Below are 243,249 nucleotides of genomic sequence, written 5' to 3' on the forward strand. Positions count from 1 at the left end.
AGTTGTTAAAAGTGAACCAAAAAAAACCAAGTTTATTTTACAAACATTAACAAGTTTATGGTTTCTCAGATAATATTCCTGTCAGTATCTTAACTTTAGTTTCTTTACTGGCCTGTACCTTCTCCTGCCCACCTAGCAGTTCAAAAGCACGTCAAAGTGCAAGTAGATAAATAGGTACCGCTCCAGCAGGAAGGTAAACGACATTTCCGTGCACTGCTCTGGTTCGTCAGAAGCGGCTTAGTCATGCTGGCCACATGACCCGGAAGCTGTACGCCAGCTCCCTTGGCCAGTAAAGCGAGATGAGCACCGCAACCCCAGAGTCGGCCACGACTGGACCTAATGCTCAGGGGTCCCTTTACATTTACCTTTACCTTCCTAATACCTTCTGACTGATTATCTCAACTGTTTGACTGACTCCTCTTAACAAATTCTCTCCTTCTCTCACACCAGACTAGCCCAACATACAGACTTATCTTCTCTGTCTCTTCTAACTCCAGACTGTCTTCTCAACCACCCTAACTCTAACTCCTCCAAAAACCCTCTGTAATTATACACAGTTATATTATACACAGTTATACACAGTTAACTCTGCCCCCTGGGTTCCAATTGGTTAGTCATTTTACAATTAGTTAACCCTTTCCCTATAAACCCAGTATGATGTCACACACAAAGGCGGGCAAACGCCACAGTGGCCCTTGCAGGGACCGCCATCTGGGGGGTGCCTTCAGTCCTGGCCCCCCTGGGCATGTGGACATGACCACTCCCCCCGGATCTCTTTAACAGGATACCCCAGCATTTGGAGGGGCAGGCGAAGACCACAACCGCCCCTCCATCCAAAACAAAGGATTCCCCCAATGCCCAATCAGTTGTGACGATTGCTATGAGGTAGACAAAACAACCGGGTCAGTGCCAATTAGCCCGGTGGGCAAATTCCTACCTGACTCCTTAAAGAACGATGACCACCGTAGCCACAGCAAAGTCATTGACTATCAGCTTAAACCAAGGGTGGGTGGGCAGGGGAAAAACTCAGCGAAGGAACAAACAGGTAGTGCCCCAGGTGTGGGCTGCATAAATGGGCAAGGGGCGGATTCAGGGGAAGCCTGCCTGCTCTGTTGGCTCTGCCCCTGGCACAGCCCAAATCCCCAGCATGCATCCCCATTAGCCAAAGCCTGGTGCAGGCTAGGATCCAGTTCATGATAGGAAGGGCACCACTATCCGCAAGGGCAGTTCCAGTTCCCTCGCTGGGGCCCCAGTGAAGCCTCTGCCATCCTGCAACGCCACGGCACCAAAAGGGGTGAGCAGACTTGTCGTCTGAGGAAGAGCTGGATCAAGGCAGAGGGTGAGAGGCTCTGTTTTGGCACCCAGGTGGATTTACTTGGGGAGAGTGGGAGCTGAGGGAGAAAGGCTATAGACCAGGGCTATTGACTGTTTGGCTCCGAAGTGCCCTCTCCAATTGCATGGAGCCCGGACAGCCCTGTGGTTTTCCATGGATCTGAGGGCAATGAAACAATCGCTGAGACAGCTAGAGCGCCGGTGGCGGATAACTCATTCTGAAGCTGACTGGACACGGGTTAGAGCTCAGTGTTGAGCCTACCAAGTGGCGGTGGCGATGGTGAAGAAGACTTTCTTCACCACCTCTATTACATCTGCAGAAAACAGCAACAGGAGTCTCTTTCAGGTGGTTCGCAATTTAGCAGAACCACCTGCTCCATCGGGGCCCAGTACAATATGATCTCCTGCAATGATTTTGCAAAGTTTTTTGCAGATAAAGTCGCTCAGATTCGGGAAGAAGTAGACTCCACTGTGGGAGCAGGGCCGGGGCGGGAGAGTGCTAGAGTCCTGTCTAGTCAAGTTGCGTGGGATCAATTCCAATCTGTTACCTCCGAGGATGTGGACAGGCTGCTTGGACGAGTGAAACCAACCACCTGTCTCCTTGATCCTTGCCCACCCTGGCTTATGAAAGCTAGCCGGGAAGGGCTGGGCGATGGGCTTCGTGGGGTGGTGAATGCTTCTCTTTGTGAGGGAGCCTTCCCAGACCCTTCTGGGTAGTGGCACCCGCCCTATGGAACGCCCTCCCACCAGATGTCAAAGTGAAAAACAACTACAGTGGTACCTCAGGTTACAGACGCTTCAGGTTACAGACTCTGCTAATGCAGAAATAGTACCTCGGGTTAAGAACTTTGCTTCAGGATGAGAACAAAAATCGTGCTCTGGCGGCGCAGCAGCAGCAACAGGAGGCCACATTAGTTAAAGTGGTGCTTCAGGTTAAGAACAGTTTCAGGTTAAGAATGGACCTCCGGAACGAATTAAGTACTTAACCCGAGGTACCACTGTACCAGACTTTTAGAAGACATCTGAAGGCAGCCCTGTTTAGGGAAGCTTTTAATGTTTAATAGACTATTGTATTTTAATATTTTGTTGAAAGCCGCCCAGAGTGGCTGGGGAAACCCAGCCTGATGGGTGAGGTATAAATAAATTATTATTATTATTATTATTATTATTATTATTATTATTATTATTATTAACTATCCGAAGTGCCCCCCCATCGCAATTTGGAAACCTTGCAGAATTACAGAATTGTAGAGTTGAAAGGGACACAAAGGGTCTTTCGCCCCCTGCATCCTCTGTGACGGTGGCCTTGTGAGTCCAACAGTTTATTTCCCATTCTAATTTTGGTGCTGGCCACCCTGCTGTATAAAGGGATGCGGGTGGCGCTATGGGTTAAACCACAGAGCCTAGGACTTGCTGATCAGAAGGTCAGCAGTTTGAATCCTCGTGACAGTGTCAGCTCCCATTGCTCAGTCCCTGCTCCTGCCAACCTAGCAGTTCAAAAGCACGTCAAAGTGCAAGTTCTGTTCTATTACAATAGCTGTTCTATTACAAAGGAATTTCAGAAATAGACTGGAAAGAGAAGCTGCTGAATTGCAACTTATCACCAAACTTAAAACCATGGAGAGACCTGGTCTTAACAAAGACATTGGATTCTTATCTCATTATACATGACAAAGCCATTTTTCACCTTCTCACCCCTTGCTTTTTCCTGTAAGACCTATTGCAGTCGTTAAGAGTCATCAACAGGCTCATCACAGCTATCTGCCAATCACCCATTCCCACCACCCTTCTGAGTAATACCCCTCCCCACCTTCTCACTATATAGAAGGGTCTGGTGACTTCTGTTTCAGTGTATCTGAAGAAGTGTGCATGCACACGAAAGCTCATACCTAGAACTAACTTAGTTGGTCTTTAAGGTGCTACTGGAAGGAATTTTTTTTCTTTTATTTTGTTTTGACTATGGCAGACCAACACGGCTACCTACCTGTAAAGTGCAAGTAGATAAATAGGTACCGCTTCAGCAGGAAGGTAAACGGCGCTGCTCTGGTTTGCCAGAAGCAGCTTACTCATGCTGGCCATATGACCCGGAAGCTGTACGCCGGCTCCCTCGGCCAATAAAGTGAGATGAGCGTCGCAACCCCAGAGTCGGCCACGACTGGACCTAATGGTCAGGGGTCCCTTTACCTTTACTTTACCCTGCTATATGTCCCCTCCCAACCAACAACCTTGCCTGAGAGCAGTGTTAACCCAGTTAGCTGTTGCCTTCTGGGTCTGATAGTACGTTCTATTTTATACTCACTGGCTGTGGCCAATGGGGTCTGAAGTCCAAAACATCTGGCGCTTGGGGAAAGACTGCCCTGGACTGAAGGAGTCCCATAGAAACTTGACACTGAAAAGACTTTGTCTACTTTCACACTCTAGTGTTTTGTTCAGAGCTGAAATGAAACAAAACGTTGCCCAGTTGTCAGATGAGCAAATATTACACACCTGAACACAGTGTATTGAACCTTTACGCCCAACCCTTGAACTGTTATCTTTTCTTAAATGAAGACATGTGTGTATGAAAATGTCCAGTTGTTGCAAACACTGGGTATGTGCCTTCAAGGCTGACTGGACAGCTTTAAGATATTAAGCAGCCCCAAAGAGTGGATCTAGTCCTGTGGGAGTCTAGCGGAGACACAAAACTGCTGAAGTGATGTAGAGATCTAACCAGTGGTTTCCTCCTATGCTGGAAGAAATACTGGCACATAAAATGATGGTTTCATCTCTGTATAAAGTCTCTGGCTGTGTTCAAACAGTTCTTGAAACGTTCTATGAGCTCTGCTCTACTCTGTTCTACTCAGGGGTCCTGTTATTCCTGCATTTCAGGAGGTCGGACCAGATGACCCCTTGCCTTGGGTCCCTTTCAAGGCTACAGTTCTGTGATCCTATGCCCCACCTGGTTAGTGCTCCATGCATTTTGTGTAGGTGAATAGGTTCGCAAACCGAAAGCCTGTAAGAGAAAGACATCAAGGCATCTGGTGATGAAGAGTTAACAATGGGCTTTGCTCACATTTCAAAACATTTTCCTTAGCAGGCCAACAGCACATTTATTTTTTCTGACGCACGAGAGCTTGCTTCTGCAGCAAAGGGCTCTGAGTCCAGGCCAAGTGGGTGTTCGTTTAGCATAAGCTTAGAAATTTCACCACTTCCTCTGCAGATAGGCCTGTATGAAAACGTGTCTGTTTCTAAAGAGTGGCACTAACCTCTTTGAATTATTTCTGCGTCCCCCGCTTAAAATCCACAGGGTTTATAAGAATCATATGCAGAGAGTTTATTTGCAGCCAGAAGGTCAAGGCAGTGGGAAGTTTGAACTGCTAATGGTTATGATATTTATAGAGAGGTCATCCCTTGGGGCCAGTGACCTTCCTGAAACTTGCACTACAACATCTGGTAGATGAAAACATGCCCTCCAACGCTGAGGATCTTGCATGTGCTGGGCCTGTTTTCTCAGGGAATTGTCACAGCTGCTGGTATATGGAGCAAATCTTTAGATTGCAGCCTTCCTCAACCTGGTGCTCCCCAGATGTTTTGGCTGATGCATGGAGCTGTAGCAGCTAAAAAAGCCATTCTGGGCTGCATCAATAGGAGTATATCATCTAGATCAAGGGAAGTAATAGTGCCACTGTATTCTGCTCTGGTCAGACCTCACCTGGAGTACTGTGTCCAGTTCTGGGCACCACAGTTCAAGAAGGACACTGACAAACTGGAACGTGTCCAGAGGAGGGCAACCAAAATGGTCAAAGGCCTGGAAACGATGCCTTATGAGGAACGGCTAAGGGAGCTGGGCATGTTTAGCCTGGAGAAGAGGAGGTTAAGGGGTGATATGATAGCCATGTTCAAATATATAAAAGGATGTCACATAGAGGAGGGAGAAAGGTTGTTTTCTGCTGCTCCAGAGAAGCGGACACGGAGCAATGGTTCCAAACTACAAGAAAGAAGATTCCACCTAAACATTAGGAAGAACTTCCTGACAGTAAGAGCTGTTTGACAGTGGAATTTGCTGCCAAGGAGTGTGGTGGAGTCTCCTTCTTTGGAGGTCTTGAAGCAGAGGCTTGACAACCATATGTCAGGAGTGCTCTGATGGTGTTTTCTGCTTGGCAGGGGATTGGACTCGATGGCCCTTGTGGTCTCTTCCAACTCTATCATTCTATGATTCTATGATTCTAGAAAACGTCTGGAAGGGCGCCACATTGGGAAAGGTGCTGTAGAGCATATTCCCCAGTCCTCTCCCCACATGATAAGCTGTTTCACTTTATTTATTAATTTCATGAGATGTATACACCGCTTGAAAGTGTATGTGTGTATGGGGGGGGGACCACACATACACAAAACAGTTTACAAGAATGATAAAGCAACAAAACGATCTATAAGAAAAATTAACAGCAGCAATTTAAGACTTTCAAAAAGTTAAAATAACAATGGACATTAAAACTCACAACAACTTTCTAATTACAGTAGTACCTCGGAAGTTGAACAGAATCCGTTCCAGAAGTCCGTTCAACTTCCAAAATGTTCAGAAACCAAGGCGTGGCTTCCAATTGACTGTAGCAAGCTCCTGCAGCCAATCGGAAGCTGTGGAAGCTGCGTCGGATATTCAGGTTCCAAAGAACGTTGGCAAACCTGAACACTCACTTCTGGGTTTGCGGTGTTTGCGAGCCAAATTGTCAGACTTGCAAGGTGTTTGGGATCCAAGGTATGACTGTAGCTAGGTAAAGGTAAAGGGACCCCTGACCATTAGGTCCAGTCGTGACCGACTCTGGGGTTGGGGCGCTCATCTCGTTTATTGGCCGAGGGAGCCGGCGTACAGCTTCCGGGTCATGTGACCAGCATGACTAAGCCACTTCTGGCGAACCAGAGCAGCACACAGAAATGCCGTTTACCTTCCCGCTGGAGCGGTACCTATTTATCTACTTGCACTTTGACATGCTTTTGAACTGCTAGGTTGACAGGAGCTGGGGCCAAGCAACGGGAGCTCACCCCGTCGCGGGGATTCAAACCGCCCACCTTCTGATCGGCAAGTCCTAGGCTTTGTAGCTAGGTAGGCTTGTCTAAATAAAAATGTTTTTAGCTGGCACCTGCCTGACATCAATCGGCAGAGAGTTCCAAAGTGCAGATGCTGCCACACTTAAAGATCGGGTCTTGCAAATGCAGAGCGAGTATTCTGAGACTTCCCTTCCTTGCCTCATGGTCCACATGCAGCCTGGCGACTTCAACCTTTGCCTTATCTTCTCTCAATAGTAAGTTGGTGTTTTGTGTGCATTGCAGGCCTGGCCCCCATATGCCTCAAAGTGAGAAAGAAGTGAAAATAAAACTGTCAGTGTCATGATGCCGTTATACAAATCAATGCTGCAACCATGCTTGGAAAACTCTGTACAGTTCTGGCTGCCTCACCTGAAAGCAGATATTGCAGGGTTGGAAAAGGGCAGCCAAAATGATCAAGCTTTCTGCATTTGGGACTTTGAAGTTTTGAGCTGGAGAGGTTTTCTCCCTCTCTAAACACTAGAACTCATGGGCATCCAAGGAAACGGAATGCTGGAAGATGCATGATAGATAAAAGGTAGCCTTGCCAAGAAAGCTATGGTTTTCCCAGTAGTGATGTACGGAAGTGAAAGCTGGACCATAAAGAAGGCTGATCGCCGAAGAATTGATGCTTTTGAATTCTGGTGTTGGAGGAGACTCTTGAGAGTCCCATGGACTGCAAGAAGATCCAACCTCTCTATTCTGAAGGAAATCAGCCCTGAGTGCTCACTGGAAGGACAGATTGTGAAGCTGAGGCTCCAATACTTTGGCCACCTCAAGAGAAGAGAAGACTCCCTGGAAAAGACCCTGATGTTGGGAAAGATGGAGGGCACAAGGAGAAGGGGACGACAGAGGCGAGATGGTTGGACAGTGTTCTCGAAGCTACGAACATGAGTTTGACCAAACTGCGGGAGGCAGTGGAAGACAGGAGTGCCTGGCGTGCTCTGGTCCAGGGGGTCACAAAGAGTCGGACATGACTAAACAACAACAACAACAGCCAGGTTGGTCTGCCGTAGTAAAAAAAAATATCAAAAAAATCCTTCTAGTAGCACCTTAGAGACCAACTAAGTTTGTTACTGGTTTGTTCTGATATCAGGAATCACAAGACAGAGAAACCAGTAGGAGAACACTTCAGTCTCCCAGGAGATTCTATACAAGATCTCAAAGTAGCTTATTACAAGTAGCTCTTATTACAAAAGAATTTCAGAAATAGACTGGAAAGAGAAGTTGCTGAGTTGCAACTTATTACCAAACTTAAAACCATGGAGAGACCTGGTCTGAATAGAGACATTGGATTCTTATCTCATTATACATGGTAAGCTATTTTTAGCCATCTCTCCCCTTGCTTTTTCCTGTAAGACCAATTGCAGTAATTAACAGTCCTCAACAGGTTTACCACACCTATGAGCCAATCACCCATTCTCACCCCCCTTCTGAGTAATACCCTTCCCCACCCTCTCACTATATTTAAGGGTCTGGTGACTTCTGTTTCAGTGTACAGTGGTACCTCGTGATATATCTGCTTCAGGTTACAGACGCTTCAGGTTACAGACTCCACTAACCCAGAAGTAGTACCTTGGGTTAAGAACTTTGCTTCAGGATGAGAACAGAAATCACGTGGCAGTGGCAGCAGGAGGCCCCATTAGCTAAAGTGGTGCTTCAGGTTAAGAACAGTTTCAGCTTAAGAACAGACCTCCGGAACAAATTAAGTACTTAACCCGAGGTACCACTGTATCTGAAGAAGTATCCATGCACACAAAAGCTCATACCAATAACATAATGGCTACAGGGGCCATTTTGAGAATAGGATGCTGGGCTAGATGGGACACTGGCCTGATCCAGAAGGCTCTTCTGATGCTGCTATTGATGGCCATAAAAAGCGCCACCAGGTCTTCCAACTTGCAGAACCTGCCCCGTCCGAATTTGGACATTCAGAATTTGGGCGTAGGTTGGGGGGGGGGGGTAGGCTGTCTTCTAGGCGGTGCTATCCTCTGCAGCAGCTGGTGAAGCTTGTGAAAATTTGACTTATCACGTGTAAAAACGCGGTGCGATATTTCAGCCCTCTTGACACAACGTGCCGATGACGGGAACTGGGAAGGAGGGAATTTGGCTGTGCAAGCCCCTGCTGGCTGGCCTGTTGCTGCATCCAGAGAGATATTTTCCACAGCTGGAACGGAGGGGGGGGCATCGGGTTCATTTCTTATTAAAGAAACTAGGACACACGTGAGAGAATTTGGCATCTGCTCCCCTGAGCATGAGTTGTTGCTAATTTTCCTCTTCCCTGGCAACCTTCGGAAATTCCTTTTTTAAAAATGAAATGAAATAGGGTGCCTTTTTTTTTTTTTTTTTTTTGCTTCTGGTTCACTCTTTCCTCTTCCACCTCCATTTTATTCCCCCCCCCCCCCGCCTTGCCTTTTGAGCCCAGTTCACACAGCATTGTGGGCGACATCATCAACCAGGTGGAGCCCATGCCTCGTGCCTTCATTTCTGACCTCTGCACAGAACATCGGAGCATCAGAAGCGAGCTTGTGCATGGGAAGGAGATAAGGCTGTGGATCTGGCTGCGTCTGCTGTCCCAGTGCTGTCGTTGCACTGAGGTAAGCAACACCCTTCAGTACATTTGTATGTGAGGGTTTGGAAACTTGGGGAGCGCAAAACAGGAAGCTCGAGTGTCACCAGGACCTTGGCAGGGAGTCAAGAGCATTGTGGAAAAGTTGCAGGCTCCCATGTTATCGCACGAGTGTTGCTCACGTCTTCCTCTCTCTCATGCGTAAGGCCTCATAAGGAGCTGAACAGAAGACCTGGCCTACCACACATGAGGCAGAATGAGTGGACTATTCCGTTTCAAATGTCAGGGAGGGGCACTGATTCTGAATGTGCTCTCATATCAACAAGAACTCCCTGGCAGTGAAAAATGCATTTTGGAGAAAGGGGTTCCAGCCTAGCCAATTCCCTGTTGTGCTAGTTCTTTTCTTAAAAAACCATGGGGAGCTTTTCAGCCCAGAGAGAACACAGTGGTACCTCTGGATACGAACGGGATCCGTTCTGGAGCCCCATTCACATCCTGAAGTAAACACAACCAGCACCTGCGTGGGTTGCGATTTGCCGCTTCTGCGCATGCACATGACATCATTTTGACCGTCTGTGCATCTGCGAGCGGTGAAACCTGGAAGTAACGCATTCCATTACTTCCAGGTCACGGCGGAGCACAGCCTGAAAGCGCTCAACCTGAAGCAGCTTCAACCCGAGGTATGACTGTATTCACAAATGTGATTTTGCACCTCCACCTCACATTCGGAAGTGTGCCAGTCAGTTCCTCAACCTCAGCCCTCCAGCGCCACATAAAGAACACCAGAAGAGGCTGCTGGGTCAGTCCAATGGCCCATCTACTCCAGCACCCTGTTCTCAAAGTGGAAAACCAGAGGTCTGTGGGAAAACTGCAAGGAAGACATGAAAACCAGAGCACTCTCCCCTCCTGAGATTTCCAGCACCTGATATTCAGAAGTATTGTTGCCATCAGTGTCCTCCATGAATTTGTCTAATCATCTTCATATATATATTTATTAGTTTTTTTAACATATCATTTTCAACCATCACATAAGTTCTTATCTTATACAATGTTTTAGACTTCCGTCAACACCTTTGATGATTTTCCGTTCTTTATCACTTACAGTGGTGCCCCGCAAGACGAATGCCTCGCAAGATGAAAAACTCGCTAGACGAAAGGGTTTTCCATTTTCCGAGGTGCTTCGCAAGACGAATTACCCTATGGGCTTGCTTTGCAAGACGAAAACGTCTTGCGGATTTGCTTCCTTTTTCGTAAAACCGTTAATACCTGGGCAATCCGCACTCCACAAGACGAAAAAATCGCAAGACGAAGCGACTTGCGGAACGAATTAATTTCGTCTTGCGAGGCACCACTGTATTCTGCATTTCTTAATATATCTATTACTCTTAATTATCATCAACTAATAATTCTCCTCATAGTCTTTCTTGCAATATTTCATATAATTCTCCTTACGAAACTTCTTGCAACCCTACTAGCGTAATCCGTTCACTACTATTACTGGTACTTTTCAAATAGTTCATATATTTACTCCAGTCTTCTAAGAATCTCTGGTCCCGGAGGTTTTGAATCCTTCCAGTTAATTTATCCAGTTCTGCATTGTCCATCAATTTCATCCGCCATTCTTCTTTCGTTGGTAGTTCTTCTTGCTTCCATTTTTGTGCCAATAATATTCTTGCTGCCATAATTGCATATAAAAGCAATTTACAATCCTGTCTATTAATCTCATCTCCCACAATGCCAAGTAAAAGTGCTTCTGGTTTCTTAATAAATGTATATTTCAACATCTTTTTCATTTCATTATATATCATTTCCCAGAAGTTTTTCACTTTTTTACATTCCCACCACATGTGATAAAAAGTTCCTTCCTTTTCTTTACATTTCCAACATTTATTACTTGTTTTATACATTTTAGCTAATTTCACCGGGGTAATATACCACCTATACATCAAATTTGTCTAATCATCTTCTAAAGTCATTGATGGGAGTGAGTTCCATAGTTTAACCATGCACTGCATAGAGAAGTTGTTTTTCAGCCCATGAGTTCTAGTGCCATGAGAGGAGAAAAATTTAATGCACATCTCTATCACTTCTTTCTCACCTTTTCTCTAAACTTAAAAGTCTCAAAGCTGCGACTGTTCTTCATCAGGGAGCATTACAGCATTAGTCAGTGAGTTGTTTTATTAGCTAGGGAGCAATAGCATTTGCTAGAGAGTCATAGCCAGGCATAGGCAAACTTGGCCTTCCAGACGTTTTGGGACTACAGTTCCCATCATCCCTGACCAATGGTCCTGTTAGCTAGGGATCATGGGAGTTGTAGTCTTATGCCTGGTCATAGCATTAGAGAGGGAAGGAAAGTGATTCAGAGAATCATAATGTCTTTGAAAATGTAGAATTGTGGAGTTAGAGGGGACCTAAAGAATCATCTAGTCCAACCCACTGCATTGCATGTAAGGACGATTTCTTAGCAGTTTCTATATTCTGGGTCTCTCACTATCAGTAAAGATTTGGAATCATAGGGGACCACCCCTCCACAGCCACAGATGGATTATTTTCAAAACATTAACCTCAGGGACCAGTTTATTTGCTCCGAATGAAATAGCTTGCCTTTTTTCTTTTGCAGGTGTTGTAAATAAAAATATGCCCTTTTCCCTTATGGGGTATCCAAGAGCCCATATAGAGGTTCCCTATTGGTAGGAGAAAATAACAGAGCCCAACCAGAGAATATTGAGAAGCAAAGCAGCTAGTAAGCTTGATCTTTATTGATCTGTTGCAACAGGGTGCTCCCCTCACTCACAGGAAAGGAGGAGGACCCAGAAAAATGCTGTGCAAGGGCTTATAAAGACTTTTGAAATTCCCATCCTGTAGATCAAGACCACCCCCAGAAACATCATACATACATCACAGAAGGGGTGTAACCTAAGACCACCCCTCAAGATACATCACAGAAAAGGAGGTCTAAAACAGAACATTTGCATGTTGTTTATCTCTTGTCGCTTGTTTATTTCCTGTCTGGCAGGTTACTTGATTGGATTGCCTGAAGAGCCTGGCCAGTCTTTTGTAATGATAAGGCTCACGCCCTTATTCAAACACAGACATACCCTTAAGACAGGATTTGTGAAGGAAAAGACAATGGGGAGGCTTTTCCATTTTGACCTTGCAGAGAAAACATTTGGTCAGTTTAGGAATCAAAATGGTTCCAGGTTGGTCTTCCTGTGCTGATCTATGTATGTGCGGTTATGAACATTCCCATATATCTAAGACCATAAAATTCCTATCACAGTACCAACCAAGCACGTACACAGATATGTGCACCACATGTCTGGAGCAGCACAGGAAGACCATCCTGAAACCATTTTGACTCCCAAACTGGCCAAATGTTTTCTCTGCAAGGAGGGAGGAGGTGAGGGAACCTTCCCATTGTCTCAGGAATTGGGTAATCACCATCTCAAAGGAACGGCCAGACTACCAGGAAAGGCAATCAGATAAGACATTATCAGATAACCTGGCAGACAAGAAAAACAACAACATTCAAATTTCTGTTGTAGACCGCCTTTTCTGTGATGTAGATATGATATATGGAGGTATGGAGGGGTGGTCTTGGACTCCAAGGTGGGCAATTTAAAATGTCTATATAAGGGCAGGCACACCTTTGTTCTGGGTCCTCCTCCTTTCCTGCGTGTGAGGGGAGCACCCTGTTGCAACAGGTTTAATAATGATCAGGCTTACTAGCTGCTTTGCTTCTCAATATTCTCTGGTTGGCCTCTGTTATTTTCTCTTTTTTTTAAAAAAAAAAAATTATTAACAGACCAATCAAATCAAATCAAATCACATTAACTCCAAAGTACAAAACCAAATTTTAAATTTTTGTTGGGGGTACCCATATTTCAAGTTCCGAAAGGGATCCAATCATCTTGTTGCTGCTGCTTTGATGTCCACCAATCTATCCAAATGATGTTCACAATTCTATCCAGTCCTTTCTTGTTGTTTTCCACATCTCTTCTTGTTGTTTTCATATATTTTTCCTTTTCTTTGTGACCTCTGATAGTCTCCACAAGCGAGTTGAAACCAATTGTAGTCCTGAGTGGGTTTTTCCATTCATCCAAGGGTCATATTCAGACGGCTGCCGCTTTTCATCACTTCCATAAATAAACACACTCTTGCTACTCGCTAATCTTCACAGATCTGTCACTCCCTTTCTCAATCTTCTGAGGAGGTTCTGCCAGAAATCCCATATGAAAACAAATCCAAAGCTTCCTCCTCCTCAGTCATCAGTCTTTTGACAAAACCTGCCAACATGGCGATTCCCTTTTTATTGCTGAGCCATTCCAAAAGCCCTTATTTTTTTTCCAGATCTCCATAAGCCAAACTTTTGGTTAATAATTCATTTCCACACAGTTTTTAATCATCCCGCTTAGGTCAGTTATGCGATGGTTCTTTCTTGGGGAGGGGTTCTTGGGTAATCACATAGAAGAAAAGAAAAAAGTCCCCCCCCATCCAGTCCCATTCCGACATACCAACCCTTTGATGTATCTTCTTCATGATATATTCCTGTTAAATCCAACCAGTCACTCTTACTTCACAGAGGTCACTTCAGTTAGCAGTCTTAACTCCCGTTCTTCACTTGAAATATGTGCATTTGCTTCTTCTCTAATTGTTTATTTCGAGCTCCTGCAGCCAGTTCGCGCGATCAGGGACAGCGTCCGGGAGAGCCGGCTCCCACGGAGGCCGTGTACCTAGTGCCTTCACCCCCTTCTTTCGAATTCGGGGGTGATTTATGGCAACTGCAGGCAAGGCAGTGTTTCCCCATTCCCTGGGGCAACAAGGGAGGCTGCATACTCCCATATCAGCCTCTTAATTACCCCGTGTGAGCCGGAGAGATGGTATTGTTGGCCATCTTCCAATGCGCCCCTGGTGGCCCCCCGCCTCTGTTATTTTCTCCTACTGATAGGGAACTCGCTTAAGAACTCTATACGGGCTCTTGGATACCCCATAAGGGAAGAAGGGCAGGTTTTGTTTACAATACTCCAAATGATACATCATTCACAATGTTCAGCCCACCCCCCTTTCCCCTGATATTTCCTTTGCTTTGAAATGAATGATGTGGAGGGACACAATAACATTGCCATTAATTAAATAATCATATGTTAAATTTTGCCACCGTGGACAGCAAGGCTAGAGTAGTTTTAAATGGAAGGCAAACCGCAGCAGAAGGGAAGCAGTGCTGCTTGCAACTAATATGTGTCAGAACGGGCCTTGCTAACTTCTTGTGTCTATAGTCTTCATTCTCTGTATCGCTGCACTGGACTTAAGGCACCTGATATCTCCAGGTTTGGCGCATATTTGCTGTCATGCGAAGAGTGCAGTGAGGACTTGGAACCATTGTCAAGAGGCCCTTCCAGGTCTTGTTCTAGGGAAAAGGGCATATTTTTATTTACAACAGTACATTTATGAACACACACACACACATATGACCTTATTTTTTTTTTAATACAGGAGACTGGAAAAAGAGACTGGCTCATATCCCCTTGCCTGAATGCTGTTTCCAAGGACAAATGAACACGTGAACTGGGACAATTTTTGCTTCTGTGACTGGAGTGATCAGAGCAGAATTATCCACCATATCTAATGAAGACATTTCCAGGTTCAAGGGCATCTGCAGGGAGCTGGGAGAGAACTCTGCTTGAAACCCTGCTGCCAGCCAGTTGTACACAATACTGAGCTAAGTGGACTCAAGGGTCTGACGCTGGATAGGGCAGGTTCCGATGTTCCTATGTCTCCTTGTTCTTCTAGTTCGATAATGAATTATAAGGCTAGTTAAGTCGCCTTTTAGGGTTTCCCTGAAGTTCCCTGTTTCCCTTCTCTTCAGATCTGCCCTCCTGTTGCTTCAGGTGACGGTCCCACCACATAGCACACACTAGAGCAGGGGTCAGCAAACTTTTTCAGCAGGGGGCCAGTCCACTGTCCCTCAGACCTTGTGGGGGGCCAGACTATATTTTGAAAAAAATAAATAAATGAACGAATTCCTATGCCCCACAAATAACCCAGAGATGCATTTTAAATAAATGGACACATTCTACTCATGTAAAAACACGTTGATTCCTGGACCGTCCATGGGCCGGATTCAGCCCCCGGGCGTTAGGTTGCCCTGGGTTAGAGTATTACAGGGTCTAAAGTTTAGGCTGCGATTCTGGCACTTTGGTCAGTGCAAACTTGCAGCCGTGCTCCTTTTGTCCCTTTTGACTCTGCCTGAGCTGTGGTGGTGGTGGTGACAGCTCAGGAAATGGATCCCACAATAAAATCTGTGCAAGTAGCGATTGAGAAGACTCTAATCTCTGCGGAGATAAGGAGTTGCTACAGCAAACGACAACATGAGCCCGAAAGTGATGGATGCTGGGAATGTTTGGTGACTGTTGTTCTTCAGCTCCTGGGCTTGTGGCTTTCAGAGGCCCTGCTCTGAAAGCTCCTCATTTAACTCAGCACGGAGCTTTTCAACACTATCTGAGGCTCATGCCTTGCTTAACCTCATCAGATTGAGGGCCAAGGGTGCCTGTGCTGGAAGCTGCAGAGAGCAAATATTGACAATATTGTTATTTGTAAAGGTATGGCTGTTTTGGGGTCAAGGTGCTCTCCAAGACATTTTGGTGCTTGAAGTGAATACATTTGAAATCACACAAATGCAGAGAGCATGTTTTCAACAACCTCTGCTTTAACCTTGCACTCTCCCCTCTCCCCTTGGTGTTGAAGGTGCTGTCACCTTGGTATCGGATAGCTTAAGTTTTCTCTGTATGGGGTTCACAAAGACACCTCCCCATGGTTTAAGGGTTAGCCTCATTTCAGGGTCTTGTTGTAAGAATTTTTAGGTCACACACACACACCATATTTTTTGCTCTATAAGACGCACCAGACCACAAGACGCACCTAGTTTTTGGAGGAGGAAAACATGGAAAAAAAATATTCTGAATCTTAGAAGCCAGAACAGCAAGAGGGATCGCTGCGCAGTGAAAGCAGCAATCCCTCTTGCTGTTCTGGCTTCTGGGATAGCTGTGCAGCCTGCATTCACTCCATAAGACGCACACACATTTCCCCTTACTTTTTAGGAGAGAAAAAGTGAGTCTTATAGAGCAAAAAATACGATATATATATATATATATATATATATATATATATACCAAGTAAACACATATATAAATATATAAACCACATGTCCAAAACCCACAGGAAAAGTCCTAAAGCCATTTTGACTCTTTCAGTCACCTCAAATATTTCTCTACAAGGTCAAAGGAAATGCAGAAACCTCCCCATTGTCTCTGTCCTCACAAATCCTGCCTTAAGGGCACATTTAAGGTGTGAATAGGGTGAGCCTGTAACCTGGCTCAGGAATTAAGTATTATCATTACAAAAGGATGACCAGGCTCCCCAGATAATCCAGTCAAGTGACCATTAACAGGTAACCTGGCAGACAGGGTAAAAACAACGCACTCAGATTTTTGTTGTAGACCGCCTTTTCTGTGATGTAGGTATGATGTATCTGGGGGGTGGTCTTGGGCTACACCCCATCTGTGATGTATGTATGATGTTTCTGGGGGTGGTCTTGGATTCCAGGGCGGGCAGTTTAAAATGTCTATATAAGGGTGGGCACACCTTTGTTCTGGGGTCCTCCTCCTTTCCTGCATGTGAGGGGAGCACCCTGTTGCTTCAGCTTTAATAAAGATCAGGCTTACTAACTGCTTTGCTTCTCAATATTCTCTGGTTGGTCTCTGTTATTCTCTCCTACTGACTGAGAACCTACAAAAGGACTCTATATGAGCTCTTGGGTACCCCATAAGGGGAAAGGAGCAGTTTTTTTTACTTATATCAGTCTGTTCCCCTGCAATGGGAGAGATCCCTGGAGATTCATCATGTCTTTGTAATCTGCACACTGAGTTTGTGAGAACAGTTGGCACCAGCCTGCTAAGCAGCATCACCTCCCCCCAGACAAACAATATTCTATGGAGACACCCTCCCCCCCCCAAGCATAAAAGGTAAAGGTAAAGGTACCCCTGCCCGTACGGGCCAGTCTTGACAGACTCTGGGGTTGTGCGCCCATCTCACTTAAGAGGCCAGGGGCCAGCGCTGTCCGGAGACACTTCCGGGTCACGTGGCCAGCGTGACATCGCTGCTCTGGCGAGCCAGAGCTGCACACGGAAACGCCGTTTACCTTCCCACCAGTAAGTGGTCCCTATTTATCTACTTGCACCCGGGGGTGCTTTCGAACTGCTAGGTTGGCAGGCGCTGGGACCGAGCAGTGGGAGCGCACCCCGCCGCAGGGATTCGAACCGCCGACCTTTCGATCGGCAAGTCCTAGGCACTGAGGCTTTAACCCACAGCGCCACCTGCGTCCCCAAGCATAACAAGCAGGAAAAATCCCAGTTTAAGGCCGGCTACAAAAATCAGTGTTCTCTCTCCAGTGAGCTTTCTTCGTTTTGCCACATAGCTATCTAGAGTGAGACCACTAGGCTCAGGAAGCTTCCAGATGGCCTTTGTAATGAACATTCACCCTGATTTGTTTGCATGGAGATTACATGACAGCTGCATACACTTCAACTGTCCCGAGTTAAGCAGGACATCCCGTTTTTGAGAGCCATGCTCTTGCACGAGTCACCTGACTCCCACAATAATGCAGCCCCGAAGGATGTGTGTTTGGGGAAAGGGGCATGCTCTCATGTGACTCGTGCAGGGGTGTGGCCCCCAAAGACACGTATCTGAGTTTTACTCTGGGACATGTTGGAGGGTGTGCAGTTGGTTATTTAATGACTCCGATTTGCAAGGAGGCTAGGCTATGTTGTAGGGACGCAGGTGGCACTGTGGGTTAAACCACAAAGCCTAGGACTTGCCGATCAGAAGGTCGGCGGTTTGAATCCCCGCAACAGGGTGAGCTCCCGTTGCTCTGTCCCAGCTCCTGCCAACCTAGCAGTTCGAAAGCACGTCAAGTGCAAGTAGATAAATAGGTACCACTCCGGCGGGAAGGTAAAAGCCGTTTCCGTGCGCTGCTCTGGTTCGCCAGAAGCGGCTTAGTCATGCTGGCCACATGACCCGGAAGCTGTCTGTGGACAAACGCCAGCTCCCTTGGCCAGTAAAGCGAGATGAGCGCTGCAGCCCTAGAGTCGGTCATGACTGGACCTAATGGTCAGGGATCCCTTTACCTTTGCCTTTAGGCTATGTTGTATCAAAGCAAGTGCCAACCCATCCTTTCCACTGGTCATAACAAGTCTAGTGTTTCTGGGAGGTGGGTTTTTTATGCAGGATTTCCAGATCAACTAGAATTGGAAACAAAGAATTGTAGAGTTGGAAGGTACCCAAAGAGACGTCTAGTAGTCCATCTAGCAGGAATCACAGCTAAATTGCACAACCTGAGTTTGCTGGTAGGCAACTGAATCTCATCTGAACGTAGGGACAGTGTCCTCAAACAGTACCTCCTAAAACTGCTCATTCAGATAGCATCTCATAACAATAAGTTCTCATCAGTAAATATCATCAGCCAATCTGCTGCTACCTTTGAGCTAGCAGCCAACTTAAAGACCACCCATTCTTCCTTGACACACTAGGGTAGCATTTCTGGTTTTTCACAACACCCCTATAAACTCACATTTAATGGCACGTGACATTTGAGGTGCCCAAATGAACGTTTAAATGAAATTATAGTTTTCCCTTCCCTCACCATACTTCACTGGAGTTTTCCCACCATTTTATTGTCACTCCTTTGTGTCCCTCCCAATGGTTGGGCAGGTGCCCCTTAGTTTTGCCCCAGTCTCAGGTGCTTAACAGCTTATCTAGAGACATTTTCAGTAGCCAGCCCTGCTGTGCTGGTCATAAAGGACAAAACTGGCTGAAGAATAACCCAACGCAGTAACTTAGGGCATAGACTCTATCCTATCAAAAGAGAGTTTCAGCTTCCAATTGGCATCAAAAGGCAATAAGAACTGCAAGGCTATGTTGTAGGAGACAGAGTTGCTTGGGGAAGTTGGACCAACTCCATTGCAAAGACTGAAGAGTTAGCCATAGCCTAGTGGGTAAGAGAATGAGCTTTTTAAAGAGGATGTATACATTTAATTATCTCCTATAAGCAGGGATGGGTCACCTATGGCCCTCCAGATGTTTGCTGAACTACAGTTCCCATCATCCCCATACCATTTGCCATCCTGGCTGGGGCTGATAGCAACTGTAGTTCAAAATACCTGGAGAGCCCAAAGTTCCATAAGATTGCTCTATGCAGCAATACCTGGCTTCTCTTTTAATATTTTTCAGAACTCTGGGCAACTGTAAGCAAATGTTGGTGATCTACCTGAAGGCAGTCTGGGGAGGGGGCAGGTGTCAAACTATTGCCATATTCAACTAAAGAAGTAGTAGTCGAGTTTCTAGCTTTCTCCAGTCATTGGCTAAGATGGTTGGTTGATGTAAAAGACACCATAGAAGCTGTTCAGCCAGCGGTTTTGAAGCTAAGTTTGTAAGGCCTGGTCATCAAGGACTGTATGGAGGAAAAGGCTTGTTGTGGCCAATGGATGAACACGAGAACGCAAGAACATAAGACGCACCTGCTGGATCAGACCAATGACCACATCTAGTCCAGCACTCTGTTTTTATGATGGCCAACCAGTTGCCCCAATGGAAGCCAGTAAGCAGTATCTGAGCACAAGAGCACTCTTAGTTTTCGCCATTGGATACAATGCACCCTTTATTAGCAAATTAAGACATGGCACCCCAAAGCTTGCCATGTTACACTTCTCTTTCGATATATAGGTCTGCTGAGGCTGCTTATGGCTACCTTGTTTCCTTGCCTGCTACAACTTGGGCTGCTGCCATCAGTTCTTTCCTGGCCAGCTATTTTTACCAGGAAAAGGGAAGAGGCATTGCAGATACACCCAACTCAGCATAGCCTGGGGGAATTTGTGGAGTAAACATTATGATTTGTAGACTGATAGGCAGGTCTTCCAGGCAGGGCCGGAGTACGATGGTGGCGGTGTTATGAGAGAGAAAAACTGCTTCTTTTCCCTTATGGGGTACCCAAGAGCCCTTTTGTAGGTTCTCTATCGGTAGGAGAAAATAACAGAGACCAACCAGAGAATATTGAAAAGCAAAGCAGCTAGTAAGCCTGATCTTTATTAAAGCTGTTGCAACAGGGTGCCCTCCCACACACAAGGGGTGGGACGGGACCCAGAACAAAGGTGTGCCCACCCTTATATAGACTTTTTAAATTGCCCACCCTCAAACTCCAGACCTCCCCCAGAAACATCATACATACATCACAGGGGGCGGTCTAAAACAGAATCCTGAGTGTGTTGCTTATCTCCTGTCTGGCAGGTTACCTGATTGCATTACCTGAGTTTTGGCCTCTCTTTTGTTATGATAACTACTCAATTCCTGAATCCAGATCACAGGTCACAGGCTCACCCTATTCACATCTCAAATGTGCCCTTAATGCAGGATTTGTGAGCACAGAGACAATGGAGAGATTTCCCCTTTCCTTCGATCTTCCAGAGAAATATTTGAGGTCATTTGGGGAGAGAGAAAATGGTTCCAGGGTTTTTCTGTGGGTTTCAGACATGTGGTTCATATATTCATGTATGCATTTGCTTGGTACATTATGAACATCTATTTTATATATATAAGACCTTAAAATTCTTATAACAGTGGGTTCTCAGAGTTCGTAAAATGTAGGGAAATCTCCACGGATCTCATATCTGTCCCTTGTGTTCAAGGACTTTGGGCTAGCAAAAAAGAAAGGAAAAAGGGGAAAAAAGCGACTGCATACTACATGCCACTATATTTTGTATTACACCGAGAAATTAAAAAAAGAGACAAATTATATATTTACAAAAGAAAACAATCGAGAAAACCCATAACACTTTTTTTTGCCGTTATTAGCGTCAAAATCCATGTATGATTCAATGCACAGGATTGTCCAAGTGTGTTTTACATACAGCACAAAAATAGAAGATTTTGTATTCTACATTATATTACAACAGTCAATAAATATATCAATAAATAACGGCTGCATGGATGTAGGTTAAGCTGGTTTGAGTTAGTCCTTGACGTTGTCTTTGGTGTTGATTCCCGTGAAGAGTCAAGAGTCCATTCTCTCAAAGGCAAGGCCTGTTATCTCATCCAGGGAATACAGCCTTGCCTTAAAAGTGTAAAACAAAGGCTGGAGACAGTACAGTAGGTTGCAGCCGAGGGCAGCACACTCAGCGTCAATTACACTTTCCAAAGAATCTGACAAATTCCCAGCTTAGTATAAATAAAGCACCAGGCCTATTGTTTCTCAGCTCCAACACCTTCTTATCGCAATGATTTGTTGGAGGGCGAGTGGCGGAAACATGACATGTGACTCCAGAGAGCACCGTCTTGTGAATTGACAGCTTCATAAAGGCAAAGACCCTCTCTTTGTCCGCAGAGATATTCCATTCTGACACGAAGCACAGTATAATTTCCCCTCTCCGTAGAATCTCAACAAGCATGCAAAGAGCATTGAGTCTTGCGGGGGGTGGGGGTGGGGGTACAAATTCCAAGTCACCAGTATTTTCTTGGTCTATTTCTGTTGACAGTCATGGAGCAGATCATTAATGCAAGAGGAGAATATAGTTCTTGGCAGGTGCAACAAGGAAATTTTGAATTGCCAGCATTTATGCAATTGGAATCAGGTGTGTCTGTCTTAGGATAAGCCCCCACCAAACTGGTTACGCACAATGATCTTTCAAAGGAAAGTGTAGTGAAGTATTGCACCTTTCAAAAGTTGTGTAGGGTTGTACCAGGTGTTCTATAATCTGAGTCTGTAACTGGACTCTCTTATGTGTGCTTACCTGAAGTTCTGTTCTGCTCCTAAATGATTAAAAACTAGGTCAAACAAAGTTGTGCAGAAAAGGGGACTTTGGTCAGTGCATCATCTCTACATGTCATTCATATCAGAATTACCTCATTGTCTGTAACTACTGGAGATGCACAAACCCCCAGCCCTCCTTACCACCCAAGAGTCATGGCTCCGGAACAACCTTCCCTCTGGTGGAGTAGGCCCAAAGCCTTAGTAGTGTTGCACAATTTGTATCTGAGGCAATTTCTGGTGACCTGGGGGTGGGGGCTAGATCTGTGCACATCAACATTACCGATACTGTGTCCAGCAATTTTAATTTCTTCTGAATGCGTCATATAACCATCCAATTTAGTTCGTTCTCAGAAATATATTTTAAAATAACATCCTTCATGAGTACAGTATATTGCAAATCCTGATTTGGACACAAAAAGGGGGAATTGAAATGGTTCTCAGTGGCCAGATTTGGGGGGGTTAGTTCACACAGTCAGCAGAAACGACTGCGAGGCATTTTATTTTGTGGGGGAGAATTGAACCATGGGCAGTTTGAAGTGGTATAATCTGGCATAAGGGGAGAGAATTAACACTGGATTCTGCTGATTGTGTAAACTGACTCTTGAGTAAAGCGAAGAGGCACAATCCTGCTTTCTCCAAGCCAACCGTGAAAACGAAAAATACACCCCCTCTAATCCGTTGCCCATTTCCTTTGTCTCTAATTATCTGTACATGCCTCATTAAATAAGCTTATTAAGTCTGTACAAATCAAAACTGTACAAATATACAGATGAAACAATTAAATAATCTGAGGAGGACCCAAAGCCCTGTGGGTGGGGAGCATCCTTCTACTATCTGCACCCGCACTCTGAGACAGCCATGCCTTCGTAGTTGAGCTTGTAGGTGACGACCCCGTTATCTAAGAAGAGTAAGGAGATGGGATTCAGCTTGGTCGGTACACAACAAGCTGGAGAAGCTTTCTGGGGATCATTCAAGTGAATCAAAGTCCGGGCCTTGGCATGAGTGGTCGTGAGGTGATCGTCCAAAGGGAAAGAACAGGCTCCCCTGCACTGTGAGGCGTCATAGCCTGGAGGTGCAATGATCCAGGAATCCCAGCCAATCTCCTTGAAATCCACATAGAGCGAAGTCTTTTTGCAGCTGCTCCCCTTGGCGTTCCTCCTTATCCGGGATGTGGAGTCGTAGATTATGTTGGATCTGATCTGCAGAAGTTTCTCCTTTCTGGGGCTGGTATGGAAATCATTCATGTCCAGGTCCTGCAAATCTTGCTCGTGCTCTATTATCTCATTCAGTTCGTGCTTCTCCTCTTTCTTGGCATGGCTTCGGTCGTCGGAAAACACAATGAGTAAAGGCTCATGTTTGGTCTCCGAATCGATGTCGATATCTGCTTTCCCTCCTCCGACGGCCTCCTCTCCCCCTCGGCTCTCAATCTGCACCTCCAGCTGATGAGTGGTGGAGTCTGAGTGATGCCACCTCCTGATGGCCTCCGTGACCTCAAACGTTTTCCATTCATTGTCGGTGCTGTAAATGTGCCGGGATGCCAGAACTTTCATTCTTCTCTCCTCTTCCTCCTTCCCTCTTCCACGGTCATTCTCAAGCACTTCCAGGATGGTGACTTTCCTGCTGAGACCATTGTAGAACATCCTGTCCTCCTGCACCAGAGTGTAGAGCCTCAATTCTGCCATTGTTATTTTCTCATGGTGTGGAATGGAGACGTTGAAGAGAAGAGGGTACCTCCGTATTCCATTGAAGTGGATGGGCTGCGGAATCTGCTCTGAAAATTAAAAGCAATCAAATGTTACCCTTCTTCCCTATATGGCCATGCTCACCAACGAAAGGGCGTCTATGCCTAGCAATGGGTCCCAAACCTTTTCAGGGCCTTGTCCCCTTGGTTCCATAAACTCCTCCCCAGTGACCCCTGCCTCACCCTATAAAAAGCATGATTCAGAATAGCAGTGTGCATGGCCTACTGAAGATAACAATAGAATAAAATTCAAAACAACAACAGTTAATTGCACATTTATTCAAAATCCAATTAAAATGATTTAGTTCAACTTGATCCGGTGATTCTAGCTTTTCAAAGTCTGATCGTCTGCCTGTTAGTACCCCTCCCACCGCCTGCCCCACCCCCAGGAGGTGGAAACCACCCATTTTGGGAACCACAGGGCTAGATGAGACTTCTACACAACCAGATTGACTCCAGATTGACTATGACCCAAGAATCCTGAATATTGTAGTTTTGGGAGAGTTCAGGGGATCTTTTCTAAAAGACCCCCATGAGAATTTAATGCTGAGCTTAATCTGATTAACTGTGGCAGCCAGAGAGTGGGCCATTTCTTGTGCTTTTCTTGGTGGTCAAAGGAGAAGTGAGTAAGGCAAACGCAAAATTAGAGGAAGGGGAAATCTTTATACATTTCTGTCTCACATATTGTCAAATGTAGCCAGAATTGTTTGGAGAGCTTCTACAGGAGGCTCTTACAAGAAAGAGGTAGGAAATACGCACTTGGTGAAATTTTGAAATTCAGGAAAGCAAGATAAATGTGGCAGGCCTGATGAGGCCCACAGGACAGAGCATTCCTTGACATTTGCTATAGGCGCCGCAAGGGGTTGCTTGCTGGTGAAAGTCATCTTGACAGCTCTAAAGTTGAGAAATGTGTGTTTAAAATCTACCGGAGTTTACTTGAAGACGGTCTGGGCTTTCACATGTGCATGAGCGCATTAGTAATCTCTTTTAATCGATGTCTGGAGAGGGTGGTGGTGTTAGTCTATTGCAGTGAAAATGAGAAAGAGTCCTGTAGCTTTTCAAGGTCCGTATAGTAAAAGCTATGGTTTTCCCAGTAGTGATGTATGGAAGCGAGAGCTGGACCATAAAGAAGGCTGATCGCCGAAGAATTGATGCTTTTGAATTCTGGTGCTGGAGGAGACTCTTGAGAGTCCCATGGACTGCAAGAAGATCAAACCTATCCATTCTGAAGGAAATCAGCCCCGAGTGCTCACTGGAAGGACAGATTGTGAAGCTGAGGCTCCAATACTTTGGCCACCTCATGAGAAGAGAAGACTCCCTGGAAAAGACTCTGATGCTGGGAAAGATGGAGGGCACAAGGAGAAGGGGACGGCAGAGGACGAGATGGTTGGACAGTGTTCTTGAAGCTACCAGCATGAGTTTGACCAAACTGCGGGAGGCAGTGGAAGACAGGAGTGCCTGGCGTGCTCTGGTCCATGGGGTCCCGAAGAGTCGGACACGACTAAACGACTAAACAACAACAACAACAAAGCTTTTCAAGACACACAGATTCATGATGGCCTCATTAGACACAGCTGCTGAAGTGGACTCTTCTCTATGAAAGCTGGTGCAGACTTTTAAAGTTCTGCTTGACTCCTGCCTCTGAACAGTTAGCGGTGCCATAATTTGCAAGTTAGTTAAGATGGAGCGTGAGAGCGTAAAGCAAGTCAACTGTGATCCGTGACTAAGTTAGCCCTTTGGCTTAAGTGACTTTCGAATTGGAATGTTAAAATGATCTTAGTAAGTGTTATTGACAAAAATGCTGCTTCTCCAAATCAGAAGCACATCATGAAAGTGGGATACACCCATCTCGTTTTAAGAATGCATTTCTTGGTATGGCTTTTGTGATCAGGTCCACCACGCTGATTCATTCAGTCTTAGAAATTTGTATAGGAAAAGGTTGCACTTTGCAGGCAGGCTAGGAGACCGATTTATATAGGGAATGATTCACACCAAGCTGTTTTAAAAGGAAATAATGTCCCTATCTGCATTCACCCTTCCCGACATATCAATTAATGCAGACTGCTGGGTTTGGGTTCCATTGACTTCAGAATTTCTAAATGGAGAATTTCGGTTCATCCTGAGTCCTTCCCCATAGCTGACAACAGGACTGCCAGTGTCTAAGCTGGATTCATGGAAACAATATTCCAGAACACGATTCAAAGGAAACTGAAGGATCTCAGTAAGTGCCATTGTGTCTACATTTCCTGAATCTCAGTTTATAAGATGCTGATTATGAAAACAGAAAGGAAAAGCATGCCACTCTCAAAAACGTATGATTGTTATTGAGAAGCACTAAGAGCTATGTGGACATTGAACATCTTTTGCTTTCATACAAAATCTGAAAACTTGCAAAAGCCCCAAATATTTTTGTTGGTTGAAGGCTGCAACCCTGCCTATTTATTTGGGAGTAAGCTCTATCAAATCCAGTAGGATTTGCTTCTGATCTCACTGATTCTTTAGAGTTTTGGAAAAAACCTTCTAGGTAGAAGGAAATATTTTTATTGCATCGATTTTTGGGGTGGGAAGCTGAGTATCTAGGAGGAAGCAGAGTATCCCTTTGAATGGATAGTCCTATTCATCCAGCCCTCCAGATGTTGTGGCTGCCACTTCCATAAGCTTCAATCAGCACAGTCAATGTTCAGGGATCCAGTTCTCCAACAACATCTGGAGTGCACTATGTGGCACATCTGATGACCAAGTTACCCATGTAAATACCAATGGCATGTAGTTCATGTGCCACTAATACATTCTATATATTTATATAGAAAATGAGCATAATAATTGATGAAAGATTTTGCTATCAAAAGCAATATACAAACAACATATACAATCCCCCTGAAAGTTCTCTGACACAATATCCATTGAAATCAGTGGGAGCTGAGTGGGATCGCAGTAGTGTGTTTGCGCAACAGCTCATGCAGAGGAAATGCTAAGCAGATTACTTCTGTTCTGCTTACTTCTAGGAACTTAGGAATCTGTTGGTCCATCTTGCTTGATATTGTCAACAGTCCAAAGTTTCATGCAGCCCTACCCAAGAGGTCCCAGGGATTAAACCTAGGTCCTTCTGCATGTGAAAAAGATGACCCGACACTGAAAAACCACTGAGCTACCAAAGAAGGCAACCATGACTATCTTCAAAGGAGCATTTTAAGTAAGACTTGGGCAGGGGGAGGAGATTCTCCATTTAGATCTCAAAATTAGTAGTCACCTTTTCAAAAAGCATCCCTGATAGATATTTAAAAACCAAGTGTGCCATGCACTTGAAAATCCAGCAGATGGTTCAAATGACTTGCAGTCATTTGTCAAACAGCTGGGCAGATAAGGTGTGGGGTCCACCAAGCAGCAGGTCAACCACCTTGACCCCTGCTTAGCTGGATCACTTTGCTAATAAATCATCCATCAAACTTCCCCTCTGCATCCTAACTGCAACACCTAACAGGCTTGGTTAAGAGACCTTACCTTCATTTTTGAAGCTTCTGATGATGTTGGCTGATGGCATGGAGGTCTTATCAGTGGCAAACCTGTTAAAGAGCTCTAGCATGTATTCCGGAGGGTCCACCTTGGCTGCCGTCTCTTGCAGGGGGATGTCGGAGATGTTGAGCGCCTTCAGCAACTCGTTCTGCAAAGTCTGAAGCAAGGCATCCTGTTCGTCAAAGAACGGCCTGTCTTCCTCCAGGAGAGGCATGTCTAGGCTCATGATGGGACTACCGTTTGCAAGGTGCACCAGAATGGAGACGGCTGCCCACAGCTGAAAGCCTGCTGGTTCCATGGCCTCGTTCTAGCTGGCCACAGGACTCGACAAAAGCGTTGCTCTGGTGCCGCCTATTTTATCCCCCCGCAAATGGGTATCAGCGTCTTGTGTCACTGACGGTTGACAAGTTTGGAAGTTGGAGCTTGTGATCCAACTCTCTTTCTCTCGCTCTTGTTTCCACACCCCCATCCAGGTCCCAGTAATTGGATAGAGCTGGCGGTGCCTCCTATACAAGCCCTTCACGCCCTTATCTCCTCCACTGTAAGCTTGTTCACCAGATTTCGGTTGCTATCTCACAATCCTCCTTCTTCTTAATGAGCATTTTGTAAACATTCCACATTGGGATGCTATGAACTAGTGCAATTCCCCCTTGCTTTTTTTTCTGCATGGGACCTCACTCCCCCCTCCGCCCCTTGCCACTGCTAACGTCTTAGGACCCAGCTGACCATTTTGAAACCAAGTCTCTTTGCTTTGTTGCGATTTCAGCTAAACATGCGCATGGCATAGGAGTATCCATGGTCCATGCTATAACCAAGTTTCTGCCAATCCAGAGTAGACCTCTGAAAAGCGGCAAGTAAACATTTGCTCCAAGGGGAGACTGAAAAACGCTCAGGAGTTGGAAGTAAAAGCTTAGGGCAAATGATGGTTTGGAAGACTGTTTCAATGTACAAGAAGCATATGGACATGAGAAGAGCCTGTTGGAAGATGGCTATCATGTCTCTTCTTAGTCTCCTCCAAGCTACACATCCCCAGATCCATCAACCATTCTTCATATGGCTTGGTTTCCAGACCCTTGATCATCTTGGCCACCCTCCTATGTACACCTTCCAGCTTGTCAATGTCCTTCTTAAACCAGAGTGCCAAACGTAATGGTAACATCATATTGATTGTCTAACAATTCTGCACCAACTCTATATTGCATGTGATTGGAGAATTCAATTACTGTTGGTGAAAAGATGAAACTATTCCTCCCTTGGAGGAAGCCTGTTGTGTCACTGCATGAGTCCCTTCACTGAGCTCACCTTCCAGTCAGGAGGCACACACAGCAAAGTAACCCTCAAAGCTCTTGAGATGGCTAGAAATAATAAACATTTTGGGGAAGTGAGGAGGAGTAAGTACATTGTATTAATTTACAAAGCTCTGAACAACTGAGGTCCAAGCTATCTCAGGGATCACCTGAACCCTTCTATCTCAGCTCAGTTACTGAGATCATTTGCAGGAATGTCGCTGATCATCTCCCAGGTTGGCAAGGCTCATTTGACAACAACAAGAAACCGAGCCTTCAATCACATCGGCCTGGTCCTATGGAATGCTCTGCCACTAGAGATTCAGCAGGCGCCTTCTGTTTTAACTTTTAAATGCCTGCTGATTTTTTATTTATTATTTTTTTGTATCCCACCAGGCCCATGCAGGCGATTAAGAAGATATCTTTCTACAATGGTTAGCTGATGTTTGATTGTAATCATTAAAAATGGTTTTATGTATTTTTGTTGTAAGCCACCTTGATAAATAAGTAAATCTCATGCCTTTAATTTGAAAAACAAATTGTGTTTCTTCTTCCAAAATGTGGAAAATTCTGACCTTTCTGCATCTACTGGCAGGAAACAAGAGTCCATATTCATGCATTTCTCTGGAGGACATGATAACTCCCTTACATGGGCTGTGTCAGATGCTGGAAGATGACCCATCATTGCTTAGCTCCTTGAACTAGAAATGGCATGGAGCTTCCCAAAATACATACATGAGATGCAGGAAGTTCTCCCCATTCTTCTTCCACAGGAGCTGGCTAATGGGTGAGGTAACTGTTGGGCATGAGAGGGGAGATAAAGAAGTGTGATCTCAAAAGTGTGATGAGCAAGTGTTGGAATAATTACATTTCCCTTTCTGTGTTTCTCAAGAGCGGCTTTCTCTCCATTGCACCTCAGGGCTGCTCTCTCATCTCCTTTCCACAAACAGGCCATTCCCAAATTCTTAATCTTCTTTGGGGTGGGGATGTAGTTGTCACTGTGGACGACAGGCTCCCTCACAGGTGTGATGGCCTGCGACAGGCTCGGACTCAGAACCAGAGGAGTCTCATTCCGCACCGGATCCTTTGCCTCAGGCGGCATCGGAACCAAGTCTGGGGCCTGATTCTGAGGAGCCCCAGTCTGCACAGGTTCCCCTGCAACAAGCACCAGCTGGGCCAAGTCTGGGGCCTGAGCCTGCCCTGGCTCCAGATGCGGGGATTACCACGTTGCCTTCAGCTGGGCCATCACTTACAGCTGCTCCACTACTGGTTGGGTCAGGGGAGGCTGAGGCAGCCCCTGGGTCTAGTAACCCACTGACATCTCCCGAGCTGCAGAGACTCAGGTCTGAGAGAAGGAGAGACCTGAGTACTCGCAGGAGGAGTGCTTGCCTTCGGGCGACACAGGGAGGTGAGTCACTGGGGGTCAGGACCGGCCGTTACCCCGACAAAGATAAAAGGCTGTCGGACCCCGCCCCAGGTTGCGGGAGCAACATTGCTGTTTGCTAGAACCTGCCTGAGACTCTGTGCCTGACCTTGCCTGGTTTCCTGCCTTGTGTCCTGCCTTGGCCCTATTGGACTGACTCCTCACAGAACTCTTGGATTCGGGACCGGACCTGGACCGCATTGCTCGGGTTACCCCCGGGCCCAGCACAACAGGAAAGTATGCTAAAGAGATGGAGTTCCGTGTGGTGTAGTGGTTCTGGTACTGGCCACTGACCTATGAGACCACAGTTTGAGTCCACAAGTGCCCATGAAGCTCATGGGGTGACCTAGGGCCAGTCACTGCCTCTTGGCCTAAACTACCTTACTGTTTACACACGGAGCGCGTGAGAGAACTAGGTAGAGACAATGATAGCAGTGGAGGAGAATTTGCAAAAAACGAATCCGTATCTTTATCCTACCATAAGAAGGGCCTGCTGGATCAGGCCAACGGCCCATCTAGTCCACCATCCTCTTCTCACAGTGGCCAACCAGATGTCCCAGTAGGAAGCCTGCAAGTATTTCCAACTCCCGTGATCTCCAGGAAGTGGTATTCAAAAACATTGCCACCTCCAGCTGTGGAGGCAGAACATGGCCATCATGGCTAAAGGTAAATGTAAAGGGACCCCTGACCATTAGGTCCAGTCGTGGCCGACTCTGGAGTTGCGGCGCTCATCTCGCTTTACTGGCTGAGGGAGCTGAAGTACAGCTTCTGGGTCATGCGGCCAGCATGACTAAGCCGCTTCTGGCGAACCAGAGCAGCGCATGGAAATGCCATTTACCTTCTTGCCGGAGCGGTACCTATTTATCTACTTGCACTTTGACATGCTTTTGAACTGCTAGGTTGGCAGGAGCTGGGACCGAGCAACTGGAGCTCACCCTGTCGTGGGGATTCAAACCGCCGACCTTCTGATCGGCAAGTCCTAGGCTCTGTGGTTTAACCCACAGCGCCACCCGCGTCCCCTTAGCCATCATGGCTAGTAGCCATCAGTAGCTTTATCCTCCATGAATGCATCAAATCCTCTGATTTCACTATGGGTGTAACTCTGTGCTGCAAGCCCTATGGAATGAACTGCTTAATCGCCCACCACTGAACTCATGTAAGGCTCCAGCAGAACTTCATTTCCCTTTGAGATTATTGCAAGATCCTCAAGTCAACGGAAGGCTCTTTAACAAAGAGGCTCTTGCCTCCAGAAGGGGGAAAGTTCTCGCTGGACATTTTTTGAATTCTCTCCCTTGTCAACCCCTTATTTCGTTGCAAGTTTGGTATTCGTTTGGGTGTCAGATAAGCTGAAAAGAGTGTCTTCCATGACATTGACAAAAGCAAGACGACTGCCCAAAATCTTTCCGCAAATTTCCAATGTTGCCTGCCTCGCTCTGCTTTGGTGCTATTTCGAGACCTGCATTCTTATCCTTAATGAGAATTCCACTGGGAAACTCTGAACCCTCGAGAGTCAAAATTCCCAGGAGCAATTTCTGAATGTGTTTGTAGAAAAGCATGTGGGGGTTTTTTCCCCCTCTGCTCAGCGGGGCTGGAGGCTCTGCTCCATGGAGTTTGCTTTTCTCTCGCTAGATGCTCACAGCTCAAAAAGGGCAGGTTTCTTTCCAGCTTTGAAATGAACTCCCTCCAGTTATTAGTGCCAACAACATTTAAGGAGCAGAGGGCTGTCTGCTAGAAAAATGGAATCTTTGCTTTAAGTTAAATCAGTGGTTCCCAAAGCACCCCCTGGGAGATGGTGGGGCATGGAGGATTTAAAGTGGACCCTTCCAACTTATTTTCAATAGACCAGGCTACAGCCTGGAGCGAAACATCTTCCTTGCTTCATATGCTCCCTTGTGCCCTTGGCAAGGAGCTATATTGCCATCCACCACCCCATCCCCCGTCCTTTCAGCTTTGGCCCAGGGAGCATGTGGATACCCTGCTGGTATTTAAAGTTTTGTAAACTTTAACAGCGTCTCCACCCCTATTGTTCAGCCCAGACACTGAGGTCCAGCGCCGAGCCCCTTCTGGCGGTTCCCTCGCTGCGAGAAGTGAGGTTACAGGAAGCCAGACAGAGGGCCTTCTTGGTAGTGGCGCCCACCCTGTGGAACGCCCTCCCATCAGATGTCAAGGAAATAAACAACTATCCTATTTTTAAAAGACATCTGAAGGCAGCCCTGTTTAGGGAATTTTTTAAAAATTTAATGCTGTATTGTTTTTAACACTCGATTAGGAGGCGCCCAGAGTGGCTGGGGAAACTCAGCCAGAAGGGCGGGGTATAAATAATAAATTGTTGTTGTTGTTATTTTGTTTGTAAATACAGTGCTGAGTTGTCACAAGACATAAGATAGTAAATTATTGGCAATAGCTATTGAATTTCTTATATGAATGCGTTATTGTACATCTGTGATAGGTGAAGGTTTTTGTGCATGTGGTATATAAATATTCTAAGCATAAATTTATTTCACCCTTTCATTCGTAAGACTGCACAAAAATATTTTTAATGCAATATCCTTTGCTGAATTTTATTGTGTTATTTTCTTAGTGGGCTATGGAAATTACGATTCTAAATAATGTGTTTTATAGGGTAGGAGACACTGGGGATGAGTTTATGCAACCAAGGGGGGAGTGACCCCCCAGAAGTTTGGGAGCTACTGGGTTAAATATTGTTACAAGCAAAGGTGGAATCAGACTATATTAATTTCACAAAGCATGGAGATTATTTTTATTTGTTTATAAGTGAGCAGCCACAGCACAGTTTTCACATGGTGCATCCCTGGGACTCACCTGTTTGCACCAAATCCTAAGGAGGCTCACAGAGTTGTTAATTGAATTTTTATCCCACCTTTCCTCCAAGGAGCTTCAGGTGGCCTACTCCCTGTTAGAATTCCTGCTCCATGATTGCAGTCATGGGATTTTTGTCTATCACATGACGGTGTATGCTTTGACTCCACAGAGTGGGAAGTGACGGAGACAGGATGTTTGTGTTACTGTGTTCCGTGAAGTGGGACTATTGTCCTTTGTTCTTTTTCTCTTTGCTGTCTGATGCTAGAGAGAGAGGGAGCCATGTTGCAGTGCTCCGTGTGTAAATAAAGTAGATTAGCGAAAATGCTGAGTTGCTGAGGTCTGTTACGCAAACTGCGAAGACTCTGCGGATCCCTAAGTGTGCTGGTGTCAGTTGGCATCGGTCGCTGTGATGTTCAGGCTGAAGAAAGCTTTTGAAGCTCCCGAACGAACGACCAGGAGGCAGAGAACATGCCAGTCGGGCATGTGTCTCTACCAGCGTCCTACTCAAGTGTAGGACGAGCTCCTGACCCTCCCTCCCTCGTCCATGTTTTATCCTCACAACAGCCCTGTGAGGTAGGCTAAGCTGTGAGATGGTCACCCAGTGGACCCCCAGTCTCTGAGCAACGGGAGGTTTCAGGGCTCTCAGAACATACTGTGATTTTCAGCCAAAGGAGGTTTCTATGGCACCACTTTGTGTCGGAGATTTGCTCCCTGTGTCTGCAGTCATGGGATTGTTGTCCATCACATGACGGTGTATGTTTTCATTCCACAGTGTGGGAGGTAAGAGAGACAGGATGTTTTGGTACTACTGTGTTCCTTGAAGTGGGACTATTGTCTTTTGTTCTTTCTCTCTGCTGTCTGATGAGAAAGAGGCAGGAGCTAAGTCAGAGTTCTCCGAGTGTATTATATGTAAATAAAGTAGATTAGCCAAAATGCTGTGCTGTTGGTTCTGTTACGCAAAGTGTGAATACTCTGCGGATCCCTAAGAGTTCTGATGTCTCCAAGTCATCAGTTGCTGTGATGTTCAGGTTGGAGAAAGCTTTTGAAGCTCCCGAATGATTGACCAGGAGAAAACATGCCAGTGTCTCTGCCAGAGTCCTACACGAGAGTAGGATGCTCCTAACACTTTGGCCCAAGTTTACACAACAAAGCAGATAGTTAGCAGGCCTAACTGATTTACTTAACAAAGCAACTGGCCTGGCTGTTTATTTAGCAATGCTCCTCTCCTACAGAGTCTGATCTTATGGCTATAATATCATCAAAGGGCTGGAAGGGATGCAAGAAAACATGCAGTTCAACCATAATATGTTCCTTTCTAAAGGTATAGAGCAGGGCAACCAGAGTGACTGGGGGCTGGAGCAACTCCCCTACAAGGAAAGGTCACGGCATCTGGAGCTATTTTGTCCAAGGGAGAAAGGGAAGGAGAAGAATGGAAGTGTATACAGTGGACGCTCGGGTTGCAAACGTGATCCGTGCAGGAGGCACGTTCGCAACCCGCAGCGTCCGCAGCCTGCAGCGCCACGTCTGCGCACGCGCGGGTTGCGATTTGGCGCTTCTGTGCATGCACAAAGTGTGACTTAGTAGTTCTGCGCATGCGCGAGCGCCGAAACCCAGAAGTAACCCATTCCGGTACTTCTGGGTTTCAGCGTGTCCGTAACCGGAAACACACAACCTGAAGCGCCTGTAACCCAAGGTATGACTGTACAAGCATTTCTCTCTCTCCAGACCCTCCTAGTGTCCCTGTTTTCCAGGGATGTCCCTGATTTAGCGAAGCCATCCCAGTTTCTGATTTGACCCTGGAATGTCCCGCTTTTCCTTAGGATTCACCTATTTTCATTGGAGAAATGTTGGAGGGCATGGAGTTATCCAACCCCCAAGCCGTCTGAAGGCAATCCTATTCTTTAAATGTTGAACGATTTATTATGTTTTTGTATATGTTTGTATTATGTTTTTATTATGTTTTTGTAACCCCCTTCATGGATCACTGCCTTGCCGTGGCGAAGGGGCTTGAAGAACTCAGAGAAGCTATGAACTATGCCAAGCAGGGCACCCAAGATGAACAGGTCATAGTGGAGAGTTTTGACCAAACGTGATCCACCTGGAGGAGGAACCGGCAAGCCACTCCAGTATCCCTGCCAAGAAAACTCCATGGACAAAGACAACAGGCATATAAAAGTTATGACGCTGGAAGATGAGCCCCTCAGGTCGGAAGGCGTCCAACATGCTACTGGGGAAGAGCGGAGGGCAAGTACAAGTAGATCCAGAGCTGATGAAGCGGCTGGGCCAAAGCCGAAAGGACACTCAGTTGTGGATATGCCTGGAAGCGAAAGGAAAGTCCAATGCTGTAAAGAAAAATATTGCATAGGAACCTGGAATGTAAGAACCATGAACATGGGTAAGTTGGAGGTGGTCAAAAATGAGATGGCAAGAATAAATATTGACATCCTGGGCATCAGTGAACTAAAATGGACGGGAATGGGTGAATTCAGTTCGGATGACCATCATATCTACTACTGTGGGCAAGAAACCCGTAAAAGAAATGGAGTGGCCCTCACAGTCAACAAAAGAGTGGCAAAAGCTGTACTGGGATGCAATCTCAAAAATGATAGAATGATCTCGATACGAATCCAAGGCAGACCTTTTAACATCACAGTAATCCAAGTTTATGCACCAACTACTGGTGCTGAAGAAACTGAAATTGACCAATTCTATGAAGACTTACAACACCTTATAGAAGTGACACCAAAGAAGGATGTTCTTCTCATTATAGGGGATTGGAATGCTAAAGTAGGGAGTCAAGAGATAAAAGGAACAACTGGCAAGTTTGGCCTTGGAGATCAAAACGAAGCAGGGCAAAGGCTAATAGAGTTCTGTCAAGAGAACAAGCTGGTCATCACAAACACGCTTTTCCAACAACACAAGAGACGACTATACACATGGACATCACCAGATGGGCAGCATCGAAATCAGATTGATTATATTCTCTGCAGCCAAAGATGGAGAAGCTCTATACAGTCAGCAAAAACAAGACCTGGAGCTGACTGTGGCTCAGATCATCAGCTTCTTATAGCAAAATTCAAGCTTAAACTGAAGAAAGTAGGAAAAACCACCGGGCCGGTAAGATACAATCTAAGTCAAATCCCTTATGAATACACAGTGGAAGTGAGGAACAGGTTTAAGGATTTAGATTTGGTGGACAGAGTGCCTGAAGAACTATGGATGGAGGCTCGTAACCTTATACAGGAGGCAGCAACGAAAACCATCCCAATGAAAAGGAAATGCAAGAAAGCAAAGTGGCTGTCCATTGAGGCCTTACAAATAGCGGGGGAGAGAAGGCAAGCAAAATGCAAGGGAGATCGTGAAACATACAGGAAATTGAATGCAGATTTCCAAAGAATAGCAAGGAGAGACAAGAAGACCTTCTTAAACAAGCAATGCAAAGAAATAGAGGAAAGCAATAGAATGGGAAGAACCAGAGATCTGTTCAAGAAAATTGGAGATATGAAAGGAACATTTCGTACAAAATTTCCATAATAAAGGACAAAAGTGGAAAGGACCTAACAGAAGCAGAAGACATCAAGAAGAGGTGGCAAGAATACTCAGAGGAATTATACCAGAAAGAAACGGATGTCTCATATACCCCAGGTAGTGTGGTTGCTGACCTTGAGCCAGACATCCTGGAGAGTGAAGTCAAATGGGCCTTAGAAAGCACTGCAAATAACAAGGCCAGTGGAAGTTATGGTATTCCAGCTGAGCTATTTAAAATTTTAAAAGATGATGCTGTTAAGGTGCTACACTCAATATGCCAGCAAGTTTGGAAAACTCAGCAGTGGCCAGAAGATTGGAGAAGATCAGTCTACATCCCAATCCCAAAGAAGGGCAGTGCCAAAGAATGCTCCAACTATCGCACAATTGCACTAATTTCTCACGCTAGCAAGGTTATGCTTAAAATTCTACAAGGAAGGCTCAAGCAGTATGTGGACCGAGAACTCCCAGAAGTGCAAGCTGGATTTAGAAGAGGCAGAGGAACCAGAGACCAAATTGCAAACATGCGCTGGATTATGGAGAAAGCTAGAGAGTTCCAGAAAGACATTTACTTCTGCTTCATTGACTATGCAAAAGCCTTTGACTGTGTCGAGCATGGCAAACTATGGCAAGTTCTTAAAGAAATGGGAGTGCCTGATCACCTCATCTGTCTCCTGAGAAATCTCTATGTGGGACAAGAAGCTACAGTTAGAACTGGATATGGAACAACTGACTGGTTCAAAATTGGGAAAGGAGTACGACAAGGCTGCATTTTGTCTCCCTGCTTATTTAACTTATATGCAGAATTCATCATGCGAAAGGCTGGGCTGGATGAATCCCTAGCCGGAATTAAGATTGCCGGAAGAAATATCAACAACCTCAGATATGCAGATGACACAACCTTGATGGCAGAAAGTGAGGAGGAATTAAAGAACCTTTTATTGAGGGTGAAAGAGGAGAGTGCAAAATATGGTCTGAAGCTCAACATCAAAAAAACGAAGATCATGGCTACTGGTCCCATCACCTCCTGGCAAATAGAAGGGGAAGAAATGGAGGCAGTGAGAGATTTTACTTTCTTGGGCTCCATGATCACTGCAGATGGTGACAGCAGCCACGAAATTAAAAGACGCCTGCTTCTTGGGAGAAGGGCAATGACAGGCCTAGACAGCATCTTGAGAAGTAGAGACATCACCTTGCCAACAAAGGTCCGTATAGTTAAAGCTATGGTTTTCCCAGTAGTGATGTATGGAAGTGAGAGCTGGACCATAAAGAAGGCTGATCGCCGAAGAATTGATGCTTTTGAATTCTGGTGCTGGAGGAGACTCTTGAGAGTCCCATGGACTGCAAGAAGATCAAACCTCTCCATTCTGAAGGAAATCAGCCCTGAGTGCTCACTGGAAGGACAGATTGTGAAGCTGAGGCTCCAGTACTTTGGCCACCTCATGAGAAGAGAAGACTCCCTAGAAAAGACTCTGATGTTGGGAAAGATGGAGGGCACAAGGAGAAGGGGGCGACAGAGGACGAGATGGTTGGATAGTGTTTTCGAGGTTACCAGCATGAGTCTGACCAAGCTGCGGGGGGCAGTGGAGGACAGGAGTGCCTGGCGTTCTCTGGTCCATGGGGTCACGAAGAGTCGGACACGACTAAACGACTAAACAACAACAACAAATATGTTGGAAGCTGCCCAGAGTGCTGGGGTAAACCAATAAGATGTGTGGGGTATAAATAGTTAAATTATCATAATGAAAGATGAATTTTAATAGGGAGAAATGTAAAGTATTGCACTTGGGCAAAAAAAATGAGAGGCACAAATACAAGATGGGTGACACCTGGCTTGAGAGCTGTACATATAAAAAGGATCTAGGAGTCTTGGTTGACCACAAACTTGACATGAGCCAACAGTGTGACGCGGCAGCTAAAAAAGCCAATGCAGTTCTGGGCTGCATCAATAGGAGTATAGCATCTAGATCAAGGGAAGTAATAGTGCCACTGTATTCTGCTCTGGTCAGACCTCACCTGGAGTACTGTGTCCACTTCTGGGCACCACAGTTCAAGAAGGACACTGACAAACTGGAACGTGTCCAGAGGAGGGCAACCAAAATGGTCAAAGGCCTGGAAACGATGCCTTATGAAGAACGGCTAAGGGAGCTGGGCATGTTTAGCCTGGAGAAGAGGAGGTTAAGGGGTGATATGATAGCCATGTTCAAATATATAAAAGGATGTCACATAGAGGAGGGAGAAAGGTTGTTTTCTGCTGCTCCAGAGAAGCGGACACGGAGCAATGGTTCCAAACTACAAGAAAGAAGATTCCACCTAAACATTAGGAAGAACTTCCTGACAGTAAGAGCTGTTCGACAGTGGAATTTGCTGCCAAGGAGTGTGGTGGAGTCTCCTTCTTTGGAGGTCTTTAAGCAGAGGCTTGACAACCATATGTCAGGAGTGCTCTGATGGTGTTTCCTGCTTGGCAGGGGGTTGGACTCGATGGCCCTTGTGGTCTCTTCCAACTCTATCATTCTATGATTCTATGATAATACTGAGGGCCATCCAATGAAACTGAATGCTGGAAGATTCAGAATAGACAAAAGGAAGGACTTTTTTACATAACTCCTAGTTAAGCTCTGTCACACACATACACCCCGATGTCATGGCCCCCACCAACCTAGGTGGCTTTAGAGGGGAATGAGATGAATCGGTGGAGGATAATGCTATCCATAACTGCTCTAACCACAACGGCTGTGTGCTACCCCCAGTTTCAGGGACCACCTGTCTCTGTATATTAGCTCCCTCAGTTCTGAATGAATTAATTTCCATCTCCAGCTATTGAGTCTGGATTTGATTTGGTTCCAAATTCTAAGTACGTGCCCCTTCCAAATTCTGGGCTGCACTGGTAACGGTATCCTTTGGGACCAGGAAAATAATGAAGGTAAGAACGCCCTCAGCTGTTCGCCACGGGCGAGCACGTATTATAATCTGGTTCACATAGCATGAGGGAGAATTCTAGTACTCAGTGTAATGGCCTGGGACTCGGGCTCAGAGGAGTCTCAGTCCACACCGGATCCTTTGCCTCAGGCATCACCTGAACCAAGTCTGGGGCCTGATCCTGAAGAGTCCCAGTCTGCACAGGTTCCCCTGCAACAAGCCCCAGCTGGGCCGAGTCAGATGCGGGGATGACCTCGTTGACTTCAGCTGGGCCATCACTTACAGCTGCTCCACTACCGGTTTGGTCAGGGGAGGCTGAGGCAGCCCCTGGGTCTAGTAACCCACTGAGGTCTCCCGAGCTGCAGAGACTCAGGTCTGAGAGAAGGAGAGATCTGAGTACTCGCAGGAGGAGTGCTCGCTTTCAGGCGAGACAGGGAGGTGAGTCGCCGGGGGATCAGGACCGGCCGCTACCCCGACAAAGATAAAAGGCTGTCAGACCCCGCCCCAGGTTGAGGGAGCAACATTGCTGAATGCCAGACCCTGCCTCTGTCCTTGCCTGGTCCTGTTGGACTGACTACTAGCAGAACCCTTGGATCCTGGACTGGTCCTGGACCGTGTTTCACGGGTTACCCCTGGGCCCACCACACTCTTCCTCAGTCTGCAGAGTGCCAGGGATGCCCCTCAATAGGGTATGGAGCCTTGGAGCGATACGCCAAGCAGCAAGACACTTCTCAACTTTCTGAGTGTCTCTGAGACTCCGCACAGAGCGGGTGAGTGTGCAGAGAAGCCTTTTTCACAAGCCCGCTTGGCAGAGGCAAGTGCGCTTTGAGGTGTGGACGGCAGCTTATCTTAGTGAGTACATGGAACAACCTCCCCCCTCTGCCCAGCAGCAGCCTCTGGTGCTCAAGGTCTGGGCTTATCTCCCATTGGTGGCAGAGAGCCCTGGAGTGGCTCTCCAAGTAGTGCCCCCGGGGACATCACGCTAATGTGTTTGTGTCAAACACCTCCAAACATTCCCAGGGCAAACGTGACAGTCAGCGATGTTTCCGTTGGAGAAAATTGTACTTGCAGCTCCGGGGGAATATATTGATGTGAGGTGCGGTGGTTGTTTTTAAATCTACAAGCATCAATATTAGTACAGTGGTACCTCAGGTTATTGGGACGCAGGTGGTGCTGTGGGTTAAACCACAGAGCCTAGGACTTGCCAATCAGAAGGTTGGCAGTTCGAATCCCCTCGACGGGGTGAGCTCCCGTTGCTCGGTCCCTGCTCCTGCCAACCTAGCAGTTCAAAAGCACATCAAAGTGCAAGTAGATAAATAGGTACCGCTCTGGCAGGAAGGTAAATGGCATTTCCGTGCGCTGCTCTGGTTTGCCTGAAGCGTCTGTAACCTGAAGCGTCTGTAACCTGAAGAGTATGTAACCCGAGGTACCACTGTGTATAGAGATCAACTAATATCTATATTTAGCTGTGGTTCCTGCACTGCTGGGGGTTGGACTAGATGATCCTTGGTGTCCCCTTCCAGATCGACAGTTCTATAAGTCAGCTCTGTTCTCAGCAAGTTTGCTTGGGCTACCTGGGGATAAAAGAGCTTTTAGGCTCCCTTGCCTCGCTTGCTGGGCAGCCCCACTTGGGACGTGGGCTCTGGGAATCCTCTGGGTTCTCCCTCTACCCACTTCTCCCACTAGCCATGGGGCAGCTCCAAAGGTTTGTGTGGACGTGATTTCCATGTATGTGTTGAAACCTTGGAACTGAGTCGCCTCCTCTGCGTAAGATGTGCTCATGCTGCATGGCAAGATTGGGTGGGCTTCGCTTTTTAACCCGAACAGCAAAAGAACCAAGTGGCAAGGAGAACTGATTCTGATCCCATTTGGTGAACTCCAAATGTCTGTAACAACTTCTTTAAAAACCCCAAAACAACTCACCACAGGCAGTAACGAATCTGCTATGAAATGAATGAAGTTTATACTTCAGGGCACCTAATCCCAGAGGGTCCCCAGAAGTGACTTCAGTCCACTTTGCTTAAATTTTTTGGGTCTAGTAGACGCAATTTGAGTCGCACGACTCGAAAACGGTAAGGCATAGGGAATCTGTATTCACACCTGTGACTTTGACATGTGAGATAATCCAGTACAGCCATTTTAATCAGAATCTTAGTTAATTAAAAATAAAATAAAATTGTGGTGATCTGTCCTAGAGCAATCCCACTGATAACAGTGGTTACCCAGACCTCGTTGCTGGTTGCGAAGGGGCCCCCGTGACAGTTCAAGCTTCAGGGCCCCCCAAATGTAGGTTTGCCACTGACCACAGGCCTGGACTGCAGTAGGGAAAACCTGGATTAGAAATGTCCCGAGGGCTGTCCTTGACCCTGCTCCCTGCTTGCTTCCCTCCCAGTCTCTCCTGCTGCCCTCAGGTGTGGTGGTGGAGGAGAAGGAGGCTGCCCCACTGCCTGCTCTGAAGGGAGATTTGGTTGCCAGTCCAGTCAGATAGGGGAGATGGGGAGGCACCATCTTGTCCTTTGCTTCCAGTGGCAAAATGTATCTTGGCCAAGAAAGACCTGGGAAGTCCTGAAAGAAATACTTTCTGGCTGTTGTAATCCCTTGCCCTCTGGTGGTCATTTAGCTTGGCCACGGCCACAGTTCACTCTGATTATTATGTGATTCTTGCATCAACCTTTCAGCTATATCCAGGAGGAATATTTTCTCAATTAAAAAGCACTGCTGAATGCCCGATATTCCCCATATCATTTATTTCCCTCTCGAAATATTTATATGTAATAAGCATCAAAGCAGTTTACAGCAATTAAAATATGAAACTGTGGAATAAAAGCAACCAAAATTTAAAAAGAGACATCAATTAATTGTTGTGGAAGGATTGAACAAGAGTCAGCGTGGTGCAGTGCTTAAAGTATTGAACTAGGACCTGGGCGACCAGGGTCCAAATAGCCACTTGGCCACAAAGCTCATTGGGTGACCTAGGGCAAGTCACTCAGTCTAACCCACTGAGGGTTGCCAGCTTGGGGAACAACATTCCTGCAGATTATCTCAGTGATCAAGATGGAGTATAAGCCTCAGGGCTGTTTTAAGCATATGTGGTGCCGGGGTTCAAAGATCCGCCGGGTGCCCCTCCCGGTTGTCCAGTCCTGGGTATGCAGGAGGGCGGAGCCAGCCAGCCACCTCAGCATCTCACTGGCTTGGTTGCCCCCGAACTTGCGGTGCAAAGCCGCCCGCAGCAGAAGAGCCCACTGTGGCACTCCAACCGACAGGCAGGCTCTTCCCTATTCAGACTCTCAGCCTGGCACCCCTGAGAGCTTGGTGCCTGGGTGCTGCGCACCCCTCGTGCCGATGGGTAAGACGGCCCTGATAAGCCTTCAGGCAGTCCCTTAGGTATCTGGAATCTACAGTATGTTGTTCAGGGCTTTGGAGATTAATACAAGAATCTTGAACCTGGCTCGGTAGAGAGTGGGTAGCTGATAGGTAAAGGTAAAGGGACCCCCTGACCATTAGGTCCAGTCATGACCGACTCTGGGGTTGCGGCGCTCATCTCGCTTTACTGGCCAAGGGAGCCGACGTACAGCTTCCGGGTCATGTGGCCAGCATAACTAAGCCTCTTCTGGCGAACCAGAGCATCGCACGGAAACGCCATTTACCTTCCCGCCGGAGTGGTACCTATTTCTCTACTTGCACATGACGTGCTTTCGAACTGCTAGGTTGGCAGGAGCAGGGACTGAGCAACGGGAGCTCACCCCGTCACGGGGATTTGAACCGCCAACCTTCTGATCGGCAAGTCCTAGGCTCTGTGGTTTAACCCACAGCGCCACCCGTGGGTAGCTGAGGCAGTTCTTTAAAAAGGGAGTCCCATGTTCTCAACCAGAAGCCCCCGTCATCCATCCGGCGACTGCATTCTGCACCAGCTGGAGCTGCTGAACCGGTGCCAAGGACAGCCCCACACAGAGTGCATTGCAGTAATCCAGCCTGGAGGCTGCCAATGCATGGGCTGCAGTGGCCAGGCTATTACTGTCCAGGAAAAACGAGATGAAAATGGTAGGAGGCACTCCAAGCCACAGAGGACACATGGGTATTGCTGATCTGTCACCTGAAGACACCTTTGTAAGGCACCTTCCAGAGAGGGAGCTGTGTTAGGTGTGTGGGGCGACAGAAACAAAAAAGGGAAATCCTGGTATTTGTGGCTATCGGATAATTTATTGAAGAACAGATTTGATCTCATTTTTTTCAGGGATCCACTGGAACCGTGATTTTGTTTCTGTCTCCTGCCGGGGTTAGACTGTCTTGTCACTAGGGATGAGTGAAGCTGTCAGTCAATGGTGGTTTTTCTCACTCCCTCATATTTCTACACTTAAGTCCAGTCCCCAACATTCCCACGTGAGTTTGCAAATTTATTATTTAAAAAACTCTTCATGGAAACTCACAAGCGTTTTATTGCCAATTTATCCTACTATACACATTTCTGCGCGCAATTTTGCCTAATGTGCATAATTTTGTACACTTCCATCATGCTGCAACCTCTACTCTTCTCTAAACTAGGTAAAGGTAAAGGGACCCCTGACCATTAGGTCCAGTCGTGGCCGACTCTGGGGTTGCGGCGCTTATCTCACTTTATTGGCCGAGGGAGCCGGCATACAGCTTCTGGGTCATGTGGCCAGCATGAACCAGAGCAGTGCACAGAAACATCATTTACCTTCCCACCAGAGCAGTACCTATTTATCTACTTGCACTTTGACGTGCTTTCGAACTGCTAGGTTGGCAGGAGCAGGGACCGAGCAACGGGAGCTCACCCCGTCACGGGGATTCGAACCGCCGACCTTCTGATTGGCAAGTCCTAGGCTCTGTGGTTAAATCACAGCGCCACCAGTGTCCCTCTTCTCTAAACTAAATGCCCCCAAATGCAGCTTTTCCTCATCAAAAAGCAACAACGGCCTCTGCAGCAGTAACAACATATTCAGGGAGGTTGCTGGCAATCTTTTCTGGCTTTCTTTTCTGAGTTTCTGGCTTCACAGTGTGTTTACTCCCCACCCCTTCGATGAACACACCTCAAATATTGAACTTTCAAATATTTTCTGTTAGCTTTCAAGGCAGTGCCATGCAGCTGATTCGGCCCAAGACTAAGTGTGCCCTCTTTGTACAAAGAGCTTTGGTGGAAATCTACCTGAGACATTATCATTCCTCACCATTTTGGTTTGGCTGGAGACAGGTGGATAAAGTGTTCTTATGTACTCTGGCTGGGAGAACCTTGGGTTCTTTCTCAGTTTACTCATTGCGCTGACCAGAGAAGTATAGTTTGGTTTGCCTTCAAGTGAGGCTATTGTCTCTAGTGCATCGTTAAACTAAGGAACTCGCTTCCCACAAGAACTAATGATGGCCACCAACCTAATTTGCTTTTAAGGAGCATTGGACGAATTAATGGAGACATTTCCTCCCCCCCCCCAAAAAAAATATTTATTCATTTTTGTTATGTATTGAAGTTCTCACCCTGGGCCAGCAGGGTGTAGATAGTTATGCAAATAAGGGATTGAAAGTGATGTTCAGTGATTGGATAGTTTTAGAAAGTTGTTACAGTAACATTGTACTGGAGCTCTATATAAGCAGGGTGACTGAACCCTTCAGTTCAGTTCTGTCCAGGCCTGTGAATAAACGACAACTGTTTGAAGAATCGCTGTGTCGTCTGATATGTTCACCCACAACTTAACAATTTTATAACACTAATAAACAGCACAAACAGAAAAACCAAACAATACAAACAAATTCTTGTCTTATCCTTATTTTTTCTAAACATTGTTAACTGAGCTTCCCCAAGTCCCCCCTATCTGATTTTCATTTTACTTCATCTTTAGCAGTTTACATATATCATAATTTTTAACCATTTTTTTTATTACTTACTTTTACCATTAAAATCTTCACATATTATCCCTTACAAACAATACTATTTTAAAATACACTGTCTTCTACTTCTAACCCTACAGCCTATATCCACTTCCAAAGCTATTCTAAGATTTAAATATTAACATATTTTTTTCAAATATTCTTTAAACTTCTTCCAATCTTCTTCCACCGTCTCTTCTCTCTGGTCTCGGAGTCTCTCGGTCAGTTTGGCAAGATCCATATAGTCCATTATCTTCATCTACCATTTTTCAATAATTGGTACATCTTGTTTCTTCCAATTCTTCTCTAATAATATTCTTGCAGCTGTTGTGGCACACAGAAAAAAAAGTAACATCTTTTTTGGGGATTTCACCCCCCACTATACCAAGTAAAAAGGCTTCTGGTTTCTTAATAAATGTGTTTTTCAACACCCAGCATACATTTCTGATGTTCTTAAGTGTCATGGCTAGTTGATCTGGTGAAAAAAGGATTGCATTCATCAAAAATATCTGGTTACCTTTGGTGTGGAGCTATCACAGCAGTCTCCCCAAGCAGTCGTTTTTGTGTGCCCGTAAGGGGGGACCAACTCTGACCTAGGGGACATGATCCAGCTGCACAGCCTCTGCAAGGACATTGGTAACAAGGAGGAGGTGGGCAAGGCTATTGAACCACCTCAGTGTAAGTATTGAGCTAATTGGTCTGACTCAGCAAAAGGTTGCTTTCTAAGTTCCTAAGTAATTTCATTTTATTTCTTTGTCTCTGGCATCGAAATGCCTTTCGTCAACTGTGCCAGTACAATTGCTGATTGTTGTCAATTCCTGCCTCTAGAGTGCCCATCTCCTGCCAAATCCTCTTGTTAGACTAAAGGGCAGGGCTAGGCAGAAATGCAGCAGTGAACGAGAGGAAATAAGGGAACAATGGCCATTGAAGTCATGACAACTCATACACTGATTTCATTGACTCCAAGACAATTGCTGTTTTGCTCTCTTAAATAAAGCCTGGAGAGATTTCCCACACTAATCACATTGAGGATATCTTATCATGAACCGGAAGGCAACTGGCAGTTGTAGTTTTAATAGGTCACTGCAAGATCACATTGCCCAACATCTCTGGAGCTGGAACAAGTCGCCCAACATCCCTTGACATGGGGCTGCCTCTCCTAGGAATGGGTGGGCCAAGGGCCCTACGACAGCCTCCCGAAATATGGTGCCCTCTTGGTTTGGGGCTGCATCTCCCATCAGCCCCAGCCAGCATGTGGAAATGCCTGTGTGGTGAAGCTGCAGTAGATGCTGGGGGAGCGTGGCAGCCCCCCAACCCACTCATGTCTGTTCTTCCTGAGCCCCCTGGGTGCAGATGCATTGGGTTCCACCCATCATTGTGGGTGCACAGTGCATGGGCACGTGATGTCATGCACAGTGCATGTTTCTTTTTTTCCCCCTCCAAAATTTTTTTATTGGTTTTCACACTTAAAAGAAAAAAGAAGAACATTACAATACACAAAATACAAAGAAAAACACATAAAAATAAATTTTGACTTCCAAATCCTAATTTCATTACACTAATAACTGACGTCCTTGAATCCCCTCTAACTGAATTTTAATATATCACCTATTTAGCAGTTCTCCAAATTCATATTTCTAATAATGTTTAACTTCTTTCATTAACTTCTTCTCCTTTATTAATATTAATGTTTCTTAACCCAGTGAGATGGTATTTACAAGTGAGTCGGTATGAATATCACTGTGTCCTTGTGTTGTTATTCCTTTCGATTTATTCCTTTTCTTTGCTAATCTTGCCGTCCATAATTTATCCACCCTCTCTCTCTGCCTTCTTCCTCCCAGCGGCGGAGCAAGCCAATCGGGCACCTGGGGTGGCGTGCGTGCCCTGTGCCCAGAGGCGGGGCCAGCTGCCCGTGGGGCGGGGCGAGCTGGGCCAGGACACTCTGCAGGGCCTCTGAGGAGTCTGCCTGCCTCCTCCCACTCAGCCGCCCTACAGCTGAGGGGGAGGCAGCGGGCGGACCGTTTGGGGCAGCGCGGAGCCTGCAGGCACCCAAACCACTGTGTCACTCCCAGGAGAGATGCGTGGCTCGGGCACACTGCAGGCCCCACGGTGAGTGCCACCCAGCATTTTGTCACCCCCCTCAGTGGTGACACCTGGGGTGACCTGCCCCCACCGCACCCCCCTTCCTCCACCCCGGCTTCCTCCTCTTCCTCTTGATTCAAGATCTCCTGTTTGTAAACCTAATTGTTAGATGGCTGTTACGGTTGCTCGAGAGTAACCAGGCAGGACTCCAAACCTGTGTTTTACAGGTTTTATTTTGGTGCAAACTATTTACAGTGAAGAGCTCCAAAGCTCATGTCTGGCTCAATTGCTAGCAAAATCCGGGAGTGGTCTCTTTTTGGACCTCCCCCAACATAAGAGTTTCGTTACCCCCAGCCTTCTGCTTCCCTCTTTACACCTTAGTCTACTGCGCAGGATGGGCAATGGCAAGGGTGTGTTTCCATCCTGTCCGGCTTGCCCAGGAGCAGTGTTAAGGCTCCCACCAGCATCCTCTGGTACTTGGACCTCTTCCCCACCGGAGGTGGGGCTTTCCTCCTCCCTGGAAGAGGAACTGCTTCGCAAGATTTTCGGAGGCTCCCTGTAACACAGCTGCCCTTCTATTTCTCGCCTCTGAGCCGATGGCAGTTCCCTGACACTAATGAAGGCAACTTTCTTGCTTGCTCTCAGGTTGTTATGATGCACAGCGTACCTTTGTGTGCTATTAACTTAAAACTCTTCTTAAATTCCCATCTCCGTTGCAGAGTGTCATCGCTGAGGTCTTGGAATAATTGGGTTTTAGTACCTCCGAATTCTATTTGTCCTTTTTCTCTGGGCTTCTTCATGATCCTTTAACTAGGCAATGGCATAAGCTTATATCCCGGGGATGCTGTCCCAGTTTTGGCTTTGGATAGAGGGATCTACGAATCCAATCTTTGTCCATCACTGTCACATTTATGTTTGGCACTAAGGCTCTGACCGACAAAAAAGGTAAGAAGGTCAGATTGCTCGAGTGCCTCTGCCAGACACCTCAAACACAAATGTTTCTGCATTGGGCATAACCCCCCAGGTTTCACCAAGCAACCTCACAGGCCAGCCTGAGATCTCACTAGGTGTGTGATGGCTGTTTTAGGCTCAGCATGAGGGCCTCTTCCGCGGATATTTTAAAGTTCAGATACAGTAGCGGAGAGATCTTTAGTTTCTTCTTTTTAGTGGTTGAAATGCTGCCTCTTGTGGGAATAAGTTCCTAAATCTTCCAGCATCCAGCTTCATTGTAACTATTACCCTTCGTCAGTGAAATATTAAGACTCAGACTACAGGTTTCAAGCTGGATATAAGCCAGGGAGCACATCTAAACAAAAAAGAAGGAACTCAAACTTATTTCATCTTCAAAGATACATGTTGGGGCCTAACAGGAGAGGATCCAGGCCTGAAATGCTTCCCCAAACTGACAGACTAGGTCAAGAAGATTTGAATCCTCTGAAAGCTCTGTGGATGGAATTGGATGCATTAACCACCCATGACAGGTGTGATACCTGCATGGAAGAGGGCTGGACCCGGTGCTTCCTAGAGAGATCCCTAACAACCATATGATTCTATGAAATTACAAAGGCACATAAGCATTTTGGATAACGTAGTCTTGTCAACACAAGGGAAGTTTTTAATGTCTGCTGTTTTTATTGTGCTTTTAATATTCTGTTGGGAGCTGCCCAGAGTGGCTGTCGAAACCCAGCCAGATGGGCGGGGTATAAATAAATTTATTATTATTATTATTATTATTATTATTATTTTATTTTATTTTATTTTATTTTATTTTATTTTATTTTATTTTATTTTATTTTATTTTATTTTATTACACAGATTGAAAACTCAGCACTAGAAATGTGGCAAGTGTACATAGACAGAAGTGTGAACAGTCTAGTTCTAGAACCGTAATTTTTGACTGAACATGGTGAATTCTAATGAGAGCTATTATTATTATTATTATTATTATTATTATTATTATTATTATTATTATTTCTAGTCCCCTATTTTTCCAGAGGCAATGAGTTGTCGAAAACGAAGAATAAATGGAGGAGACTCCTCCCAGAGAGATTGCCAGAGAGCCAGGAGAATTACCCACAGGGCCCATGATAGGTTCCTCCACATTCCTGTCTCCTGCCTTGACTGGGGGCTGGCCAAAGGAAACACTCTCCCAATCATACTGTTCCCACCCAGCATTCCCAAATCTGCCGCTTCGCCCTTGCAGCTGTCAGCACTACATACTTTACATAGATTCCTTCTCAGCACTCACGAACTCGCCTGCCTGGCTCTGCAAGAGCCAAACACATCCAAGAAGCCAAACACACATCCAAAAACAGCCCTCATTAGTCTGATCAACACCCTAACTACATCCGAGTCCCACATCCCCAGTCAGAAGTGACTTTGGAGGGCACCGTTAGGCGGTTGTGGATTGCCAGAAGTCTGGGCATTGCACCTGGATTTTAACCTATTAGGGGACGCGGGTGGCACTGTGGGTTAAACCACAGAGCCTAGGACTTGCCAGTCAGAAGGTCGGTGGTTCAAATCCCTGTGACGGGGTGAGCTCCCGTTGCTTGGTCCCTGCTCCTGCCAACCTAGCAGTTCGAAAGCACATCAAAGTGCAAGTAGATAAATAGGTACCACTCTGGCGGGAAGGTAAACAGTGTTTCTGTGTGCTGCTCTGGTTCGCCAGAAGCAGCTTAGTCATGCTGGCCACATGACCCGGAAGCTGTACACCGGCTCCCTCGGCCAATAAAGTGAGATGAGCGCCGCAACCCCAGAGTTGGTCACAACTGGACCTAATGGTCAGGGGTCCCTTTACCTTTACCCAGCATCCATTTAGTGCATCAGCTGTGCCCAACTTGTTTGCTTTTAAAAGCTAGCCAAATTAGAGACAATATTATTATCATTAATAATATTAATTATCATTAATAATATTAATGTTAATATTATTAATAATATTATTATTAATAATAATATTAATATTAATAATATTATTATTATCATTAATAATATTAATACTTGATTGAAAACAACAACAACCACCTCAAAGTAGTTTGCAAAAAAGACAAAGCAATAAAATAATCAAGAGGAATCCACAACAACAACCTAAAACATTCGAAAAGTTAAAGTAACAGCAGACTAAAAACAGATTAAAGCTCACAACAACTGTCTAAACATCTGGGTAGGCTTGTCTAAACAAAAACAAAAAATATTTTTGCAGGAGTTGAAATGCATACAGTGAAAGCTTCTGCCTGATATCAATAGACTAGGAGTTCCACGGAGCAGAAAAGATTTTTTATGTCTGCGACAACAGCCGCACAGATGCGAATGGCCCAGAGATGGAAAGAAGACAAAGTCCCTACCAGAGAGGAATGGCAAACCAAGCTGTTGGACTACGCGGAAATGGCAAAACTGGCCAGAAAGCTCAGGAACCAAGAAGACAAAAACTTCAAGAAAGAATGGGGGGAAATTATAATTTATTTAGGAGACAACTGTAAGCAGATGAAAACATTAGCAGTTTTTAAACAACACTTGTAATGTAACAAACACTATGGACCATATGGAGAGATATAAAATATGGATTATGAAACAATATGCAGTTGAAAATGTTGACAATAGGACCCATGGAAGGGATGGTGGGAAATCTGGAGATTCAGTGAAGATTCTAAATATGGTTATGTATTTGGTACTGTTGTAACTCTACACTTGTAAAATCAATAAGAATTATTTAAAAAAGAAAAAAGAAGGCTAGGAGTTCCAAAGTATAGGTGCTAAAAGATTGAATTCCTACAAACGTGGAATGGGTATTAACGTGGCCCCTGCCCATTGCACTGATTCAAGCAGTCAAGTGGGCGCATGTGTGGTAAGGCAATCTCATAGGTAAACTGGTTCCAAGTTGTTAAGGGCTTTATATACAAATAGTTACACCTTGAACTTGGCCCAGTGGCAAATTGGCAACCAGCGCAGATCTCTGAGCAAAGGTGCTATATGGTGGCAAGGCCTTGTTCCTGCCAGCAATTGTGCTGCTGTATCCTGTGCTAACTTTCAGTTCTACAATTCTGTGACTGTATTTTCTCAGCAGTCACCAACATCCACATATTTTTATAGCATAGCGCAAGATCTGAGTGCTGCCAGTTTTGGTGTGTGTGTGTGTTTGTGTGCAAACCATCTTCACCCAGAACCTCTTTGGAAGAGGAACTGCCTATCGTGGGCATGATGGTGGGATTAGATCGGTTTGCATTAAAATGTGAACCCAATTAATTTCTTTCCCAGCCCCTGCTGACATCGTGTTTTTCTTGGGTTATGCTAATACTGTTGGAAGAAGCATAGAGGCAGGGAGAGCATGGATGATGCAGTCGGCTTCTAGACCAGCTGCTTTCCTTGGAATTGACATAATTGATTCACTCGACGTTAATGGAGAAAAACTGTTTGTTGCATTCCAGAGATTTCTCTGTTGTCCCTCCATCTTTCCAGTTCACCACATTTCTTCATTATTATTTTTTTAAGTTTTCCTGTACATTTATTAGCATTTCTTTTTTTCTTTTTTTTCATTGATTTTCACATTTATCACAAAGAAAAAAGAAAAACATTGCAAGACATAGAACAAAGAAAAAAGACACAAAAAAGAGTTATTACTTCAAATCCCTAATTTCTTTACATTAATAACTGACTTCCTCAAATCCCCTCTGACTGAATTTCATTATAACACCTGTTTAACAGTTCTCCAAATTCATATTTCTAATAATATTAACTCCTTTCGTTTACTAATCTCTTCTCCTTTATCACTATTCTAATCCTTAATATTTACTAGCACATATTCTTATTCTACCCCTAAGCCTATTAATTTCTTCCAAGGATTTTATATTTATCTTATCTTACAATATTTAGCTAAATATTCTTTAAATTTCTTCCAATCCTCTTGTATCTCCTCTTCCTTCTGGTCGCGGATTCTTCCAGTCAGGTCAGCCAGCTCCAAAAAGTCCAACATCTTCATCTGCCATTCTTCTATTGTTGGTATCTCTTGCGATTTCCAATTTTTGGCTAATAGAAGTCTTGCCGCTGTAGTGGCATACAAAAACAGTCTAACATCTTTTTTGGGCAATTCCAGTCCTATTATTCCAAGTAGAAAGGCTTCTGGTTTCTTAATAAATGTATTTTTCAACATTTTTTTCAACTCATTATAAATCTTTTCCCAGAAGTCTTTCACCTTAGGACACGTCCACCACATATGATAAAAAGTACCTTCTTTTTCTTTGCATTTCCAACATAGATTATCATTTGTGTGGTAGATTTATTAGCATTTCAGGGCACATTTTCCCCACTGTATACACACATATGTATCCCTTTTCATTTAGTATATACATTTTTAAAGCTTGTTTTCTGCTGCCCCAGAGGGGAAGACCTGAACCGATGGATTCCAATGGCAAGAAAAGAGATTCCAGCTAAACATCAGGAACAGCTTTCAGAGGGTAAAAGCTGCTTCAGAGTGGAATGGACTTCCTTGGAAGGTTAGGCAGAGGTTGGATAGCCATCTGTCAGGGATTCTGGAGCTGTGATTTCCTGCATTGCGTGGCGAGTTCCCACCTCCCCCCTCAGAAATAAAGACACAAGACACCAGTATTTTAGGTTAATGGGCAAAATTAGGCCACAAATTTATTGATTACAGGAATTGAGCGGTATTGGCTTAGGCATTGGTCCTATCAACTAACCGGCTTCAGCCTGATTGCTAGAAGACTGGCAAGGGTTAACCACCAGGAGGGGGAGTCCTGCTGATGCACATCAACTAGGAGCTCCCCCGGGGTCACCCCTCGAGGCCTTAGGCCCTCACCTCCATAGGCTTCGGACAGGGCAACGCCCCCCGGAATCCTTTACTGGACCACCCTTCAATTTGGGGGAAGGTGATGGCGCTTCCTTCCCCCCTTTCATCTGCATATCAATACCCTTACCAATGCCTAACCGCCAATGCTGAGGAAGTTGTGATGATTTGCTACGAGGTAGGCAAAAAACCAATTGGCTGCTGCCAATTTGCCAAGTGGGAAAAATTCCTGCCAGGCCCCTTGACGGCGACCAACTGAAGTCCATAGCAATGTCAAAGAGCCAAATCTAAAGGGTGGGAGGGTGGGAAAACCGGAGCTGCTGGGGCGCTGGGAGAAAGAGGGAAATCATCAGGCACGCTGGCACTAAATAGCGCTGGCCACGCCTCCCAGGCCAGCCGATTGGCTGGCCAGGGAGATGACGCGTCCGAGGATTCCCCCCAGTATCACAGGGGCTGCGAGCCAGCCCCCACAAGCATGGGGAGGGGCGTGAAGCCCACAACCCCACCTCCTCTCCAGCTCGGAAGTGGCTTTGCTGAGGTATGAACTGGATGGCCCTTGATGGGCTTGCCAACTCTATCATTCTACAATTCTGTGACTCAGAAGCAGCTTCAGTCCTCCTGATAATAATAATAATTAATAAAATTTGTATTCTGCTGTATACCAGCAGACTTGTGCCACCCTTATGGGTGACGGTTCTTGCAAGTGCCACGCTCAACTACACAACAGCCACCGAATGAAGTCTGCATCCTTAAAGATTTCTATTAGGAGCACATCTCTTTGTGCTTGGTTCTAACTTACTAGTGAAAAAAAATCTTTTTAGGACTTGGCTGGAAGTCTGTTTAGAACAAAAGATTAGGTTATTTGCCAACCACTTTTAGCTGGGATTAATGCCAGCCTGGAGCTACTTAAGTTGCTGCAGATCTTGCTAATCTTTCTGGACCTTGGAATTGCTGATAGGGAAACTTTATTTAAGCATAAAGTCTGAGATTTTTTCAATCCTCTTTTTGGGAAACATCTGGCAGGTGGATCAAATGAAGATTTTGGTAAGTACTGCTTCCAGCTTCGCCACGGTAGTGATAACAATTGTTTTCTTTTGGTGCCATCGGCTAATGGGATTGCACTGCAAGAATGGACGTGGTTAATCGCCTTATGAAGGTTTGTAATCTGAAACAAGTTGCTGGGCAAGAGAGATGGATATCTTTGTGGATATGGTAGCCATGGAAGACAAGCTGGTCTTGAAGATGTTTTAAGAGGTCCCAACCCCACCTGGAGATGCCAGCAGAGATTGAGCCTGGGAGCTTTTGCCATTCTGCCCTTCCCCTGTCGTACTGCATTGCGTTTTGTTCAACAGGCCATTTAACCTGCAATAATTATCTAATGAGCAAATCTGATCTCTCCTTCAGGCTGTCCTCGTATTTGTCTCCCTGACTTGTTCTTCAGCCAGTGATGTAAGTCACCATTTCTCAACTTTGGGATGGGGGAAAGGGGCTGACTCCATTTAAGGAGGTTAGTTATTGTTTTATGGGCATTTCCACTGGGCAAGCCTTTCCCAGATGCCTGATAGGATAGATTAGGTTCTGAAGTCCAGGACGAGGGAGAAACTCACTCAGTCAGGTTCACATTTTAGTATGGACCCACCTGATTTGAATTTCTTAAAACAATGTGAATAGAGACGCAGCTAGCCTTCAGAATTCACATTTCTCTGAATTTTGCGATGCAGTTCTTCAACTGTTGTTGTTTTGTAGACAAAAATGCATCTGTTAAGAAAAACTGTGAATAAAACGAATGTATTAGAGAAAATAGCATGTGGAAATGCATGATATTAAGGGGAAATGTTTAAAAAACGTGTCCATATCAGGCAAAATCACAAGCAAAAATGTGCCACCCTGGTCTTCTTTGGCATTGATGATGGTAGAAGGGATGGGGGAGGGTATCCCCCCAAACAAGGAGCTTGCCCCCCACTTGTCCTTCCCATTGCTGGACTGTGTCATTGCTGGATATGTCATTGATATACCGTATTTTTTGCTCTATAAGACTCACTTTTTCCCTCTTAAAAAGTAAGGGGAAGTAATAGTGCCACTGTATTCTGCTCTGGTCAGACCTCACCTGGAGTACTGTGTCCAGTTCTGGGCACCACAGTTCAAGAAGGACACTGACAAACTGGAACGTGTCCAGAGGAGGGCAACCAAAATGGTCAAAGGCCTGGAAACGATGCCTTATGAGGAACGGCTAAGGGAGCTGGGCATGTTTAGCCTGGAGAAGAGGAGGTTAAGGGGTGATATGATAGCCATGTTCAAATATATAAAAGGATGTCACATAGAGGAGGGAGAAAGGTTGTTTTCTGCTGCTCCAGAGAAGCAGACACGGAGCAATGGTTCCAAACTACAAGAAAAAAGATTCCACCTAAACATTAGGAAGAACTTCCTGACAGTAAGAGCTGTTTGACAGTGGAATTTGCTGCCAAGGAGTGTGGTGGAGTCTCCTTCTTTGGAGGTCTTGAAGCAGAGGCTTGACAACCATATGTCAGGAGTGCTCTGATGGTGTTTCCTGCTTGGCAGGGGGTTGGACTCGATGGCCCTTGTGGTCTCTTCCAACTCTATGATTCTATGATTCTATGATTCTATGGGGAAGTGTGTGTGCGTCTTATGGAGTGAATGCAGGCTGCGCAGCTATCCCAGAAGCCAGAACAGCAAGAGGGATTGCTGCTTTCACTATTTTTTTTCTTGTTTTCCTCCTCCAAAAACTAGGTGCATCTTGTGGTCTGGTGCATCTTATAGAGCGAAAAATACGGTACTTTGCCCTTTTTGTGCTCCTGCTTTTTTCTGTGGAGGAAAGGCGGGAGATACATTCAATAAATAATACCAAAAAAAATATCTTCATGATGACTTGATGTCCAGCTTTGATACAGTCTACTTGAAAAAATGCTGAAGCCCCCTCCATCCCCAGCCAAGGCAGAGTTTCATAGCCCCCCCCCCTCCTGCATGCCTACTCCCTGCCTCATTCATTACAGTCCTTTTTTAAACTCCCTAGGTTATTGCTGTAAAGCACCAAGGAAATACCGACATCAGCACCCACCAGGCGGTGAAGGTTAACCAGAAAGATCAAACTGCCAATATCCACAACTATGATGGGTGGAACGGATGGGATGCCATCTGGGATTACCAAAAGGTAACCCCCCAAGAGCAGCTAGTAATTCAGACCCACTAATTCTGGACAGGTCCATGGAGATTTGAATCTTTGGATTTATAATCAAAATCTGTCTTTTCATGCATTTGATAGGGCCTTTTTGCTGCAAGGCTATTTCGGAAGAGGGTCTGTGTTGTAGCAGCAATGGATTTTGAGCTATTCCCGAGCCTGGAGACTCTCCACAGTTTCAAAGGGCAGAAGGTATTGTAGTGGAATTATATGCTTTGATTGGTAGCCTACATGAGAAGAGATGTAAAAACTGCAAGAGTGTTTGAGCGGATATTAGGAGAAACTGCTTCCTCACACCTGCCTTATGAATGTGTCCAGATGATGGAATCTTTATTTCCTACACCCAACTGGGTTTGCGCAGGCTGCTGAATTGGTTCACCTTGGACTGCAAGAATGAGCATCTTACTATAAATTACCAAAAAACTAAAGTTGTGATGTTTGGCAAATCTAAGAAAACTTACAATTGCTTGCTCGAAGGAAATACACTGGAGCAAGTATTCTCATTTAAGTATCTCAGTTTGGTCTTTCAGTGGGCAGGCTAATGGTCTGCACAGCTCCAATCAAGCACCTTATTTAGCTGGTAGAACTTTAAATGGACCACTACGATTCCAGCCTATGAAAGGGGGCAACTTGTTGCAGCCCACTTTAGAACTTTATAAGACCAGGGTGTTGCCAGAGATGTTCTATGGAGCATCACTGTGGGCCATGACCAATTTTGATTCACTTGAGAGACTTCTGCCAGTCCCTACCTCTACCAAAATAGCACTGCTCCCTGCAGAACTGGGTGTAATGCCCATTCAAGCCAAAGCCCTTAGACCAGCTCTGCTTTTTTGGTTTAATCCCCCCCCCCCAAAAAAAAACATGTATCAAAATCCCTCATGACAATTTTGGAAGACCCCAAACTCATGGAAATGTGAAATGGAATCTGCTGCCATGAGGCTGGGACCCTCTGCCTCCTTTCTTGTGACACAGGGTTTTGAGAGAGCTAAAGAATTAATACTCCACCCCACCCCCCATTTCATCTTTTGAAAGAGCTAAAGAATTAATACTTCAAAGGCTTAGAGACAGCAAGATGCAACCACAAACTACTGAGCTCAACATCTGTCAATCTAACTAAGTGTATGTTTTTTAATTCAATTGTATGCATCCCTGCCAAGATAGATTTGCCAAATGTTAAAATGAGGATAGCCTTTACACAGGCAAGACTAAACGTCCTTCCGTTAGCAGATTCGACGGACTGACATAAAGGAGTTCCTAAGGAGGACAGAGTTTGTGGCTGCAACTCTGTGTCAATAGGAGACATAACTCATGTACTCCTAGAATGCCCTTTTTTATAATGACCTTAGAAACAATTATTTCCACCCATTGTTAAGATCGCAGGAAAGAGGGACGTCTCTTGCAAAGACCTGTTTTTTGATGTCTGATGTAGAGAGGTTTATATCCTTTAGAACATCCAAATTTCTCACCAAGGCTTTACAGATTCGTGTAATGAAACATTGAAACTTAAAGGTGGAATGAGAAATGATTTATCATGTAGAGGTCAGGAAGTAGAAATGTAAACAACTATTATTAGCAGCATTCTTCTTCTTATTATTATTTTTGTGTGTGTAATGGCTGCTCACTAAACACAATAAATTGAACTGAACTGAACTGAACTTATGAAAGTGCCAAGAATGTGCAGGAAAATCTCAGCCTTGAGCTGGCCTGATAGACAGTAGCTTGCCCTGTGCTTCTTGCTGAACCAGGCACCCAGCTCTGATAATGCAGGCTTGATTTACCTCTCATGACATTTTAAGCCTGGGGACTCCACTTTTGTGGGTTCCCCAAACGGCCGCCATTGTTCTGACCAAATGAAGTTGTCCTAAACATCACAATGGTGTGTGGAATGAAGAAATCCACCACAGACAGATGCCAGCAGGAAAATCTGCGGATCACTCCCATTAGATTTAAATCTGTTGCTGAAATAGGAAACTCAACACTAGGCACGGATTCCATTGTCTGGCACAGCCACCTATTGTCATTCTCCCCTGCTATTGCCATAAGTGGAGCAGGCATACAGGTGAGCCACAGGGAGGGGGCTAACAGAGGAATTTGTGGAGGAAATTGGGCATGGAAGATGGATCAAGAAGGGAGCTGTTCAACAGTGGAATGGACTCCCTCGGAAGGTGGTGGCCTCTCCTTCACTGGAGATTTTTCAACAGAGTTTAGATGGCCATCTGTCAGGGATACTTGAGCTGTAATCCCTGCCTTGCAGGAGGATGAGCTAAAAGATCCTTCTTCGACAATTCTATGATAATTTTGGACAGGGCCGTCTTAAGCATATATGGCACTATGGTGCAAAGATCCCTCTGGCGCCCCCCCCCCTTTCCCAGAGTTTCTGACCATTTTTAGGGAGGACGGCGCTGCCAGCGACGCGCCCAGCTTTGTGGGGCTGGAGGAGGCGGGCAGCGGCTGGAGGGCAGCTCCTCCAGCAGGGAAGAGGCGGAGGCTGGACATGGCAGCTGCTGTTTCAGCTGGCCGCTTCGTGCCAATGGCAGGCGGAGACTCTGGGCACAGTGCTGCTTTGGCGCAGCATGTGGAAGTGGGCGAAGGCGGCGAGCTGATGCTGGGAGGCGCCACGTCCAGCCTCCGCCTCTTCCCTGGCGCCCTCCAGAACTTGGCGCCCTGGTGCCCTGCGCCACCAGCCTCTATGGGTAAGACGCCCCTGATTTTGGAATGCAGTCTCTTTTCTACTTAATTGATGAAGAATGGTTTTTTAAAAGTGAGGGAGATTTTCAGCACTGCACTAGAGCATCTCCAAGCATGATCTCTGATCATGATAAATTTCCACTAGTAACTCCAATTTTTTCATCCCGCCCTGGCACAGCTGTCCAAGAGCACCCTTCCGGCGAGTGACTTAACATTCTTGGTTGGCAAGACCCGTGTCCAGAACACTGTTCAGTTCGGAAGCCCCATTGAGCAGCTCTGCAGTGCGATTCCTGTGTACTACGCCTCCAAGGAACAAGGTGGGGCAAGTTTCTCTCCCTCTCTAGATGCAGAAATGGCTGTGTGGGGTTAAACTCAGTGGGCAGATAATCTTGGTCAACCTGGTGCCCTCCAGATGTTTTGGACTACAATTCCCATCAGACACACCCAGCCAGCATGCTGGGACTGGAAGGAGACGTTGTCCAAAACATCTGGAAGGGGACCAGGTTAAGGAAGGTAGTAGGAGATCATGACCAGTCAGGTTGACACACAGAGGAGAGGAGGTGGCCCTCCCATCCTTTCTATATGGTGTCCCCACTAGGGAGAAGGACATCAAACCCCACTTGACAGTTGTGCAGGCTGGTCAGACTGCTCTTGGAATGGGAGGGCCTCATCCTGGCTGCTGAGCTAAAGGGAGAGGTGAGCTCAAATTAAGGTTCCTTTAAGCAGATGAGTTTTTTTGCTTGGATGTCCTACTCCTACCATTTTCTGTACAGCACAGGGAACACCTCTGTTGATCTGAACCCATTTCAAGCCTCTAGGTTAGTGGATTCCCAAGAGGGCAGTAGTGCCCCCCATATATCCGGGGGGGGGGGGCCTCTAAGAGGCAAGGGGGTAGAAGGGGGGCATTAGAGGGGCAAAAGCTGGTATCAAGGGATCAAGTTCATCAGTTTTGTTGAATTCATTAAACGAAATAGTTTAAACTGGATTTTGGATAAATGTGCAGTTAATTCCTACTGTTTTGAATTTTATTGTGTCACTGTCTTCCTTAGTGGGTTGTGCAAACCCCCATTTGGAATACAGTCGAACCTTGGATCCTGAACACCTTGCGAGTCAAACGTTTTGGCTCCCGAATGCCACAAACCCAGAAGTGAGTGTTCTGGTTTGAGAATGTTCTTTGGAACCCAAACGTCCGATGCAACTTCTGTGGCTTCTGATTGGCTGCAGGAGCTTCCTGCAGCCAATCAGAAGCCGCACCTTGGTTTCTGAACATTTTGGAAGTCAAACAGACTTCTGGAACGGATTCCATTCGACTTCCGAGGTACCACTGTAATGGGTAAGGGAGGGGTCACTGGAACTGGGGTGGGTGGTCCCAAAAAAGTTTGGGAACCACTGACTCAGATATTTCCGCCTGAAAGAGCCTTGAGATTTGGGGCTGTGTAGAAGGGCAAAATACTACAGCAAGAAATTAATCACCAGCAAACACACACACACACACACACACACACACACACACACACACAATGCCAAGACTTTTGTAGGGAACAGTTGCATGATAGCCAAACTCATTCCAATCCAGTTTAAGCTTCTTGGGTAGACGTGATACAAGCTGACTTTGCAGAGTGTGTAGAACATGGGTCAGCAAACTAAGGGCTGCGGGCCAGATCAGGCCCAATTGCCCTCTGGATCCGGCCTGCGGACAGTCCTGGAATCGCTACTTGGATCGGCATGATCATTTGGGCTGCGCCATATTTCTTTTTGCAATTTGTGGGGGGCACCACTTTCCCTCCCACAAACTGTGGCGGTGCCTCCTCCCTCCTCTTGGCTTCTCCCTGCCCTGCGGAGGAAGGGAGCTGGGCTTTGATTGATGCCAACCAATCCAAAACCTCGCCGCCCAAGTGCTGAGGTGCGGCCCAGACTTGCCACCCGCCCACCGGCCTCTCCATCCATGGCCGCGCTGTGGGCATTGTGACGGGCACATTGTGGGGCATTGGCTGGAGCTTGGCACCCAGGAAAGCTGGCCTGGAAAGGAGAGGCGACGCCACCACCACCGGCTCACAACCGCAGGCAGAGTGGTGGAGGAGGTAGGAAAGCAGGGGGAGGGGAGGGGCTGGGGGGGAGAGAGGAGCCCCCCTCCGCTGTGTGCGTGCACATGCGCAGTCTAGCCTGCCACAGGGTCTGAGGGGCGGTGAACTGGCCCCCTCCTTAAAAAGTTTGCTGACCCCTGGCGTAGAAGCTGCTTAGGGGTGCAGGACCTGAATTTATTTTCCAGGCCCCCAATTTGGAAAGGCCAGCCTTGTATTGGAGATGGCAGCAATGTGTCTGATACTTTTTTGCTAATAATTGTGTTGTGTTTCCCTCCTTCACAGGAGCAAGCCTCCCCTTGCAGAGTCGAGGGTGTGCGAATGTCGGGATCCTACGTGGCTTATTCAACATCTATCTCTGCGGCAACATTCCAAGTTGCTAAAATGCTGGCCAAAAGTCCACAGAGCAATTCTTTGCCTTCCTTGCTCTCCTCACAACAATCTTCTCGCTGTCCATGTTTTCCTCTCCAGCCACTGCTCAGTTTTCCAAGTCCAATCCAGCTATCAGCACTTGAAGAAGAATAAAAAAATGTTTACAACATGAATGGGTCTTGATTTCAATTTCTTGAAATTTGAAGGAAGATTTAATAATGCGACATGAAGCACTGCACTCAGTTGTGTCTCATTTTTTAAAATTCCGACATGCAACCAAAGAGGCTTCAATCTAGGTGAGACCGGTCTCTGTGTTTGGGGGGGGGGCAGGTAAGAGGGGCTTTCTATAAAGCATTAGCCTCAATTGCTTCCTCACAACTTAATTTGTCGCAAAGAGACAAAAGTAGCACCTCAAGTTTCAACAGCTGGATTTCTGTTCAGTTTGCCCATTTCCGAAACTGGTACTCAGCTGGGTTCCCTGCATAGAAGAGGCGCAGAGGCCTTTCTGCAGCCTTAGCGTGTCTCTAATCAGCTACACTTTGGAACTCCATGCCTATTGATATCTGGCAGGTGCCTTCACTGTGCTATTTTCAGCTGAAAACATTTTTGCTTAGACAATATAATAATAATAATAATTTATTATTTATACCCCGCCCATCTGGCTGAGTTTCCCCAGCCACTCTGGGCGGCTTCCAATCAAGTGTTAAAAACAATACAGAATTAAATATTAAAAACTCCCCCTGAAGGGATTGCCTTCAGATGTCTTTTAAAGAGAAGATAGCTGCTTATTTCCTTCACATCTGAAGGGAGGGCGTTCCACACGGCGGGCGCCACTACCAAGAAGGCCCTCTGCCTGATTCCCTGTAACTTGACTTCTAGCAATGAGGGAACCGCCAGAAGGCCCTCGGCGCTGGACCTCTGTGTCCGGGCTGAATGATGGGGGCGGAGACGCTCCTTCAGGTATACTGGACCGAGGCCGTTTAGGGCTTTAAAGGTCAGCACCAACACTTTGAATTGTACTCGGAAACGTACTCGGAAACATAGACAAAACGATGTCTTTTTAGTTTATTGCTGCTTTTAATTTTTTTGAACGTTGTAGTTATTTAATTGCTATATTCTTTTGTAAACCATTAGATGTGTTTCATTAACCATCAAGAGGTATACAAATTTTATGGAATTAATAAATATATTTAATCAGAAAGAGTTGTGGTTGCTGAGTAAATGAGCGAAAAGGTAGGCTGTATTTCAGGACTAGCTAAAACCTGGCTTGTGGGCCACATCAGGGCACCCACCAGAGCAAAATATTGATGACCCCCACCGAGTGGAGGGGTATTAAATAAATGAATAAGCTAGAGACAGCACCTGGTCTTCTGCCTAGCTCTGCACTAGTATGGGGTTCAAAAGTGCCATCACCCCAGTCCTCAGATTGGTTATTTGATGAGTGAGAAGGCAACTGAGCTGCATGCAAGAGAGTGGAGCAGGTGTATCTACCACTGGCAAGACACCCCTCAGGCACAAAAATGTTGGCGCACACCCCCCCCCCCCCGGCTGTAAATGCTCAGAGATATGCTTGGTTCTTTCTCACTTATTCACATCTTTCTTAGCTAAGACAGACTCTGAAGATGGGTTCTGTCTAGGACAGTGGTTCCCAAATGCTTCAGAGCCACTGCCTCCTTGGCCCCATAGACACATCCCCAGGGCCGGATTTAGGTTTGATGAGGCCCTCAGCTACTGAAGGTAATGGGGCCCTTTATATGTCCAGCTGTCCTTTGTCAACAACAAATTGTCCCTGTTTTTTGTGTTGAATATATGCTACATGGTAATTTATGGACCTAATAGGTATCTAAAGCCATTTGCACATAACAAAATTTTTTTTTATCTTATATTTTGGAAATGTACATCCAGTTTTCTATCCAGGGGGCTCAAATGCATTTTCTTAAATGATCGTTGATGGCTTTTGTCACTGCATATGCCACACAGGAGCTAAACAGCAAAAGGACCTAATTTTGTAGTTGCTGGGGAGAAGGCTTTGGTTTAGGAACGGACTTCCGGAATGGATTAAGTTTGAGAACCAAGGTACCACTGTAGTGACTTTGAAAATAAGAAGCCAAGAGCGGGGAGGGTTGGGAAGTTGCTTTTCTTTATTAACAGGTCTTGGGTTGGGCTGTAGCTTTCAAGGGAAGCAGAAGGAAGCCCAAGAAGCTGAGGAAAGTGAGATAATTCACGGGGAGGCAGAAAGCTTGGAAGAGCATGGAATACTGGGAGCAGCTCAGGAGGTCTACAGGTTGAGGTTTCCACAGATTTTGATGCCCAGAATGCCAAGGATGCCAGCCTTGGCACAGCCGCCGGCATGGAATCCACCTAGGTGGGAGGAGACAAGAAACACAAATTACACACAAACTTAAAAAATAAATTTGAGACCTGAAAACTGCGATCCTATACCCACTTACTGGGTGGAGAGCGAGTCCCTGTGAACTCAGTGGAGCTTCATAGACTTGGATAAGATTGCACTATTAGGCAGTTAGTGAGATAGTCCTCTTGTGGGATATAATCCACTGAGAGCAGTCAAGTACAACATTCCTTATAATGCTAGAGAAGACATGCAGGGGCATGTTTGGTGCAGCCAGTCACAGGAGGGAAGAGGTGTGCCAATCCTCTTGTGCACCAATCCTGCTTGTGTGGGAGGAGTCAAATACACTGGGAGCAGTCAAATACAACATTCCTTGTTTTCCTAGAGTGGACGTGCAAGGGGATGTTTGGTCCAGCCAGTTGAAACTTCCTGTTCCTCCTGGCTGGAGCATCCTTCCTTTGCATGTGATGGAAGGTGGGCGTGACCTTACCTGTCCAGGTAACAACAGGACGAGTCACACAGCACTCTCTTCTTCACTTCCTTCTTCTTTGGACCAGCTTTTAGCTAGGAATGCTCTGCTAGCTTCTCAGATAGCAGAAGCACTGGGGTTATTCCCCCATATGGGGTAGATCCACATGTACATATTTGTAACTAAGTCTGCCTTCAGGGATCCAACTGTGAACTGATGTAAGTAAACTTCTTTTATTGACTTTGAATAAGATTTTATTCTCTTTATTCTTTTAAGAGGGATTCAAGGGAACTTACCAGGAATGTACAATTCAATCTGAGACAGACTGAATTGTATAAGAGTGAGAGGCTTACACAGGCCTGCAACCAGCTATCTGCTGTGCGTGAGTAGGGGAATGTAAACTCTGCTAAGTAAAGAAACTGCTAACACAAGTTAAAGGTAAAGGGACCCCTGACCATTAAGTCCAGTTGTGGACTCTGGGGTTACGGCGCTCATCTTGCTTTACTGGCCAAAGGAGCCGGCGTTTGTTCGCAGACAGTTTTTCTGAATCATGTGGCCAGCATGACTAAGCCGCTTCTGGCGAAACCAGAGCAACGCACGGAAACACCATTTACTTTCCCGCCGGAGCGGTACCTATTTATCTACTTGCACTTTGACATGCTTTCGAACTGCTAGGTTGGCAGGAGCAGGGACTGAACAATGGGAACTCACCCCATTGCGGGGATTCGAACTGCTAACCTTCTGATCAGCAAGCCCTAGGCTCTGTGGTTTAGACTACAGCACCACCCATGTCCCTAACACAAGTTAGGAAGGATATTAATAAACAATATATCCTCTCCTGCCACCCCGAACATTCCCACACCTCTTCAGTAACCAATCCAGAAAACCTGCCACTCCAGTTTGCGGAGCTCTTTTAGTCTAGTTTGATCTGCATTTCCATTGCACTTCCAACATTTAACGACTCTGGAAGTTCCATTTCCAAACTGAAGCAGCTGTTTGGCTGGACTGTGAATACTCACTCTCAACTTTTTCAACTTTGTAAACGGGCACGTTCTTGCAGAGCTTCTCGATGGAGCTGCCGAAAAGAAGCCACTCCTTGATTTCTCCGAAGAAAGAGTCACTGGGTTCATATTTCACCCACACGTTTCTGGGGGACACCATCTTGTTCATCATCTAAAAAGGGAATGTGTTTATGAAGTAACTCATTTCTAGAGGGACAGCTGTGTTCATTTCCTGCTGCTGCACCAAGCATTGTTAAAGACTCCCACACAAGACAGCTTTACATAACCTGATGCCCTCCATAGGTTTTGGGCTTAAACTCCCATCAGCGTCAGTCAAAACAGCTGTATAATTCTGGGGCTGCTGGGAGCATAGTTGTGCTGGCTGGAGCTAATGGAGGTTGTAGCCCCAAACAGTTGGAGGACACCAGGCTGCGGAGGGCTAGCACTTGACTTAAGATGAGTGGGGTCATCATAAGGCATATTACTTTCCCTCCCCTAGAAACCCTGGGAATTATAGACTGAGGAGGGATAGGATATCTGAAGGGTTGTCATATGGAAGATGGAGCAAGCTTGTTTACCAGTGCTCTGGAGGGGAGGACCTGAGCAAAAGGATTCAAATGACAAAGAAAGTGATTCTGACTAAATATTAGGAAGAACTTTCCAATAGTAGCAGCTATTCAGTAGTGGAATGGATTCGCTCGGAAAGTGGTAGACATTCTTCACTGGATATTTTTAAACAGAGGTTGTCAGGGATCCTTTAGCTGTGATTCCTGCTATAACGATCTCTGGCAAGCAAGCAGCCTGATAAGCAGCAACGACTCTCCGTCAGTTTTATATAAGTTTATTTAAAAGAAAAACACACCCAGAGCATGGCGTTCTACCTGCTCTCATTAACCTTAGTTGCTCAGTCTGACTCATTATTCCTCCCCCAACAGGAAGGATGCCAAAATCCCGCCTTTCTTCTCCTTCCCTTCCGTTACACTCTGAGCCTCTCCAACCTCCTTGTACGGGGACTGCACGGCTGGCCTGTCTCTTCCCCAGAAGACACAGCCTCCGACTCTGGCTTATCTGCTGGTTGCCTGGCAAAGCTTTGGCTAAATTCCAACTCTTCTTCTCCTTGGGAGCTAACAACTTGTTCCCTGGGAAGGAGAGGGTCTGGTCTGTCCTCTCTAAACTCAGAGAGACAGCTCTCATCTGCAGAGTCAGCCCCTTGCTTGCTCAGCTCAATTTCTGAGGCTGACTCTTCCACTGCGCTCTGGGGGGCCACGTTCCTGACACCTGCATTGAGGGAGTTCGATTTGGGAGTTCCTTCCAACACTACAATTCTATGATTCAAAGTGCATAAACTGAATACAATATACAACTTGAAGACTGGGAAAAGATGTGGAAGGTGAATTTAAAATTTACAGTTTGTATTTTATTGAAAGAGAATTATATGAAAATGATGTATAGATGGTATATTAAGCCAGAGAAAGTGGCAAAAAATGTATAAAAGGGGATCTAAAACCTGTTGGAAATGTAAAGAAAAAGATGATACATTTTATCATATGTGGTGGAAATGCAAAAGGGTTAGAAATTATTGGGAAATGATATATAATGAATTGGGGGGGGGGGAGTTTTAAAAGACTTTTGTTAAGAAACCAGAAGCATTTCTCCTAGGAATTTTAGATCAAGATTAAAAAAAGAAAGAAAATTGTAAATTATTTATGTATGCAACAACAGCGGCAAGAATTATATTAGCACAAGCTTGGAAGACAGAAGAAATACCAACAAAAGAACAATGGCAAGGGAAACTTATGGAATATACAGAATTGGCAAAATTAACAGATAAATTACATGAAAAGGATAACTAAGACTTTAAAAGAGAATGGGAACCATTTACAACATATATGAAGAGGCAACATAAAGAACTGGACTCACTGGGAGGGTTTGAATAAACAAACACAGTTGTATATATAAAAAAGTAAGACTATATGTATTGGGAAAATTTTGGGAAGTAACACACAGTAATATGGAAATAAAACAAAATGGGAGTATGAGGGAAGTCCAGGGGAGGAGGGGGGGAAATATGGAAAATTGTTAGAGAAATATTGTTAGAGGATGTATACATGGAAAAGAACAATACAACATATTTTTAAAAAACCAAAGTGCATAAACTGAATAGGCATGTACAATGTATGATATACCGTATTTTTCGTCCTATAGGGCGCACCGGCCCATATGATGCACATCGGGTTTTTTTGGGGGGGAATGAATTTAAAAAAAATATTTCCCCCCCCAGCCGCGGCTGCCGCCCCAAGCCTTGTGCACACCTGCCCGAAGCACGGGGCACCCTCCGGAGGGCTCCATGTGCTTCGGGCGGCAGGCTGCACCCCCAAGCCTCGCGCGCCCGGCGGGACCTCCCACCGGGCTTGCCAGGCTTGCGGATAGTTTCCTGAAGCCTGGAGAGCGAGAGGGGTCAGTCCGCACCGATGCCTCTCGCTCTCCAGGCTTCAGCGAAAGCCTGCATTGGCCCCATAGGACGCACACACATTTCCCCTTCATTTTTGGAGGGGGAAAAGTGCGTCCTATGGGGCGAAAAATACGGTATACACTGAGATGTCTGTAATGAACTCTGCAGTTACCTGTTTCTCATAAGCCAGCCGCCCAACTTCTTCCAGCTCTGGAATGTAGCCTTTTTCCATCTTCATGACAAAGCAGGCCCGTCGAGAAAAGAGCCGAGTGGCGATGTATCCCTGTCATTCACAAAAGGAGAATAAGAATTGAGATTAAGCTACTGGGACTTCCGGGCTCCTTTTCGCTCCCATCCCAAGATAGGAATCGACATTGGCTTTCAGTCTGAACTAGAGGCCCATGGTAAACAAGAAAAACTCTTTCTGAGGCCACTGGCCAGTTTTATTAAAGGTGTTTGAATACATTTGGATGTCCTGCAACTGATGATTCAACCTCATTTTGTAGCATTTTTACTTTTAGGGGCAAGAAAGACTTGCCGAAATGCATTAATAATTTCAGAGGTAATGACAGGTGACTATTGACACCTTTGTCTGAAGCCACATTTTGTATGAACACAATTTTTAAAAATGAAAATAAATGACCATCTTCTCCGTTACAAACTGTGTGTGAACAAATTCAGGAAAATGCCTGGATTGGTGAGCAAAGGGGTCTAACTCTGTCACTTGTAAAAGTGGATTTTGAGTCACTAACCTAACTCCTCCTAATGTGTCAAAATTGGATAGACTCAACGAGTTCTTCATTCTTGCCAGAAAACCAATCTGTATGTGGAATGTCAAGCTGACTTATTTTACAAAGCGAAGAAAGCCATTCATTCAAAAGCACGAATGAATTTGACTGTTCTGGAAACAAATTCCTCAGAATGTGACTGACGGGTGCTCGGCATTGCCATCACCCTTTACAATGTCTGTGATCACCCCAAAATAAGTTTATTTTAAATAGATGATACTGGGTGGGTAGATGGATGGATGGAATGCAGCTGAATAAAAAAAGGTTTCTGCCTAAAATATTGGTTATTCCTGGTGTGATTTCTTTCTTTCCTGTGTTGTTAAGCCCACCTTTCTTCCATAAATGAACCCAAGGCAGAATTCCTGTACTTTCAAGGCAGTCTCCCAACCAGGCACTGACCAGTCCCAGACCTGCTTAGCTGCCATAAGGTAGATGGTGGCTCCACCTGCCTTCAGATCCACCCTCTGCCACCTGAGTCTGTTTTGCAGAGGACCCCAGAAGATTGTTGTGAGACAGAAACAGGTAGACTTACATGCTTGTAGTCAAAAATGGTATCTGAAGAGCAAAGTCCTCCATAGACGTGGATGTTGGCCACTTGATTCTCATTATCTATGGACACGGTCTGCTGGACATAATCACCATTGTAGCTTGGGATTCTGTAGACCTGAGAGTAAATATAGCCCCCAAATTGTTGTTGTTATTAATTTTTACATATTCCTTGTTGTGAAATTTGACATAAGTATGGGTGCTTTACATATATATATATATTAAAGTGTAATTCACTTAAACTTTCTTTTAAAAAAATCAAAGTGACTAATGAGATAATCACTTAAAAGAACCCCATTATTAGGCAGTATGCCAAAGTACACAGCAGCAGGGGAAAAAACCCATCAAATGCTTGAAAAACTGGAGCAAAAATGAAAAACACAAATAATCAGCAAAATGGGGGGGGGTGTGTGATCTCTTTTGCAGCATCGGGAAGCAACCAACAGATCCTTGAAAGAGTCAGGTTTTAATCTGACTTCTAACAACACCCAGTATTGTGGGTCAGAGGGCCCCCCATGCAGAGGCATGTCACAGTGTTGGCACTACTATTACTGTGGAGGCGGGCACTTGCCCATGTGACAGGAGCTCCGATGCTGAACCTCAAGGGAGCTGATTCCCAGTTTAAAGGTAAAGGGACCCCTGACCATTAAGTCCAGTCGCGAACGACTCTGGGGTTGCGGCACTCATCTCACTTTACTGGCCGAGGGAGCTGGCGTTTGTCCGCAGACAATTTTTCTGGGTCATGTGGCCAGCATGACTAAGCTGCTTCTGGCGAACCAGAGCAGCGCATGTAAACGCTGTTTACTGTCCCGCTGGAGTGGTACCTATTTATCTACTCACGCTTTGACATGCTTTCGAACTGCTAGGTTGGCAGGAGCTGGGACTGAGCAACGGGAGCTCACCCTGCCATGGGGATTCGAACCACCGACAGTCCGATCAGCAAGCCCTAGGCTCAGTGGTTTAGACCATGTCCAGTTTATACCAGTTTAGGGGTATAAATAAACAGCATATTCAACTGGGCTCTGAAGCTAACAGATCATCAATGCAAAATGAACAATAGCAGAGTAATATGTTCTAACTGCCATTCTCTGCTAAAAAACTGAAAGCCCCCAAACTGTGAGCCTATGTTTTCAGAGGAGCAGGATACAACCCTGTCCAAAACAAGGTGCAATTCTTAGATCTGCAAATCCACCAGTACTTCTATCTTATCTGTTTACATTTTGCTTCATTTCTGCCAGTCCCACTTTTCACAGTATTTTAGGAGTTCTGCTCACTTCCGCATGCTGGTGTTGTGTAGGGCATACATGCAGTGGGATAAATAAAACAGCAGCCCCAGTATAGTAAATACCACCACAATGGTTACGTCATTTGAAGTGTTGCCGTGGTGAAAAAGAGATGATTCTGTTTACCTGGAAAGTGGCAAAAGCTGGGCTCCAGAAGACCCCCAGAACAGCGATTAATACAGCCTGGAGAAAGAAAAGTGGGAGGGGGAAGATATTTTCCATCAAGATAAAACAGGACAGCAAACTCACAGTTGGAAGTGGCTCCATTTAAAGCAGTAATTCCCAAACTTTTAGGGGTCACTGCCCCCTTGGTTCCATAACCTCATTCCCAAGGCCCCTTACCCTACCATGAGGAAGGTAATAACACCATAAAATTCAAAACAGACGCAATTAATGGCACATTAATTCAATTAAAATTATTTAGTTAATTCAACAAAATGGATGAGCTAGATCCAGTGATAACCAACTTTTCAAAGTCTGAGAGTCACTAACATCTCTAGGACTCCTCTGCCAGCCCCTTGCCTTTTTGCACCCCCCTAGGTAACACACACACACACCCCGGGCACTACCACCCATTGTTTGATTTTGGGCTAATGGCAGTGAACTCAATGTGGGTGGGTAGCTTTGAACCTTCTGCTACCTTCTAGAAGCTACCAGCACCACAAGTAAATGCACAGAGATTCCATACATGTGCAGCTTCCCTGTTGCATTCAGGGATTGTCAATGCCCTGGGAGAGCAATATTACCAGTGCCCCATGCTGGTATTAGAAGAGGAATGGGATCTCCCTTCCCCAAGGAATGCAGAGGAGAACCAGAAGCTCTATTCTTCCCAACTCCCACAAAGAGGCTGCATTTTGTTCCCACCAATCCAATGGGGGGGGGGGCACTGAATGCCCCCTGCAGGACCTTCAGAGAATCTACCCAAGACATGCCTCACTTCTTGGCTTCTTTATTTAAAATATTTGTGAACCACCTCTCATTAAAATAAATACCCAGGCAGTGTACAATCAAGCAATTCAATGCAAAACAGGAATGCAACATCCAATCAAAGCAGTCTAGTAAGGGCAACACCTCATGATTTCAGTAGCTAGGAATCATTCAGCTGGCATCAGAGGCTGGAGTAAGCCTGAGTTCTCAACAGCCAGTGGCATCTCAGCAAAGGAAGGTGCCTGTTGCCCCTCAGTGGGTGGAAGTCCATTCCCCAGTCAGGGGGCCACCACGCAGAATGCCCTGCCCCAATTTGCCACACTATGAACCTCCACAGGCCTTGGAATAACACACCAAATTGAAGGTTGCCTGTGGAAGAGCTCCGCCCCCTGCCCCCCCATTCTCGGGGTCCTCTTTTATCCATCACTGGATCTTTGTGCTGCCCCCTCCCCCAGATCTCCTGTACCAGATTTTCAGTTTAAACATCCATGACGTTCAAAGTTTTGATTGTGTTGTGGGGTTGAGGGGGGTCAGTGCCCCGAGTCCCTTCCAGACATGGGGTCCTGTACATAGTGAGGATTAGGGTCCAATAGGGGATTCTGTTACTGAGCTAGACAGGCAAGTTTTTGAGGAAGACGGTGACCTCAGCTGGCCACTTAAGTGTCCTCATCAGCATCCCAAAAGAATGAGCCAGGTCGCAAGAACTACAACAAGTGATGGTGGGCCTCTAGGCTAAAGATTCCTTCACCTGCTCACCTAGCTGCTAGGTAGGAGAACTGTAGCCAGAGAGTGTGAGAGAGAAATGAGCTGGAAGCAGCCTGGAGGATGGAGAAACAGAGACCTGCTTGCTCTGTGCTGGATCCAAAGCTGTGACTCACGGAGAAGCAAGATCTGTTGGCGTGCTGATGTTGTGAGTCCCTCCATCCTATGCTCAGGCTGTATAGATGTGTAAATAAAACCAATATGCTAAAGACATCACAGTCTCTGCTGACCTTCATTCCAAGGAATCCGAACCCTGGTGTGGTGTGTAACAATATAATCCTACTCTGCTGTCAGAAAATCGTTCTGTTCTGTAGTTACAGAAATGAGTTCATTCAAAACCAAAGCAAGTTCATTCAAAATTCACAAAATGTAAAGTTTTGGATGAGATAAAGGTCCCTGTCTCCTTCCAAGAGATGCTAGCTTGCGGTGAATCCCCACCTGCTATGAATTTCCACCCTTACAAAGACAATTCACAACCTCCCCTAAATATATTAATTTTTGCTAAAAGGATTCTGCCAGCTATACTCACGAGTCCGCTCATTTTTCTCTCAGATAAGGGGAAGAAGCTGAGAAGCAAATGGAATAAGATTCCCAAGACTTCGAACTTTTATATCTTGCCCGTAGGTGTGGGGAACATTACACAGAAATAGGCCCCGTACACTTTGGGACTCCATATCTATTGGACCCGCCATGGTAAACGGCTTTATCTGCATTTTGGGCTGAGCCGATAACCACGCCCGATAGCCCAGAGTACATTAGTCAGCTGCGAAAAAATTCCAATTTGGTCATTTTGCAAATATCAGTTAACCCTTTCCAGAATGTCTGCACCTGCCTCCCTCTAGTCTGCCCATCTGCTATACGATATCAGGTTCTTAAATAGAGGGTGGGGTGTGTTTGAGGTTCTGTGAGGGAGGGGATGCTTCTGAGATTCCCCTCACCTAAATTTTACCAGGATTTTGGAGTTCCACATTACTGAGCTTTGTTCCCGCAGCAGAACCCAATATGCATGGGAAACCCTCTGTTCTGAATTTTGCTCAGACCAACTAGTATGTCACGGACTCCATAACTTGCTTGCTGGTTTCCCATTGGAACTTCAGATTGGCCACTGTGAGAACAGGATGTTGGACCAAATAGCCATTGGCCTGATCCAGGATGGCTCTTTTATGTTTTAATTAGTGCTTATCCCTGCACCTCTAGAGTGCATTACATAGGAAGAGAGTCAGACTATTGGGTCTAGCTTTGAATTGTCTAAACTGGCCAGCAGAGCTCTCCAGGATTTCAGACAGCCTTCTCACACAGCCCTGCCTGGAGATTTCACTGGGGAAATCTAGGACGTCCTTTAATCTGTCCTGGATCTTCCAATATCCAGCTTCGTTGGAGGTTGGTGGGTTCTAGCGTCAAGAGAAAGGGAGAAAAAAAATTCTCTACCCACTTCCTCCTCTTGCTTGCCTTTTTCTTCTTCTAAACTTTACACATGTTGAGATTTCCTCGCAGGGGCGGTGTGTCCTTTTTCGCTGCTTCAGATGAAACAGGAAGCGCTGCCTTGCTGGACCACTGCTGCCATTGCTGCCACTGCTGCCGCCACCTACCTGCTCCTGCCACCACTGCATGCCCTGCCGCATCCACCGTTGGCAGAGAAGCAGTGCTGCCATTGGCACCAATTTCAGGCAAGATCATACCAATTTTGGGTGAGGTTTTGCCCAAAATCGCAAAAGATCTTGCTTGCTCTGCAAGATCTCATTCAAATCGAATCAAGTACCTTTTTCAGCATCACGATATTATTTTTAAAAAATATTTTTATTAAACAATTTCAACATAACAAATTATCAAACCATATACAGTGGTACCTCTGGTTGCGAATGGGATCCGTTCCGGAGGCCCGTTTGCAACATGAACAGAATGCAACCCGCAGTGGCGCGTCTGCGCATGAGCGTCTGCACATGCGCGTGACATCATTTTGCTCGTCTGCGCATGCACGAGCAGCGAAACTGGAAGTAACCCTTTTCAGTACTTCTGGGTTGCCATGGGACGCAACCTGAAAAAACGTATCATGAAGCAAATGTAACATGAGGTATGACTGTAATCCCATACATTATTCCCCCCTCCCCCCTTCCATCCCCCCCACCAGGGACTTTCCTCAGCTACTTTCTCTGATTTCTCTGCACGTATTATTCTCTGCATGTTATAAAATTATACATATCCTTATGTTATCTATCTACCTTGTTATCAATTTGTGTGGTGGTGTTGTTGTTGTTTAGTCGTTTAGTCGTGTCCGACTCTTCGTGACCCTCTGGACCAGAGCACGCCAGGCACTCCTGTCTTCCACTGCCTCCCGCACTTTGGTCAAACTCATGCTGGTAGCTTCGAGAACACTGTCCAACCATCTCGTCCTCTGTCGTCCCCTTCTCCTTGTGTCCTCCATCTTTCCCAACATCAGGGTCTTTTCCAAGGAGTCTTCTCTTCTCATGAGGTGGCCAAAGTCTTGGAGCCTCAGCTTCACAATCAGCTTCACGATCAATTTGTGTTGTTGTTGTTGTTGTTGTTGTTTAGTCGTTTAGTCGTGTCCGACTCTTCGTGACCCCATGGACCAGAGAACGCCAGGCACTCCTGTCCTCCACTGCCCCCCGCAGCTTGGTCAGACTCATGCTGGTAACCTCGAAAACACTATCCAACCATCTCGTCCTCTGTCGCCCCCTTCTCCTTGTGCCCTCCATCTTTCCCAACATCAGGGTCTTCTCCAGGGAGTCTTCTCTTCTCATGAGGTGGCCAAAGTACTGGAGCCTCAGCTTCACAATCTGTCCTTCCAGTGAGCACTCAGGGCTGATTTCCTTCAGAATGGAGAGGTTTGATCTTCTTGCAGTCCATGGGACTCTCAAGAGTCTCCTCCAGCACCATAATTTGTGTATGTTTATTCAAAACCTGCCAAGGAGTCCAGTTCATTTTGTTGTCTTTTTAGATAATTTGTAAAAAGTTCCCATTCTTTCTTAAACTCACAGTTGTCCATGTCCCGAAGTTTGTATGTCAATTTAGCTAGTTCTGCATAGCTCATCCATTTTTCATGCCACTGTTCTTTTGTTGGGATTTCCTCATTCTTCCATTCTTGTGCTATCAAGACTCTTGCCATATTGGTATCACGGTATTAAATATTTCAAGTTACTGGGATAATTTAAAAGGGCAAGGGTGAAGCTGTCGAGGGTAGTAAGGTCACGCTGTGATCGTGTGCACTTAGGTATTCTGCTTTGCCCTGTCTATACCCCAAAAGGATGGTTTGTTGGGAACCCTTTCAGGTAAAATTGTGGCTAAAAAGGAAGCTACTAAGGCCATGATATCTGCTGGGAGAAACCTCATTTGACTTCTTCTCGGATTTGTAGGTCAGAGGTCCAACATTGTGATGGTCTGGGGCTCGGACTCGGAACCAGAGGAGACTCAGTCTGCACCGGACCCTTTGCCTCAGGTGGCATCTGAACCAAGTCTGAGGCCTGATTCTGAAGAGCCCCAGTCTGCACAGGTTCCCCTGCAACAAGCACCAGCTGGGCCGAGTCAGGGGCCTGAGCCTGCCCTGGCTCCAGATGTGGGGATTACCTCGTTGCCTCCAGCTGGGCCATCACTTACAGCTGCTCCATTACCAGTTGGGTCAGGAGAAGCTGAGGCGGCCTCTGGGTCTAGTAACCCACCGATGTCTCCCGAGCTGCAAAGACTCAGGTCTGAGAAAAGGAGAGACCTGAGTACTCACAGGAGGAGTGCTCGCCTTTGGGCGAGACAGGGAGGTGAGTCGCCGGAGGATCAGGACCGGCCATTACCCCGACAAAGATAAAAGGCTGTCGGACCCCGCCCCAGGTTGCGGGAGCAACATTGCTGTTTGCTAGAACCTGCCTGAGATCCTGTACCTGTCCTTGCCTGGTTTCCTGCCTTGTGTCCTGCCTTAGCCCTGTTGGGCTGACTCCTCATGGAATCCTTGGATTCGGGACTGGACCTGGACCGCGTTGCTCAGTTTAACCCCTGGGCCCAGCACAAACATTTTGCTCAGCATCAGTTGGCGAGGTCTGCTGTGTAAAGGGCAATCTTTGAGATTGTGGTCCATTGGTTGATGGACTGTATGGAGTGGACGGAAATGTCTGTCAGAGCCCGAGACCGGGGAGAGGAGATGGTGGAAGAAGATTGGAAGATTTAAAGTCTATATATAGAAATATTGTAAAATTAATGAGTGACAGGAAAATGTTGGAATGAATTTTTATGGCCTTAGTAGAAATGCTATAAGGAGTTAAGCTTAAATAAGTATACTAATTTTAATGGAAATAAGATTAAAAATATGTTAAGACATTTATATGATAGAAAATGGAGAAAGATGGAAAGGAATTGCTAAAACAATTAATGGAAGTGGAATACAAAGAGGGAGGTGAGAGGAGGTCGAGGAAATGAAAGTTAGAATATGGAAAAGGTATGATGTATGTTTTTAAATTGTTTTTGTTTTGTTTTGTTTAGTTCATTGTGTTGGGTGATGTGTTGAGGTTGTGTTTTGTATGGTTTATATATTGTATTGTTGTTTTTTCTTGCTCTTGTTCTTTTTTTTCTCTTTTTTCTCTTTTTCCTTTTTAAAAAGTAATAAATTTTATTATTATTTTTAAAAAGAGATTGTGGTCCATTGAATCAGGTACTACGGTGGTAGCTCGGGTTACATACGCTTCAGGTTACAGACTCTGCTAACCCTGAAATAGTGCTTCAGGTTAAGAACTTTGCTTCAGGATGAGAACAGAAATCGTGCTCTGGCGGCGCGGCGGCAGCAGGAGGCCCCATTAGCTAAAGTGGTGCTTCAGGTTAAGAACAGTTTCAGGTTAAGAACGGACCTCCAGAACGAATTAAGTACTTAACTCGAGGTCCCACTGTACTTGGTTGCAGGCACACAGACGGGCTTGATAAGGAGTATGTAAGAATCTGCCTTTGGTCACTGCAGAAGGGAAGGCATTTAATCTTGCGAGCATAAAGGAAGATCTCATTCAATTTCAAGCAAGATCATGCCCCAAATGGTTGTGATCGTGCCCAAAATTGGTACCAATGGGGGCGACACTTCTCCACCACTGTCAGAGGCAGCTAGTCAGGTGGGGCACCCATGGGTGTGTCTCCTGGGGCCTGAGGTAGTGGACTCAGCCTGCCTAATGGCTGTGCCAGCTCTGTCTCCTCGTTGGTTTTTGTCTTCTGCGGCCAGGGAGCCCTCACAACCTCCCTTCAGCACGCCTGCCCCCAGTTTGGTGCTATCCTGCTCAGGCTGGAGGGAGCCCAGCTCTGATGGTTGGGAACTGATGATGGGATTTGCAATCCAAGACATTTGGAAGGTACCAAGTTTAGGGAGAGTTGGGATGAATAAATATCACTTTTGCAAACATTTGTGCCAGCTGTGAAGAACTGTGCAGGTTTTAAGCAAAGATCCGCAGTGTAAGAACTTAACTTTATATCCATGGAAAGATGGTCTGTATCTTTTTTTTACAGATTCCATACCGCTATCAGCATGTTCTTTTGAAAGGGGCCACATTTCCCTTAAAAGAGACGCTGGTGGCGCTGTGGTCTAAACCACTGAGCCTAGGGCTTGCCGATCAGAAGGTCGGCAGTTCGAATCCCCGCGACGGGGTGAGCTCCCGTTGCTCAGTCCCTGCTCCTGCCAACCTAGCAGTTTGAAAGCATGTCAAAGTGCAAGTAGGTACTGCTCTGGCAGGAAGGTAAACGGTGTTTCTGTGCACTGCTCTGGTTCGCCAGAAGCAGCTTAGTCATGCTGGCCACATGACCTGGAAGCTGTATGCCGGCTCCCTCAGCCAATAAAGCGAGATGAGCGCCGTAACCCCAGAGTTGTCTGAGACTGGACCTAGCGGTCAGGGCTCCCTTTACCTTACCTTTAATACCTGTTTACAGGTGTTAACAGAAGAGGCTGTTGGCCTTCGCAAACAGTTTTTGTGTATGCATGGATCAGTTAATTATATCAATTTAAAGATGTGAGCAGGGAAGACAAAGAACTGTCGCCATTGGAGCAACAGATCTCAGAATGTTTTCTCTTGTTAAATTCACGTTTCCTTGAAAATTAGATCGACTCTAGGGGTGGCAGCCAACTTGGTTTACTCAGAGTAGACCTGCTGAAATTAACAGTCCTAACTTAGTCATGTTCACAAATTTCTGTTGAGTAAAACATAGCTGAATGCCACCCTAAAAGCAAAAGTCACAAGAATGGAACTTAATGTAAAAAATCCAGATTTCTGCCCATCCTGATCAATGCAGATGTTGGATTGTTACTTGACATTTCACACAACAGGCTTACTAGGCGAGACTTGTTTGTTTTGTGGGATTAAACTCGGTCTTAATTCAGCAGTTTTAAAATGACACCTCCCACCCATTCCTTCTGTGCAATCAAATGTTATCAAAAAGTGTATTGATTATATATTTTATCGGCCTCATGTGGCTTATCTGTAAGGCGTCACCCGGTTTCCTTGTCCTTCGCATACATGCCCCAGGTCCGAGGAGGACCAGCCCCACTGTGATAAGGGGGCCCTACCCCTCCGGACTCTCCACACCTAATATTTGAAAACCAGAGTATATAAAGTGGAAGGGTTCCCCTTTAGCTGATCCCGCACCACTTCCAGCGACAAAATGAAGCTGATTGTGAGTATACACAACTTTTCATTTTCTACTGAAAGCCCATGCGACGGAAAACCCAATTTATCCCTAAAACCTCTTATTTTTGTGGGAAGCAATTTCTAGATTTCGTTTATGTATGTATTTATTTTATGACATTTATAGACTGCCTTTTCTCCAAAGGAGTTTGAGGTGGTATAAATGATTCTCTCCCCCCCCCCCATTTCATCCTCACAAGAACCCTGTGAGGTAGGTTAGGCCAGGGTCACCCAGTGAACTACGTACCTCACAGCGCTGTTTTGGGGATTAAATGATATGGGGAGAACCTTACCCTCCTTGGAGGAAAAGCAATGCAACAACTAACATAAAATAAATCTGCTACATCATATGTAGACCTGGTGGGCTTCAGCTCCTTGAGGAATATGCAAGAAACACACTCATGGTGAAACAGCCCCTGTGCCTCTTGAGGCACTGTGCTTAAGAGCTCTTAACTCTGTGATGGATTGCGGTCCTAATCTTATAACGTGAAGTAACCCCCATGCACTAACAAACACAACTGTCCTTTTAGCTACTGGAAAATTGAAAGTACATAGGATGCTGCAGCCGGAATCCTAATGTCAAAGTTGGACATTGGAAAGCAAGGCACTTGGGAAATTTCTCTGCCCCCATTCAGAATAATTCGATAGCCAGTGCATGCTTGAATCCATCTCTAGTTGCCGGAAGTCTAAAATAGGAGACAAAGAGTAAAGGCACTTTATGCAGCAAAGGAATGAGCGAGAAACGGCTGGATTCACAGCCTGAGTTGTTGTTTTTTGTAGATTAGTTTATAGTATTCTAAATACTGTACTGAGATTATGTTTCAATTTTTTAAAAAACCCAAGTTGATTATAAATAGAAGATGACTGTCATGTAACGCTGCTCTTCTTCTGAAATTCGTTCCAGGCTCTGAGTGTTGTGCTCCTGGGCATTCTCCTAGCCCCCACCTTAGCCGATAATGTAAGTACTAAGACAGATTAAACACGTTGCTCTCATTACATTATTTCAGTTTCTGTCTTGTTGCTGCTCTTAGAAGCTTGAAATTGGATGTGCTCTGAGGCTGCCTTTATATCTTGGTGTAGAATTCTGCATGATGAGACCCTCTTGCATTGTGAATGTGGGCACAGCAGCTATGGGGACATTCTTGAGCCTTGCGTAGGCTGGCCAATTTGCCAGATTTTGAGGGATAGGAGCGGGTGCTCTTCCAAAGATTCCTGCATCGCAGAGGGTTGGACTAGATGACCCTTTGGTCCTTTCCAACTCTACATTTCTAGGATTCTATCATCTCCAAACGCAGCTTGAAAAAAACAATGCTTCAGACTGAACTGTGCTTGAGAGCTGGCTTCAGTCATGCTTACCGAGGTGGATGTCCACTTTTTGTTCTATTCTGCATTTACAAGGAAATGTTTATTGCGAAATCTGGAACACTGAAAATCTGTCTTGCTGTTCTTCATTTTTCCCACTCAAGAATATCAGCGAAAAGAACCAGGGAAATGTGGGGGGCCATTCCCATCAGTCTGTGAGCATTGACAACCAAAAGCAGGTGGTCAACGTGGACAACAACAATGGCTGGCACTCCTGGAACAACATCTGGGATTACGGCACTGTAAGGAGCACCCACACATTCAGATGCCTTTGTTTTTTTACTTGGGATAAGGAAGGAATTCAGTTTAGTTCACATAAAAAATATATATGAATTGACCGAATTTGTGATTTCCGAAATGGTATGAGAACAATAGAGTATGCAGTATTGGGGAGGGGGTGAAATGAAGCTCAGTTCCACATTTTATGCAGACCTGCCTCATCACTACTTCCCAAGGCAATATGCCAAATGAGTCACAGCTCTGCAGATTTCATAATGCAGTTCTCCATCCAAAAACTGCACAAAATGCCTGCATTTATTTCATAAAATTTATATAGTGGTCAGTTGCAGAGAAACCCCCCACTGAAAGTAGTTTGCAAAATAAACTGAGGGAATATAATTTGTAAATTTATATATTAGTGAACAGAATATCTAAAATTGCACTATATTAGGGAATATTGTATGCAAGACTTTTTATTTCTTTAAAGGTTGTGAGTTTGAGGTGGTAATGGGGTGAGCCGAGTTTAAGACTGGAAAACTGAAAGAAAGTAAAATTGACAGAATTGTCCCTTCCTGCGTAATGCTCATCTGACTACTCCTGTTTTGCTTGGGCAGGGCTACATGGCAACCCGGATCCTCTCCAAGAAATCTTGCATTCTTACCAAAATGAATCGAAATGTCATGCCAGATGTGACCACTCTTCCAGAAGCCATCAAGGAAAAACAGGTAAAAACAAGAGGAGCCTTGCTGGGCGGATTTCAAAGAGGATTAGACAAGTTCTTGGAGGATAAGCTGCTAAATTTGCATTTCCTGAAATAATATGAGTACATCCAAACTTGTCCTTCATGATTTCTGCTTATTTGAATTTGGTGATTGAATTCTCCAATCAATGGTCACAAAAATACATATGACCCACTCAGTCCCGTCTTTCAATTCTGTGTCGTTGCTCCCCCCTGTTTAGAAGGATCGTACCAAAGGGCCGGCACCCAAGAAACTCACTTACATGGTTACTCCCAAGAAGATCACTAACCTGGCCCCATATGGGAAGAACATTGAAGCCCTGTGCAGAGGGATCCCTACCTATGCTGCTTATGAATTCGCAGGTGAGTCCTCAACTGAAAGGGGTTTGCAGAGTGAAAAGAGTGTATTCAGGCCTCAGGGACAAGTTGTGTTTGTTTCCCCTTCCACAGAACTATACATGGAACTAGAGAATCACAAAGGAACCCCTTTTGGGGTCGTCTTCCCCACTGCGTCCTCCCCAGGGCCACGGAGCACAGCTTTGACCCTAGTGATAAACTGATTGGGCAGCTGGCTGAAAATCTTCAGACTGGATATAAAATAAACGTGCAGCCTCAGTTTTAGGTTAATAATAACTATGATAATATGCAGACCTGATGAAAATATTGAGATCCTAATGACATATCAATAATGCAAGCACACCCATGAACTGAACGAACTGTACACTTGGAACATTAAACTTGGATCTGTAGCACAACATAAAGGTAAAGAGACCTCTGACCAATAGGTCCAGTTGTGGCCAACTCTGGGGTTTCAGCGCTCATCTCGCTTTATTGGCCGAGGGAGCCGGCGTATAGCTTCCAGCCAGCATGTGGCCAGCATGACTAAGCCACTTCTGGTGACTCAGAGCAGCGCATGGAAACGCCGCTTACCTTCCCGCCGGAGCGGTACCTATTTATCTACTTGCACTTTGACATGCTTTTGAACTGCTAGGCTGGCAGGAGGTAGCACAACAGAATGAGTATCACACAACAACTTTGTTGCATTCGCATGGGGTTCACTTATGGAAACCTTCAAATGTGATTGCATATAACTGGGTGAAGCTGCCCCTTCATAATGTCAAAGGGCAGAAGCGAATGTCCGTAGAAATACTCGGTTCACGGCGCATTTCTGCAAAGTGCTACTCAGAATTGGTTGTGCATTGAACATGAAATATATCTTATAGCCTTCCCCCACTTCTATTGTTGGCCCTGGCTGATCATTGCAGCCCCACTGAAGCGACTGGAAAGGCACAGTGGTTGAACTGGTATAAAAACAGCGTCAGTTGTCTCTGTTGTTGATGTAACATGAGCTGCAGGGTTCTATAAAGTGTGTGAGAGCTGGTGTGGCAGAGTGGTGAGAGTGTCAGGCTTGGACCTGGGAAATCAGGGTTCAAATCCTCAGCCACAAAGCTCATTGGGTGACCCTGAGCTGGTCATTCTCAGCCTGGCCTACCTCATAGGGTGGTTGTGGTGATTAAATGGGGGGGGGGGAGAATCAGGAATGGCACCTGGAGCCCCTTGGAGAAAAGGGTGGGAAATAAATGGAACGTGTCCAGAGGAGGGCAACCAAAATGGTCAAAGGCCTGGAAACGATGACTTATGAGGAACGGCTAAGGGAGCTGGGCATGTTTAGCCTGGAGAAGAGGAGGTTAAGGGGTGATATGATAGCCATGTTCAAATATATAAAAGGATGTCACATAGAGGAGGGAGAAAGGTTGTTTTCTGCTGCTCCAGAGAAGCGGACACGGAGCAATGGTTCCAAACTACAAGAAAGAAGATTCCACCTAAACATTAGGAAGAACTTCCTGACAGTAAGAGCTGTTCGACAGTAGAATTTGCTGCCAAGGAGTGTGGTGGAGTCTCCTTCTTTGGAGGTCTTGAAGCAGAGGCTTGACAACCATATGTCAGGAGTGCTCTGATGGTGTTTCCTGCTTGGCAGGGGGTTGGACTCGATGGCCCTTGTGGTCTCTTCCAACTCTATCATTCTATGATTCTATGAAATGCATTAAATAAATGATTTAACTCCATCCAAATGCCTTGTTTGATGCTATCTCTTCCCATGTTCCAAATACCACGGAACACATGGGAAAATAATATCTGGGATGCAGCAATATCTGAGGGTCTCACCTTCAAGAAACATTGACCCCTTTCATTAAGAATGTTAATGACCAAAATCAAGACCTTGTATACCAACCTTGTATACCAACCAAGACCTTGTATACCAACCGCTCAATATTCTCAGTGGAGAGGTTTGATCAAGTAATATGTTTGACTTTTGAATGTATTACTGTATGTCTAGAGACAACAGAAAAACAAACACCATTAACTGTACTGCTGTATAAGTGTTTAATGGTTAATGTACAGTGGTACCTCGGGTTACATACGCTTCAGGTTACAGACTCCGCTAACCCAGAAATATTACCTCGGGTTAAGAACTTTGTTTCAGGATGAGAACAGAAATCGTGCTCCAGCGGCGCGGCAGCAGCGGGAGGCCCCATTAGCTAAAGTGGTGCTTCAGGTTAAGAACAGTTTCAGGTTAAGAACGGACCTCCGGAATGAATTAAGTACTTAACCCGAGGTACCACTGTATTTGTTTAAAAACAAACACATTTTAAAATAAATTAATAAATCAAATGATTTAATTCCATCCCAATACCTTGCCTGATGCTCTCTGTTCCATTTGTTTTTTCCTTTCCAGGAGAAAGTTCAGGAGCCTGTTTCCAAGCCAATATCCTCTGCCTCCTGCACATCAGCCTTTGTGGGGGAGAAAGGATGTCTTAATAAACCTCCAACTTTTCCCCACCGCAGTGTTTGTCCATTGATGAAAGAAACAGCTTCTCACCCTGGGTTTTCTTCATTTCCTTTTCATCTTACGCTTGGAGCATGAGGGGGAAAAACTACTGCATTTGGAGTGATTGCCAATTAAAATGTGCCTAGAATTTTAAAAGTCTCACTTCATTATGTATTTGTCACATTTCTATACCACCCTGATCGGCCATTTTATCCTCTCCCCAACCCTGTGAGGTAGGCTAGATTGAGACAGAGTGTGTGTCCCAAGATTACCCAGTTTGAGTTTATGTTGCTTGATTTTCAAGTTAAAAGCCCAGCAGAAAAATTGAGTTTCTTGAAAAATGCCATCTTTAATAGAGCAGGAGTTGCTTACCTGGGAATTAACTCTCTCCTATCTGCACCTTTACCAACATTAGTATGATTCTTCCAAGTCAAACAATAGAGCTTCTTTCCTTCAAGGGTAGAGGGGAGTCAGAGTAGAGGCAGCCCTGTTAAGTTGTGGGTGAACATATCAGACGACACAGCGATTCTTCAGTCAGCTCTTGTTTATTCACAGGCCAGAACAGAACTGAACTGAAGGGTTCAGCCAACCTGCTTATATAGAGCTCAACTACAAGGCAACAGTAACAACTTTCTGTAACTATCCAATCACTGAATGTCACTTTCAATTCCTTATTTGCATACGCAGACCTGAGTCAGAGTAGAGGCAGCCCTGTGGAGGGAACATCTAGACATTGTTCTCCTGCAGGAGACGCATCAAAGCAGGAACCAGAGGGCTGCTTTACCAGAGTTGTGGCTGTCCTGATAAGCAAGCGCTGCCCTCTGAGTGTTGAGGAAAATTTGGCAGAGCCGGCAGGCAGATACCTCTTTGTTTGTGGCGTCACAGGCAGTCATCCAATCACCACTGCCTGTTTATATGCACCCAACTTAGCACAACAAGACTTTATCCAGAAGACACTGACAGAAATAGGCCATTTTAAAAGAGGGTGGACCATAATAAGAGAGGAGACTTCAATTGCTGCAGTGATGACTCTAAGGACTGACGCAGCACCGATCGGTGAACAAAGTCTCCAACCCACGCTTGGCAGAAATGTTGACTGAATGGGACCTGGTTGAATACCTGGCAGACACTGCATCTGGAAGGCAGGGAATTGCGTGGTAGATCCCCCCCCCAGTGGAAATAATGACACATGACACAATTATTAAGGTTAATGCTAGTGTGTCGTAGTGGTATGGTGTAGTGGTTAAGAGCGGTGGACTCGTAATCTGGTGAACCGGGTTCGCTTCCCTGTTCCTCCACATGCAGCTGCTGGGTGACCTTGGGCCAGTCACACTTCTCTGAAGTCTCTCAGCCCCACTCACCTCACAGAGTGTTTGTTGTGGGGGAGGAAGGGAAAGGAGAATGTTAGCCACTTTGAGACTCCTTCGGGTAGTGATAAAGCAGGATATCAAATCCAAACTCTTCTTCTTCTTCCTTTTAATGGGCTAAATAAAGCCACAACTTTATTGGTTACAGGTGATGAGAGGTATTGGCTTAGAAATTGGTCCTAACTGACTATATCTGGCTTCAGCCTGTCCGCTTGAAGTCTGGGAAGGATTAACCACCAGTAGGGGGAGTCCTGCTGATGCACATCAACTAGGAACTCCCCCGGGGTCACCGATAGGGGGCGTGCCTTAGGCCCTCACCTCCATAGGCTTTGGACAGTGCCACACACCCCAGAATCCTTTATCAAACTACCCTTCAATATGTGGGGCAGGTGACTGCGCTTCCTCCCCTCTTCCAACTGCAGAACAATACCACTGCCTAACCACCAATACCAAGAAAGTTGTGACGATTTGCTACGAGGTAGGCGAAAACCAAGTGGCTGGTGCCAATTTGCCAAGTGGAAAAATTCTTACCAGGCCCCTCAACGGCGACCAACCAAGGTCCATAGGACGGTCAAGGAACGATAACCTTATAGGGTGGGAAAAGCAGGAACAGCTGGCAGGCAGCAAAGAGGGAGATCCCCAGCCATATCCTGGTTTAAATAAGGCAGGCCACACCCCCAGAGCCAGCCGATTAGCTGGCCAGGAGGTGACGCAGCCAGGAATGCCCCCCCCCCATTCGCGTGGGGGCTGGGTTCCAGCCGCTGCATGCTTGGTGGGGCTGTGAAGCCCGTAACTCCACCTCCTCCAAATGACGGAAGTGGCTTTCTCATGTTTTTCTCATGAATCATTGTCACGCATGAACCCAATATTAATACCCAAAAGTGATCTTCATTAGGTGGCGAGTGCAGAAATTGGGTCTGTGACAGTCTCTGATCATGCACCAGTCTCCATTAACTTAAAATTTGGTGCACTTCCCCCCAGGACCCACAACTGGTACTTCTCCCTGATGCAGTGTCTAAAGATTGCTTAGTATGTATCAACAATCATTAAGGTGTAAGATCAGCCTTGGCAGCCAACAGAGGAGCTTTAGCTTGGACATACTGATTTCTGATTTTTTACCACCTCTGAGAGGAATTTTGCCACAGCCAGTGTAATGGTATCAATCTTATCCTCAAGGGGAACCTTGATGTGAAAAGAGTAATAAACCGGCAAATGTCCACTTCCAATTAAGGCCTGGTGGAGTGCTTTGAAATATTGGCACATAGGGCCTATGAGTACTGGCTTCTCCTTCATTTGGTAAATTAGGAGTACAGGAGCAGGTCCCAGTCTCCTCCAGGGTGAACATCCCCAACTGCCCTCCATAAGGCTCGGTTCTCAGACCCTGGATCCTTCTGAAACTGTGTTGCCCAGAACTGGACACAGGACTCCAGATGGGTTCCAACCAAGCCTGTTGCCCTCAGACCTGTGTTCTGCATGTGGGCATGATCTTGTTCTTTGACTCTCAGACCAAAATGTCTTGGGTCAGCCAAGAAGGAAGCGAAAGGCAGCAAATCCTCTGAAAGGGCCCAGTGTGGAAAGGGCCCAGCATCAACAGGTAAAAAGTAAAAGGTAAAGGACCCCTGGACAGTTAAGTCCAGTCCAAGGAGACTATGAGGTTGGGGCGCTCATCTCACTTTCAGGCCGAGGGAGCCGGCATTTGTCCACAGACAGCTTTCCGGGTCATGTGGCCATCATGACTTAACCGCTTCTGGTGCAATGGGACAGCATGACAGAAGCCAGAGTGCACAGAAACGCCGTTTACCTTCCCGCTGCAGTGGTACCTGTTTATCTACTTGCACTGGCGTGCTTTTGAACTGCTAGGTTGGCAGGAGCTAGGACAGAGCAACAGGAGCTCACCCCGTCATGGGGATTTGAACCACCGACCTTCTGATCAGCAAGTCCAAGAAGCTCAGTGGTTTAGACCACAGCACCACCCACGTCCCCACGGAGTTACGATTTCCAGCCCCCTTAACAGACAGCAGTTCCCATGATTGTTTGGGGGAGGGAAGCTGCCGTTGGTTAAAATAGGATAAGAAGGCTTTGAATAGTGGTGCGTTGGTGACCCAAAGAGAAGGACTGCTTCTAACACTTGGGTCAAATATTTGCCTCACTCCTAAGAGATCATCTGTGGCCCACACCTTGAAGACAAACACGTTCAGACTTTTCTCTCATCTCTGAGTAAACTCTGTTTAGCAAACAACAAGCATTCATTGTTTGAAGTTTGGGATTATATCCCATGGATGATTACCCAGTAAATACCAAATGCTTTCAATCTCAGAAAATCAGAAGAGGGTGGAGGTGCCTCTGTCTCCTTGCACCTTCACTAAAGGCAAATTCCCAGTCAAATGGTATGATGTAATACCATACTTTGGGATTCTTAGCAATGACAATAAAGTTTTTTTGTTTTTTAAGAGAAAGCGGGAGTTTCATTGTTTCTGTGACTGCGCATCAGGGTCTCGTACCAGCAACACAAGGGAAGAGTTCTTTGTGCTCTTTCTAAACTGGGTGTTATTTTTTGTGAGAACGGTCCCTGGTTGCTGAATTACAGGTTTAAGGAGTTATTGCTGAAAAAAATCTCCCTGATTTCCGCTGCATCCAGGCAGTTTACAATACATGAAAATGTCTAGGATTGGCTTTCAACAGCCATGTGATGTGACCCAACCTTAATTTTGCAGGTTAAAGGTTGAGCTGAGGCTTATTTGAATTCTAACCCAGAAATGTCCTATAGAAAAGGACCCCTCAGCTACTCAGTATTTTTAAATATTTGGCAGTGCAAGGGCTAGCTAGTAATATTGGAGGACCATCACATTCAGTTTGCCCCGAGTTTCCTAGTACTGTAGAGGAACTGACTACATCTCCTGGTATGCCTCGCAAAGGACCTTAAGGTCCACAAATAACACTTTGGAGGTCCCAGGCTGCAAGGTGGTTAGATTGGTCTCAACTAGGGCCAGGGCCTTTTCAGTACAGGCCCCGACTTGGTGGAACGCTCTGCTACAAGAGACCAGGGCCCTACGGGACTTGACATTTTCCCGCAGGGCCTGCAAGACAGAGCTGTTCTGCCTGGCCTTTGGTTTGGACTCATTCTGACCCTTATGTTTCCCTCCCCTTATGGTTTTGATTTATGGGCTACTATTAAAATGAGACCTTGCCAACAAAGGTCCATATAGTTAAAGCTATGGTTTTCCCAGTAGTGATGTATGGAAGTGAGAGCTGGACCATAAAGAAGGCTGAATGCCGAAGAATGGATGCTTTTGAATTCTGGTGCTGGAGGAGACTCTTGAGAGTCCCATGGACTGCAAGAAGATCAAACCTATCCATTCTGAAGGAAATCAGCCCTGAGTGCTGACTGGAAGGACAGATCCTGAAGCTGAGACTTCAATACTTTGGCCACCTCATGAGAAGAGAAGACTCCCTGGAAAAGACTCCCTGATGTTGGGAAAGATGGAGGGCACAAGGAGAAGGGGACGACAGAGGATGAGATGGTTGGATAGTGTTCTCGAAGCTACCAGCATGAGTTTGACCAAACCGCAGGAGGCAGTGGAAGACAGGAGTGCCTGGCGTGCTCTGGTCCAGGGGGTCACGAAGAGTCGGATACGACTAAACAACAACATTAAAATGAGGCTGCATTTTAAATTGTATTTTAACCCATATTTTAATAAATTGGTTTCCCCCCCTATTATGTTTTATTGTAATTTTATTGATGTTACCCGCCCTGAGCCTGGCTCTGGCCGGGGAGGGTGGGGTGGGGTATAAATAAAATTTTCTTATTAATAATAATAATTACTGCTTGTGTATTTTTCCTTATATCTCTGCAAACAAAGAGGGCTAGGAACTTGTTTCTAAGTGTCTCAATGAAGCACACAAGAGTTCGAGAAGGTCCTGGGATGTCTCCACACACCTGCACGGTCTATGAGGACCCCACAGGCTGGGTGGCAGAGTGAGGCAGCTGTTGGGTTGCGTCAAGCATAATAATGGAAGGATCAGTCAATTTCGGGACCTTCAGCTCCTCCTTTTTCCAATCTTACATTTACACTGGTCGGAATCAAGAGAAAAGAGTGAAGAAATCACTGCAAAGAAATGGCCATCAGTCACCCTGCTGGAGGGCACTTTACTTAGAGAGGATACTCAGCCTCGTATGTAAATATGTAACAAAAAATATTTAGCTTTCTCTCGAGCTTCCCATAAAACCCAAATGAGAAAAATAAATGTTTGATTAGAGTGATGTGTATTTGCATACCGTAATTCTCACAGCTAGCTATATAACGTCTGGCAATTCCTTGCTCCTTACCCATCTTGGCCTGGATTCCAGTTTGGAGCCACAACCATGAAGATGCTTGTGAGTACCTTCCTCGATTTCAATCTCAAGGGTGAAGTACAGATGTCCATCTCTTGGGCTTTGCTCTCACTAGGGACAAAGTTGTCACCAGGTGCTCAGAGATCAGGCCAAATTAGCTGAAAACTCAGTTGCTCACAGGTGTGTGATGGAAGCAGGTGTAGTCTGTAGGGGTTCTAGGTTTTTTCAAGGAGGTGGAACCCTAAGACTTGTGGGCTCCAACTGCCCCGATTCACCAGCTGGGTTTTTAAAATGTCTTTTGGTACCTGCGAAGGTCATCACTTCTTGGGTCTCCTCAAATAAACCGAATCCCTGATCATTTCCACTACAAGGCAACAGCAAAAGTGCATTTTGTCTGGGAAATGCTGAATGTCTGGCCCAAGACAGTCTTCATTTTTAGGAATCCCTGCAGACTCAGACCCTCCAAATGTCGCGATTTGCCAGGGACAGTCCCAGATTTACAGAAGCCGTCCTGGTATCTGATTTGACCCTGGAATGTCCTGCTTTTCCTTGTTGTTGTTGTTGTTTAGTCGTTTAGTCATGTCCGTCTCTTCGTGACCCCATGGACCAGAGCACGCCAGGCATGGACCAGAGCACGCCAGAGCACGCCTGTCTTCCACTGCCTCCCGCACTTTGATCAAACTCATGCTGGTAGCTTCGAGAACACTGTCCAACCATCTCGTCCTCCGTCGTCCCCTTCTCCTTGTGCCCTCCATCTTTCCCAACATCAGGGTCTTTCCCAGGGAGTCTTCTCTTCTCATGAGGTGGCCAAAGTATTGGAGCCTCAGCTTCACAATCTGTCCTTCCAGTGAGCACTCAGGGCTGATTTCCTTAGGAATGGGGAGGTTTGATCTTCTTGCAGTCCATGGGACTCTCAAGAGTCTCCTCCAGCACCAGAATTCAAAACCAGCACCATAATTCAAAACATCACTTTTTGGGTCTCCTCAAATAACCAAATCCCTGATCATTTCCACTACAAGGCAACAGCAAAAGTGCATTTTGTCCAGGAAATGCTGATAGTCTGGTCCAAGGCAGCCTTCATTTTTAGGAATCCCTGCAGACCCAGATCCTTCAAGTGTCCGATTCGCCAGGGACAGTCCCAGATTTACAGAAGCCATCCTGGTTTCTGATTTGACCCTGGAATGTCCCGCTTTTCCTTAAAGGTAAAGGTAAAGGTACCCCTGCCCGTACGGGCCAGTCTTGACAGACTCTGGGGTTGTGCGCCCATCTCACTCAAGAGGCCAGGGGCCAGCGCTGTCCGGAGACACTTCCGGGTCACGTGGCCAGTGTGACGAAGCTGCTCTGGCGAGCCAGAGCCGCACACGGAAACGCCATTTACCTTCCCGCTGGTAAGCGGTCCCTATTTATCTACTTGCACCCGGAGGTGCTTTCGAACTGCTAGGTTGGCAGGCGCTGGGACCGAGCAGCGGGAGCGCACCCCGCCGCAGGGATTCGAACCGCCGACCTTTCGATCGGCAAGTCCTAGGCGCTGAGGCTTTAACCCACAGCGCCACCAGGACGTCCCTATTTTCGTTGGAGGGTACGCAGGCTTGAAAAACATTACGCTATGGAACCAGATTTTGGTTGCTGGTCTCATTCTGGATATTTCTTTTAAAAGCCCCCAAAGATATTCTGGATTTGACCTGAATCAGCTGGCCTTTTACATTGTTTCATGAAATAAGAAGAGCAATGGAGATACAGAACACCCTTTGCCATTGCAAAATAGATTCATTTGCAAACATTAGTAAGGTTTTAGTTTTTCAAATATTTTTTATTAGTTTTAAAAGTAGCAAAATACATATTCAACCAGCATAATTTGTATAAGCAATAGGTAATGCAAGAATGGCCCTTTTACAGTACCAAGAAATAGATGTAATTTTGATTTTTGATTTTTGATTTTTTTATTATAAATATTAATATTTTTCACTGTAGGCATTCTGGTGATATTAATAAACTGGTATTATGCCATCGTCATCAGGAGTACAAAGTTCAAGTAAAAAGACAGTGGAAGACAGTCCTATCCACAAACAGGATGATAACCTCTTATATTTTTGCGATAGCCAAACGTTTCTATTTACCGTACTTCTGGAATCAAGTGGAATTATTATCATTAGCATATTGTATAAAATCTCACCACACTGCACAAAAATCCTTGAATTAATTTTAAACGAAATGCTTTTTTAAAATGAAATTCCAATGTTCAACACATTTATTAATAATAATAATAATAATAATAATAATAATAATAATATACCATCCTTCATGCAAAGATCACAGGGTGGTTTACAACATAAACATCAGTGTTCTATTCAAGCTGGTCTTTCACAGACAAAGGAAATGTGTACTTGGCAATTTAAAATTTGACCCTCTTATTTTCCTTCCGCTCTGCAGATTCTTCTTGCCAGCCTCCTGGGGCTGCTTATTCACTCAGCGATTGCGAGCAACGTAAGTAGCCAACTTTGCTCCCATTTCTGCCTTCCTGCCCCGAAACCTCTCCTGCTGCTAACCTCTGCATGCACAAGTGGCTTCTTTTAATCTGTTTTTAGTCAATTGTTATTTTAAGTGCTTGAATGTCTTAAATTCTTGCTCCCAATTTATCTTAGGGATAATTTTATTGCTTTATCATTTTCGGTAACCTCTCTTGAGGTTTTATGTGTGTTTGCGCATTTTTACGATCAAGCGGTGTTACACATTTTATGAAATAAATAGATAGATAGATAGATAGATAGATAGATAGATAGATAGATAGATAGATAGATAGATATAGATAGATTAGATAAGATAGATAGATAGATAGATAGATAGATAGATAGATGATAGATAGATTAGATGATAGATGATGATATAGATAGATAGATAGATAGATAGATAGATAGATAGATAGATAGACCAAATGCCACAACAAACTTAAGTAAAAAAAAGGGAGAAATGGGACTCAGCCTTTTTTCCCCAATTTTTTTTTATTAATTTTCCAAATTTATAACAAACATAAACAGACAGACAAACAAACAAACAAACATAAATCTTAACTGTAATATTTCCACTTTTGTTAACATTGCTGGATGACTTCCTCGAATCCCCCTGGCTGAGTTTCTATGTATATCATTGTAACAGTTTTCCAAAACTATTTTCACATAAAATTTACTTAGTCAATTAACATCTTTCTTTCTTTTCATTTTATCTTTAAACATATTATTCTGTAACATCACATATTTAAATCCTAGGCGAATCTGGTATTTGCAAGTATTTCTATTTAGATTATCTTAGCATATTTAACTAAATCGTCTTTAAATTTCTTCCATTCCTCCTGGTGCTCCTCCTCCTCCTGGTCACGGACTCTTCCGGTTAGGTCGGCTAGCTCCCAAAAATCCATCATCATCTTCATCTGCCATTCCTCCACTGTTGGCACTTCTTGTATTTTCCAGTTTTTAGCCAGCAAAATTCTAGCAGCAGTTGTGGCATACAAAAACAATCAAATATCTTTCTCGGGCAATTCCAGACCTATTATTCCAAGAAGAAAGGCCTCTGGTTTCTAAATAAATGTATATTTCAACACTTTTTTCAGTTCATTATAAATCTTCTCCCAGAAGTCTTTCACCTTGGGACAGGTCCACCACATATGATAAAAAGTACCTTCTTTTTCTTTACATTTCCAACATAAATTATCACTCTTATGGTAAATCTTTGCTAATTTTACAGGAGTTAAGTACCATCTATACATCATTTTCATGACATTTTCCTTTAACACGGTACATGCAGTGAACTTGATCCCTTTCCTCCACAACTTTTCCCAGTCTTCAGGAAGGGGATTCAGTCTTGTCCAGAAGCCATGTGACTCCATTTGCAAGACTTGCCTGAGACAGATCAGTTGGTCAAAACCTATCGTATGAGTTAAGAAGTCCCTGGGATGAGGTCGGATCTCAGATCAGCGGTGAATTTACCAGCTGGCGATAAATGATCCACTTACTTCCAGGAATCTGTAAGGATGCCTGAAATGATGTCAAAGATCAGGTGACCAGGGCTCTTCTGTTACAACTCCCTGACCGAAGAATATTTTCCCCCAGGGCTGTTCTGGACTGCATCTCTGATTCACTGCAGCATCCTACAATCATGCTGGCTCAGGTGATGGGAATTGTCGTCCAAAATATCTGGGTGGCAGGGTGTTATGTACTGAGTTGAATAGGATCCAAAATGCAGCAGTCTGATTGGTCCTAGAACAATAGGATTCAGAATGCAGTCCGAGTATATTTCACAGGGGGAGACACCAGTCTAGGAAAGGCTGTCCAAAGTTCAGTCCCTGGCCATCTCCAGTTAAGCAGAAAATTATTATTATTATTATTATTATTATTATTATTATTATTATTATTATTATTAATTCTTTATACCCCGCTCATCTAGCTGGGCTACCCCAGCCACCCCGGGCAGCTTCCAACAAAATATTAAAATACCATAATACATCAAATATTAAAAGCTTCAAATATTAAACAGGGCTTCCTTCAGCCTAGGAGAGCTGCTCCCAGGCTACATGGCCCAATGGCCTGACAGTAAGCGTTCATTTGTGCCCTGTGAATCGACCTGCTTGCTTTCCACGGCAGCCGCAGTCCCTCGTGGCTGGACCACGTGATCTTGTTTGCCGGTCTCCCCAAAGTGCCTTGTAGGAGTCTGACGGTGGATCTCTGTCTCTAGGCTATCCAGCTCATCAACAAGGGAAACGATGGAGGAACCGTGTACCAAACAGTCAACATCAACCACAACACCAACGTCGCTGCCTTCAACATTTACTCTGGAAGGCATTCCACCAACGCCATTGTGGACTACAACAGCGTAAGTTTCAAAGCAAGCCGTTCAGCCGCAAAGCTGTTCACTCTGTGCTGGATACTCCCTGGGGTGGGATCTCGCCGCAGCAGCTAGGCAAACCTGTTAAACTCTCCTGAAAGGGATGCATTTTGCTGCCTCCAATGAAGGAAAAGATGGTTCTCCCACTGGGGAGCGGTGCAGTCAGAAGCCGTGTTATACACCCCGCCTAAACCGGTGTCTACCACTTATTTTATTATTATCTTATTTTATTTCATTGCGTTCATATCCCACCTTTTTCTCCAAGGAATCGAAGGTTCTCCCCCTCCTCATTTAATCCCCCCAACACCCCTGTGAGGTAGGTTAGGCTGAGAGGCAATCACTGGCCCAAGGTTACCCAGGGAGCTTCATGGCCAAGTAGGGATTCAAACCCTGGACTCTTGCAGGTCCTGGGCCAACACTCTAACCCTGACCCAGCCACTGTGATCCACGCGGCGGTCAGCTCCAGACTGGATTATTGTAGCTCGCTCAATGTGGGGCTGCCCTTGAGACTGACTCAAAAACTCCAGCGGGTGCAGAATGCCGCGGCGAGACTCCTTACGGGGTCCTCGCTGCAGGTTCTCATTCACCCGGTGCTATACCAGCTGCACTGGCTCCTGGTGGAGTACAGGACCAGGTTTAAGGTGCTGGTTTTGACCTTTAAAACCCTCTATGGCCTAGGACCCTCATACCTATGGAACTGCCTCTCCTGGTATGTCCCACGGAGGACCTTACGGTCTTCAAACAAAAACATCTTGGAGATCTCGGGCCACAGAGAGGTTAGGCTGGCCTCAACCAGGGCTTTTTCTGCTGTGGCCCCGACTTGGTGGAACGCTCTGTCACAAGAGACTAGGGCCCTGCAGAACTTGACATCTTTCCGCAGGGCTTGCAAGACAAAGCTGTTCCACCGGGCCTTTGGCCAAGGCACGGTCTGACCCCCTCCTTTGGTAATCCTCACAGAACTCTACCCCAATGGTTGCCATTAATTTGATTTTGAATTGATTTTAGAATGCATTTTAATTAATTGATTGATTTTATGTAAACTGTTACTTTTACTGTTGTTAGCCGCTCTGAGTCCGGCTTCAGCTGGGGAGGGCGGGATATAAATAAATTATTATTATTATTATTATTATTATTATTATTATTATTATTATTATTATTCCACACTGGTGCTTGTGGGGATGGCACTGGCTCTCTCTTATGGGGTTGTGGGTTTTCAGTACTGTACTGAGTCCTCATTTTATTCTTTGATTTTGAACTTTCCCGGGGCCATGTCTCGCGTAACATATATTTGCCGTTGTGTCTCCCAGGGGGTTGTCATCTATCACATGCCTTTCAGGAGGCTATGTGTCATGTCCAGGATGAATCGGCAAAACTTTCCAAGTATCTCAAATCTCGAGAGCATGATGCACGAGGTACGTCAAGGTGGAGATACAAAACTGGGGCTGGTCCCCAAATATGTGGGGCAATCCAAATGGTGCCCCGCCCCCTCCAGTGAAGGAATATGCGGGACAGAAATCATTGGGAGGAATAATAGAATCACAGATCACCTAGCCCCACATCTTGCAATGCAGGAACCAGAGCAAAAGTATCGGAAAGGTGGCCAGCCAAAAGAGAAAACATTTTTTAAAAACTTAAAAAACTTGTATTTACCAATTGATTGATTTTAAAAAGAGAACATACTTCAATAACAGACAAGAAGAAAGAGAATGAGAGAGAGAGAGGAGGAAAATACAAATGAATTAAAAATAAACATACACACACTGTGGCCGATTTGGAAGGTTCCATTCACAATCCCATAATAGTATTATTATTGGGGGGTGGGGGTCGTAACATTGTCTTCCCTCAATTTTAATTATTTTATTTCATTGAATATAACAATACGAACGTACCAATTTTTTAATCCCAGCTTTCCCCTGTGAGCGCCCAGGGTGGCTACTTGCAAACAGAATGCTAGAAACTGTACCATCTCTTAACCATTCTCAGGCTTTCTAGCATTAAAACTACTGATATGAAAGCAAAGCACCGCAGCTAAGTGCTGTGGAATAACACACACAAACAGACTCTCTCATTACCTGCCCCCCGATACTTTTTTATTTTTTATTTTTAAATTTTTTATTTTCAATGCAAAATTACAACAAAAATTACAAACATTGAATCCAAAATAAAGCAGTACAAACAAGAAAAAAAACACAAGAGGGGAAAAACCCCACACATCTACAAATAAATCCATATCATCATTCTAATCTAATCATTACATACATATACATATTGACTTCCTTCCTTTGACCTCAAAATTTTTACTCTTTCTAAGTTGTTGTACTTCATTCAAGTTGGCACCCCTGGACCTAGGCATGAATGGATCTGTCCTTTTGTTTTTGTTCCCAGGGGCATCCCTTGAACACCCTTCACAGAAGCTATGGGATTTCTCGCAAGGTGGTCACAAACATCGCTGACTATGGTGCTCCCGCCCAAGCCATTTGCGGAGGCATGACTACTTACTGGGCTACCGAGTTCCAAAGTGAGTTGGGCCAGAATTTCATAACGTTTTAAAGGGATGACCACATGTTTTAATGGCTTCTGTAGTGATGCGTTGAGGAGATCTTTGCGTTACATTGGTAACTCCATTGGTCTCACCCTCTTTTAAAGCCTCCTAGGTTGGTGGAAGGAAGTTCCACAGTTTAACTATGCCATTCAGCCTGGGCAGCGACAGTCACCTAGTCTGGAAGGGGGGGAGAGGGAACTGAATGTGAGGGAGGGAAGGGTGGAAGCCCTAAATGAACTGATGACAAGTCTGCCATTTTCCACACATAATAAATAACAACAACAACAACAACAATAATAATACAGTGGATGCTCGGGTTGCAAACGTGATCCATGTAGGATGCACGTTTGCAACCCGCAGCGTTCACAACCCACGTCTGCGTGTCTGCGCACGCACGGGCTGCGATTCAGCGATTCAGCGCTTCTGCGCATGTGCGACTGCCGAAACCTGGAAGTAACCCGTTCCGGTACTTCCAGCTTTCGGCAGTCCGCAATCCGAAAAAACGCAACCTGAAGCGGACGCGACATGAGGTATGACTGTAATAATAATAATAATAATAATTTTGATTTATATCCCACCCTCCCCAGCCAAACCAGTCTCAGGGCAGCTAACATCAAAGTATATAATACATTAAAAACATAAAATCCAGTAATCGCCTGAAATACAGCTTAAAATCAGATTAAAATACAGCATGCAATGGGACTAAATTGGCAAAGGAAACATCAATCCCATTGCACTGACGGCAGGCAGCATGTTGCGAAGGAGCCCCCTTCATAAAAACCTAGGGCAGGCTTCCTCAACCTCAGCCCTCCAGATGTTTTTGGCCTACAACTCCCATGGTCCCTAGCCAGCAGGACCAGTGGTCAGGGATGATGGGAATTGTAGCCTTGAATCATCTGGAGGGCTGAGGTTGAGGAAGCCTGACCTAGGGTGTGCTGTCCCATCAGAACTCTGTCCCATCAGAACAGCATTACAGGGATGATGGACAAGGGGGTTATCAGTAGCTACTAACCACAGTGATTACGCTCTTCCTCCATGGTTGGTGGTGGCAATGGTTCTGAATCCCACTTGCTAGGAACAGAGGCACATTTAGGGCAGTGCGACTGGTTCCCTTGCACTGGGCGCTGAACCTGGGGGGTGCCATAGGGGGCTGCAACTATGACGTAGTGAATTGAGCAGAACAGAAGGCAAGGTGTGTGGGGTGTGTGTGAATTTTTGCCTCACACAGGGCACTGCTGAAATCTTAAAGACCAAAGTCTGCCTCTGCAGGAAACCACAGGAGAGTAGAGTTGCTCCTGCATTTGGTTTTGGTGTTTTAAAAAATAAATTACAGTGGTATCTCAGGTTACAGATTCCGCTAACCCAGAAATAGTACCTCGGGTTAAGAACTTTGCTTCAGGATGAGAACTGAAATTGCGCAGCGGCAGCGGGAGGCCCCATTAGCTAAAGTGGCACCTCCGGTTAAGAACAGTTTCGGGTTAAGAACGGACCTCCAGAACGAATTAAGTACGTAACCAGAGGTACCACTGTATAGGTTTAGATGACTTCCCTGGATGCCAAGATACAGATTTATGACAAGTACTCTTTGGTGACAGAAATCCAGCAGAGAGTTAAAATCGCAAAATATGTAGCAAAGTAAAGTGCTGAAATATAGTCTGTTAGACCTTTAAAATACCCTTTTCTAAGTTGCTTCCAAAGTTCCCCACTTCCCTAGCACAGAAAGAGACCACACATTTGGTTAAGAAAGGTTTACTTACAGACTCTTCAAACGTCAGGTTCATGTGCTTTTTCATATAGCAGTTAGAAAACACAGGCAGTAAATTTAGGTTCCAATGTGGTGAATGTTCCTAAATTATTTGTATAGAAACATAAAGATGGCTTGCTGAAGCCACAGGGTCTGAGCTTGGAACAACCAGTTCAGAACTCCTTACCAGTAGGGTTCACACGGTGGAAGAAATGGTGGGAAAGTGAAAGAACAAAGAGCTTGATAAGCCTCCCACCCCCAAGGTGAGGAGGAATGACCGCCTAGCTAAGCCTGGCAGGCCAGCTTACTCTATGACATTAACCCATTCATGCATCGATTAGACTTGAGCATGTTGGTTATGTCACACGGGTCACATTTGCGAGTTTCCCATTAATGTACTATATCTGGCTGGCCACTGTGAGAACAGGATGCAAACTGATCCAGCAGGCTCTCTCTGTGTAAATGGCCTCAGTCCTGTATTCCTGAAAGAGCATCTCCACCCCCATCATTCAGCCCGGACACTGAGATCCAGCGCCAAGGGCCTTGTGGCGGTTCCCTCACTGTGAGAAGCCAAGTTACAGGGAACCAGGCAGAGGGCCTTCTCAGTAGTGGCACCCGCCCTTCAGATGTAAAGGAAATAAGCAGCTATCTTATCGTTAAAAGACATCTGAAGGCAGCCCTGTTTAGGGAAGTTTTTAATATTTAAAGCTGTATTGTTTTTAACACTCAACTGAGAGTGGCTGGGGAAACTCAGCCAGATGGGCGGGGTATAAAATAATAATAATAATAATAATAATAATAATAATAATAATAATAATAATTCTCACGCATGTTTGGAAGTACAGATTATTTCATTTCTGAGAGAGTGTTTCAAGACTCCAGCTTGGCTCTCCATAAAAAGTGAGTAAAAAGTAACAATGGAAAACTCCCTTTTCCTTTTCAGGGCCCCGCCCCTTGGTTGAAGGCAAGGGCTGCGCAGGCGTCAATCTGCTCATTCTGGACATCGACTTGTGTGGCGGCATCTCCCTCTTCTAGCCAGGATCAGCACCAACATCTGCTCCAGGCCAACACAACTTGTGACTTGCCCACCAAGACAATGGCCATCCTGTCGCCTTGCCAGCTGCCAGGGCCTGTTTCAATTCCCAAGGCTGGGTTGGGAAGGACACAGGAGATCAAGGCCTGATTACCTCCCAACAATTGCTCTCTAATTTCATTTGAGGACTGGTTCCTGCAGGGGCCGTCAAAAATAAAATAAAATCTATAACTTAAATAAAATAATTTAAAAATCCATGGCAGTGTATGCAGCAGTGTAAAGATCCCGCCCTCACCAAAGCCCCATAGAATCATAGAATTGTAGGGTTGGAAGGGACCCAGGGGTCATCTAGCCCAACCCCCCGGAATGCAGGAATCTCAGCTGATGCATCCATGACAGATGGCCATCCAAACTCTGCTTAAAAACCTCCGAGGAAGGAGAACCCACCCCTTTTCAAAGGAGTCTGTTCCACAGTTGAACAGCTCTTACCGTCAGGAAGATCTTCCTGATGTTTAGTCAGAGTCTCCTTTCTTGCACCTTGAATCTATGCTACGCTGGCTCTCAGTGCTACTACCACTACTACCTAGAGATGCCATCAGGAAGGTCCTGGAACCTGGGACCATATTGCTACCCAGACTGTGAAATAAAAACCAGAAAGTCCAAAACTTTTCAAATCCAACTTCAGCTGCAGAATTATGGTGGAACCTTAGACAAGTCACTGGTCTTTCATACACACACACACACACACACACACACACACACATATATACAAATTTTATTTGTTTTCCATTTAATATTATATATTCACATCATTATCCACTATACCGTCAACTTCCTTCTTTCCCGCCTCATGGCTTTCAAAATTAACCTTTATATCATTGCAATTTTTACGTTTTCCAATTCTAATTACTCTCATTACAGAATGACTCAAAGTTTAAATAAATATAGAAGGATAGAAAATTTCTCTTTACAAGTCTTTGGACAACCCTCCAAATTTACTCCAGTCCTTTTGGAACACTTGATTGTGCTGGTTTTGGATTTTTCCTGTCAGCTTTGCCAGTTCTGCAAAGTCCATCATCTTCATCTGTCACTCTTCTTTCATTAGTACTTTTGTTGTTTCCATTTTTGGGCTGAAAGAATTCTTGCCACAGTCGTTGCATACATAAACAGTCTTCAATCTTCCCTTGGTATCTCTTCACTCACCATACCCAATTAAAAAGGTTTCTGGGTTTTTTTAACAAAAGTATTTTTAAACATTTTCTTTAACTCATCATATACTAGCAAAGACCAGTGACTTGAAATGGGAAATGGGGAACAAGTCACTAGTCTTCAGAGCCGTCTTCCCCATAGGGCTTAGTGGTGTGTTGCGCCAGGGCGCCGGCCTCTCAGGGGCGCCCCAGCGAGTGGGAGAGCTGCTCGGCTTTGCCGGCAACCTCCCCTTTCCCTCCTGCACACCTGCCAGCTGCTCCCCGTCAACCATATGGCTGACTGGCATGCAGCTTCCTCCCAAGTCTTTGTGGGAGAGCGATCCCTGCAGAGGCTTAGGAGGAGAAGAAGAAGAGTTTGGATTTGATATCCCGCCTTTCACTCCCCTTCAGGAGTCTCAAAGCGGCTAACATTCTCCTTTCCCTTCCTCCCCCACAACAAACACTCTGTGAGGTGTGTGGGGCTGAGAGACTTCAGAGAAGTGTGACTGGCCCAAGGTCACCCAGCAGCTGCATGTGGAGGAGCGGGGAATCAAACCCGGTTCACCAGATTACGAGACTACTGCTCTTAACCACTACACCACACTGGCTTAGGATAGAAGCTGCGCCCCCGCTGTCAGGTGTGCATGCAAGAGACGGCCCTGAGACCAATAGGACTCTGCAGGACTGGGGCCTTCCTAAGTTTGTTCTGAAGAGGCAATGCTCTTGCCCCATAGGTAAGGCTGATTGGTAACTCACAGCACCTGCTGGCAAGAGCCGGGAAGGGATATAAGGTCAGCATTTTCCCTTCGGATCTTTGCCACAGCAACACGTTCCCTGCCTCGCTGCGTTTGACTCCTTGCTTCTTGATCCTTGGACCCTTGACTTCATGACTCCTTGCTTCTTGATCCTTGGACCCTTGACTTCATGACTCCTTGCTTCTTGATCCTTGGACCCTTGACTTCATGACTCCTTGCTTCTTGATCCTTGGACCCTTGACTTCATGACTCCTTGCTTCTTGATCCTTGGACCCTTGACTTCATGACTCCTTGCTTCTTGATCCTTGGACCCTTGACTTCATGACTCCTTGCTTCTTGATCCTCAAACCCTGACTTCGTGATTCCTTGCTTCTTGATCCTCAAACCCTGACTTCATGACTCCTTGCTTCTTGATCCTCAAACCCTGACTTCGTGACTCCTTGCTTCTTGATCCTTGGACCCTTGACTTCATGACTCCTTGCTTCTTGATCCTCAAACCCTGACTTCATGACTCCTTGCTTCTTGATCCTCAAACCCTGACTTCGTGACTCCTTGCTTCTTGATCCTTGGACCCCTGACTGCGTGACTCCTTGCTTCTTGATCCTCAAACCCTGACTTCATGACTCCTTGCTTCTTGATCCTCAAACCCTGACTTCATGACTCCTTGCTTCTTGATCCTTGGACCCTTGACTTCATGACTCCTTGCTTCTTGATCCTCAAACCCTGACTTCGTGACTCCTTGCTTCTTGATCCTTGGACCCCTGACTGCGTGACTCCTTGCTTCTTGATCCTTCGACCCCAGACGTCATGACTCCTTGCTTCCTGACCCTCGACTTTGTGACTCCTTGCTTCCTGACCCTCGGACCCTTGGCTTCTTGACCCTTGGCTCTCTGACCCTCGGACTCTTGGCTTTCTGACTCCTGGCTTCTGGACTCCCATTCCTGCTGCCACCCCGCCATCTTGCCCCCAGTCCAGATGTCCCCAGCCGGGACTTTGATCGCCCGTGAACCAGACCGTGACACCCGCTAACTATATGGCTGGTGGGCGCACAGCTTCCCTCCCAAGCCTCTGTGGGGATTGCTCTCCCGCAGCGGCATGGGGGAGAGTGGCTGGCAGTGCGCAGCTTTGCCCCCCCCCCCCCACTATCCGTGGTAATTTGGGGACGCTGAGCGGATATTTGGACCCCAGCGCCGCATATGCCAAAGACGGCCCTGCTGGTCTTTCATTCTCATCATCTGTATTCATTCCCCCCCCCCCTGCACACAGAAAGCTAGTGGGTCTGGGAGAAGTGGTGCTCCAGCCCAGGCTTCAATCCTGAGATGTTAGTTTTCTATCTAGGATTTTTAAAACTCCACATTTCATTAAGGGAAGAGTTAAGGCACTTATTCATGAAACCAAGATGCACAGAAAATTTCCAGTGCAGGCACCCAGGCTTAATTTATGCACCACATAAGCAACAAGTGCATCACAGGGCCTCACATCACGCACCATACCCACCCACAAGTTTTCAGACCCAGCCCTCTTCTTTTGCATCACTGCACAGAGCCATAATCTTATTAAAAAGTACAGTCATACCTCGGGATAAATGTGCTTCAAGTTAAGTATTTTCGGGTTGTGCTCCGCGGCGACCCAGAAGTAACGGATCGTGTTACTTCCGGGTTTCGCCGCACGCGCATGCGCAGACGGTCAAAATGATGTCACGCGCATGCGCGGAAGCAGCAAAACACGACCCGTGCACGCACAGACGAACGTACGTGGGTTGCATTCACTTCAGGATGCAAACGGGGCTCCGGAACGGATACCATTCGCATCCCGAGGTACCACTGTACATAAAAATGCAACCAAGGGGTTCATTAGGAACATTTTTCCAGATCCAAACTCATTTCTCTAATGGTTTTTGAGTAAGCATATTTGCTTCCCATTTTGCTTGATAATTATTTTCTTATGGGGTGGGGGGCAGGCTTTATGTTAGGGGGTGCAGAAGCAAGTTACCGTATTTTTCGCCCTATAGGACGCACTTTTTCCCCTCCAAAAATGAAGGGGAAATGTGTGTGCGTCCTATGGGATGAATGCAGGCTTTTGCTGAAGCCTGGAGAGCGAGAGGGGCCTGCTTGCGGAGAGTTGCCTGCATGCCGAAGCGCTGAGCTCAGCGCTCCAGGCTTCGCGGACCTCTCCGCAAGCAGCGGGAGCCAGCGCTGGGCTCCCACGGCTTGCAGAGAGCTGCCTGTTTGGGGACTGGGGTCGGGGGAAGCTTGGGCCTCGCCCGCCCCAGCCCCGCGCCTGGGGGAAAATCATTTTTTTCCCTTTATTTCCCCCCCAAAAAACTAGGTGCGCCTATAGGGCGAAAAATACGGTATGTGCAGGGCAATTGCTCAATTAAGTGTTTATTATTTATTTACCTGACTGGGGGGGGCAGCTGTCCCCCCTGCACCCCCTGACTATGCCCATGATAATACAATAGACAATGTTTATGTCAGATACACACGTGCACACAGTCAGCTGTGATGGGTACAAATTTCACTTGAGCCACTGGGTGTCGCCCTTGAGCTCCCTGGGGCTGCATCTTGTTCAACTTCCCAGATTCGGTGCCTGTGAAGTTCTTCCCGCTTCCCCAATTTCCAGCAGACGCCACTGAGGCCCGAAAGTAGCATCCAAGAAATGTCGGGGGGGCTGTGGCGTGGGGTTGGGTTGGGTTTTGTTTTCGTTTTGAAACCAGGCTCGTGCTCCTTCGCTCCTTTAAAAGCCTGGGAGCAGATTACACCCAAAGCCCGCCTTGTATAATGACTGAGAACGAATTTTGCAGCACTGCGAATTTTGCAAAGTAAGGAAACACAGGCTTGGTTAAAAAAAAAAAAAAGACAGCTCCCCCCCCCCCCCGGGTTCCACACATGGAGGAGAAAAGCAGCACTGACCCTCAACTTTGGTGCAAGAAAGTCCTTCTTAACGGCATTGTTCATCAACATCATCAAACCTTTTATTGGCATCACATAGGTAAAGGTAAAGAGACCCCTGACCATTAGGTCCAGTCGTGGCCGACTCTGGGGTTGCGGTGCTCATCTCGCTTTACTGGCTGAGGGAGCTGGCATACAGTTTCCAGGTCATGTGGCCAGTATGACTAAGCCGCTTCTTGCGAACCAGAGCAGTGCACGGAAACACCGTTTACTTTCCCGCCGGAGTGGTACCCATTTATCTACTTGCACCTTGACGTGCTTTCGAACTGCTAGGTTGGCAGGAGCAGGGATCGAGCATGGGAGCTCACTCTGTCACAGGGATTCGAACCACCGACCTTCTGATCAGCAAGTCCTAGGCTCTGTGGTTTAACCCAAAGCGCCACCCACATCCCACATCATCAAACCTTTTATTGGCATCACATGCAAACATCCAAAACAAATCAATACAGAATTACCACTTCCCCAGTGGCACAAAACATTTGCTAAAAGAAAGGAGGCAGAGCCTAGGACTTGCCTCATCACATCTCTAGCTCTCCAGGGAGATCAGACGTCTGCAGTGTATTTCGATGACAAAAAACCAAATAGAGATATTTAGCCACTAACTTGGTGAACTCCTGAACGGCATTGTTAAACTGTGGGAGGGAGGCAGGCATGACCACCAACCTGAATGGCTTTAGTTTAAAAGGGGATTCGACAAATAAATGGAGGAGAGGTCTGTTCGTGGCTACTAGCCAGCCCCCCCCCCCCCCCCCGCTGGAACTCAGTTCCGGCACCAGGTGGGCTCCCTTGTTTTTATAAGAGAATAAAGGAGGCAATGGATGAGCCTCACCCTGGGAAAACCTCCTTCATGATCAAGGTGTCTCCCCTCCCCTTTTTATTGATGATAATCAGCTAAAGAGTTTGAGGATCTATACAACTGTTTAACATGCAGAAAACAGCATTCTTAGAGAAATCAAAGACTGGAACTGAGGGAAGCCGGGGGGTGGGGTGGGGGTTGTGTGGGAGGGTGGGGGGAGGGAGGGAGGAAAAATGGGGGGGGGAATAAGGATATGTTTCTGGATAATATGTTTTGTTGTTGTTGTTGTTTAGTCGTTTAGTTGTGTCTGACTCTTCGTGACCCCATGGACCAGAGTATGCCAGGCACTCCTGTCTTCCACTGCCTCCCGCAGTTTGGTCAAACTCATGTTCGTAGCTTTGAGAACACTGTCCAGCTGTCCTCTGTCGTCCCCTTCTCCCTGTGCCCTCCATCTTTCCCAACATCAGTGTCTTTTCTAGGGAGTCTTCTCTTCTCATGAGGTGGCCAAAGTATTGGAGCCTCAGCGTCACGATCTGTCCTTCCAGTGAGCACTCAGGGGTGATTTCCTTCAGAATGGAGAGGTTTGATCTTCTTGCAGTCCATGGGACTCTCAAGAGTCTCCTCCAGCACCACAATTCAAAAGCATCAATTCTTTGGCGATCAGCCTTCTTGATGGTCCAGCTCTCACTTCCATACATCACTACTGGGAAAACCAGAGCTTTAACTATACGGACCTTTGTGGGCAAGGTGATGTCTCTGCTTTTTAATATGCTGTCTAGGTTTGTCATTGCTTTTCTCCCAAGAAGCAGGTGTCTCTTAATTTTGTGGCTGCTGTCACCATCTGCAGTGATCATGGAGCCTAAGAAATTAAAATCTCTCACTGCCTCCATTTCTTCCCCTTCTATTTGCCAGGAGGTGATGGGCCCAGTGGCCATGATCTTCGTTTTTTTGATGTTGAGCTTCAGACCATATTTTGTGCTCTCCTCTTTCACCCTCATTAAAAGGTTCTTTAATTCCTCCTCACTTTCTGCCATCAAGGTTGTGTCATCTGCATATCTGAGGTTGTTGATATTTCTTCCGGCAATCTTAATTCCGGTTTGGGATTCATCCAGCCCAGCCTTTCGCATGATGAATTCTGCATATAAGTTAAATAAGTACTCCTTTTCTAATTTTTAACCAATCTGTTGTTTCATATCCAGTTCTAACTGTAGCTTCTTGTCCCACATAGAGATTTCTCAGGAGACAGATGAGGTGATCAGGCACTCCCATTTCTTTAAGAACTTGCCATAGTTTGCTGTGGTCGACACAGTCAAAGGCTTTTGCATAGTCAATGAAGCAGAAGTAGATGTCTTTCTGGAACTCTCTAGCTTTCTCCATAATCCAGCGCACGTTTGCAGTTTGGTCTCTGCTTCCTCTGCCCCTTCGAAATCCAGCTTGCACTTCTGGGAGTTCTCGGTCCACGTACTGCTTAAGCCTGCCTTGTAGAATTTTAAGCATAACCTTGCTAGCGTGTGAAATGAGTGCAATTGTGCAGTAGTTGGAGCATTCTTTGGCACTGCCCTTCTTTGGGATTGGGATGTAGACTGATCTTCTCCAATCCTCTGGCCACTGCTGAGTTTTCCAAACTTGCTGGCATATTGAGTGTAGCACCTTAACAGCATCATCTTTTAAAAATTTAAATAGTTCAGCTGGAATATCATCACTTCCACTGGCCTTGTTATTAGCAGTGCTTTCTAAGGCCCATTTGACTTCACTCTCCAGGATGTCTGGCTCAAGGTCAGCAACCACACTACCTGGGGTGTAGGAGACATCCATGTCTTTCTGGTATAGTTCCTCTGTGTATTCTTGCCACCTCTTCTTGGTGTCTTCTGCTTCTGTTAGGTCCTTACCACTTTTGTCTTTTATTATGGAAATCTTTGTACGAAATGTTCCTTTCTAGAAAGATATCTTTCTAGAACTCTCTAACTTTTGAATAAAAAAAAAGTTTTTTAAAAAAGAGAACAAAGGAGGCGCAGCATCTGCTGGGAAGCACGAGAAGAAGGGGAGAGGGTTTTTGGTCTCGGATCCTGCCCGCAGAGCAGAGTTTGCAGGATCCCGCCAGGATCTTGCGCGCTGCCCCGTCCTTTGTGCGTTTCTCGCGTCCTCGGCCACTAGATGCCGCCGTCGGGGCTCTTTTTGGGCTCGACGGCGGTGCAGGACCACCCCCACCCGGAGAGCAGCCATCCTGGGGAGGGGGAGGGAGAGCCTTCCCACATTCTCCGAAATCTGGGGCAAAGCCGCGGAGGGAAAAGACCCGGGGAGAAGCCTCCGGAAGCCGCCTCTCGCCTTGCAGACGGCGGCGATGCTGCCTTGTGCGCGCTGGCAGGAGAAGCGCCTTTGAAAGGCGAGGAGGCGGCGAGCCCGCTGGGCATCGTCTTCTGCGCACGGGGAGAGCAGCCCTCTTTTGCCTTGTGCGCGATCCTTCCCTGGGGTCTCGGCGCCGCGCAGCCCTGCATGGCGAGGGCGTGAGGCGGAGGAGGCGCGCAAGGGGCTCGCTGGATCCTGCCCCGCCATGGCTGCCCGCAAGCCGAGCCCCCCGCGCTGGGGCTGGCACGCTCTGCTCTTCGCGACGGTGCTGCTCGCCTGCGGCGGGCAAGGCAGGAGCCGGGAGGACGGCGGCGCCGCCTGCTACGGGGGCTTCGACCTCTACTTCATCCTGGACAAGTGAGTGGCTCTCGGGGGCGACCCGGGGGGAGCTTTGGGCAGGCTCCCCACGAGCTCAGGGGCATCAAAAGGCCAGCAGCTGTCTTACCCCCACCTCCGTTTAATCAGTATTATTATTATTATTATTATTATTATTATTATTATTATTATTAATTCCACCCAGGGCAGGTTGAAAACCATGTAAAGCAATTTGCATTCATAAAAATAAGATGGGTCTTGAAAGCGCACATCTCAGGTGTCCAAAGTCCAGCAGAAAGAGGTTTCACTTTTACCCCCACCCCCAAGGACTCTTCCAGGTTCTTGTTGCATTTCTCGGTCTAGCTTATCTCAGTTTGGGAAATGTATACAGCAGCAGCAGCAGCAGCAGCAACAGGTCCATTTTGCAGTGACTGCAATTGGGTTGGTGATTTGTGCAGAGGTTGCCCCTTGGAACGCTCTTCTGCCATTCCCTATGTGGCCAACCATGGAACTAGTGATGGCCACCGACCTAGATGGCTTTCAAAGAGGAGTGGACCAATTCATGGAGGAGGCCAGGGCTTTTGAGGGCTGCTAGCCAAGATGGCTCTGCTCTGTCTCCACAGTTGGCACAGTGATGCTTCTGAATCCTAGTTGCTGAAAAGCGCAGGAGGGAACAGGACTGGGTTTCCTGTTGGGGCATCTGGTTGGCCGCTGTGGGAACAGAACACTGGGCTAGATGGGCCATTGGCCAGATCCAGCAGGCTCTTCTTATGTTCTGAAGGGAGAGACATACCTGTGTTTCACCTAGCAAAGCAAAGTTTGGGAAACTTTTGCAAAGGAAGTAGCTAAGGGATGCTATCTTTTTGCCCTCCGGTGTTGCCACCTCTGTTTTCTCCAAGAGAGATGGAGAGGAACCTTCCTCTCCTGAACTGATCCTCAGACTCTGGATTCTAAGGAAGAAACTTGCGATTTGGCCAATGTGTTGGAAAGTGCAATTGTTGTGGCTTCTCCTCCCCACCCCCAATGTACGTTTCTCTCCCTTTAACTCTGAGTCACTTTTTCTTTGTTCCCAGCTAATGAAATGCACATTTCTCCCTTTGCTGCTTTCTCTTGCTTAATAGTGTCCAGAGATGATATAAAATGCTTACTCATGTTATTTACCCCACAGCTGACTCGATGCCATTGTGTTTACATAAGAGGCTTACGGTTGCGTTTACAATATTTGTCCAGCTGTGCGAGTGCCCGAGAATAGAGGGACGGGACTTTTGGCAACATTAATAGAAGTAGGCATGTCATAAGATGGGGAGGGCAAAACCCAAACAAAAGGCCCCATCTAGGCCTGGATCCAAAAAGCTGCTCTCACGGCCCCAAGAGGCTGGGCATGGGCCTTGTGGAAGTTTTAATTTTCCTTCCTCAAAGAGCAGATCCTTTCACACATAGAGCATCTCCTCAGTTTGAAAATAGGTTTGTTTGTTTGTTTGTTGCTTATAAATATAAATCCCACCTTTTTTCTCCAGGAAGCTCAAGGTAGCACACCTCCCTCCTCATTTAATCCCCACAACAGCCTGGCAAGGTAGGGTTAGGCTGAGAGGCAGTGACTGGGCCCATTGTCACAACCAGAAATTTGAACTCTGGTCTCCCAGGTCCAAGCCCAACACTCTAACCACTATGCAACACTGCATCTTGTGGTTTTCCAACATGGTCTGAAGTGGGTGCACTCTGAGAAGGACAATCTTACTGTGGAAATCTTGCTGTCTCAGTCTTTTTTTAAAATATAATTTTTATTAAGTTTTCATATTTTTCATTTTTCCTTTGTCACATTCATATCAAATCATATCATCACATGCAACTTTGCTCATACTGAGCCTCGACTTCCCCCCTCTTAACATTTCTACATCACCCTGTTTACCTTCTTAATTAAAAAAAAATACTTTAGTATTTGAAAATCAGTTTCAAAAATTATCATTACAAAATATTTTAAATCAAACCTGCAAACGTTCTCAAATGTTTACAATGTTCTTTCATATATTGTATAAATTTACTTCAGTCCTTTTAAAACAGTTCGTCACGCTGGTTTCGGATCTCCCCCGTCAGCTTTGCCAGTTCTGCATATTCAATCATTTTTATCTGCCATTCTTCCAAAGTTGGAAGTTCCTGCTGCTTCCATTTCTGGGCTAAAAGTGTCCTTGCAGCCGTGGTAGCATACATAAACATATTAAAGTCTACTTTTGGAATTTCTTCTCCCACAGTACTCAATAGAAAAGCCTCCGGTTTTTAAATAAAAGTATATTTAAAAATCTTTTTCAATTCACTGTATATCATATCCCAGTAGGTTTTAACTTTACTGCACATCCACCACATATGGAAGAAATTCCCTTCCTTCTCCTTGCATTTCCAACATGCCTTTTCTGGAGTTCTATACATTTTAGCAAGTTTAAAAAGATAAAGGTAAAGGACCCCTGACAGTTCAGTCATATACCATCAATACATCATCTTCATTAAATTTTCCTTAAGTGTTGTACCTACAGTAAATTTAATTGTTTTTGTCCATAGTCTTTCCCACTTATCAAATTCAATATTATGACCATAATATTGCTGTCCCAGTCTTTAAAAATCTATCTCATTGGTCACATTTTTATTTGGCCCCTTCTCCGAAGTCAGATAGGGGACGCAGGTGGCGCTGTGGGTTAAAGCCTCAGCGCCTAGGACTTGCCGATCGAAAGGTCGGCGGTTCGAATCCCTGCGGCGGGGTGCGCTCCCGCTGCTCGGTCCCAGCGCCTGCCAACCTAGCAGTTCGAAAGCACCTCCGGGTGCAAGTAGATAAATAGGGACCGCTTACTAGCGGGAAGGTAAACGGCGTTTCCGTGTGCGGCTCTGGCTCTGGCTCTGGCTCTGGCCAGAGCAGCGATGTCACGCTGGCCACGTGACCCGGAAGTGTCTCCGGACAGCGCTGGCCCCTGGCCTCTTAAGTGAGATGGGCGCACAACCCCAGAGTCTGTCAAGACTGGCCTGTACGGGCAGGGGTACCTTTACCTTTACCGAAGTCAGAGCTTAGGGTGGCACAGGGGAGGGCTCTTACGTTCTCCTCCCAGCACTCCTCGAGGAAAGGCCAGGTTGGCAGAGTAGTGGGAAAGAGGGAGGGAGATGGGTCACGATCACCCACGGGACTCCGCAGGCTGGGATTCTTCCCGATGTGAGTCTCGCGTTCCACGTTGGCGCTCTTCTTGAGCTGGCCATTTTCACATCGAAAATGCTTCCTAAGAGCCATATGGCAAGACCCTGGACTCCTTTGGCTAGAAAGGGCATTGGAACAGCCAAAGAAAAGAAATGGAAAATGGCCAACACCTCCCCTTCTGAATGTTGTCATTCGGTTACTGGAGCAATGGGTCTCAGCTGCTCAGCCTGGGGTGGCAGGAAAACTGGAGTGGGAGCGGAATTGCTTGCAGGCTGTGTTCAAACATATACTTGCTTCTCAAAGTGGACAAGCTTAGTTGCTGGTCCAGGAGGCCAAGCCGAGAGCCCCCAGAATGGCAACTGGGGCAGAGGGAGACCCCTGAGGGAAACAAAACCACATGCCCCTTCAGAAAAAGAGGAGAAAGCCGCTCCGGTTTCCTGCTTTAAAACGCAAGGGCTGCCTCCAGCTTCTTGTGCTAGCCACTTTAATTTGGGTCTAATATTTCTTCTGGAGTGCCAAGTTTCATAGGATGGGTAAGGGAAGGCCACATGGGTGATGAGGATTGCAGATTGCTCGCACTTTCTGAGAGATCAGAGTCAGGCCCAAATGCGCTCTCTGCCAGGGAACCCAAAACGCTTCCTGGGCCCGGTGTAACTCTGCTCACTTAATAGGGCATTTATTAACTATAAGTATGCTACAGCTGCAGGGACGCAGGTGGCGCTGTGGGTTAAAGCCTCAGCGCCTAGGACTTGCCGATTGAAAGGTCGGCGGTTCGAATCCCTGCGGCGGGGTGCGCTCCCGCTGCTCGGTCCCAGCGCCTGCCAACATAGCAGTTCGAAAGCACCTCCGGGTGCAAGTAGATAAATAGGGACCGCGTACCAGCGGGAAGGTAAACGGCGTTTCCGTGTGCGGCTCTGGCTCGCCAGAGCAGCGATGTCACGCTGGCCACGTGACCCGGAAGTGTCTCCGGACAGCGCTGGCCCCTGGCCACTTAAGTGAGATGGGCGCACAACCCCAGAGTCTGTCAAGACTGGCCCGTACGGGCAGGGGTACCTTTACCTTTACCTTTTTATGCTACAGCTGCATGGGTATAATGCGTGCAGCTGTAGCCGCCTCACCTCCAGAACGATATCATAGAATTGGAAAAGGTGCAGAAAAGGGAAACCAAAATGATCCAAGAGATGGAATAACTCTTTTGTGAAGAAAGGTGGCAGCATTTGGAACTTAAAGGCTTAGGGAAGAGGCGGATAAGAGGCCACATGAGAGAAGTTTATAAAATTATACATGACTTTCGAAGGTTGTCAGGGGCCTAGTTGTTGCTGATTTTACTACAGTGGTACCCCGGGTTACATACGCTTCAGGTTACATACGCTTCAGGTTACAGACTCCGCTAACCCAGAAATAGTACCTTAGGTTAAGAACTTTGCTTCAGGATGAGAACAGAAATCACACAGCAACGGCGCGGGAGGCCCCATTAGCTAAAGTCGTGCTTCAGGTTAAGAACAGTTTCAGGTTAAGAACGGACCTCCGGAACGAATTAAGTACTTAACCCCGAGGTACCACTGTACCGGGTTGTTTAACAGGGCATGTTAATTGGTGGTGTGTTAGCCAGGGCATTTGGGTGTCCCCTAGTTTGTCTTGTATTTCTTGTGCTGATAAGGGTTTGTTATTTTTGTAGAAGTCTGTTAGGCAGTATAAGCCTTTGGCTTGCCAGGTTTTTATCTGGAGGTTTTGTGCTGCGTGGTGGAATAATGGGTGGCGTGCCAGGGGAATTAGTGGGGATGGGGTTGGGGACAGTTTACCTACTTCTGCTTTCCATGCTTTAAGCATGGTCTGTGTGAACCTGTTTAGTGTTGTGGGGATTTCCCTCGGTTTGTTTGGGAGGAATGGGTATGCTGTGGTGCGAGTATTTTCAACTGTGTCCCTCTGCAGGTGTGCTCACCATGCCCACCTCCACCTCTTTCCCCCTTTTCTTCCTAACGTAACACTAATGTCTCAACAAATGAAACTGATCTGTAGAAAATGTAACTTGAAAAAAAGAGAGAGTGATTGCACATACTTTTGTACACCAAGAAATCTTTAATAAAAATACGTTTTTTAAAAAAGAAATTACCATATTTTTCACCCCATAGGACGCACCGTCCCATAAGGCGCACCTAGGTTTTTTTGGGGGGAAATAAAGAAAAAAAAATATTTCCCCCCCAAGGCGCGAGGCTGGGGCGGGGGAAGCCCGAGCTTCCCCCAACCCCAGCCCCCAGAGCAGGCTGCTCTCCGCAAGCCGTGGGAGCCCTCCCACGGCTTGCGCAGAGCTACCCGAAGCTCCGGCATGACTGCTGAGCACTCCGGGGCTTCGGGATGCAGGCAGCTCTGCGCAAGCCGGGGGAGCCCGGGGGGAACTCCCGCGGGCTCCCACGGCTTGCGGATAGCTTCCTGAAGCCTGGAGAGGGAGAGGGGTCGGTGCACACCGACCCCTCTCGCTCTCCAGGCTTCAGCAAAAGCCTGCATTCGCCCCATAGGACGCACACACATTTCCCCTTCATTTTTGGAGGGGGAAAAGTGCGTCCTATAGGGCGAAAAATACGGTATACATGGCTTGGAGAAAGTGGAGAGGGGAAGGTTTTTTTCTTGCTCTGTCATAACATGACAGCCCACAGACATCCTTGGAAGCTGGAAGATTCAGGACAGGTAAAAGAAAGGGCATATTTGTGTAGCACTTAGTCAAACTATGGGACGCGCTGTGGTCTAAACCACTGAGCCTAGGGCTTGCTGATCGGAAGGTCGGCGGTTCAAATCCCCGTGACGGGGTGAGCTCCCGTTGCTCGGTCCCTGCTCCTGCCAACCTAGCAGTTTGAAAGCACGTCAAAGTGCAAGTAGATAAATAGGTACCACTCCGACGGGAAGGTGAACGGCGTTTCCGTGCGCTGCTCTGGTTCGCCAGAAGCGGCTTAGTCATGCTGGCCACATGACCCGGAAAAACTGTCTGCAGACAAATGCCAGCTCCCTCGGCCAGTAAAGTGAGATGAGTGCTGCAACACCAAAGTCGTTTGCGACTGGACTTAACTGTCAGGGGTCCCTTTACCTTTAGTCAAACTATGGAGCTTTCTCTCACGCAGGAGGCAGGGATGGTCACCAACCTCAATGAGTTTCAAAGAGGAAAAGGGCCACTGGCCTTGCTTTGCCTCTACAGTTTGTAACAGTGGGTCTCAGCCGCTTCGCCTGAGGTGGAAGGAGAATGGGTGGAAGGGCTTCTGGGCAAATGCAAGGTGATGCGCTCTCCTTCCTTGGGGGTTCAATGGCCGTCTGCCATGGATGCTTTAGCTGAGATCCCTGAATTGCAGGGGGTTGGTCTAGAGTAGTGGTGGCAAACCTATGGCACACATGCCAGAGGCCTCCCTGTGGGCACATGCGCTGTCCCCACAGCACAGAGCCAGCAAAAGGCAGAGGCGGTGCGTCGAATCCTCAGCTCAACTTGGGCCATGTGAGATCGGTGGATCGGTGCAGGAAACTGTGCAGAAGGAGCGGGATTCGATGCCGTCAGGGCGCCAACTCTCTCCAAAACAGGGGTTGCAAGTATTCTTTGCCCTGAGTTCATTGCACCAATTGCACTGAGGTTTTAGATGCTGCAAGAGCGGGACAGCAAAGAGCCGAAATCCCCAAACTGGCCTGTCTCCTGCAGTGCCTTTGGGCTCCTTTTCCTCAGCTGCTCCACACAGGATGCCCAGACCGAGAAGGCACCCTCGTGGCCAGGGAGGCGCAAAGGGAAAGGCCAGGTGGGGCATTGGTCCCATTCGGATATGTGACGCTATCCCCAAGTAGGTGCTTGTGTTGTTTTCAGAGACTGGGTGTGGATCGTGGGACTTGTGTCCGAGTAGAAGCGCCTCGGATGGGGCGTTGGGGTTGTGGGCAAAACTGAGCCACAACCCCCAGGGCGCACGTTTGCCCTTGTGGAGCCTCCGCTGTGGGTGGCACTTTGTGATAAATACCTTTGTGGCACTTTGTGATAAATAAATATGGCTGCTGCCATAGCCATGGGTCACCTCTCCAGCCGGGAGAGGCTGCGCGCGGCTATGGCAATACCCCCACCTCCCGCAAAAGCCCACAGGAGCCGCGCACCCTTTAAGGAGCGCGTGGCTCCTGTGGGCTTTTCTACGAGGAGGGAGAAGGGACTGACTGGCCACGTCAGTCCCTTGTCCCTCCTGAGGAAAAGCCCACAAGAGCTGCGCGGAGCTTGTGTGTGGCTTTTGGGGGCTTTTCCTGCCTGCCTCCCCCCTGCATTCGCTCCATAGGACGCACACACATTTCCCCTTCATTTTTGGAGGGGAAAAAGTGTGTCCTATAGAGCGAAAAATACGGTAAGTGGGTTGCAGTTTGGGCACTCGGTCTCTAAAAGGTTTGCCATCACTGGTCTAGAGGACCTTTGGGGGTCCCTTTGAACTCTCCAATTCTGTGAGGCAGCAGTTTTTCTGAATACCAGCCCTGGAAACCACAGGAGGGGAGAGCGCTCTCTTGCTAAAAGCATGCTTCTGCAGGTTTCCCACAGGCCACTGTCAGAAGAGGATGCTGGGCCAGATGGGCCATTGGCCTGATCCTGCAGCCTCTTCCGGCGTTCTTATGTTCAAACGAATCAGAACGAAAGCTCGTTAAACAGGCCCTCTGGAAGGGCGCTCACTCTCTCCTGTAAATAGGGCAGCTTCCGGTGGGACTGGAGTCTGCATTATCAGAGGCATGGAGGGCTGTCCTCAGTTGACAGGAATATGGAGAGGGGAGGGGAGAGAAATGGCAAGCAGTTGAGTCAAACGGCAAATGCTATTTGACCCTCTTGTTTACCATTTCTTCCCGCATCTGTATGTCTCTGCCAGCTGTGGATAACTCTTCATCCACAAATGATGCTGCTGCCATAACGCTCCTTTGTCACGAACGTGCTCTAGGACTCTCTAATGTGGTTTCTCCAATATTTTAATATGAGCTGCCCAGAGAAATTTGCTTTGTTTGTTTATTTACCAGCAAGATTTACAGGCCCCTTAATCAGAAACACCTCTGAGCAGTATGCATAAAACAATATTACATACAAGAAAATACCAATAAAAGCAAACTTTGAAATCAAGCAGAAATAGAATTTTTCCAAGTATGGACAAACCCAGCAGTTTTAAAACAAAGATTCATAAATTTGGATAGGGTTGCCTAAACAAAAAAGAAAAACCCGGTCTGATTGCTATAGACTGGCCTCCCCCACCCTGAAGACCTCCAGATGTTTAGGAAGACTCCCATCAGTACCAGCTGGCACAGCCATGGGGTGCAGGGGCTCATGGGAGTTGAAGTCCAAAACATCTGGAGGGCACCAGGTTGGGGAAGGCTGATACAGACCAAGTGGACCTCCAGGTGTTATACAGCCTCCATCACACCTGACCATTTGGCATGATGGGTGGAGGCTGATGGGAGAAAGAGGCCAGCAACATCTGGAAGACCCCAAGTTTCCTCCCCTCACTCTGGACCATCTGATAGTGTAGCTCACAACTCAGCTCACAACTGAGGCTAAAGGAGGGTTTTAGTTTTTAAAAATTAGTATTTTGGGGTGGGCATTTTTTAAATCTTTGAGTCAAATGTGAACCCTTCAATGACATTGAATGTGGCAGATTTGAGTTTAAAACGTGTCTGTTCCTGCATTTCGGACCCCTTCCAACCCTGCAGTTTTATGATCCTTCCATTTTCCATGCCACATAACTGCAATTTTTTTGGTGTCACTTCTTTGAGGCTATTTGAAAGCTGCTTTTGTGAGATCTGGGACTGCAGTGAATGGAGCTGCCTCTACTCTGTGAAGTTGATTGTGAATGTCTGCATTGAGTTCCCCTTTCATTCATGTAACTCCATTCATCTTTGTTGTCATGCTACCTCATTTTTGTTCTTTCATTCTCCCCACCCCACCCCGCTAAAAATAACCTCCTTGGGATCTTCATCATCCAGACCTGTAGCATGCACGGTCTGCCTCCTGCCACTCAGCAATAGAGTCGCCATGTGTCCTCCTTTACAGGACGATCATCCTCTTTTCATGACCAGCTCTATAATGCGGGATGGCACTATGGTCTAAACCACTGAGCCTCTTGGGCTTGCTGATCAGAAGGTCAGCGGTTCAAATCCCCACGACGGAGTGAGCTCCTGTTGCTTGGTCCCTGCTCCTGCCAACCTAGCAGTTCGAAAGCACGCCAGTGCAAGTAGATAAATAGGTACCGTTGTGGCGGGAAGGTAAACAGCATTTCCGTGTGCTCTGGCTTCCATCACAGAGTCCTGTCATGCCAAAAGCAGTTTAGTAATGTTGGCCACATGACCCGGAAAGCTGTCTGTGGACAAATGCCAGCTCCCTCAGCCTGAAAGTGAGATGAGCACCCGAACCCCATAGTCGCCTTGGACTGGACTTAACTGTCCAGGGGTCCTTTACCTTTTTTTACCATATAATGAGTTCGGTAGATGCTTCAGGGGAAAGTGAGAGGGGTGGCAGGTTTGGATCAGGTTCCTAGCTCATTTCCCTCTCTGGAGGGGCAACCGCCCTCGCCGAAAGGATTCACCCAACAATCCCACGCCTGATCCCTCTAGCCCCCATTGGCTGGTGGCAGAGATGGCTACATCTTGCATTCTCCTGCCCCCCGATGGGGCTGTGTGTGCGCAGCTGCTGGAGCATTCTCCTAAACTGCAAATAAACAAACCGGGTTAGTGCATAAGCACTTAGGACACCACTGGCTTCCCTCTCCCCATCATGCGCTTTTGCAGACAATGTTCTTGCACAGGTAGTCCAAGATGGCGGCAGCTTGTGCCCTGTTCTGGCTGATGGCTGTAGCCGCTGCCAGTACCAGAGGAACTGGGTGGGCAGCGTGGAGGCTTGGTAAAGGCTACAGGCATGGCACCTGGCCCAGTTGCTGAGCATGGACCACACCTCTCCTCTCATGCCCGCAGCTTAGAAGCAGCTTTGGTTAAGGGTGCATGTGGCATCAGACCCTCTGTAGGAGTGAGACGTGGTCGGAGGAGCCATCGGGTTCGCCTCGCGTGGCAAAATGTCTTGGGCCGGCCCTGCCTCTATTTGAAAGGTTATCATAGAACTGTTGTCCTCCTGAAGGGCTGTGTGATCCAAGCTTGCTCTGAAGATAAAGGATCACCTGAAGGAAGAGCTTCAGGTTTGACTTTGCCCATCCACTGTTATACTGAGCAGACCTGCAGTTCGTAAGAGGCCATTTCAGGTTAGAGTCTCATGGTTAGACCAGCCGTTTTAAGAGGCAGAACATAAGGAGTGGCCCTTCTAGTCCAGCATCCTGTTCTCACAGTGGCCAACCAGATGCCTCTATTGGGAAATGCACAAGCAGGATTCGAGCGCAAGAGCAACGGCCCTATCCGTTGGTTTCCTTCTGAATTGATGTTCAGAAAGGTTACTGCCTCCAACTGTGGAGCCATCCTGGCTAATCACCATCAAATTTTCCTCCATGAATTTGTCTAATCCTCTTTGGAAGCCATCTAGGTTGGCAGTCATCACTACTTCCTGTGGAAGTGAGTTCCATAGTTTAACAATGTGCTGCACGAGGAACGACTGTTTTTTCAATCTGTCCTGAATCTTCCAACATTCTGTTTCGCTGGAGTTCTACTTTTATGAAAGAGGGCAAAACTATTTTCTTTCTTCAGTGCATGCTTAATTTTACAAACCTTTTCTCTAGGAGTTTCCTCACCGGGGAGTTCCTCTATTTACTTGACCTTTTGTGAACCTTCTTGGCGATTCTGAACTGCGGGAGTTTTTGGTGGGTTTTTTCTTTTACTTTTCGTGTTTCTACTTTCAACTCTTGCCTCTAGAAGGGAGAGAAGCCGCCCTCCTTGCAAAGAAAGGGGATTTATTTATTTAAATTCCTTTCTGCTGGCCTTCAACATCGCGGTGGCAGCACTTTCCTGTGCGAGGAGGCGTGTGGGAAGGTCTCACGGAAAAAAGAGCTGTAATTTTAGATGTTTGGATTCTTGTTCCGAGGGGAGACGAAAAGCTGGAGGATGTACTTATGTGGCGAATTTAAAAAGTGGTGTGTAACTGAGACAGGCTCCTTCCAAACCACCAAGAACGCAGAAGGCTCTTGTCTAGCGGGTCCCTGAGTCGCAGCAGCAGCAGAGCCGAAAAGGGAGCTCCTTCGGAGCCGCGGGGAGCTCTATAGAGCTGGACCAGGGCAGGGATTCCTTCCCTAGACCATGGAAAATAGACCTGTGTCTCTAAACGCAATGGCTGTTCCTCAGCTGCTTCTCTTTAAAGGGGAAAAATGTAGTAACTGCTGCCTTGAGAGATCTCGCAACTGCAATGAGTTCCGGAGGCCAGGATCAGGCAGGATTTTTCAGTGTCCCACCCTCAGCAACCCAATGCCAGAAAATGATTTCAGACCTCCTGTAGGCAGGCATTTGGACGTTTGACCCAACAAATACAATTATTACCGTTATCCATTGGCTTAGCTTTTTTTAAAAAAAAATTATTGGTTTTTATCATACAAAATTATAAATCATACCACACAATTTATCACATATACAATCTTATTGGACTTCCATCAGCACCTCTCCGTCTTAATCACTTCTTATGCATTTCCTAACTTAATATTGCCTTTACATCTCTTAACATATCCTCTCTCCTTCTGCATTTTTACAATATTTCTAATCTTATTCCTCACAGAACTTCTTGTAAACCTACAAACGTCGTCTGGTCGTCACAAATACTTTTCAAATAATCCGTAAATTTACTCCAGTCTTTGGTGAATTTCTGGTCCCACCTGTTTCGGATCCTTACTGTTAGTTTGTCAAGTTCCGCATAGTCAATTAATTTCATCCTCCATTCTTTTATCGTTGGTAATCCATTGGCTTAGCTAACAGTATTTATAACCCTTGGATAACTCAAAGGGAGTTTTCAGCAGCTGGACAATGTTTCCAAAAGTTCGCCAGCATTTTAGTGCGCCATTTCTCTTAGCACATGTAGCTGTGTGTACAATTTTGCCTGATCTCTATACTCTTTGCAAGCAGAGCTGCATAATTCAATGCACCTTTGTAGGTCATTTTCACTGACATGCACACTTTCAACACACACTTTCCCTTAATATACACATGTTTTGGTTGGAGAACTCCGTCACAAAATTCAGAGCAGGTTGGATTTAGAAGGACAGCTGCATTTCAGTTCACGTATTGTTTTGAAAATTCAAAATGAGGCAGACTTGCATTAAAATGTGAACAGAACCACATTTCTCACTCACCTACCCACCTCTGACTCTCAATATCCTGTCTGGGGGCAGCTCATTCTCTGACACTAAATTTTGAGAGGCAGGCGGCTAAGAAAGGTGTCCAGGAGCCTCTGCCCCTGTTTCCAATCCTACCTTAGCCAGAAATTCACAAATGGCAGTTGGCAAATAGAGTAAGACATCTGGTGTCCTGCCTCGTTTACAATATGGGCATATTACTGAACTGTCGTCGAGGATTCTTGAGACGGGGCTTCCTCAGTGATGGCACCCAGGTTGTGAAAACTCCATATTATGAAAGATTTTATTCAGGGCCACTCCTGGGTGGCTTTTAGGGTTAGGGTCAAAACAGCATTTAGTTTAGAGAGAAGGTGAGATAGAGGGGACATGATAGAAGTTTATAAGATTATGACTAGCATGGAGACGGTGGATAGAGAAGAGTCTTTCTCCCTCTCTCAATGCTTGAACTAGTAGGTATCCAAGGAGGCTGGATGTTAGAAGATTCGGGACCGATCAAAGAAAGTACTTCTTAATGCAGCCGCCTTCTTCTTCTTCTTCTTCTTCTTGTTTGTTTATTTTATTTGCCGGTATTTAAACTCTGCCTTTTCCCCTGATGGGACTCAAGGCAGCTTAAAGATAAAAACAAGAACCACTACAAACATAAGACAAATCAATGAATAGAATACAATTAAACACAGATAGAATTAAAACTATATCCATATATCAAATCTGTAAAACGCATCAATAGTTACAATAAACGATAACCTATGGAACTTGCTCCTGCAGGAGGCAGGGATGGCAACCAACCTCGATGGCTTTCAAAGCAGAATCCTGCTTAGGGCTGTCTTAAGCATATGTGGGGTGCAAAGATCTTCCCGGTGCGCCCAGGTTACTCAGTCCCAGGCACGCAGGAGGGTGGAGCCGACCAGCTGGCTGGCTCGGTCACCCCTAAACTCATGGCACAGAGCCCCCCGCAGCAGAAGAGCCCGCCGTGGTGCTCCAACCGACGGACGGGCTCTTATGCGGACTCAACTCTCAGGCTCTTGGCCTGGCACCCCTGATAACCGGGTGCCCGGGTGCCCTGCACCCCTAGTGCCTATGGGTAAGACAGCCCCGATTCTGCTTAGAAGCTTCCCTTTGGGCATCTGGTTGGCCACTGTGGGAGCAGGATGTTGGTTTAGATGTATTCTTGCATGCTTTTGACCTAAGCAATCTTTTAAGGTGTTCTTTCATGTTTCATGGTGTGCTACTTTCGTCTTGCACCACAAGTGTTCCACTGTTTCAGAAAGTTTTGCCAGTGGAACCAGTGAATCACTAAGGGACCTTAACCTGTGCTACAGTGGATGCAGCCCTATCTAACTTTCTCCCTAATGCTACTGAACTGTTTCTCACTTAGAACAGGTTTGTTTCCTCAGGGCCGGCCCACCCATGAGGCAAAATGAGATAATTGCCTCAGGTAGCAGGATCCACCAGGGCAGCAGATCCTGGTCTTGAGTCCCGCCCCCTGTACCTGATAGAGATCTTCCCTGACCACTTCTTACCTGGCATGGAGGGAGTCACCATTTGGGGGTCTGCCTCAGGTGCCAAAATGTCTTGAGCCGGCCCTGGTCTCCCCTTTCCCAATTGAAATCAGCTGAAAAGCTCTGTGCAGCAACAGAGCCCAACTCAAAGCTGTACGGTGAGGCTGATCAGAAGCAGCCCTTGTGTGATTTGTGTAGTGCCAAGTTAAAGGTCCAGTGCTGCAGTTATTTATCCATGTCAAGGAACAGTCCCCAGGGCTCACCTGGAAGATCTATCATCTGCATGGGCCTTTCAAAAGCAACAGATGAAATACGGGCATTTCCCTTCCCCCTCCCCCTTCAAGGAACTGCGAAAGGCATTTTGAACGGGAGATCAGCTTTGAACCTGATGAGCTCCACAGATGTCCAGATGAACCAAACCTTAATAAAGCAGCAGCAACCTAAATGTTTCTGTAATTAAACCAATATTGCCTGGAATGATTTTCTTTTCCAGATCAGGAAGTGTCTTGCACCACTGGAATGAAATCTACCACTTTGTGGAACATCTGGCCCACAAATTTATAAGGTAAGAAATTTGGCTGATAGTAGAAGGTTGATTTCAAGAAGCTTAAGTATGATCAGGCTTCGGACGTGCATGTTTACTCGGAAGTAAGTTCCACTATGTTCAATGGTGCTTAAAGGTAAAGGGTAAAGGGACCTCTGACCATTAGGTCCAGTCGTGGCCGACTCTGGGGTTGTGGTGCTCATCTCGCTTTACTGGCCGAGGGAGCCGGCGTACAGCTTCCGGGTCATGTGGCCAGCATGACTGAGCCGCTTCTGGCGAACCAGAGCAGTGCACGGAAACGCCCTTTACCTTCCCGCTAGAGCGGTACCTATTTATCTACTTGCACTTGGACGTGCTTTCGAACTGCTAGGTTGGCAGGAGCAGGGACAGAGCAACGGGAGCTCACCCTGTCGCAGGGATTCGAACCGCCGACCTTCTGATCAGCAAACCCTAGGCTCTGTGGTTTAACCCACAGCGCCACCCGCGTCCCTCAATGCAGCTTAGTCCCAGGTTAAAAGTCCTTTTGTTTTGCTTGAGTAAACATGCATGGAATCAGGCCTTCATGTCTAATTGTGGATTATACCAGAGGAGAATCAAGTTCTTTCATCTCTCTTGGCTTCAGTTGGGCTTGTCCTTTTGATTCTCCATAACATCACAGCTGAGAAGAATTCATTGAGCAAATTCACAGTTTAACTTGGTTGTGGGAGGGAACCCTCTAACTTGTTTTGCCTTGAGCTTTCCTTTTGCATTACATTGGGTCCTGTTTAATTAAAAGAAGGGAGCATAATTTATAATACAGAATGAATTCCAAAATGGATCCCTTCTTTTTGTATTTGCATGAGCAAGGTATCCTAAGGGTTCCACTTTGGTTAGTGACCAAAATCAATCGATTCATTCATTCTAAAGGTTCCTCTCTCCATCTCATTAAATACTTTGGTTTTGGTTTTTAAAAACCAGTCATGGTATACTTCTAGCCCTTGTGTTATGTTTTTCTAGATCACTGGTTTCCAAAGTGGGGGGTAGGATTACCGGGGGTGGGGGTGGCGCTCAGAAGCATGTTAATCACTTATTTACAATTGACCAGGCTGGATCCTAGAGTGAAGTACCGTATTTTTTGTCCCATAGGACGCACCTAGTTTTTTGGGGTGGAAATAAAGGGGAATTTTTTTCCCTTTATTTCCCCCCCAAGACCAGGTTGGGGAACAGTGGGACGACGGGGCTGCGCCTCCCCACTGTCCCCCGAGCTTGTGGGGCTGGCCGATGTCTGCCCGGCGCGCGGGGCGCTCTGCTTCAGGGCGCTCTGCACACCGGGCGGCAGGCTGCTATCCACAGCGTGGGGAGCCCTGCGGGAACTCCCACGGGCTCCCCAGGCTTGCAGATAGCTTCCTGAAGCCTGGAGAGCAAGTGGGGTTGGTGCACACCGACCCCTCTCGCTCTCCAAGCTTCATCGAAAGCCTGTATTCGCCCCATAGGACGCACACAGATTTCCCCTTCATTTTTGGAGGGGAAAAAGTGCGTCCTGTAGGGCGAAAAATACGGTACTTTCCTTGTTTACTACTCTTATTGCTTTCAAAGCTATTTCCTTAGGTTACATTTATTTATGATTTATGATTCTGAGTTGCCACAGTTCACAAGATAGCAGTTATTGGAACAGCTGCTGATTTTCTAATTAATTTGTCACTGCACATCAGTGGTGGGTGAAGGTTTGTACATGTTTGATAAATCGCTACAGACGAAATGCAAGGTGAAGGAAGGAGATTTCCATCATATGTGGTGGACCTGTGAAAAAATAAAAAGGTTTTGGGGACTCATCCATGATGAACTAAAAAAATTTTTGAGATACACCTTCCCTAAAAAACCTGAAGCCTTCCTTTTAGGGATGGTGGGGAAGGAGATCAGACAAGAGGACCAAACCATGTTTCAATATGCAACAGTAGCTGCCAGGATACTGCTAGCGCAAAACTGGAAAACCCCTAATATTCCAACCATTAGAGACTGGCAATCCAAGTTATTTGAGTATATAGAGCTAGCAAGGATGACACAGAAGATCAGGCATCAGAAAAATGTAAAATTTATTAACGATTGGAGTAAATTCCTTATATACATGGAAACAAATCTAGGTAACGTTAAAATCACAGTTGGCGATATATAAAGTTTGAGAGGTGTAAACAAGGTAACAAAAATACCCCGCAGGAAAATAACATGGGAGTACAACTCAAGCCGTTTTGAAGGGAAGTCAATCACTGTTTTGGGATGGGTGGGTATATATATATATATATTATTTTTTTCCCCTTCTGTATGGTTGTATGTACCGGTGGTTTTGTAATATTGCCATATGGTACCTTTGTTTGTTATTTCTGGTTTTTTTTTTCCTGTATTCATTTTTTTTTGTTTGTTTTTGGTCATATGAAAAAGAGCTCAATAAAAAATATTTTTTAAAAAAAAAAAGATAAATCGCTACAGACAAATATTTTATGCTCTAAATTTCCTTCACCCTTCTGTTTTCGTTAATAAGAATGTGGGGGGAAATTCATGCAATATTCCTGAATGAATTTTGTTGTGTTGTTATCTTCCTTAGTGGGCTGTGCAAGCCACTGTTCTGAATAATGCTTTTTATAGGGTTAGCGCAAGGGACACTGGGGATGAGTTTATGGAACCAAGGGGATGGCAACTCAATAAAGTTTGGGAACCACTGCTTCAGAGTCTAGAACCACTTAAGCCTGACAACCAGCTGATCTTTGGCACTGTGTGAGGGGCTGGGCAAGCGCCTGCAAAACTTCTTTTGGCCCAGCTATGCCTCTTCACCTGTCCCACATGTGATGTCATAGATTACATCATCTGTGGGGCAGGTGGGTGTGGCTAGTTAGGCCCTGCAAGCTCAGTTGGTTCCCCACCGGCTTTTGAGCTATCCTACAAACCAACAAGTTGCCATGGTGTTCTCCAAAGGAACCTGCAAGATCACCTTACCTCATATCCACCCACTGGACTGCTTTGATCAGTGGAACTGGCAGTGTTTCAGGAGCCCCTTAATACCTGTTCCCCATTAGTAAGAACCTTTTAGTGTGGCAGCACCAACACTTTGGAACTCCCTGCCTGTTGATACAGGCAGGCACCTTCACCTTGCGCTTTTCAGTGCCTGCTAAAAGCATAATTGTTTAGACAATCTACCCAGATGTTTACAAAGTTGATGCAGGTCTTAATCTGTTTTCTGTCTATGGTTATTTAAACTTTTTTGAACGTATTAAATTTTTCATTTTTCTTAGTGATGAGTTTGTTGTCTTATCTTTTTCATAAGCAGCTTTGTTTTTTTACAGTCAAGTGGTCTGTATATTTTATGAACTAAATAAATAAACATACGGAAATATTTCTGACGGGTGCCGAAAAGAATACAGTGAAGATCGCTGCCTGATATCAATAGGCAGGGAGTTCCAGAGTGCAAAAGGTTCTTATTTTTTTCAGTTCCAGCCCTAGATGGTTCAGAAATGATCCCTGGGTGGGTCCCAAACTCTTTACGTTCATGTTTGTCCAGGGTGAACCAAAGTGTGGATTGTAACCCTTGTGTTCCCTTTTTCCAGCCCCCAGTTGAGGATGTCCTTCATTGTTTTCTCAACCAGAGGCTCAACTCTGATGAGGCTCACTGAAGACAGGTAAGAGGAAGCCGGGAAGGCAAGGGGGGTGGTGAGCTGCAGAGGTCTGAGGCTTGTGCATCGTGCATTTTCTTCCTGCACACCTGTGCCCCTTGAGCTTCAGTCTGCGCAATGGAACCAAATGGAAAATCAGCATTGCAAGGCCAGGAGCAGACACAACTGTGTTGTAACTCTCATGGACGTCTAAAGAAGCTGAATGTTCGAAAACAGTTGCTGGAAACTGCAGCAGGAAAGAGTGTTGCTTTCTTGTGCTCGAACCCTGCTTGCTGGTTAGCCACTTTGAGAAGACTAGGTGGGGCACTGAGCTGACCCAGCAGATTCCTCTTTTCTTTTCTTTTTTATAATATTTTATTAAGTTTCAGAAATAACAACAAACAGAAAAAAGAAAAAACACATACAGAAAAATATAAAGTTACCAAATACAAAAATTACAAACATTTAACTTATAAAGAAAAAAAAATAGAAAAAGCAGAAAAAAGCACACTAAAAAAACACAAAAATCCCTTTTTTTAATTTCTCCTCTTTGATTCACTTATTTTCCTGACTTCCTCACATCTCCCTTTTTTGTATCCCTTTTAAAAATTATTTCAGCAAATTCATATCCAATTAATTTATCTATTATCAATCCAATCTTATTTTTAACCTTGTTGCTTGAACTCCTTCAGCTCATTTCAATGTCATCAACATTCAAAAATTTTACAATGTTTCTGTAGATAAATTTTAAATTTCCTCCAATCTTCTTCCACCAACTCTTCTCCCTGGTCTCGAATTCTGCCAGTCATTTCCGCCATAGTCGGCATAGTCGACCAATGGGTGCCAAAGAAGGATAGAACTTTCTTTATGTATGCTACAGCAGCAGCAGCAAGAATACTTATTGCAAAGCATTGGAAGACACAAGACCTACCCACTCTGGAAGAATGGCAGATGCAAGTAATGGACTACATGGAAATGGCGGAAATGCCCAGCAGATTCCTCTTTTGTCCTTATGACAGTGCGCGTTCAGTTCTGATGCGAGCTCTGGTGCCGAGTCTTACAGTCATGGGTTTGACTTCATAACCCTTTTCTGATTTTTGAACCCGTGTGCCTCTGGGGTTTGAAAACCTGCAAAGCGTTTCTTTTTAAAGACTGCCATGGTCCAAAAACCCTCCAGCACCTTGTCATGGAATATATTTGGGTACTGGGATGGTGCTGGTGAGATTTGCTGCATTCTTGAAACAAACTAGACGCTAAAGGTAAAGGTAAAGGTACCCCTGCCCGTACGGGCCAGTCTTGACAGACTCTGGGGTTGTGCGCCCATCTCACTTAAGAGGCCAGGGGGCAGCGCTGTCCGGAGACACTTCCGGGTCACGTGGCCAGCGTGACATCGCTGCTCTGGCGAGCCAGAGCCGCACACGGAAACGCCGTTTACCTTCCCGCTGGTAAGCGGTCCCTATTTATCTACTTGCACCCGGGGGTGCTTTCGAACTGCTAGGTTGGCAGGCGCTGGGACCGAGCAGCGGGAGCGCACCCCGCCGCAGGGATTCGAACCGCCGACCTTTCGATCGGCAAGTCCTAGGCGCTGAGGCTTTAACCCACAGCGCCACCTGCGTCACTAGACGCTAGCCTTGAGAAAATGCCAGCTGGACTGAGGAGGCTGGTTCTTGTGCACAGTAATGACACAACTGGGGTTTTAAGGCTGTATCCTTGAAGGATTTCTTTAAAAGCCAACTTAAAATGATGTGGAGCGTGCCCCGAGTGCTACAATCAGCCCAATTAAAGTTTCCATAGAATAAATCATAACAAGGGAACTTGTGTGAGAAATGCTTTTCGCTATCCTCTTTCTCTGTGCCACATGTCGCTTTATTTTATATTGATATTCTTTCTCCTGGGGACGCTCCCCAAAGTCCCCAAAACACACTTGAAATTGTTAAGCCTTCTGGCCTCATTAACATGATGGTGCTTCTCATCAAGTAAGGAATTAAACAGATAATGTTACTGCGAAATGTTAACCGTTCAACTGGAATCTCCCTGGAAAACCAAACCCTTTGCACTAATTGTGAACTGAAGAAATGGGATTTTCTCAACAAATGTTGAGACCCCCTCCCCATATGTTGGCTGAACTGGCAATCTCCTTCCCATGAAGATACCAGCAGCATGAGTTCATTTGGAGATAGTCTGAGGACCACAGAGGCGTTATCTTGGCTTGAAAGCCTTCCGAACTCCACTTGGCTCCTTCGAGTCAGTCTTCACAGCTGAGTGAAACACCGCAGAGCCCACCCTGCTCAGCCTGTTTTTAATCTGTCTGTGTGCCTGCACTTTGAAAAGATTACATTGGATGTCCAGGGCTTTTAAAAGTCTTTCCCATGAACTCATTAATCTTGAAGTTGGTTTGGATGGAGGAAGAGAGGGAAGCGGGTGGCTGCTTTCACATAAATCTGGAGCCTGAAGATTAGACTCTCGTAATACTAGAGATCGTGGACGTCCAGTGAAGATTCAGGACAGGTAAAAGGAAGTCCTTTTTCATGCAGTGCATCGTTCAACTATGGAACTCCCTCCTGCAGGAATCAGTGATGGATCCGTTTAGCTTCCACAGCTTATAACAATTGCTTTCTCCATTTGCCTCGAGTTAGACTGATTTTAGGGACGCAGGTGGCGCTGTGGGTTAAAGCCTCAGCGCCTAGGGCTTGCCGATCGAAAGGTCGGCGGTTCGAATCCCTGCGGCGGGGTGCGCTCCCGCTGCTCGGTCCCAGCGCCTGCCAACCTAGCAGTTCGAAAGCACCTCCGGGTGCAAGTAGATAAATAGGGACCGCTTACCAGCGGGAAGGTAAACGGCGTTTCCGTGTGCGGCTCTGGCTCTGGCCAGAGCAGCTTCGTCACGCTGGCCACGTGACCCGGAAGTGTCTCCGGACAGCGCTGGCCCCTGGCCTCTTAAGTGAGATGGGCGCACAACCCCAGAGTCTGTCAAGACTGGCCCGTACGGGCAGGGGTACCTTTACCTTTACCTTTTTAGACTGATTTTCACCCAGGAATTTAGCAAAGGGGGGGGATCCATACCCCTGGGCCACCCCCAAACAATGCCCTGCCATACTCTTATTTCCTCTCTTCTGAAGCCAGGTAAAATTGTCTGCTAAGCTATAGATATGTTACACCAGGGACGTCCAACTCCCAAGAGACTGTGATCTACTCACAGTGTAAAAAGACTGGCAGTGATCTCACCATTGTCGTTGGATGGATCAAAGTTGTTGGGCTTTTTCTGGGAAGCCAAAGTTGTTCAGCTTTTTTTTAGGAAGCAAACGAATAAAGGAAATGTAAAGTTTTGTTTCTATGACTATGATATATGCAGCTAGCATCTATGTTACATTGTTACAAGTATATGAATGAATGAAGGAAATGGCATATATGAATGAATGAAACTGAATGAGCATTGTGATATACACAGAATATAATCAATAGTTGATTATATTTAGGGTCCTGAATCCACAGTCAAATAGTGGACCTTAACCTGATGGTCAACTTTTTTGTCTAGGAACCAAAAGTTGCTGTGCTTTTTTGGGAAAGGCAAAGTTGTTCAGCTTTTCTTAGGAAGCCAGAGTGATTGAACTTTTTTTATGAAACAGTAGTTGTTGATATTTTTTATTCTTTTTTTCTTCTTCTTCTTCTTTTTTTTGGGGGGGGGAGAAAGGAGATCCCTGAAAGACCAGAGAGCTACCAGGAACATTCCATGATCTACCAGTAGATCATGATATACCTGTTGGACGTGCCTGTGTTACACAATGTGATTTATAAAATCTAGCTATATAAACTTCATTGATTCATCAAAATATTGTGAGCAAGAAGGTCCAGCTGCTGAAATTTTGTGTTGCATGAAGGCGAGGACTGGCTGGAAGGGACAGAATAAAGAACTATAGAACCATAGAATTGTACAATTCGAAGGCCACCTCGCCCAACCCCCTGCGATGCAGGAATACTTACAAGGTGTTCAATAAACTGGTCCTGAGCACAGCTTGGGCCCCAGGATACAGTCTAAAGTGCACCTAGGAGACTACTACTGTTCAGTGAATATATCTGCATTCTCTTGTGTTCTATTGATGGTAGAAAGGCAGGATATTGATGTAAGAAAATGTATTACAAAAATGAAAAGAACATGCTTGACATAAGTTTATTTATAAAAATATTTGCATGCCGCTGTGTCATAAAATATACATACTGTATAAGCAGTTTGCAGCAATAAAAACAAACAAATAAAATACAGTAAAACCATAAAAGTTAAAAGCAGACATCAATTTACTATTGTGATGGATGTATAATTAATTGCCTGGATTGGCCTGGCGAAATAGAAAGTTTTTCCGCAGGTGCTTAAAGATGGCATGAAAGGCTGAGTTGGCTAAATTCAGCATCTAAAAATGTGTCCCCTGTTTCAACTGCGTTGCATTTCAGTTTGAATATAGTTTGGAACGGGCAGATCTAAAATCTTTATATCTGAATGTTATTCCTCATGCACCAATTTTATCCATAGCGAGTTGGCTTTCCCTCAGCGGAGATGTTGTGTTCTGCTGTTTCAGGGAGCAGATCCGTCAAGGCTTGGAGGAGCTCCAGAAGGTCCTGCCAGGAGGAGACACGTACATGCACGAAGGCTTCGAGAGGGTAAATCACAAACTGCACCAGCGTTACACTTGCTCTCAATCACACTGTGGGTGGGCAGCGGGTGGATCAGGCCCGAAACATTGCTGTTTCCAAACATGGCCCCTTATTCTTCTCACATTCTTCTTTATGGTTCTGACAGTCATTTTTGTTTCTCTTTCAGGCAAGTGAGCAAATTTACCATGAAAATGTTCAAGGTAAGAATGAGTTGGGGGGTCTCTAAATGAAAGCCTAGGGCTTGCCAATCAGAAGGTTGGTGGTTCGAATCCCCGCGACAGAGTGAGCTCCCGTTGCTCGGTCCCTGCTCCTGCCAACCTAGCAGTTCAAAAGCACATCAAAGTGCAAGTAGATAAATAGGTACCGCTCAGACGGGAAGGTAAAGGGCGTTTCCATGTGCTGCTCTGAGCAGGCAGCACAGGAGTCCTGGCCAGAGATCCTGCACTAATAAACTGCCCTGAGACATTTGTGATTTGATTTGAATATTATCACATTAAGGAGTTGGTTTTTAAAGCCCTTCACAATTTGAGAGCTGAAGTCTGGCAAAGTAAGTTTTAGGTGGCCCCAATCCTCTTGGGTGATACTTTTTTTCAACTGCTTTCCTCAACTTTCCCCAGAAAGCAGTTGAACCCAAGACTAGCAGAGTATCTAAACTGATTTTTCATTCTCTTCAGCAATGTGGCAATTAAAAAAAAATCTGCTCCTGGGGGTTTTTTTTTGGGGGGGGGGCACTCTAACCATAAGGTACTTTAAAGAGGCTGTTAATTACTGGGGCATTTGCTTTTTTCTCCCTTGCAGGTAGAAGTCTTGCGATTATATTTAGCTTTGGCAAGTGCAAAATATCATCTTTAGCATGTAATCCTTGATTTCAGAGGCCTCTCAGATTTATTGCAAGGAGCTGCCGGCAGCCATCCAAATTACCTTTAATTGGTTCTGCTTTATGATGGTTGTGTGCTTTTCGGTTGATACCGATGACAAGCCTGGGCCGGGCTTAAGAGCGAGATAACAATCTTCTTGGGAGAAGAATGCATTTTGGCAGGCGGTGCTGCAATCTAGATGATAATATGCTTGGCTCTTCTACTTTACAAGCAATTCTGTCATAGTGGGGCCAGCTCCCAAATAGGTCCAGGGTTCATGAACCTTCTAGAGCATCATTTGCACCCGGGGACAAACTCTACAGGGTGGAGGGCACAGCAGCAACCATTGATTCATTTGTTTATAGCATTTATATCCCATCTTTTTCTCCAAGGAGCTCAACATGGTGAACATGGTTCTCTCCCTCCTCATTTAAAGCCACAACAGCCCTGTGAGGCTGTGGAACGATATAGTGACTGGCCCCAGGGCCACCTAGTGAGATACAACATAACTGAGTGGGGATTTGAACCCTGGTCTCCCAGGCCCTAGTCCAACACCTTAACCACTATGCCACACTGGCTCTGGCATGGCTCCAACTCTCCCTTCCTCACCCTAAAAGGTAAAGGTACCCCTGACCATTAGGTCCAGTCGCAGACGACTCTGGGGTTGCGGCGCTCATCTCGCTTTATTAGCCAAGGGAGCCGGTGTACAGCTTCCAGGTCATGTGGCCAGCATGACTAAGCCGCTTCTGGAGAACCAGAGCAATGCACGGAAACACCGTTTACCTTCTCACCGAAGCGATACCTATTTATCTACTTGCACTTTGACATGCTTTCAAACTGCTAGGTGGGCAGGAGCAGGGATCGAGCAACGGGAGCTCACCCCATCGCAAGGATTCGAACCACCGACCTTCTGACCAGCAAGTCCTAGGCTCTGTGGTTTAACCCACAGCGCCACCCGTGTCCTCACCCTACTATAGGACAAAGGTGGGCTGACTCACAGAACATGAGTTGCTGATAAGTTTTAGAAAGCATGAGTACGTGCTCACAGTCGTTCCGCTGATCTGTGCTTCTGAGTATGCCCTCTTGCTTATGGGCATCAGAAGTATCTTCCTGGGTTAAGCCCAAGGTCAGCCTCGTCCAGTGTTCTTACCATCAATGCCAGCAGTGAGCTACCAGGTAGCCCAGTAGACTCTGCCTTTCCTTCTGGCCACCCATGGCAGAACTGTTAGAATTCCTGCTCCATGGTTGCATTCATGGGATTTTAGTCTATCACATGACAGTGTATGTTTTGACTTCACAGAGTGGGAAGTGACAGAGATAGGGTGTTTGTGTTACAGTGTTACGTGAAGTGGGACAATTGTCCTTTGTTCTTTCTCTTTGCTGTCTGATGCTAGAGAGAGGGGGAGCCATGTTGCAGTGCTCCGTGTGTGTTTATATGTAAATAAAGTAGATTAGCCAAAATGCTGAGTTGCTGAGGTCTGTTATGCAAGCTGCGAAGACTCTGCGGATCCCTAAGTGTGCCAGTGGCAGTTGGCTTCTGTCGCTGTGATATTCGGGCTGAAGAAAGCTTTTGAAGCTCCCGAACGATGGACCAGGAGGGAGGGAACATACCAGTTGGGCATGTGTCTCTGCCAGAGTCCTACTCGAGTGTAGGCTGAACTCCTGACAAGAACTTGTCTCATGGCATGCTGACGTCACACTCTTATGCATTACCCTCTTCATAATTGACTGACAGTGACAGAAGGTGGGGAAATACAGGATGTGGACCCCTGGCAGAGCATAAGGCTCAGTCCCTGCCACCTTCAGGTAGGCCTGGCTAATACTCCTGATTGAAGCCCCGGAGAGGCACTGTCAAGTAGTGTGGACAGTACTGAGCCAGCTGGATCTCTTTGCATACCAAAGATCCCAGCTTCCGTCCCTGGCATCTGCAGGCAGAGCTGGAAAAGCCTCTCTGTCTGAAATCATGAAGAGCAGCTGCTGCCACTCTGAGCTGGAAGGACCAGTGATCTGACCTGGGAGAAGGCAGCTCCCTGTGTTACTGTCATGTCATGGCATGAGGCACATCCTGTTAGATGTCATGGATGGGATGGAGGAGCCAGATTCTGTGGCTTGTTCTGGAGGCAGCTGCACATTTGCTGCCATGCCTGGTTTGGTCCCTGGGCAGAAACATGTGATGCTATGTTTAAGTCAACACCTAAGGCAGGCATAGGCAAACTCGGCCCTCCAGGTGTTTTGAGACTACAGTTCCCATCATCCCTGACCTCTGGTCCTCTTAGCTAGGGATGATGGGAGTTGTAGTCCCAAAACATCTGGAGGCCAAGTTTGCCTATGCCCGGCTTAAGGTGTAAACCGTAGCTGTGCCGAAGAGGCATTTGGAAGAATCTGTAATGTTCAGGGATGCATCAGAGCCCCACAACAGACTGTGCCCCCTTGCTGTGTGTTTGCTTGGTTGCAAATCCAAGTCTATTGCTGTACAGTGGTACCTCGGGTTACATACGCTTCAGCTTACAGACTCCACTAACCCAGAAATAGTGCTTCAGGTTAAGAACTTTGCTTCAGGATGAGAACAGAAATCGTGCTCCGGCGGCGCAGCAGCAGCAGCAGGAGGCCCCATTAGCTAAAGTGGTGCTTCAGGTTAAGAACAGTTTCAGGTTAAGTACGGACCTCCGGAACGAATTAAGTACTTAACCCGAGGTACCACTGTATACTGTACAGTAATGGTTGGAAAGGTACAGATACTAGCCGTAATTCTTCTGTTGTGGCCTGAAAAGCACAATAATGCTGTAGAGCAAGTTGTGCTTTAAAGCTCCATGTTCAAGTGTGTTTTTTTGCACCAAAGTTTTCCCTCCTGCATTTCAGGGGGTTGGACTAGATGACCATCAGAGGTCCCTTCCGACTTCACAGTTCTGTGATTCTATGATTCCATGCATCCACATGCCACTTCATCTCCTCACTCACCATATTAATGGAACGGTTTTCCTCTCTTCAGGTTATAGGACGGCGAGTGTCATCATTGCGCTGACAGATGGAGAGCTTCACGAGGACCTTTTCTTCTATGCAGAAAGAGAGGTAAATGGGATGGGTTCAAAATCATTAGGAAGATGAGGGGGTGGGCGCCTGGCTCCCCATACCTGCCTGTTCAGTCAAAGGTGGGTTTTGTCAGCAGGGAAATTCTTTGTCTTGCCTTCAGTGAAACTGTGTGAGCCAAATAATCTGCTTATGTGGGTCATGTATGGTTCTTGAATATGTGGAGTCTATATTTCTTCTGATCATGGACAGAAGACCTTGCCCTTTCTCCTTACTAATGCCAACCTGCCTTCACACAACCGATACGAGTGGCGCTGTGGCCTCTTGGGCTTGCCGATCAGAAGGTTGGCGGTTTGAATCCGCACAACGGGGTGAGCTCCTGTTGCTCTGTCCCAGCTCCTGCCAATGCAGCAGTTTGAAAGCACACCAGTGCAAGTAGATAAATAGGTATTGCTGTGGTAGGAAGGTAAACGGTGTTTCTGTGTGCTCTGGTTTCCGTCATGGTGTTCCGTTGTGCCAGAAGCGGTTTAGCCATGCTGGCCACATGACCTGGAAAGCTGTTCGTGGACAAACGCCAGCTCCCTCGGCCTGAAAGCGAGATGAGCGCCGCAACCCCATAGTCTCCTTTGACTGGACTTAACCGTCCATGGGTCCTTTACCTTTTTTTACCTTTTACCTGTACACACCAAATTTTAGGGAGCAGAGCTTCTGCATCAGAGGCGAGGAAGTCTGGACAGATGCGATTCCTGGCCTCTTCCATAGACGTCAAGCTCTTTGCCTGACCAGCCTTGGTGTGGAGAAGCAGGGAGTGGTATATGCTGGCTGTTCAGTTCTGTTCAGTTCTGTGGTCGTGGCACTTGCCATTTCACAGAGGAAGGGTTGAGACTGAGCGACCTATCCCAGTACACCCATCTTTTAGAAACCCTCATACTAAAATGCTTCTCCCATCATGATGCAGGGTTGAGCAGACAGCTTCTCAAGCACATCTCCCTGTACTTGCAAGAGATCGCATAAGTGAACCTGTGTGGTTGGGTGTCAGCAAAACCAAGTGTCCACGAGGAAATTATGGGGCCACCATGTAAACAGCAGAGGCAGCCCAGAGGGGTTTCTCCTACCCAGTCCATAGCCACATCTCAGCTGGGATTTGAAAGTTCAAATGCATCTCATCCAAACCACATGTAGCATTTGACCCATCCGTCTAGACCACACTGGCTTCCACTGACTGCCTCCAAGAATCAGCCTGGCTTACCAACACCCAGTTTCATCCAAAACCCTGTTCTTAGCCATGTTCCTTTACAACCCCTATTCTTATTAAAAAAAACAAAACAAGAAAAGGCACAGCCTTTATCTCCCTTCTCCGTGCAGATGAAAAACCAACATTTTAACTCTCTCCAGGTTTTTCAGAAAAGCAAAGGACCCCTTTCTTTGAGACAACTCGTTCATTAATCTTGTTTTGCCTCAGGAGACAGTGAGCTATCGGGTTCTGTGAGGCCGATGGCATATCTTTGCACCCATAAAGATCATGTTTTGCCTGTCTGACTCTGTCTGCCTGGTGATCAAAACTGGCATGTGTTTTAAGCAAGCCTGACAACAAGACTTTTGATTTCTTTCTGGAGACTCAGGCAGACAAGGGGAACTTTGTCCAGACAAGCTGGAAGCCACAGACTGACAGTTCAGAGGTCTGTCTCATAGATGGATGCATGTGACAAAATGACTGCAGAGTTCACCTAGAATTGCACCTCATTTTGGGAAAGAATAAGAAAATGGAAACAGATCTGTTAGTTTTTCTATATGCAGGGCCCTTGGCAACCATCAAGGAGTAGGAACTGGATCTGGCCCCAAATGAGAGGTCCCTTGATGTGGAGCGTTGTGAGACCATCATGCCATGTGTCTCCCTGGTGCGATTTTAAAATTTTAATTGAAAAACAGGGTGTAAGATTTCTTAAAAACTCAGAGAGCTGGCTTGGCACCCATCCTGTGCCATCTGTTTGGAATCAATCCCAGGTGTCCTGAAAGAAAGTGCAGGTAGCAGATCAGAGTGTGGGAGGGGCTGAGGGAAAAATCACATTCGAGCTTCATAAAGGTAAAGGTGAAGGGGCCCCTGACCATTAGGTCCAGTCGTGGCCGACTCTGGGGTTGTGGTGCTCATTTCGCTTTACTGGCTGAGGGAGCCGCATCTGGCGAACCAGAGCAGTGCACGAAAACGCTGTTCACCTTCCCGTCGGAGCGGTACCTATTTATCTACTTGCACTTTGACGTGCTTTCGAACTGCTAGGTTGGCAGGAGCAGGGACCGAGCAATGGGAGCTCAACCCGTCGCAGGGATTCACCTGAGCATGGATTGCTGAACCCAGGTTATCCTCATTCACTTGATGGGTGGTCCCATATTTTAGGGCTCATCCAGACTTCCTTAGGTTCTAGATTTCTAAGCACATGTTTGCACTTCTTATCCAAGCATAGAGGTGTTTGGGTTGTTGTTGTTTTTGTCCTGGTGCTTTCCTTGGGGAAAACCTCCATTTCACTGCTGAATCAGAGCAAATAATAAATAAATAAATATTATTAATTATTATAATATTATTAATAATTAATAATAATTTATTATTATTTATACACCGCCCATCTGGCTGGGTTTCCCCAGCCACTCTGGGCGGCTTCCAGCAAAATATTAAAATACAACAATTCATCAAATATTAAAAGCTTCCCTAAACAGGGCTGCCTTCAGATGTCTTCTAAAAGTCAGATACAGTGGTACCTCCAGTTACATACACTTCAGGTTACAGACACTTCAGGTTACAGACTCCGCTAACCCAGAAATAGTACCTCGGGTTAAGAACTTTGCTTCAGGATGAGAACAGAAATCGTGCTCTGGCGGCGCGGTGGCAGCGGGAGGCCCCATTAGCTAAAGTGGTTCTTCAGGTTAAGAACAGTTTCAGGTTAAGATCGGACCCCCAGAACGAATTAAATTCTTAACCTGAGGTACCACTGTAGTGGTATATTTCCTTGACATCTGGTGGGAGGGCGTTCCACAGGGCAGGTGCCACTGCCGAAAAGGCCCTCTGTCTGGTTCCCTGTCACCTCCTTTCTCATAGTGAGGGAACTGCCAGAAGGACCTCAGCTCTGGACCCTCAGTGTCTGGGCTCAACGATGGGGGTGGAGATGCTCCTTTGGGTATACTGGACCGAGGCCGTTTAGGGCTTTAAAGGTCAGCACCAACACTTTGAATTGTGCCCGGAAACGTCCTGGGAAAATCAGTGGAAAATCCAATTGCCGTTTGCTCCAATTCAGTGTTAAAACACAGGACCTCTGATCCCTCAGGCTGTGCTGAATGGCCATGAAGGGCCAATGCATCTTTTGCAAGTAGGCCACAGACTGTGGTATCTATTCCTAGTCAGAGAAAGCAGCCTGGCCAAAACAATCCCAATTCCTCAGTAACAGGATAAGGCAACTGGATGTGCTCCATGCATAATGTTCCCCTCCCTGGATTTGATTTGATTTTTTTGCAGTGGGTGGAGTTGGGAGTTCAGGCCATCGGTTTTCACAACTGGGAGATCACCCTCCTCCCTGCATGAATGTTACAACAAACCACCCCCTGCCATTTAAACACACAAAAGGAAGCAAAAGCTTTAGGGTGGCTGAGCCAGATTTTTCGGAGCTTTAAGAGGGAGCTTAGGACACGGGTGGTGCTGTGGTCTAAACCACTGAGCCTAGGGCTTGCTGATCGGAAGGTCGGCGGAGCTTCCATTATTTGGTCCCAGCTCCTGCCAACCTAGCAGTTCGAAAGCACGCCAAAGTGCAAGTAGATAAATAGGTACCACTCTGGCGGGAAGGTAAATGGCATTTCCGTGCGCTGCTCTGGTTTGCCAGAAGCGACTTAATCATGCTGGCCACATGACCCGGAAGCTGTACGCTGGCTTCTTCGGTCTGAAAGCGAGATGAGCTCCGCAACCCCAGAGTCGTTCGCGACTGGGCTTAATTGTCAGGGGCCCCTTTACCTTTAAGAGGGAGCTTAGCAGGCAAAAGGGTCAGTGATACAGAGCTGTTATTTCTCCAGTACATCCCAGGTCAGAGTGGCATGCAGGTCAGAGTGACATGTCGTTAGTTGGATAGTCTCCAGTGCGTTGTTTTATAGACTCTTAACAGGATTTTGATAGTTGAATCGGGCTGATTGTGTATCTACTCAAGGGCGAGAGAGATGCTGTATCTGGCAGCCTGATGAAATGCAGTGCTGTGATGGTGTGAAAACTTGGATTTTTTCTGACCAGAAGCTGGAGGGAATTATTAACTGGAATGGAAATGTGGAGGTGGTGGTGAGGTTTCTCCCACATCCCCAGTAAAAGTAGAATTTTGAGCCTTGAACACCCAAATGGAAAGATTCCTTTTGTGGAATGGAAATTAAGGAAGTCCAGCAAAAAAAAAGTGATGATAATAAAACTTGGGCAGAAATAAATTTGCATTTACAAGAAACAGGTCCACTAGCTAGATCTGAATTTCCCCCCTTTCTTCTTTTGTCTCTCATTTCAATCACACTGTTTTTGTTTGTTTTCTGATATGTAATAATTTGTTTTATGACAAGTCACCTTGGGATCCTCTTCTGGGACTGAAAGGGGGCATATAAGTTTTCTTCTAAAACGAAATGCATCAATTCTGACAGTATGGCATTCATCCTTATTAATTCAAATATTATATCATTTAAAGTTCAGGAGGTGACTGGCTTCTGTATCTGCTTTCTGGTGAGCCAGGGCCTGGAAGCATATTCTTGCTTTGGAAGCTCCTGGGCAAATGGATCAGGTCCAGCTTACTGGTTGGCAGTGGGCAGCCCAGTGTGATGTAGTGGTTAGAGTTCTGGGCTAGGATCTGGGAGAGACCAGAGTTCAAATCCCCACCCAGCCATGAAATTCACTGGGTGATCTTGAGCTACTCACTCACTCTCAGCCTAGCCCACCTCTGGGGAGAAGCTGCAGTATGTATGCACCTTGAGCTCCTTGGAATATAAGTGTAAAGGTGGAATATAAATGAAAAATGATATGGCGATGGCAGAAGCCCCAGTCAGAAGGCTGGACTCCTCTGGGCCTGCCATTTTCATCTGGGAAAACTAAAGCTCCGTACCTCCCTGTTGGCTATCATGGGAAAACTTCTTTTCCCCTTTTGACAGAAGTGGATGAAATTTGAAGGAAATATCTCTTTTCAATGTCTCAATTTCCTATAACTTTAAGACACTCTCTTTTCCCTACTGCTGAACTTGTAGACAGACTTGATAGGCATCGGCAGGTAAAATGGCTGGATGGTTTTAGGAGAGAGTTAGTCATCACTTTTTTAAAGGAAGCTCAAACCTGAAGTCAAGCCATGAAAACTATGTTCACATGATTACATCTTTAATCTGTGTCAGTAATTATCTATTCTTTATTCTCTTGCTCAAGGCAAACCGATCCCGTGACCTTGGGGCAACTGTGTACTGCGTTGGTGTGAAAGATTTCAATGAAACACAGGTAAGTTCCCAATATACCAGATTTGCACAAAACAGCAGTTTGGTTTTTTTAAGTGTGTGTGAACTCCATCTTTTATAGGAACATTTTGTAAGAATGCCAGCAGCACTTGCGCTTTGGAACTCCCTGCTCATTGAGATCAAGCAGGCGCCTTCGCTGCAATGTTTTTGGCGCCTGCTAAAAACATTCTTGTTTAGACGAGCCTACAAGATGTTTAGAAAGTTAACGCGAGTTTAATCTTTTGTGAGCCTACTGCTATTTCAACTTTTTGCAGCTTTAAAATTATTGTTGTTCATTTTTCTTGGTGATAAGTTTATTGTTTCATCTTTTTTCTAAACTGAGGTTGGGTTTTCCCCACAGTCAAGTGATGAATAAACTTTATGACATAAATAAGAGAGCCAGTGCTACTTATGGCATGTTTGCTCAGTTCCACACTTCCATTCTCCACATATGCTAATGTTATAAAAAAATTTAGGTCTTATAAATATATAATAAATGTTCACAAATGTACCAAGCAAACACATATATAAATATATAAACCACATGCCTAAAACCCACAGGAAAAGTCCTAAAACCATTTTGACTCTTTCAGTCACCTCAAATATTTCTCTACAAGGTCGAACAAAATGCAGAAACCTCCCCATTGTCTCTGTCCTCACAAATCCTGCCTTAAGGGCACATTTAAGGTATGAACAGGGTGAGCCTGTGACCTGGCTCAGGAATTAAGTATTATCATTACAAAAGGATGGCCAGGCTCCCCAGGTAATCCAGTCAAGTGACCATTAACAGGTCACCTGGCAGACAGGGTAAAAACAAAGCACTCAGATTTCTGTTGTAGACCACCTTTTCTGTGATGTAGGTATGATGTACCCTATCTACCGCACTCCGTCCTACTTAACATCGCTTATGGCCCCGTCTCACCGATATGCCTTCATTAGAGCTAGGTTTAATGTCTTTCCAACAAACGTGCTGAGACATAGATTCACTAAGGGCCAAGTCCCTTCAACGTGTGCTTGTGAAATGAAAACATCTGAATCTCTATATCATGTTATGTTTATCTGCCATTTGTACAGTTCAGCCCGTGCTAGCATACTAAACTCCATAATCCAGCCAATGGCTGACAAACCAGTAGACCTACAGCTTGCCTGGGCTCTTCAAGATGTGGATCCTTATATTACCCTACAGGTTGCTAAATTCCTAACAGCCGTCCTCTCGTACAAGAGACGGAATGGAATGTTAGCTGATTATTGATAGTTATAAGAATTTTCTATAACAACATCAGATATTGATTTTAGTGTAGTGCAATTTTTTTTAATTTTAATCTTAATCTTAAACTTTTCTTATGAATGGCTGATATTTGTCCTTGTGAGTTGTAAACTGTGTTATACTACTTGTGGCTTGTACGAGTTCACTGTTTTATTTGATTTGTTTTGTTGTGTTGTGTTTCATGATGGGCGTAAAGCCGAATAAACATTTTGATTTGGTATGATGTATCTGGGGGGGTGGTCTTGGGCTACACCACTTCTGTGATATATGTATGCTGTTTCTGGGGGGGGGGGGTCCTTGGACTCCAGGGCGAGCAATTTAAAATGTCTATATAAGGACGGACACACCTTTGTTCTGGGTCGTCCTCCTTTCCTGTGTGTGAGGGGAGCACCCTGTTGCAACAGTTAATAAAGATCAGACTTACTAGCTGATTTGCTTCTCAATATTCTCTGGTTGGTCTCTGTTATTTTCTCTGACTGATAGAGAACCTAAGAAAGGACTCTATATGGGCTCTTGGGTACCCCATAAGGGAAAAGGAGCAGTTTTATTACTTATAACACTAACCATCCTCAAACACCCGACGGGCTGTAACATTTAAGATGGAACTAGCTTGTTTTCTGCTGCTCCAGAGGAGAGGACCTAAACCAACTGATTCAAATCACAAGAAAGTAGCTTCCAAGTAAATATTAGGAAGAGTAAGAGCCGTTAGACAGTGGAACAAGAGCCCCCCTGAAGGTGGTGGGCTCTCCTTTGTTGGAGGTTTTTAAACAGAGGTTGGATGGCCAGCTCTCAGGGAGCCTTTTAGCTGTGGATCCTTTAGCAGGGCGTTGGTCTAGATGATCCTTGGGATCCCTTCCAATTCTAAAAGACTATAAAACAAAAACAAAGCATTTTATGTTTTCGAAGGGGCTGCAAATCCTGCTCAACCCGATTGTGGGACAAAAGAAATCACAGTGCATTGGCCACTGGCACGTTAAAAGCAAACACACGAAAACCGCCGTTGCCTGTTAGCCACAGCCCCTGGGTTTGCTTGGACAAGAGTTTGCGTTCAAGTCCTCCTTATGACATTGTTTGCTGGCTGCTGACACGTTTGACCCTTTTTGTTGCTCTTCCAGCTGGCACGGATCGCTGACAGCAAGGATCACGTCTTCCCGGTGAATGATGGCTTCGAAGCTCTCCAGGGAATCATTGACTCCGTAAGTATCACTTACCATTGTGTTCGTTTTACGACTCTTGTAAAATCACCAGTGTTGTTGCCAGAAACCAGGCATTTATCACTATCCTGACATCTGAGGGCCTCCTCTTCTGTAGTAGCAGGAATGGAACTGAAGGGCTGGACCTGGGTGGGGGGTGGGAATGGGCTTGGATGATGGACAGGAGATGCCAGAGGCTTGTTTATGGTTAGCAAGTACAAAGCGTGGAGAGGCTTTTGCCAAGAGGTCAATGGTTGGGTGAGATGTCTGTGCCTCCCCAGGGGGAAGTGGCAGATTCGCTGTTGCAGATGAAGTGCTCCAGTTAGGCTGCAGGGTTGCAAATGCTTCCATTTGGAGTGGGGGCCAGTGGCAGGCAACGCAATCCTAAGCAAGCAAGCCGACTGAGTGCCTCATAGGATTGCAGCCTTAACTGTGCAAGTGGCACGATTGAGGCAGTTTCAACCATGATTTAGATCTGTTCTTAGTCTGTGCTTGCAAAGGTGAAGCATTCATGAACAACAGAGCCGGTCAGGAAATCAAATGCAAAAGAGAGCATCGGATCAATTTGTTCGAATAAGGGAATGTGGTTTATTTCTTCTTGTTTCTGGCTGGTAGCCTACGAAAAAGGTGTGAAACATGGTTGGAACAACATGCAACAACCAGGAACAACATTCATATAATGGCGTATGCCTGAAGCACCACCAAGAGCTGGTTTCACATGGCAAATGTCATACTCCCACAGATGTGCCCTAGTGCCTTTGAGTGGATTTATTTTCACAGCGTCAAGGTGTGGATTTCCCAGTTCAGTTGCACAGAAGGGGCAGGTAGACATGAGCCAGAGCTAAACGGACGTATCAAGGGATTGCAAACAACTACTGTGGCGTGTTTGAGCCACAAATGCACTCCACTGGAAGAGCCTGCCTTCCTGCAAGGCAAGCATTGCAAATTCGGTTTCTAAGCAGATAAGGTAACAAACATCCCAGGCTGCAGCAAGGAAAAGCAAGGTAATAAAACCCTTTAGCAAATTCCTTCACACTTCCTCAAAGACCTTTAGGCTCGTTTTTACAACATCCCTTCCCAACATGGTTTTAACACTTAAAACAAAAACAAAAAGCTGCCTATCAGTCAGTCTATACAGATGGATGACCACCTGTCAGGGATTGTTCAGCTGCGATTCCTGCACCACAGGGGCTGGACTTGATGACCCTTGGTGTACCTTTGAACTCTACAATTCTACGTTTCTGTACATCATTATGTTTATCCGGTACATGAGCCTACCTTATTGCAAGGCAAATTGGATCTTGGCCCTCCTCTTCTCTTTCCTAACGTTTGTTTCCAAATTGGACGGGAAGCACTAAATGATGTTGGATCACCAGGTATTGTGAGATTGTAAGAGAGATTTCGTTTGCAGGCTTTCATTCCTTTTGCAGCTGTTCTTAATGGGTTCCAGAAGCAGTTGCCTCTGTGTGTGTGTGTGTGTGTGTGAGTGTGTGTGTACGCGCATGTGAAAAATCTGGGCAGAGCTGATTATCCGAGCGCTTTCTGGGCTCCTCCCAACCATACTAGCAGCAATCAGGTTACCCAAGGGTCGCTGTGAAATGATAAAATCTCATAATGGAGGGATCATGTATGTGTGGTGCAGGCATGGCAAGGAATAGCATTCTATGTGTTGAGGAAAAGCTGTACGTTTCCCCATAAATTGGTTGATTATATATTTCTGGGCGGTCAGAATCTCAGCACAAGGGATCCGTGGGTGGAGAAGCAGAGGAAATAACAGGCAGAGCAGCAGCAGCAGAAAATTGTGGTCCTGGGTGTGGGTGTGGGGGCCAAAACCAGCCCGACGAAAGAGAGGGAGGGTCTAGCAGGGGCTTCATAGGAGCTGCTCCCCTGAAAGAGCTGCTTTCAATGCAGAAAGTGGAAGGAGGGAGACATCCATATGGAGTGTGGTGCAGTGAAATGGTTAGGGTGTTGGACTGGGATCTGGGACAAGAAGCTCACTGGGTGTGACCCTGGGCCAGTCACTGCCTCTCGGCCTGACCCACCTCCTGGGGTTGTTGTGGGGCTAAAATGGGGAGGAGAAGTACCGTATTTTTCACTCCATAAGATGCACCTGACAATAAGACACACCTAGTTTTTAGAGGAGGAAAACAAGAAAAAAAATATTCTGAATGAAACAGTGGGTGTATGATTTCAGTGGTTCATGCTGTGGCCACAGACATGATATGTGATTTGATGGTGAGTTTGGGGTAGCCCAATGCAAAAATCCTGAGAATCCATGTGGATCCGTGCTTTGTAACCACATTTTTGCGCCATTATGGCCCCACGCAACAGTGGATGTGTGATTTTTTGTGTGTGTAGGCTTTAGCCATGGACATGCTATGTGATCTGATGGTGAATTTGGGGTGACCCAATGCAAAAATCCTGAGAATCCATAGGCTTTTACCTCCCCCCTTACCAGGCAGCCTCCTTTATTACTAGCGTCCCTTATCTCCCTCCTGATCACTTGCCGATCAGCTGCTCAGCAGCTTCATTTCAACACCCCCTTCCATATTTCTAAAAAAAAAAAAAAGCACAATCTGCTTTTCGCCCCTGGGCAATTTGGCTCCAGGGACCACGCATTCACTCCATAAGATGCACAGACATCTCCCCTTACTATTTAGGAGGAAAAAAGTGTGTCTTATGGAGTGAAAAATACAGTATGTACGCCACCTAATAAATAAATAGAATAAAGTGTGAAACCAATCCCTCTGGCACCCTTGGGTGCATGCTAGATTATATTTATTTATTTTATTGTTATACTGCATTTCTATTCCACCGTTTTCTCCAGTGAGCTCAAGGTGGGGTTCATTGTTGTCCCCCACCCCATCTCATTTAATCCCCACAACAATCCTGCAAGGTCGCTTAGGCTGAGAGCTACGTTGACTGGCCCAAGGGAACCCAGTGAGCTTCATGGCTGAGTGGGGATTTGAACCCTTGTCCCCCACATCCTAGTCCAACACTCTGACCGCTGCACCACACTGGCTGATCACTATACCTCACACTGAGGGCCAAGCTGGCACCGAGGGCAACCCCAAGAGAGCCAGCGTGGGGCAGTGGTTAGAATCCTGAGCTAGGGTCTGGAAGACCAGGGTTCAAATCCCCACTCGGCCGTGAAGCTCACTGGGTGACCTTGGGCCAGTCAGTCACCTCGCTGGTTGGTTTGGGCCTAACCCACCTCAAAGGGTTGTTGCGGGGATTAAAGGAGGAGGAAGAGTAGAACCATGCACGCCACCTTTAAGCTTTCTGCAGAAAAAGGCAGGATATGAATGCAATTAATAAACAAACACCCAGCAGATCCTTGCAGTCTGCAAGAGATTTGCAAGTTGCAAAGATCTCGGAAGCCTGCTCCATAGTAACTCAGAGGAGCAGGGCCTTTAGTGTGGCTGCCCCTATTCTGTCCCTGTCCAGATTCGACAGGCGCCCACCACCCACACTTTCCAGAAACAGTTGAAGACATTTTTGCTTCCATAAGCATTCTCAGCTGGATAAATGGGTCTTTCCCATGTCTGCCCACTTGTCTGGGTTTTAGTCCTGTTTTAAATGTATTTGTTGTTTTCTGTGTTTCTGTTTTAAATTATCTGATATGTAAATCACCTTGATGTGGTGGTTTTAGAAGACAACTAATAAATTAACTGTCATCACCATCACCATGGAAACCTAAGACCACTAGGGACAGACCATCATTTTTAATTCCAAATGAGCTGAGCCATAGACCAGCTGTGCCCAACCGTGGATTTTGTAGGGGTTTTTCTTCCTCTTCCGTATAGACCACTGTGGCCCCCTTTGTTTCTCATGTCAGCTTGAAGAATAGCTTTTAAGGATGTTTTAAGCTTTGCTTCCCGTACCGTATGCCTCTTATTCCTTTGGCCTCCCTGTTGCCTCTCACCAAATAAGTTTTGTGGGTTTTGGCTGTTGATACAGAACAGAACAGAAAACATCCACGGTGGTTTGGAAGGTGATGGATCAATAACTGTAATAATGAATAAATGCAACTCAGCCTTTGTTCTTGGAGACTGAATGGCAAGGAGGAGTTTGGAGGAGGGTTGCTTTGTTGTGAACTGGTACCCTGCTCTTGCTTCTCTCATGGTTGATCTGCACATTCTTACAAAATAATTTCATGCACAGAAAACCCCATAAGTGCCCTGTCTACCCCTCACAAAAGGAATCAGGCCTGCCAAAGGCTGCCCTCTTGAAACACCCCCCACTCCCCACGGCAGAGGGGAAAGCAGGGAGACAGGTTTTATGAGGCCTTTGTCTTGCTTCGCTCTGAGGCAATTTTCTTTGCGGCTTTCAAGAGGGAATTTTTGCAGATCAGGGCATGAGTTCAGGAAAAGGCCTCAATCGTGGGCTTGTCAGACCGCTTGGAAATTCTTGATTCGTTCTGAAAAGACTTTACACAGTGAAGCACCAAAAGGGTTGTTTGCATTCTTTAATTATTTCATAAAGTTTATACACCGCCGGATTGTAAGAAAAAGAAAAACGTCAAAGTGGTTTATGAAACAATAAAACAGTAAAATCAAGAAAAAATGGGAATCCTAACGTTGAAACATCCATACCTGTATTTTAAAATGTCCCGTCCCCCCATTTTTTTTTATTGTAATTTTACTGGTGTTAGCCGCCCTGAGCCCGGCTCTGGCCGGGGAGGGCGGGGTATAAATAAATTTTATTATTATTAGTCAAAATCCTAAAACAGATTAAAATCACCTGAACTTTCTGAGCGTCTGTCTAAACAATAATGGTTTTAGAATATTTTTAGCAGGCTTTTAGATTATTTTTAGAGTACAGAGAAGGCGCCTGCTGGATCTCAATAGGCAGGGAGTTCCAAAGTGTTGGTGCTGCCACACTAAGCACTGATTTCCAATCCCTGGGAGAGGAGTCTCCATGAGCAGCTCAGGTTTCGTTTCCTCAGAGTTATAATAATAATAAACAATAATAAATTTTTATTTATACCCCACCCTTCCCGGTTCAGAAAACCGGGCTCAGGGCGGTTAACAACAAATTTAAAACACTTAATTGATGCAAGAAAAAACAGCATAAAATACAATATAAAACATGAATAACAATAAATTTGCAAAAATCAATTCAGAGGGGGAAATCCATCCAATAAACATTAGATGATCACTAGGGCTAGCTGGCTAAATTGAAGGTGTTGAAGGTGACTGGAGATTGTGTTGTCTTTTTCTTTTCTTTTTTTGAGATATATGGGTTTACTTACACACATATACAGGCTGAGCTGAAGATGGAAGGGCTTCCCACGTCCACACCCCAACTTATTTTGGATTTCCAGTTGCCACCCCACCCCACAAAGCCATCGCTTTGGAGAAACCAGGGTCCACACTGGGGGACCTTGGGGGCCAGTGGCTGACTGTCAGCCTCACCTACCTCGCAGGGTTGTTGTGGGGATTAAATGCGAAGGGAGAGAACCTTGAGCTCCTTGGATAGAAAGTTGGGGTAGAAATGCATTAAATAAATAAATAGTGAGCCATGGTAGGACTCCATGCCATGGAGAGTCACTGCTGGCATGGTGTGAGGCCCACCAGACCTGTTATGTACTGAAGTTATCACCCAGGGCCAGCAGGGGGATACTGTAGATAGTTATGCAAATAAGGGATCGAAAGTGATGTTCAGTGATTGGATAGTTTTAGAAAGTTGTTACAGTTAAGTTGTACTGGAGCTCTATATAAGCAGGCTGACTGAACCCTTCAGTTCAGTTCTGTCCTGGCCTGTGAATAAACAAGAGCTGTTTGGAGAATCGCTGTGTCGTCTGATATGTTCACCCACAACAAGACCGAATGCAGGATACCAACCTCAGACAGTCAAAAGAGCGAAAGAGTTTCATCAAGCCTCCAACATGGCCGGTGGGTTGCATTTTGGCTGGTGGGCCGCTGGTTGTTTAGACCCTGCAGCACTTATTTCCACAGCTCTGTTTACAGTTCTCCTGCAGCAAAACAATGTTTGGAAATAAGTTTTTTTTTTCCCCTACCCCCTTCCCACCCTTGAGGTTTTCAGCTTGGATAAAGCTTAGTGATGCTCAGGCTATGTAAATAAAATTAAATGCTCGCTGCGTGTAATCGTCAACAGATTTCACGGGGCCGTGACTCACCCCAAGGATATACAGTCAGTACACAGAGACAAAGTGAAGATCGTGAAGGAAGGATGAGCCAAGCTGCCATTTTCTAAACTTCCGTATCCGTTCTAAACAAAAGCTCTGCATCCATTTTCATCTTATTTGACTGTCTAGTTCAGCTTCAGAGACTTGGGGGAAATGGCACAATATCATTAAAACAGCAAAACATTAAATCAGATCAGCTTATCAGAATCATGCTTCGCAAGACGAAAACGTCTTGCAAGTTTGTTTCCTTTGTCTTGCAAGTTTGTTTCCTTTTTCTTAAAACTGTGCATTCAGGGGGTGCAGTTGTGACGACTTCAAGGAGCAACTCATAGCACGCAGTGTGGTAGCCTTTTTTGAGGTTTTTGAAGACTTTGGTGATTTTTGAAGCTTTTCCAAAATCTGTGCTTCGCAAGACGAAAAAATCGCAAGACAAAAAAACTCGCAGAACGAATTAATTTCGTCTTGCAAGGTACCACTGTACATGGTTCTCCCTAGGGCTTTTTTTCAGCCAGAATTCAGTTCTGGCCCCTCTCAGGTTGCCATTCTAAGGGAATAAGGGATGGAGGTGTTTATGGGGAGTTCCAGAACCCCTTTTTCTAGAAAAATAGCATTGGTTTGCCCCCACCTTGCCCTCACAACAGGCCGGCAAGGTAGGCAAGGCAGTGTCTGGGCCCCAGCAGATTTGAACCCTGGTTTCACCCAGGTCCTAGTAGTCCAACCCTCTAACCACTAGGATGGCCCCCAATATTCGCTTTGTGTCTGTGCTTAAAAAAAAAATTCAAATCCTTTTGCTCTGTGCTCCCTCTGCCTCAGTCTGTGATTTGGGTTCTGAGCAAAATGAAGCTCACATTCACTCTTATGAGGAGTTTTTAAATGGCTATATCCCCCCCACACCCATTTTGGCAGAAGTGAATGAAATTGGCAGGCACAGGAACCTCCTCAGAGTGGATTAAGCCTGACAAATAGCAGGTCTGGGGGCTTTTGTGGGAGAGGGTTTCCATTCCCCTCCTAATCCCTATTATGACAATATTCCCATTACAGACCAAGCAAAGCTCCAAAATCCCCACCAGTTTCATTTTTAGATGGGTGGAAGCAGGGCTTTCTCTCTTATTCTTTATCATCTTAAAATAACCAAGAGAGGAGTGAATGGTGTATATCATTTTTTCATTTATTTAAAATATTGGCATTCCTGCCCGCTGCCTTTGTTTCCCAATGCTTGAGTGCCTTGGAAGTGGATACTCAATCCCAGGAGCTTTCATGTCAAGCCTGGTTATGCCATCTTAAGTGATGCCTAACTGCCGAGCGAACAAACAACTTTAGTCAATTCTGAAAATGTAGAATTTCGATGTTTAAAAAGCTGGTTTTTCTTATTAGTAGAGCTTAAATTTCGGGTTATAAAATGGGAGATTTGGGCAATTTGCCTCCAAACTGAAAGCATGCTCTGAATTTTGAAATCTAAAATTCAAAGTCCTGATTAAGGCCTATAAAACCGTATGCAGCTTAGGTCCAGGCTATCTGAAAGATTGTATTCCCTCATCCGGACCTGCCTGGGTTTTCAGATCTTCAGGGGCGACCCTTCTTTTGGTCCTGCCACCCTCCCTCTCAGGCACACTTGGTAGGGACAGGGCCTTCTCGGTGGCTGCTCCCAGACTCTGGAACTCCCTCCCTGGAGAAGCCTGCTGGCTCTCCTTCTGCCAGCAGGAAAAGCATTGGGAAACTGACTTTTTGAGGAAAGAGCTGGCACTGCAGTCCTTTTATTGTTATCTGTGTTTTTAATGGATCGTGTCAATATTATTTTAATTTCTATCAGTGTTTAATTACATTTTAATGATTGCCCTTTCTATGTTTTTAGCTTTTTCTGTTTTATCTGTGTGAGCCACCTTGAGTCCCAGACTGGGGGAAAGTCAGCATATAAATAAATAATGATAATTTTGAAATCTAAAATTCAACATTTGAATCTAGAAGCTTTTATGCTTACATACAAAAGTATGAATTTTGGATATTGTGTTACAGATTAGTGGTCTCTTTTTTTCCCCCTTTCAGTTTTGCACTCTTTTATCGCTAGTCTGATTTCTAGAAATGCTTCCTTATTCTCTCTCTCCCTCCCTCTTTCTCTCTCTCATCTCTGGCAGTTCCTGCTTACCTCTAGACACTTCCTCTACTCTCCTCTTCCAAGCTTCACCTTTCTTCCTGAGGTGTCAGTTGCTTAGAAGAATCTGCTTCTCTTCGGTTCCTGAATCCCTGGTATTTGTATGAGCCCCATAAACTCTTTTCAACAATCTATGCAGACTTTTAAAGAGCCCATGGTTCCACCTGCATCTCTTTTGCGGCCAGGTGTGAAAGCAGCGCGCTAGAAATGGACAATTTCCCCATGCTGAAATATCTCTGATTTTTTAACACAGAATTCATTTGCGCTTCTTCCCCACCCTGCCAAAAATCAAGGGGGCCTAGATAACTTCCCCAGCCAAAATAGGGACCCCACTCTGGTCCTCATCATCCCACACCTGCCACCTTTCCCCAGACATACTTACGCATCCGTCAATTTGGGCTTCTCCAATTTCTCATGTTTCCGGTCTTACATTAAGTTTACCGCATATCAGTAAAAGTTTGCAATTTTTAAAAAATCCTCATGAAAAATTGTTAGCATTTTGATGCAGATTGCTTCCAATATGCACATTTTTGCATATGGTTTTCCTTATTATAAGGGACGCGGGTGGCGCTGTGCTCTAAACCACAGAGCCCAGGGCTTGCTGATTGAAAGGTCAGCGGTTTGAATCCCCGCAACAGGGTGAGCTCCCATTGCTCAGTCCCAGCTCCTGCCCACCTAGCTTTTCGAATGCACGTCAAAGTGCAAGTAGATAAATAGGTACCGCTCTGGCAGGAAGGTAAATGGCATTTCCGTGCACTGCTCTGGTTTGCCAGAAGCAGCTTAGTCATGCTGGCCACATGACCCAGAAGCTGTCTGCGGACAAACGCCAGCTCCCTCGGCCTATAGAGCAAGATGAGCGCCGCAACCCCAGAGTCGTCCGCGACTGGACCTAACAGTCAGGGGTACATTTACCTTTCCTTATTATACTGCAGTGGTACCTCGGGTTACATACGCTTCAGGTTACATACGCTTCAGGTTACAGATTCCACTAACCCAGAAATAGTACCTTGGGTTAAGAACTTTGCTTCAGGATGAGAACAGAAATCGTGCTCCGGTGGCACGGGTGACAGCTGGAGGCCCCATTAGCTAAAGTGGTGCTTCAGGTCAAGAACAGTTTCAGGTTAAGAACGGACCTCCGGAACGAATTAAGTTCTTAACCTGAGGTACCACTGTACATATGTGTGAGTTATAGCCACATAGGCAAAATTTCCCCTAATATACACATTCGAGGGTTTGAGAGTTGCAGGGTAGGTGTCGGAGAAGTTTTAAAAAAGCAAGCTGCGTTTTAGTTTGGTATTGTTAAACTATGATACTTGCTCCAACAGGAGGCAGTGATGGGCGCCAGCCTGAATGGCTTGGACAAGTTCACAGAAGAGAGGGCTATCAATGGCTAGGCTCTGCCTCCACATCTGGAGACAGCAAGGGTTCTGAACAGCAGTTGCTAGAAACCACACAAGGGGAGAGGGCTTTTGTGCTTGAATCCTCCTTGTGGGCTTCACATAGGCTTCATTTTGGCCACTGTGCGAACAGGAGGCTGGACCGATGGGCCACTGGTCGGATCTATCAGGCTCTTCTTGAAATGTTGACCATTTATATGTAATAAAACATTTCTAGGAGTGCTGTTTCCTTAGCCCCAGTATCATTTTATTGTGCTCCCAGAGCAGAGTTCCTATACCAGGTGCTCTCCAGATGTTCTGGAATACATGGGATTTGTAGTCCAAGCATCTGAAGGGCACCAGGTTGGGGAAAGCTATACAAGGGCAACACACCCCAAATTACCTGTATCTGAAGGTTACTGAGGCATGTTGCTACAATTTTATTTATTTCTTTTTTTTCTCCTATGCCTGCTAGATTTTGAAGAAATCATGCATTGAAATCTTGGCTGCGGAACCTTCTAGTATATGTGCAGGAGGTGAGTTTAAAGCTGATTCTTCCAGCATTCGTTGCTACATATAACTGTGTTTCTTCCTCGTCGTTCCCTGAGGGAAGGCAGATGCCGGAGTCGGCCATCTTTTGGCTCTCCTTGGGAAATTTTCCAGACAGAGCTTGGCTGGGAATGCTAGAAAATTCCATTTGTTTTATGTCTGCTTCTATGGAGTGATCTTGATGGGATTTGTATTCGGAATGTATTTCAATCTTTTCGTTTAGGCCAGAAGGGCTGTGAAATCTCAGTTATTGTCTGTAAGGTTTAAGAATAGCTGTTTGTCAGCTGTCTTTCTCATGCAAGAGTCTTAGCCCATGTTTGGCAAGATAAAGGGCTTTGCAGAGATCTCCTGGACATGAGGAAAGGATGGTTTAGACGCGCAACTTGGCAAAGCCTAGGAGGTGAAGCGTTTCATCAGGGATGCAATCTTGCCACAGAAGACTGATTTGTAGCAGGAGATTTTCTGTGTGAATATTGACAGGGGAAATCGCCTTGTTGTGACTTTTCCCTTTTGAGAACATAGGCACGTGAAGAGCCCCAAGGAAGTCACTCCTTTAAAATCCTTGTCAGTTTGGGTGTTTATTTGTGTAATTACCTTATATGTGATCACCTTTGTGAGATCTTCCTGAAAGGTGCTATGCAGTACAATTGCAATTTGCGCAAAGGTTACGTTCTGGTGATGACGCAAAAATAAATATAGCCAAACAAACCTCATTGGAACTGGCCCTGCACAATTACAGTGGTGCCCCGCAAGACGAATGCCTCGCAAGACGAAAAACCCGCTAGACGAAAGGGTTTTCCATTTTGGAGGCGCTTCGCAAGACGAATTTCCCTATGGGCTTGCTTCACAAGATGAAAATGTCTTGCGAGTTTTTCCGACTTTTTCCCCCTCCCCCCCCCTTTTTCTAAGCCGCTAAAAGCCACTAAAAGCCGCTAATAGCGCTAATCCGCTAAGCTGCTAATGGGCTTGCTTCGCAAGACGAAAAAACCGCTAGACGAAGAGACTCGCGGAACGGATTCTTTTCGTCTTGCGAGGCACCACTGTATTCTTGCCTTCTGGAGCTGGCGTGCTGAATGGGCCTGGCCTTGCGTACCAGGCTCTGAGATCCTTCTGAACTGTCACTGGTATGCTCTTGTGAGAACTTGTGGCTTGTCTGAGAGCATCGCAGAGCTTGGGAGAGCTTCAAAGCTGAGAAAACGCAACACAAAAGGAGCTCTGCTGCTCTCCACATATATATATTTAATTCTTTATTGAAGGATAAAAAGTACCTTTTAACCTTATGTACTTTTAAACTTTTTGTGCAGTTTCAACCAGCCTGGCTTTCATCTGCACTAAATACTTCAAATAAATAAGCAAATCATGCTTCTGCCCAAGGGGTTGCTCCCCAGCAAGGGAGTTCCTCCTCCACAGCCGGGGTGTGCCACTGCAGAGAAGGCCCTGCTCCAGTGAGCTACACCCAGAGCCAGAGCCACTGTTAGTGTCAATCAGCTGATCAGGAACTTCCTCCTTCAGCCAAGGGCGCTGGAGGCAGTGGCTTGGATTCAAGGTGCTTCCGCCAGTGCTTTGAGGTGATTGGCTGGCACTGATCACCTGATGCACGCACCATGACTAAAGGGGTCCTGCCTTGAGGCCTTGCAGCTTTCCTCCTCCCCTGCCCCAAGCAGCACCCACCGCCCTTCTGAGAGAATTGTACAGACAAAAGAACTGACAGTAGCAACAAAGTCCTTCTATGGGCCCTACCTTTAACTATGGAAGTCTGGCAGACTCGCTAAGAAGGAATATGACTACCGTTGGGTTGGAGCTCCCCCGAGATTTGTTCTTTAACACCAAAGACTATCAAAAAGATCGGCAGAGGGGACATGAAAGAGAGTTAAGAGCCTCAGACTTAAGATCTCCGGGTTGATGGACTTTTGGAGAACAGTTGGCAGGGGCCGAGACCGGGGAGGGGAGATGGTGAAAGAAAAATTGGGAATTTAAAGTGTATATATTGTGTTATTAAAAATTTTTTAAAAAATATTTTTTTTAATGTTTTTTTTTAATGAGAGATGGGGAAATCGTGGAATGCCGCTACAGTGCAGGAGCCCCCCTCGAGGCGTGCGCTGGGAGAGGCAGTGAGTGGGCGGCATCCACGCTAAGAGCCAGCGAAACAGTTGATTCAGCAGAAACCAGGGTCACTTTTCCTGCAGAGGAGTTTGAAGCGATAACAGTTTGCTCTCCCCATCGTCTGTTTGTTCTGGTTTATATGCAATCTTGCACATACTAATGGCCACAACTGCAAAGTGGAATCTGGTTAGAAAACTTTCCTTGCATGTGTCTTAGGCTTTTTCCTTTTAATATAACTTACCTTTAAAGAAAGGGACGTGGGTGGCACTGTGGGTTAAACCACAGGGCCTAGGACTTGCTGATCAGAAGGTTAGCAGTTCGAATTCCCACGACGGGGTGAGCTCCTGTTGCTCGGCTCCTGCCAACCTAGCAGTTCGAAAGCACATCAAAGTGCAAGTAGATAAATAGGTACCACTACAGAGGGAAGGTAAACGGCGTTTCCGTGCGCTGCTCTGGTTCGCCAGAAGCGGCTTAGTCATGCTGGCCACATGACCCGGAAGCTGTATGCCGGCTCCCTCGGCCAATAAAGCGAGATGAGCGCCGCAACCCCAGAGTCGGTCACGACTGGACCTAATGGTCAGGGGTCCCTTCACCTTTACCTTTACCTTTAAAAAAAGACCAGAGATTTTTCTACTAGGCAGAAAATTTAAAATTTAAAAAAAACATAAGACCATTGTTCATGTATGCAATTACAGCAGCTAGAATACTGTGGCGAGAAACTGGAAAAGCAAAACAACACCAATGATAACAGAGTGGCAGACATTTATGATAGAGTACTTGCAACTAGCAGAACTGACAGGAAGAGTTAGAGGAGCTTTAAATCAGAAAGGAGAATGGAGAATATTTAAGGAATATTTAAGAATATACAGTACAAATAGTACTATACTAGCAGAACTTGAATGATACCTGTAAGTAAAAAACTGTAATCATTTTTTTGGGGGGGATTATATGAGAATAATATGATATAACATAAAGCTGTGCGAGAAAACAATGACAGCATAAATAGTATAATGAGAACGATTGGAAGTTTTATATCCATAATTTTTATTTCATTGTTATTTGAGAAGATGCAGTTTCTCTTTGTACACAGTTTTTTCTTTTCTTTTTTCATCTTGACTTTTTTCTTCTATGTTTCTGCTGTAAACCATCTTTTATGTTTATGCCTGTATTTTAAACCAATAAAGATTATTTAATAATAATAATAATAATAATAATAATAATAATAATATAAAATATAAGACAGGGAAGGGGAACCCGCACCTTACAGGTGTGGTTGGACCCCAGCTCCCATCCACTGGCCTGGGCAGTGGTATGGGGCGATGGCAATTATAGCTTAGCAACACCTGATACCAGTGGCACAGTGGGTCATTGCGTCTGGCTGTTAACCAGAAGGTTGGTGGCTTGAGCCCACTCAGGGACAGCTGTGGGCAGGATTGCTGCATTGCAGGGGGTTGGACTAGATGACCCTTTGGGGTCCCTTCCAACTCTGCAATTCTATGATTCTTTGACAGTTTGGCACCTGGTCCTAGAAGGCTGTATAGTGTTCGTGTTGTAGTTGCTTCTGGTCCTGTCCTGTGTGGGATTTGCCCAACAGTCTGTCCTTTGCAGAATCCTTTTACAGGGTCAGTTTCTTTTGGAAGGAGGAGGCCTGGAGATGTACGGTGGTTGCTTTTTCTTTCTCACCTTAGTAATAAATTAGATGTTCAGCCTGGGGGAGCATGGAGGCACCCAGAGAGCTAGAAGGGTTTCAGAATGATATTGGCAAGCCCCTAAGCATCTGGTTGGCCACTGTGGGAATAGGACGTTGGCCTGATCCCGCAGGCTCCTCTTATGTGAGGCAAAAGATGAGGGAAATTATCAAGATGTAACTCCTGTTTATTTTTTTGGGAGAGGGGGGATTCTAAGTATTTTTTAGTTTTACAGTCATACCTCTTATTACGTTTGGTTCAGGTTACGTCTTTTCAGGTTGCGTCCCGCGGTGACCCAGAAGTAACGAAACAGGTTACTTCTGGGTTTCGCCGCTTGCGCATGCACAGACACTCAGAATGACATCACACCCATGCGCAGAAGCGGCGAATCGCAACCCGCGCATGCGCCGACGCGGGTTGTGTTCTGCTCATGTTGAGAACGGGGCTCCGGAATGGATCCCGTTTGCAACCAGAGGTACCACTGTATGAGGTTGATTTGAATCTTCTTTGACTTGAGTTGTGATGGAAAGTATATTTTGTATTGCTGCATTTTATATTAAAAGGGGGAAAAAGGTGTTTCCAAAAAGAGAGAAAATGTGGTGACTTTATTCGATGTGGGGAGGAGAACCAGTAATTCCCTGTCTTTCCAGAGTCATTCCAAGTGGTCGTGACGGGGAACGGCTTCCGCCACGCTCGCAATGTCGACCGCGTCCTCTGCAGCTTCAGGATCAACGAGACGGTCACGCTCAGTGAGTAGTTTGCTCTCTTCTGTCTGAATGCTTAGTTGGCTAATGTTGCTAGGTTTGGCTCGCTGTCCACTTGCGTGATGTTTGCCCCTTCGCTTTGGGAAACCCTTGCAGAAAGCAGGAGAGCTCCTGTGTTGAGAGCCAGTGTGGTGTAGTGGTTAAGAGCGGTGGACACGTAATCTGGTGAACCGGGTTTGCGTCTCCGCTCCTCCACATGCAGCTGCTGGGTGACCTTGGGCCAGTCACACTTCTCTGAAGTTTCTCAGCCCCACTCACCTCACAGAGTGTTTGTTGTGGGGGAGGAAGGGAAAGGAGAATGTTAGCAGCTTTGAGACTCCTTCGGGTAGTGATAAAGTGGGATATCAAATCCAAACTCCTCTTCTTCTTCTCCTGGTCAAGGAGCACAGCAGATGTTGTCCGTCTCCAGGAGAGGCAGGGATGGTGTTAGGTTGCAGCAGTATCTCCTAAAGTGAGCGGTGACACCCCTGGAGTGCTGTGGGATTCCCTAGGAGGCAAGGGGGCAGCAGTTTGAGGTGTAAATGAGTCTCAGGTATCTGCCCCCCTGAGGCAGAGAGGTAGATGCTACCCTGCTTTCCATCTCCTCACATGACAAGGTGCACAATAAAGATCCAAGGCTCATCAAGTTATTTTGGCATCCGAGGCAGGAAACCCCACAAGCACCTCTCCTTTTCCATGGCAACAATAAATTAAATAGCTAACAGTCAGAAGCGCCTCCACAGCACTCAAAATCGGCCTCCTGAGTTGGCCTGCCTCACTTGCTGCCTTCTAGGGAAAAGGCTCTGAGCTGTCGTTAGGCTGGGGTTTTATGCTGGATTCATTCGTGTCATGTTTTATCATGTGAGTTGCTTTGAGTTTGCTTGAGTGGGAAGGCAAGGAGGACATAAGTTACTGAAACAGACAATAATTAGCGGCATTTTGTGTTAAAGTAAGCTCTCGTGGTAACCAGCGACTGATCTTATGCATTTCGAAGGAACTTCAGATTCACCATATTTTGTAGAAGCTTTTTCTGACAAGCAAACAAGAAACTTCTGGTTTTGGGGTCAGACTCAGAACAGCCAGGTCAGGAGATCACATGCCTTGAATATATAATATAATATTATGAAGATACAGCAAAAGGAATCTAGGTCTAAATCAGTGGTTCCTGAATTGGACAGTATTGTCCCCTGGGAGGCGGTAGGATTTCCTGGGGGGGGGGGGGTTCTAAGAAGCAAGTGGGGGCAGGAGGGGAAACTGGAGGTGTAAATGACTATTAGAGACTTTGAAAAGCTGGTACCACTGGATCAAGTCCACCAGTTCTGTTGAATTAATTAAACTTAATAGTATTCAGTGCATTTTGAATAGATATGCAATTAATTGTTAGTGTTTTGAATTTTGGGAGGTTATTATCTTCTTTAGTGGGTCATGCAGACTGCTATTCTGAATAATGCTTTTTATAGAGTAGGGGACAGTGGGGATGAATTTATGGAACCGGGGGTAGGGCAAAAAAAAGTTTGGGAACCATTGAGCTAAATCTAGAGCCACATATTTTTACAGTAGGGAAAGGCAGCATAACCTTCTTAGATTTTTTCCAGAAAAATGTCCGCGTCTCCTTTGTGAAGATGTTGGACAGAGTCCTTTCCCTGGTGTAAATTAGTACAGTTTGACACAGAGCTGCCTTCAAGTCTTAAACTTGGAACTCCCTCTCCATTCCTGCATTCTTGAGGCGGTGATGTGACTCTTGGCTGCTGCCGGCTTTAAAAGCTGAGCTGAATCAATTAGGACCTGATGGGAGCCGTATGTAGGTCACATCATGCTGCTCTTGATGCTTGTTTTGGTGCAGCTTCTCGTGGTGCCAGAGGCAGATAAGGCAAAGCCAGCAAGCCATTCCTGCTTCAGTTAGACCAGTGGGAGAGCAATGGGGAGGTTTTCTAAAAGCCACAGCGTTCATCCATGAATCCAGAGCAAAGGAAGTCATTGTACCACTCAATTTTGCCTTGGTCAGACCCCACCTGGAGTCCTCTGCCCAGTTCAAGAAGGAAATTGACCATCTGGAAGATGCTCAGAGGAGGGGTGACCAAGATGAAACAGGGTCTTTCTGAGGAAAGGTTGAGGGAGTTGGGTGCAGAAGAGAAGATTGGAGGTCACATGATAGCGTTCTTCAGACACCTGAAGGGCTGTCCCATGGAAGATGGAGCAAGCTTGTTTTCTGCCGCTCCAGAAGGGACGACCCCAACCAGTGGAGTCAAAAGACAAGAAAGCAGATTCCGACTCAACATGAGGAAGAACTTTCTGGTGGTATGAGCTGTTCAGCAGCAGACTATGTCGGAAGGTGGTGGACTCCCCTTCACGGAATTGAGTGGCCGCCTGTCAGGGATTCTTGAGCTGTGATTCCTTCACTGCAGGCGTTGGACTGGATGACGCTTGGTGTCCCTTCTGACTCCCAACTATGTAATTCTGTGAAGTTCTTGGTAAGGGAGAGAGCCCGCTTTGTAACATTTACAATTCCAGGTGTGTGAGAAAGAGAGAGAAAGAGAGAGAAAGGGGTGGGGGGTGGCTGGAAAAAAATAGATCCACCTTCTTTCTTCCACGTGGAATTTTATCCCAAGTTGAAGATGAAGCATCTGCTGTCAATTTAAAAAGCTTAAGCACGACAGAACGGTCCATTAGAGAGAATGATATATATTTTTTTGCCCCAGCCTTTTTCACTGTCTACACAAACAGCTGACCCTGTGACATAACTGCCTATATTATTCATTCGTCTCCAACTCCTTGTCCCTCCACCCACTCACAACCCAAGGCTGTCGTAAGTTGCTTTGGCTCTCCAAGTGCTTCGATGCAGAGCAGGGAAATAATAGCACGATTCCGGCCTGGTTTTCATTACAGCATGAGCAAAACACTTCTTTCCCATTCGCTGGGCTCCTGAGCAGGCGATTTTTCTGGCTTGGAGAATCCAGCACTGTCTCTCCGACTGCATTCTGACTTCCCCACAAAATAAACTTAAGGGTTTTGTTTTTTTTAAAAAAAGGGGGCTCTTTTGTTGGAGGAAATATTCCATGCTGCCACCATAGTGAGAGTTGGAAAAACGTCTGCGCCAGAATAAGCAAACATTTCTGGATAGTGTGAATATTTCCGAGGGTTGCATGACTGAAGATCCACTGGCAAAGAAGCAGATGATATGTAAAGATTCAAAGTTCACAATCCCTAAATTGACTACAGTGTGACACATAAAACCAGCCACACTTAGGGTTCTCTCCAATAATAAATAAAAATAACCCAAGGGTGCAAGTAATTTGATTTGTTTTCAAGTGGTTCACATGGACAATTGTTATTTATTATTGATTTATATGCCACTTATGTGCCTAATTGGCTTTTAAGTTTGTTTTAACTATAAAAACGACATAAAATTAAAACACACAATGACAAAACCGTTAGGTCAGTTCCCTAACCAAGGATTCTTGAGTGAAATTAGTAGTCATGGAATAGAGAGGTTCTTTTACAGATCAGTAACTGGTTCAGAAGCAGGAAGCAGAGAGTGGAAGTTAATGGATGGTTCCTGTGTAGAAAGTGGAGTGCAGTTGTTTGGAAGTGCAGGTGGGCACAGTGGTGTTGAACTCAAGTCCAGCTCGCAGGCTTCCCATGAGCATTCATGGAGTCTGTCCGTGGCTACTAGGCATGATCTGCCTCCATCGCAGGAAGCAGCAATGGTCCCAGATACTGGTTGTTGAAAGCCCACAGGAGGAGAGAGTGCTTTTGTTCTCAAATCCTCCTTTCAAGTTTCCCACAGGCATCTGTTTGGTGTTAGTGGCAAGGACAAAATATAGGTAGAAAAGGAGAATTCCCTCAATGTCAAGATCCAGATTTGGGGCAATTACTCTTCGGTGAGGCTCATCGCTGTCTAATTACTTTTTCAAATTTGGTATCCCAGTTTCAAATGCATCATGATTTTGTTTTGCAAAGCCATTTCCTCCTGGGAGGAGAGGGTGTTGCGGGCTAAACCCTCCACCCACACACGCGGGGGCGGGATCTTGCCCCCCCCCCGCGTGGACAGGGAATCCCCGGGCGTGCCTTCCACCCTGTCCGCCAATCGGCGGGCCGGGGAGGCAGGGCCTAGCCCATTTAAGGCCAGGCACGCCCGGGGACCTCCCTCTTTTCCCTTTCCCAGCCGGACTCCCACGGCTTGTGGACAACCCTTCCCGGTCTCCATGCCGGGTAGACGATAGGAGCCAATGCCTAAGGCCAATACCTTTCAATTCTGTAATCAATAAAGTTGTGGCCTTTTTATGCCCGTTAACCTTAAATAATGTGTCCAGTGTCTTCATTTCTCATGGGGGGAGGGTATTTGCCACGCAAGAAGTCTTTCCAGGGAGCAGTCAGATGGAATGGTGGACACTAGTTTTTGTTTGTGCTGCAGAGGGGAGGAGGGGAACAGCCGAAGGATGTATTTGTGACGAAGCAGCAACTGATGATCAAGCAAAAAGCGAGCCCTCCCCACTTGCCAGCTAAACTTGCATTCCCTTGGGAATGTCAGACTACAAAGGATGAGCAGATTTATTGTGGGGAAGGCAAAGAGAACCTTACGAAACCTTCTCGGGAAGTGGAAGCACAAGACGTTTAATCATGGAGTGGATAAAAGAGGCTGGCTAAGGGACCCCAACCTGGTCCCCTCCAGATATTTTGGACTACAACTTCCACCAGCCCCAGGCTGTGTGGCCGTAGGATACTGGGGCTGATGGGATGCAGTGGTGCAAAACAACTGGACTTTTAGGCTGGGGAAAGCTGAACTAAGCTAAGAGAAGGATAAACTAGAGACCTTGGGGTGATATTCAGCTACATCTTACAGAGACAGAGTGGTGTAGTGCATACCCTCTGACATTTCCCCGATGAAAATAGGGACATCCCATTCCATAATGGTAATTTTACTATTTGTACCCCACCCATCTTACTGGGTTTCCCCAGTCACTCTGGGCAGCTTCTAACATATATAACAAAACAAAACATTAAACAATAAAAAACAAAATCGCTATACAGGGATGCCTTCTGTTGGCACCGGGGAGGGGGGGATAACTCCATACCCTCCAACATTTCTCCAATGAAAATAAGGGACATCCTAAGGAAAAATGGGACATTCCGGGATCAAAACAGAAACCAGGATAGTTTCTCTAAATCAGGGATGTCCCTTGAAAATAGGGACACTTAGATGGTCTGGTAGTGGTTAGAGTGTCAGCAAGGCCCTGCAAGACCAGAGTTCGAATCCCCACTTGAACATTTGGGCAAGTCATTGCTTCTCTCAGCCTAAACTACTTCAAAGGGTGGTTGTGGGGACTGAATGTGAAGGAGGTAATGGTTGTGCATTTAATCCCCACAACAATCCTGTGAGGTAGGCTAGGCTGAGAGGTACTGACTGGGCCCCAGGGTCACCTCATGAGCTTCATGGCTGAGTGAGGATTTGAATCCTAGCCTCCCATGTTCTAGTCCAACCCTGCAGTCACTACATCACTGTTGCTGAGTGACTCTTAAAAATGAACTGAGTGAAAAGTTTCTCTAGGTGAACAGGAAGAGATCTCTTACAGTAGTCCCTTTTATGCCAGAAGTTTCTAACATAACTGGGCTGGGCTGGTGGACTAGTTATAAAAAACAAAACAAACCCCCAATATTGTGGACTAGTAACTTGCAAGGTTGTGTTAAGTATTGTTGACATTGAGAAAAGTAATGGGGAAATATTCTGAGCAAAGAAAACCAAAATGAATGTTGCGAGACGTTATGACTCTCTGAGGTGACTGGGAACAAACTGGGAGTGCTGAGCCAACCTTGTTGTGCCTGGGAGCAGAAATGCCAAGCTCATCCAGACTCCAGCCCAGCTGGTCTCCTTGCAGTCAGTCGCCAGCATTGTTTACTACAAGATGCTTTGGGTTCCTTCATAAGCATGTTGAGTAACTCAAAGAAAAGACCTTGTCGGCCTAACTCAAGAGGAAATGAAAAGCAGGCTTTGAGGCTAAAGTGGGATTAAGGCTGTTCTTTGGAATTGTCTAAAATAATCAAATAAGATTGTCAAGGCCAAAAGGTTAAAAAGATGCTATGATCCTTTCAGCTCAGCTGAAGATGGTTCTACAACCTAGCTTAGATTTTTCTGCAGCAGCTGGATTTTGCTTTAAAATGGTCAAAACTGACCAATGCCGACTCAGCGAAACTGGCCGTGTCGGTTTTGAACCCTGGTCTCTCAGGTCTTAGTCCGACACTCTAACCACTGTGCAACGCTGGCTCTCTCTGAGGGACCCTTTTAAAATGGAAGCCCTGTTTAAAGAAGAGGCGAGTAAGAGGTGAAATTATAGATGTTTCTAAAATTATGCATAGCATGAAGAAAGTGAATTCCTCATAACACTGGAATTCATGATCATCCAATGAAGCTGAATTTTGAAAGATTCCTGGCAGATAAAATGAAGTCCTTCATGCAGGGCATAGTTAAAGTATGGAACTCCCTTCAGGAGACTGTGATGGCCACCAACACTGATGGCTTAAAAAGAAGATCAGACCAATTAATGGAGGAGAGGGCTATCGATGGCTACTAGTTGCTGGAACCCGCAGGTTCTGCCTTCAGGCTTCCTATGGACATCTGGTTACATACCCTCCAACATTTTCCAATGAAAATAGGGACATCCTAGACCATAATAATAATTTTGCTCTTTATACCCTGCACATCTGACTGGGTTGCCCCAGCCACTCTGGGCAGCTTCCAACATATATAAAAACATAATAAAACATTAATTCCCTACCAGGACAGACTTTGCTCGTGTGCTCAAGACATCGATTCTATAAAAACATATTTTGCTGCACTGTGTGAAATACGAGCAAGCCAGGGCTGAACTGATATTACCCTTGCTGGTACCTTTCCTGGGAAAATCAGAGGCTCACTATGTCAGGTTCCTATTGGAAGACCGGACAAATGCTAGAACATTAGTGAAGTTTTTATCGGTGGTTGCAAGAACTAGTGATCCCTATCTTTAAATGCTTGTTTAACCTGGAGGTACACTGTCTGAATTGTGCATTGCTTTGTAACGATTTGTTGGGTCTCTGGACTGTAATAAAGATTGATTGATTGATTGATTGATTGATTGATTGAATAAAACATAAACATTTTTTAAAATATCACTATACAGGGATGCCTTCAGTTGGCACCGGGGGTGGGGCAGATAACTCCATACCCTCCCACATTTCTCCAATGAAAATAGGGACATCCTAAGGAAAAGCGAGACATTCCAGGATCAAATCAGAAACTTGGATTGCTTCTGTAAATCTGGGACTGTCCCTGGGAAATAGGGACACATGGAAGGTCTGTGGTTAGCTACTGTGAGAACAGGATGTTGGACTAGATGGGGCATTGGCCTGATCCAAAATGTTTTGCTTATGTTCTAACGTTTCAGTTCTTCAGGATGAGGCAGCCCAACCCTCATCTGGAGTGGAGGACAGGACACATGTCATGCAAACTTAAGGGCTTGGCAGTTTATTTCTGAGCCAAACTTAATGTGCTTTTATGATCTTTCTCTCCCCCCCCCATATGATTTTTATTGAGGTTTTCCTATCATACAATAAGATTACAGCTACGTAAGATACAAATGAAGAGAAAGGGGAAATCGAGAAAAAGAGAAAGGGGGGGGGGACAAAGGAAGCAGAAACAGAGAAACATTAGCAAAAATTACAACAGAGGGCCTTCCGAATTTCCATCTGCTGGTGGAATTACTTATTTATTTGTAAATTATATATAAATATAATTTATTATTTATATGATTATTTAAAACCATTGGTCAATGCGAACAACTATCTGCTCCGCTTTCTGTTAAGCGGTATTTCCTCTAAATTACAATGTCTCGTAGTAATTCATTTCCTTTTTTGGTCTTATTTATCTTTTGAGACTTGATTTATTGCCCATTTCTCTATGAATTGAAATCATTGGGAAACAGACTTATTTCAGTACCGTTGCTATCCATGGTGAGATTAACCTTCCATAGAAATAGGACTTTAAAAAAAAAATTATTGAAAGATTTTCATGGATAACAAAGGTACCTATACCGTCCCTGTTTTCAGTTCATAGAGTCCTATCTCCAGGTCAGGTACATTCAGTGTGAGATTCTTCTGCCATAGGCATTGGGGGGAGAGGTTGGAAAGCCCAGAGCATGGCTGCTTGCATTCAGTTGGTTGCAGTGAGTTTTGTTTGTGGGTGGAGGGGAAGGGGGATGTTGGGTCAAATCAGCCATATCAATTTGTATGCTGTCAGTGTGGAAGGGTTAGGTTGTTGTCTTGTTGGGCTGCGTATGTAATGAAAGGGAACCACACCGGGGTGAAGGCATCCTCTTTTGTTTGTCCCCGTGCAGTGGTCCATGCTCACTCTAGATAGGTCCCTTCAGTGTCTCCCCAGTGCTGCTGTTCTTAATTGTACAGTCATACCTCAGGTTACAGCCAATTCAGGTTGTGTTTTTTCGGGTTACGGACCGCCGAAACCCGGAAGTACCAGAACGGGTTACTTCCAGGTTTTGGCGGTCACACATGCGCAGAAGCTCTAAATCGCGCTTTGCGCATGCGCAGAATCGCAACTCGCGCGTGCGCAGATGTGGGTTGCGAGCGTGCATCCCACATGGATCATATTCGCAACCCGAGCGTCCACTGTATAGGATTTTTGAAAATCGAATTTATATGGAAACATCAGCTGTAGTTTTATTATGTATATATTTGTCTTGTATGTGAGCCTAAGCAGAGATGTCTACCCCTGTTTTCTATATTTTATTGAGGATTTTGCTTGCTGTGCTGTATAGCACAGGAGGACGCAGGTTTGGGTGGAAATGGGTATATAACTGGGGATACATAGCTGGGTGGGGGGGAGAGATTATGTCTATTTCAGTTTGCTGTAAACTGCAAAAAAAGCACTGTTGCAGAGCACTGTAAGCATGTTCTTTGGTAAAACAAATACTGTCACCCCCCTCACTTTAATTGCCACCTGCAAACGTTGTTCTGCCCAACTCACATGCGCTCAGACTGCCTTCTCTGCTTCTCTTTTCAGATGAGAAACCATTCAAGGTGGAGGACACCTACCTGCTCTGCCCTGCACCTGTGCTGCGAGAAGTTGGCATGTAGGTTTGTTAGAATGTGGGACGGCTCTTACCTCTTTCCGTCTTTCTTCTGTTATGCATGTTTTCATTAGAAACCTCGAGATTTAGGGGTAAGATTTTCTTTCTTCTATGACTGCCTTATTCCCTTTTTAATAAAAACCTTTTATCTTGTGGGCTTGTCAGGATTCCTTCTGCACCTTCGGCTGAAGTTGGTGCCATTGATGCTGAAATTAGGCTAACCCAAAGCAGACCTGCAGTTCCACATCTGCAGAGGCATAACAACCTCTTTCTCAACGCAGCTGCCTCCACCCCCTTTGCTTCTTTGCAGTTGTCTTTGGCAAGAGTAGAGCTTTGTACTCCTCAAGTGATAGGAAGTTTCTGGGTCAAAAACTTACCGTATTTTTCGCTCTGCAAGACGCACTTTTTCCCTCCTAAAAAGTAAGGGGAAATGTGTGTACGTCTTATAGAGCGAATGCAGGCTGCGCAGCTATCCCAGAAGCCAGAACAGTGAAAGGGATCGCTGTGCAGCGCTCCCTCTTGCTGTTATAGCTGCTGGCTTAGCCTCTTCAGGGCACGGGGAGCCTTCGTCCCGCTGCCCTGAGGAGGCTTCGCACGGCTATCCCTGGCTTTTGCGGGAGGTGGGGGAAGGGACAGAGGGCTGCCCTTCTCCCTCTTCGGGGAAAAGCTTGCAAGCGCCGCACACACGCTCCTTGCGGCTCGTGAAAGGGAGCGCTGAGCAGAGCCTGGGATGCACACAGGCTCTGCTCAGCGCTCCCTTTAAAGAATTTTTCTTCCTTGCATTCCCCCTCTAAAAACTAGGTGTGTCTTATGGTCAGGTGCATCTTATGGAGCGAAAAATACGGTGAATTGGATCTGCTTCCTTGTGATGAAACTGAACTGGAAACTCTCAGTGTTGTTGGTTTTTTTTTGTAATGTCTATCTGCAAATAAATGTGTTCATTCTTGGGAAGAATCCAGACAGATGGGGCGAGTCTTCCCTCAGTTCCCAAGTGATGGGCAAGCGAGAGAGTGGGCTGGGGCCGCTTGCGACATTGCATCCAATGGCACGTTCTTGGCGATGGTGCCTGAGTCTGCCCAGCTGGGGTGTGGGGGCAAGACCCACCCATGCGCTCTAGGGTACAGAGCCACTTCTTTAAATCATGGTGCTTAACCAGACAGCCAAAAGTTGCCCTCACGCCGCCTGCTCCCACAGAGACAGGATTTCAAGAGTTGGAAGGGACTCAGGGCATCATCCAGACTGACCCCCCCCCAAACCTGCAACATCGTATTTTAATGAGCCAGGGGGATTGTAAGTCCGTGCCCGGTTTGGGTAATGACTCTCGCCCTCCCTCCGGTTTTCTATTATTATTTTTTAAATAATTTTTATTCATTTTCCAAACAATTTTATACAGTCAACAAATAATTTAACACTCATTCTTCGATTTTTTACTTCCCTCAGTTTCTCTGTCAATCTTTGTTGACGCATTTCTAAACATAATATTGCCTTTTAGAACTCCTTTTCCTCTTACTCTCTTTCTTGCAGTATTTCTTACTATCTCACAGAGACTCTTCAAAACCAACAAGCGTTGTCTGTACATCACATATGTTTTTCAGATATTCTGTAAATTTCCCCCAGTCCTCGATAAACTTTTGGTCTTTCTGATATCGAATCTTCCCAGTCAGCTTGTCCAATTCTGCGTATTCAGTCAATTTCCTTCTCCATTCTTCCACTGCTGGAATTTTTTCCTGCTTCCATCTTTGGGCCAGAAGTATCCTTGCAGCAGTCACTGCGTATTGAAACAGTTTACAGTCTCTCTTATTAATTTCGTTTCCTACCATTCCTAATAGGAAGGTCTCTGGTTTTCCTCCCTCCCTTTTTCTAGGGAAGCTGCTCTCCAGGTCAGCATGAACGATGGGCTCAGCTTCATCTCGAGTTCCGTCATCATATCCAGCACACACTGTGTAAGTGACCAGCTTAGAAACCCATCCTTGGGTATCGCTAAGGGAGCATCAAGAGCAATGGCTCTGCTTTGGCTACTGTTGACTTGAGTGGGAATGTGGGCCTCCTGGACTGCGTGTCTTAGGCACAGGTATGAAATGCAAGGGGAGAGATGATAACGGCTGAAATCTGGCAAGTTTGCCTTTTGATGCTTTCATTGTTCAGTGACATTTGCTCCTCCTTATGTAATATAATTCTTCTAGGCTGAAGTCCTAGACACACTCTCCTGGGAGTAAGACCAGTTGAATTTGAGGGGTCTTCTGTTCTTAGGAATGTGCTGCTTAACTTGCAGAGCAGTTTAGGGAAGGGTTGGTCGGGCAGCTTCAGCTGGGTCCTTTTGGGAACCCCCTCCCTCGAAACAGCCACTTTAGCTCTCATTCTTGCACTGCAGGGGGTTGGACTAGATGACCCTTGGGGTCCCTTTCCAACTCTACCATCCTTTGATTCTGTGAGCCCCTGCTTCAGTGAGCTCTTGGTCACTGGACTAGATGTGCTAGAGGACCTCTGCAGCAAGGCTTATCTGGGGAGGTGAAGAGTGTTGAGGAGAATCAAGACTGGTCCAAGAGCCAGCATTGTGTAGTGGTTAGAGTACTGGGCTATCGCCTTGGAGGCCAGACTAAGCCGTGAATCTTCCTGGGTGACAGTCGCCATCTCTCAGCAGAGCCTACCTCACAGGGGTGTTGTCAGGGTAAAATGAGAGGAGGGAGAACCATGTATGCCACCTTGAGCTCCCAGAAGGAACGTAAGAACAACAACAACAAGAAGAAGATGATGATGATGAGGAGGAGGAGGAGGATAATTGGGCACTACCAAGTTCTGCCTGCTCTCAGGCAGCCACATCTGCCTGCCTTCATAGAGCCTGCCCAGGGGGCAGCCCTACCTGTTAGCTTCTATCTTTTGGAATTAAATTACAAAAAATGAGATTCCAACTAAACATTAGGAATAACTTTTTGAGGATAAGAGCTGTTCAATAGTGGAACGGACTCCCTCAGAAGGTGGTGGACTCTCCTTCATTGGAGGTTTGTAAGCAGAGGTTGGGTGGCCACCTGTCAGAGATGATTTAACTGTGGTTCCTGCACTGCAGGGGGATTGGCCTAGATGACTTTTGGGGCCCCCCTTCCAGCTCTACAATTCCAGGATTCTGTGACACTCTCAGTTGCCCCCATAGTTCTCAGCAGAGAAGGGGTCGGTGGGGACAAACCTGGAATTAGTTGCCCCTGATTGCCATTGGCTTTGGCTCTACCTCCTGTTGACCTTCCTTGGAGTCCCAAGAGGCGCCAGACATTGCTGGTAAGAAAAGAATCGTGCTTGTCTCCCTGCCCTTCCTCCCCACTGGCCAGCCATCTTCCCATCCTCCTTTGGTCCCATCTGTACAATCATCATCCTGTACATTACGCATTTTGGCTGGAAACCGTCTTAGATGCTGGCCAAGAAATTGAGTATCCTGCACGGTCCGGGCCAACTGCAAGCCGATGTGGTCGAGCAGTTACCAAGCAGAACTTCCCTTGAAATTATTGGGTGTTTCGCCCAAGTGAGGGCGGCCAGATTGCTCCCGGTTTTGTACAGGCAAAGCTCATTCCTTGTCCCTTTCTGAATCTCTCAGACAAAACTGGTGCATGTTGTCATGTGGATTCTCAAAACAAGAAGCTAAGTTATATAATACATTTGTGGGCAGCCTAGGAAGCTGCAGTCCCCAAACGCTGATTTGTGGGGATTAAAGAAAATTGGTGTGGGTGGGTGGGTGTGTCGTAATCCTCCTCTTTGAAACGCAACCAGCAAAATAGCCTGGAGTCACCAGGATCCTTGACATGATTAATGTATGTTGGTTTCCAAAGCTGCCATGCATGTCACTTTTTGCGGTGCTTGCAAAAACAAGGTGGTACGATATCCTCTCGTTTTTCCCCTTCCCAGAAGTATTTAATATTTCAGTTTAAGCCCTTGCTGGTAACTCGATGACAAAAGGGCCCTCTGCGCATTCTTTCCTTGGGAGAAATCTTCTAGCAGCATGCAACTCAGGCTCTCTTGCACCTCCCCAACAAGGAGTGAGCTGACTGCCGTACATTTGTGTGAACTGGTTTCCCTTTGGCTAAAGGACTTGGGGGCTAGAAGCCCTCCTGTTCTGAGGCCTCTGGTTGTGAATGGAAGGAGAGAGCAGAGAGGTGGCCAGTTCTGTTGATGACCAAAGGATCTCTCCAAACCAGGTGAAGGGGCAGTAAAATGGCAAGTGCAGTTCAGTGTCAGCCACTGGGCAAAAAAGTCCTAACCACTTAATTTGCTGATGGGGTCTGAACTAGCAGTGACAGATCAAGAAAGAGACTGGAGTGAAAGTGATTGATTGATTGATTGATTGATTGATTGATTGATTGATTGAGATTGATTGAATTTATATACCACCCTATACCTGCAGGTCTCAGGGTGGTTCAAAATAACACCGTTGCTCCGTCTAGCAGCTGCTTTTCAGAGTTTCAGAAAGGAGCCTAATCTGAATGCTCGATGATTCAGGGCAGATAAAAGAAAAGTCCTTATTCATGCAGCACGTAGTTGAACTACAGAGCTTGCTGCCACAGGAAGCAGTGATGCCACTGAACTAGAGGGCTTTAAAAGGGGTGGGAGTGTCCCAAAATCCAACTATTCTGGACGACAGCCATACAAGAAATATGTAAAATAACTAAGCAAGTATTAGACTTCACCCCAGAATTGGCCCTACTAAACATCTTCCAAGACAACAATGCCCATTTACACCACAAAGAACTCATAACCCACCTACTTTCAGCAGCCAGAAACACCATAACCAGACACTGGAGAGACCTGTCAGGAGTAAGCATGGACCAATGGTACCAAATAGTATGGGAAACAGCCTTACTAGAAAAATTAACTAATAAACTGAAACTGACACGGGGACAAACAGAAGAAGGTGCCTCTACCCTGGTATGGCTCCCCTTTATCACATACACAGCCCAACAGGACAATGACAATAATCCACCAACAGCATACAAATCGATATGGCTAACCTGATCCAAAACACCCACCCACCTCACTCACACACGAAAACAAAGATCACCACAGCCAATCACAAGCAAACAATCACATCCTAGGCCAACCCCAACTTCTCTCACCACCAAAGGAACACAAGTGAACAACACAAGCAACGCTGACACCAAACTCTACATACATTAAGCATAACAGAAACACCGCTACCCGACCCCACCCCCATCCATCTCCCCTCCCTCCACCCCCCTTTCTTTTTTTCTTTTTCTTTTTCTTCTCCCCTTAATGCCTCAACAAATGAAACGGATTTGTAATAATGTTACATGGAAAAACAACAACGAGGCATTACACTTACACTGTAAAACAAGAAAACCCTTAATAATTTATTAAATTTTTTTTTAAAGGGGGGGATTAGGCAAATTCATGGAGGAGAGAGCGATCAGTGGCTACGACAGTTATGTTCTGGCTCCACAGTCGCAGGCAGCAATGCTTCTGAATATCAGTTGCTGGAAACTACAGTGGTGCCCCGCAAGACGAACGCCTCGCAAGACGGAAAACCCGCTAGACGAAAGGGTTTTCTGTTTTGGAGGCACTTCGCAAAACGAATTTCCCTATGGGCTTGCTTCGCAAGACGAAAAAATCTTGCGAGTTCCCGCGGGGTTTTTTCCCTTTCCCCTCCCTTTTCCTAAGCCGCTAAGCGGCTTATCAGCTGACCCGCTGATAAGCCGCTTAACAGCTGATCGCTAAAAGCCGCTAAACCGCTAATAGCGCTAATCCGCTAAGCTGTCAATGGGCTTGCTTCGCAAGACGGAAAAACCGCTAGACGAAGAGCCTCACGGAACGGATTAATTTCGTCTTGCGAGGCACCACTGTACAGGAGTGGAGAGGGATCCTGTGCTCAGGTCCTGCTTGTGGTCAGCCATTGTGAGAACAGGATGCTTGACTTGATGGGCCATTGGCCTGATCCGGCAAGCTTTTCTTATGTTCTTGAGCCATGTTCAAGTCCTGGATTCTTTTCCCCAGGCAGCTTAGTGTAATTTCTGTTTTCTGCGGGGGTTCCCCCCCCCCCCCCCGTTGAACTGTTAGGAGCTGAATTCAGCATGAGAAAGGCTATATACAGTAGATCCTTGCAGCAGAAGGAGCAGCTATGAAGGCTTGAATTATGCACCAGAGCTCTTATGTAAGAAGTCTCCTTGGGTGCTATGATATTATGTGGTTTTGCCTTAAACAATATTCTGCCTGTATTGTGATGCTCCAGCTGTGTTTCCTTCCTTTTCAGCCTTCATAGGGAACAGCAGATTTTATTGCAGTGATTACCAAGTGATGAGTCAGGACGCGCAGTGGTTTGGAGAGGCTTTATCAGTCAGTCTCTAGGCTGCCAGGATCACTCTCAGGGCAAAGGAGCCTGAACTGAGCCTCTTTCCCCCTCCTTTGGGCCCGTCTTTCTTGGTCTTTGGTTGACTTGGACCCTTTTTCAACATGCCCAGTGTGGCTGCTGATTTCTGAGTTGCAAAACACTTTCCCTGCCTTTCCATTGGTGCAACCCAGAATCACAATTAACAAACAATTAAACAATGATCATCCAGCAACAAACAATTAAACAATGATCATCCAGCAACTGGGGGGGGGGGGGGAGAGTACACAGTAAGCAGCAGGTAAAAACCAGTGTGCTAAGGCTTGGTTGACTATGACACGGAGCAATGGATCCAAACTACAAGAAAGAAGATTCCACCTAAACATTAGGAAGAACTTCCTGACAGTAAGAGCTGTTTGACAGTGGAATTTGCTGCCAAGGAGTGTGGTGGAGTCTCCTTCTTTGGAGGTCTTTAAGCAGAGGCTTGACAACCATATGTCAGGAGTGCTCTGATGGTGTTTCCTGCTTGGCAGGGGGTTGGACTCGATGGCCCTTGTGGTCTCTTCCTACTCTATGATTCTATGATTCTATTACAGTGGTGCCTCGCAAGATGAAATTAATCCGTTCCGCGAGTCTCTTCGTCTTGTGGTTTTTTCGTCTTGCGAAGCACGGCTATTAGCGGATTAGCGCTATTAGCGGCTATTAGCGCTATTAGCGGCTTAGAAAAAGGGGGGGAAGGGAAAGAACTCGCAAGAACTCGCAAGACGTTTCGTCTTGCGAAGCAAGCCCATAGGGAAATTCGTCTTCCGAAGCACCTCAAAAGGCGGAAAACTCTTTCGTCTAGCGAGTTTTTCGTCTTGCGAGGCATTCGTCTTGCGGGGCACCACTGCATTTGTTCCCTGCCAGGTACCCAAGGCCAGGGCCAGTCCACCCATGAGGGAAGGTGGGGCAAGTGCCCCAGGCAGCAGAATCCATAGATCCAGCCTCCAAGGATTGCATTGCCTGCTGATGCTGCCACTGCCTCAGTGACGGTGACGGCTGCAGCAAGCTCCTTGGCCGTGGCATGCAGTCAGCGGACTACGGGGACTAGACCAGTCCCCATAATGTTCCTGGTAAATTAGAATATTAGAGTATTAGAGGCTGGTGCCTCCTTCTCAAAGCCCAGGAGGCTTCTGCCCGGCTTAGGGAGGGAGGCGCAATGCTCATGTATGCAATGTCGGGGGCCCCGCTATCGCCCTCGCAAGCTGGCACCTCTGGCCCTAACTCTTCCACTACAAAACAATTCACTGCTCGCCACTGCTCCTTGGAGGCTGGATCTGCCATCTCCTCAGCAGTGCCCCCCGCCATGTCACCTCTACAAAGGCCTCTCAGCGAATTGGAGGCACTGCTGGTCTCCTTCTACTCTGAGGGGAGAAATGGCAAGGGGCTGCCCTCTAGGCTCTCCTGGGCTCTGCGCCCGCCTGGTGTGATAATAATAATAATAATAATAATAATAATAATAATAATAATAATTTATTATTTGTACCCCGCCCATCTGGCTGGGTTTCCCCAGCCACTCTGGGCGGCTTCCAACAAAGATGAAAAATACACTAAAATGTCATATATTAAAAACTTCCCTGAACAGGGCTGCCTTCAGATGTCTTCTGAATGTCAGGTAGTTGTTTATCGCTTTGACATCTGATGGGAGGGCATTCCACAGGGTGGGCGCCACTACCGAGAAGGCCCTCTGCCTGGTTCCCTGTAACTTGGCCTCTCGCAGTGAAGGAACCGCCAGAAGGCCCTCGGAGCTGGACCTCAGTGTCCGGGCAGAACGATGGGGGAGGAGACGCTCCTTCAGATATACTGGACCGAGGCCATTTAGGGCTTTAAAGGTCAGCACCAACACTTTGAATTGTGCTCGGAAACGTACTGGGAGCCAATGTAGGTCTTTCAAGACCGGTGTTATATGGTCTCGGCGGCCGCTCCCAGTCACCAGTCTAGCTGCCGCATTCTGGATTAGTTGTAGTTTCCGGGTCACCTTCAAAGGTAGCCCCACGTAGAGCGCATTGCAGTAGTCCAAGCGGGAGATAAGCAGAGCATGCACCACTCTGGCGAGACAGTCTGCAGGCAGGTAGGGTCTCAGCCTACGTACCAGATGGAGCTGGTAAACAGCTGCCCTGGATACAGATTTGACCTGTGCCTCCATGGACAGCTGTGAGTCCAAAATGACTCCCAGGCTGTGCACCTGGTCCTTCAGGGGCACAGTTACCCCATTCAGGACCAGGGAATCCTCCACACCTGCCCGCCTCCTGTCCCCCAAAAACAGTACTTCTGTCTTGTCAGGATTCAACCTCAATCTGTTAGCCAACTCCATGACGGCCTTTGATTCCCTCTTCAACCATCAAGTAAAGGTTGATTTGATTCCCGCCCCCACTCCCTTTTTCCTGATGTAGATCTTCACTCTCCCCTTCACTCTCCTGGCAGGGAGAGGGGCTCCATTTTGTGGTTTGCCTCAGGTGCCAAAATATCTTGGGACGGACCTGCCCGTAGCTGATGCTGCCCCCTGCAGGGAGTTCAGTTTCCCCTGCCCCAACCCCCTCAGATAGAGGATGTTTTAGTAGCAAGTGCCTCGAAAAAGTGGCCTGCCTGTGACCCGAATCGGGGAAATATTTGACTTTATTGCTGGAGTACAAATCTGGGGCTAGGGTTGGCGCAGGCAGCCCATAAATTTCTGATGCCTGTTGCTTCGCAAACACTCCCCCGTGGACAGTGTCCCTCTCTGGACGAAAGACAGGCACATCCAGTCTGGCAAAACAAAGAAAAGAATGAATGAAATGTGTATTTCAATCAAAGTGGGCAGGGCTGAGATTTATTTTATAGCCAAGAGTCTTGTACGTGTTTCCACTGCTTAGAATGTTTTGGAAACTTTTTATATCCTAGAAGTAGCACTCCTTTTTTTCCCTTACTGAATTTTGGTTTGCTCATGAAACCTGATTAAATTTTTGATTGAAACAAAAATCCAGCCATTTTCAGATTCTCAGCTGAAATAAAGTAAGGCAGGGTTTGTTGCCGGATCCAGCAAGGTATTTGGCTGGGGTGAGGTCACGAGCATGTTGAAGACAAATTGCATTTCAAATACACACTCGTGGGGTCTGGATCCTGCTGCAGGTACTCCCCCAACACAAGGTGCTTTAAGAGCCAAAAATCCCTCGGCTGGGGTGGAGAGCTGGTGCTGAGAGGTGTGGAGGCTGGAAGTGTGGCAGAAATTTGGCTCTTGGGCCTAGCCCACTTGCCCAAGCGGCGCATAAGCCTGGCCTCCATTAGCTGTTTGTTAGTGCGCAATATGTTTAGCCTTTCTCCTCGCCGTGTGGGTTTTGAGATTAGTCCCAAACCCTGCTCTGAGATCACTGGCTTTGAGTGATCCAGAAGGGAGGTGGAGGGCAGACTGAGCCCACGCAGGGCAAATGGATCCCCTTCACAGAGCTCCACATTCTTTTTCCATTCCATTCCATGTGCCAAAAGGACTCAGTGGCCAAAGGCGGCTGGCAGAAGGTGGCTGAGGAATTCTATTTATTGAGCTGCAGAACTGATACACTTGAATTTCCTTCCAACCTGGAGACAAAAAATGATGGGCATAGGAGAAGGATTTCCAAAATGCTAGCATAAGAAATCTACAGCCTGCCAAAGATTTAAGAATGGGCTCAGGGTATGGCAGATGGGTGCTGCTAGGACATTAAAAGACTTGGGGTCCCAAGCCCAGCGAGGAAATGTGAGTAACATTTACTTGTGACTGTTTATAGGTATAGGTGCAGAATGAGGCTGGCTTTCCAAAGGAGAGTCATCTTGTGAGCAGAGTTTAAACAACAAATTTAAATTAAATATAAACTGAATATTTAATCATCTCCTTCCTTGCCCTTAATGTCCAACTGGCTGTGGAAGATTTAGGAGTTGCTCCTCGAAGTCAAGTTGCAACTGCACCCCCTGAATGCACGGTTTTAAGAAAAAGGAAACAAACTTGCAAGACAAAGGAAACAAACTTGCAAGACGTTTTCGTCTTGCGAAGCAAGCCCATAGGGAAATCCGTCTTGCGAAGCAACTCAAAAAACGAAAAACTCTTTCGTCTTGCGGGTTTTTCGTCTTACGAGGCATTCGTCTTGCGAGGTATCACTGTATTTAGAACTATGGTGATTCTAAGGACTACAAAATGAGGAAGAGAAGAACAGAGAAAGCAGCAGTTCTTTAGGACCCCAAAGATTCCTATTGCCTGGGGTGCAAAACAACCAACTCATCAGTCCCAGCCATGATTTTGCTCAGTGGCTAAGAACACTTGAAAGGCAGGAGTGGCCAGAAATTGCTTTAAAGTTTTGCCAGCTTGTTTTGCTCAGCTGCTTTTCTCTCAGGAATTGGAATGGCTTTCTTTCTTCTTCTTTTTCTTTAAAGGAAAACTCACAGTCCTCCAGCAGAAGCGGGGTCTAAGTGCCGTGGATTTTCCTAATGTCCTGGGGCTCAGCCAAGGCCCCATTTGGCCACCTGCTGCCACTAAACCATGCAAACGGGAACCATGGGAGCAGAGCTAGCTAGGCTCTCACGAGTCAGAGATGGAGAAATATTTGTTTTTCTTAAGGTTTCACGTCCTAAACAGAATCGCTTAGCAGTGCTGCGCCTTCCTCATTCTCACTGAAGCCATTCTGTCTGTCTTGTCCTGGGAACTTGGAATACATTTTTGGCACTATCTGGATTCTGGTAACACTCCTGTCCTCTGCTTCTGCCATAGGGTACGACCACATATTACATGGGGGTTTGGTTCCAAGAATTCTGCGTATACACCAAAATTGTGTATACTTAAAACCATGTATACCTCTGTGGTTTAGTGGGTGAGGGGCGCTCCCAGAGCCGGCACCCTGAGGGGGTCTTGTCTCCCAAGCAAGGTAGAGTGCTTAAAAGCTACTTGTGAGCTGGGTGCCTGCATAATACAAGCTTTGAAGTTCTGCCTTGCTTGGATTAAACTTGGACAGTTCCAACCAGCTTGCCTTCAACTGCTTATGGTTGAAACTGTGCAAGTTAAATGCATGTAAGATGTGATCGTGCAGCACTCTGGTCCAGTTGGAGATACCACCAGGCAGTTCTTAGGATCTTTTGCCATACTAAGCTTCTCTGGGAGAAGTTTAGACTACAAAACCCTTCTAGCTTTCGATGTGCACTGCAGTTGATGGTTCTTGAATACATGAAAGCATTCCGCCATGCACTTGGAATCTTTGAACCATGACCATAGATGAACTGAGAACGGATAATAATAATAATAATTTATTATTTATACCCCGCCCATCTGGCTGGGCCTCCCCAGCCACTCTGGGCGGCTTCCATAGAAACCAAAAATACAGTAAAATATCACACGTTAAAAACTTCCCTGAACAGGGCTGCCTTAAGATGTCTTCTGAATGTCAGGTAGTTGTTTATCACTTTGACATCTGCTGGAAGGGCGTTCCACAGGGAGGGCGCCACTACCGAGAAGGCCCTCTGCCTGGTTCCCTGTAGCTTTGCTTCTCGCAATGAGGGAACCGCCAGAAGGCCCTCGGTGCTGGACCTCAGCGTCCGGGCAGAATGATGGGGGTGGAGACGCTCCTTCAGGTATACTGGACTGAGGCCGTTTAGGGCTTTAAAGGTCAGCACCAACACTTTGAATTGTGCTCGGAAACGTACTGGGAGCCAATGTAGGTCTTTCAAGACCGGTGTTAAATGGTCTCGGCGGCCGCCCTCAGTCACCAGTCTAGCTGCATCTTCTACTGCAAATCATCAGCATACTAAATTTTGCTGCCCTGATTAAATTTTTCCATTCCACCCTATCGTTTTCCATGAAGTCTACTACTCTAGAGCAGCACAAACAAGGTAGATAAAGGCAGGTCAGGCTATATCCCCTGTCTCAAGCATGGCAGTTATTTTATGAGATTCCCCTCGTGTCTGCTTTGGCTGCTGTTCCAGAAACTAGAAAACATTGGATGATCAAAGCAAGCTGGAGTCTAAAACCAGCAGAGAGTCTGGGAGTTTTAATTTCCTTTTTATTAGACCAGATTGTTTCAGTTATATGTATTTTTAAAACCCTGTACATATACGTGATAAAATGAATGATAGACAGCAACTTCCATGCCGCAGAGAAAAATTTGCCGTGTGGAAGCTATGCCAAGTTGCTCTTCTCAAGGCTTCAAAATAAGAGACCTCCCGTTTATTGAGGTTTTGCCTGCCAGCAGAAAACAATGAAGAAATCTATTGTTTGGCTGTGCTAAAATCAGGCAGCAACAGCTCATTGCCACCCCTACAACTAAAGGTAAAGGTAAAGGTACCCCTGCCCGTACGGGCCAGTCTTGACAGACTCTGGGGTTGTGTGCCCATCTCACTTAAGAGGCCAGGGGCCAGCGCTGTCCGGAGACACTTCCGGGTCACGTGGCCAGCGTGACATCGCTGCTCTGGTGAGCCAGAGCCGCACACGGAAACGCCGTTTACCTTCCCGCTGGTAAGCGGTCCCTATTTATCTACTTGCACCTGGAGGTGCTTTTGAACTGCTAGGTTGGCAGGCGCTGGGACCGAGCAACGGGAGCGCACCCCGCCGCAAGGATTCGAACCGCCGACCTTTCGATCGGCAAGTCCTAGGTGCTGAGGCTTTAACCCACAGCGCCACCAACTAAAGGGAGCATCAAATAAAGGGGTTGTCTTTGCCGTTGAGTGGGAACCTGGAAATTCCATCTCCAGACAAAGAATTTGGCTAGTTACTTCCCCAACCTGGTGCCCTCCAGATGTTTTGGACTACACCTCCCATCAACCCCAGCTAGCATGATCATGCTAGGAGATACTGAGAGTTGTAGTCAAAAACATTTGGAGGACACTCAGCAGTAAAAAGTCCCCCTCGTGATGTCCTCCCTTTCTTATCTACAGGAGACATCTATGTTCTGTCCTGGATTCCAGATGGGGCAGAACTTTACCCTATCGCCCACCTGTATGCTGCACATGTTACTACAAACTGCATTATTTTGAGCAACAATTTATTATAGCAACCATTCTTCGTCTTCACACTGTTTTCACAGACATTGAGGAAGCAACTGGAAAATGCCCCCAGTGTGTATCCTATAAGATTTCCAACTTTGAAAGCTAATTTGTGTTCAGTGGTGTCCTGCCAACTGTTGTTTTCTCTGTTTCTCCAGCTGGCAACAATGCTATAAGCAAAACTTTTGGCCTTTTTGGTTTCTCTGGCATATTATAGGCCATACTCGATTTGAAATTTCTACAGATTTACCTGGGTTTTGGTTGAAAAAACCAACAATTATAAGGCCTTTATAAAAGCCCAGGAGGAGGACAAAAGTGTTTGAGCATACAGTTTGAGTGTTGCAAGATGTCAATGAGCAAAATATATTTGTTTAAAGCCACCTTTCCCAGCTTGTTAGGAATGGATGAACCATCAATATCTGTTTCTCCCAGCTTCTCGTTTTTCCAACCTTAAGTTCCATTCACCCGCCTTTAGCATCAATTTTTGATCTTTTTCTAATCTTTCTTAAAAGGTCCAGACAAAAATGATAGCTATGTTTTGGTTCCCCTGTTGGCTTGGGGAAGGGCAAATGAGGTGGCTTCACACACAATTGCAAACAAATTTCTGCCCCGATCCTGCAATATGGTTCCTTCCACATGTTTAGGATAGCTGAAGGACAGCAGCTTCTGAAGAGTGCCATCTTGGGAAATGTTGCTTTAAATTCTTTGGCCAAAGTCGAAAGGGCTCTGCTTCAGCAAACATTTGTCTGAAGAATAACTTCTAAGCCGGTTGCATGTGCTGTACCTGCAGGGTATCGTGCTAGCCTCTGAAGTCTTCAGGTGTCCTTTCCTTAAAGGTCAAGGGACCCCTGACCATTAGGTCCAGTCGTGGCCGACTCTGGGGTTGCGGCGCTCATCTCGCTTTATTGGCCGAGGGAGCCGGCATACAGCTGTGACCAGCATGACTAAGCCGCTTCTGGCGAACCAGAGCAGTGCACGGAAACACCGTTTACCTTCCCGCCGGAGGGGTACCTGTTTATCTACTTGGATGTGCTTTTGAACTGCTAGGTTGGCAGGAGCAGGGACCGTGCAATGGGAGCTCACCCCGTCATGGGGATTCGAACCGCCAACCTTCTGATCGGCAAGTCCTAGGCTCTGTGGTTTAACCCACAGCACCACCCGCGTCCCTTGTCCTTTCCTTAATGTTAGCTTTTTGTTTGTTAAATTCTAAGTTATCTAACAAATGTACTTTAATAAAAGAAATATGTTACACATTCTTCCTAGGCAGTAACCGGAGCCAGCCCTCCTTAGTTTCAGCAAGGTTGCCTCCAGACTGTATCCTGACTCCAAATGTAATTGATTAGTGCACTACAGCAGGCGATTAATTAATCCAGCCTTCTTTAAATGGGCTGAAAACCTGCCATTTAAACACATGCAAACGTACCTTCTTTTTTAAAAAAGATAAGAACGCGATCAGGTTGTCTGTTATCTTTGTGCAGGCAACATTTGGAAAGTTGTGAACGTTGCTCACTCTAGTCCTGTTTAACCTTCGTAAGGGTGAAACTACCTTAGATGAAAAGTTTTCCCTGAGTGAAGAGTTCATGATTTAGAGCAGTGATGGTCAAACTTGGCCCTCCAGCTGTTTTGGGACTACAGTTCCCATCATCCTTGACCACTGATCCTGTTAGCTAGGGGTGATGGGAGTTGTAGTCCCAAAACAGCTGGAGAGCCAAGTTTGGCCATCACTGGTTTAGAGTAATTCCAAAACCATCAAGCTGCATAATGTTAACTTAGCCTCCCCCAACCTGATACCTTCCAGTTGTTTTCTGCTGCAGCTTTCATCAGCCTCAGCCAAAACATCTGGAGAGCACCAGGTTGGGGAGGCTGCTTTAAAACATCTGGCAACATGGTATGCCTTGCAAACATGATCAGATGTGGTACAGTATCGCAGTAGGGTTGTTTCTGACGGTTCCAAAAGTCTAAAAATAGCAGCCGTGGTTTTTTTAAAAAAATCAATAGAAAATGTTCTTTAATATTTATTTTACAGCAACAAGACTTTAGACATTTATTAATGAGCAAGATCTTTTCAAAGCTGAAGTAAAGGTTTCCTACTGCTGTTTGCTGCATTTGAGCCCATTTTGCATTTAATTGAAAACAATTGTGGAGCCTCTGGCCTCCTTCCCTGGGCTACATTCTCATTTGAGAACTGAAAGCTGCTCAGGCTCTACATCTCCTCTGCTTAAGGGTCAAGAAGCTCTTGAAAAGACCTGGGCAGAGATGGGGCCAGCCATCCTCACCTGGATTCTCTCCTGCATATTCACTTCTGAGCAACAGAGTTCAAGGGGAGTGTTGATAAGCTGGGAGGGAATGCCCAGGAGATCTACAAGGATGATAAACAACCTAGAAGAAAAGGCTTAAGGCATTGCATGTGTTTAGCCTAGAGAAAAGTACCATATTTTTTGCACCATAACACTCACTTTTTTCCTCCTAGAAAGTAAGGGGAAATGTCTATGCGTGTTATGGAGGGAATGCCTACGGGTGGCATGCCTACGGATTTTCCTCCTCTAAAAACTACATGCGTGTTATGGTCTGGTGCGTGTTATAGACCGAAAAATACGGTAGATTGAGCGAGATAGGAGAGAGATCTTGGCAGGTGTTTGCTGGCCTAATGAGCTGAAGAAGGGCCAGAGTGGTCCTTATCCAGCACTGATAAAAACCCAGCAAGCTTCTTTCCTCCCAAAACTGTTTAAAGGAGACAACCCCAAAATCAGGCACTTTTAGCTGGCAAAAGCCTTTGCTTCATCTGTTTAGTTAAGAAGTTTATTATCTTCTCTTTTGCCAAGTCATCTTCGCAGGGGTTTATTGAAATTTAAAGCAAAAGTATTTTTTAAAAAACTGATCAGGGGAGTGGAGCACCTCCCCCATGAGGAAAGGACACAGCGTTTGGGACTTTTTCGTTGAGAGAGAAAAGGCAAGGAAGAGGTGACATGACAGAAATTGGTTAAATTAGGCATGATGTGGAGAAATAAATCAGGTCTTAGTGGATTCTCACCAGCCCCATCCCATGTGCCCCTATGCTGCTGGGTCTGATGGGAATTGTGTCCCCAACCAGATTGGCAAAAACTGCTTTATGGTTTGTTTGCTCATTGGAGAGACAACTCTTGAAGAAGCAAACCTTGGTTTAGCATTATGTGCAAACGCAACCTATGTCTACCACTGGATCACACTGCCTGTGCACATGCTTACTGATATTTCCAAGGAGTCTAAAAGGTTACTCTTGCCTGATTCTTCTTGAGCAAGACCTGTCAGTTCCAGCGGAATAGAGCTTTAGGGTTCAGACCAGGTAACAGATTAGAAGGTCCTACATTGTTATTTTATTAAGCTGCAACGTAGCACATCCTGCTTTTTCTAGTCAAGGACTGCACAGACAGAGAAGCTAGGCTCTTGATCTCTGATTCTGGGGGTGGAGAATCTTGCAAGGAACTGAACGGATAAACAATACATGTAAAATCTTGGGGAGGGGCCCTGGGTCAGGGAAGAGAATATTCTTTGCATGGCAGAATGTCTCATGCCTGGATGAACATCGGAAGCTGCTTTATCCCTGGTCATACTGCTAGACTTTCTACATTAGCATTTTCCATACTCTCCAGGGATTCAGGTGGTGGTGTAATCTTCCTAAGCACTAACTGAAGATGTACTGGGAGGGAGGAATAACCTGACTCAGCTTTCTTCATTCATTCATTCATTCATTCATTCATTCATTCATTCATGCATGCATGTATGCATGCATGTCCACCGTCCATTGACTGCAGTCTCAAGTGAAGAGTGATTCCTTGCATGTGTGAAGGTGCTACCACAGATCGAGCACCACAGGTAGAACTTAAATACCTCTGGGATAGCCCAAAGTCACATGAAATGCTTCAGATGCAGAATCGCCAAGACTCAGAGGACTTCCTGGTGCTGTAGTATCTTTAAAGGTATCAACTCCTTAGAAAAAGAGGAGGAACAGCTCAGGGTTTCTTACACTGCCTCCAATGCAATGCTTCTCAATGTGTGACTACATGCGCGGTGGCAGAACACACACTCAGCACACAAAAGATTCCAGTTTCCAGCTTTAGCAGAGGCCTTTCTGCCCAAGGCTCTGGAGAACTGTAGCCAGTCTCTGCTGCTGAGCTAGAGAGATTGGTGCTCTGACTCAAGAGCCTGGTGTGTTTGCTGGCCAGTCTTCAAGTGCTGAGCCATCGACATGTGTGCATGTCTGAACCTACACCGAAACCCCCACCTCCTCAACACGCCAGGATCAGCAAAGCTCTTGATTGCTACCTCAGGTCAGAAGCAGCCTCCCTATGTGGCCATTCTGCCACCCCCACCCCCCACTTTTGTTATTTTAACTGTCTGGCTCTTTAAAACCAAAGCCGCTGAGCTGAACTCTGGCCAAACCTAATTTTGTCTGTGCTTGCTTATCCCAAAAGCCTGATGACACCAGTGAGGAATGGCTCAGAAATATTAGCTGGTCTCTGGAAGCGAATAGTCTATACTTGAGATTAAATTTGGAAGCAACGTGATATAATTCATTCGAAGAGCATTTTCCTAACTTGGAGAAACATCAGGGGTGAGGCACTCCAGAAATGGGGGCTGCCTTCAGATGAACCCACACACCACGATTTGGAGATGGAACAAACTCTGTTTTTGCCTGCTCCTTCCTCCCCATCAGCACACCTGAACAGTTTACGTCCCAGTTTGAGCAAAGTGCCGTTTGCAATTGCAAACCAAGTTCTCAAGCCAGGGTTTGTGATCCTGTTTTGCAGTTCTGATTTGAAGGTGCACACTCTGGTTTGATCAAGCCCTGCTTTGCTGAAAAAGGTGTAACAACAAACTATGGTTTGACCGTGTGTAACAGGAGGAGAGGGTGCATGAGCACAGCACTGGTTCATGATCCTCAGGTCCTAACCACAACTTAGAGCATTGTTGGAATGCAGCTGATATTTAGCAAATAAAGTGTCTGGGGGCCCTGATTTCTTAGGCTGATAAATGAAGGGAAAGTTCAATTTGTTATGGCTGAGCCTCAACCTCTCTCTAGCTCAGAGTTCCATGCATTTCTCTGTCTTCTGATGCTCAGACCAGATCAGTGCTGCATCCTGGAGTTGCAAAGCACTCAATTTTTCATATAATCATAGAATTGTAGAGATGGAAGGGACCCCAAGACTCATCTAGTCCAACCCCCAGAGTACAGTAATCACAGCAAAAAATCCCTGACAGATGGCCATCCAAATTCTGTTTTAAAACTTGCAAGAAAGCAAATTGCACCATTTTCTCAGGTAGATGGAATCTCCTTGTAATTTGAATCGGTTGGTTCGGGTCCTCCCCTCTGAGGCAGCAGAGAGCAAGCTTGCTCCGTCTTTCATGCAGAAGCCCACCAGCTGTTTGAAGATGGCTTTCATATCTCCTTTTGGCCTTTTTTACAGGCTAAACACCTGCATATCTGTGAAGCGGGGGTGTCCATGAGAGTGGTGAGAGGGGCTTCTACTTTCTAATTGCAGTAGCCTTTGTTGCTTTTATTATTTTATCCAGCCTCCCTCCAAAAAACTCAAATCGCTACAGGTGGTTTCTTCTACACCTTTACCTTCACAACACCCTTGTTGATGTAGGTTTGGGGGTGGGTGATTCCCTTAAGTAAGCTTTGTGGTACGACAGGGATTGGTTTATTTATTGCATTTCTAACCCAACTTTTTCTCCAAGGAGCTCAAGGTGGCACAGGTGGTTCCCCCCCAGCTCATTTCATCCCCACAACAACTCTGTGGTGTAGGTTAGGCTGAGAGGCAGTGACTCAGCCAAAGTCACCCAGTGGGGATTCGAACTCAGGTCTCCCAGGTCCCGGGCCGCCATCCATAATCTCCCAGTCCTCTGTTCCCACACTGATCTTGCTCTCTTCTGCCTTCTCCTCTGCAGTCTGATGGTACGATCCTGGCCATTGCTCTGCTGATCCTGTTCCTTTTACTGGCACTGGCTCTGCTGTGGTGGTTCTGGCCGCTCTGCTGCACCGTGGTAAGTTTCCTCCTGCCCACACTGAGATCTCTTCCCTCTTTAGCAGCTCCTCTGTGTGGACAGGCCAGTGATTCGAGTAGCAAGGAAATAGCTCACACCAGAAACCTGCATCTGCTCTGCCAAGTGTTTTGTACGGAACCAGGGATCTTGCTTTCCTCCCATCTCAGGTGCCCCAGTTTGTGTCCTGGGAGATCAAAGCTGGAACTCTCTCTACATCTGGGGCACAATATGAAGCAGGGCTCAGCCCCAGAAGCTGTTTTCCAGCCCCACTGCTGCTTGGGCCTGGGCACATTCCTGGGCTCTCAGCAGGTGGGGTGGCCAGCCTGCATCTGAGCTGTACCTTTTCGAGCTTTTCGATCGGAATTGGCACTATTATAGGTGCCACATACGGTAATACCGATTCTGCATTTGTAAGAATGCAATCGTTTTGTTTGGCAGTACCTAAACTTTGGAACTCCCTGCCTATTGAGATCAAGCACTGTATTATTTCTGGCTCCTGCTAAAAACATTTTTGTTTAGAGAAGCTTGGAAAGCTGATGAGAATTTTAACCTGTTTTGGGAAAAACAAATGGTACCTTTTAGATTCTACGTTGTAATTTTTCCTTGATTTTATTGGGCTTTTAAAAATAATTTTATAGAAATTTAATAAAAATTATATCCTGCCTTTCCCCCAGACTGGGATTCAAGGTGGCTTACATGAATTAAAACAACACAGATAAAATACATGAATCTAAGCCATGTTAGGCTTTATAGGCCATAACCAGCATTTTGAATTTTGCGCAGAAACAGCCAGGGAGGAGAGCTGTTGTAGCAAGGGACTTGCAGTCTCCCTTGGAGAGTTGAAGGTATTTTGAAGGGGTGTTAGCCACTCATGGTGTGTGTGTGTGGCAGGGGGTTGAAATTTGGAAGGGTGTTTTGGGCAAGAAGCAGCAATGGAACAACAGCAACGAAATTGTGTTTGCGTACTGTGTCAGAAGTGATCCCGCTTTCAAATTAATCTTAGGAGCTGTGGTGTGCCTCCATTTTGGCATGCCTGTCATATTAATACCCTAATGAGTGTGGGCCAGGATGCACAGGCAGGCAGCAGCCAAGGACCCAAGACTGAAGTATCTGCAGAAGGCCTAGGGCAGGTGTCCCCAACCTGGGGCCTTCCGGATTATTTAAAAATAAGTGCCATTAAAAATAAGCACAGCTGGCAGTTGTCTAAAACTTCTGAAGGGCACCAAGTTGGACTTGGAGTGGTATCTGGGCAGACACCATGGTGAGTTACTGTTTAGTAAACTGTTGCACTTCTCCAGAAATCTGTTTGCTGTGCAGTTCCTTAAAAAGTAAGGGGACCCCTGACCATTAGGTCCAGTCATGAACGACTCGGGTTGCGGTGCTCATTTTGCTTTACTGGCCAAGGGAGAGCCGGCGTCCAGCTTCCGGGTCATGAGGCCAGCATGACTAAGCCACTTCTGGTGAACTAGAGCAGTGAGCGGAAACGCCGTTTACCTTCCCGCCGGAGAGGTACCTATTTATCTACTTGCACTTTGATGTGCTTTCGAACTGCTAGGTTGGCAGGAGCAGGGACCGAACAACAGGAGCTCACCCCGTTGTGGGGATTCGAACCGCTAACCTTCTGATCGGCAAGTCCTAGGCTCTGTGGTTTAACCCACAGCGCCACCCGCGTCCCAGTGTGCAGTTCCTTAGGAGCACAGAAAAAGGCACAAAATGTGGCACTTGGTTTGGGATGCAGATTTTTACGCATGTTTCTAGACCTCATGATTAGAACAGGAGGCATGAAAGTGCTGGGCAATGCCTGTGATGATGAGCCAGGGTGGTACAGTGCTTAGAGGGCCGGGTTAGGACCCAGGTTCAAATCCCTCCTCGGCCACTCGCCAGATGACCTGATGGCCAGTCATTCCCTCTCAGCCTAACTGACCTTACAGGGGTGTGAGGAGAAATGGGGAGGGGGGCTATGTACTATCACCTTGTTATCCTTGGAGGATGGGGGGGGGAATACAAACATGATACAATAAATAATAAAGAAATGTTGGTGGTGATTATATTGTTGTTGATAACAAATAATGAGTGGGATTCACCTCAGAAGTCCCGTCAGTGGAAACTGTACAAAGCCTTCTGCTTGTGCAATGGGGCTTTCCTCCCTCCCCCCTTCCCAATTTACTTGGGAGGGGGTCAGGTGCACCCCCAGAACAGCACTGGGGAGATTTTGTGTGCCAAGCTGGAATGCTTGTGCTTACTAGGGTTGTCATACGTCTGGGCCTTTGGAAACTGTGTCCGGGAAAATCCGGTGTCGGGTTTTGTTGCGTATTATGAGATCTTGCATTTTTGAAATACAGCGACCCTAGCTGACAGAATGATCAACTTAGTGTTAAATTCTTCCCAATGTGTTTCTATAATGCTTTTGAGTATTCAAACCACGAGAGAGAGAGAGAGAGAGAGAGAGAGAGAGAGAGAGAGAGAGATGTAACCTTCACAATATGCATGGAGATGGAGGGGCAGAAGAATCAGCTGCTTCTGATGTTTGGGGGCCAGGAAGCAGGTTGCTTCTGTGGCCAGCACAACTCTTTGCAGAAGACGTGATTCCTGCATTTCCGGGGGTCAGACTCAATGATCCTTTGGGTCCCTTCAAATTCTACAATTCTATGAAAAGCAGAGTGACAGCAGAACCCTATGACTTCTACTCAGAAGTAAGTCCCGCTGAATTCAGTGAGACTTAATTCTAGGTAACTTTGCACAGGATTACAGCCTGAATCACACAAAACATAAATGTTATTTAATAATAAAATAGAATAAATCACAATTTTTTGCTCAGTTTTATGCAGGAAGTGGGAGGGGGAAGTTTTCTGGGCAAAGAATCTGGAGAACTGGGTGCAGAATGTCTGATTTATTTCTTGTTTTTTCGTTTTAGCCCAGATACTGATACCCTGTGTGTATCCACCCTTAGAAAGTGGGTCCCAGAACAGGTTGCCCTCCTGATAAGTGTGTTTGAGTAAAGCATGTGTTTTAATTTAAATGGAAACCGTTCCCACCCAGCTGTGCTCCAGGCGAGATAAATGGCCAGCGTCATTTGGGGGCTGGGGATAATTATATTCACCGACTTCAGTGGAGGAGCGCCATGGATTTTTCTGGACCAAATGGTCTTCTTGGCAAACACCCATCGATAAACATAGTTTCCAAATGCATCATTGTTGATGATTCTCCAATGTGTTCTGTCGAAGAAAGGATGAAAGATTGGGCTCATCACTCCAATTTACAGTAAATGTGGTGATGTCAAACCGAGGTCAGTTAGACAGTAAGTGAGATTTTAGTGTGTGTGTTCTGGCTCAGGCAGGAATCTCCTCCATCTTTCATTTCAGCAGGTGTCATACGCAGGTGGAGCAATGAGAGGCAGGGGCCCCATCCGGACATGCAACAGAATGAGATGTTAGACTCCTGAGCTGGCAGTTTGGCCTGTGCCTCTTCAAACTTCAAGAGGGTGGGGAGGGGGGTGCTGTTTTTAGCACATCAGGAAGGGAGCTTCTAGCCTAATTCATTGCACTCCTTACAATCTTACTTTTCTACTTGGCAGCAGTTTCTCTTCTTTTTAAATGTAGGGAACAATTTAGGTATTGTTACATGGCATCCCAATCTCTCAGCAGTGAGAGACTTCAGTGGTTCCAGGTGCTTATTCAGGGTTTGGTGGCGCTGTGGTCTAAACCACTGAGCCTAGGGCTTGCTGATCAGAAGGTCGGCAGTTCGAATCCCCGTGATGGGGTGAGCTCCCGTTGCTCGGTCCCTGCTCCTGCCAACCTAGCAGTTCAAAAGCACGTCAAAGTGCCAGTAGATAAATAGGTACTGCTCTGGCAGGAAGGTAAAGGGCGTTTCCATGCGCTGCTCTGGTTTCGCCAGAAGCGGCTTAGTCATGCTGGCCACATGACCCAGAAAAACTGTCTGCAGAAGCGGAAAAACGCTGGCTCCCTCGGCCAGTAAAGCAAAATGAGTCCTGCAATGCCAGAGTCATTCGCAACTGGACTTAACTGTCAGGGGTCCCTTTACATTTACCTTTTTTCCTTGGAATGAAGGTCAACGGAGACTGCGGTGTCTTTAGGCTATATGGTTTTATTTACACATCTATAGAAGATGAGCATAGGAAGAAGGGGCTCTCAGCATTAGGACCCCAACAGATATTGCCTCGCTATGAGTCACAGCTTTGGATCCTGCACAGATTAAGCATGTCTCTGTGTCTCCTGTTTCCAGGTTGCTTCCAGCTTAGCACGCACTCTCTGGATATTGTTCTCATACCTAGCAGCTAGGTGAGGATGGTAGTGGAAGAAAGCCGCCTCCCATTAGCCTGGAGGGCACCATCACTTAGTTGTGGCTCTTGCAACTTGGCTCATTGTTTTGGGATGTTGGTCTGCAGCATGGAGTGTCCTAGTGTCACATTCCAATGCCTCCCCATTTCAACCTCGTTGTTCTCCAGCATGTGCAGACCAGAGTTCCCTTCAACTGAACTCCTGAGGTTCTGCTTTTCTGTTGTTAGCTGGCAGCAGAATTGCAACAGAGCAGGAGTGAGCAACCTGCAACCCTGCCAGGGACACAACTTGTACTGGGGAGTCCCAAAAAACATAAGAAGAGCTTCCTGGATCAGGCCAGTGGCCCATCTAGTCCAGCAACCAAGGGGACATCATTTGCACACCCTAGGCAAGACAAGGACATGATGGGAAGAAAGTAATGTAATGAAATTTCAAAAGGGATAAATGTAAGGCTCTGCACTGAGACAGGACTAACATGATCCACAAATACAGGTTGGGGGTGTAAAAAGGATCTAGGGGTCTTAGTAGATCACAAGCTTAACATGAGTCAGCAGTGTGATGCAGCAGCAGAAATGGGCAATGCAATTCTAGGCTGCATCAAAAAAAGTAGAGTGCAGTGGCGTAGCGTGGGGGTGCAGGGGGGGCCGGCCGCACCGGGCGCAACATCTGGGGGGGGGCGCGCTCACCGCCTCCGGAGTCGCCGAAGAGCCTCAGGCGCAGGCTGTAGCAGAGCCCCATGTCTCGCGGAACCGACGAGCTGTGTGCGCGTCCGGGCTGAAGGCGTCCGGCAGGCAGCGGCTCTCAGCGTTCGGCACGGTCCCCGCGCGTCAGGGCCACGGAGGGCGCGCCAGGCAGCCCCTCCTCACAGCCCCACCGCCGCCGCTGCTGCTGCAGCTGCTGGGCCATGTTGCATTTTCCTCGCCTCTCTGCTCTCCTCCTCCGGGCAAGCGGCATCGTTTGGGCGGCAGCGCCAGCGGCAACTTGCCTCAGATCACCTGACACGGACCCGCCACCGCCGCCATGGCTACCTTACCGTAAATACCCCAGCCCAGGCAGCAGCAAGAAGAAGCTGGCAGCGGCGGCAGGTTAGGGGTTAGGGGCGCAAATTACTTGCCTTGCCCCGGGTTAGAGGGCGCAAATTAGCGTATTTTTCGCACCATAGGACGCACTTTTTCCCCTCCAAAAATGAAGGGGAAATGTGTGTGCGTCCTATGGTGTGAATGCAGGCTTTCGCTGAAGCCTGGAGAGTGAGAGGGGTCGGTGTGCACGCTCTCCAAGCTTCGCACACCTCTCCGCAAGCAGTGGGAGCCCAGCGCTGGGCTTCCGCTACTTGCAGAGAGTTGCCTGCATGCTGAAGCCTGCGCGCGCTGAGCTCAGCGCGCCCAGGCTTCACGGACCTCTCCGCAAGCAGCGGGAGTGCTCCCACGGCTTGCAGAGAGCTGCCTGTTTGGGGGCTGGGGGGAAAATAATTTTTTCCCCTTTATTTCCCCCCAAAAAAACTGGGTGCGCCCTATGGTCCGGTGCGCCCTATGGTGCAAAAAATACGGTACTTGCCTTGCCCCGGGTGCTGACAACCCATGCTACGCCGCTGGTGGAGTGTCAAGATCAAGGGAAATAATAGTCCTGCTCTATTCTGATCATGGCCACTGGGCCCATCACCTCCTGGCAAATAGAAGGGGAAGAAATGGAGGCAGTGAGAGATTTTACTTTCTTGGGCTCCATGATCACTGCAGATGGTGACAGCAGTCACGAAATTAAAAGACGCCTGCTTCTTGGGAGAACATCAATGACAAACCTAGACAGCATCTTAAAAAGCAGAGACATCACCTTGCCAACAAAGGTCCGTATAGTTAAAGCTATAGTTTTCCCAGTAGTGATGTATGGAAGTGAGAGCTGGACCATAAAGAAGGCTGATTGCCGAAGAATGGGTGCTTTTGAATTCTGGTGCTGGAGGAGACTCTTGAGAGTCCCATGGACTGCAAGAAGATCAAACCTCTCCATTCTGAAGGAAATCAGCCCTGAGCGCTCACTGGAAGGACAGATCCTGAAGCTGAGGCTCCAAGACTTTGGCCACCTCATGAGAAGAGAAGACTCCCTGGAAAAGACCCTGATGTTGGGAAAGATGGAGGGCACAAGGAGAAGGGGGCGACAGAGGACGAGATGGTTGGCTGGTGTTCTCGAAGCTACCAGCATGAGTTTGATCAAACTGCAGGAGGAAGTGGAAGACAGGAGTGCCTGGCGTTCTCTGGTCCATGGGGTCACGAAGAGTCGGACACGACTAAATGACTAAACAAGGTTCTGCCTTGGTCAGTCCTCATTTGGAGTCCTGTGTCCAGTTTGAGAAGGATATTGACAAGTTGAAAGGTGTGCAGAGGAAGGCAACCAAGAGGATCAGGGGTCTGGAAACCAAGCCTTATGAGGATCGGTTGAGGGACATGGGGATGGTTAGCCTGAAGACTGAGAAGTGAAATGATAGCCATCTTCAAATATGCGAAGGGCTGTCCCAGGGAAGATGGAGCCAACTTGTTCTTTGCTGCTCCCGGGGGAAAGGACCAGAACCAATGGATTCAAATGACAAGAATAGTGATTCTGGCTAAATCTTAGGAAGAACTTTCTGATGGTAAGAACTGTTAGACTGTGGAATGGACTGTCTCAGAAGGTGGTGGGTTCTGCTTCATTCGAAGTCTTTAAACAGAGCTTGGATGGCCATCTCCTAGGGGGGATTCTTTACCCGTGATTCCTGCCGTGCAGAGGGTTGGACTAGATGAACCTTGGCAGCCCCTTCCAATTTTATGATTCTGTGAAAGCATCACTCCAAATGCCATAATTCTCATGGAAATATCTGGTGATGATAAAAGTAATGTTGGATCCGTTTGGAAAAATTTGGTACTCACCCTGGCCTTTAATTAACCCAAAGGATCTGAAATGTTGGAGGAAAGAGGAATGTAAGAATAACTGAAGAATGTTTGATTATTATTGAGGATGAAGCTGGAAAGGAAATGCAGATGCTCAGCTGTAACCCCCAAGGAACAATTACAGTGGAACTTACACATTTTCCCATCAGCGTGGAGGAAATAATGAGGTTCAGAATGGTGTGATAGCCGCCCTTTCCATCCATGGAGCTAATGACAAGCATTGTTTATCTGGCCTATTAGGATGCTTTCCAAAAAAATAACATTGCTTGATTATTATTATTTTAAGCGAAGAAACATAAGAGGAAAGTTGTGAGAAATAATCTTGAGCAAAATGTGCACAGTGGAAACAGCACCAGGCAACCCAGCGGAAAGTTTTCTTTTGCAAACCTCCTTGGAACGAGTTGCAAGCTTAGCAATGGCTAGATTCCTGCTGGATCAAGCCAGTGGCCCATCTAGTCCAGAATCCTGTTCTCACAGCGGCCAACCAGATGCCCGTGGGAATCCAGAGAGCAGAAAATGAGCACACGAACCCTCTCCCATCCCATGGCTTTCTGCAACTGATATTCAGAAGCGTTGCTGCCCCTGACTGTGGAGGTAGAGCATAGCCATCACGGCTAGGAGTTCCTGATATCTTTCTTATCCATGAATTTGTCTAATCCTTTTTTAAAGTCATCCAATATAGTAGCTATCACTGCCCCCTGTGGCAGTGAGTTCCATTGGTTGACTATGCGCTGCATGAAGAAGTATCCATCATGAGATTTAGATGCTTTGGGTCTAAAGTGGTGCGTTGTTTTTAGCCTAGCTTTTTTTGTTGTTTCTGTGAATGGAATTCGTCTCTGCCTGTTGAAGCTAAATGGGCGAGACATTATGGGGCAACACCTACTGCATTTGGCTTCGCTCAGTGACCCAATGTGCTTTGCTGCTGCTGCTGCTGCTGCTCCCATTCTTTATGCCATCAGCTCATAGCATGGTGCTTGCCATTCATACTATTGAGCAGTGGAAACAAAGAAGCAGAAAAATGAAAGGAAAATGTCTGGTTTTAATTTCAGTCCCCCTCTGTGGCAGGGATGGACACAGGGCGGTATATGTTTCATGTTAAACAAAGCTGTCCATGTATACATTTTTCATTCTTGGAGCTGAAAATGAAATGCAAACATTTAGAGTGTAGACATATCATGGTCCCAGGACTTGGACTCCAGTGCTGCTGCCTTACAAGAGGAGGGCTGGAACATCGCAGACCCTAAGAAGTCAGGGAGAGCTTTTCCCTGGCCCCTCTCCACAAGGGCCTAAAAGCAGAGCAGTGTTGAGCAAGGCACAAACAGGACTGACACATTCACAAGACAGTATGAAGAAGAAGATTCTCCTAACAATATCCTTTCACAGTCTCTTTTTACAATTTTTGCATCTCTTGACATGTAGGCCATCTGTTAAAGCATATCCTATCCACTACAACAGCTAGTAAATGCTCCTCCACCATAAATTTTATCTAATCCCCTTCTACAGCTATCCAAACTAGAAGGCAACATGATATATTGTGGCCATGAGTTCCATCCATTAACTATGCACTTTCTTTGTCCATCACTGCATATACCTCTTGTTGGTGGGTTTCATCGAATGATGCTGCATTCTTACGAAAGAAGGAGAGGAGGTGGAGAAAACCCTCTTTCAGATACTCCCTTGTAGAGCATGTTGAAGACTCTTTAGCCGCCTCTCCCTCTGGGCACTTGTGTGGATTGGGCCCTGAGAGGGAAGGCATACTTTAAGCAAAAAGTAAGGTCACCACAACTTCCATCATAGAGCTTCAATATGCTGATGACAACATAGTGTGTGCACACTCGGAGGATGGCCTCCAAACCATCCTAAATATATTTGCAGAAGCTTATGAAAAGCTTGGCCCATTGCTCAACATCCAAAAAACCAAAGTGCTGCACCAACAAGCACCAAACAGCCCCTCTGCAGCACCACAAATCCAACTCAATGGTGTAACATTGGAAAATGTCGGTCCCTTCTCCTACCTGGGCACAGGGCCAACATTGATGACGAAATCCAGCATCGCCTGAGCTCTGTGAGTGCAGCTTTCTCCTGATTGAAGTGCAGAGTGTTTGAGGACCAGGACATTTGCAGGTAAACTAAAATGCTTATTTACAAAGCTATTGTACTGCCAACCTTACTATATGCTTGTGAAACATGGACCACTTACAAACACCATCTCCAACTCCTCACAAGATTCCATCAACAGTATCTCTGAAAAATTTTGCATATCACTTGGGAAGACAGGTGAACTTATGCCAGTGTACTGGAAGAAGCAAAGATCACCAGTGTCAAAGCAATGATTCTTCAACATCAACTTGGACTAGTCATGCTGTTCAGATGCCTGATTATTGTCTTCCAAAGCAACTACTCTATTCCAAACTTAAAAATTGAAAGTGTAATGCTGGCGGTCAACAAAAGAGGTTTAAAGACTCTCTCAAGGCAAATCTAAAATAAAAAGTAGTATAAACACCAACACTGGCCTGCAAGTGCTCCAATTGGAGAACAGCCTTTACCAAAGGTGTCATGGACTTTGAAGACGCTCAAACTCAGGATGAAAAATGCTGGCAGACCCTCACCATGATCAACTCCCACCCAGAAACCTATGTCCCCACTGTGGAAGGACGTGTGTATCCAGAATTGGCCTCCACAGTCACATATTGGCTCACTGTTAAAACCGTGTTCATGGAAGACAATCTTACTTGGCTACGAGTGCTCTTCAAAGAAGACAGGTGGGCAGGCAAGGGCTTGGAGAGGAGGAGCAGGTGGGGCCCAGAGAGTGGGCTGCACAAAATCTCAAACCAGCAGTCGATCTGTACAGTGGTTCCCAAAGTGGGTGAGACTGCCCTGAAGGGAATTACCTGGGGGGGGGGGCAGGCCAAGAGGCAGGGGGGCAATGGAGGTGTAAAAGACTATTAGACTTGAAAAGCTGGAATCACTGGATGAGGTTAATCAATTTTGTTGAATCAGTTAAACCAAATAGTTTTAATTGAATTGATGTGGAACTAATTGTTACTGCTTTGAAATTGATTGTACTATTATCTTCCTTAGTGGGTTGTGCAAACCACTATTCTGAACAATGCTTTCTGTAGGATAGGGGGCACCTGGGGTGAGTTTATGGCACCAGGTTTTCCAGAAGAAGTTTGGGAACCACTGACCTATACTTATTGATTTGTGTGGTGCTGGTGAATTAAACCTCCTGTAGCTCCATTGGCCTGATTTTTTTTGCTCCTTCTTACGTAGGGAGAGATTGAGCTCTCTGTTCCTCTCCAAGGCTGCTGCATCTGAGGTTTAGGAGAGATGCTTGTCATGCCTCTGTTTTTGCTTTCCTGCTGGATGGACTCCATGCTACTCTTGGAGAGAATCGCTGTGGCATTTGCCAGCTCCTTGCTACGTTGGAGATGCTTTTTTGTGTGTGCCAGAAATAGCAGCCTCGCACTCACATCAGCTTTGACAGTTTCTATGGTGAAGACCCCAGGCCTATTTTTTTAATAGAAAACCCAAACACAACCCCTCACATGCAGAGTAAAATTCTGGACTCAATGTACTTTCGTTAAATGTATTTATTTAATTTTCATCCCACCCTTCCTTCAAGGAGTGTTGGCTGGCATCTGTGTTCATCCATCCCACATTTTATCCTCAGAGCTATCCAGGAGAGATGGGCGGGGGACAAAGCTACACTTGATCCTTGTTGCTGTGTGCCAGGGAACAAATCAATTAGGCAAAATGTGGATTTTGTGAGTACATATTATTGTGGGTTTGGTGTGGGTCAGTCTGGATGATGCCCTGAGCCCCTTCCAGTTCTTGCCGTCCTGCACCCAGGGAGAGTTAGAGTGTAAGTGAAGAGTTTGCTGAACTGGTCAGACAAGATTCTTTGTAAGAAATGACCTTAGCTGGCTACTCAGGTGTCCTGGTCAGCATCTCAAAAGAATGAGGCAGTTTGTGAGAGCTACACCTAAGTGATGGTGCCCTTCAGGCTAAGGGGTGGGCCTCTCTTCCATCCACCTCACTTAGTTGCATGATAGCCAGAGAAAGTTTGTCCATGCACTGTCCATGCTTAGAACTACTCTCTAACCATTTTTTGACATGTTCTGGGAAGTGAGTCTTGACTGAGTTTAAAACCTGACTATAGAGCAGCCTGGCTATGGACTAACCCCCTGTGTTTCTTCTTCATTCTTTTTAGATCATTAAGGAGCCTCCCCCACCCCCCATGGAAGACAGCGAGGTAAGTGCCCACTTCATTATGGCTTCTGAATTGCTCCTCTTGCCTTTGCTTTGTGTCTTTGCCCTGTGGGGAACTCCCTGCAGAAAGCAGCTTTGTAAGCCCTTTGCTTGAGGCTTGAGAAGCACTGAGCCTTGGACTTGCAAATCTCCTTTTGCAGTGCTTCTCTATCACCTGACAACCAGCTGGAGAGTATTGTGCAAGGGACTTTGACAGGTAGGTTGTAATGGCACCAGGTGATTGACAGGTGGGTTTTTCCTGCTGGCCTGTCAAAGTTGGCCTGTAGGGCTGGTGGGGACGGATACGGATCTGGCCCACCGGGCCAATCACCTTCCCCACTCCTGTGTGTCTGTTATTGTGCTGGCTATCTCCCTCGTATTAATTCAAACTGTACCATGTCATTCAGTAATAAGATGCTGGATGTGAAATGTGATGTGTTTGCTGTCGATCACTTGCTTTTCTTCGAAACCTCCGGATGTTGCTCTGAATCGTGAAACTTCTTGAATTATGTTGCAGTTTGAGTTCTGCTTGTTTGTTTTCATTGAGAACTTCGGTTTGAGTGAGGCCCAAGCTCACCAACACCATCAAAATCCTGTGTCCTGGTGATTATTCTCCTGGGTGCAAACCTGAGCATTTGTTCATGGAAATGGACGGTTCGATTCAGTTCCCAAATCTGAATTGCTGCGTTGTTGTCTCAGGTCCATGTCTTCACCCACATGGCAAGAGGGCCAAGCCACTAGCCACCCTGTAATTGGATAATGCTTGCAACTGATGTCATCTTGCCCACTTAACAACTAGCGATAGACACACTTGGCAGATCCATTGCATTCAGTAGCATGGTTGCAATTTAGCAAAAAAGGTGATTATGAGTTCTGTTGAGAGGAGCCTTCTTGCAAAACCAAAGCAATCGTCTGTGTTCTTTTCCTGGAGAGACTGAACTCCTAGAAGCCGTTGCTGTTCCAGCATCTGAGCCCAAGCCCTGTTGACCTGGGTAGACTGAGGGAGGTCTGCAGCTCAGTGTCAGAGACAGGCTTTGCATTGAGAAGGACCCAGGTTAAAACCCTGGCATTTCCCTGTAAGACTGAGAAAGGCTTTTGTCTTAAATCTTGGAGAGCTGGTGCCAGATAATGCAGATGATCCTGACCTTGATGGACCAATGAGCTTTGACTCAAGATTTGTCATGCATGCAGCCTCTTTGTTTCCTATAAGAGATATCTTTGCCTCGGACCACTTTGGACAGGACTTGCTTCAACTCTGTCTCCCTGTTCACTGTCAAGGGGTGATAGTTTGGAGGAGTGGAAGTCCACACCAATGGAGGGCTTCCCTTCACTAGTCATTTTTAGGGTGCTTTTTTCCACCCTTGGATAATCTGATGGAGGTGGCCTCCATTGGCTTGCACAGGGCAGGGAGGAAAGCATGCACCTCCCCAAAAAAGCCTCCTCCAGGATCTTGGGACAATAGAGAAGGGGTGCATTCCCCCATCTTACCCATGTTGAAGGGGCAAACAAGTGGGGCAGTGGCCAAAGCTCAGAAGCTGTGTCCAGTATATTAGAACCAGCTTGCTTTACTTCAGGGAAGGTTCACATAACCTCGTAAGAGACCATTTGCATTCAGTATTTGGGCTTCAACCAAAGTGGGTGCAACTTCCTAAGATATCACCCCATGGGCTTCTCAACCATAAAAGCTTGTGACCTGGGTGCTTAGTGAATAAGCATGAATGACTGGAGCAGAGACTTAGCTCCAGTGACAGAGGAATCTTTTTTCTCTGTGGTTCTGGTTCTATCTAGCCAGAGGACATGGGGCTGTTGGTCTAGCAGAGCCGGTTCAGAAACTAACATGTTCAACAAAATGTATAACTCTAAGAACCTAAGAACAGCCTGCTGGATCAGGCCGTGGCCCATTTAGTCCAGCATCCTGTTCTCACAGTGGCTGAAGTGTGAGAACAGTTGTGGAAAACTAGCAAGCAGGACCTTCTGGAGGCAGGGCATAGGTATTGACTGCCTTCTCCTCCATGAATTTGTCTAATCCTCAAGTTAGTGCCCATCCCTGCCTCTTGTGGGAGGGAGTTCCATAGTTTAACGAAATGCTTCCTTTCATCTGTCCTGAATCTTCCAACATTCAGCTTCGTTAGATCCACAAGTTCCATCAAAGGTTATTCTAACTCTAGGACAGCCGTTGGCCACCTGGTTGCTGCCAGATGTTTTGAACCACAACTCCCATGAGCCCCAAGCAGCACAACTGATGGGAATTGTAGTCCCAAACACCTGGAGGTTGTTGAAGGCTGCTTTGGGAACCTTAGGCTAGGTAGTGGAGTGCCCTTGTGAGGTTCCTAGGAGGGAATATCAGATGAAGCCCAAGCTTTTCCAGAAAAGGAAAGTTTTGTTAATAGACTAAAATAATATGCAGTATACTTGAAGGCTATCCCAGAGAGGAAAGGGTTATAGAGGGAGTGGGAAAGGAGTTGGCAGAGACCCCAAGGCTGCTGCACAGTTATGCTTTAGCAGGGGGGAAGGGAAGGGGGAGCAATGGAAGTTGGAAAACTGGCAAGAGAGACAGAAAGAAATAGGGAGGGAGCAAGTTACGGTATACCTTTTCTTCCATATGATCTCTCCAAAAACATGTCAATGGAGGGGAGGAGGGTCCTCAGCTCCAGGGTGAATCCCTCCAAAGAGAAACCATGGCATGGCACTATTGGTCAATGATTGCTGGATGAGTTTGTGTGTGTGCAGCGATGGATATTCAAAGGCTAGTATTCCAGGAGTCAGTCAAGCTGAGTGTGTCTCACTAAGACTGTTTTCACTCAGATCATTGATAGTGCTAGAAAGACCAAACTAATGACAGGCTGGGTAATGACCAGAAGGAGGATTCCTCAGTAAACAAAAGGGAAGGATGGCCGTCTAATAGTCTAAACTGGATGCTAGCAGAGTAGAATCACTTTGGCCAGAAGAGGCCACAGCTGTTGGACTAGCCTCGGCTGGTGGAAGGCACACTTGCACTGCCCCACAGTGGCCACATGAAACCAAGCTGGCTCCACCTTCAGATATTTGAAGATGGCTGTCGCATCGCCTCTCAGTCATCTCTTCTCCAGGTTAAACCACCTCAGCTGCCTCAGTTGTTCCCTTGATCACCTTGGTCTTTCAAGCAGACTGTTAGACTTCACTTTCCTGGGCAGACAAAGGGGGGGGAGACCCCTTCTCATTTAACAACATTCTCGTCCTACAGGTTGATGCAACTGTTAAGAAAGTAGCTTAAAAGGTAAAGGGACCCCCTGACCATTAGGTCCAGTCATGACTGACTCTGGGGTTGCGGCACTCATCTCGCTTTATTGGCTGAGGGAGCCAGTGTACAGCTTCCGGTACTAAGCCGCTTCTGGCGAACCAGAGCAGCACACGGAAACGCCGTTTACCTTCCTGCCGTTTACCTTTATCTACTTGCACTTTGACGTGCTTTTGAACTGCTAGGTTGGCAGGAGCAGGGACCGAGCAACAGGAGCTCACCCCGTTGCGGGGATTCGAACCGCCAACCTTCTGATCAGCAAGTCCTACACTCTGTGATTTAACCCACAGCGCCACCCACGTCCCTAAGAAAGTAGCTAGTCAACTGTTAATTTAAAATAAAGCACCAAAGTTTTAGACTCAATAAATATGAGGGATCTTTGAAAACTCATAGGAATCAGCACAGAGAATCATTACAGACCTTAAATACCCTCCCCAGAGAGCTGTACTCCTGTGCTGTACTGAATGAAATCTCGAACACGATTTTGTGTTTATGTGTTACGCTGGATCTGTTGCCAAGTGCATCTTGCTTTTCCACCAAAAGCATGACTTAATAGGGGGCCCAACCTCAGTACCAGGTTAGTGAAGTGCTTCTTGCAGGTGTAGGAGGAATAAGGCCCGGCAACCCTGCACCCCTGTAGCTTTCGGAGTCGGTGAAGATTTGGCAGCCGCCCATTTGCACTGCAGAGCTGTTGGTCTAGCTTTTATCTGTGTTTATTATTCCTTTCCAGATTGTTTCCTTTTTCCCTCTCCCTGAAAGATCTCATGGGCAGATATAGTTAAATAAACTCAAGGGCAAGCAACGGTGCTCAGTGCAGTAGGAAATGCATTATTACCCACCAGTGTGTTGTAGAGGCCGTCTCCCCCTCCTCTCCCGGTCACCCCAGGCTCACGCCTCACTGGTGGGAAGGGCAAAGGCGGGGAGAATGGCGCCTTGCAGCAGAGCCAGGGACCTCAAGGGAAGGGTGTGGAACTTGAATGCAACCCCGATGTGATTGGGAACAGATGAGAAGCAGGTTCTGGGCCTGGAAGGTGAAGCTTTCGCAAGCAACACTGGGTCGCCGAGGTAGGGAGTGCGCTGTGGGAAGAAGAAGCTGCTTCCTGTAGCCAAGGCAATAGTTCACTAAGCCAGTGGCAACTGAAATTTTAAACATCTTATGACTTCACAGCATAGGAGCCATTTTTGGGGGCCAAGGTCCCTTCCGCAGCCCCCATAAAATATTTGAGAGTCCCCCGCAAAGTTGATGGGCATTGCCATTCAAATGGTATTCATGTGCCATGTCTTGGGATCGATGATGTGGGGTGGGACTTTTCCCCCTCCCCATATTTTATTTGTCAACATCCCTGCCACGCAGAATCTCTGAGCTGTTCTGCTTGCCTTCCCAAACTAAAACTAAAAAGTTAGCCATTGCTTTCATCTTCAAATACCGGAAAATGTCACATGGAAGATGGAGCAAGCTTGTTTTCTGCTGCTCTGGAGGGGAGGACCTGAATGGATTCCAAGAAACTTTAAGAAATAATTTTCTGAGGGTAAGAGCTGTTCAGCAGTGCAACAGACACCCTACTAGGAAGGTGGTGGACGATTCTTCAGTGGAGGTTTTCAAACAAGGGGTTGGATAGCCACACATCAGGGATTTTTGAGCTGTGGTTCCTGTATTGCAAGGAGGCTGGACTAGATTACTCTTAGGGTCCCCTTCCAGCTCCACAGTCCTAGAATTCTATGACTCCATTGGCCGTACTGGTGAGGCCTGGTAGCTTTACTTTCACTACTCGTAATAATAAACAGGAGTACTCATCAGATTACAAGGAAAGAGTGAGTAACAGAACGTTTCAGTCAGCTGTTTTTGTTTCTTATAGCGGCATCAAAACATAAATAAATCAAGTAATGTTGGGTTCTTGTTTTGCTTTTCATTGTTGGTTTTGCAACTCATCCTCTGCCAGTCAGGTGACAGTTGACCCATCTAGTCAAATAGACTCCACATGGCTGACTTCTCTCTCTCTCTCTCTCTCTCTCTCTCTCTCTCTCTTTCTTTCTTTCTTTCTTTCTTTCTTTCTTTCTATGCAGTAATGGAGCAAAAAATAGAAAAATCACCAACACCCACTTCAGAAAATCCCAAACTCCAAGATAGAAAATAGATATTGTAATATTTATATTTTATTGAAACGGCTTGTGTTGGAAAGAAATAATTTGTTTCCAGCCCCTTGATACCAGATTTGAATCCTGAGAATATGTCATATTTTTAAGTATTTCCTGGCAACTGGCCTCTGGCCTCTGAGTTCTAGTCTGTGGCCCTCTAGGTGTTGTTGGGCAGCCCTGACCATTGGGCATGCTGGCTGGAACAGATGGAGGTGGAGCCAAAACAGAAATGCTTCAAATGGCATTTGGACCTGCCAAAGCTTTCCTCCTTCTTACCAAATAGCTGCAGCACAGTCCATGTCACTAGAGAATCTACACTACACAAACTCTGTTTTTAGCACCAGAGAACCTTCACTTTCATATCAAAGAAATAACCTACCTCTAGCCTTTGGGCACCACAGAAAAACCAGGAAAATGTGTGAGGGAAGGCTCAGAAAATAGATCTACCTCGAGCAAAAATTATTTGGTAGAATTGAAGCGGTCAAGGGGTATGACAGATACCCAAGCTCTTCCTAATCTTGTTTCATTCCTAACTGATGGGATGCTTTTTCCATGTGTTTTGAAGGGCTCTTGGAAGCAGAAACGTTCCAACGTTGCCAACAAATGATGCTCATTCAGGAACAGATGGTTCCAAATTTTGTAATGTGAGACAAATAAGTATTTTGGAGGAGAGGTTGCTGTTTTTGTGATGGTGGATCTCTTCTTGCAAAAAAAAAAAAATTAATCTTTTTCAAACTGTAGCTAAAGCAGATAAAGATATATAAATGTATAGTCCCCTTAAATGCACTTTCCTGGAAGTTTGGCTGGTACAGGTGGGGGTGTTTTACCCGAGCAGCAGCACCAGTGAGGAGACTACTATTCTTCCTGTGTGTTGACCAGGAAATGGCTGTTTCCTTAAGAAAAAGAGGGAGAAATACGGCCTGCAAGGGGCAGGAGGCTTGCTTTTTTATTTCAGGAACCACTGGAACATACTGGTGTGGGAGAAAGACTGACTTGCATGCAGAAGGTCTCATCAGCAGCACCTCCAGATATGGTGGGAATGTCCCGTGCCTGAAACCCTGGAAAGCTGCTACCAGTCAGTGTGGACAATACTGAGCTATTTGGACCAATGGTCTGACTCTGCATTTACTCCACATTCCCAGACTAAAGCAGACCAAGTTGGGCCACCCGCTGTTCTTCGGCTTCTGGGTGTGGTGGCTCAGGTGCTAATCCTGGTTCTGAGAACTGGGTCCTTTACTCTGCCCTGAAATGCTAGAGCAGGCATAGGCAAGCTCAGCCCTCCAGATGTTTTTGAGACTACAGTTCCCATCATCCCTGACCACTGGTCCTGTTAGCTAGGGATGATGGGAGTTGTAGTCCCAAAACATCTGGAGGGCTGAGTTTGCCTATGCCTGTGCCAGTGGATTGTATGCCATATTATGGCGACGGGCAGCAAAATACCCTGGTTGACCCATGGCCCCAAACATGCATGGGTGCAACTTCTGATTGTGTGGGGTCAAGTGGGGCAGCGGAGTGGCTGAGGAATTCTGCTGGCAGCATCTTTTCCTCCAAATCCGCGGTTCTCAACCTGTGGTCCCCAGATGTTGTTGGACTACAACTCCCATCATCCCTGAGCTCTGGCTTTGCTAGCTAGGGGTGATGGGAGTTGTAGTTCAACAACATCTGGGGACCCAAGTTGAGAAAGACTGCTCCAAATGTTTCTCTTGCTCACAGCACAGAAAATGGAGCCTCTCAACGTATTTTGAAAAGCTCCATCCTGTCACGGGATCTGCGTGGCTTCTTCTTGTGTTTTTCTCTGCTTTGATTCGGCACCGCTGCTGCTGCTGCTGCTGCTGTTGTTTTGAGTTTTCTGGCCTGTCGACTCCTCCTGCCCCAAAATCTTAAATGGCTTGCAAGGTTTTTAAGGCCCTGCGGAGAGTGTCTTAAGCGTTGGTATTTCCTGTTGTGCGAAGGCCTTTGCAGTAACAAAGTGAGGAGAGCAGGAGAGAGAGAGAGAGAGAGAGAGAGAGAGAGAGAGAGAGAGAGACGGCAAGAAAAGAAAATATTTGGATGGTTTCCCTTCCCGTTTTCAAGCAGCGGCAAAGAAATATGATAAAATAAAACCCTCACGAAAAGCTCCATGCAAGCTCCCCGGCATGTCAGAGGATCTAGTAAAGTGGGAACTCTGCCTGCATGGAGCAGAGTCCTTTGCAAACGACCTACTTACACCCTTATAACATTTATCAAAAGAGTCACACCATGCACTGAACTGATTTACACTCAAGGCAACCACAGCACTGAAGCAGGCCAAAGGGGCCTCTGTCCAGGCATGTCACTATCCCTGACAAGGCACCCAGAGCTGCTGCAGTTTCACCTCTTTTCCTTCCTTCCTTGCAGGACCAGCCCAGGACATTTTGTTGCCTGAGGCGAACCAGAAAATGCCACCTCCCTGCCCGGGAAATCTTTCCCGCCCCCAGCTGCACATGTGCAAACTCTTCCTTATCACAGAATCATAGAGTTGTTGAGTTGCAAGGGACCTTAAGGGTCATCTAGTACAGGCAAAAGTTGTTGAGCTTTTTTTAGGAAGCCTAAGTTGTTGATAAGGGACACGGGTGGCGCTGTGGGTTAAACCACAGCCTAGGTCTTGCCAATCAGGTTGGCAGTTCGAATCCCCACAACGGGGTGAGCTCCCGTTGCTGGGTCCCTGCTCCTACCAACCTAGCAGTTCGAAAGCACGTCAAGTGCAAGTAGATAAATAGGTACCGCTCCAGCAGGAAGGTAAGCGGCATTTCCGTGCGCTGCTCTGGTTCACCAGAAGCAGCTTAGTCATGCTGGCCACATGACCTGTACGCCGGCTCCCTCGGTCAATAAAGCGAGATGAGCGCCGCAACCCCAGAGTCAGTCATGACTGGACCTAATGGTCAGGGGTCCCTTTACCTTTAAGTTGTTGATCTACCACGGACCCCCCGCAATCAACCAGTTGATCACTGTTGGACATCCCTGATCTAGTACAACCCCCTGCAATGGAGAAGAGTCCACAACTTCCCGAGAGAGCCAAAGAATCTGCCCGCCCACCTGCCAGCACCCTCCTTCTTACTTTGGACTTGCAGGCTGGACTACTTTAAGAGGAGCCCCAGGCGGCCCTGAGGAGAGGAGGGCTTGCTCTCTCTATCAACTGCCCTCAGTTCCAGGTCTCTCTGCTGCTGGCTGCCTGGTCCCTAGAGCCAGAGTCCCCCCACCTCACCCCAAGGCCAGAGGTAGCCAGTTTCAGGCTCGGCAGGGGAGAGGAGCCTGCTGGTTGGCCACCTGGAGGCCGAGCACACCAGCCCCCATCACCCCCACTCACTCCCCTCAGAGCCCTTGGGGCAGGGGGGCCAGGCTTGATAGCCCCTTAGTGCCCCCCCCAAAAAAGTGCCCTTTGAAGTGACTGTGTCAGCTTGCTTCTTTGCAATGGCAGTTTCAGCCCTTCCGTGGTTTTAAACAACAGCATTTTAGTTTAGAAAAAAAAAAGATGAGTAGGGAGGATTGCGGGAAGATGACAGATATTTTATAAAATTATGCATAGTGTGGAGAAAGCAGGCCCAGAGGGGGTCATCGAGGGAAGCTGGACCTCTGGAAGATGCAGGACAGACAAAAGGAAGCCTGTCTTTGCACATCATTGCATACTTGGACTATGGAATCTGCCGCCACAGGATGTGGTCAGTGGCCACAAGCTGAGCTTCAAACGGGGGTTAGGAAAAGTCACATAGAATAAGGCTGCCTGCGGAGACTAGTTGTGATGGCTATATTAGCTCCCTCAGGAAAGACGCTGCACACCCGTTGCCTCTTGAGCAGGAGGAAATCTCTTGTGCTCTTGCCCTGGTTATTGCCAGGGGCATCTGCTAGGCACAGAGGGCTAGAGGGGCCTTCTGACATTCGTATGGCCCTTGAACTTAAGAAGAGGCTGCTGGATCAGGCCAGTGGCCCATCTAGTCCAGTATCCTGCTCTCACGATGGCCAACCAGATGCCCATTGTGGGAAACCCGCAAGCAGGAGGACCCAAGCACAGGGGCAACGCTTTCCCCTCCTGTGGTTTCCAGCAACTGCTGTTCAGAAGCATTAAGGCCTCTGACTGTGGAGGCAGAGAATAGCCAGCATGGCTAGGAGCCATCAGTAGCCCTCTCCTTCATGAATTTCTCTCATCCCCTTATAAAAGCCGTCCAAGTTGGTGGCCATTTCTGCCTCTGACTGTGGATGACAGGAGGGATGGTCAGTAATGAAGGGAACTGTAGCCCAGAGCATCTGGAGGGCAGCAGTTTTAGGAAGGCTGGCCTAGCAAGGAGCAATGTCACGTGAAGAAGAAGAGGAGTTTGGATTTGATATCCCGCTTTATCACTACCCTTGTTGTTGTTGTTGTTTGTTGTTGTTTAGTCGTTTAGTTGTTTAGTCGTGTCCGACTCTTTGTGACCCCCTGGACCAGAGCACGCCAGGCACTCCTGTCTTCCACTGCCTCCCGCAGTTTGGTCAGACTCATGCTGGTAGCTTCGAGAACACTGTCCAACCATCTCGTCCTCTGTCGTCCCCTTCTCCTTGTGCCCTCCATCTTTCCCAACATCAGGGTCTTTTCCAGGGAGTCTTCTCTTCTCATGAGGTGGCCAAAGCCTTGGAGCCTCAGCTTCAGGATCTGTCCTTCCAGTGAGCACTCAGGGCTGATTTCCTTCAGAATGGAGAGGTTTGATCTTCTTGCAGTCCATGGGACTCTCAAGAGTCTCCTCCAGCACCAGAATTCAAAAGCATCAATTCTTTGGCGATCAGCCTTCTTTATGGTCCAGCTCTCACTTCCATACATCACTACTGGGAAAACCATAGCTTTAACTATACGGACCTTTGTTGGCAAGGTGATGTCTCTGCTTTTTAAGATGCTGTCTACTAAGGAGTCTCAAAGTGGCTAACAATCCTTTCCCTTCCTCCCCCACAACAAACACTCTGTGAGGTGAGTGAGACTGAGAGACTTCAGAGAAGTGTGACTGGCCCAAGGTCACCCAGCAGCTGCATGTAGAGGAGCAGGGAATTGAACCCAGTTCACCAGATTACGAGTCCACCGCTCTGAACCACTACACCACACTGGCTCACACTGGCTCACGTGACATCCCTCTCCAGCTATGATTCCTGACTTACAGGGGTTTGGTCTAGTTAACCCTTGGGGTCCCTTGCCACTCTGCAGTTCTGTGATGCTGTGCTGCCACTTCAGTGATGAGAGGCAACATGCCTGTCGGGACAGGAGTCAACTTAGCGTTACGAGGAAGAGGAGGAGTCACATCCTCGTCACCTGTGATTCCTGTGCAGGAGAATTTTCCGCATTTTATTTCATCTCTAAATTCATATTTTGCGCAGTTAAAGCTTTGCAGTCTGAAATCTGAACCTTTCCTCATAGAACAGATGGGCTGGTCTTTTTTTTAAGCAGAAGTATGCACAAGCCCTGTGTTCTCCTACAGTTCCTAGCACAACTGGAAGGAATGAAATGAACACAGATAAGATACAACACAAGGAATGAAACACAAGGAGATCAGCCAAACGTAGTAATCGCCTTAAATCTTAGGTCGAGAAGAGAACAAAAAGATCATTAACTGAAAGCAGGCACAGAGCAAGAACAAGTCAGAAGACAGCAAAGGAAGGCACTGAAAGATGGTTACGTGTTTTCATGTGTTATTAAAATGAAAATGCCGGGGTGAGCTAGTCAGAAGGGCTGGAAGATCTCTGAGTGCTTTAAGAATGCCAAAAGTGTGCTGTTAACTGTAGCTGTGATGGAAAAGGTGGCTGTGATTGCAGCAATGGTCTGATAGGTGGTCATCACTTATGCTGTAAAGGAAGATGCCAGAAAGCATCAAAATGCAGCCTTTATCTCTCTCTCGCTTATGTTTTTAGGAGGCTGACCCTACATACATTTGTATGCAATAAAGACCTCTCTTGTCACTTGGAGCCTGCCTCCTTTTCCTTTGGGTTTCTGTGACTAGGAACATCTTTTAAAGTTCTCCAACCCCTGGAGTAGATGACTCTTTGGGTTCCTTCCAAAGCTAAAATTTTGTGCTTTTATGACTCCCGTAGCACTGAGCCAGGGCAGGGAAAGTAGAGGATGCACGAAAGCAAGACGTGGGCTTGCGACCTTCTTGAAGTTCCCCCTCTCACCAATAAATAGGGTGTAGTGACTCCTCTGTCTGACAGAAGTCTTGGGTCAGCTGCCATCTGGGGGCCTGGTTTGGCCCATTGGCCGCCAGTTCCCCACCACAGATATGTTTGTCATTCTGATTCTGTTACAGCACAGCATGTGGTATCAAGCAGTAGAATTCAGGTTCTCCAATTTGCATCTTTGGTTCAGAGCAGGTTTTTAGCCCTTCCGCCTGAAAAGTTTCCTCATATTTATATGCAGAGTTTGTTATTTTTCAGTTCAGGGTGCAAATGTACTCCTGAAAATGCAACACACAGGCTCCCCACTTTTCCAAACATGAGCAAGTACTGGCGGCACCTTTTTTCATGCTTCTCCACCCCTAAAAGCATCTCTCCGGGCCTCACGTTTATGTATTTTGGAGATAACAGATCACATTCCACACCTCCTGCCAGGCAAAGGAAATACCTCTTGTGAATGGCTTCTGAAGCTTCTAATGCTTTAAGGCATTAGAAGTTAGTTTTGCCTCCTGCAAGGCTGAATTAATGAACACAGCTCTAAGCCAGTAGGGATACCTGATCCGAATGAGAAACAGCAGGGTTACATGTTAGAAGTCCTGTCCTTATTAACACACACACACACATGTGCTGCATAACATGGGATGGTTACATACGTGCTCCTGTAGTTCACAGCCCTGTCATGCAGCCAGCCCTGTGGGGGGAGGACAAAGGGAACATCTGGTGGAGAGAGTGAGAAGTCTTTCAAGACTTTCACTATACCCCATTCTCCTATGTGCCATGTGGATGCCGCACAACACACTGTTTAAAAGCATAAAGAGGTCCACATCCATTGAAAGAACGTGGGGAGTCTTGCAGGCTATCTCTCCCATTGCTCCATGGACACACTGTCTGTCTATGCAGTCAAAGTGCTTATCTCGGAAGGGGCTCAAAATCCTCTTTGTGGGGAGGGATTCTGCAGGCAGTGAGAGGGTGGGTGGGCACCTGGGTCATCAGCAGGACAGACAAAGACCCCCACAGCCGCCTCCCACCTCATGCAACCATGTTCAGTAGGTGAGCTGGTCTGACTCCCCCTGTTGTCAGAACGAGATGGCGCGATCTCAGGGTTGTGCTACAGACAAAGGCGCCTTTTTTAACCACATTAACTGAAGCTTTAATGGGGCATACTGGGTGGGCGCTGTTTTATTTGGAGGGTGGGGCTGTTTTAAATTGTTGTTAAATGTTATGGTAATTTGGATTTTTTGTATTTGTGGTCTGGAGTGTTGTTTATGGGCTTTGGGTGGGGTGAGTGTATTGTTTATTAGTTTGTATACGTTGTTGTTTAGTCATTTAGTTGTGTCCGTCTCTTCGTGACCCCATGGACCAGAGCACGCCAGGCACTCCTGTCTTCCACTGCCTCCCGCAGTTTGGTCAAACTCATGCTGGTAGCTTCAAGAACACTGTCCCACCATCTCATCCTCCATCGTCCCCTTCTCCTTGTACCCTCCATCTTTCCCAACATCAGGGTCTTTTCCAGGGAGCCTTCTCTTCTCATGAGGTGGCCAAAGTATTGGAGCCTCAGCTTCAGGATCTGTCCTCCTAGTGAGCACTCAGGGCTGATTTCCTTAAGAATGGATAGGTTTGATCTTCTTGCAGTTCATGGGACTCTCAAGAGTCTCCTCCAGCACCATAATTCAAAAGCATCAGTTCTTCAGCGATCAGCCTTCTTTATGGTCCAGCTCTCACTTCCATACATCACTACTGGAAAAAACATAGTTTTAACTATACAGACCTTTGTCGGCAAGGTGATGTCTCTGCTTTTTAAGATGCTGTCTGGGTTTGTCATTACTTTTTTCTTTTATACGTTAGTATTGTTAATTGAGAGCCAGTGTGGTGTAGTGGTTAAGAGCAGTAGTCTCGTAATCTGGTGAACCAGGTTCGATTCCCCGCTCCTCCACATGCAGCTGCTGGGTGACCTTGGACTAGTCACACTTCTCTGAAGTATCTCAGCCCCACTCACCTCACAGAGTGTTTGTTGTGAGGGAGGAAGGGAAAGGAGAATGTTAGCCACTTTGAGACTCCTTAAGGGGAATGAAAGGCAGATATGAAGTCCGAACTCCTCCTCCTCCTCCTCTTCTTCTTCTTCTTTTTTTTTTTTTAATAAAATTTTTATTAGTTTCCAAATTTTTAACAAACACAAAAGCAACATAAAAACAAACATAAAAGATCATACTTTCTTTACCTCATTTCCATAAGCCTCTTTTCCCGGACTTCCCCATACCTTCCCCTTTTTGCATCCTTTATTTTAAACAATTGTTCAGCAACCCTTCTTAGCCAATTAAAAATAAATTCATTCTCCTTTTCGATTTCACCCTTAACTTAACACAATTTATCGCTGTAATTCTACGTCTTCCTCTCCCTCTGCATTTTAGCACTCCTCAATTTTATAGTAACTCTTAAGATATTTTTTAAACTTCTTCCAATCTTCTTCCACAGTCTCTTTCTCTTGGTCGCGGATTCTGCCGGTCATTTCTGCCAGTCCCATAAAGTCAATCACTTTCGCCTGCCATTCCTCCAGCGTGGGTAGCTCTTGTATCTTCCAATACTTTGCTAGGAGAATCCTTGCTGCCGTAGTAGCGTACAAAAAGAAATTCTTATCCTTCTTCGGCACCAACTGGCCGACCATACCCAAGAGAAATGCCTCTGGTTTCTTATTAAAGGTGCACTTAAGCACTTTCTTAATTTCATTATAAATCATTTCCCAGAAGGCCTTAATCTTTGGGCAGGTCCACTAAAGGTGGAAAAAGGTACCTTCAGTCTCTTTACATTTCCAACATTTATTATTGGGCAAATGATAAATCTTCGCAAGCTTGACTGGGGTCATGTACCACCTGTAAATCATTTTCATAATGTTTTCTCGCAAGGCATTGCATGCCGTGAATTTAATACCTGTGGTCCATAACTGCTCCCAGTCAGCAAACATAATGTCATGACCTATGTCCTGTGCCCATTTGACCATAGCTGACTTCACTGTCTCATCAATTGTATTCCACTTCAACAGCAAGTTATACATTCTTGATAAATTCTTAGTATTGGGTTCTAACAGTTCTGTCTCTTCTTCTTCTTCTTGTTTCAATTATTTTGATTATGTTTTGATTATTTTTATTATGTATTTTGTGTTTCGTATATTGTAACTTTAAATTATAATCGATGTTGCCATCATCTTCTTTGCTTGTTTTATTTATTTTTCAGGAAGAAGACGACGATGGGCTTCCCAAGAAAAAGTGGCCAACCGTAGACGCCTCCTATTATGGTGGTCGTGGCGTTGGCGGAATTAAGCGGATGGAGGTAGGTGAACACCAAGCCCATAGTTAAATTGTGGAACTCACTGCCACTGGAGGCAGTGATGTCCACCAAAGTGGATAGCTTTGAAAGAGGATTGGGCCAATTCATGGAGGAGGATGGGTTTGGCTATTCTGAGAACAGGATACTGGACTAGATGGGCCATTGGCCTGATCCAGCAGGCTCTCCTTAGGCGAGAGACGAGTGCTCTGGAGGGATTGCTGCTGTTGTAAAAAATGATGGGCTCACCCTCTTCTGGATAGGGACTGTAGCTTAGGGTGGAGGAGAGGCATGTATAACTCTTTCATCTCCATACTGTGTCCCCACCCACATTCCTTTCACCCTGATGCTGACATTTGCCCCCAAACTGCTGTTTGCTGCAAAAATGCTGTTTTGACAGGAAAACAGCGCAGGGTGTTGAAGGGTTAAATCCAGATTGGGACCACAGCACCGAGAGATGGGATGTGTGTGTTTTCACCCTCTGCTGTGGTTCCACAGTCTGGATTGGGGCCCCACAAAGCTGCTTTTTGTGAGAGACAGACAGCAGACAATTGTGAGATAACCTGAATTTAAGGGTCCCCAACACTAATGGGTCTCGTAACACTAATGCAGGAGTGGGGGGACGGGGGACAGCGAGCCTTGTAAACAGGGGCAAATCGAGGGGGGGAATACTTTCCTCTGTTTCTGAGGCCTCACTGCAGATGGCCTGAAACCCTCTCCTCCTTTGGAGGTCTTTAAGCAGAGGCTTGACAACCATATGTCAGGAGTGCTCTGATGGTGTTTCCTGCTTGGCAGGGGGTTGGACTCGATGGCCCTTGTGGTCTCTTCCAACTCTAGGATTCTATGATTCTCCAAAATGGACTGAGGGAACCAGACAAGAGAAACAGCTTGAGCCCCAAGTGAATAGCCATGTTTTATCTATGATTGCTGGGCCGCAAGGGGCTCTTACAGTCCGATGCTTCTGTGATTCTGTGAAGGGGACTAAACGCTCAGAGGTTTTTTTGTGGGTGTTTTTAGGTTCGCTGGGGGGAAAGAGGATCCACTGAGGAAGGTGCGAAGCTGGAGAAGGCCAAGAATGCTCGGGTCAAGATGCCAGAGCAGGAATACGAATTCCCAGAGCCCAGGAATCTTGGGAACAACATGCGGCGGTCCTCTTCACCCCACAAGTGGTATTCTCCAATTAAGGTACCTCTCTTACGTGATATTTTCATTGCAACCCCTGAAACATCATTTCCCACCTTCTAACTGGTTGGGGGGGGAAGTGTTGGTGTACAATAAAGTAATAAAAACATCTTAAAATCCTGAACAAACAGCCAATGAACGAAACTGATATATAGGCCATAAACCATCCCTGCAGAACACACTCTGCCCCCTGACCCTGTGCTTGGGTGGCCCCTGCTAATACCCCCCTTCTCCCTCTTGTGACCAAATTCAAGCTGCTGCAACTGCTCGTTCCCTGCCCCTACAACCAGCTGAAGGATGGACCTTCAAAAAATCCGGAACATGATTCCCAAGAATTAAGGAGCATTAAGCACCTAATCAAGGGGACGCAGGTGGCGCTGTGGGTTAAAGCCTCAGCGCCTAGGACTTGCCGATCGAAAGGTCGGCGGTTTGAATCCCTGCGGCGGGGTGCGCTCCCGCTGCTCGGTCCCAGCGCCTGCCAACCTAGCAGTTCGAAAGCACCTCCGGGTGCAAGTAGATAAATAGGGACCGCTTACCAGCGGGAAGGTAAACGGCGTTTCCGTGTGCGGCTCTGGCTCACCAGAGCAGCGATGTCACGCTGGCCACGTGACCCGGAAATGTCTCCGGACAGCGCTGGCCCCTGGCCTCTTAAGTGAGATGGGCGCACAACCCCAGAGTCTGTCAAGACTGGCCCGTACGGGCAGGGGTACCTTTACCTTTATCTTTTAAGCACCTAATCACTCATTGACTGACATACGTTAAGTCCGTTCACACTCATCTGGACAACCCAAACTTATAACAAATGGATCAAAGCAGCCTTCAAATATTCCTCCTCTGTAGAAGTGCCAAAAAATTTCTGGCATGCTCAGCAGACTCTGTCCATTAGTGTGCATATGAGGAGATTGCTGAGTAAAATTCCAGCGTAGCTTATTCTGCATCTGCCCTGGTCTGTTAACTCCAGAAATGAGAACTTGCATGCCCTGCTGTGGAAGAAGGTATGTTCGCTGTTGGAGCGGGTCGCCTGCTGCTTTCGAGGGAGAGGGAAGTTCATGGGGGTCCCTGGAAGGAGGAAGCAAGGTGCACAGATGTGCCTGGATTGTCTCCTGGATTCTGACCTCTTGTAAAACAGATTTGTATGTTGTGTCACCACCCAGTTAAAAAGTGCTGGGGTTACAGAAGCAACAAAGCACTCCAGAACCCCAGCCTTTCCTTCCACCATTGATAACTAAGGGCTCTTCCACTCTTCCTTTTGCACCATGCTTTCCAAGCACAGATCTGTGCTTTGAAGCTCTGTGTCCAAGCATTTTTTACTTGTTTGTTTGTTTGTTTGTTTTCTCCTGGTACTTTCCATGGGAAAACCCATGTTTTACTGCTAAATTGGAGCAAACAGCAATCCCAACTTAAAACCCAATTGGCCTTTGCTCTAATTCAGTGGTAAGACACAGGTTTTCCTAGAGAAAGTGCTGGGACAGAATAAAAGCCCTCCAACATGGAAGTTTAAAGCCCGGACATGTGCCTAGAAATGCAACGCAAAAGGAAGTCTGGATGAGGTGGATTTTATCATTCTGCAAGCATCTGCATTTTGGCCAGAAATCGATAAGCTTGTTGAAGTGTTTCTTCTGTCCATGAAATTACATTGCTGCTTAGACCCTGTTGCAATCCGAGTTGTGCTAAAAGATTCCAAAATTCTGTGCCAAGGAAAGCTGGATTCTGTGGCCTGTATGAATTATGCAAACTGAGCATATCTGCATGATTTCCTTACTTCGCATAATTTGTTCTGCTTCTGCCAGTCATGGAAAAGACCCGCCCTCAACCACTGGAAATCCTCCCACCATTCAGGTCTCTAAGACACAAGCACAACTTTGTGAGTATAATGGCTAGAAACCTGCATTTTCAAAAGAAAAGTGGGGTTTTCATGAGCATGACTCCTCTTCCCAGCTGCACATTTTTCTTTTGAGACAGACAGGCACATAGACAGCAAGAGGAAGAAAAAATATGTAGCTATGTCAGAGTGAAATGTAGCTCTGCTTCCTTTGCAGGCTTTTAGAAGATGACAACCACTCTGCTAAATGGCTGCTTAAGCAATCTTTGTTTCGTTTTCAGGGAAAGCTGGATGCCCTCTGGGTTTTGCTGCGGAAAGGTTACGATCGAGTGTCTGTGATGCGACCACAACCAGGAGACAAGGTATTGTTGCCCTTCTCTAATAACTTGCTCTGAGCAATGCCTGGTGCCCTCCAGATGTTTCGTATGACCAACTCCCATCACCCCCCACTGGTTGATCCAGAACATCTGCTGAAGTCTGCTCTGGAGGGCGAGCTTGGGAAGACATGCCTGTGTCCTCATTGCCATTGGTCAGAGCCACACTATCCTGTGGCTTATGCCAAATAGACAGCAGAGGGAGGGGGAAATTCATGGGCAACAAAGAGGGGAAGGTGTAGCACGCAGAGTTCATCTTGAAAAGTGAAGGGGCAGGAGGAACTACGCAGGCTCCTTTCCACACGAGGGAAGTTCTAGAATCTCCACTTATCATAGGCTATCTGCATGACATTATCATCAAATAATACCAGCCCCTGCACTTTCCCTTCCCTTCCATGCAGGGCTCTGTCTCTTGACTTCAGCACACTTCCAGCTGTTGCCATTTAGGAAATGTAATCAGTTTTAATATTTGTACAAAGGTTTTGGGTTTTTTGGCTTTAGCATTTTCAAAAACATATTAGTGCAGTTGTGCTCAAACATAGCACAAGCTAAACAACTTATTCTTCAAATGAACATGCTACTTAAATGCTGCCACACCAATGCCTGCAAGTGTGGAAGGTTGATGCAGACACAGCAACACGCTAAACCTTCCATTGGAGCGGCTTGGAATAGATTGCCCTTTCATTCCGTTCCAGCTCTACAATTCTATGATTCTAAATGTGGAAAAGGAGCAGAAGTACAATGTCTGATTGCGTGGCGAGTCCCCTCCCCCCCAAGTGAAATGATGACACTGAACACATTATTTAAGGTTAATGGGCATAAAAAGGCCACAACTTTATTGATTACAGGAATTGGAAGGTATTGGCCTTAGGCATTGGCTCCTATCGACTACCCGGCATGGAGACCGGGAAGGGTTATCCACAAGCCGTGGGAGTCCTGTTGAAGTACGCCAACTAGGATCCCACGGGTGTCACCGCTCGGGGGTGTGCCGGAGGCCCTCACCTCCCTAGGTTTCGGACAGGGCAACGCCCCCCAGAGTCCTCTACCGGACTACCCTTTTCATTGGGGGAAGGGGATGGCACTTCCTCCCCCCCCTTTATTTGCATAACAATTAACCCCTGCCAATGCCTAACCTCCAATACCGAAGAAGTTGTGATGTTTGCTACGAGGTAGGCGAAAAAACCAAAAGGCTGAAAGTGCGCCAAGTTGGAAAAATTCCTACCAGGCCCCTTGCGGCGACCAAAGGTCAAAGCTAGCTAAGCCTAAAGGGTGGGTGGGATGGGAAAATCAGGCAGCTGGAACGGGGCAAAGAGGGCGGTCTCCGGGCGCGCTGGCCTTAGATGGGCTAGGCCACGCCTCCCCTGCCCGCTGATTGGCGGGCCGGGTCGCAGACATGCCCGGGGATTCCCTCTTCTCGCGGAGGGGCTAAAACAAGCCCCCGTGTGGGGGGGGGGAGGGGTGGCTCGCAACCCCCCCTCCTCTCGAGCTCGGAAGTGGCTTTAGCAACTGAAAGCCTGCTCTCTCAGTCTACAGTGGAAATGTGCGACTGCAAATTAGATTCAAAATGTTTCAAGCAGTTTTCTCTTTGTTGAGATCTTGGTTTCCCAAAACTGCAGCTTAGAATGTTTGCTAAGTGGCTGGAGAACTTGATGGAGGGGTTGCAAACAGGACCTCTCCAGCTGCAGCCAGGGGTTCGTGAGACCAGAAATCTCCCATCGCACAGCAGCCGCATTCTTGGGCGGTGGCGGGCTTGTCTGAGCTTCCCTATGGGAAGTTTCTTGTTTCTTTAAATTCAGTTACACATAGCTGGTTACAGTCCCTGTGCAGCAATGATGTAACTTGAAGGGTGATGTCATGGACACAAGCAAAGGTTAAAACAACGCCGTAACCGTAGTAGAAGCAGAACCAAAAGCAGATGGCATTTCTTAGCCAGCCCATCTTCTATAAAGTGGAAGAATAGAAGTTCTTATCTCCTGGCCCTGTGGCTGCAGATATAGTTGTCTAAGAGCATTGACAGTGACCTGATAATGATGCACATTTTTCTGTTGTCCAGCTCTTGCCTCTAGCCAAACAGGTTTTATGGCCTTTTTAAAAGGGGGGGGGGAGCTGCCTCCATCAGCTCTCTGGGAAAAAAAGCTGTCCTTGGACTCCTCCAGTCACCTCCCCCTGCCCACCCCAGTTGTCCCCACCCACCTCCATTCCCTCCACCACACTTCTTACTGTTAGACATATGAGTCTGGTTTTCAGATCTCTCAAAAACCATGAAATCTCATCCCAGTTCATAAAAGGCTTCCTCGCTGGCAGTGGCCCCGGGATCCAGGATGGAAGGGAAACCCAGTCCACCTCTTGCGGCAGGGTGGAAACATCCACACATCTGCCCCCAGCTCCCCTGCTGTCTCCCAGAGACCTAGACACAAATATTCCCAAGTCTGCATTCATCATATTTTGTGAAGGACCCTTCAGAGAATTATAAAGAAAACAACCCACCCCCCCAGCTGAGAAACCTTCAAAAGGAAACCTGTGAGAGCTTCAAAAGTGCCACAAAAATGCTCTCCCCCCTTTTGACCAAGTGACGCATTCGCTTTGCAAGCAGTGACATGAAATTTCCATGGATGTAAACATAACATAAAGCAAGCGTCCCTCGGGCAGGAAGGAGGCATTAGGCGGTCTGGAGATCGGTTGCTTGGAAAGCACAGATCATATTTCCCCTTTGGAAAAAAAAATTAATAATAATTCTGCAGTTGCCAATAAATTCCCCTTTAGGAAGAGGCGGAGATAGTGATGTGTCTTTGCTTCGAGAATGCCTGCTTTCCAGCATTTAGACATGACGGCCCCGGTGTCTTCGGAAGGACTGCAAAAATGGCACAGGGAGAGCTGGGTGCCTTTGGGGCCCCGGGCAAAGGTGCAAACACATTCTGGTGTTGAGACATGGAAGGCATGCAAGATTCTTTGTCTGTTCTGTAATCCTCCTGGATTAAGCCAAGAACCATCTAATCCAGGATTCTGTTTCCAACAGTGGCTAGCTAGTCTAGTCTAGAGTAGGCAGAGCCACCATCATTCTGTTGCTCTGCTCAGTTTTATGCTGCCTCCGACTGCTTTTGCCTAGTAGCAAGGGCACAGTTGGGTACCTCAAATTTGAATTTACATGAAAACAAGAGTGCATCAGAGCAGATGCTGACTTTCTTTTTTAACCAATGCAGATCTTTCCGTTTCGCCTACTCTCAGGTAGACCATTGAAGTGTGCATGCACACGAAAGCGCATACCAATAACTAACCTAGCCTGACAATCAAGGCCTCATCCTGTGCAGATTGCGAAACCTTTGACTTGTTTTCTTCATTTTCTCATCGTATTTTGATTCCGTGAGCTTCTGACACAAACTCACAAGATGTGTTTCAGGACATTCTGGCCCAGGCTTTTCCTGTCTGATATAAATAAAGAAATCAACAACTCAGAGGCTTCATTAAGAACATAAGAAGAGCCTGTGGGAAACCCACAAGCAAGACCTGAGCCCAAAAGCCTCCTCTCCTCCATTAATTTATCTAATCGCCCTATTAAAGCCATCTAGGTAGACCTCTCTGCCTCCTGCAGCAGGGAGTTCCTTTGTTTAACAATGCACTGTATGAAAGAGGACTTCTTTTATCTGCCCTGAACCTTCCAACATTCAGCTTTGTTGGATGCCCATAATTTCTAGTGTTATGGGACGCGGGTGGCACTGTGGTCTAAACCATTGAGCCTCTTGGGCTTGCCAATCAGAAGGTCGGCTGTTCGAATCCCCGCGACGGGGTGAGCTCCCGTTGCTCGGCCCCAGCTCCTATCAACCTAACAGTTCAAAAGCACATCAGTGCAAGTAGATAAATAGGTACCGCTCCGGTGGGAAGGTAAACAGCGTTTTCATGCACTGCTCTGGTTTTGGTGTTCCGGTGTGCCAGAAGCAGCATAGTCATGCTGCCCACATGACCCAGAAAAACTGTCTGCAGACAAATGCCAGCTCCCTTGGCCTGTAAAGCGAGATGAGCTCCGTAACCCCAGAGTCATCTGTGACTGGACTTAACTGTCAGGGGTCCCTTTACCTTTACCTTTTTTATGGAGAGAAGGAGAAAAGTTATTCTCTATCCACTTTCTTCAGACCATGCATAATTTTATAAACTTCTACCATGTCGCCTCTTACTCATGTTTTCTCCATTTGCTCTGGTAAAGCAGCTGGCTCAGAACATTAGTGCCAGACTGATGTGTGTCTGTCCAGCTCACCGAGACAGACCTCGAATGAGCATCCATTCACGTCCCCATTGGAAATCTCAGCCCCTTGCCTTGCCATTGGCTCTCACAGACTACTTTAAGGTCAGGTCAAACTTCCCTTTCTCATCGCCAGAGGCAAAAATTCAAACCATCTCAAAGATGCATTAAACAGCAGATCACATTTGCAAATGCAAATACCGAAAATACACAGAACACAAGTCTGGTTTATGGATAACACTAAGATATAGGTTGTTTGCCATGAGTTGCCCTCAGATGAACCAACAAACCGTGGCTTCAACACAAGTAAACAGATACTTGCCTGCATGGCCACAACGGACTTCAGGACTTTATGGTGGGTAGGGAAGTAATAACTGAGGAGAGGAGACAAAAGTGCAAAATGCAAATATCAGGTCCTGTATACCTGAAGGAGCGTCTCCACCCCCATCGTTCAGCCCGGACACTGAGATCCAGCGCCGAGGGCCTTCTGGTGGTTCCCTCATTGCGAGAAGTGAGGTTACAGGGAACCAGGCAGAGGGCCTTCTCGGTAGTGGCGCCCACCCTGTGGAACGCCCTCCCTTCAGATGTGAAGGAAATAAGCAGCTATCTTATCTTTAAAAGACATCTGAAGGCAGCCCTGTTTAGGGAAGTTTTTAATATTTAATGCTGTATTGTTTCTAACACTCGATTGGAAGCCGCCCAGAGTGGCTGGGGAAACTCAGCCAGACGGGCGGTGTATAAATAATAAATTTATTATTATTATTATTATTATTATTATTATTATTATTATTATTATTATCTCATCATGTAACACCCACGAGACAGTGAATGGTAAAACACCAGGATAGATTTTGGAGGTGTGAGATTGAAAATGCTTGTGGGAGGATGAAGACATAGAATAGAATCATAGAATCTTGGAGCTGGACCCCCTGCAAGCACACAAACAAAAACAGTGACCCACAGAGGCATGAATCTCCCAATGTGGGCACAGCCCAAGTCACAAGAAAGTCAGAGATTCTCAGCTGTCCTGGAAGGCCCTCCTTAGCCTGATTCTTCTTGATCGCTCCAGTCTCCTGCTTCTACCAGTTCCCAGCTTGTCCCTTTTGCTAACTGCTCAGTGTCCCACCACAGGCTCCAGGCCCTAAGGCAGCCTTTCTCAACCTGTGGGTCCCCAGATGTTGTTGAACTACAACTCCCATCACCCCTGGCTAGCAAGGACAGAGCTCAGGGATGATGGGAGTTGTAGTCCAACAACATCTGGGGACCCACAGGTTGAGAACTGCTGCCTAAGGTGCCATCCCTGGGGGGCTCTTTGAAGGCAGGCTCTGCCAGCTGCTCTCCTCACCTGACTTAATTGTTCTTGTTACTTGCCTACCTTGCGTTGCGTGGCACGTAGATGACCCTCGTGGACCCTTCCAACTCTATGGTTCTCTACTTGCTTTAACTGATTTGCAAGGCAAAGGCTAAAACCAGTTTTCTAGCTTCATTTCGGGCAGACAAAAGAGGTTGTGAAATTTTCTTTTCGCAGCGTCAAATCTGGAAACGGGCTGAGGTTGCCAGCATGTCCAGCTGCTTCCAATCATTCTGGAGGAGGCCGGGTCACATGGGATTCCTGTGGTCTCCTCGCATTCTAAAGGGACTAGGTTTTGCAATTTTGCCTGCATTAATGAGGTTATTTTTGTGTTCAAGATAATAGACCAAATGGCGGGTGTTCTCCGCCCCCCCCCCCTTAATTGAGTCCTGTTTTCACCCCAAAGGTATAACCTGCCCCTAATATAAAAAGCTCATTATCAGGAATGGGAACTTGGGAGGGGGGCACTTTTAATTATGGTGGCGCCCGCTTGTGGCATTTTATAGTTTTGTCTTGCATTTCCATCATAAACATGGTTTTTAAAGGAATTTACTAGCCAACCATAAAAACTTGCCTTAAGGGAAACTTAAAGCTGTCAGAAGATTGCATCCCTCCTTCCCCCTTTATTTAAACAACAACAACAACAACAGCAACAATTTAATACCGATGGCACATAAGCTGATGGAAAAAATGGTTATTAATAAAGGTGGTTGTATTATTAATATTAATAGCTCCCATGAACTCATAGTCATCAATAATTCTCCACTATATGGGTCAAATCCAGTGTTTGTTGTTGTTGCTGTTTAGTCGTTTAGTTGTGTCCAACTCTTCGTGACCCCATGGACCAGAGCACGTCTTCCACTGCCTCCCGCAGTTTGGTCAACCTCATGCTGGTAGCTTTGAGAACACTGTCCAACGAACTCGTCCTCTGTCGTCCCCTTCTCCTTGTGCCCTCCATCTTTCCCAACATCAGGGTCTTTTCCAGGGAGTCTTCTCTTCTCGTGAGGTGGCTAAAGTATTGGAGCCTCAGCTTCAGGATCTGTCCTTCCAGTGAGCACTCAGGCCTGATTTCCTTCAGAATGGATAGGTTTGATCTTCTTGCAGTCCATGGGACTCTCAAGAGTCTCCTCCAGCACCATAATTCAAAAGCATCAATTCTTTGGCGATCAGCCTTCTAAATCCAGTGTTAGCCCCTTTCAAAGCTGTATACAGCTATGGAATGCATCCTGCCCCTTGAGCCTTACTCAGCAAGTCTTAAGGTTACAGCAGGCATCACCAAGCATCTCCTCATGAGGACTAACAACATGCTTTTTTCTTTTTCAAAAACTGAGATTCTTTGGAAGTTGAATGCTACACCGAGCGTTGCATTCCGCAGCCTTCCTGCACTGCTGAAGACTTGTGGCACACACCCTGCCTATTCCCAGGCCTTGTATCACTCTGCCTTTGCTCAGTTCCTGCAATGCAGGGAGTGGGTTGGACTAGATGACCTTTGGGGTGCCCTTCAAACTGTACAGTTCTGTTGTTGAAAGTGGATGCCTGTGTGAAGGGGGGAAAACAGAGCGTGCATAGGAGGTCACTTGGTGTGGGATTGGCTTTATAAAATGAGAACGGAATATTAGGAAATAATTTATTTGCTGACGGGGATTAAGCCACTCTGTTTCAGCACCTGCAAAATCCCCAATTTTTCTTCTAGTTAAAGGAGATATTAAACCCATTTATGTCACACCTGGATGACATTTTTTATTTCAGGCCTCATAAATCTGACTAGCTAATAAAATGACAAATGCACCGAGTTGCTAGTAAGGGTTATTACTGATGCTGTGAAAATATATTGAAATGTTTGTTAGGGTTAATGCAGAATGGGGGGGGGGGGGGAGCAGCCCACAGACCCCCTCCTTGGGAACCTGATTCTGCTGTGTTTGTATAGATAGAGTAACCCTTTTGATTACTCATTCCTGCTTGAGGAGCAAAGAACCACCTGTGTGAGTCAGAGACTTTGGCTTTTAAATTCTTTTTTTGTGCACTTAAATAAAACTATTATGTGGCTTTTTTTACTATTCCAACTAAAATAATATGTATGTTGGTATATAGACCCTTGGCGAATATAAGGCAGAATGTATAACTCAAAAGGCCGCAGCTCTGCCAAAATATACTGAGCTCACTATGGATAATCACAGTGTATAAATAAATGCATTTAGGATGCAACCCTGTGCATACTTACCTGAGAGTAAGCTCCACTAAATTAACTGAGTTAGGATAGATAGATAGATAGATAGATAGATAGATAGATGAGTTAATTAAAAATGCAGGCTTCTTGTACTGGTGTCTGGGAGGAGGGGGCACTGTGGCCCCCAAAATTTATCATTTGCCCCTTCTGTTTAGATATCCCCTGCTTTCTACATGGCTTCCACCCACTTTGCTCACAGGCGTAATCCTTAGACTTTCCCTGACAGCTGATGGGTGTAGAGATCATTTGCTTGGGGCCACTAGTTCTTCCGGGACGTGGGTGGTGCTGTGGGTTAAACCACAGAGCCTGGGACTTGCTGATCAGAAGGTCAGCAGTTCGAATCCCTGCGGCAGGGTGAGCTCCCATTGCTCGGTCCCTGCTCCTGCCAACCTAGCAGTTTGAAAGCACGTCAAAGTGCAAGTAGATAAATAGGTACCACTCTGGCGGGAAGGTAAACGGTGTTTCCGTGCGCTGCTCTGGTTCGCCAGAAGCAGCTTAGTCATGCTGGCCCCATGACCCGGAAGCTGTACGCCGGCTCCCTCGACCAATAAATCAAGATGAGCGCCACAACCCCAGTCGGTCACGACTGGACCTAATGGTCACGGGTCCCTTTACCTTTACCTTTACCAGTTCTTCCAATAAACAATTCTGCCATTTGTGCGGGACTCGGAGGTGGAGCCCAGGGGTTCATAAGGTGGAGCTGACAGGCACCCAAGGGGAACCCTCCGGAAGCATCCCTTTACCGGAGGCAGAAGTGGCCAATGTTTTTGGCCCAGTGAGCATCACATTGGGAATGCTACAGTACTGCAATGGGCACCAGTCACAAAATAGCTGCCCCAAGGATGTTGTGCCATGGCTGCCACACCTAAAGAGCAGAAAGAGACAGGACCACAGAATTGCTCACTCTTCTTCTGCACCGGCCCCTGCTATGTTCTTTCACAGGCAGAAGCTCTTTGCTCTTGGGTATGTTTAGTTAGAGTAAAGAAGGCTGATCGCCGAAGAATTGATGCTTTTGAATTATGGTGCTGGAGGAGACTCTTGAGAGTCCCATGGACTGCAAGAAGATCAAACCTCTCCATTCTGAAGGAAATCAGCCCTGAGTGCTCACTGGAAGGACAGATCCTGAAGCTGAGGCTCCAAGACTTTGGCCACCTCATGAGAAGAGAAGACTCCCTGGAGAAGACCCTGATGTTGGGAAAGATGGAGGGCACAAGGAGAAGGGGGCGACAGAGGACGAGATGGTTGGATAGTGTTTTCGAGGTTACCAGCATGAGTCTGACCAAGCTGCGGGGGGCAGTGGAGGACAGGAGTGCCTGGCGTTCTCTGGTCCATGGGGTCACGAAGAGTCGGACACGACTAAACGACTAAACAACAACAACAACAAAAGCATGGAAATGATAAGACTGAGAGGAGAGATGACAACCAACTTCAGATATCTCACATGGAAGAGGGAGCCAGCTTGTTTTCTGCGCCTCTGGTGGGTAGGACTCAAACCAACGCCTTCAAGTTACCAGAAAGGAGAGTCCAAATAAACATTAGGAAGAGCTCTCTGAAGGCAAGAGTTTTGCCGAGTTTCAAAACGGCGTCTCTTCTCTTTTGTTGTTGTGGTCCATTTCCCATTAATGAAAAATTGATCCAAATGTTAGCTCTTTTCCTGGAACTTCCTCACCCCATGGGCAGAAGCTGCTCTCTCTCTCTCTCTCTCTCTCTCTCTCTCTCTCTCTCTCTCTCATCAAGAGCTCAGCAGTTCTGGTCCTCTGCAGGATTCAGGCGAGGAAGGGAATGAGGGTGCCCATGCCCTGGCTGGCGACCAGCAGTAGCAAAACTGGGAGGGGGGGAAAGAGGGTGGAAGGATCTCTCCCCCTTTCCAGAATGAGCCAGCGGCCAAACAGCCTTCTCCTGGCAGGGAGAAGTGGAAGGAGGCAGGAATTTCCTTCACATAAGACTCTCCGCCTCTCTTTCGTGAGAGAGAGGGGGTGTGGGGGGAGACCTATGGGGAAAAGCGAGTGGGAGTTGGGTATATTTAGCCTGCAGAAGAGGCGATGTGAGAGCCATCTCCAAATACCCAAAGGGCTGCCACATGGAAGGTAGAGCAAGCTTGTTTTCTGCCGCTCCAGAGGGTGGGATCTGAACCAATGGATTCCAATGGCAAGAAAGGAGATTTTGAATAAATATTAGCAAGAACTTTCTGACAATAAGAGCTGTTTGAGAGTGGAGGAGACTTCCTTGGAAAGTGGCGGACTCGCCTTCATTAGAAGTTTTTAAACAGGTTGAATCTGTCAGGGATTCTACAGTATGGTTACCAGATGTCCCAGGGAAAGTCCCTGGATTTACAAATCTGTCCCTGGACAAAATATGTCCCCGGATTTCATTTAATGTCCCCGAATTTATATTTTAAGTGTTGTAGATTTATTAGTAAGGGATGAATGTTGCGTGATTAGTTCAATGGCACAGGACACATCATATGGAGACTTCTATCGAGGCAAAATGGCGGGCGCCAGGGCAGCAAGCAGCTCCTGAAGCCAGCCAGAGCCAACTACACTACCAGGCTGGCTCCGGGCTGCTGAGACTGCCACTGCCGAGGGGGAACCAGGGACGCCCGGCACGTCAACTGGGAGAACCACTGACTCCCCCCCCCCCCCCCGCGACCCAAATCGAGCCAGGAGCAAGAGCGCCTAGCCAACTGCCCAGTGGTGCTCTGGGGCCAGGAAAACCCCGGAGCTGCCACAGGGAGAAGGAGGAGAGGAGAAGGAAGAGAGAGAAAGAGGAAGGGTAAAAAAGAGAGGAGCCCTGACCTTGCCATGCCACTGCTGCTGAAGAGGAGAGGTAGGAGAGCACTGGGAGGGCAAGCACACGTGGCTGAGCCCAGGCCAAACCTGAGCCTACTCCACAGCGGCTAGCGCTCCAGGAGAGCAGGCTGGGGCCCAGAGGAAGGCCGCGTGACAGAGGAGACCACAGAAGAGAAGATATTACTTCTTTTTAAAAAAACAACAACAACGCTTTTTAAAAAATAACTTTCCCCCCCCTTTTCAAAAAAAAAAAAGTGTCCCCGGATTCTTTGAAAAAAATCTGGTAGCCTTATTCTACAGCTATGATTCCTTCATTGGAGGGAGTTGGACCAGATGAAGATTTGGGTCCCCTCCCAACTCTACAGTTGTATGATTTTCCAGGCACTATGTGGCCTCCTGCAGGAAAAAAGAAGGGGGGCAAATTGTCCCTTCCCCACCGACACAGCCAAGCCACTACTGTGGACAGAACAGAGGAGAGGAACACAGGAAAAGCACCCACTTCTGAGTGCGTAAATTTGGTTGCAGCTTTGAAGCTGTACAGTGGTGCCTCGCAAGACGAAAAGAATCCGTTCCGCGAGTCTCTTCGTCTAGCGGTTTTTTCGTCTTGTGAAGCAAGCCCATTAGTGGCTTAGCGCTATTAGCAGCTTTTAGCGGCTTTTAGCAGCTTAGTGGCTTAGCGGATAAGCAGCTTAGCGGCTTAGAAAAAGGGGGGAAAGGGGGGGAAAGTCGGAAAAACTCGCAAGACATTTTCGTCTTGCGAAGCAAGCCCATAGGGAAATTCGCCTCGCGAAGCACCTCCAAAACGGAAAACCCTTTCGTCTAGCGGGTTTTCCGTCTTGCGAGGCGTTCGTCTTGCGGGGCCCCACTGTACCTCTCAGTGGGGAACTGTGGTAGTGCTCGCCACTGCCCATCTGGAAACAACCCTAGATATCCATGTCGTATATGAATGAATCAATTTTATACCAGTTTGATTGCCGTGACTTCTTGCCAAGAAATTTTAAGAACTGTAGTTCATTCTGGGTGCTGAGAATTCTCTGTTACTGCACTGGAAAACCCTTCAAACAAAAACCAAAATCCCCCAGCGGGAAGGCAAGCAATGTATGACTCTGGGATGTTGATTGGGCTTGGAGCGAATATTTTGCCTTAGATTACGGGAGAAGCAGAGTTGGATTTCTTCTCTAGGTTTTTCTTGCCATCACAGCCATAACTTTCCTTCCCTGTGCTTAGAACTGTATCTTCTCTCTACATAAAGTGAGTGTTGGAGCAGATCCTAAAACAGCAGCAACCTCAGCTTGCTTGGAATAGTATAAAGGGTCAAAGGTCAGCTGTGTGGGATTAGCACAGAGGTCTTGGATTAATTTTTGTATAAGATTCTAAACCCTGGAGCCTCTCTGTTTCCCCTTTCAATTATCTTGTGCATGGTCCTGGGTCCCTTGTCAAGTTTAGCATGAAAAGGTTTTGAACAATGGGGAGAGATGTAGCTCAGTGGAAGCTGAACTGTGGCCAAGTGTGGCGCATAGAATCATTGAATCATGGAAGGGTCCCAGGGGTCATCTAGTTCAACCCCCTGAAATGCAGGAATCTCCGCTAAAGCATCCATGACAAATGCATGAAGAAGGCCTCACCTTCAGAGCTTTCCAACCCTGGTAGCTTCCTGATAGCCCAGTTGTGCTGCGGTTGTCATCCTGAACATCTGGGGGAGGCAATCAAAGATGGAGGCTGGGATATTCTTTCTTCTTATTCATTTCATTTCTATACAGTGGTACCTCGGGTTACATATGCTTCAGGTTACAGACTCCGCTAACCCAGAAATAGTACCTCGGGTTAAGAACTTTGCTTCAGGATGAGAACAGAAATCAGGCTCCAGCGGTGTGGCAGCAGCAGTGGTGATTCAGGTTAAGAACAGTTTCAGGTTAAGTACGGACCTCCGGAACGAATTAAGTACTTAACCCAAGGTACCACTGTACCACTTTATATTTTTTAAGAAGAAGAGGAAGAAAATTTCAAAGAAGTTTACAACCTAGATTAAAACATCAAATAAAACAATCCAGAATAAAACTTTACAGAAGAAAGTCAAGTATACATTCAAAGCAACCCTTCCCTATTAATAGGAAATGAAAAGATTATCTTAAAGATTTCCAAAAAAAAAAAAAATACTAAAGGAAATCAAATATAAAATGCATGTCTAAAAGAGCATAATTGGCAAGAGAACAAAATATTATCATATTATCATAATATAGTAATGGACTGCTGTAAGTACAGTGGTATCTTGGGTTACAGACGCTTCAGGTTACAGACGCTTCAGGTTACAGACTCCGCTAACCCAGAAATATTACCTCGGGTTAAGAACCTTACCTCAGGTTGAGAACAGAAATTGCGCGGCAGCAGCGGGAGGCCCCATTAGCTAAAGTGGTAGCTCAGGTTAAGAACAGTTTCAGGTTAAGAGCAGCCCTCCAGAACGAATTAAGTTCTTAACCCGAGGTACCATTGTACACTTCTCTTTGTTCATAAGAACATCGGAAGAACCTGCTGATTTATTTATACCCCGCCCATCTGGCTGGGCTTCCCCAGCCACTCTGGGCAGCTTCCAAAAAAATATTCTCCTCTTTTAAAAAAATAATCCTCTTTTAAAGGTAAAGGTAAAGGTACCCCTGCCCGTACGGGCCAGTCTTGACAGACTCTGGGGTTGTGCGCCCATCTCACTTAAGAGGCCAGGGGCCAGCGCTGTCCGGAGACACTTCCGGGTCACGTGGCCAGCGTGACATCGCTGCTCTGGCGAGCCAGAGCCGCACACGGAAACGCCGTTTACCTTCCCGCTGGTAAGCGGTCCCTATTTATCTACTTGCACCCGGAGGTGCTTTCGAACTGCTAGGTTGGCAGGCGCTGGGACCGAGCAGCGGGAGCGCACCCCGCCGCAGGGATTCGAACCGCCGACCTTTCGATCAGCAAGCCCTAGGCGCTGAGGCTTTAACCCACAGCGCCACCTGCGTCCGCAATCCTCTTTTAAAGCCATCCAAATTAGTGGCCACCACTGCTTCCTGTGGCAGTGAGTTCCACAGTTTAGCTTTATTTTCTCTCTCCTGAATCTCCCAACTTTCATAGGATGTCCACAAGTTCTAGTGTTAAAAGAGAGAGGAAGAAACTTTTCTCTATCTGCTTTCTCCATGCCAGGCATAATTTTATAAATGCCTATCATTTCGCCTCTTAATTGCCTTTACTTTTATCTAAAAAGTCCCAAAGGCTGCAACCTTTCTTTATAGATTCCCTTGACCATTTCAGTTGCCCTCTTCTGAACCTTTTCCAACTTTACAATAGCCTTTCTGAGACCAGAAGTCTAGGCATTCTTTCAATGATACACTCTAGCACAGACTTATTCTCTTCTTGAGCGACTCAGTTGCAGTGACAACTGCCAAGACATCTGGGCACCTCTGCGTTACAAGTGTAGATCAGCTTCATGCTGCTTCAGCTGATGTACCTTCTCCCAAAGAATTGTCATTTGGAGAGCAAACTTGACCACTCTCTCATAGCCTTCACCAGCCCTTCTGTCCAGGGGCTGATGGGAGTTGTAGTCAAAAACATCTGCCGGGTTTGAGAAGGCTGCCTTTCAGGGCCCTTTCCTCCCTCATCTCATGCAGGTTCTTGAAGGAAAGGGGTACCTACTAAGTCCTTGACGTGTTGGTAGTCAGTGAGAGATCTGGGTGGTCCACCTCCACAATCTAAGAAGAATATTGACAAACTGGGACATGTGCAGAGGAGGGTGACTAAGAGGACCAAGCGTCTGGAAACCAAGCCTTATGAGGAATGGTTGAGGGACTTGGGTATGTTTAGCCTGGAGGAGAGAGACTGAGAGGTGAAAGGATAAAGGGACCCCTGACCGTTAGATCCAATTGTGGGCGATTCTGGGGTTGTGGCGCTCATATCACTTTACTGGCCGAGGGAGCTGGCATACAGCTTCCGGCTCATGTGGCCAGCATGACTAAGCCGCTTCTGGCAAAACCAGAGCAGCACACGGAAACACCGTTTACCTTCCCGCCGGAGCGGTATCTATTTATCTACTTGCACTTTGGCGTGCTTTCGAACTGCTAGGTTTGCAGGAGCAGGGACCGAGCAATGGGCGCTCAGCCAGTCGTGGGGATTCGAACCGCCGACCTTCTGATCGGCAAGCCCTGGGCTCTGTGGTTTAGACCACAGCACCACCGCCATCTTCAAATATTTGAAGGGCTGTCAAATGTCTCTCCTGCACCCAAACCAATAGATTCCAATGAGAAGGAGATTGGCTTTCTTGGGTAACAAGGAAGTTAAAGAGTGGAACGCACACCTTCGGAACCTGTTGGACTCTCCTTCATTAATTGTTTTTCATCAGATGCTGGTTGTCTAGCTGTCATGGATGCTTTGCGGGGGGTCAGACTAGATGGCCCTTAGGGTCCCTCCCATCTCTACAATTCTGTGATTCTGTTCGCTTGCTTGAGTAATAAAGAGACTGGGATTAATTTGGGGCACATCCTGACACTTGTTTCAGGATTATATGTGACCTGGTTTTGTTTAGCCAAAGGGAGCTGATTTCTTCCAGTTTTGGCATGTTTGTGGCCACGGCCCAGGAAGCACAAACCCTCCTCCGTTTCTGCGTCCTGTTATAAGATTGTTCAGACCCCTGTTTGTTTTAACATCCTGCTGGTGAACTTAAAGGCGGCCTATTTCTTCTTGGGCCATCTTTTCACGGTCAGAATTGCAGAAGAATGTCCCTCTGGTCACGTGAGCCAAGAGTTCCTCTCCTGGGAAGAAGGGCTGTTTTCTTCACCCGAGGAAGAAGAGTAGCAAACCAAAGCAGGCATCCCATTTCTTTCCCAGGTCGACCTGAAAACCTTCCCACATCTTTCCAGCTGCTGCATCTAGTTTAACCACTCTCCCCACATCCTTTTCCCTTCCTCCTCCAAGCACTGAAAGGAAGTCCATCCAGGCTGTAGACTCCTCCTCAGCCAAGCATGCTCCCCTGGAGCAAAGACTTCCAGACTCTGCTCTGCACTCACATAAAGAGCATGTGTAAAATCTGCTCTTTCACAGAACTCACCTTGGTCTCCCATCTTGCTTGCTGAACAGGTCTGCACCTGCTAGTTTCAGGATGCACTTCCATGTCCGCTGGGTCCCACACGTTGCCATTTAAGGCACTGGATTGGCAGGCAAACGAACGGGGGTGGGGTGGGGTGGGGTGGAATTCATACGCTTCCATGATGCAAGATTGCCAAGAAAAACCATGCCCCATAAACATTTTATTAGATTTTGATTGCAGTTCTGCTTGGGTTCCAGTTGGATCAATGAAGGCGACCACTTCATCGTTCTTACTGCCCCAGCTGAATACTTTTTCAGGCAAAGCAGTCCTAAGCATTATTTATCTCTGGATCCGTTTCCCTTGGCTGCCGTCTTTTTTATTATTAAAAACTTGGACATAAATAAAGAAAATAAATATTGTAGGAGTGATAGTCCAAGGATGCTTGAGTTCCACTGCGGGAGCCCTGCCAGGAAAAGGGGTGTTTGTGCGTGTGTGTGTGTGTGTGTGTGTGTGTGTGTTGATCCAGGTGACTAATGCAGCTGCTGCTTCTCCTCCTCTAACAAGAGGCAGAGTTAAAACTGAACAAATGACAGCTTTTTACTTTTTTACAAGCCCACAATGCCCGGGACTTAGCAAACTCTTTCTAAGCAAAATCTGAACAGGCAGCATATTTCCAATCAGTGTTGATAGGAGTGGCTAATCTGTCTGCTCCTTCCTGCACAGCCTTAGAATCATAGAACTGTGGAGTTGGAAGGTACCCAATGGTCATGTAGTCCAACCCCCTGCCCCAAGGGGGTTTCCTTTGCAGTCCAGCCTGCCAGCCCCTGCATTGCCATCGGCTGCCCAGTTCACACGCAGAGCTACACATGGTGGAGTCTCCCTCTTCTAGGGCCTGTTGGGTGTGCTTGGTACAAACCTTCCCCCTTCACCAAAAAGCTCACACACTTCCCAGCTGCTTCTTTCTTCCTCTCTTGTAAACGTGCCAAAGGATATTTGTACTCCCTAAACACAACTCAGTCTGCAGCAATTCATTCCAACAGGCCTTTACATCTCCGTGTTGTTTTTTCTGCTGCATGAAATTTGTTGCGGTTGACTTTCAGTCCTCAAGCATCACTGAACCCACAAGCCAGGCTCCCAGCACAGTTCTGCTCATTCAGGCCCAATGATTTCAGTGGCCCTAAAGTGCACTTAACTCTGTTTTCGGATTGACCATTTACTTATACGAGTCACAGAAATCTGTGTTGAAACAATTTTAAGACCTGCAATCTGAGCCTGCAGAGCAACAATAAAATCCAGGCTCTGAAGCTGAGAGAGCTTTAGAACTTGGGATCATTTTGCACAATCAGTGGTATTGTGTAGAAATATTAATGTCTGAATTTTGTTACCATATTGGCTACAAAACCTTCTGAGAGCCAAATGCCAGAACACAGACTTTGAAGTCCAGATATTGACTTGAGTCAAGCTTAATTTGCAATGGCGAATTTGTCATTTGTAGTGAGGTTTGCCAGAACTCAGCCCCACATCTGTTTTCAACTCCTGAGTGGCTAGAAAGCATGAGCTGTGTTGACCGAGATGTGTGAGAGTTGTAGGGCTTGGGAAAGGCTGTGATTTAAATCACGATTTAAATTACTAATCAGTAAGACTTGATTTAAATCAATTTTTCTTACAGAAAGACATTCCTGCTGGTATAATCTTAATATTTACAATCAGATGAAGGTTTTATTTTTGGAATAATAAATCTTCAGAGTAGTTTTTACAGTTACATCAAAAATTACTGATTTGGTTATACTATTAGAAATACATAGATAATTATAAAATTTTGGTGAGGTTTAATAAGTTAACTGTTTATATTTGGGCAACTTTTCTGCTGTGCTTTATTGGAAGGAGAAAAATAATCATTTCCTTAATAACCATTTCCTTAAAAACCAACTTAGACTGAGTTTCAGCACACATGAAAAACTTAAAACAAATCCTTATTTCCTGATGAATAGCCTTTGGACTATAATGTAACTTAAATAGAAAACTATCTTTAGAAAGATTTTTTTTCCTCCGAAAGCATTTTATTTTAAAAATCCAATTTAAATTTTTAAAAAATGGATTTAAATCAAAAAAATCTGATTTAAATTTTTAAAAATCCATTTTTTTTAATTAAAAAAATCATTTATTTTTATCCACACTGATATTGCATGATGTGGAATAGTGTATTGCTGCCCCACTCCATACCTGAGTTTATTTGAGATGGGTGGGCTTGGCTGAAGTGAGAGTGAAGCAGATGGGTTTCACAACATCTCAGCTGGTTTGATTGACCAACGTTCAAAGGGAACTTTCCCTTGTCAAGAGAAGTGTTTGGTTGGATTTAAAGCTCTCCAGTTCCTGTCGCTGCCTTGATAGACTTGTGCTTGTGGGCATCTTCTGGCAACCTGAGCAACAGACTTAGCTACTTAAGAATGTTGTTGTTGTTTAGTGGTTTAGTCGTGACCGACTCTTCATGACCCCCTGGACCAGAGCACGCCAGGCACTTCTGTCCTCCACCACCTCCCGCAGCTTGGTCAAACTCATGCTGGTAGCCTCAAGAACACCGTCCAACCATCTCGTCCTCTGTCGTCCCCTTCTCCTTGTGCCCTCCATCTTTCCCAACATCAGGGTCTTTTCCAGGGAGTCTTCTCTTCTCATGAGGTGGCCAAAGTCTTGGAGCCTCAGCTTCAGGATCTGTCCTTCCAGTGAGCACTCAGGGCTGATTTCCTTAAGAATGGAGAGGTTTGATCTTCTTGTAGTCCATGGGACTCTCAAGAGTCTCCCCCAGCACCAGAATTCAAAAGCATCAATTCTTTGGCGATCAGCCTTCTTGATGGTCCAGCTCTCACTTCCATACATCACTACTGGGAAAACCATAGCTTTAACTATACGGACCTTTGTTGGCAAGAATAGCCTTGGGGAAATATCCATAGCTACCTGAGATTGGCATCCCAACCTAAAAATGTGTTTAATCTAGGTGGGGTGGTCTGCTGTTTCCCCCCAAAAGGAAGCATTCCCAAAACAGGCTCCTATCTGAAAATTAAGGGCTCCCTCCTCTGTTCTCTCCTTTCCTGGGGCTGAGTGGCAGTAGTAGTCTAAAACATCTGGAGGGCACCAGGTTGGAGAAGGTTGGCCTTGTTTCTATTCTCTAAGCAGGGCCTTTCCTTCACGGAATGCTTTGAGTCTCAGGCAGATGTTTCTTGAAAGCTGTAAGGAATTATTTCTTCGCCGGCTAACTAGGAGAAAAGGTGTGTATATCCCTCGCCACCCCCACAAACTGACCTCTGTCTAATCTGTCTGAGCTTGTAATGTCTTTTCCCCCTCCTGATTTACTATGTATAAAAGTATGTCCTGCTGTCAGCTGGAAAGGGGAGACATGAAAGACAACTCACACCCACCCCAGCTAAGGCCCAGGGACAATGAATCAAACCGTTGCCGCCGAGTCCAAATAATGTGCTTTGATTTACAATGACCCCAGCATAGGCTGATGCTTCGATTTGGGAGGCAGTGGAATGGAAACAGCCTTTTAATGCAGGGTTGGGTGCTCTGCGGCCTCCTTTCCTGAGCCACACCTGGCCAGCTGAGCCAAGGCTGAGCCCCACACAGCTGCCATATGTTGACTCCCCATAGGCTGATCCTCCTGGAGGAGGAGGAGAGAGGGAAGGGAAGGGAAGGGAACGGCTTGGCTTGCGCACAGGCAAATGTCTGTGCAAAAGCTCTGAGGTGCCACGCTGGGCCCCGCCTGCCATTTCTCACAATGCAGCTGCTGAGGCGTATTACATTTTTCAGTTCATGTCTGCACGGACTGTTATGTCTAAACAACTGAGCCTCTTGGGCTTGCCGATCGGAAGGTCGGTGGTTCAAATCCCCACGACGGAGTGAGCTCCCGTTGCTCTGTCCCAGCTCCTGCCAACCTAGCAGTTCGAAAGCATGCCAGTGCAAGTAGATAAATAGGTACCACTGTGGCAGGAAGGTAAACAGCATTTCCATGCGCTTTGGTTTCCGTCACGGTGTTCCATTGCTCCAGAAACGGTTTAGTCCTGCTGGCCACATGACCTAGAAAGCTGTCTGTGGACAAACGCCGGCTCCCTCGGCCTGAAAGTGAGATGAGTGCCCCAACCCCATAGTCATCTTTGACTGGACTTAACTGTCCAGGGGTCCTTTCCCTTTTCACCTCCCTTCCAACTCTGATTCTATGACACCCTGAAATATAAACTTGGAGGAATGCTTCAGTTCCATCATTTCTAACATGAGAAGAGCCTGCCGGTTCTGGCCAGTGGCCCAACTAGTCCGGCATCCTGTTGTCATGGTGGCCAACCAGGTTCCCATGGCAAACCTGCAAGCACAACGGCAACTCTTCCCTCTTGTGGTTTCCAGAAACTGGTATACAGAAGTACTTGCTGCTTCCAGTTGTGCAGGCTGAGCATAGCCACCCTCTCCCTCATCAATTTGCTTGATTTCTCTCTTTTTCTCTTTCTCTTTCTGTGTCACCCTTCCCTAACCTGGTGCCATTCCGATGTTTTGGATTATCAGCTCCTCTCAGCCCTGGCTGGCTTGCTTGCTGCGGCTGATGGCAGGCGAAGTCCAAAATGTCTGCAGATGAGTTTGTTCACATCTTTGTGCCACTGGCTTGAGAAATGATACATTACAGGGTTTGCTTTATTGCAGAGGTGGAAATTATTAGAGGAGACTAATTTAGCGCCATTTTAAATAGGCAGCTAAAGATGCATTTTGTGGCTGTGGGTGAGCATCAGGTCATTAACATCCAACCACATTCTGCACCTTTTCCCACCAGAGATGCCATTACAGGCCTGCTCCCTGTTCTTTCTGGTCCACAAATGCCTATAAACGTAACCCAGCGTAACATAAAGCTGTCCACCCATCTGAGCCAAGAGGCAAGCAGCAACTTTGACTGTGTTTGTTCCATGGTTTGCTACATCCTATCCCAGAAACAGGCTCCATATTTGGGGGGGGGTGCATATCTTTGAGGCTTTTTATTCATGTTCCAACCCTGCCTCTGGGTCCAGGTGCAGAGAAGCAACAAACTGAGTTTTGATTATGTGGTTTAGCCTGGAAAAGAGTTGATCCTTTTAATAGGTATCAAATGGGTTTCTTAGTGTAGCGGTCAGCACTTGGCAAGACCCCCGCCCAACATGATGCCCTCCTGCTGTTCTGGACTCTGCTTGCCCTCAGCTCCAGCCAACATTTTATGTAGCCTCTGTGGTTTTTGGGGTATCAGGTGAGGAGGTATAGAAGTTCCCTCCTTTTGCCCCGCTAAATGCCCCAGTGCCATCAGTCTTGGGACCTTGAGAGTCTTGTCAGCTCATTTTGAATTTGGTTTTAAAAAAAAAATCTGTTCTTTTAATTTGCAAATGTATAAGCTCCTTCATATGCAGGGAGTCCCACAAATATGGAGAAACCACTCCCTTATTTTTGGGTGGCCCCATTTCCTTCCAAACAGATAGACCTGTGTTTGCTATTAGTATCTGTCAGCCTTGGCAGGATCTATAGAAACAAAAAATAAAGAAAAATCTCCAGCATTCATTGTGTAAAAAAGAAAGAAGAACAACCAGAAAGCTGAGTTTGTTTATTTAGCAAGCATTGTTCTACCTCTGAGGAAGGGGAGCGATGCTGTTATTTATTTACTACACTGTCCCACCTTTTTCTCCAAGGATCTCCAGGTGTCTTACTTGGTTCTTCCCCTCCTCCTTTAGCCCCCACAGCAACCCTGCAAGGTAGGCTAGGCTAAGAGGTGGCAGCTGGCTACCAAGGACCCCCAGTAAGCTTCATGGCCAAGTGGGGATTTGAACCCCTGGTCTCCCACTTAAACCACTGCACAACACTGGCTCTCAGTTATCCATGCCACTTAATTCCCCACATCACCGGACCACTGGAAGTCTTCTTCAGATGTCCCTACAGGTGTTCTTTGCTCACATGCTTCCAAGCATACCTTCACCATCATGAGGTCTAGAAACCCTTTTTAGAAAGAAGCAAACTACCTAGATTCTGCCCTTTATTCCGATTCTGTGCTCAGTGTGAATTCTCTCAGCTCCATCCTGAGTGACTCCATGTTTGCTTTTTCTTTCAGGGTCGCTGCATTAATTTCACCCGAGTGAAGACGTCACAGCCTCCCCCTAAGTACCCTCTCAACAACTCCTACCACCCCCCTCCCCCTGCCCCCATTTACAACCCCCCTCCCCCTGCCCCCATCTACACCCCTCCCCCACCCAGCTCCCCAGCCCCTCCCACCCCGTCTCCGCCCTCCACGCTCCCCCCTCTCCCTCCCCCTCCTCATGCTCCTCCCCCAAACCGGGCCCCGCCCCCTTCCCGCCCCCCTCCGCGGCCCTCTGTCTAAACGCCCTGCCCTCTCCCCCAGAAGCCTTTCTTAAGCCATTTTCAACAGTACTGTAAAACCAAGAATATTTCAGAGGCGGCCTTAACATTCTGGGTGAAGAGACAAGCAAACCCCTTTCAATTCTTCTTTTTCTTCTTTTTAAAAAAGTCCCCTAATGCCCCCAGTTGACTGGAATGCTCAAATCCCTAGCGTTCAGTTCGGAAGAAATCTCTGCCATTCATCACTTTAAAAAGAATAAGACTCTGGCGACGAAAGCAAAACAGTCGCTGGACGCTGCCCACAGCACTGTGTGTTCAGGATACCACCAGCCACTGATCTGAAAGTCATCCTCTTCCTGTCAGGTTGAGTAGATCATCCCTCAGAGGCGAGTGGTGGGAATCTCAGGAGGACAGCGTGGCTGGGGCCACAGAAATCCTTGCAGCCAAGGCTGCCCCCGGAGCCCACGCTGGTATTGCCACATGGAAGGTATTCCTGAGCACGCCTGCATTTGATACGTTGCTACAAGGAAGGCAGTAGGTGCAATGAACTCAAGTCTGATGGTTTCAGAGGAAGAACCGATGACTGGAAGCAAAGGAAACGTCAGCACGTTGCCCTTTGAAGAATCATACAATTGTAGAGTTGGAAGGGACCCCGAGGGTCAAATGGTCCGAACCCTGCAATGGAAGTGCAGAAAGTGGCCTGAAATATAATGTATGGTCTTTGTCATGTTCTCAGCTGACAGGAGGAGTCCAGAAGAGTTGGGATGCTGTGAAGAAGCAGAGCAAATGCAGCCGCTGGGTGGAGAGGCTGGCGTTGCCCAGGCAAGGGGCAGAGGTTCTGTGGCACATGCCTGTGAGATTTCCAAAAGGAACATCCGCAGGACACCCAAGGGCGGGCCAAAGCGGTTGATTCCATGGGAGATCTGAAAACCACCAATAATACATCTGGCAGGCCCTGCAAGGACCCTTTAGGAAGTGCGTTGGCAGTTTAAGTGAATCCGCTTCCTGTTGGCCAGCTTTTAAAAACAACACAGATCAGTCATGGGAAGGAGGAACAGAAGGCAAAAGTTTCCCCAGTGTGCAGAGGAGATGAAATGACTTGAATTGCCATGGTTTTAAAAAGACTAGACAACTTTCCCCCTTTAGTAGTTACTTTCAAATGGATTCTGACAACCATATGTTGATGTCAATTCAAGGAGGCTCTATTAGTGGATTTGATCATGCTGAACTGGTCTCAAGTGGTGCCTAGACTGAGCGAGAGCTACTACATTCTGGCTTAGCCATGTTAAGTTGCCCTCCTGATGTGTGTTCAGAGAGTACTTTGGAAAGGAGAGTGAGATGGATGCTGATCTGAGAGGTGTGACTTGATTCTTGGCCTCAGACGCAATCTGTCAAAGAGGGATTCCAGAGCACGTAGCAGGAGAGAACCGCTGTTGTCGAGGGGAGCTAAAGATTGCAGACCCTTACAAATTGGAAGTGGCCTGGGAATTGGTTCCGTGGGTGTCACCTGAAAAAGTTCATCATGTATTGACTTCAACACGGTGTGAGACTCTTTTCCTCCAGGACTTATTTTACAAAATCCATGTTGATTTGTTTCCGTTTTGAAGGGGCAATTCACACTGCCACCTCATGCCCGCCTGCCTACTCTTGGCATTTCTGTACACCTCACCTCCATCACTGATGCAAGGAGCCCTCCATGCCTGCCTTTAACTGGGCAGGAGCCCGATTTCAATGGGATCTGCATGCAGGAGGTCCAAGGCTGTTTCCAGCTCAAGGTGTTTGGATTACAGGACAGAGCAAGGGCCCAGAGAGCGACTGTGAGCCCAGGTAGATGGTGCTAGGCTAGGGAAGCCAATGGCCTGACTTGCTGTAAGACAGTTACATTACGGCACCCACTGGAAATTAGCCTTAGTTAGCAGGGGGTGCGGCAGTTTGCTGGGGCAATACCAAAATGTGCAATAACACTGAGCCTCCCAGGAGATGCACAGGTTGCATCGTTCCCTTTATAAATGGGAGCTGACTCAGTTTTCCAGTCCTGCAAATGTACGTACTTTACCTGTAGTAAAATGTCTTGACAACCTGCCTTAGTAACACAGATGTTAGAAGTAGATAAAATAATTGCATCAGTAAGGGCAAACTCATGCAGCCCCATGTGATCGTTAGGATCAGTTTTCCCCAAGGAAAACACACCTCCTGATGTTTCTGGAGGATTTTAACACCTTTCTGCAAAATTATGCATCCTAAAGTTGTTCAAAATGGTGACGGGCGGGATCTGGTCAGCATTTAGCACGTTAAGCTTGCATTGCTTTCAGTGACTTCGATACGCCGACTCCACTCTCCCTTGCTGACATGAAAATCAATGTGGCCTTTGGTTCCCTTGGGCTCCCATAGACATTCACTGCAAGAGATCAAGGCCACAGTCCAGGGGGAATGCTTGCACATGTATCTGCCATAGGGCATGTCCACCTTCATTGCTAAGGTAGGTTGCAAGGAAATTCTTTGCAGGGTCATTGCAGCCAGAAGGTGGCTTTGCAATGGTTAGACTTGGCTATTTGGGTGCTCTGAGAATGTCTGGGCTGGAACACTTTGCACATCGCAGCATGTGGCAGAAAACCAAGGAAGGGAACCTGTGCATCTGCCCTGGGGGAGAGATGCATAATCTTCAGATGTGCATGGAGCATAAGCAGAGCCTGCTGGATCAGGCCAATAGCCCACCTAGTCTGCAGGAAACCCACAAGCAGGATTTGAGCACAAAGCCACTCTCTCCTCCTCCTGTGGTTTCAAGCAACTGCGATTCAGAAGCATTGCTGCCTCTAACTGGAGGCAGAGCACAGCCTTGTGGCCAGTAGCCATCAATAGCCTTCCCCTCCACGAATTTGTCTAATCCTCTTTTAAAGCCATCCAAGTTGGTGGCCATCGCTGCCCCCTATAGGAGTGAGTTCCATAGTGTAACTGTGTGCTGTGTGAAGGGCTTTATTTCATCTGCCCCAAATCTTCCAACATTCAGATATGTGAGTCAGCTGAATGGGCTTTTAAAAGATTTAGTCAAATTCATGGCTGGTAAGTCAACCCAAAGCTATCTGCCATGGTAGCTACATGGAATACCCCATGGTCCGAGGCAGGATAGTGCTGAGTTGTCCCATATGCTAGGAAACAACAGGTCCCCAATCATCTCCATTGGCCCCACATTTGAGCTTCCCAGAGCCCTCTTGAAAACAGGATGCCAGACTAGACAGCCCCTTGGTTTGGTTGATGCTCTTTCCTGGTTTTCTGCTGCCTATGATAACATTCAAAAGCATCCTAAAGACAGCTGTATAAGGTTGCAACTCAAGCAACTTAATCCAGATTGGAAGTGCCTAATCTGTTTCCAGGGCTGTGGTGTCAGCAGTTACCATGAGCTAAGAGTGGCCAGTGGAGAGAGATTCCCCTGCCTTTTGCCGCTTCATCTCCCCACTCGTTTCTTTCCCCAGCTGCACAGCAACAGCTGCTCAGTCTGCAGGCAGAACAAAGCAGCCTTCTGTAATAGCAAAGGCACCCCTCGGGACTCTGCCTGGTCACAAACCTCTCCGGAAATAGCCACTGTTTGGGTTTTCAAGGTGCAGTTCGGTCACAAGGCGGCCTTGCCGTTGTCCGAGAAGCTCCAGCACAAGGTCCAGCTGGTTGCCACAGTTTAGCTGAGCAGAAGTTTGTCTTGCTGGAAGATGGGAGCGCTCAGTCCAGATGGAAGCTCTCTTGCGCAACCCTAGTGGAGGTGCAGAACAGCGCAACTCGTAAGGGGGTTTGCCAAGAGACCTTCCTGGCTGACTGCTTGGAAAGTATAGAACAAATGGGGTGGAAGTAATACAGGGAGTAGGTTTGACCTGTGACAGAGCCTTGAAGGTGCCCCCAAAGTTTGGAATAAAAAAGCTTTTAGAAAAATGCAACACTTCTTTAGCATTAATTTGGTGGCAATGCTGGAATAATCTCAGAGGAAAAGTAAGTGTATTTCGATAGCTTCCGGTTTTGTTAAAGATGAATTTTGTTTTCCCAGTTTAAAAGTTTAAAAAACTTAAGGATAGAGGGAGGGAACAAATGAATTTAAAAAGTGTAAGTTAGGCCAAGGATGTTTTATTTTCAAGTACACAAATTCTCTGTGCATGATTTAAAAGCAAAATTCCAAATCTGTGGTGTATATTTTATTGTTGTATGCTTGCCATATTTTAAGTGGAAGCATTTCCTATCCTGTGTGGATAAAAGATCTTTTTTTTCATGTTGTAGTAAATTATTATAAAGCCAATGATATTTCATGGCATGTTATTGTATCAAGCTGTGCTTGTTTTTTGTTTAATTTCTCCCCCTTTTATGGTTGTACTGCTATTATTAATGTATGGATAGTCCCTGTAATGACGAATACCTCCTTTACACAGCATTAATTGTAATCATGAAGACTCTTGAGCAGAAGATCTTCCACTTAAACCATTATGGACAGTTGTAAACAGCAGCTGGGGGGTCTATTTGTGTGGAAGAGGTGGTGGAGAAAGAGGAAAATGGACCCAATCCACTCTTAACTCTTTGGAGAAAGAGCAGGAGCTGTGCAGAACTCAGGTTTCTGCCATTTTCCATTTGCCTGACATTGTGTAGGTGCCGTGAGAGCAATCAGAATCAGCTCAAAACTATTTTCATGTTAGAGGTGGAGAAATCTGTGAGATATCAGTGCTTAACTTTGGTTGGATTGTGTCCATGGACCTCAAATTCTGATTAATTTTCCAGGGTCAATTAATGTTATGTAACAGAGAGGTTGAACTGGCCAGTGTACTATATACAGACATATAGTACTGTGTATACATCTTTTGTTAGTAGAAAATCCTGAGCTCATTATAGCAAATATTCCAGAACTAGCCATTTCTAAAGAGAGTTCTTTGTATAAGAAAAAGAAGCGTGGAAGCAGTTGGATGAGACACCATCTTTTCTGCAGCTTCAGGAAGTGTTAAATCGCAAAATGACTAACCACTTCACAGGCTCACAGATTCAAATAGTTGAAAAAATACTGATAAATCATACTTGACCAAATCTTGAGAAACTACTTTGGTTGAAAATATTTATTCCTAGATTCAAAAGCCAAGTGCATGTCATATAATTAACGGTGGCCAATCTGCAATTCTTGGAAGTCCCTGGAAGGATTGAGAGAAGAGGAGGTTAGCAATTAATGGAGATGTTGCAAGTCAGAAAAGAACTTTTTCTCTGTAGATGTGGTGACCTTTGGTGGATGAGAGAAATGTCTGTTCAGCAAGCAGAAGACTCTTGTTCTGTGCCCTTGGCTTATTTGCATGAATTGTGGGGTTTTTTGTTTTTTTTTAGATACAGCCATTACTCTTTTAAATTTTGATGTTATTAAAGAACTAATTTGAGCTCTGCCTTCATGTATTCTGTTCATAGACGTGGGGAAAGGGCAGCTGTGCACCAGAAGCTGACCAACCGCATTGCAGATAGCTTGGTTTTGCCCCCCCCCCCAGCATAAATCATGACTACACCGATTCCCAGAAAATAATGTTAGTTTTCATGGGTGAGGGGAGCTAGAGACCAGCAACATCTGGAGAGCCAAGGGTTCCCCATCCTTAGCTTGAAGCCGAAGAGGACAGTTTTGCCCATTGTGTCACTGAAGCATTTTGACCCCAGAACCCAAAGGGTGGGGGGGAATGAGGTCCTTGAAACCTGGACTGTTAAAGCTGGGAGTTCCTCTCACACACTGTCAAAATAGCCAAGCCTTTGGCTGTTGCTTCCAGGGCTCTGTTCACACTGCTCCTAGCAGCATGGAAACCCTCTTCCCAGTACCCCAAGTCAATAATTGGTTGGATTTGGAGAATGAATCCTATTGCTGAGCTCTGGTGAACCTACCAACTGAGTTTCCCCAGGTTGTTACCTCTCTCAAAACAAAAGCTAAAGACCAGACATTCAAAGGGGGGCGGAGGGCAGGCAGAACCACGGAGCAAAACCCTGCAAA

At 46.4% G+C, this 243,249-nt stretch overlaps 6 protein-coding genes across 6 annotated transcripts; 4 read left to right on the top strand and 2 right to left on the bottom strand.

Annotated features, from left to right (window-relative positions):
• Nucleotides 1–22,199: 22,199 nt before the first annotated feature.
• Nucleotides 22,200–27,636, bottom strand: BMP10 (bone morphogenetic protein 10). The gene is made up of 2 exons (XM_079988561.1): nucleotides 27,061–27,636; nucleotides 22,200–23,589 (listed from the first exon to the last, which is right to left on the bottom strand). Exons 1-2 carry the CDS (start codon nucleotides 27,368–27,370, stop codon nucleotides 22,649–22,651), a joined length of 1,251 nt encoding a protein of 416 aa, XP_079844687.1. The 5' UTR covers nucleotides 27,371–27,636; the 3' UTR covers nucleotides 22,200–22,648.
• A 26,151-nt stretch (nucleotides 27,637–53,787) lies between these two features.
• LOC307222681 (gastrokine-1-like) lies at nucleotides 53,788–61,311 on the top strand. Its single transcript, XM_079988110.1, has 6 exons — nucleotides 53,788–53,845; nucleotides 54,206–54,250; nucleotides 55,833–55,970; nucleotides 56,082–56,189; nucleotides 58,864–59,002; nucleotides 61,052–61,311. Exons 1-6 carry the CDS (start codon nucleotides 53,834–53,836, stop codon nucleotides 61,147–61,149), a joined length of 540 nt encoding a protein of 179 aa, XP_079844236.1. The 5' UTR covers nucleotides 53,788–53,833; the 3' UTR covers nucleotides 61,150–61,311.
• Nucleotides 61,312–63,261: 1,950 nt separating this feature from the next.
• Nucleotides 63,262–72,389, bottom strand: GKN2 (gastrokine 2). Its single transcript, XM_079987627.1, has 6 exons — nucleotides 72,246–72,389; nucleotides 70,154–70,210; nucleotides 68,731–68,862; nucleotides 67,583–67,693; nucleotides 64,977–65,130; nucleotides 63,262–63,499 (listed from the first exon to the last, which is right to left on the bottom strand). Exons 1-6 carry the CDS (start codon nucleotides 72,255–72,257, stop codon nucleotides 63,417–63,419), a joined length of 549 nt encoding a protein of 182 aa, XP_079843753.1. The 5' UTR covers nucleotides 72,258–72,389; the 3' UTR covers nucleotides 63,262–63,416.
• Nucleotides 72,390–78,236: 5,847 nt separating this feature from the next.
• On the top strand, nucleotides 78,237–83,675 carry LOC307222391 (gastrokine-1-like). The gene is made up of 6 exons (XM_079987628.1): nucleotides 78,237–78,358; nucleotides 79,274–79,327; nucleotides 79,836–79,973; nucleotides 80,565–80,675; nucleotides 80,911–81,052; nucleotides 83,427–83,675. Exons 1-6 carry the CDS (start codon nucleotides 78,347–78,349, stop codon nucleotides 83,507–83,509), a joined length of 540 nt encoding a protein of 179 aa, XP_079843754.1. The 5' UTR covers nucleotides 78,237–78,346; the 3' UTR covers nucleotides 83,510–83,675.
• Nucleotides 83,676–89,225: 5,550 nt separating this feature from the next.
• Nucleotides 89,226–99,670, top strand: LOC307222393 (gastrokine-1-like). Its single transcript, XM_079987630.1, has 6 exons — nucleotides 89,226–89,261; nucleotides 91,650–91,703; nucleotides 93,945–94,082; nucleotides 95,402–95,506; nucleotides 96,480–96,612; nucleotides 99,324–99,670. Exons 1-6 carry the CDS (start codon nucleotides 89,250–89,252, stop codon nucleotides 99,413–99,415), a joined length of 534 nt encoding a protein of 177 aa, XP_079843756.1. The 5' UTR covers nucleotides 89,226–89,249; the 3' UTR covers nucleotides 99,416–99,670.
• Nucleotides 99,671–107,296: 7,626 nt separating this feature from the next.
• Nucleotides 107,297–242,656, top strand: ANTXR1 (ANTXR cell adhesion molecule 1). The gene is made up of 18 exons (XM_079987513.1): nucleotides 107,297–107,805; nucleotides 122,182–122,253; nucleotides 125,808–125,879; nucleotides 130,421–130,502; nucleotides 130,663–130,696; nucleotides 134,343–134,422; nucleotides 139,797–139,865; nucleotides 142,244–142,324; nucleotides 152,473–152,533; nucleotides 156,988–157,086; nucleotides 166,133–166,202; nucleotides 168,064–168,142; nucleotides 185,464–185,559; nucleotides 196,986–197,027; nucleotides 211,806–211,901; nucleotides 212,913–213,080; nucleotides 215,181–215,261; nucleotides 237,025–242,656. The coding sequence occupies exons 1-18, from the start codon at nucleotides 107,654–107,656 to the stop codon at nucleotides 237,289–237,291; spliced, it is 1,701 nt and encodes a 566-aa protein (XP_079843639.1). The 5' UTR covers nucleotides 107,297–107,653; the 3' UTR covers nucleotides 237,292–242,656.
• The last annotated feature ends 593 nt before the right edge of the window (nucleotides 242,657–243,249 follow it).

This window comes from Podarcis cretensis (genome assembly GCF_951804945.1).
Source record: "Podarcis cretensis genome assembly, chromosome: 8".
Classification (NCBI taxonomy): Eukaryota; Metazoa; Chordata; class Lepidosauria; order Squamata; family Lacertidae; genus Podarcis; species Podarcis cretensis.

Bases quoted from the DNA above. Each gene is read 5' to 3' on its own strand.
- BMP10 (XM_079988561.1), bottom strand. From the start codon at position 27,370: ATGGAACCAGCAGGCTTTCAGCTGTGGGCAGCCGTCTCCATTCTGGTG. The intron at 23,590-27,060 runs GTAAGGTCTCTT...TTTAATTTTCAG, and splicing joins CAGAAGCTTCAAAAATGAAG to AGCAGATTCCGCAGCCCATC.
- LOC307222681 (XM_079988110.1), top strand. The intron at 55,971-56,081 runs GTAACCCCCCAA...TGCATTTGATAG, and splicing joins CCATCTGGGATTACCAAAAG to GGCCTTTTTGCTGCAAGGCT. The intron at 59,003-61,051 runs GTGGGGCAAGTT...CCTCCTTCACAG, and splicing joins CTACGCCTCCAAGGAACAAG to GAGCAAGCCTCCCCTTGCAG.
- GKN2 (XM_079987627.1), bottom strand. The intron at 68,863-70,153 runs GTAAACAGAATC...ATTTACTCTCAG, and splicing joins CAGCTTTTGCCACTTTCCAG to GTCTACAGAATCCCAAGCTA. The intron at 67,694-68,730 runs GTAAGTCTACCT...TGTGAATGACAG, and splicing joins CCATTTTTGACTACAAGCAT to GGATACATCGCCACTCGGCT.
- LOC307222391 (XM_079987628.1), top strand. The intron at 79,974-80,564 runs GTAAGGAGCACC...TTGCTTGGGCAG, and splicing joins ACATCTGGGATTACGGCACT to GGCTACATGGCAACCCGGAT. The intron at 81,053-83,426 runs GTGAGTCCTCAA...TTTCCTTTCCAG, and splicing joins TGCTGCTTATGAATTCGCAG to GAGAAAGTTCAGGAGCCTGT.
- LOC307222393 (XM_079987630.1), top strand. The intron at 95,507-96,479 runs GTACGTCAAGGT...TTTTGTTCCCAG, and splicing joins TCGAGAGCATGATGCACGAG to GGGCATCCCTTGAACACCCT. The intron at 96,613-99,323 runs GTGAGTTGGGCC...TTTCCTTTTCAG, and splicing joins CTGGGCTACCGAGTTCCAAA to GGCCCCGCCCCTTGGTTGAA.
- ANTXR1 (XM_079987513.1), top strand. From the start codon at position 107,654: ATGGCTGCCCGCAAGCCGAGCCCCCCGCGCTGGGGCTGGCACGCTCTG. The intron at 166,203-168,063 runs GTAGGTTTGTTA...CCCTTTTTCTAG, and splicing joins GTGCTGCGAGAAGTTGGCAT to GGAAGCTGCTCTCCAGGTCA. The intron at 168,143-185,463 runs GTAAGTGACCAG...TCTCCTCTGCAG, and splicing joins TCATATCCAGCACACACTGT to TCTGATGGTACGATCCTGGC.